Source organism: Lytechinus variegatus, chromosome 7 (genome assembly GCF_018143015.1).
Source record: "Lytechinus variegatus isolate NC3 chromosome 7, Lvar_3.0, whole genome shotgun sequence".
In the NCBI taxonomy this organism is placed as follows: domain Eukaryota; kingdom Metazoa; phylum Echinodermata; class Echinoidea; order Temnopleuroida; family Toxopneustidae; genus Lytechinus; species Lytechinus variegatus.
In genome coordinates this window covers 4214682-4488977 of record NC_054746.1, presented here as the reverse complement: position 1 = coordinate 4488977, position 274296 = coordinate 4214682, and the positions used below count along the sequence as shown (strand labels likewise).

General features: G+C 36.0%; 8 protein-coding genes and 3 long non-coding RNA genes across 13 annotated transcripts; 4 read left to right on the top strand and 7 right to left on the bottom strand.

Moving 5' to 3' along the window:
• Nucleotides 1-8804: 8804 nt before the first annotated feature.
• LOC121418256 lies at nt 8805-14524 on the top strand. Its single transcript, XR_005970437.1, has 2 exons — nt 8805-9040; nt 13871-14524. It is a non-coding gene; the product is annotated as an uncharacterized LOC121418256 (long non-coding RNA).
• Nucleotides 14525-22323: 7799 nt separating this feature from the next.
• On the top strand, nt 22324-27513 carry LOC121418255. The gene is made up of 2 exons (XR_005970436.1): nt 22324-22605; nt 25270-27513. It is a non-coding gene; the product is annotated as an uncharacterized LOC121418255 (long non-coding RNA).
• A 7988-nt stretch (nt 27514-35501) lies between these two features.
• On the bottom strand, nt 35502-58054 carry LOC121418254 (nucleolar and spindle-associated protein 1-like). Its single transcript, XM_041612010.1, is given in 11 exon segments — nt 35502-36534; nt 37738-37851; nt 38606-39047; nt 39804-39842; nt 39844-39974; nt 40871-41247; nt 41788-41912; nt 44161-44295; nt 45556-45726; nt 46337-46456; nt 57850-58054. Coding segments are annotated over 11 exon segments (1950 nt in total). The 5' UTR covers nt 57946-58054; the 3' UTR covers nt 35502-36334.
• Nucleotides 58055-64098: 6044 nt separating this feature from the next.
• Nucleotides 64099-72801, bottom strand: LOC121418253 (COMM domain-containing protein 1-like). Its single transcript, XM_041612009.1, has 4 exons — nt 72582-72801; nt 70288-70446; nt 65500-65634; nt 64099-64404 (listed from the first exon to the last, which is right to left on the bottom strand). Exons 1-4 carry the CDS (start codon nt 72756-72758, stop codon nt 64303-64305), a joined length of 573 nt encoding a protein of 190 aa, XP_041467943.1. The 5' UTR covers nt 72759-72801; the 3' UTR covers nt 64099-64302.
• Nucleotides 72802-72874: 73 nt separating this feature from the next.
• LOC121418252 (ubiquinone biosynthesis monooxygenase COQ6, mitochondrial-like) lies at nt 72875-84588 on the top strand. Its single transcript, XM_041612008.1, has 9 exons — nt 72875-73548; nt 74250-74387; nt 75682-75898; nt 76962-77169; nt 77945-78007; nt 78411-78518; nt 79453-79655; nt 80259-80374; nt 83069-84588. The coding sequence occupies exons 1-9, from the start codon at nt 73134-73136 to the stop codon at nt 83263-83265; spliced, it is 1665 nt and encodes a 554-aa protein (XP_041467942.1). The 5' UTR covers nt 72875-73133; the 3' UTR covers nt 83266-84588.
• Nucleotides 84589-86200: 1612 nt separating this feature from the next.
• Nucleotides 86201-150959, bottom strand: LOC121418251 (probable methyltransferase TARBP1). The gene is made up of 27 exons (XM_041612006.1): nt 150883-150959; nt 149026-149501; nt 147471-148233; nt 146723-146798; nt 146277-146425; nt 145562-145715; nt 130939-131071; nt 130224-130410; nt 128974-129185; nt 126669-126823; nt 126122-126216; nt 122465-122647; nt 119319-119505; nt 118382-118614; nt 116216-116398; nt 114096-114301; nt 109206-109283; nt 108695-108809; nt 106018-106128; nt 102228-102377; nt 101030-101113; nt 99834-100021; nt 91713-91981; nt 91066-91254; nt 88160-88284; nt 87512-87648; nt 86201-86527 (listed from the first exon to the last, which is right to left on the bottom strand). The coding sequence occupies exons 2-27, from the start codon at nt 149388-149390 to the stop codon at nt 86374-86376; spliced, it is 4881 nt and encodes a 1626-aa protein (XP_041467940.1). The 5' UTR covers nt 149391-149501; nt 150883-150959; the 3' UTR covers nt 86201-86373.
• A 9780-nt stretch (nt 150960-160739) lies between these two features.
• LOC121418249 (papilin-like) lies at nt 160740-174968 on the bottom strand. Of its 2 annotated transcripts, XM_041612004.1 has the most exons (5): nt 174325-174968; nt 168313-168678; nt 166915-167046; nt 164243-164298; nt 160740-163951 (listed from the first exon to the last, which is right to left on the bottom strand). In XM_041612004.1, the coding sequence occupies exons 2-5, from the start codon at nt 168659-168661 to the stop codon at nt 162845-162847; spliced, it is 1644 nt and encodes a 547-aa protein (XP_041467938.1). In that variant the 5' UTR covers nt 168662-168678; nt 174325-174968; the 3' UTR covers nt 160740-162844. The 2 variants fall into 2 exon arrangements, with proteins under 2 accessions (XP_041467938.1, XP_041467939.1); XM_041612005.1 differs by lacking the exon at nt 166915-167046 and having other exon boundaries at nt 174325-174965.
• LOC121418250 lies at nt 164244-166111 on the top strand. The gene is made up of 2 exons (XR_005970435.1): nt 164244-164849; nt 164922-166111. It is a non-coding gene; the product is annotated as an uncharacterized LOC121418250 (long non-coding RNA).
• A 16473-nt stretch (nt 174969-191441) lies between the features above and the next one.
• On the bottom strand, nt 191442-212166 carry LOC121418248 (serine palmitoyltransferase 2-like). The gene is made up of 12 exons (XM_041612002.1): nt 211937-212166; nt 208832-208999; nt 207400-207554; nt 205011-205156; nt 203866-203990; nt 203396-203489; nt 202696-202801; nt 202299-202518; nt 201597-201723; nt 199659-199794; nt 194190-194319; nt 191442-191868 (listed from the first exon to the last, which is right to left on the bottom strand). Exons 1-12 carry the CDS (start codon nt 212075-212077, stop codon nt 191770-191772), a joined length of 1647 nt encoding a protein of 548 aa, XP_041467936.1. The 5' UTR covers nt 212078-212166; the 3' UTR covers nt 191442-191769.
• Nucleotides 212167-221865: 9699 nt separating this feature from the next.
• LOC121418247 (syntaxin-5-like) lies at nt 221866-235806 on the bottom strand. 2 transcript variants are annotated; one of them, XM_041612001.1, is made up of 9 exons: nt 235667-235806; nt 228216-228462; nt 227072-227142; nt 226075-226130; nt 225309-225421; nt 224616-224744; nt 224162-224231; nt 223439-223673; nt 221866-222438 (listed from the first exon to the last, which is right to left on the bottom strand). In XM_041612001.1, exons 2-9 carry the CDS (start codon nt 228435-228437, stop codon nt 222279-222281), a joined length of 1056 nt encoding a protein of 351 aa, XP_041467935.1. In that variant the 5' UTR covers nt 228438-228462; nt 235667-235806; the 3' UTR covers nt 221866-222278. The 2 variants fall into 2 exon arrangements, with proteins under 2 accessions (XP_041467935.1, XP_041467934.1); XM_041612000.1 differs by lacking the exon at nt 235667-235806 and adding an exon at nt 229559-230085.
• Nucleotides 235807-244596: 8790 nt separating this feature from the next.
• LOC121418245 (seipin-like) lies at nt 244597-268197 on the bottom strand. The gene is made up of 8 exons (XM_041611999.1): nt 267842-268197; nt 265602-265686; nt 263635-263710; nt 253461-253528; nt 252797-252931; nt 250282-250379; nt 248644-248861; nt 244597-245877 (listed from the first exon to the last, which is right to left on the bottom strand). The coding sequence occupies exons 1-8, from the start codon at nt 268048-268050 to the stop codon at nt 245372-245374; spliced, it is 1395 nt and encodes a 464-aa protein (XP_041467933.1). The 5' UTR covers nt 268051-268197; the 3' UTR covers nt 244597-245371.
• Between the last annotated feature and the right edge of the window lie 6099 nt (nt 268198-274296).

Below are 274296 nucleotides of genomic sequence, written 5' to 3'. Positions count from 1 at the left end.
TCATCAAATTGTATTAGATCCAAACATCGTGATGTGTTACAATCTTTTTTAAAGTCGGAAGGAAAACAATGGATTTTAGACTCATCCTCTTCTCACAGTTTTGATAGAAACTGTTTTTATTGATGAATAATGCTCCCTGAAGGATGAGAGGAAATCATTATAGTCAATCCTCGAACACTTTCTCAGTGCATCTATCTGCCTCTCTGAACTGAGGAAGAATGGGGTCTGCGTATACTGTCCGCCTACAAGTAGAAGAGAGGGAGAGACGATGACACATTGTCCTTTTCAAAATGATAGAAAATGCTTCATTTTTTCAATAATGTTTAACCCGGCTTAAAGTTTCTGAAAAAGTATTGGCTACACAAGAAAATGAGGAAGGACTTTCGCCATCGTTCCCTAATTCTACTGTTGCAAGGTTTTTACGATATTGAGCACTAATTAAAATTGCTATTAAATTTGCTATAACTTTCTTATTCTGTGAAGAAATTTCCTTTGTCATGCACGCGTGTTTCATTTTCTCTATTTATTTCTTCTTAATTTCATTTTGTGTACATCATATTGCAAGGTCCTGTAAGAGCCCGGCTGTTCATCAAGAGAAGATAGTTAATCTGTGTTCAATGAAGCCAAGATGATGACAAGCTAGACATAGCTTATTGGACCGCTCTGATTACCTTTCCAGATGGTATCTTGACTCATCTCCCGAGACATCACACGTCTCAGCACCATCAGACTTCTTGATATGGCCACTGGAGTATCTAGATTGCATGGTGAGGGGGGATCTGGGCATCCTAAAAATCATTTTATTCATTATGAAAACTAATAATAATTCGAGCGCGAAGCGCGAGCTGAAAAAAATGACATTACGATCTGGAAAAAAAGTCAATTTAAGCACTATTTCAAGCAGTGTGTAGAAAAATTGTGAAGTGTATAAAGATCGCACATGATGAACGCGTGAAGTTATTATTTTGACATATGACCGATACATTGTAAGGACAATTTGTCATCATATGAAAATAATGACAAGGCCAAAATCTTCCCATTTCTCTTTCTAAGCGCGAGATGAAACTTGTCAATGTTCCATTCTAAATAAAGGGACAATTCATATAATCATTAGCAATTCATGAATATTATATCATCTTATTTATAAATCTATCAAATAAGCACAATGAGAGCTTGTCAAATTTACATCAGCACTCCCAGTAAAAAAAATCGTTCCAAGGGCCTTGAATCTGAACTTGTAAAACTCACGTTTTGGTCAATATCATGGTGCTAATTAGCCTACTGTTAAAAGGCACCCTTGAGAGAAATTTCGTGTAATAAGACATGAAAATTAAATATACCGAGCAGTTTGTGTAATCATGAAAAAAGATGTGTATCTAATTAACGAATTAACGCATGCGCGAAGCGCAAGTTGAAACTTTTGATATATACTGACCAGAAAAGGCCTGCACTAAGTGACTTATGAATATCTCATCAATCGAACCGGCAATCGAATGATGCGAGCGCGAAGAGCGAGCTGAAGATTTGTGACGTTTCAATCTGAAAACTGGACATTCTAAGCAATTTTTCCAACCAGGAACAGAATGAGTACCTTACTAAACAATAAATCTATTCAATCCAATTCATTTATTTTCTTTTCCAATCTTTTTACATTGACAATGATAGTTTGATATACATATTTACAAAATATAACATTTAAATCATTTTTATAATGCAATAATACAATGAAATCGAATGATGCGAACTCGAAGCGCAAGCCAAAGTTTTTGTGATTTTGTAACTTAAAATGTACTGTCTACTTTAAAAAGGGTATTTCCATTGAGAAAAAAGGGCAATTTTCCTACAGGGATTTTTTGGGGCAGAGGGCAAGTGCCCCCCCCCCCCCCCGGTCCCGCCGCCTCTGTCCTGCAATATGTCCTACTTGGGGAGGGATACACTGCATGACAAAAATAAGGTTATCAGATGTTCTTTGATGTATAACGGTCGGGGAAAAGAGGAGAGAAGGGGCGTCGATCAATCAACGCTCATCCAGGTATGCTCAATGGACAGAAATTTAGAATAGAAATTTTGTATGCAAGCTCTGGGCTAACTAAATACAATCATTAATCAGCAGAAATGAGCTAAAATATTCTAGGTGCTATATGGCGTATGGGGCAAAACTTCTAAGAGAGCTAGCAAAATTTTCGACCTTGGCGAAAGTTTTTTTTTGTGGTATACACTTTACGTAATATTCAGAAGATGATCTAATATCTGACCCCTTTCCTTTCATTTCCTTTTCTCGCCCTTTTTTTCTTGGTCTGTGATTTATTTTAGTTTTTTCATTTTTATTTATTTTTTTTTTTTTTGGGGGGGGGTGCACGGCTCCTCAACCATCCTACCTGTATCATGTGTATAGTGCCTGCAATCCAGTGCCTTCAATCATGCTTCAACTAAAGGCAAAATGACCTGGTAGTGATTTGACAACGAATTTCTATCATTGCATTTCTCGCATAGGTGACTTCTGTGTTAAAGTCAAGGTTGTAGCAGGTGTGAAATTTGACAAAAAAAGGCAAATGCCAGAAGTGTGTGATTCTTTCTGAAATACATAATGCCACCTTCAATGTAAACACAAATCTTTACAAGAGTGTACACAACACCTCCATTGTGGGTGGAAAATTGTATTCACATGGTCTGAAAAACCGTGAAAGGAAATTCATTGTTGTGAATATTTATATCATATTGAATGGCTCAAAATGGGATACCAGATATATTCCAAGAGAAAAGGATATATGAGCAAGGATTTTGGTATGTGCTTCGTACTTGTATGAAATATTTCGGCTGCCTGTCTATAGTACGTTGATCAAAAAGAAATGACATAGAAGGAACCATATTTTTTAAGATTGGTATCCACATGAGTGTGAAATATGGTATCTGAATGTTGTAATAAAATCTTTATGAGGTTAGCTTACACAACCTCCTAGAAACGTTTATTATGATGAAATTTGGACCCTGATGAGCTAAATGATATATATACTGGATATACCACTGCCTCCTATTAGCATTGAGAATGTACACCTTTTGGTAATGTAACAGCATGTTTATAATACACTCTTCAGTTCATCATTAGAGGTGTTGTGGCTCAGTGGATAAGACTCCGAACTTGAACCAAGAGGTCCGAAGCTCATTTCCCACCTCAGCACTCGGATACTATACGGCTGCATGCGTTTATCTCCAATTGCTTCTCTTCACCCAGGTGATACGCGGTAGAAAGGAATTACTCGATGCTGGATCATCATGTGCTCTTGATCAGGGTAACCTCTCATTGCCGTAAGCAGCGGCGGGGGCAGCCCCCCCCCCCCCCCCCGAAATTTTGAAAATTCACCTTTTTTTTAATGAAAGTTTTCACAAAATTCACCAAACATATTTAATATGCACAAAATCTTTCAATTTCACTTGACAAAATGCAAAAACGCCCCAATGACAAGTTCGGTTGCTTTGCTCCCTCGCTTTCATTTTTTTTCTCGAAAAAGTAGCTTGCTGCCCCCCCCCCCGCAAAAAAAAATTGTGTACGGCCATGTATGATGTAGCCTCTTGTTGAGGCCCTAACTCGCTTCAGTTGTAATGGCATCAGCAAGAGGCTAGAGGCTGAAGCCGGGATAATAATACAGCTCATTAATTGGTTATTATAATAAGGATAATAATAATAATGATGATGATGATTATTATTATCATCATCATCATTATTATTGATTGATTTATTTATTGCCTCTGCTAGATTGGAAATAACTCTCTTTGGGCGCATTCTCATGTTGGCCATATTCTTCACAGTTACGTAATGATTTTAGATAAATTTTAAGTAAATTTGCATTCTGCTGTATTTCTTTGCACCCTATTTCCCCTCTAGTGTAAAAGTACCCCAAAGTCTAACCAGCTATCGAAATATCGATTGACCTTTTGATGTGCGAGTGTGAATGACCCTCTGACCCTGCATACCATTGCTATTGCAATTAGCATACCAGGCGAATCCTTAATGAGATGATGGGGGTGTTTCGACCAGACAAAGACAAATAAATCATTGTATATTAGATACGAAATCTGCACATTACAATTCAGTATTCAAATTGATGGTTATCATCATGATTATAGTCAGATTTGGATTGGTGTGGGTATTGTTTGAAATATATTAAAGATTAAAGCATGCTTGTCAAGATAAGTGATGCAGAAATGTAATTTTTGTTGTATTAACATTATTTGATAGTCTAAATTCAAGTCTCCTGAGCATGACATGAGCGTAAACTGACTCGAGCAATGATAAATCAAGTTGCCACCTCCGGTTGCATTTAGGTACTGATAATCATGAAGGCGCATACATTTTGTATTGTTTATGTTGTATCAGGTAAAATTCGAAGTTATTATTTTGTGACATCTTTGCATGCCACACCTATTCATCAAAGTCATTTTGGGAGGGCTTTTGCAAAGGACTTATATTACCTCATAGTCTGGTTGTGCATTCAAACTGACAAGACTATATCAAAATCAAAAAATATTTTTTGCTATACTTTTGGGGTGTTAATCAATTGCAAGTCTATTTTGTCCCTAAATCGATCATAAGTCTTGAAATTGATTGAAAATTTGTGATTGATTGCTAATATGCTATTTGAAACAAGGAGTGTAATCGGATTTGCTACAGATAAAATTGATCTATCAATTGTATAATTGCAACAAAATATTTAGAACGATGATTGCAAACATTTTCTTGCAACACCCCCTTTGTAGTTTTATTTTCATCCCCAAGTTCTAGTGTAAAGACCATATGATCCGAAGGATAAATGTATACAAACCACTCACTGACAGACACGGGCTTGCCTCCTGGGTACTCCAGATTAAAGGTACATGCTTAGAAAAATAAAAGTTCGAGACTATTACAGAGTCCCCTCCGTGGTTCCAGTTTTTACCCTAATTACTTCACCTGGAACACTTTTCGGCTGCAATTTCGCACCCAAAGAGAAGAAAATGTATTTTAAATACACCTTTTTTGAGAAGTGCAAAAAACTTTGCAGCTTTTTAGGGGGCAGAAATTTTAGTGTTCAAATTGTGCAAGTTTACACCGTACATTATACAAAACCACATACTTTTCAGAATGGTGACTCAAAAAAGAAGAAGAAAAAATGATAATAACTCTTATCAGTTTGCCCATGGATAGCAAAGTTTGCTGTAAGCTGTCCTTCAAGCGGACCCTCCTATCATTAACCTGTTATTATCTTACTGATGTTATGAATTCTTATCTATATCATTGTCTTAACTTTTTTGCTATTTATTCATTTCCTGACACTAATTTAGCATAATGTGGATTGTAGGGTGATTTCAGATGAGAATACAGAAATATGTAGATCCACCTGCGCTGGGGCCGCTGAACTGGGAAGGGGAGGGTCTGGGGGACCTTCACCACACACACCTTTCAGTACACGAGTACATAATCGTGATTCTAATTATGCATGGTCAGTCGACCCCCCCCCCCCCCGCCCCACTCTTTCAAAAACGTTCTGCTGTCCCTGATGCAGATCACCGCTGAACATAGGCGTTACCATGGTTACCAAATTAAGATGCGTTGCTCTTCCCATCAAAATTGCGTTCATTGATTTTCATGCAAATATGTATTCAGAATCGACCACGCAGAACAGATTTTCACACACGGAAAAAAATTAATGATTTTTATGGATGATGAATTGAATTACAAACGCATATGCTATTGATTGTATTCCAATAATTGCTAAATTAAAAAAAATCAGTTTCAGTTTTATTTTTTTTATTTCCAACAAAACAGAAGACAAAATCCATTAGAAAATACAGTTCTAACAATTGAAACATGACATAGAACAACTGAAGCATGTGCATATCAACATGAATATAGGGATACAATATTGATGATATAAATGTTTATATTAAATGTGTATATTTATTATAAAAGTATCGGATGGAGTTCTAGATGTTATAACCTTGTAAAATCATAATCAGTAAATATCAGTGGCCTCATGAGCCAAAGAATGGTGTCAAATTTTTAAAATGTTGCTAGCGATCAAACAAAAATCTGTTTTAATATGAAAAGCTACTTGTGTGATAGATTTTGACATTGCATCTTGAAAATAAAATCATATATCATTATTTGCCCTTCTCATTTCTGTCATTTTCTCCTTGTTTACTTGGTCTCGAAACTTTGGGAGGGGGCATGACCCTAAGCCCCCACCTTCATCTACACACCAGTCGCTCCCCAAAGGATGTGCAAATCCCTGCGTACTTTGTACATCCGATTTCTTTATATTACATATATTGATCCCAAACTCAATCATAAAAACTTTCATCAGCATTTTCTTAAAAATATATATTTCCCTCCAGAAATATTTCACAAAATATTTCGGAAAATCGCAAATTGGTGAATCTACAAACATTCAAACAGGTAGTATATAATCTATTTATGCTTGCATTCAAGCTGATAGGCCTATGCAGCATCCTAACTCACTGGTGGAGCTGAATGATGTCGATGAGCAAATGGCTCTACAAACAAATCAAGAATGAAATATTGATTCAATGGAGCAACGCTTCGCCTTCAAGTGCACATGTAGTCTATTTCCAAGACAAAAGTCTTTTTTAAAACCATGATTATACAAATCACAGCCTATCATTAAAAATGAAAATCCTTTACGATATCGTTTTTTTGTAAAAAAAATGTTGCATTAGAACATCCAAATTACACCAAGACCACATAGGGTGGAGGAGTGGGGCATAATTATTTTGTACTGCATGGAGTCAAAGCAAAATATATGCCGCGAATCATATGCATGCTGACATATTTCATTCACAGACCGCCTTAAAATCCATAATCAGAAATCAATCAGGTATGTTTAAGAAATTATATATCATGCCTCCGTTTTAGTTCGCTATTTCCTGTCCATATGTTTTAATTGTATAGTCGAGTAATTAGTATACATCTCTATGAGTAAAATAGAATGTTTGTGCTATAGCTTTTCAGGGGGGAGGGGTGGGTTCACAAAAAGGGGTTATACTTTACTCGAATTGTTTATTATAAGCATGGGCAGAGCGTATAGCCCCTTAAAAAGGTGATTCGCAGCATTTGTTGATCGAGAATGATATTCAATATAAAAGAAAATAAAGAACTCGTGTTTCAATAGTGTTTTCAGCGAAACGCGCATGCAACTTTGATATTCATTTGGCCACTATTTATAAATTATGGAACGTTTAGCCTGGGGTATATTCAGGTTTATCTTTTTATTATCATATACTTTGCAACTCTTATTGAAAATCAAACCTCCCTGTTAAACATTGACTATCGTCATGATCTGGAGCTGGAGTCTAGGGGGCAAATCACCTGCCCTTGTTTTATCTATTTATCATGGGGGCATTTCATGCTCGTTTGCCACCGGGGCAGAATCGGGGTAATTTTCATTCCTTGGTACCCCAGTAATCCATAATATAATACAAATTTTAAGCAATTTGTCAACACCATAAAATACTAGAGTATGATCTGTAATAGACACACCTGTAATATCCTCGATTTTGCTGGTAATGTTTGATCAGATCCTCCGCGGGATGTGAGTAAACTGTTACATAATCCCTTATATAGTGTTATCTATTGACAAGATCGTGTTACCTTTTATATTATCTTTTCATTCAGACGCCAGTTCAACGGATTATCTCTTGAAACGTTCATTATCTCTGAATAGTGAACATTTGATATGTAATTCAAAATGCAAAGGCCCGGTGTTTACATTTCTACGCTCATATAGTAAAGAAATCATTATTCCGGCGCCGCGGAAACGGGTCGGAAGGGTGGTGGTGGTGTTGTGGGGGGGGGGGTTCAGGCTTTCAGCCCTTGTACTGTTTTCAGTATCCATGTACAAAAAAAATGATTATCAAATTATGCGCAGTATGTTCAGCCTCCCCCCCCCCCCCCTCCCATCACATTCAACTCTCCCATTCAAAACCGTTAAAATAAAACTTTTCAAAATCCCTATTTGGATCAGCTGTAGAACCTTACTAATTCTGTCAAGTTGGAAACCCCCTAAGATTTTATTCGAGCATTCCAATAACCATTAAATAAAATAAATTATCAATTGATATCGTCCGTTGCTATATTGTATTTGTCTAAAATTTCCATCCTGTTTGCTGAAATTAAAGGAGAATGTTTCATTACTATTTAATGAAACATCTAATGTGTATAAAAACTAAGGAGTGTCTGCGTCCCGGGGGGGGGGGGGCCACTTCCATTCACGAGTGGATACCATGCGCGACCATGGGGTCTCGAAAAGCACCCTAAACACGTAATTTCCATATTCTGAAAATGCACCCCTTAACAAGTATTGGCGTGTGAAACCCTACCCTTAACAAGTATTGGAAACAAAACGATACTCTTGGCAAATATTCCCTGAAATGAACCCCTAAACAAGTACAGAAATGTTTTATTGTTATGGGTAATTCGGTCGTCGGCTTTACCTTATTTGGTGTAGTAAGAACCCAGCTTCAACACCTCGTACAAATCGGACTCTAAACACGAAGTGTTGGGGCAAAAAGGACATCCTTTATAAAACATTTTAATTTTGTTTTATCATCCCCGCAAATTCGACCCTAAACACGTAATTTTCCTAGCGAAATAGATACCCTTTTTTCATTATTTTTGTGTTTTTGACACCCTTATCACGTTACGTACGTAACGTGCCCTATCGTGAAAAAGACATCCTTTTTACGTGTTTTTTTGGTCGCGCATGGTATCCACTCGTCAATGTTAGTGGCCCCCCCCCCCCGGGGTCTGCGTAGGATGAAAGGAAAGGCTGTTTTCCAAGTCTAACTCTAACTCATGTAAATAAAGTTGAGCCCATGTTTGAATAGTTGTATACTACTAGCCCAACCCATAAATACCTAGCAACTTTGTATAGATACGGAACTCACTCTAGGACTTTGGGACTCGCTTTATAACATCCATTTCATCGAGTCTCACAGTGGATTGGATTTAAGAGATTCATAAATAATATTCATCAAAATACCTCAGGTAAGGGAGTGTATTCATGCGACATTCTATCACGTTCTCCTTTTTTTTTTTGCTGTCTATAATTCATTTTTCGTTGCAGCTCCCAGTTATATACGCAGCAACTTCCAGTTATAACACTGGTTTGGGTAAGTTTATCTAGATGGTATTCTTCACCAAATAGAAATAGCCCGGGGAAAATTTAGTTACAGCATGGTTACGATTAACCACAATGCGTAAGTTTATATGTTTGGCTGATTGTTCGTTTACCATAGAAACAATAGAAATAGTACCGTCATTGTTATATATTCCTGTAAGTCTAATTATTTTGAGAGATAGCTTCAACTTTTATTGGTATGATAGAATGCCTGTTAGGGTATTATGTGTAACACAACTGTGTTTGAAGATGCACGGTAGGTACTATGAAATATTTCTATGTAAGTATATTATTTTGTTGCACTCTCGTACACTTGGGGAGATGGACAATAGAGTTTATAAAATATCTGATCTCACTTAACTTACGTCTGTTTGATTACCTAATATTCCGCTTTTGAATGGAGAAACTGTCAAAGATTGAGCCCAAATCGATTATCAATCCTTTCAAGATTTTCGGCATATTTTCTTAATACTATACTTGACCAATGATAATAAAGGCATCTCACGAGTACAATATTGCAATACTGATAATTATAATCATTAGTTAAAAAAGGGAAAAAATGAGTACCAAAATGAAATGATAGAAAAACAATTAGAGGTGTATAATTTTTTTTCTTCTGGTAATGAAGTTGATAATCTATCTATTCAGTGCTAAGTCATGGATGGGTAATGTCTATAGCAGCATTATTCTCTTGAATCAGAATGCACTTTAAAGTAAAGGGCACATTGAAAGGTCTCGCTTCTGAATATAACCTAATCACTTCCTTCCCTTTCTGATAGCGTCATTCGCATGTCTGCATTTACTCAATAGATCATCTGATCTTAGCTTAGATCCAGTGAGCGGGGCAGCAATCATTAATTTTTTTACAAGTTTGTCTTGGCCTAATTAATTGATTGATTATCATGATTATGGAAGGGTATATATATTCAACAATTTCCTATATTGCAGGTGAAGACATGTAATGTTGTCTCCCTTTACCAATTCACAAGAGTCTCTGATTCGGGCGTTTTCATTTTGTGTAGAGAGTAATATCAAGATTTGTTACACCTTCTAGTGCTCACTCAACTTGAAAATAAAAGAATAAGAAAAGGTTTTATATATTATTTCCTTTACATTATTGTCACCTGATGATCAGATATCTTTTTTATTTTATCGCTGCTATCCTGTCACATGACATATTAATGATTTTTTTATTAGGTAACATTATATCTCGAGGTTTATATGGCTCATACTTGCAGGCATGGGGATAGGGGCTTGGTTGCCCCCCCCCCAAAAAAAAAAAAATCGACCGAGGGGTAACGAATTGAAAGAAAAAAGGATTAAATATGAAATTATTATTTTTTGTTTAAATTATGTAAAAATCTATCATTAAAATCTTAATTCAAAGAAGTCAATGTTTTCGCTCGCTTGTGCCTATTTTGAAACATCCCCTTGCCTTGATGTGCCCCTTTCATTGTTTTCAACTCTTTATGTACGTCAGGGCTCTATTATAATATAGAAATGAACTGTAGCTTCGTTCCTGTCACAAGACTCATGTGATAATGATTATTGCGGTGCTATGATCAAAGAGGAAAACATCCATGAACTTTGAAACCTGGTTGTAGTTTGGAAAATATAAAACTGTTAAACCTGTTTTCGGGAGCCTGTTGTGAGAATAAATTAATAGCTCGCTTATAACCTTTTTTCTTTAAACCAGATAATTTAGTGGTAATGCGAATAGCAAAATAGTTTAGATTTTCAGTTAAAATGACAGGCTCGGTCACTTGTGTTGGGGGTGTGGTGCACAGGAAAAACATAGAGGACCACACCAGTTATTTTACACCGGTGTTTAATTGGTGGTGTTAGTTTTACACCTATAGGTGTTACTACAACACCTTTGGTTGTTACATTTACACTCTTTGGTGTTATGTTCAATCTCTAGGGTGTAATTTAGGGTGTTGTCCTCTATTAACACCAACTGGTGTAAGTTTTAACACCACAGTTTTTACAGTGTGGGGTCCCGGGGTGGGGTGCAAAGTAGCTTGATTGTTGGCAAACACCTGTACTTCAGATATCCAAAGGTGAAGATTGTATACTTTGGTCTTGGGTCAATTTTTTTTTTTTTTTTTGGGGGGGGGGTTGTAGGATTAGTCACGAGGAGCTATGGAGCTCGGGTTAATAATATGATCTGACGGAATAGATCATGTTGATGTTTAATGATGTGTTAAATTATCAGAGTTTCATTTCATTTTTTTTTCATTTCGTTTATTGTTTCTGCAAACTTTTCATATACAAAATAACAAAGAAAATACATAGTACATATCAAAATATTTAACAATAATGATACAAAAATATGAAAAAGGTCGTATAACCCAACAATTTAAGAAGGTTGCAGGGGTTGCCACTATAATCTTAGCTTGACTTTGTGGCAACCCCGGAAATCATCAAATTTATAAAGCAAAACATTCCAGCATTTGTCATATACCTGCTTTCGCATGAACTATATTTGCCCGTTGAATCTTTTGAGTTCTCTCTTTTCCCTTTCTCCCTTTTCGTCTCCTTCTTCTCTATCTCTCTATAGCCATTCCTACAAAAGTAAACGCTACCTCTTGCCCCCCCCCCCTCTAGTCACTACCATCCTCTCTCTTAACTTTCTACCATCACACTCTGTGATTTTTTTATATATATATATATTAACATTGCGTGTGGTTACCATCTCCCCTCCCCCCCCCCTCTCTCTACTAAATTGACACACACCAGAAATGATGTAAACAAAAAATAGTTTCAGTCAGAAATTTCACACTTCATGATCATATTGCATGTAGGCTTGAATAATGAGGGAATTAACCTATATACAGCCACAAAAATATATGACGGAAGTATAAATAAAATTCATAATGTTGGAAAGGATGGTAAAATGAGAAATGCAATATCGGCATGATCGTCTGCTTGGTGTGATAACAGTTATTCATAAAAAATATTGATGAATTTCACCATTTGATGATAAGATCAGGTATAGAGAAACTAGATTAGGTATTAAGGCTCTTATTATACTTTTCCAGAACTTTGTAGAAATACAATATTAATGTTCTTCACTTATACTATCCAGTTTATATTGTGGGGGTTTTACCCCCGGCTACAACCGCTAAAGTGATTTCATATATATTGAATTCATTGTCAGTAGGCATATACCCTCGATGGCCGCCATGGGGATAACCTTGATCGAGTCTTTGTTGATACGTAACCACGTTGTTACTATGTATTGATGAGGTCAGGCCATATACGGTAGCCATTGCCTATTCAAACATACTTTATTGCCAGCTTGAACGTTGTCAGTGATTACATGTGGATATTTTTTATCAATGGATTATATTATTGCATATAGCGTTGGATTAATTGGATATGAATTCGGCATGAGTTGCCTTTCGTGAAGGCGTACGTGCTTTTGTTGTGGAATTAATTCAGAGATAACCGTAACGGTAAGCTAAATGCATCGCCGTTGAAGATATCAGTGTTTTCATATTCATATTTCTCTGAAACGATCAAAAAACGGGTGTGCAGATTCTGTTATGATCATGAATGATTTGATTTTGATATTGATTTTTTGATCAAAAGAGACATTAATAGAAATGGGTGGGTTCTACATGCATCAGTATCGGTTAGCGCAGGTATATATGTATTCAGTCATGGGGCTTTTATCATCCTTTTCAGCTATTACATACTTAAGTTTTGTCGTTTATTATTGCTTGTTCGGGATCTGTTCCTGTATACCATCATACCATGTACGGCAAAAAAGAAGACAGTCTACATTACAACCAAATTAGGCCCATCAAGACGTCTCCGTCAGTCAAGTGCATTGGATCATTATCCAGTGCACAAACTTGATTTTTATGGTTTCTAATGATTAATAATTATTTTATACCATTTTTTGGTATATAGGACAAGTAGGCCTATCCTGCAACTCAAATTGTATGCCCTTATATTGACGCTATCAAAGTAGAATAATAAATATATATATCTCGTTGACTAGCCGAATAGGGTTATTGACATAAATAATTAGGTTAACGGTGAGTAGATCACGACCCTTTGGTGAGATAATCGTGGGTAATAATGATGCACAGGGTACATCCTAGCTGAGGTCGAGTGTAATTAACCGGGGTAATTGATGAGGTGTAATCGAATTAAATTGAATTTATGAAAATTAGAAGAGAAACGGAGGTATTTATTATTGAAATAATGACATGCAGTTAAACAGATGCGGGGACATAATGGACCAGTACATTGGAGGAAAACGAGCGCGCCCCTACCCAAAAAAAAATCAGCAACAGAAACCCAGTCACCCCCCCCCCTCTGACGCTTTATGCACGTTTTATACGGATTCTCATTCAGCACAATTCTATGATGTGCTTGGGGGCTGCTGTTTGCAAAAAGTTCCAAGATCGACCTCCCCCCCCCAAAAAAAAAATAGAACAAGAAATAAAATAGAAATGAAACTAAAGTAAAATGTGAAATGACTTGTACTTTCTGAATAATTATTGTTTAAGTCTGTCGCAGAGTTACAGGCCTCATGTTCATTCTCTAAAGGTCTTCTTTTCTTCTCTCTCTCTTGCTTTTATGACCCCTTGTCAAGTCATGCCCCTCATTTTATGATTTCATTGCTCGGATGTAATTATGTTAACTCAGTATCCATTTTCTTTATTTTTCCGTTGTCTATATAGGCCTTCAGATAATCCGGGCTGTTAATTCTTGACCGTCCTAATCACAATCGTCTCGTGGCCAAATCTCTAGAGGGTATAGCTTATAACCATGGCTGGAGGAGGAGCAGGTCTTCTTTGGGCAATCGTCTGGTTCATCATTCTCATCTTCTTCGGTTGGCCCATCGGTTTCTTCGTAGCCTGGTTGTGGGTGTGCATCATGCCGTTTGCAGTGTGTATAAGCTTCTGCAAAGACATCATGGAACTCTTGCAAAAACTGGTAATGCTTCCGCAAACCTGCGCGGAGGGGATGGTCGGCCAGAAACCTGTATGCGGTTGAAACTATATCATCATCCGAGATGCGCTCAAGAAAGTCATATAATATGCAGAGACTTATGGGAATTCAACATCGTCCAGGCTTTCATCCTAGTTGCTGCCTTTTATTTTGCCTTCGAGATTCCTTCGGCAAATTACTCCAATGATATGTTTGTTTTGATTTTGATTTTTTTACAATTGTAGTCATTTTGATTATATTGATTGATTGTAATGAATGATAATTCATGAAAATGCCGATTTAATTGGAGTATACTTAGTCTATAGTGAGTAGTTTAAAGTCCCTATTTTCCTCACACATTCCCTATTGAAGAAATGGCGCTGGCTATATCATAGGTATAGTGTTGGCACAAAAAATACCATATTAAGAGCCTTAAAATGACTTAATGCTCCGAAGAGGGCCTTTAAAATCATTGATACACCAATGAAACTTTTTATTGGATTCTTGAATAGGAAGAATCCTTTGCAGAATTTGTTTAAGAAGGTTGTATCTGTTGTATGCAAATATATCTGCTGGTATATTGTGTTCATTCCCGTCACATGATACTTCTCAATTCTATTTGTATCTTTTAAAAGCCAGAGCCGATCCATTGCTTATCATATTTCCTGTCTGAATATGTTTTCCCGTTTTCAATCATATATTCATAAAGACCCTATATAGTATATCAGTGCGTGAATCATGTAATTCATTGATTTTCTAGAGCATTGTTATTAACTTTAAGATGTCATAAAATGAATTTATTCTCATTGATATTCGTAATGAAAATGTGAGGAAAATCAGACAGTGCACATGTTTATGTACATGTGCATTTTTATTATGTGGTAGTAAAAGATCATTATTGACATTAAGATCGTCTGCCTTCTAGTCTTATACCTCATTTTGTAAAGTTTTGATAATTACGTTTGTTTCCATCTCATATAGTTCTCCTAAGTTGTAGTATACATAATAAGTTTTTATTCGTGCTGTCATGTAGAGATATCATTGTAGGTATACAGTACACATGGTTCACATCAAATATTTTGTGTTGGGGGTCTATGTCAAAGTCAATAATATGACAAGAAAAAGAGAATAACAAAAAACAAAAAAAGATGAATGCTTATATATATGCCTACAGATACATTTCACTACTTCTATATATAGGCCCTATATTTTAGTTCAGGTATATTTTTCTACCATTTTCTGTAATTTCTTTCACATCAAACGAGTGAATTCCATGATCTCACATTGGTATCAGGTACTATTATGTTTTAGTCTGTAATAGACCAGTTTGTCGATAACATGCCTTTTGTATCAGTGGAATCGCATCGCCATTGTAGGTTCTGCTGGTATATGGGGGTGGGGGGAGGGTTCAGTTGGCATGGTTGGAACAATATTATGTCCTGAATTATATACACAGTTCAAAATATGTACTGTATCTATACACATATAATTATGTTCATATAAACTGATATGTGACCATTCCTCTTCACGTGTTTCAGACGTTTTATCGACAATGCCAATGGAACGTTTTATCAATCGCCAGTGGTGATAGATCGCATGCTAGTGTAGTCTGCTAGCACAGACTAGAATTTGACACTTTGACAATGTCTAGGGTGGTGGAGACTAGACCCCAAACGCTCTGTCTGTATAGAAGCAAACACTTTCCATGAGTGAATATGTAGTCTCCTACTTCACACCCTGCGTTGTCATGAATGGTCGCTGATCACCAGTGGCAACCGTGAGTGGCCAGGAGCGGAAATTTCTTCCAAAAGGTAGGGGGACAAGGGGCTGGAAAATTTGACAAGCAAAAAAAAAAGGTTATCACCCAAAATTTCAGGTCATTTTGACAAAAAAAAGGTTATCATCCCAAAAGTAAGGTCATCTAAAATACATGTTTTTATACATGTTTTATTTCGATTTTGAATGATGAATTTCTTACCATCATAAAAGACCAGAAATAGTAGGGGGACATTTGACATTGTGTCCCCCACTATTTTGAGTAGGGGGGGGGGGCACGTCCCCCTGTCCCCCTGGGATTTCAGCCCATGTGAGTGGTTATACTGTATATAATAAAAAAAAAATTCTGCCCTCTATTGCATGAAATATATAATGGTGAACGATATGTTTCAATTTGTTAATATGATTTTGAATAAAGTGATTATTGATTTGAAAGTTATATGAGAATTCATCATTGTTCTTATCTGACTAAAAGGGGTCCTTCGGGATGTAAAAAAACATGATTTAAATAGACAAAACAAAACACCAAAATTTCATCAAAATCAGACAAGAAATAACAAAGTGATGACATTTAAAAAATAAGCATTATTTTGATGAAACAGTTCTATGCATGTCGTTATGACATGAGCAAGCTAATGATAGCATATTCCCATTTATATTCTTGTAATAAATTATGATTAGGCCTATTCAAATTTTGTCCACCAATAATGAAAAAAAAATGAATTGCCAACCGATTTCCTTTTTTGAGATAATCATTGCTGCAACTTCGTCTGTTACAATATCAGGAGACTTGTTTTGTTATACACAGAATGTAAGAAAATATGATTTCACGATCATAATAACGTAAGAAAATGGAATGTGGGAACATGATTATTAGTCCAGTATTGCATTACGTCATGCATGTAACCATGATTTTTTTCCTAAATATTGCTAAAATTGAATAACTTTCAATACCTCCGCTATTTGTCACCCGATTTTGAAGAAATTTTCGCGATTCACTTCGTGAAATTTATTCAATTTACATCATTATTGTCAGCCTGGGTTACATTAAGATTTTAATAGCACTGGGGCCTAACGATGTTTTTTGCACGATTTACCATTCTTGAAAATAAAGGGGAAATATAACGATAGCAATATCCAGCGATGGCATTAATAGATAATCCTTACATTTCGCTCGCTCGTTTTGTTTACTCGTCAAAATTCAATTGACGTTGCCCAATAAATCAATCTGTGCCTTATAGGAGGAGTGGGTTCATTTCGAAAAACTTATAAAATGAAATGTTTTGAAGGGCCACCCCGTCCACTATTCAATCAGCAAGGATCTTACGCTGTTTGGCTCGGCTGGGAATTTGCCCCCCCCCCCCCTCGTCCAACATTGCGAAATGGAATGTTATTGTAGGATACATGTACATCGTCGAGTCAAAAGGTCATGGGAAAAAAGGTCAGAATCCGTTTATACAAATTTCTTTGGAATTTGATATAACTGTCATCAATATTGTCTTTTTGTTTTTCCCTGTGCTCGCTTGAAAACCGAAATTAGAGCTTAAAATTTCAACTGGGAAATAAAAGCCGAAAAATGGCATCGAGGAGAAAACTAAGGGAACGACGCTATCGAGATGGGAATGGGATGTTCAAGAGGTGTTGATATAGTGAAGAGAGAGAGGGGGAAAAAATGATGAGAGACGGAGAGAAAGACCTGGGAAAGGGGGAGGGGGAGATATGGACCCCCCTTACAAATGCCTCAATGTGATACGTTAGATCAATAACATTCGAATCCAAACAAAATGATGTTTTTGAAAAGAAGATGACTATCATAGTATTGCTTATCTATAAATTAAAGTCGCAATCCATCCCTGGATGCTTCTTCACAGATTGTTATGAGACCTCAAAATCATGAAACTGTTTCATCGTTTGTGTCAAGCTATATATGCTATTTTTAAATTCCTCATTTTACACCATTACATTGAATTAAAGGACAAGTCCACCCCAACAAATAGTTGATTTTAATAAAAAGAGAAAAATACAACGAGCACAACACTGAAAATTTCATCAAAATCGGATGTAAAATAAGAAAGTTATGATATTTTAATGTTTCACAAAACTTAACTTCACAAAACAGTTATATGCACATCCTAGTCGGTATGCAAATGAGGAGACGGATGACATCATCCACTCACTATTTATTTATTTATTTTTATCATATGATATACGAAATATTCTGATTTTCTCCTCAATGTCAAGTGAACAATAATTAATTCCTCTATGAACATGTGGAATTAGCATTGTTAGATACTATATGGTTCAGTCAAGTTGGTCCTTATTGTCAAATCTGTAAAATATGAAATATTGTATAATTCAAACAATAGAAAATAAAACAAATAGTGAGTGAGGGTCATCATCGAAAGTCTCATTTGCATGGCACTGGGTTGTGCATATCACTTTTTGTGAATGTCATGACTTTCTTATTTTGCATTCAATTTTGATGAAATTTTCAGCGTTATGTTATGCTAGTTTGATTTTTCTCTATTTGTTCAAATCAACATTTTTCTAGGGTGGAATTGACTTTTAATTTTATGTTATGATGTATTATTAGATATGACCGCACAGTGTCACGTCATCATTTATTAATAAATTTATGTCTCACAATCACACAAGAAATCCATGATATTGAGGTTATGAAACTCTTTATGATTCAATAATAAATTTCCTCTGTCCTTTCATCATAATTAAATTTCCAGATTGTAAGAAATATTGTTCCCATGACAACTTAATGGTCTACCACAATATCCTGGACAAAGTATAAAGAAAATATACATTGATTTATCGAGGAAGTTGACAAGACTCATATGATCTTACAGGAACGATGTTAATTACATTTGGGGATCTGAATGGACAATATTATTGAACTGGAGATTTGGGGTTCTTGGAAAAGAGTTATTTTAGAAGAGAATTTTATTTATCATTATTCAATTCATGTTTTCCTCCCCCTCTTTCTTTCTTTTATTTGTGGGGGGGGGGGCTAGACCTTCAACAGGAGGAAATATAATATTTTGGGTGTTTGAAAGAGATATCTTTTTATAAAATTATTTTGAAAAACAAATGAATACCCCATAACTATAAGATGTTTGCATTAGTTTTATTGTGTTTTGACAGAATCAGCTGTCGGCCTGACTTTATTTTCAGTGAATACATTTGCAGCACAAGGAGTTTTAATGTTTTTTGCATGAAAGTGGGGGGGGGGGGGTGGAGAGAAAAGGGGTGGACATGAACAAAGTTTCCTGCATGTGGACAGCAAAGGAAACATCGTAGTGCTGCAATCTGCATGGAGCTGGAAAGGAAAGTGAGGAGGGGGTGGGATGTTTGTTTGCCCCAGTATGCCCCCCCCTCTCTGCATGTGCCACCATGAAGGAAGAGGGGGGGGGGGGTGGAGAGAAAATGGGTGGACATATCTTTCCATCATTTCAACTTTCGTGATGAAAATGGGGATAAAAAGTTTGCAGACAAATGTCGTATCCACTATACTGATCATGAAGTGTTTGAGTATCAGCCTACATTCACTTTCCAAGGACCTACACAATATACCCGCGAATGAACAGCGTGTATATAATCATAGTGCAAACATCATGACAATGACAATGAAAGCAATATAGTAAACCCACGCTATTCACTATCGTAGAATGTTGTGTTTCGGTGTGTTTCTAAAACATGACACCTTGCTTTCCAACCCTTGACCTAGAATAGTGATCCCAAGGTGGCAAGATATGTTATTTCAGATATCAATGCCAGAAAACATGCAGTTGAATCTTACTGAAAGAAGCGTTCGCACTTTTTTCTTCTTTCAAACAGGGGCAGATCGAGACAAGGGCCCCAATATAGGCCTATATATAGGCCCATTTTCTGATAATTAACCTCCAAAAGCACAGGCCCGGATGAAAAAAAAAAAACAGAAAAGGGAAATGTTCAGGCCTGTAACTTAAAAGGGGAGGCATACTTAGGCAGAGGCTCTACTTAAATTTCAGGACCCCAAAATAAATAAATAAAAAACAAATTAGAAAAATAAAGAGGCACTCCCTCCTTTGTCCACTATGCTTCCAAGGGCGCCGGAAGCGGGGGGGCAGGGGGGGCACTTGCCCCCCAACGAAAATTTGGGGGGGCAAAACGAGATTTTGCCCCCCCAATGTGCCCCCCTAAAAGTAAAAAAATCATATTATTTAAGGACAAAAGTAAACGATGAAGGCACTTTCCTGCCTAAGAATTGTCATTTCCATTGTCAAAAATGAAAAAATTTCGCCCCTGACGGGGCAATTACACATCATAGTAAGCCTTATGTCTTTTGACGAATATGTCCCTCTGTGAAACATACCTTTGATAAGCGCCTTTTCCATCTTATTACAGTGTGATAACGTGTAACCTTTTAATGAATACATTTCAGACTAAAACCGAATGGCAAATTGAAAGTGGTTCACCAATGCTGTGTCGGCTAACAAACGCGCGGTCGCCCAGAAACGCTCAGACCGGGGTGGTGTTTCATCAATATTTTCGTCTGACAAATTGTCAGATCTGACAACTTTCGTCTCCTATATTCTGATTGGTTGAGAAGCATTGTTACCATAGCAACTGTCGGATAAAACAGGACTTGGCGGATAAAACGTCCGACAAGTCCTTTCATGAAATGCTCCCCGGACCCCATATCACTAACGCGCGTGAACGCTATAGTTACTCGAGCAACATATATATGAAATCGGATAATAGCTGTAAAACCGAAAAGTTTAAAGAGTTATATGGGCTTGAGTAGTTGCTTATTGGATAAATGAGAAGATGCTAGCTTGAGTCGGCGAATGGAGTACTCATCTATCAACTAATCAAGCCTCTTCAAGTCTTCGACCTTTTCTGGTTTACTGTCTTTATCAGGACTACGCTCATTTGAACAAAAAATTACTCGACTATCAACTGTCCACTTCCTCCTATCAATTTCACTTCTTCCTCTATCCACTTTAATTTTCGAAAACTCCACTTGGTGTTCCGACAACCATATTCGTTATTGGAATGTAATTGTTTTCTTCTAAATAATGTACATTATTAACTGCCGTAGTTTGTTAATTCATGATTATTTACTAATGAATATTTCCTGGAATTTGATATTCATCATTTCCTAGTTATGGTCACATTTTCCCCAGAAAATATGTAAAGAAAAAAGAAGATTTTGAAGGGGTCATCCAAAAGTGCTTCCCAGCCATACAAAACATGCCAAAGGAAACACATAAATCGAGTAATGTTATAAATTTTCAGAAAGTTTAAAATTGTTAGACAATAATTAAGCAGGTCATATTTATTTTTTCCTCCAGTTACAGAATATGAAACGTTTTGCCTATGCATGGATAATCAGGGACTGACTATCTCCAATGCTGAGTTCAGAAATGATTTGCATAAAGTGGGGATATAAGTGCTTATCGACGTCTGCCACGTCAGAACAGTATGACATTTTGAATTTGAAAAGACATTCATTAGAATGTATGTTGTTTCTGTTGTTACGCTTCTTCTGCTTAATACACTCCTTGAAACTTATGATAATTGTGCTCTCTCGCGTCGTCCGTGTATGTAAATGTACATAAATAATATTTCTGAAAGGATAATGCTGAAAAATTTCTGGTATTTTGAGTCAATATTAGCGTATTACGTAATTTAATTGATCAGACACAAAAACCACATTTTGCGCGTAGATTTTATAGGTTCTCATAAACTCTGAGTATAGTCTTTCGTAGTGAATTCTATGTTTAATTCTCAAGAAATTTATTTTTGAATTCTCTTAGAAACGCAACTTTTATACTCTATTTTTACACAAAGTCCTTACAACCCCCTCTCCCGCACGATCGCTTCGGTATCTCACGCTGTCAAATATATTGTGCCCTTCGGGATTTTGCCCCCCCCAAAACTGAAAGTGTTCCGGCGCGCCTGTATGCTTCTGTTTGTGAAATATGTAATTCACGGTAGTTCAAACAGACCAAAGTTCACTTTGTGATGTTGTAAATAAGTTTAAACTTATACTATCCTAGTGTTACTTTATTTTATTGATTTTGAGTATCGTTTCATTACTCCGAAAAGCAAGCAAATCAAATCAAATAAGTTCAGTGATAATAATATTCGGGTTACCAAACACATGAAATTGTTAATGTACATCTAAGTGATCGATAATTCTGTTCAATCATGGAAAATATTGCCCTGATCATTTTATTAAGAACTATCATATTGGTTCAGAACTTTTTTAAATCAGAGAATCATCTAGTTTGGGGAAAAATACTAGGCCTAGAGAGAGTGAATGATGAACGTTTGCAAATAATTATGAGAGTGCTGCCAGTAATCATGAGTATTTTACTAAGTCCTTGCAGCTCTTCCCGGTGTATAAAGTCAATTGTAGGAAGTAATTTCTACTTCCCTTTAATCTCTCAACCGATCTAACAGATGAAGAGAGTACCCTCGGATGATCATCATACGAGCTGAGCAGTCCGCATCTGGTTCAGCAAGTACGTCTAGGGTTAATTGGTTTATTGTCATCACCAGTCAAACGCATTCATTCAGGAGTTGTTATAGGTGTACTCCATTGATCCTCGTTTCACCTCTCTGATTTTATTCAATCAATTCGGTTGTTGCCGAGAGTTTTGGAAAGCTAGAAAGGTTTTATTTGGATTATTTCATTCAAAGGCCGTGTATGGTAAGTGAAGTTTCACCATGGTTTCGTGTGTGTTTCTCTCCCGGGGTTTCGCTTCGGTCGTATGTATTTTTTTGCTTCCCGCGCCAGTACTGCGCGCTTTCTCCCTCCCTGGGATACTCTACCCGGGAAAATCGCATGAATGTCGCTATTCCATGTGGTGGAGAGTTTAGACTGTACCACACCCTTTTCTCCACTCAGACCAGTTGCTGCAGTAGGGAATACGTTATGTCTTGTGTGACTGCTTGTAGGAATATATCACAGTAATTTTTTTTTTTTCGATGGAAGGATATTCCTGACACAGAATCAATTACCATATTATGTTCCAGTGTTATTTTTTAGAGGCAGATATATATTATAACTTCTTATATATCTGCTATTTAATACCTTCATTCACTTGTTTTCAAATTGATATTCTATTGAAGCATTGAGATTATAGATCAATGCCTATGTATTCAATGAGTATCCCTGTGCAGATTAAAAAAAAGTTCTAGTTTAATGAATGATTATACTTGTAATCTACTAAGGGTGACCAGACGTCCCGTATTTCCCGGGATTGTCCCGTATTTTGCTCCTGTGTCCCGGCGTCCCGACAAACCCTTCCCGGGACGCCTATTTGTCCCGTATTTCAGAATATTGAACAAAATGTAGTTATAAAAGTGACGAATTTTCATTAAATAACCAACAGCTGACGAAGCAGGGACAACAATTAAATCGATAACAGTAAACTTTTACAAGTTCTGTGGTGATTTCTTGCTAACCCAATACATTGCAAATGAACTGGCGTCCTGCCTGTGTGTGGCAGGCTACAAGCTAGGCATGTAGGATCGAAGCAAATTCTCAATGGTGCAAACAATCTCACATGATAAACAGTTTCCACCACTAATCACAAAATCGGCGGGAAATACTTATAACTATAAAATGGATTCTCAGATTAATGATTTGGAGATGTAATCGGAGGAACAAGTTATTGACTTTTCATAGATCTAGTTGTTTCAGCTTTCGTTTTTGGGTCTTGGTTTATACTCTCTTTCTTTCCTAGACATTTTCTTTTCTCTCTCTCTGTTCATTTTTCTTTCTTTCCTTCTTTTTCTTCCCTTCTTCATCAAATATCCTTTTTTATTCTTCCCTTATAATTACCTTGGCTTCCTTCTCTCTTCGTCTCCTGTTTCTTTTCGTTCTTTCTCTCCTCCCATTATTTTCTCTTTTTTACGTTCTCTCCTCCCTTCATTCTTCCCTTCCGCTCTTTGTTCCTTTTTTCCCTTCTTATTTTTCCCTTATTCTTTCTTTCTTTTGTTTCTTTCTTCCTTTCCCTTCCTTTCTTCCTTCCTCCCAGTTTTCTTCTTTCTTTCTTTCTTTTTTTCAAAGAATGAAGGAAACATGTTTATTTCCTTCATTATTACTTTCCTCTTTTTTCTTACCTTGTCCCCTTTAATTCTCTCCTTTATTTTGTCTTTCAGACATTTTTTCATCTTCCCTTCCTTTCTTTCTTTTTCTTTCTTTCTTTCTTTTTTTTCTTTCTTTTTTTTTCTTTCTTTCTATATTAATTTCAAAGAATGACGGAAACCTTATATTTTATCTCTTTTATTATTTCTTTCATTCTTCTTTTATTCTAACTATTTGTTATTTTTTCTGTTTTTCCTTTATTTTCTTTCCTTCTCAATCATCTCTTTTCTTTCTCCTTTATTCTTTCGTTCACCTTCTCTTCCAATTCTTTACATTTTTCACAAGTCTAATACTTTGTGTGTGGGCTTCTTTGTTGATCTTCGTTGGTCAAATGTCCCGTATTTCATTTTGTGTAATCTGGTCACCCTGCTTGTAATATACAAACACAACATTAATTTTATACAATAATCAGGTAAATGGTAATAATTTGCTAAATAATGATATAATATCTTATGTTTTAACTAAGATATTTTGACAAGGATAGCTAGAGCAAGCAAATCTACCATCATTTCAATCAAGTTCATTCTTGTGTATATTTTAGGCCTAAAATAAAAAAGAAACATATCAGAATTTGCATTTGATGATAAAGGCCTATGTGTTAATATATATTCCTACAAAGGGTGTGACACACTCTTCCTCTGCTTGGCTGCATACATCGCTAGATGATGATACTTGAGATAGTGAGTCATAACTTGACCTTAACATGAGAGACTGTAATAATGACAGGATCTAGTGAGGAGAGAGTGGGAGCAATTTACTTGAGTAGTTTTGGTTTCAGGCATGTGTGTATATATGGCTATATAAAATTTATTTATGCATGAAGGTGTTTGATTTTTTTTCCCTGGGGGCGGGGGGGGGGGGATAGAGAGAAAAGGGGAAGAAAACATGCAACTATATATAAATTTATACAGCAAATTAGTGCTGAAAGTTCTTTTTTCCAAAATAAAGAATTAAAAAGTATTTATTGTATTTGTTGTTTATTGGCACCCCCCACTAATTTTAGCTCTATTTTGATGTCATTGAAGCCAATATGTGAAACTATAAACACACACACAAACACATATTGAGGTTGAGCTTGGAAAGAGTGGAGTGCATCGGTGAGCTTCTCTTTAAATTTTTCTTCATGCATTCGTACATTTCAAGAGTGCATTAAAGTAATATTAATTGTTTTAAAACAATTTGAAACCATTTTTTCTATTTTTTTTCTTCCATGCACACCAGACAACATCCATAGCAACAGGCTGATTCCCATTTGCATCATCCAATAATCGTTGTGACATCATTCTCATTTGGTTACCATGGCAAACTGCGGCTGGTTATGGAGCATTGTTTGGATCATCCTCCTCCTCGTGATTGGCTGGCCGATCGGTCTCCTATGCGGCATCCTCTACGCCATCTTCTGTGCGTTCCCACCCTGTTGCCCCGGTTGTAACGATCTAGTGAACTTTATACACCGAGGGTTGGACCTTCCCCGTACCTGTGCTACCAACATGGTTGCCCAGCGCTCTGGCTGTTGAATAGGGGTGTAGGATAGGGGCGTGGTGGGGGCGCATGATGTACTTGTAGCGTGTTAGAACAATGGAGAGTGATTGGATGAACGGAATGCTGAGCTGGTATCTCTACAGTCTTCTAATTCTGGCTGGCGATCAAGGAGGTTCTACCATGTAGAAACCGAATTACCGTCTAAACGTTTGTGATTTAGACTTTTTGATTGAGGGTATTCAAAGGACTGCTATCTTCCAATGTAAGCTAATAATTTGCCAAAATTTTCAGATTTCGTATGAGCCATAAATAAGTTGTGTGTCCCAGTGACGGACCGTGACCTGGAGGAGAAAATTGATTGGAGGGGCACTGAATCGTTTGTGAACAATGCTGTGCCCCCCATGCTTTGTCTCCTCCGGGTCATGGTCCACCACTGGTGTATCCTATACACATCTTCACCATTGAAATCAGAATGCCCGTTAATTACATGTTCTTAAAAGATATAAATTGTTGTTTTTATTGCTATTCTATTTGCCTGTTCAAATGATGATCCACATTAAAACACGTTTTTGTTAAAATGAAAGCAAATGCAAGGAAACAAATGATTATCAGTGTTATATTCAGCTGAGGACTGGGATGTACATATGGTCTGTGTTTGATTAGAAAACAGTAGATAGTTCATTAAGCTGCCTATGTAATATATGTATCCTAAGTGTATAATACAGGTATATTAATGATATGTTTTCAAAGAGGCTCATAAATGTACCACTTTCAAAGAGTCTGCAGTCAAGAGATGTCAACTTTTTTGTCTGCCTTTTTATATATTCACATACCTATAAAACATTATAGCCACAGCTTAATGTAGATATGATTTCCCTTAACTTGATACTGTTTAATTCAATATAGTATATTTATTTGTTTTCTATTCTTCCATCTCAACATTAACTCTTTTTATATCATAGATGTTCATTGTTATAAATATATTTATGCATCTTGTAACAATTATTATCTTTTATATGAATAATTTTTCACAAGGTTCACAGAAATATTTCTTTCAAGTGTTATATTCGATTAGGATCTTAATGGGCTAAGAGAACCTTGAAATTATATTCTTCCAATTTTATGTGCCATCAAATTGAAATGGAAGTAGTTAGCGTCATCTAAAAGAAAAGTATTACATGACACTATGGAAAGAGGTAAATTATTAGGAGGAAATCCATGATACAAATTCTGACTCTAAAAGTTAACAATGATTCATTGAAGAAATAAATAGCCTTCAAGCTTCTTTCTCATCGTGCATTTTCACAAGATCAAAGAATGATCGACTTTCATGATATGGTGCTCTCTACTATTTTGAAGAATATCTGTGGCTTCCTAAATGTAATAGAATTACAACTAAGTATTCAACGAATATAGTATTTTAACATCATCTTTTTTTGGGGGGGGGGAAGGGGGCATAGACACATTAACATACAATTTTTTTTTAAGAAACTCAAAAACGAGGAAGCAAAGCAACCAAGCTTGTCAAGGGGACACTTTGCATACATTTTCTTAAGTGAACTTGAAGGATTGTATGGAGTCACACTTGGTGAATTTTGTGAAAAAAAAAGCCAGTATCAAAAAAGAAAATGTAACTTTTCAAAATGTCTACATAATGCCATGAACCAGTGAAACAGGCTGTCTGGATTAGCAGCTATTGCTATTGTGTGTTCCCCTTTTATCACAGTTATCATTTTCTTGTTACACATGATATTGTCTTTGTATGTGTATATTTTTTGGGGTAAATAGGTTTCAACTACGCTTTCAACTTTAACCTGATGTACTTCTACTATTACAGTGGCTAGGATTGAGCTATCGTCTTACGAGACGTGATACTCAGATAGAGTAGGAGTTAATACATCCTGACAGACAGCCAGGCAAGCCATTCCAATAATTGCTTCTTCCTCCCTCCTATCCTCTGGGATACTACAGGTCATTTACACACTCGCAGAAGTTGGTGGATCCAGTGGCGGAAGGGGGGGGGGAGAAGGGAGCACGCACCCCCTCTATATTCAAATATTCATCGATTTAACACACATTTTGATAAGCTATCTCTATAAAGAAAAAAGAAGGTATAAGCATAAAGAAAAGATCTATAAAGAAAAAAAAGTCATTTGTCACGAACTGCACCCTGTATATTTTCATTTTTGCTCTTCAAACCCCCTCTATTTCAAAATCCTTGATCTGCCACTGTAGACAGATTCTGCATGTAAGATCCATAGGGGTGAAATGATGAAGGAAAATGTGTATTATTCAACACTATTTAGGGAACTATAATTCATTCTCATATATTGCTTTCATTCAAGTGAAACCAGGGGCTCTTTTAGTTTCAACTGCAAATATATTTGTTTATAATAATAGTGAGAGGGCATTTCCATTACTCCAAACAATGAGCTACATATATGCCTTGTCACATTAAATTTGAAATGGAAGCAATCCAACCAAACTTCCCATCAATGTACCTCTGATGTTTCCTTTATATAAAAAACAATCAGCTTCAAGCATGCTTTACTAATAAAAACAGCCTGTTTCACCAAATCAGACAGATGTTCTGAAATCAATTCCTCCATCTCTTTCCGCCGTTTCTCAAAGCAAACTTCCTGTCTGAGTGACCTCCACAGGGATGTACTCATGTCTTTGAAATCCTATTGACATTGCATACATTTATTTCCTTCACTTAATAACAAGGCTGAACATAGGAAAGCTGTCTGGGAGTGGTTGCTTTCCGCTACTTCACATCCACTTCATTCATTGAGTCATTCAATTTTGTTTTAGGATCACATTATGCTCTTGAAATAAGCATATGATAAAATATTAAAATTCTTCCAGCAGAAAATCAATTACTAAACACTAAGAAATTTGTGAACCCCAAAATGAAACAACTTTACCAACATTTAGGGGTGTAATCTTGCACCCCAAGTGGCATAAGGTGCAAAATGACATTTTTATCATTATTTTAACCAAGAAATGCTTGTTTGCAGCCTATTGAGTGCAAATTTGAAGATTTTGAACCTTTTAAGGTGCATACTACTTGACATTAAAAAAGGTTCAGATTTGAACTTTTATCACATGGTTCATTTCTGCACCATATAGGGTGCTTAATTATAGCTAATTGCACCCTTAAAAGTGCAAAAATGAGCACAACTGCACTCATTAGCACCCCTTGGTGTGTTGCTATTACCAACCCTAGGGTTCAAATTTGATCCCCCCCATTTCCTAGTGTGTATGCATTATAGTTCATTTCATTGAGTAATTCATTTGTTTTAGGAAGATATTGTGCTCTCAAAATTAGCATCAGATTTCATGATTCCTCCTAAAGTAAATCAACTATCCATTTCCTTGTATATTTTTCATGTGCTTATCATGTGCATCACTTTCATTCGATAGTACCTTCAGGCGTTTTCAAAGAAACATTTTACATTCGAGAAAAAACTGTGTCATGTCAGTTTCGCTCGAATGAAAGGAAAATAATAATTTTTTACATTCATTTTATAGGTTATTCTTTATTGTCATTTGTAGTTCATTCAGACTATGACCATCAGATAATTTGTATACTTAAAAAAAGATAATAGTAATAAGCAAACTAAAAACTCAGCTACTTGTTTACAATGAAAGGCCAGTGTTTTATGCAATCAGTACTGCGTTAAGTTTTTAGACAACTCTCAAGACTTCTAATATTTGAATTGAAATGAGAAATTGTATAATAAAATCACATTACACATGAAATTGAAAATAATGCATACTCAAATCACAGTTCTTGTTGCATTTTTTTTACGTCTAGCTGCACCCAGAAATTTTGCTGTCAATCAAAATACCAGTGGCGATAGAAGTTTCATGATTGCAAAATCCATTTGCATGTTCACAATAATTTTGTATCTGATCATTTCATCTTAGTGCCTAACAATCTTCTTTCTCTACCTGATCTTTCAATTGAAACAAACCATTTTGGGGAATAGAATATTGAAATATATTACATTGAAACTGCGCTCAGAACAGAGACTTTCAGTCAGGAGGTATATAGCAGTGAGATCATAATAACAAAGGAAAAATTTTCTAGAATTAAATTTATCAGAGTTGAAATTTTATGATTGAACATTGGAATTCTTAGGGAAAAGGCAGTTTAGAGAAGAAAAAAAAAAAGAAAATGGCAAATTTACATAATGATTGAGTGGATTACTAATAGTAGCTTCATTCTAAGAATTCACCATATCTAGGTCAGGTGTAATATCTACATATATATGAGTTCCTAGATATGATTTACTGGTACTATTATGATTTGTTCAAAGTCCACAAAGGGATTTTGATTGTGCATTTATCAACAAAATGGGGTCAGTTTCACAAGGGAGTGTGGAGTGTTTGAGATAAGACTAACTTGATTTACCACTTGGCATCTCTCATTTTAGATTCAAATGGAATCTAGTCAATGGCCCGTATTCTGAAGTCAGGTTTAATTAAAACTCAGGTTGAAAGTTGTGGTTTAAGTATGGATAGCCAATTGTTACATAAATAACTAATGGTAGAGATATCATATTTCAGCTCATTGGCTGTCAAATCATTCATAATTGTCTAGGAAGTATAAATAGATGATTGTCTTCACCTTCGAGCACAGTAAACATAAGAGCACAGTAAACATAAGAAACATACAACCTAATAAATATTTTGACACTTTTGGCTTCTCATAGCCAATTGTTACATAAATAACTAATGGTAGAGATATCATATTTCAGCTCATTGGCTGTCAAATCATTCATAATTGGCTAGGAAGTATAAATAGATGATTGTCTTCACCTTCGAGCACAGTAAACATAAGAGCACAGTAAACATAAGAAACATACAACCTAATAAATATTTTGACACTTTTGGCTTCTCATAATTTCAGCAAGTTAGACCATGGTCTAAGTTAAACCTGACCTCAAAATATTTGCCAATGTGTTTTCCAGAGTACAGACTTAAACCAGCAAAAGAGTGATAACTCACTGTTTAAATGAATCAAGTAAACTTGAATAAGCTTTGTTTCCTAAGGTGGGAGAGAAATATTTTCTTCATAAATCAGACACAAAAAATGAGATTCAATTTCAATTTATTTTGTTTGCTGAGATTTGTGACAAAAATATCAAAATTGGTTGATTATTGTTCAAAGAAACACAAGAAGGCTGTTCGACTAAGGAGTCACTAAGTTAAGCTCAAAGAAAAGTATTTTGCATGATATCGACATTTAAAGTATTGTCTATTTGTATAATTTCAAATATTTACATTTCATCATTTACAAATATATTCTGTTACTTTAATAATTCAGTCATATACCATAATGTAAAGTTTTTGTCATTTATATTGTCCAAAAATAAATGATTTGTTGTAATCAATGTCATTTAAGTAGTCAATAATGAGTCAATTGAATTGTCAATGATTTAAAATAAATACAAAAGATAATTGTGTTTAATAATGTAATACCATGCATTTATGCACGTTTCATTTAGATGTGCATGCAGTATGTGTAGTGTATCATATTCCTATTATATTTCTTGAATAATTCAGTTAAAGGTAAATTTGCGGGTTAACTTGAAAAGATAAGAGGCGAAAAATTATCAGTAACAATATTAATCATCTTCAAAAGGTGTTAGAAATGTCATTGGAGATAAAAACAAGACAAGATATACTGTACCGTGATATGTACGCCCATATATGGTATTCCCATCCCCTCATCTTTCCTGTTTGCTTGTTAGTGTTGTGTAGTCTTGTAGCCACAGACCCTTTTGTTGTCTTGTTACATCGACCCTTTTGTTTTCTTACAACCAGGAATGCAGCCTGGTTGTATTTTGAGTGTTGCATGAAAGTTAATAGTTTAGCTAGAGTGAGGCTGTAAACTGACACCTTTTTGTACTTTTTTTGCACATTTTTTTTGTACACTTTTTTTTGTACATTTGGGGGATAGAATCTTGATATACATGTGTATATATATAACACATTGAAACTGTTATTCAGTCCGTTGTAAATTGACACCTTTTTGTTTTATGCGAAGCATGTCGCAAAGCCTGAGAGTAAAAGAACACAATATGTGTTGTATTGAAAACTTTTATATTTTTATCACAATATTAGAAAAATCAAATAAACAGAAGCGTTGTCATTTGTAACATAATGTTCCAGCATGTATGAAAATTAAATATATATCATGCTTTTTGCAGCTGTTTGAAATGATAGTCAGTATGCATGATGTGAATTTTTATTTGAAGTTTATGTTGCATGTTAATGTGATCAGCAAAGCATTCCATAGGCATGATTTATCATCTATGAACATTCTTTACATGGGTGTGTGATTTAATGAATTAAGTGTGTGGATATGATTTAGACACTGAAGGGAAAGAGAGAGATGGAAAAACATTAGAGTAAAGGAGGTGGAAATTAATGGACACGTCCACCCCAACAAAAAGTCGATTTGAATAAAAAGAGAAAAATCCAACAAGCATAACACTGAAAATTTCATCAAAATCGGATGTAAAATGAGAAATTAAGACATTTTCAAGTTATGCTAAATTTCACAAAACAGTTATATGCACATCCTGGTCGGTATGCAAATGAGAGTACTGATGACATCACCCACTCACTACTGTATTTATTTTGTATTTCATTATATGAAATATTTTTATTTTCTCCTCGTCATGTGAAACAAAATTTCATTCTTTCCTGAACATGTTGAATTCCCACTGTTTTAACATTTTGTGGTTCAGTCGAGATGGCCATTATTGTCATATCTGTAAAATTTGAAATATTGTAAAATTCAAACATTGAAAAACTAAAGAAATTGTAAGGAACATTATAGATTTTCTCATTTGCATATCACTGAGTTATGCATTTATTCGTTCTGTGAAAAATAGGGGAAACCTAATTGTCATAACTTTCTTATTTTACATCCGATTTTGATGAAATTTCATCATTATGCTTGCTTTCTTTCTCTCTTTTAAAGTCAACATTTTTGTGATTTTGTGGGGATGGACTTGACCTTTAAGTAATTGTAAAGGAAATGGGAGCAATGGAACCAGACCTGCCATCCTCTCGGAATGAAAAGCTGTATTCTGTGATTAAAAAAAAATGTATTTTTCCCCCTAAAAGTGTACTTTATTATAAAATGCTTGGCGCACTCGTTCATCGCGGTGCTCAAGCTGCATGCAAGCTAAAATGCGCACTGCTCATGCAGATGCAAAAAAGGCATTGAAACGTGTGTATTTCTCACCCTGGTATTAACAAAATGATTGAAAAAGTTACTTGAAATAACATTGATCTAATAACCATATTTGTGTATGTTTTATGAAATAGAGACGATTTTTCTCAAATCACGATTTTGTAAAAAAAAAAATTTATAAGAAAAAACGTACTGCCGTATTTTGGTTGCAAAAACGTACTTAATACGCCTAAAACGTAGTCTTGTCTTGTCTTTCCGTTAATGCCCACAATCATTATATTGATTATTATGGCATATGAACGTCAAGATTGACTTGACTTACCGGGATCGGCAGGTGCAATTACACCGGGTGAACACCCTACTCTTTGACGAATAGTGTATTGGTTTTAACGTGCATAGGTTATGACTCTCCTATACACGGGACCAACATTTACGTCCTTTCCGATGGACGGAGTGTTTTCCAACTGCATTCACACCTGCACTGAGTACAGTGGTGAGGCACGATAACACACAACGCTATAGCATCAGATTTTTTGTTAGACGCGTTTCGGCATGAGCGGGACTCGAACCCCTCACGTTGAGATCTACGATCTTATCCGAAACATGCGCTCTAACCGACTGAGCTACGCTGCCTCTGTGGCAGGTCTGTGGAAGGGGAGATTGTGAGGGGAAAAGGGCAGAGTAAGAGAGAGGTAGTCTGTGCTTACATATACCGTGTCTAGGATGAAGACTAGATGCCAAAATCTGTCACAGTGCATAGTAAATCTAGTCTCACTACTTCTGGCTTCAGGGGGGGGGGAGGGGGGACAGTCAAATATATTGCTGTAAACATGCGTGACCCCCCAAAATGCATATAAAGGGGGTGTTTTTTCAGTTTAGGACGCGAGCTGCATGTGTACTTGTTAAGGGTATAAAAAAACAGATTTTCAAGAAAAAAAGGGTGGTTTTGAAAGACTGGTCAATTGCGGTGTCAATCGTATTTTAGTATTTAGGGTACCCGGTATGTTTTTTCCCAAAGCTTTTTCCCCCCGAGGTGACATTCTGGCAAAAACATGTTTAGGGGCTAAATTGTGTAAATAAACCTCCAAAAAACTTGTTTAGGGGATTATTTTGATTTTGCACACAGAGAAAAACTTGTTTAAGGGGTTTTGAAATAATTTGGTCGTGCATGTGCACAGCCATACATTTGACTGGCCACCCCCCCCCTAATCACATCCCAAAACATGATCTCAAATAAGAGCAATACAAATATCCCTCATACACGTATATACCTTCACATAATGCTTGGATCAGAGAATTAAACAAAAAAAATGTATCATTTGCCGAATTCTCATCTTCAATATACATACAGATAAGACATAGGCAAATTTAATATTTTTCAAGGAGCATGTACAAAAAAGGCCTTTATTTTATTATTTACAAGCAAAAATGCTATTTTGCATTTATCTTGTTCTATGTGCATTTTTACATATGTACAATCATTTTCACAATATACTGGAAATTGGAAAACAAGAATGTAGTGTAGAGTCATATGAACATCAATACTACGAATATAGGCATGTATATGTTATAATGTAGACTTGAATATATGGGACATGATTTTAATTGTTTTGGAGGATTTTGGTGAGAAAGAAACTACTGTATTACTACAAGAACAAGATAGAAAACATTTTCCTATGCATCGTATTAAAATGTACAAAAGAGCAATCACTATCACCTTATCAACAATACGAATGGAGTAAAATACATTATAATAACTGTTAATAATAGGTGTAAATGAACATACTGCATGTACCATGACTGACAACATTAAAAAAAAAAACATTCCTACAATAAAATCCCCTAAATGTTATCATCATACATTCAGATTAAAAAAAGAGTTAAATATCACCTCTATTTTCTAATTACAGGTTACAAAACAAACTTAAGTATAGCGCTCTAAATAAAATGAAAATTTACAACATTCTACCATCATAAGTGAGCACATCGCACATCCAAATTTGAAAGTACATTGTATATATAAACTATGAATGTACATATGATACATTTACATGAAGAGGAATATCCAAATTAATAGACAAGAGAGATGGAAATACTTCTGATTATAAGTGCATATCCTAAAAAGTGTAGGCCATTCCCCCGGCCTTTTAATCATTAACAAATGCAAGGGAGTTGACAATATATATTTTTTTCTCATAGAGCAATAAAAAAAGGGAAGGATATTTCATAGAATATACTGTTAATATTCCTAAATGGACAGTGTCAGTGTGTGACATTTTCAAGTTCAAGCTAATCTATACAAATTAAAAAAGGTATGTGAATCAATTATCTTGGATCGAAGAATTACTTATAGGTTAAAGGTTTGAAAATCTGCAAACTGCAAATCTGGTAAAATCTTCAAAATAACAATAATAATAGTAATGTTCGTGAAATAAAAGAATGTAAATATCCTCCATTCTTAAGATTTAAAGACAATAGATCTAATGATAAAAAGCAAGTCTTTGGCACATGAAATATTAATCAATTTTCCACTGTATCTTATCCGACAATTTGTTTAGTCATTTATAATTGTGTTGGCATAAGAGTGTGAGGTGGAAACTCGGGGGGGGGGGGGGGGGGGGGGGGTGTTACTTACATTTCAGAAACTGCAATTAATGGTCACTAATACAATAAAAAACAGGTTATATTTTAAATAAAGATGAAAATTGCTTTTGTGAGAGAGTGCAGTGACCGGACCTCCTTTTTTGTTTTTAAATTCATGTTTTAATGAACTTTAGAACAACATTTTGAGGATGAAATATAGTTACCTCCTCTGCCTCATTTACAAAATATTTTATTATTAAAAAAAAATTAATTTTTGAGGACGTGAAAATCAATTAAATATCAAGAGAAAAATTCTGCCTACAGTGATCATTGTGCATACAATGGAAAAGTTATCTCAAAACTATTAAAGGGATATCCAGCCTTGGTCATAAAATGTTGTGTTGGAAAGAAGAAAAAAAAAACAGAATGGTGAAAGTTTGAAAGAAATCGGACAAGCAATAAGTTATGGCTGTTCTAAAATTGATATCCCTAAGACTATGTCGACTTCAAATTGGCAACTGGGTAAGTAAATTATGACAAGAGGCAGGGACATCTTTCCCATTGGCCATATACCTAATTATCAGGGTTTGTTGGTTTCTCCTTTCCCCTGGGGCAGTAATCTAAATATGACCCAGGTAGTATATTGTTTAATGTCCTCATGAATATTGCCATTCACAATATATGAAGTGAGGCTTTCCTCCATCTATGTGTTCAAGGCCAAAGATTGATAAAAAAAAAAACAAAAATTCCAGGGCTACTTTTTGATATCACCAGTCAAAGTTTATTCCATTACATTACAGTTTACATCGGTCTTGTGGGAATTTTGGGGCTCTTTTTTAGTTTTACCGGGCTCTTAAAAAAATCTAGGTGAGAATGGGTATTAAAATAGCCCAGAACCCCCAGTTGTTGGCTTTTTTTGTAATAAGATTTGAGAAACCGTTGGTGAATTTCAGTTCAATATTTACAATCATCATTATAACATCTAAAAATCAGTGGAGGGTAATCCTAGCATCCGGTGATACCCCTGTTAGCCATGAAGCTATCGTTTCTCTTCTGAGTACGATGTTTGATGTTACCCGCCCTCCTCGCATCGCGCCCCTTCAACGGGGGTTTCTTCATCATCGTCTTCGCTGTCGCTACATTGGAGGGAGGAGCCCTGACGTTGGCGCTGTTGATTTTGCTCTCGGCAAACGGTTTCAGCTTTCCTGTATGGCCAAAGGAAGAAAAATAACACATTACTCACCATAATCATAGACATAATGTTATAAGCATTTGGGAATTATACGAAATATGTACATCTGACGCCTATATATGTGGCATCTTCTTAAAGGACAAGTCTACCCCCACAAAAAGTTTATTTGAATAAAATGAGAAAAATCCATCAAGCACACCACTGAAAATTTCATCAAAATCAGATGTAAAATGAGAAAGTTATGACATTTTAAAGTTTTGATTATTTTTCACAAAACAGTGATATGCACAACTGAGTGACAAGCAAATGAAATAGTTGATGATGTCCCTCACTATTTCTTTTGTTTTTTATTGTTTGAATTATACAATACTTCATTTTTTATTGATTTTTACAATCAGGCCAAAAAATTGTAAAATATTTCATGCTGAGATTCCATTAAAAGATACCTGGACTTCCAAGAATATTAGTTCAATTGTGGCAAAAAATACTAATCGGCCTAAAATTCTGTGTTAATAGTGCTAAGGTTAATCAATATCTGCATATTTCAACTTCAAGATATCTTAAATGAAAAATGGTTTGGAGGTATTCATTTTGCTTGTCATATCACTTCTCCATACAATCATACCAAACTTTACAAATAAATATATGACACATCCCTATAATGTACAGCTGTAGTCTTATCAAATGTTCAAGTAAATACATGAACGAATCCTTTCTGCACAAATACATGAAGCTCTCTACAAAATTGGACCACTTCATATAAATTTTTAAAAAAGTGTATTTTACCCCCTAAAAAGTATTTCATAATAAAATGCGTGGCGCACTTGCTCATCACAGCGCTCAAGCTGCATGCAAGCTAAAATGCACACTGCTCTTGCAGATGAATAAAAAAAATATTAAACATGCGTATATCTCACCCTGGTTTTGACAAAATGATTGAAAAAAAACAAGTTATCAGAAATATCATTGATCTAATAATTATATTTGTATAAGTTTTATGAAATAGAGACATATAGAGATGATTTTTCTCAATAAATTACGATTTTGTAAAAAAAAAAGAAAAAAATATTTTTTTTAAACAAAAACATATTTTTTAAAGAAAAACCTACTGCCGTATTTGGGTTGCAAAAACGCACTAAATACGTCAAAAACGTACTGGTTGGCAGGTCTGTTATGACCATTACTATCATTACTATTGATCTGTAAAATATCTTACCTGTGTGGGGTTTGTATGAAAGAGGCTTGGACAGAGATGCTTTGAGGTCAAACATGTTCTTGGGTTTGGTTGCTGATGTGGCCATCGCTGTCTTGCCAAACGGAGTCAAAGCACCTGCAAAAAAGATTATATTACATAATTATATCATTTGTGACAGATTTATATCAGGGATACAAGTGACCACTCATGGAACTAGCTGAAATTCTCCTTAATATTTGTTCAGAAAACGTACACACAACAATGAAATCAGCTAATAAGAAAAAAAGAAACAGCTAAAAAGCTTAACTGTCACACCAATGTAACAATGGGGAGTGTCAAGAAACTTTTTCCTATTCCAAATAAGTGAAAAATCCCAAAGTCAAGTGTAAGTCCTCTGACTAAATTATGCAAATGTGTAGTTGATATTTTGCATTCAATTACTCTAAATTTCATTAAATGCCATGCCCAATGAAAGGGAATCATACTTCCTGAATTCCTTAAAACATTAAACTAAACGAAATCTAAATGGAAAGCAAATGCAAGAAAAAAAAACAGCTCAGATTACTAGTACATGTATCTCTCAAATCATTCAAGTACAATAAACAGGAAATATAATTACGACACTGTGAATACATTTAGTTCATACTTGTAAGATTTATTTTAAATATGCTCCTTGCTGGTAAACTAATTCTATTGTAAGATATCAGACTTCATGAAGTACTCGTGCGATCAATGGCAATCCACTACACGTTATCTTTTCATTTTAGGAGATCATTGTCTATTACTAATCAATTTTAGTTATTGATCAAGTCAGTGGGTGACAGACTACTCTCTCAGAAACCAGCAGCAAATTCAACATTTGAAAAATAATTGAGCATTTGTCCCTTACCACCAACTGATTTCCTGGACGGGGTCTTTGTAGCCCCCAGTGATTTCCTGCTATCTCCTGCATTCAATCCTCCTACTGATTTCCTTGAGGGTGTCTTGGTACCTCCAAAAGACTTCCTCTCATTACCCGGAGTCATCCCTCCAACTGATCTCCTTGACACTGATCCAGGAGTCAGTGCGGATATTGACTTGCGGACACCAGGAGTAGCCTTGCGCTTCTCGACGGCGGGAGCAGCCACGGAACTGGGCAGGGTAACCTTCTTTGGGGTTTTAAGCTTGGAAACCTTGAAGGAGACTGTCTTAGCCGACTTGGGATTGGTGGGCATGCTTGTCTTTGTGGGCTTGGGAGATGCAAAGCTGAAGTTCTTGGGCTTGTTACCTGGCTTAGGGGAGGCAAAGTCAAAGCCTTTTGGTTTCAGGACAGGCTTAGCAACAGCTGGGATCTGTAGCAGGATTAAAATGACAGAAGCAAGATAACTGAAACAACGTAATTGATAAGGAAAAAATCTGGATTTATCTGGAGGCAGAGAACAAGGCAAAGCTATAAATTTGATACAGAACATGTGATATTCAGTCTGTATCCTGTCGCAAGGTACACACATCATTCATCATGTTGCAGTTTATAAATAACAATTGTATATCTTTAAGTTACTTGGACAGAAGAAGGGCAGTGACCAGTCATAATGCACCTCACTTCTTGTCCATTTCCACTCTTCTACATGTTAAAGGAGACAAGATGATGATAACTCATATAATAATAAGAAACTAACCCAAGCCAGTTTCAAGTAAAAAAAAAACAATAAAAGATAAATTGCAAAGTTACACTTGATTGCCGGTCTGCTTCTCACAACAAACAGTAAAGAAATCAATATGTTCCAATTATAATTAATAATATATCCATTGTAAATCTCAAATATCTCTGCAAATCAATTTGCAAATATTTCTTTGTAACACACCCTCAGGGGGTGTTGCAAGAAAACATTTGCGATCAATTGCAAATATTCTGTTGCAATTTTACAACTGACAGATCAATGTTAGCTGTAGCAAATCAGATTAAACTTCTTGTTTCATGGAGCAGATTAGTAATCAATCACTACTTTGCAATTCACTGCAAGATATATGATTGATTTAGGGACCAAAAATTGACTTGCAATTGATCGCAAGTTTCTTGCGACACCAAATTAGTGTGTTTTTCATACCCTGTGCTTCTTGGTGGCAGATAAAGCTTCTGCTCTCTTTTTGTTTCCTCTCTAGGTAGGCATCAATGGATTCCATCTTGTCCAGAGCTCCATGATGAGTCTTGGACCAGTTTTTCTTGCCCGGCGTCTTCTTCGTTGCTTGCACTCTGGTCGGGATACTACTCTTAGATTCTGCGGATGAGATTGATGCATTCAATATAGCTTGGAAGGATTTCTAAAGTTTTCAGAAGTATCACTTTTTCATATTCACAAGCTGGATACAAATAAATATGCATCAAAAATGTAAAAATGTAAAAGCCAAATTGAGGAAGCTATGATATTCATTCACCTTTGCTCTCTAAGTTTTAGCAGTATCAACTCTCAATTAAAGATTATACACTATCAGTCACAATTTAAAGGACTATTACACAATATAAACAGAGAACAACAGCTTCAGGAAACCAAATCTATTGTTCAGTGCTTTTTAGTGTAATAGTGAGAATTGTGACTGGACGTGTACACTGAATGAAATCATGAGTTTGACAATTAAACTATACCAAAATATGAGAGGTTATTCTCCCAAAATAAAATCTCTAGGGACATTAAAAATCTATTTGACTTAGTTGAAATATAAATGAAGAGAAGTAAATAATTCATCTTGTATAATCTGATTATAATAAACTTATTAATATACTCTTTAAAAAATCCGTCTATTTTTGGGAGCGGAGGATCTAGGCAGTTATTACAATACCATGACTCCTTTCAATTCAATATGAACTAATATGCAACATTTATATAGTGTTTAATACCAATATTTCCAAGCGCTGCAAAGTATTACCCCTACTTTAGCACGGCTACCCTGATCGGGTGCACGAGTATTCAAAGAATTTACTACACCTTGGTGGAGAGTGGCAAATATAGATAAATGCCTTGCCAAAGGACACAACTGCTGCAGTGGGATTTGAACTCTGGACCTTGTGGTTCAAAGTCCAGAGACTTATCCACTGAGCCACGACACCTCTACCTTGAATTAACAGAAAACGATTCTTCCAGCAAAATGAAATTCTGATGAATTAATGCACACTTACTGGCAACGTGCATCTGGACCTTCCTATCGATCTCAGCCATGATTTCATCCTTCAGCGAACTGTTGCTCTTGGGTGCTTCGACGGCAACCTTAGCCGGTGACTTATCAAATGTTCCTCTTCGTACCTTCTTAGCTTTGCTCCCTGCTGACCCACTGGCTGATCTCTTCCCCGTTGACCCTCTGGTCTTGGCTTCAGCAGGGGTCTTGATGGTTGCTGGTGTGGTCTTGGGAGTGGCGGTGAGCGGGGTTGTTCTTGATGACCTTTTGTTGGAAGACGGTGCAGGCTTAGGGGTACATGAAGATGGAGTTGTTTGAGCAGGGATGACTGCTGGTTGAGGAGTGTGCGTGGTGCGTCTGATTGCTCTCTTGACTTTCCTGCTATAATTGAAACAAGAATATGAGCGTTCAGACACATGCAAATAATAAATACACTATCAAACAGAAAACACAGGAACATATATGTACCTTTAGTCTGGTACATGTCAAAACAAATATAACAAAATTATATCATCTTATTTGATCTTGAGATTCTTTTTCAGTATTCAAAGTCCATTTTCTCTTTCTCACTGATACAAGTTTCCAAATCAAGTGCACATGGAAATAATTTTCCTGAACAGGCTGAATCTATCCATTCAATCCCAATCAATTCAATTTTATTGTTCACAATGAGAGAATTTGTTTCACTCACATTTCAAAATAACATTTGTTTTACACTGACTTTAGGGAAATTACATAGATATTTCCTCTTTTTTATATTGATTGATTTTCTTTCTCATGATGAAAAACAAAACAGATCAGATACAGGCAAATATTCAATTCTTTAATTATCCGAATATTCCACTGTAAATGGGTTATTTTATACTGATATTCTTTGATAAAGAGAAAGAAAAAAAATAAGACTGAAATCCGTTCCTTTACCTGGAGCCAGAGTTTGGTGGTGTTGGTAATGTTGGTTCACTGACGAGAGGTGTTCTTTGTAGGCTTCTAGATCGTCTCCCTGAGACTGCTGGAGAGGATGTCACTGCTGCTGCTGATGGAGCAACCTTGAAAAGAAAATCATTGCAATGCAACCACAGGTAACTATGACAACAGAAATGTTTGCATTATACATGTTTTGCATTATTTGGTAAAAAAAAACACTTCTTTTGGGATGAATATTTATTCAAATTACGAGTGGCTGACATATTCAAGTTTACCTGTGATTAAGTAAACTTTTAATACTAAACCAAACTTTCTTTTCTATTATACAGAAAGAACAAACTGCTGACTAGATCAAAGTTCAATTTAGCTGGATGATTTTGTTAATAACAAAGTGAAAAAAAACTATATTCTTGTGATATCACACATCTAAATTGTATGCATCATCAGGCCTCTACAAAATTTTTTTCGTCACTTGCCCTGTTGGGCAAGTGATGAAAAAATTTGCTTGCCCGATAGAAAAAACTGCTTGCCCAATTTTTTAAATAATACCTGTTCACTTATTAATGAATTATTAGTAACATTGTTTAATATTGTATGATTTTTAAGTATTTTTTTTCACTATGCTTAGAATCTTGGGTGTGTGTGTGTGTGTGCGCGTGTGTTTGTGTGGGTGTGACTGTGAGTTGAACTTTGATATAAATGAATTCAATATCTAATTTCTACTTCGCCTATTCCAGTACAATAACCTGTACTCGGCCGTGTAATAAAGGCCCACATACCCTAACTTTTCCTGAAGTTCTTTGAAAACGCAGACTTCTACGAAAATTGCATTTCTCTATGGGGGAGTCTAAATTTGGTGAGAATGTATTCATTAATAACTTAAATATACATGACAATGAAGAAATCATCAAACTTTATTGGAAGTTTTGAATAATATACCCGAAATGTAAACTCTGTCTGAAACAGAAAATCACCATCATTGTGGCCTTTACTGAGCGAATTGTCCCCCAGAGCTCTGGCAGAGAGACAGAGCTCAGACTGGCTAGCTAGTATGCGCACGTGTGTGAGCCTCCCGCCGGCCTTGTAAAATAGATGGAGCTTTGTTTGATGATTTATTGTCTGATATTTACCTCATCCCCTCAAAAAGGGAAACAAATGAATTTTAAGTTATAATTAACAAATACGGCAAGTTATTTTGGATGTTAATAAGCCGTTTTGAAAAGCAAAGCCGAATGACATGACAACTCACCAATGCGAAGTTACTAGACTCTGTGATTTATTTCCTGTGTAGTTCTAATTATTTTATCACAGAATTGTGATATCGGAAGGTGGAAAATGTGCATTAGAAATTGCACATGGTGGTAGTCATAATGGACCCCTATACTACATTTAACTGTTTCCCGGCCATTGCGTTGATTTTTTTCATACCTGGTACCACACCGTACCATGTATGGAAATACGTGGTACAGAAAAAATAACGCAATTTCGGAATTTGAAACGGCGCTACTCCTATTTTTTAAGGCTTATTCATGATTTTGAGTGTGGATTTTGGATGATTTGTGGAAAAACGAGGTACGGTACAGAAAAAAAAGACGCAACAACCACTTGCCCGATCGGGCAATTGACTTTGAGAGGTGCTTGCCCGCACGTCATTTTCACTTGCCCCGGGCAATCGGGCAAGCGGGTTTGTCGCGCCCTGCATCATAATATACTTATGTACCAAATGATTGTGATTATGTAATTTTGTCATGCTGCATTAACTCACCAAAACATATCCACTGGTTGAAATATTTCACTTTTAAAGGACAAGTCCACCCCAACAAAAACTTGATTTGAATAAAAAGAGAAAAATTCAACAAGAATAACACTGAAAATTTCATCAAAATCGGATGTAAAATAAGAAAGTTATGACATTTCGAAATTTCGCTTCATTTCACAAAAACAGTTATATGAACGAGCCAGCTACATCCAAATGAGAGAGTCGATGATGTCATTCACTCACTTTTTCTTTTGTTTTTTGTTGTTTGAAATATGAAATATTTTGATTTTCTCGTCATTGTCATGTGAAATGAAGTTTCATTCCTCCCTGAACACGTGGAATTCCATAATTTTAACATTTTGTGCTTCAGGCAAGGAGGTCCCAATCATCAAATTCGTAAAAATTGAAATATTGTATAATTCAAACAATAAAAAACAAAATAGTGAGTGACTGTCTGATTTTTCTCTATTGATTCAAATCAACATTTTTCTGAGGTGGACTTGACCTCTAAAGAAATTACAACAAAAAATAGCAAGCAATAGAACCTCTCTATAGATAACCCCCCCCCAATCTAGACCAGAGCTGCTAGAGTGAATTCAAAGTAACCATACCACTAGGTCCATTTTCTGTTCTAAAACTTCCTCCTTGGTCTGCTTCCCTCGTCTGCCTCTTCCTCTCCCTTTCGACTTTGCTTTCGACTTCTTGGCAACTGGGGATGCCTTCTCATCCTCTGTAACACTCGATGCCTGTGAATTATTTTTAAAAAATATTTGATAAAATATGCTTATTTCAAGACACAAAGCCATATTCAGGGCTCGAATTAATCCAAGGCCATCCAAGGCCATGGCCTTAGATGCCCTCAGAAATGGCCTTGATGCCCTTTCAAATATTTGTAGACTTAAGGCCAAAATAACTGCCCCTTTTTGCTGTGGCCTTGGTGCCCTGCGGTAATCCAGTGCATGTGCCCCATTGAAAAGTGCATTTATTATTGATGCCCTTTTTTTGGTGGCCTTGGATGTCCCATTAAGTGAAAACTGCCTGCCCTTTCCCTTAAGTGCCCTTTTAAAAAATGGCCTTGCCCCTTTAAATTCTTAATTCGAGCCCTGCATATTCATTACCCAAACTATAAGGACAAGTCCACTTCAACATAAAATTGATTTTAATAAAAAGAGAAAAATCCAACAAGACATTTTCGACCGACTAATTGTACATATCATTGTTTTGTGAAAAATAGAAGCCAAATTTTAGAGTGCCATAACTTTCTTATTTCACATCCAATTTTGATGAAATTTTCAGCATTATGCTTGTTTGATTTTTCTCTATTTATTCCAATCAACAATTTTCTGGGGTGGACTTGACCTCTAAGATTGAGCTTCTGTTTATGGCGATCAACTTTTCAAGGAGAAAGTGCATGTAAATAACCTAATTCATCGCTAGATTATATGATGTGGAAGAGGTTCTACCACCCCCCCTCTGTAGTGTAACATACAGTACATTATAAACTGTAAACTGGTTTGGACAAACATTCTGGTACTGTCATTCTTCAAACTGTTTTGACTGTTGATGGGTAACTAGGACAGGTTTATCATTCTTGAATTAATGAGGTATAGCCAAACCAATGGCTAAGATATTCAAAATATTTGGTCAGGAGGGCAAAAATTTGGAGCCCTGCAGGTGGCTTCAAACAGGTTTCAAAATTATAAATCAACATTATAAATCCCTTCTACTTTTCTTAAGACTAGAAATAAATATCAAAACGATTGCTTTCTATTTGAAAAAAAAATCAAGATGTGAATTAGAATGTCTTTAATAGTACAAAAATTTTTTTTTTCTTCTTGCTTCTACACATTCCAAATGATCCTTTTTAACCAAGAGTAGGTCAATTTGGACAAACTTGCACCCTATCAGTCATTAGTCCGTTTATTTCTCCTCTTATGTTCGGATACATTACACAAAAAACACATGGGAGGGGTTTAAAAACTATTCTGTGATTTCATAGTAATTACCTGATTATCTGATTCTGTAGCAGATGATAGTGTATCATTGTCACCACCGGCAATCACATCTTTCTTAAGATCTTTCTCTGGTGATTCCTTGATAGCCTTTCGTCCTCTCCTCTGCTTCCTTCCCCTTCCCCGGCCGCTTTTTGGTTTCTCCTCAGAAGCTTCAACTTCAGACTAAGATATTAAAAAGACATGACAAATTATATCAAGATAAAATAACAGACATTATAACTGGCAAAGTCAGTTTTTATTCAATAATACACAGAGGGAATTTTTGTATTCTTTGGGGAACTTTCATCCCTATTTTTTTTTAGGGGGGGTGGGGGGAATAACCCACTTCTTAATCATGGAATGGCAAAAAAATAAAATAAAAAAAAGGATATAACCATCAATATAGTTTCCAGAAAAAATGTTTTCTAAAGATTCACAAGATACACTGAGAGATCAACTCTACTCATAAAGAATCGATCAATGGAAAATGACTTCTACACATGGTAGGATTTAACCATTTTATTAGAATTTTTTTCAATAATCAATATGGGTAATTTAATAAAATAATTATCGGTAACCTTTTTGTACATCCCACCTCAATTTTTCTCAAGTTTTACTTCACTTCATAAACTGATCAAGTCATGGTTATTTGACGACATTACAGACTGTCATGAGGACCAGAAAATTTCATGTAGGTCCGTCCCACATATGTGGTTGGACGTACATATTTCATGGAATTATCCATATGATTTACAATCTTCAATGTTTTTTTTATATAATATAACACAGTTACCTGGTCTTCAGTGGATGAGGCTGAGGATTTACATGTAGTGTCTTCTTCAGATGACACTTTATTGCTTGCTTCTAAGTTTGAGTCTACCACTGCTGCCAGGGCCTTGATCAAGCCATCAGTCTGGATATCAACAAAATGAGGAAAGCTTCAATGCTGACAATCAGCGATAACAACACTTCAAAGTTCAAGAGACAAAATTTATCAATCCAAAGAGTTCTGGTAAGAAATCCATATGCACGGCCCCCTACTAAAATTGAAAATAAAAACATGGAGAAGGTTCAGAATAATATATCTAGCACTAATATGGAACATATATGATGGGAGATTGGAAATACATACAAAATTGGAAATACATTGTCATATTTTGAGCAGGATCTAGCGCGTTTAATTGTCCATAGACATCGGTTTATCTAGTCAGTAAAGGGTCTGACTAGTCAAACTTTCAGTTGATAAGATTTCGTTAAAATACCCCTTCCGCTTCCGGTATCAGCGCTTCTTGCTAGCATAGCGGGAAAGGTCTTGACTGTAGATAAAACAAGGCGAGTTGACTCTTGAGTCCCAACTAAGGTAAGCAACATAAAAAAATGATAGAAAAATATGAAATGAAGAACCAGAAGTCTCAACAATCTTTTGTTATTTTTGGTTGGGGTGCATATGGAACTCTTTCCAGAGTTCTGATTTGATCTTTATTTTTCACAAAGTTGTTGTAGGTTGCAGTGTTATTTTTCAATCTAACAAGTAACATTGGTTTTAAGTTTCAACAATTTGAGTTCAGTTCTAACATGAATTTCTTAATTTACAAACTCTTTCAGTTGATAATGTTCCTTATAGTTATATTATGAGTAGATGTACCAAATATCTCATAAAATTTGAAATATAGAATTTCCTTGGTAAAAACCTCGGGCAGTCATTTTCAGATGGAAAAAAAATGCCCACCATGTCTGCGCACCCATTCACTTTCCACATGATTTGGGGATTTTGATGAGAAAGGTTGCATTTTGAGACCGTCACATGAAATGACAAAAATTATTTTTTGGAGCGTTGTGGCCCAGTGGGCAGTGGATAAGTCTTCCGACTTTGAAACAGAGGGTCGTGGGTTCGAATCCCAGCCATGGCGTAATTTCGTTCAGCAAGAAATTTATCCACATTGTGCTGCACTCGACCCAGGTGAGGTGAATGGGTACCTGGCAGGATTAATTCCTTGAATGCATGAGCGCTGAGAGGCAGCTCGAGCTAAAGCCGGGGTAATAATAATAACAACGCGCCTCGGAATAGAATATTTCTAGATAGATGGCGCTATATAAATGCCTATTATTATTATTATTTTCCACCATTTTCAAAAATGATTTTGAGTCGGATTTACAATGAATATCTGTCTATGTGTTGCATGTGTAAAGTTTGTGTTTGTTGCGCATTTTTACTATAATCGTGCAGATACACGTATGCACAGACAAGGGGGACTGCGCAGACTTGGGGGAACTTACCATACAATTACAAAATTAAAAGTAACATTGTACAAGTTTGTTGTAACATAAAGTAACAAGCTATTAAGTTAAGTAGGTGTTGTTCAATAATATCAACTGAAATTAAAAAGAAATCATGTCTCTACACTACAGTCAAATCCGGCTACGTACTTTTGTTAAATTGTAATGTTAGGCAGTAGAGGTGCACGGCCAATATTGGAGACCCGGGGGGGCCACTTACATTGACGAGTGGATACCATGCGCGACCAAAAAAACACGTAAAAAGGATGTCCTTTTCACGATAGGGCACGTTACGTACGTAACGTGAAAAGGGTGTCAAAAACACAAAAATAATGAAAAAAGGGTATCTATTTCGCTAGGAAAATTACGTGTTTAGGGTCGAATTTGCGGGGATGATAAAACAAAATTAAAATGTTTTATAAAGGATGTCCTTTTTGCCCCAACACTACGTGTTAAGAGTCCTATTTGCGCGAGGTGTAGAAGGTGGGGTCGTACTAAACCAAATAAGGTAAAGCCGACAACCAAAGGACCCGTAACAATAAAACATTCCTGTACTTGTTTAGGGGTTCATTTCAGGGAATATTTTCCAAGAGTATCGATTTGTTTCCAATACTTGTTAAGGGTAGGGTTTCACACGCCAATACTTGTTAAGGGGTGCATTTTCAGAATATGGAAATTACGTGTTTAGGGTGCTTTTCGATACCCCATGGTCGCGCATGGTATCCACTCGTGAATGGAAGTGGCCCCCCCGGGATTGGAGACTGTCTCCCATGAGAGAGATTATCTCCAATATCGGAGACTTTTATACAGAATTTTGGGTATCCAATTTCAGAGGAATCAGGGACAACTCGGACCACGGGACATCTCGGACCGCGGGCTGAGTTGTCCCACCCAAAACGAGATTTTTTTCTCACAAATTTGCGTCTATTTTTCCGTCATTTCGAAATTTCTTGTAAAGATTTTCTAGAGATATGGTCTGATGGTAATGTTCTTCACTTTCTATTACTTTTTTTCGCTGAAATAAAAAAAAGTGTAATTTTAGGCGTTTTTCGACAGCTCGCGATTCCCATAGGCGAGCGTGTATTAACTGTGTCGGTGCTCGGCTCGGCCCCGCTCAATAACTGACTTGATTTTGTGATCATTTCTCCTCAAAGTACCACTTTTATCGCAGAAGATGGACTTTGTTGTATTCCATTACCTCCATTTTCTCATCACAAGGATAAAATTTGGTGTATCTGCACGATTTTGATCAAGTTTTTCACCTTTTTCTCTCTGGTCGCAAGAAGCGAACAACCGATGAACGGTCCGCTGCTCTTCATAGTAATTCTCCGTAGCTCGGCCGCCTAAACTGGGGGGGGGGGGTGGGATTCAGACCGAATCCACAATGGAAGTGGGCGTGCACAGCAAAGAGCTGAGCTTGACTGAGTGAGAGTGAACTCGAGTTTGAAGCTTGGCAGTGTCGTATAGGCTCTGCCTTTTTTTGTAAATATATATTTTTTCAATTTTTTCTATATTGATTTTCCCTGGTTTCGAGCTCTAAGATTGTAATGATATAATTATGCTTCAATTTCTTTGACTGAGTGTGACTATGGTGTGGATGTTTGAGTTGCTCAAAAATATTTTTACGTGGGTGGGGGCTCGGGGCGATTTCACTCTTGCCCCCGAAATGCGAAAAAAATATATTCGGGGTGTAGCTGTGTGGGCATGCCGGGCTGAGGCTAGCCATCAATAATTTTTTTTTTGTGAGAGAGAGAGGGGGGGGCTTAATTTTTCACTTTAAATTGATCATTTTTAGGCCTTTTTTTCCATTTTATTTTTAATATTGAATTTCCGTGGTGTAGAGTTGAGTTTTAAGTTGCAATAATCAATATGCTTTAATTTCTTTGACTTTGAATGTGACTGTGGTGTGGATGTTTGAGTCGAACAAAAATACTTTTACGTGGGTGGGGGCTCGGGGCGATTTCACTCTTGCCCCCGAAATGCGAAAAAAATATATTCGGGGTGTAGCTGTGTGGGCATGCCGGGCTGAGGCTAGCCATCAATAATTTTTTTTTTTTTTTGAGGGGGGGGCTTAATTTTTCACTTTAAATTGATCATTTTTAGGCCTTTTTTTTTCCATTTTATTTTTAATATTGAATTTCCGTGGTGTAGAGTTGAGTTTTAAGTTGCAATAATCAATATGCTTTAATTTCTTTGACTTTGAATGTGACTGTGGTGTGGATGTTTGAGTCGAACAAAAAATACTTTTACGTGGGTGGGGGCTCGGGGCGATTTCACTCCTGCCCCCTAAATGCGAAAAATATTCGGGATGTAGCTGTGTGGGCATGCCGGGCTGAGGGTAGCCCTCAATAAAAAATTGTTGTTTTTTTTGGGGGGGGCTTAATTTTTCACTTTAAATTTATTATTTTTAGGCCTATTTTTTGTACATTCTATTTTTCATATTGAGTTTCCCTGGTGTAGAGAGTTGAGTTTTAAGATTTGACAAAAATTTGACAAACATTTAAAAAAAAGTTTTCGCCCAAATGTAGGGTAATTTTTAACCCCAAAACAATTGACAAGAAAAAAAAGGGGGTTTTCAATAATAAAAGGTCATTTAGTCCTAAACACATGTATCATTTCAATTGTGAATGATTCATTATTTTGTTCTCCATGAAGAAAAATAGTAGGGTGGACATTTGGTATTGTGTCCCCCTATTTTTGGTAGGGGGACACGTCCCCCCCCGATTTCCTCCCATAATCATCCATCACATCCTCGTCCTTCTCACCATCTCATGCACCCCTCTTATCAAGAGTCATCATCATCATCTCTCTTATCATCACCATCTCTCACCTCCTCGTCCCTCTCATCAAGGCCCACCCCTCGTTATCGCCGGTATGCTATCATCGCCATCCCTTTTACCCTATATCCAAAACTCTGCTCTCTACACAAAGGAAACTCAATATAAAAATTAAAAATGAAATTGGCATGCCCACACAGATACACCTAGAACATTTTCACATTTCGGGGGCAGGAGTGAAAATGCTCGGAGCCCCATCCACGTATTTTTTGTTCGGCTCAAACATCCACACCACAGTCACACTCAAAATCAAAGAAACTGAAGCATATTAATTATTGCAACTTAAAACTCAACTCTCTACACCAGGGAAACTCAATATGAAAAATAAAATGTACAAAAAATAGGCCTAAAAATAATAAATTTAAAGTGAAAAATTAAGCCCCCCCCCAAAAAAAAAACAAAAACATTTTTTTATTGAGGGCTACCCTCAGCCCGGCATGCCCACACAGCTACATCCCGAATATTTTTCGCATTTAGGGGGCAGGAGTGATATCGCCCCGAGCCCCCACTATTTTTCGCATTTAGGGGGCAGGAGTGAAATCGCCCCGAGCCCCCACCTACGTAAAAGTATTTTTTGTTCGACTCAAACATCCACACCACAGTCACATTCAAAGTCAAAGAAATTAAAGCATATTGATTATTGCAACTTAAAACTCAACTCTACACCACGGAAATTCAATATTAAAAATAAAATGGAAAAAAAGGCCTAAAAATGATCAATTTAAAGTGAAAAATTAAGCCCCCCCCCCTCTCTCTCTCAGAAAAAAAAAATTATTGATGGCTAGCCTCAGCCCGGCATGCCCACACAGCTACACCCCGAATATATTTTTTTCGCATTTCGGGGGCAAGAGTGAAATCGCCCCGAGCCCCCACCCACGTAAAAATATTTTTGAGCAACTCAAACATCCACACCATAGTCACACTCAGTCAAAGAAATTGAAGCATAATTATATCATTACAATCTTAGAGCTCGAAACCAGGGAAAATCAATAGAGAAAAAATTGAAAAAATATATATTTACAAAAAAAGGCAGAGCCTATACGACACTGCCAAGCTTCAAACTCGAGTTCACTCTCACTCAGTCAAGCTCAGCTCTTTGCATGCTGTGCACGCCCACTTCCATTGTGGATTCGGTCTGAATCCCACCCCCCCCCCCCCCCCGTTTAGGCGGCCGAGCTACGGAGAATTACGATGAAGAGCAGCGGACCGTTCATCGGTTGTTCGCTTCTTGCGACCAGAGAGAAAAAGGTGAAAAACTTGATCAAAATCGTGCAGATACACCAAATTTTATCCTTGTGATGAGAAAATGGAGGTAATGGAATACAACAAAGTCCATCTTCTGCGATAAAAGTGGTACTTTGAGGAGAAATGATCACAAAATCAAGTCAGTTATTGAGCGGGGCCGAGCCGAGCACCGACACAGTTAATACACGCTCGCCTATGGGAATCGCGAGCTGTCGAAAAACGCCTAAAATTACACTTTTTTTTTATTTCAGCGAAAAAAAAGTAATAGAAAGTGAAGAACATTACCATCAGACCATATCTCTAGAAAATCTTTACAAGAAATTTCGAAATGACGGAAAAATAGACGCAAACTTGTGGAAAAAAAATCTCGTACTGGGTGGGACAACTCGGCCCGCGGTCCGAGATGTCCCGTGGTCCGAGTTGTCCCGTCCCCTTTCAGAGACAGCCTCCAGTTTGGGAGACCAATTTCTTTGTTTACATTTGCTTAAAAAGGATTACCAGCAGCGTTCTCGCTAGGATTTTTCTTACCCGTGTCGCAAACCCGCCGATTCGGTGGTGGCCGATTTTACACGTGATGTTTTGATAATCACATGTGCTTTGATGATTTGATCCCAGTAAAGTCAAGTTTCATTGCCAATCCGCGAAGTTCACTGTAATATTGTTCTAATCAATACCTAAGTTGATATCGGCAAAATGTTGAAATGTTAAGTTGCTGTTTATCTAAAAATGTATGGGTCTTTTTGTCTGGAAATGTTTTAAAGTGTTTTGAGCTGTATTGACTTAAAATATATTTGAAATACCTGTCGTTATGGACTCCCGTTCTCCGAGAAGAAATATAAATCACGCATCTATCAGGACATGTTTTAACATTGTTTTGAGGTGCTTGAGTTGAAATATATTTGATATGCCTTTCGTTACGGACTCCCGTTCTCCAAGAGTAAATATAAATCACGCATTTTTCTGACAACCGCGGGAAAGAAAAATAAAAGAAAATAGAAGTCACAAATATCTCAGATTAATGAACGATCTATCAGGACATGTTTTAACATTGTTTTGAGGTGTTTGAGTTGAAATATATTTGATATGCCTTTCGTTACGGACTCCCGTTCTCCAAGAGTAAATATAAATCACGCATTTTTCTGACAACCGCGGGAAAGAAAAATAAAAGAAAATAGAAGTCACAAATATCTCAGATTAATGAACGATCTATTAGGAATTTTTAAAAATTGTTTTGAGGTCCTAACGAGTTAAAATATATTTTATATACCATTCGCTATGAACGCTCTAAGAATAAAAATCACACATTTATTCTGACAACAGCGGAATTGAAAATAAAAGAACAGAATTAAGTCACAAACATCTAAGTTTAATGAACGATCTATCGGGACATGTTTGAACATTTTTTTGAGGTGCTAATGAATTAAAATATATTTGATATATCTTTCAGTACGGACTCCCGTTCTCCGAGAGGAAAAATAAATCACGCATCTATCAGAACATTTTTTAACATTGTTTTGAGGTGTTTGAGATGCCTTTCGTTATATATGGACTCCCGTTCTCCCAAAATAAATATAAATCACGCATTTTTCTGACAACCGCGGGGAAAAAAATAAGACAAATTAGAAGTCACAAACATCTCAGATTAATGAACGATCGATTAGGTATGTTGTAAAATTGTTTTGAGGTCCTAACGAGTTAAAATATATTTCATATACCTTTCGTTTTGAACTCTCAGAAATAAAATTCACACATTTATTCTGACAACAGCGGAAATGAAAATGAAAGAATAGAAGTCACAAACATCTAAGATTAATGAACGATCTATCTCAGGACATGTTTTAACATTGTTTTAAGGTGTTGGTGAATCAAAATGTATTTGATATATCTTTCAGTACGGACTCCCGTTCCCCGAAAGGAAATATAAATCACGCATCTATCAGGACATGTTTTAACATTGTTTTGAGGTGTTTGAGTTAAAATATATTTCATATGCCTTTTGTTATGTACTCCCGTTTTCCAAAAATAAATATAAATCACGCATTTTTCTGACAACCGCGGGAAAGAAAATAAAACAAAATAGAAGTCACAAAAATCTCAGATTAATGAACGATCGATTAGGTATGTTTTAAAATTGTTTTGATGTCCTTACGAGTTACATGTAAGATATACATGTATGTTATATACCTTTCGTTTTGAACTCTCTAAGAAATAAAAATCACACATGTATATGACAACAGCGGAATTAAAATAAAAGAACAGAAGTCACAAACATCTAAGATTAATGTACGATCTATCAGGACATGTTTTAAGGTGTTGATGAATTAAAATATATCTGATATACCTTTCGGTATGGACTCCCGTTCTCCGAGAAGAAATATAAAACACGCAATTTTCTGACAACAGCGGGAAAGAAAATAAGACAAGATAGAAGTCACAAACATCTCAACGATCGATTAGGTATGTTTTAAAATTGTTTTGAGGTCCTAACGAGTTTAAATATATTTTATATACCTTTCGCTTTGAACTCTCTCAGAAAAAAAATTCACACATTTATTCTGACAACAGCGGAAATGAAAATAAAAGAACAGAAGTCACAAACATCTAAGATTAATGAACGATCTATCTCAGGACATGTTTTAACATTGTTTTAAGGTGTTAATGATTTAAAATATATTTGATATACATTTCGTTACAGACTCCCGTTCTCCGAGAAGAAATATAAAGCACGCAATTTTCTGACAACAGCGGAAATGAAAATAAAAGAACAAAAGTCACAAACATTTTAGATTAATGAACGATCTATCAGGACATGTTTTAAAATTGTTTTGATGTGTTGATGAATTAAAATATATTTAATATACCTTTCGGTACGGACTCCCGTTCTCCAAAAATAAATATAAATCACGCATTTTTCTGACAACCGCGGGAAAGAAAATAAAACGAAATAGAAGGCACAAAAATCTCAGATTCATGAACGATCCATTAGGAATGTTTTAAAAATTTTTGAGGTCCTAACGAGTTAAAATATATTTTATATACCTTTAGGCTTTTGCTATGAACTCTTTAAGAAATAAAAAAAAAATGAAGCTACAGCCAAAGCAAGTGATACCTCCTTCGTCATATAAGGTACATTGCGTAATACCTTGGGTGAAGCAGCTGGGCTACATGTAGATCTGTCATCAGGACACTCGACAACAAGATAATCTGCCAAGATTTGCTGAACCATTAAATCAGGTAAACATGAGATGAAAATCGTTTCTCTTGGGTATCATTTGGGCAGCCACTGAGGTCATTTTAAAACATGAGCCATGAGAGCGATTGCTTTGGGTGGTGACGGACATTTCATTGATTTTTTTTCAATCAGCGACTATACAAATAAAAAAAATTATACAAATTCTAATAACTTTTAAAGTCTTTGATGGATTTTCGTAAAACTTTCATCAATGCTTATCCTTCTGTTTAAGTTCTGCTATGTTTACAATAAACTTTTTGTCAGGGTGAACTCCCGCTTTAATGTTTGGTCACTTGAAAATGACACCTACGTATCACGAACGTGTGTTTTCAGTAAGTTAATTTTCAGTTGGGAAATATTGGAAATATACAAAATCACTTATTCATTTTTACCATGCTTTATTTTTTTTCAGGTTGAGACTTCGAAAATGAGTTGACCATTTTCATCATTTTGCAATTCCAATTCCCTTTAGAGAGATGTTGCAAAGTCTTAGGCATATTTCTGATCTGTACGATGCAGGATCTAGGGGCGGAGTTGGCATGACATATCGATTAAAAATACCTAAACATCGATCTCACGCCACCCCCCCCCCCCCTAGAACATCAATCAATAGAACTGTACACACATGTGAAAAACAATACAAGAAATTATAGTCTGTTTTAGATGAAAGAATGAAAAATAAATGGTGAATCCAGCAATTAGCTGTCATACAAATAACATTAACATCTCGCTCCCGGGATCTCGCTTTTTTCCTTTCACAAAATCCACATGTATATCGCAAACCGTTTTAATATTCATTCACATTTTCTAATATCAAGAATTAATTTCTTGATGTCAAGTATTAATTTCTTGATATTAAGGATTCATTTCTGATTTCGAGGGTCAATGTATTGCAAGAAATCATTCTGATTTTCAATCAGAAATTCTTGATATCAAGAAATTAATTCTTGATATCAAGATCTTCATTTTCATTTCTGATTTTGTGCATGCATCAATATATTGCAAGAAATCATTCTGATTTTCATTCACATAAATTAATTATTGATATCAAGAAATTAATTCTTGATATCAAGGTCTTCATTTTCAATTTCATTTCTGATTTCGTGCATCAATATATTGCAAGAAATAATTCTGATTTTTATTCAGAAATGAATTCTTGATATCAAGAAATGAATTCTTGATATCAAGAAATGAATTCTTGATATCAAGAAAATCATTCTGATATTTATTCAGGAATCAATTCTTGATATCAAGAATTCATTTTCATTTCTGATTTCGAGCGTCAATGTATTGCAAAAAATCAATCTGATTTTTTTAAAGAAATGAATTCTTGATATCCAGAAATTATTTTTTTATATCAAGAAATGAATTCTTGATATCACAAGAAATGAATCTTTGATATCAAGAATTCATTTCTGAATTCGATCGTCAATTTATTGCAAAAATATCATTCTGATTATTAATCAGTAATGAATTCTTGATATCAAGTTAGAAATTAATTCTTGATATAAAAATAAATGTTTTTTGGTATCAAGAATTAATTTCTTGATATCAAGAAATCGTTTTATGATATCAAGAAATGAGTTCTTGATATCAAGAAATGAATTCAAGAAATTAATTCTTGATATCAATAAATCTAATTATTTTTTATATCAGAAAATGTTAAAATAGCTTGCCATACGCACGTCGCTGATTACAGTTCATACATCCAAGAATTTCAACAATTATTTCGTTGTTACATGACAGCAGAAATTGAGAATGAACGTTAAGAATATATTTTAAAATCAAAATTTCTTGAAAGTTATCAGAATACGGTATCATGTAAAAATGAAAAGTTACGTCGCATCGCGGACAATTCAGTTCCAAACATTGCGTGCAGGTCCGGCTCTGGCTCAGCTAGCTACCCGCGCCAGCGGGCTGGCAAAGCTAGCGTGGCTGGGTGGCTGGCTAGCCGGCTGGAAGTGGAAATGCGCCAGTGTCTATGCATGGATATTATCCGATCAAGTGATAAGATCGTAGTTTGTCTGTTGCCGAAATGATTCTGAAACATTCTATATTTTTGAGGATTGATGATGAATGATGCAACAATTATTTTCGATGATTTTCCCTCACTTTTTATAATTTTTTTTTTGCCCGTGTCGCTCACTTTTTGCGCGTGACGCACCAGGAGCTTGTGGAATTTGCGTGTGTCGCATGCGACGCGTGTGTTCTACACTGGCGAGAACGTTGATTACTCCGCAGTACCTTGGCCTGGCAGCAGAAAAAAAATGTGATAAGCAGATTCCTCATGAAATATTACCCCTTTTCACCATCTACTTTTGTTTTTAGAAGGTCAGGAATTTTTGTTGTCATCCACACACAAAACAAATTGGCTTCTGACCTCAGTGGGACAAAAGTTTGGGTGGAAAAATCATGCTTTTGTTTCTTTTTTGTTCTTTTGAATTGTAAAGCAAGTCTCCAATATAATATGGGAGCTGGGAGATTGTCTCCCTTATTATTGGAGTCTCCCATATTGGCCGTGCGCCTCTACCGTTAGGTGCGCAGACATGGGACGATGGGGCCCCCTTCATACTTCGCGCTCGCGTCACGAAAACGCACGGGCCGCGGCCTCGCCTCTCAACCCCTCATTCTCAATCTCATCCATCGACCCTCTGACGTGAATAGAAGTAGATGGGACTAGGCAATTATTTAAACGTGTAATTGCGTTTAACATACCTTCATATTAGCTTTGATGCCATGCTGTTTTGCCAATTTTTGTAACTCCGACCGCTTCATCCCTGCTAACACTTCTAATTCATATAAGTTCGACATTTTCAAAACAAAATTTCGCGCTAATATCCACTCGTTCTTGCAAAATCATGCGGCCACATTAGCGTGTGAACGTAATTCGTAAACACAGCTCAGCTTGGTGTTCAAAAGTGAACGCTCGAAATGAAGGAAGCCGGTGATTGGTCAAAAAAATAGAAGGGCCTTTATTGTGATTGGTCAATGGGCCGATGTCTCAGCTCAACCAACACGTCGTCCCTGGTTTGTTCAATGCTCAGCATCGTAAATACCGTTTGCCACACCTTTAGTTTAGAGCCCCCGAGAGACATAACATAATGTAGGCCTACATATATAGTGTGCCCCCCTTTGTAAAAATCTTTTTGCTTGTCTAATTTTTCGTGGACGAAATGACCTATTTTCGGTAAATTTTTTAATTCATTTTTTTTTTGGGGGGGGGGGGCAATTGTACCCCTGGATCCGTCCCTAATTGTAGGGACTATTAAAAAGCAAAATAATATAAATCATACAAAGTATTTTTCCTCATTCAGCAGGACCTGTTTCATAATTAAATGTATTTAATTAGGGCCTATATATATATATAAATTGCTGTATTTTGTAAGAAATATAAAATTAAAAAAATTCTGAGAAAATGGAGGGATCCACTAAAAAGCAGAGCTGTATTAGTCTGCAGGCACTGACCCTGATTGGAACTTTGATCAACAAGTGTGCCTCCACGCAAAGACTAGCACATACAAAACTTGCTGTTCCAATACGGAGAGCCTTCAGTACACAAGGCAAGAGTAGGCTGCACATTCAGACCCTGATTTCGAGTGAAGGGTTTGCCCAGCAGACTAGAGCTGTATTGTGTGGACCCCTCTAAATACATGAAATATGAATATATCATGCAGCATTTGAAAACTTCAAAATAAAAGTAAATTATCAATCCGGGTATAGGCCTTCATGAAATCAAATACGAGGCTTTTCACAATCACTTTTTCCCTTTTCTTTTACCGGTATCCTTCACAAACAGCAGCCATATCAACTTTCTCCTTCCCTGTCTGATCTCTTTAAAACTTCATCGTTCTGTTTTTCTTCTTTTTTTATTCACTCGGATGTTGGCCAAATTTCCCTCAATTCATTCTGATTTTCATATATATTGCAAAGGAACTTTAGTTTGTTAACTATTTGTTTCGAAGTCCACCCATTAAGGAGTTCAGCAGTGCTTAATTTCTTGGAACTAAAATTTTCATTTGACCTATTCAGAAAAAATATCACAGTTCACCTTTATATTACTTGGTCATGACTTTTTGTGGGGGGCAAGCGCCCCCACAAGGGCCCCCGGCCCATCTATACACCACTTGTTAAAATGACTGAATGTATATCTTTTTTCATAGAAGTATTTAAAAAATGTGTGATGATATATTCAAATAATGTTAAAGCAAAATAATTTGCAACTTTCTAAGAAAAAAGCAGTATTATATATAAAGGCTATATAGTTACATGGTCATTCCAAATTCATCATCATCCGCGATAGTACAGTCCGCCAGGTTGTGTATCAGTGTTTAATAATTTTTAATGTTAGAATAATGATAAACCTAAAAAAAATTGCAAAATGTTTATTCTTAATGAATCTGTCCGTTCCCATAATACTCACATGCCATTACCAAAAGGATTCATCTCAGTCATTACTCAACTCTTTTAGGCACAACAGTCCCCGTATTTGGAACATTTTCCCGAGCCGTGACAATTTCATATCATGCACTACTCATCATCTTTTAAGATTTTATTGAAGAGACAGCTAGTCTCTTACTATTCCACTTAACTCTTACTTATTTTAATATATATGTATGTTTTTCGGGGAGTATGTGTTTGTGTGTGTGTGTATCTGTCTTGTAATGTAACATGTACAACCACGTGTGTTTTTTTTTCTATTTTGGGGGACTATGTCCAACATTTACTTCATTTTAGTCTCCAATTTCATCATCAGATTACATCTTGATTGATACATGTTACTTGTATATGTAATTCATGACTTTATGAATGAAATATAAAATTGAATTGAAGTTGAACAACACAATGTACAAACTTTCAATTCATTATTTTGGGAGACTATGTCCAACAATTTTTTTAAATTCATTTCAGTCTCCAATTTCATCATCAGATTACATCTGATGATGAACCAAATAAAAAAAAATCAAAGGAGGGAGAAAAACATAAATGAAGGTTGGTGAAAACTCACCAAAGATGGGAATGGCAAACTCTTTGGTGAGTTTTCACCAACCTTCATTTATGTTTTTCTCCCTCCTTTGTTTTGGCTTCTTTAAAGGTCAAGTCCATCCCAGAAAAATGCTGATTTGACAGAAAATCAAACTAGCATAACACTGAAAATTTCATCAAAATCGGATGTAAAATAAGTTATGACAGTTTAAAGTTTTATTTTTCACAAAACATCTTGGTGACATCACTGACATGCAAATGAGACAATCGATGATGTCCCTTACTCACTATTTATGTTATTTGTTTAAATAATATAATATTACAATTTTACAGATTTGACAATAAGGACCGACTTGAATGAACCATATTGTATTTAACAATGCTTACTCCACATGTTCAGGGGGAATAAATCATTGTTTCACTTGAAAACTAGAATATGTAATGTTTCATACAATAAAATACAAAAGAAATAGTGAGTGGATGACGTCATCAGTCTCCTAATTTGCATGCCAATCAGGATGTGCATATAACTGTTTTATGAAATTAAGCAAAACATTAAAAGGTCATAACTTTCTTATTTTACATCCGATTTTGATGAAATTTTCAGTGTTGTTTGTTGGATTTTTCTCTTTTTATTCAAATCAATTTTCTGTTGGGGTGGACTTGTCCTTTACACCAACTTCATATGGGGATATCTGCATTAATATTATTGTTTTCCTTTCAATGTTACCATTCATATTACTAAAATTTGATCATATTGCATCAGGGGAAGATCCAGGATTTTCTAAAGGGGTGGGGGGCAATTTTTCGGATGAAAATTTTGACAAGCAAAAAAAAGTTTTCAACCACAAATTAAGGATATTTTGTACCCCCCCAAATTTGACAACCTTCCAAAAAATTTTTTTTTAAATAAAAAGTAAAAAAAAAGGTCTTCAATTTCAAAAGAGGGGGCACACCTCTGTTTTAATGGCATTTTTACATTTTTTCATTAAACTTGCTTCTCAAAGGGGGGGGGGGCGCGTTCTGGCTGTGCCCCCCCCCTGGATCCGCCAGTGTACTGCATGTATGTTTAATTGCTGATATTTAAATTTTGGAAAAGTGCCTTAAAACATTTTTAAGAATAGATCTATACATATCCATCAAACTGATTGACTATGATTACACAGTATACTATAAATTTCTGATTTAGAAACCATTTATTTTAATAGCCATGATACTTTAGGTATGAAATGTATTTACAAACACAAAACAATATATTTCCTGCAATATCACATTATTTTTTCATATCATACATGACTACATGTAATTGAAAAACACACAAAAAAATATTGTATCACTGTTTCATAAATAAAACTAGTATAAAGTATTATCAGTTAAAAACAAATGGTAATATTGTGGCCATAAAGCAATTCTAAGTCAAGACAACTGATATGTATTGGATGATAGTTTCAAACAAAATGGCTCAGATTTGCTCTCTTAAAACAATTCTTATAGATTATTTTTCAAACTGTAATTCTCACCATCTTAACAATTCAAAAAGTATTTGCAAGAAATATAATGAAAAATTGCAAAACAGCCCCCCCCCCCCAAAAAGCCCCACCCCTTAAGAAAGAATGATACAATTTTCAAATATAGTCTCATTTGTGAATTTTAGATTGGTATTGTAAACCAATAACTCACATTACATAAGCTCTTCAAATGCCTTTTAAATCTTAAAGTGATAAAAAAATAATACCTTAAACTTATGCAATTCTATAATAATATATGAATTTATAGAGCGCAGAATCTATTTACTGAAGTATATCTTCTATGACATTGATTTCTTGGTTTTCCCTATTACAAAATGTTTGCACAATATATCTTACACAATATATAGACCTTTGTTCTTTACAGATGAAAATAATTGAGACACAAAAAAGTGATCTCGAAATTTGTACACCTTTTTTGGAATGGATACAGTGTGAAAAACCTACAAAACTTGCTCTTTATTTCTAAAGATCAAATTGATACTAACAATTATGATTTGAATAACTCAAGAAAAAATTAATTTCATTAAAAATCTAATGTAAAAAAGAACAAATAGATTTTCGCAAACAGTTATCTGCACAACATGGATAATTTGCAAATAATGGAACATCAATCACTATTCATTTTTAAAGGGGAATCCAACCCAAATAAAAACTTGTTCTTAGGGGAATAAGAAAAATCAGACAAGTTGATAGGTGAAAGTTTGAATACTATCTGACAAATAATAAGAAAGTTATGATTTTTTTTAAGTTGTGAATATTGGTAATCCCTAGATCCATGGAGACTGCAAATTGGCCACATATGTGATGTCACAGTGATGTAAGGCAAGGACTACTCTTCCATGTACTCCAATACATAAAATGGCTAATATGTCATTTTTTCAAATGTTTTACTTCAAATTTTATTTTTCTTTCATGAGGACATAAAACAATATACTACCAGGGTTATATTTAGATTACTGCCCCAGGGGAATGGGCATTTAGGAGAAAACCACAAATCCCTGATAATTAAGTACATGGCCTATGGGAAAGTTGTCCTTGCCTCTTGTCATAATTTACTTACCCAGTTGCCAATTTGAAATCTACACAATCATAGGGATTTCAATTTTAAAGCAGCCATAACTTTCTTATTGCTGGTCCGATTTCTTTCAAACTTTCACCATTCTGTTTTATCTATTTTTCTCCTTTCCAAAACTACATTTTATGACCAAGGCTGGATTCCCCTTTAAAGCTTGTGTATAGTTTTGGTAAATCCACCAAAATGCACCTATCACTATTCCAATTCATTGCTAGCTAATATGAATGGATATGCCCTATAACAGTTATGATGTGGAGGATATGAAATGAAAATGGAAATTTAACTTGATCGGGTCACCCGATCAAATTAAAATATGTGTGTTTTTTTCTTTCAATTAAATCCTATTCCAAATCATGGAATGGGCTGAAACTTTCAAGATATGTTCTTTGTCTGTAACTTTTGGATATCTAATCACTAAATTTATAAGATAAGTGCTTGAATGCCCATTTTTTAAATTTAAAACAAGCATCGCCGAGAGAGGGCGCTATATATCCAAGATTTGAATATTTGAAATTTTCTCAGAGAAGTGCAGTTGGAAAAATATCTAACGGTCTCTACGCTTCAGTAAGACTGTCATATTAGATGATATTTGATTATCAATCACATTATTGACCCTTTACCAAAGCTATACACAGGCTTTAATATCATGTTATTCCATCCTACAACAGACTTCACATTAGCTTGAACATGCGGAATCACCATTATTGTAAATTATCAGATAATTCATTCACAAGCTTCCCGACATCTTCAATAATTTCATAAAAAACAAAAGAAAGTTTGAGTGTAAGCAAGGAGTGTAAGTGTGTGACATTATCAACTCTCCCATTTACATAAAACCCATCATCAGATCATTATTTATATATCAAGGACTGATGCATTAAAAATAAATAACATTAAAGGGGATGAAACCTTTGGAACAAATAGGCTTGTGTAGAAACAGAAAAATCAAAGAATAAAGAAAGTTTGAGAAAAATCGGACAAATAATGAGAAAGTTATGAGCATTTGAATATTGCAATCACTAATGCTATGGAGATCCTCCTATTGGCAATGCGACAAGGATGTGTGATGTCACTGATGAACAACTTTCCCTTTGGTGGACTATAAAATACCCTCAAAATGTCTCTTTTTGCTTTTTCTTATGATGATACAAACTCTTTATCCATGATGTATTCTTAAAAAATATGTATTACATGCCCTCATGTAGAAAGAACACATGATCTATGGATAGATGTGATAAAAGAGGCAATTTAAGTGCAATATATACTAAAGTAATGGGGAGAGTTGTTCACAAGTGACATCACACATCTTTTTTGCATTGCCAATTTGCTATCTCCATAGCATTAGTGATTGCAATATTCAAATTGGGAGAGTGTGACTCTCAGCTTCGATTCTACGGTAGGTTGTCAAATTATCTGCGTAAGGCATTATCTTAATGTATGTTCCACAAAAAGTATACATGATGCCGTTTTGTGTTATCATTACTTAAAGGAATAAAATAACTTTTGATATGAAATTACTTTAAAATACATGTAACATTTTCTTTCTCCTTCATAATGAATGAGTTTCGGCAAGACTGTAATCTATTGGCAGTGAGCAATGATCTGTTTCTCTATCTCCTCCAGATTTCCAATAACTTGGTTGAGTTGATTCTCGTCCATCTCAAACCGAAGATGATCGGGATCCTATGGATCAGGGAACAAAATAGAAGGAAATGTTATCTAGCATTGCCAGCATAGTGTAAATATATTTTTTTTAATTCATTATCATTTTCATTGAAAGGAAAGGCCTAGTTAAGAATATTTATGAATGTCATTTCTTGAATAGTATTTGTTCCTGGGCACCTACACAAACTATAACAAGTTTTCCTAGTAGGTTCTGTTTTTATGATTTAATTTGATTGTACTTTTTAATTCACTTTGTACTGATGTTATTTGAATATAATAAATGAGGATCTCTTTGTAAAATATTTTTTTTGTAATTATAATTCAGGCGATTTAGGTAATAAAAAGATTGTTGTAAAAATACCAGAAAATAATGAAAATATTGGTAACTAAAGATTTTAGGAAAATCAATCAAAGATTAAGAAAATTATTAGTATTTCAAGTTAATGAATTGTGATGTCATATTCCAGCAGCTGCCCATACGTTATGTTATATTAAATACATGAATTTACATTTTTGTTAGTGGTCCAAGATGACAAAATTTCATTTGCCCATGGTGAGTGTGAAATGATTTGTCTGTTGATACACTTAAGGTTCATTAAAAGCCATTTTCAATTTAATGAGAAAATGACATTTAATTGTTTTTTTTCAATCACAATACATGGAAAACTGCTCACATATGTCACAAATCAAAAAATTAAACTTCTTATAACTTTTCTAATCTTTGACAGATTTTCCTCAAACATTCACCAATGTTTTGTTATCTTTTTTACTACTATATTCACAATAAGTCTTTTTCTTTATTTTTTATTTGTGTGAACGTCCCCATAAATTACTCTTTTTTATTCAGAACAAATTAACCTTTAAAGATTGGGAAGAAGATACAGGAATAAAATACAGCAAACCTTGAAGAACAAGAAAATTATCAATTATCGAAAAGAGTCTACAAGGAGTTTAATCTGAAAAAAAAAAATCAAATGCAATCAAAAATGAAAATACAAAACATCTATCAAGTCATGACAAATGAATAAAGTGTGAAACGAAAGTTAAATTTTGCCTATAAATTTACTTGACATACCATGATAGAAGTAGAAATATATTCTCAATATACTTTACCTTATCTATATGACTATTATCTGCCAGTTTGAGTTCTACAATTGCAGTTGGCATATTGATTTGGTCTATATGTTTGGCTTGGCTCTTTATATCGATTCTCCAACTGACATCTTTTAGCGTGTTTCCAAATATTGACTGCATTAATGAAATGATGAATTGATGAATTACTGAGTGATTTCAACAAAATAAAACAACTCAATAAACATGAAAATTTATACCTTGTTTACATGCGCTTGTGACAACCCATTCTCTTTTTTTTTATTGAAACATGCTTGCAATAAAAATGTTCTGTAGAATTTAGCTACCCCCCTCAAAAAAAATACTTTGCAGTAATTAAGAAAAAAATGGCAAAAAGAAGCTGCTGAAAACTGCTCATCTAAAAAAAAGAGAGCCAATGGAGTAAATTAGAGAGTCAAAAAGGGCCTAAGCTTTCAATCCTAGCAGAATCTTTGTCAGAGGCAAAATGACAAACACATAAAGTGGAACAACCATAATATAGATCACAGACATGAAACAATAGAAACAAGGAGACAAAAAGGGTATTAGTGAGTAGAGATGACCAATCAAGTTTATAGTGAAGGGGATGAAAGAAAAGGAGTAGGCAGACACAAAGGGCTGGTATAGGTAAGGCCAATGAAAGACCTCAAGCTAAGAGGGATTAAGATAATGAGGCAGGTAACATCAAACAGGATCTGGACCAAAACAGTGATAGAGGCTATGAGGAAAAGATGAATAGCAAGAGAATTAGTGAGAGGTGGGTCAAACAGAAAGGGGAACAACTGATAATGTGCAAAAGACATATAAGCATGTATGATAAAGCATAACAAACTAAGAGAAAAATGTAAGCATAAATATATATCTTTAAGTATTTGTATATAAATGTATCCAAAAGGAATGTATATGAAAAAATATATGGTGTAACTGATATTGTATATCCGCTAGGTGTGAGGGGGAAAAACAAGAGTACATAGTAGAAAAAAAAACAAACATTTTATATGAAAAAAGGAGAAGCATATTGCCTAAAAAGGTAAAGCAAATATAAAAGCTGAGGTTGTATGAGAGAGGGGGTGTAGTGTATTATAAAGAAATTATAGTATACATGTAAATAAGCAAAATAAATATGAGGTAAATCTAAAAGAGGTGAGTGGAGAAAAATATATATAATTATTATATCGCCTGAATAAGGAATAATTGAAGCTGAGCTTGTATGAGATATGGGAGGAAAGTAGAGGAAGAAAATAAAACTTATCTATAAGAGCTGCGGGGAAAAATTATATGTAGGCCTATATATAAATTGAAAGTGAATAGGAAAGATTAATCAGTCGTTCCCCTCTTGGATGTTCAGGCCATGAGGTTGGGTGGTGCTAAGTCGTTTCATCCAGAACTTCTCTCTGCTAGTACGGACTGAGCAAGGACGGGTACCTAAAGATTTGATGCCCTGTAGCATCATGTCAGTGATGGAGTGGTTGGGAAAGTTGAAATGGCGGCCAACTGGAGTGTCCAGCTTTGCTGTGTTGACGGTGGATCTGTGCCCGTAGAATCGTTTCTTTGGTGTGGTCTCTGTTTCCCCTATGTATTGTACCCCACAAACTCTGCAAGTGATGAGATATACAACATTAGTGGTAGTGCATGTGATGTTGCCCTTGGTTTGGTGAGAAAGGCTGCTAGAGTTGCTGGTGAAAGTGTCGCCCTTGTGATTGTTGCTGGTGCATTTGAAGGTGCCATGCTGTATGGGAGTAGAATGGCTAGTGAGGGAGGGCACTTCAGCACGTACAATGAGGTTCCTGAGATTCGGTGGGTGACGGTATGCTAGGAGGGGAGTATCAGGAACGGCCTGTTGGAGACGATCAGAAGTATGTAAAATGTGGTGGTTATCGCACCAGGATTTTGCAGAGAGGGGGTAGATTTGGATGGAAGGTGGTCACAAGCGGTATTCTGTCAGTAGTCTCCTTGTCACTTTTTGGTATGAGAACTTCAGATCTGAGGAGAGAACGAACTTTGTTAATTGCCAGTTGGACTGCCCTGGCACAGAGATGTCTCTGCAAATTCCTGGCATGGAGGGAAAAATCAGGGTCCTCGGAGCAGATAGGCGAAGTCTAAGGGCTGGATGAGTGGAGGTTTCTGTGGGTTTAGTGTACAGGGTAGTGGTGATACCGTTAGACCTTATCTGGACTGTGACATCAAGGAAGTGGGTTTCCTCTTGGGAGAAATCAGAAGTGAATTTGATGGTCCTGTGGAAGGAATTGATGTGGTCAATGAATGTATGGAGGCTATCTTCCTCCCTGGTCCAGATGAAGAAAATGTCATCCATGTAACGCCACCAAATCCATGGGCGACAGGGGGCTGAATCTAACATCTGCTGTTCCAGCTTGGTCATGAAGAGACAGGCGAATGAAGGAGCCATCCGGGTGTCCATTGCTGTACGGAATATCTGTAGGTAGTGCTTGCCCATGAATGTGAAGTTGTTTTTCGTTAGTACATGAGATATCAGAGATTTGATATCGGATATGGGGGGACTGGAATGGCCACTGGCGGCCAAGGCTTCACATGATGCTTGGATACCTTCATCATGGGGAATGCTGGTGAACAGTGAAGAAACATCGAAAAAGCCAATGATTGCAGTCTCGGGTATCTGGTCCTTGATGTCATTTAGTTTCCTGAGAAAGTCTGGAGTGTCGTGAATGTAAGAGGGTACACGTGAGACAAGGGGTTTAATGTGGTAATCAACAAAAAGGGAGATGTTCTCTGCTGGGGAACCATTTCCTGAGAGGATGGGTCGACCAGGGTTGCCAAGTTTGTGGATCTTGGGGAGGAGATACAAGCTGGCAGGTTTAGCATTAGTAGGGGAGAGAAATTTGTGGGCCTTCTCGGAGAGATGCTTGTGTTCTCTCATGTCAATCAGTGTCAATTGGATTTGTAGGGAGAAATTACAAGTAGGGTCAGAATCGAGAAGTGCATAGTGAGATGGATTATTGAGATGTTTCATGACTTCATAGATGTACTGCTGGCGGTCCATTACAACGACGGCTGATCCTTTGTCTGCAGGCTTGACGATGATTTCGGACCTGCTTTTGAGTGATGAGAGAGCCTGGCATTCTTCTCGAGGAAGGTTGTCATGTGCTCTGGTGTCGAGGGTATCTGTGGAGCAAACTTGGGATGAGACAGCTTGAATGTAAGTTTCAAGGGAAGGAACTCTATTCTTGGGTGGAATCCATGTGCTTTTCCGGTAGAAGGGCTCGGGATCACAAGGGGGTTCATCTAAAAAGAACTCTTTGAGACGTATCCTACGATAGAATGTACAGAGGTCTTGGCTGAGAGCTATCTGCTCAACTTCTGGTGGCATTGGGCAAAACTTGAGCCCTTTAGAGAGAAGAGAGGTTTCTGGGGGGATGCATCATTGTTGTTGGTATGTCGCCTAAATCTGTTTGACCGTTGTCGCTCCTTTGTGAGGTTGCCTATTTTCTTGTTCCTGCGTTCAGTGAGGAGAGACCTGTGTTTAGAGAGATCAGATTCAATTTCATCATAATGAAGCCACTGGGTGTGGGTTCAACGAGAACGTAGTTAGTCTTCCAAGCTACTGATGTCAGCTGAAAAAGAATCAAGAGAAGCAATACACTGTTCAGAGAGGATGTTAATTAGTCGAACTGAAGCTCCATGTAAGGTCTGGTTCCAGCGTTTGCGAAGTTCAGGTGTGAGAGTACCGAGACCGGGAGTGAAATGAAGTTGGAGGCCTAGGTGGATAAAATGCGATTGAGGGAACAAAATCTGTAATTGTCCTGGTGAAAAGAGGTCTTGAGGGCCTTCAGCTTGATCTTCCTGAGCTGGTAAAATAAAGATAGATGGTTAGTCATGGTAGAAAAGAGACCTAGAATATAAAAAATGTGTAAAACAAAGAAAATGGATATTCATAACAAATCAAAATATAAAGAAAGAGAAAAAATCGAGTAGATTTGAACTGGACCTAAAACAGAATGATAAAAAGAATACACAAAGTTAATTAAATCAAGCTGAAAAGTAAAATCGACACAGAACAGATCAGAAAAGACCCTGGGATGGAAAGGAAGTATAACAAAATGGGAGAGAAGGTACAATTAGAACAGACAAAGATACCAGAAAAAAAAACAAAGTTATACAAGTTTAACTGTGGAAGGAAAGTAAATAAGAAAACACAAATACACAAAAATCAAACATATGTGGATAAAACTAGACAAATTAGATAAGGAGGATCACATGGGAGTGATACAACAGCAGAAAAGGAGATCAATGGCAAAAAGAAGCTGCTGAAAACTGCTTATCTAAAAAAAGAGAGAGCCAATGGAGTAATTAGAGAGTCAAAAGTGGCCCAAGCTTTTGATCCTAGCAGAATCTGTCGGAGGCAAAATGACAACATATAAAGTGGAACAACCATAATATAGACCACAGACATGCAACAGCAACACTAGAAACAAGGAGACAAAAAGGGCACTAGTGAGTAGAGATGACCAATCAGGTTTTATAGTGAAGGGGTGAAAGAAAAGGAGAAGGCAGACACAAAGGGAAGTTGGTGTAAGGCCAATGAAAGACCTCCAGCTAAGAGGGGTTACGATAATGAGGCAGACAACATCAAACAGAACATGGAACAAAACAGTGATATAGGGTATGAGGAAGAGATGAGAAAAAAAATCGCAGAAAAGAGAAATTGATATTCATATTTTAAAACGGTTTTTTCAATAAATATCACTGAACAATATCAATTGATTAACCAGTTTACATTTTGAAAAAAATGTAGACATAAATATACATCATTACCTGTGAAACCACTTTTTCATGTATTTTCGATCTGTTGTTTCTCCAAAACTTTGTAAAAGCTGTTGCTTGTGCTTGAGATATCCCACCTTCTTTCTTTTTCATTTGCGATGTTAAGAAGGCCTCAAGCTGGTTGAAATCCATGTCAATCGAGACAACATTCTGTTCAGAATAACAAAGATGAATATAAATTTAATGTCCTGATCAGGAATTTCATTTTGATAATGAACTAACACTTTTCTCTTACGAATAGTAGAGTAAAGATGATGATCATAATAATAATACATGTACTCATTACAAAAAATTATAATAAAAATAATACTATGATGATAATAAAATAGTGATGACATTTGATAGCAACGATCTATTAACGATACGCTCAAATTTTTTAATGAGAAATTTTAAAATAAATAAAATAATCCTGATAACGTCATGTAAAGAATAGTAGTAAGTAGGCGCTAATGCATACAGATTTGTCACGGCCAACTTCGAGCAATTTCCCCACTAGATCTAGAAATCGTTCACAAATGTCATAGCAAGTCCCTCGATCACATTTCAAGGTCGGTATACCCACCACTTTTATGAATATCACCATCAGGAATGGCTGTATTTTGGCTTCGATCATGAGGACATCGCTTGAATCAACCTCAGTCGGACATTGCGCGCTTCGCTTGGCTTCATTTTAATGTTGATATGGGCTGAAGTTAGCGACCAAAAGATTCGCCTGCAGCAGTTTGTTCACATGATCTGGTTGCTAACATCAATCCATATCAAATTCAAAATAACGGTGCAGTGAAGCGAAGCAATGCGATGTCTGACTGAGGATTCAAACAATGACTTCGACATTGAAGCTGAATTATACAGCCGACTTTCTGATCGTGATATTTTTGGAAAAGCAGTGAGCATTACCATTTGTTTATTTACCTCGAAATGTGATTTGTCATTATGTTTGTGTATATTTTCTGATGGAAAAAAATGCTCTAACCGTCTCACGTCTGGTCGCATGTCATAAGGTGGTCCAATTTCACGAACAGGGTAAAAATGGTCAAAAATTTTATTTTTTGATATGTTATAGCTATTACCATTCTCTAAATGATGAAAAAGTTTTAAGTCTCGATTACCTTTATTTTTCCTTAAAATAACTAATTAACAGCTAATTATTACATAGACTCAATGTAAATGTGAATTTTGAAATGTGTTTTCCTCAAATTGGACCTGCTGCACATAAAATGGTGTCAAAAGTTTATGCAACATTGGATCACCCGAGTATTTTGCAGTTATAATCTTGAAACATCAATAATTAAATCTGTACCAAAGATCGAATAATTATCTATTATTGTATGCGTATTAATTATACTAATTAATTAACAGTATTTAATTTCACATTTTTGCCCCCAAAATACCTGTTACTGTATTTATATACTTGGCAAAATGACAACATCATGGGTAGAAATGTTTGTTGCAATGATACACAACATTTGTACTAAAAATTAAGATTACAAATTAGATAATTAACCAAATCTCTCCGGTTTACTAATTGATTAGGATGCAGATCAGAGCTGACATACACATGTATTCCATTGCTGCATATTTTCAAAATTGTCAAATTTTTACGACATTTAGTTGTTCCCTGCTTTAAAACACCCAGAAATACTAGAATAACAGTCATATTACATATTATAGTAAGTTGTTAATTAGGTTTAATTAATATTTTATCATTTACCGCATCCACCGGCTCCGCCACCCCTGTTACTTCAAACTTAATGTGCTATAGTTTTTGTTCCTGATATTGTATTGATCTAATTCATAGTATATTTAGCCTATAGTTCTAGCTTCAAAATGAGATATTACTCAATAAATTTGGTCAAGATGCTGTGATGTAGCAACAATTTATCCATGGCACTGTGTGTAAAATTGTTCATACGCCACCCTTTTTGCATACCCAACTTTAACCCTACAGGGCTCCGCCGCAAGCGGCGGAGCCCTGTAGGGTTAACCCAACTTCGCATATGCGACCGTCTATAATTAAAGTCAGGGACTGAGAAAGTGCATTTATATAAGTAATACAAAATGAATAGATAGAGAATAGAGATTGGGGAGAAGGGAGAGGAGGGGCAAAGAAAACCTGGTCCGAGGCGAAGGATCAGGAACTGAGTGGAGAGATCAGTGTGACAGTGCCAGTGGGCGAGGCCGAGGGCCGAGGCAGTGCACTTCGAAATAGGTACACAATGCATACATCTATTGTAATGCGTAGGACTGAATTGGAGAAAAAAAGTGAGGGACTGAGGGTTACTAACCTTGATCAAGCTTTTGCATTTGGTGACCAAAGTCGTGAATTCTTCGTTAGAAATATCTGCAAAGAGTTCTTCTTTCATATATTCATCAGTGATCTCTCCTATCCCAAGATAATCTCGCTTAGCAATGCCATTCAGGAGTCCAAAAAGTTTTGTTGCGGTGGCTTCGTCATCTGCCATCTTGACCAAGTCACATGATGTTGCGGGATCATCTCAAAATATGGAATATAATCAAGTAATTGCTTTCATACAATAAGGATTTAATATTCATCTTAAAAATATGCATCTCAGTTCAATGAATTTTTCACATAAGATATTTCTCAATTATTAAAATGGAATATAGACAGAACAAACATATCTCGATATTTATATATTTTTACACAAGCGAAATATTGGATCAGGAGATGATCCCTAGCTAGACAGACACACGAGCTCGGATCAGGGAGAATGTTTTCAGTTTCAAAGCCTCCAAGAAACTCTTAGTTCAACAGCTGATTGGAAGTAAAATATTGAACAATTATTTTATCTGATACTTTCAAAAGTGCATGAGACAAAATGAACAGGATGCGCAGGCCTCTTCTTCATATTCTTGCTCAAATATCCAGGGCCAGGGGGAGTGCTTATCAACAACAGATAAAGAACAGTTTTTCTCTGCCAGCAACTTGTTCAAGCAGTTTAACATTTTCATCCCAAAAGCTGATCTTTTGTTCCAGATGCTATGGATGCATATCGGGTTCTAATTCCTGGAACCATCATGGAAAAGGATTGTCCAGCGTCAACGAGATAAGGCCTGGAGTTCATAACCCTAGACAAACAGGTGCAACGATGGTGACAATGAATAAAGTTGATTCTGTACCAAAGAAAAAGAGACCCGTTGTTGGAAGTTGGCAGACAACATCCGAAGATGAGCTGTATGATGTTGTAATTGTTGGAGGTGGCATGGCAGGGCAGGCCATGGCTTGTGCTTTGGGTAATGAAAAGTTATTTCAAACATGTGTGTGGAGACTGGGAGGGATAAGTGTGAGCATCAATTTTGTAATCTGTATCTAGTCTTGAGGACTCCATGATGATGTTTTTAAAATATTTTGACATATACTTCTTCATCATTGAGTCTTGACACTCTTCTCATATATGCATAAGAGACTGACCAAAAACAAAGATGGATTTCCCTTGGAAATCCATCTTTTAAGATAAAAATCACGTAATTGGTGGTGATTTTATTTATTTTGTACACCTTGCGTATTCAAAAATTGGTTAATGAAGATATGTTAAAAATTGAAGGTTTCTTAACAGACTGATCTCGTGTAAATCCCTTGATCCGTTTGCAACAAAGCAAATGAAATATGTCTGACCCTTCAACTGCTTCGTTATGATGTAGCTATGATTAGTGATGTTACAAAATGCCATTTTGAAGAACAATTTTAGATAAAAATTATTGTTTAAAAAATACTAAAATTTAATATGTGATTATGAATAATAATTATTATTATTTATTGATTTGATAGTTTCATATAAAATATCTCTACTGATATCTAGCAAAAAAATAAACATAATATTTGCTGACTGGAGTATCAAATATTTGGAAAATGTTTACCCAGAATGAAGCATATTTTTGTTTTGTTTCCTGGTAATATTTGATTATTTATTTACATGTTTTTATTATTTTTATAGGGTTTGAATCATCTCTTGGTGACCACAGGATCCTATTATTAGAGCAGGGAAAGAAACCTACCCAGTTGAATGAGCTACCATCTAAGTATAGCAACAGAGTTTGTGCTCTTAATCATAACTCAGTGAAACTTCTTTCAGGTGAGGTATAAATAAGCTCTGATATCAGCAGTCTAATATTTTCTGAAAATTATCTTTACTTTTCTATTAGTTTGGGTCTTACCTCACCTGTAGCTTGTTAGATTTCCTTCTGCTTAGTTTTGTCATTGCAGTAGAAGTAGAATGTTACTTTTAAATTTTAGCATGTAGAATAGGCCTATTTTCTTACCTTAGTGCAGACTATTATTATATGGAAAACACATTTTTCACCTCATACTTATAGTGAGTGATTGTATTACCGAACGTGTGCATCGTACGCATATATGCGCATCAGAAAATAACTTCATACGCTCAAAACTTTGCAACGTCCTTCCAAAGGGAACATGAATAAGAAAGACGATAAAAAGTGCTGAAAAACACATTTTCAAAGTCTTAATATTCTAAAAATAATAAAAATATGGTCAAAACAGCTCATTAGTGATTTTGTTGTTTACTCAACTTTTCCCATATAAATAAATGTTCGGTAATACGATACCTTTTTCAAGTGACCAAAAAATCTCACATGCGAACAGGGAAGCCGATATAAAAAAGAAGAACAATTTCGGCAAAATTGTTACATGTAGGTAATTGAGTATTTATGGTGACAGTTTGATGAACCATTGTGCTTGCCTGATTTTTCTCTTTTGATTCAAATCAACATTTTTCTGAGGTGGACTTGACCTTTAAGGCCTGTTTTGTGACCTTTTTTTTCTAACAAAATTTAATTGAAAAATGCTCACTGTCTGATGATAGCCTTCCCATTTTAAGTTTTTTTTAATGTGCCTCTCATCTCTGGTAATTCCTAGATACTCCCAGGTCTCACGCATGATGTGTGAGACTCCCGTAAAAGGGTCTCTTGCTAATCCCTCAAATCTCTTTCTCACGTATACATCACAGCATAGCCTTATATACACAATTCCTGTGATCTCAAGTCCCAGAAAGTCTCACACGTAGCTGGGCCCCATTATACAAACTGTTACGATTGTTGCAATCAGTCGTAATTCTATGGAAATCCGTCCATATCATAATTTTTCTTCAGGAAATTGGCACAATGTTTTTTGTAAACAAAGAGAAGCACAGCAAATTTTCAAGAAAACAATGAATGCACGAAAACACATCATAATTAGAAAGTATTTTGAACAAACATGCTTAATAGATGTTGATGTTGCTGGCTTACCATAGTTGCAACTGATCGGATCTATCACAACTTTTTGTAAGACGGGGCCCAGGTCCGTGAACTTGGCATCTCTGGTTATAATGTTATGTTTATAATTATATTCAATTGACATGTATGCAGATGTAGGAGCATGGCATCACATGACCGAGATGAGAGTCAAACCATTTCGAAGGATGCAGGTTTGGGATGCTTGTTCGGATGCCCTCATTACATTCAACCAATCAGTCGACCTATCGGAAGACCTAGCTTACATCGTGGAGAATGATATCACGAATGCTGCCCTCTCTAGACAGCTTGGAGAGGTGAAATCCAACGTTGAAGTGCAGTATGAGAAAAGGTATGCGACTATGTTTACTGTGATGTTCTATTCTGATTTAAAGGGAAAGTTCACCCTGACAAAAAGTTTATTGCAAAAATATTTTTTAAAATATTTTTTTCTGCTTTTTTTACAACAAACTTCTTCCGGGTAAACTTCCCCTTTAATAGCAGGTGAGAGGGTCGTTTCACTCAGGGGTGTTGCAAGAAAATATCAATTTATAAATTTCTGATGCAAATTTACAATTGATATATCAATTTGAATTAGAGCAAAAAAATTTGAACTCTTTGAAAACAATGCTCCCAGGGCTTACAGCACCTTAAATTAAACCTACTTGAGATTCTGACCCCTGTATGATAGGAAGGGCAGGTTCCTCGCAGGCATCAATTGTTTTGAAAGTAACAGCAGTGGGTGGTATTAGATGGCTCCAAATATTGTAAGTAGTTTGGCTGTACAGTAGTTAAAGGACAAATCCATCCCAACAAAAAGTTGATTTGAATAAAAAGAGAAAAATCCAACAAGCGGGACACTGAAAATTTCATCAAAATCGAATGTAAAATAAGAAAGTTAGACATTTTGAAGTTTCGCTTAATTTCACAAAATAGTTATATGCACATCCTGGCTGGTATGCGAACGAGGAGACTATGACATCATCCACTCACTATTTCTTTTGTGTTTTATGATATGAAATATTCTATTTTTCTTCTCATTGTTAAGTGATACAACGATTAATTCCTCCCTGATTGAACATGAACTAGCATTAATTAATACTATATGGTTCTGTCAAGTTAGTCCATATTGTCGAAATTTGTAACAAATGAAATTTTGTATAATTCAAACAACAAAAACAAAAGAAATAGTGAGTGAGGGACATCATCGACTGTCTCATTTGTATGTCACTGAGTTGTACATATCAATGTTTTTCGAAAAATTAGCGAAATTTTAAAATGTCATAACTTTCTTATTTTACATCCGATTTTGATGAAATTTTCAGCATTAAGCGTTTTCTCTATTTTATTCAAATCAACATTCTCCTGTGGTTGACTTGACCTTTAAATATTTGATGCTCTTTTTGTCTTCCTAGACTGAACTCCATCCAGATCCCACCCCAAGGATTGTTTGAAGAGGAGAGTTGGGCCCAGCTTCACCTCGATGATGATAGCATCATCAAGACCAGGCTGGTTATAGGAGCTGATGGAGCAAGGTCTGGTGTCAGGAGACTAGCTGGACTCAAAGAGATAGGATGGGACTATGATCAGTGGGGTGTGGTAGCTACTCTTCAACTTGCAGAGGTAAACAGATTGCTGTGTTCAGAGAGGATTATTATTTTTCTTCTTATTATTTTTTTTCTTTTCTTTTACTATTTATGTTGCAATAAATCGATTGAAATGATGATTGATCCACATTCGTTTCCCTCAAATTAATTGTTGCCAGTTTCAGTTGTAAAATTTCAATTCATGTTTCTTTTCATATTCTTATAGTGACCTGGATGGAGGGAAAGGGGTGTGGGAAGGAAGACCTGTGGGTCATGGTAATTTAGTTAAAGAAATGAAATGGAATGGGCGGGAGGATGGGACTATGACCAGTGGCGTAGTTACACTTCAACTTCACTTGGTAACTGATCGCAATGTTCAGAGGCGATTGTAACAATTATCTGAAACAAGAAATGAAATGAGATGGGACTATGACCAATAGGGTATGGTAGCTACTCTTCAACTTGCAGAGGTAACTAACAGATTGCAATGTTCTGAGGCGATTATAACAATTATCTGAACACAAGAAATGAAATGGGATGGGACTATGACCAGTGGTGTAGTTACATGTAGCTAATCTTCAGCTTGCGAAGGTAAAACATACATTCTTGAAAATTTGATTTGGAAAAGAGTACTTAGGCATATGAATTGCCTACATACTTTTAGTTATACAAGACATAAGTATGCAGATGTAGGATATCACATGAATTCTCTCTTTTTTGGGGGGGGGTGGGGTTGAAAATCCTTTTACATTCATGAATTATTATTTATGATTCAGTAAAATCAATGCATGTCGATTATATTTTTATCACAGCCTACTGAGAATGTTGTAGCTTGGCAGAGATTTCTCCCGTCTGGCCCAATCGCATTGCTACCAGTAAGTGATGAATGTAACTTTATATCTATCTGGAAATTCTGTTAATTCATGCCTGATTCTGTGTTGTTTGTGTTTTATGAGAGAACTGTTTAAAAAGTTCTCCCCGTTAACGCGTAAACATCTCCATTGCGTGTACTCAATACTTGCACTTTGGTTTGATGTACGTGGAATACGGATATCCTGGACCGATAATTTATTATGTAGGCACAATAGGAAAATGACAAATTCGCAGAGGAGGGGTGTATGAATGTTATTGTCCCTAGTCATTCAGCTGAACACTGGCTGTGCTTTTGTGACATATTTTCCGTTGAGTTTATCAGTCAGACAGACAAAATATGTGTTAATGTCTTTTCTCCAAAGTGCCTCATTCAGGCAATAATTTGTTTGTTTGTTTATTCTTTAGTTAACTGATGATCAGAGTTCTTTAGTATGGTCAACCAGTAAAGAACATTCCAAGGAACTAGTCAACATGGATGAACATGACTTCACAGAGGCTGTCAATAATGCGTTTGTAAGACGACTTAATTATTTGACTTATTTCTCTAGTGTTTTGTGTTTCAGTTGTAAACTCAGCAATGAATGATTCAGAAGCCTGTATTTTGAACTCGGGTTTGAATTAAACTGGTTTAAAGTTGATTAATTATGGAAAGCCAATTGTGATATGATTCTCTAATAGTTGGGGTCCAGTGTATCTGCTCATTTGACTCTCAAATCATACTTAATTGCGTGGGAAGGATAATTATATAGTTGTTTTCACCATAAACGAGCACAGTAAACAGAAGCATACAATGTAAACAAAATTTAGACATATTTGGCTTCCCATAAGTTTAGCACAGAGTAAGACCCTGGTCTAAATTAAATCCAACTTCAGAATATGAACCGGAGTGGCTGAACAGGTCACTCTCATTTTGCTGTGTAAGCATGTAAGCAATAGTTCTTATTTTCTACCTTATTTCAGGGGCAGTGCCAGATTATTTTGGTATCTTGATGGGGGGGGGGGGGCGATGATCTGTAGTTGATATCTTTTTCTAATTTGCTTGAATAAAAGGGGTAATAGAGTTACCCAACTCTGACCTTGCTCTTCAATATTGTATCCTCTCTATTCATTTTCAGTTTTCACAAAATATTGTAGGAGGTGGTCACCCCCCCCTGCATTAATAATAATAATTGCAATTTATTAGGTGCCATGTCCATCTCGTTAGAGATGCTTAAGGTTCACAAGTTAAGGGGGAGCAAAAAACAACTAAAAATTATTGATAACATGAGCTATAGAGGTAAGTTTTTAGCTTAATCTTTGATGCTCAACACACTTGCTATCCCAGATCTCTCTTATGTGGATAGGTAAGGATTATCTCAATATATTTCTTGAAGTCCTTACACTAATTACCTAATACCAACAGCACTTATTCATCCAAAACCTTATTTCTCTGTTATTGATGTTTAAGTGGGACGATAGTCATCACAACCAGTCTGTCGATGCTGCTACTCAGTTGTTTGAAGGTTTACTATCGGCTGTTAAACCCGATGGGTCGTCTATCCGTCAGCTACCACCCAGTATCTCTGGGGTAGATGCGAGCAGTAGAGCATCGTTTCCTCTAGGACTATGCCATGCTCCAAGGTATATCACAGACAGGGTGGCTCTTATTGGGTAAGTGTCTAGGGATAAAATTGCTTGAGACTTGGGGCTAATCTGCCCCTTAAATTCTTGGAGCCCTGGGAAAAAAGAGCTCTCTCTTCATTCCTTGAAATGTTAAAGTGTATCCTATGTTTCAGATATTGGCCATCAGAAATGAAGTCACTCCGAAACTAAGAAATCATTTTTTTACTATATGTATCTGAGATTTAAACACACTGTCTACTAGAAGATGGTCTAATTCACAGATTATCTAACACCATCATGGCTCACCCACTTGGAAATCAGTTCCAGTGTTGTATCTAGGATTTTCTTCAGGGGGGATGCAAATTCTTCCACCAAAAATTTTGACAACAAAGGTCTTCAAGCTCATGGGGGGGGGCAGGGATATGTCCCTTGCATAGATTGTAACTAGTCAGGGGGGCAGACTGTCCCCCCCCCCTGTAGGTACACTAGTGGTTCCAAAGCAAGACATACAAGACATAAAAGAAGCAAAACTTACTATGTTGGATTCTTACTTCAATAGCCCTTGTGAAGCACATATATAGATAAAGAAATTGACCAGATATGTTTCAACCATCTTTCAGTGAATTATTTGATCAAAATTTGTCCTTACAGAGACGCAGCTCACAGAGTACACCCACTGGCCGGTCAAGGTATCAACCTTGGTTTTGGCGATGTAGCATCCCTCACAAAGACACTATCAGAGGCAGCCTCAATGGGAAAAGATCTTGGTAAGATGTTTCACATGTCTAGTGTGTATACCACCTTGATCAAATCCATTGTTTAGGTAACTCTGCCAGGGTGCTACAGAAGCACTTGCCCGATTACCTGGGGCAAGTAAAAGTTAAGAGTCCGGCAAGTATTTTGTAGTAAAGACTGAAATTACTTCCCCGAATTGGGCAAGTGAAATTCACACAGAAAGCAAAATTCTCACAGTAGAATGACCAAAATTAGGGTCAATATCATATCATATTGACCCTAATTTTGGTCATGGCAGGCAAGATAAAATCACTTTGGAAAAAGAAATGCAATAACATGGTAGATCAGTTCATGTCAAAAGAGAGAAAAAGGTCAATTGTTTATAAAACCGCAAAACTTTCTTTCGAAGAGGTAAAACTTTTTTTTTCAAGGATTTTTTCGGGCTAGTGAAATAGATTTTTTGGGCACGTATATTCCTACTATTTAAAGATTTACTTGCCCGATCACCCGACCAAGCAAGCGCTTCAAAAAAGTTATGTAGCACCCTGCTCTGCCAAAGTCAAATCTTTTGGGAAAACACAAATCTCTTCTAAGGAGAAATCTGACTTCAAAGAGGTCCATAATAATTTCACTTTTGGAAGATTGACTTCCGCGGAGTTACTTTTTATGGATTTCTCTTGGTGTGGATGTGAAATATAGGGGAAGGCGGGGTAAGTTGAGCATAGGGGCAAGTTGAGCCACCACCCCCAGGCCAATAATGAATGAGTCAGACATTGTGGTGGTGTCATGTATTGATGACCCATAGCATAACCCCTAACCCCACCATATTGTTTTCAACTTTGAAACAAAAAGTAGTTTTTTAGAGGGAAAAATATGAATTTCAGCCAAAAAAGTAAAAAAGAGTGTGAAATAGATAAGTGCTTTATAAACACACACGTCTTTAAATATAATAAAGACACGATAACAACATTATTAGTCCAGGTATGGATCTTCATTCTTGTCATAGTCTTTTATATGATGGATGCATAATAAATGTGTGGATACAAAATTATCGCACTAAGTTCGGACTGGGGTAAGTTGAGCCAAACAGCATGGGGCAAGTTGAGCCATGGTAATTCCTATGGTAATGTATCTTAAAAAACAAACCATAAAAAATGATTGAAATGCTGGCTGAAAGGAGCAAATTTACATGACTGCTCTTTTCCTTTTAAAAGATTTTAGTATTTATAGAGAATTAGCAAGTGAAAAGACTTTAAACAAAAAATTGACATGCTGGTTCTCCCCTCATACATTTTGTACATAGTTTCTGTGGCTCAACTTACCCCAGAAGGTGGCTCAAACTTACCCCATATATGGGGCAAGTTGAGCCATTTGACATCTTTTTTTTCAAAGGTCACGATGACTTTCAGTGTGGGGATAGAAAGTTATATATAGGTGGATTATATTCCAGAAGAATTAGATTTCAAGGCAAGGAACTAATTTCGACAAGATTATTAATCATATCAATTCTAACATGCAAAAAGCAAAAACTGTCACAACTTACCCCGCCTTCCCCTACATATTTTGTCTTTAAATGCAGAAAGACTTTGTCACTTTTTAATTTTATAGTTCTAGTATTCAGGTAATTCCCTTATCATGTTTGGTATTTATGGGAGAATAGTGATTCAGGATAAGTTTGTCAACAAGAAGAAAGAAATGTTTAGCTGATTGAGGTACATCCAATTTTTTTTTTTTTGGGGGGGGGTTGGTGGTAATGTACAATTTGCGATTTTCAACAATAATGTTTACATTTTGTGTATGCTTTAAATGCTTCAAGTTATATACATGTGAGAAATTGGTAAAGTTATTGCTTAGAAAGGTATTGTGCTGAAGCTGGGATAGTAGCATGCAGAGCTTACGCAAAGAGAAACAATTGTGTTAAGCACTACCGTATATAAATGTAGTCTGCGGACACAGACCCTGATAGAAACTTTGATCAACACGTGGGTCTTCTTACAAGACTAGAACATCCAAAGCTCGCTGTTTCAATTTTCTGGCCTTCAGTACACAGACCATTGTAGGATGTGAATTCAGCCCACTTAAAGTGATCATTTCACTCTGTTCAGATTAAACAAATCTCGTGTTGGTTCCTAAAAATGGGCTGAACATGGTTTAACAAATACAATCCGACAAGTTTCAAAGTATCGTATCTGCAGGAACTTTGGAGATGTAAACCCAAGTTTGAAAAATAATTGGGGGTTGGTTTCAATGAATATGTGTATACAGCGAATCTGTATATTATTACAATACCGAAACTCTGGATGAACTCAACATGATCTTCAATAGCCCGAGTGAATCAGTATCTACAAGGTACACTGAATGTACAGTGTAGCTAATAATAGTGTGTGCATAGGAGAAACACAGCAGAAGGCAGTCAAACACAGCCAAAAGTCTGTTTGAATTTGAGAAAACTGGGCATGAGATGAATGCGTCTTACGGATGGTTATCAACATAAGGTTACAAATTGCGACTTGTGTCTATATCAGAGTTTTTCATCCTGTATTGTGGTCTGTTTCAGGGTTCTTGAGGACAAATACAAGCACTCAAACTCTTGTTTTCATCTTTGTTTGAGAGCTTTTGAAATCAGCTGCTTACAAAGTGAAACGATCCCTTTAACTTGTAGTGAAGGGTTTGCAGGGCAGTTTGATATAGGCTGCTGGGCAGTTACATTATTTCTCATTTCATAGGTTCTGTGTCCCATCTTGAGGAATACGAGACAGAGCGTCAGCGTCATGTTCTACCTGTCATGGGTACTATAGACATCCTCAAGAGACTCTACTCTACCAGTAATCCTGCAGCAGTGCTTATCAGGAGTCTAGGACTGCAGGTCACCAATGCTCTAGGACCGGTCAAAGACCGCATCATTGCTTCAGCTGCAACTTGACATTTTGAGTCTATTGAATGAACAGTAGCACTGTGCTGAAACACTCTAAGCCCAAGATACACATACGTCAAAAAGTGGACTGAGGCTGGCCCGAAGGTGGCTCGACGCATCTGTATATGCTCACTATTTTTACTGCCGAACAGGACTGAGAACACCTAAAAGGCCTAAACTGAATTAGAAATAGGTACAATAGCGAACAATAATTATTGCTAATGAACAATACAAAATGTCATCGTGAAAAGACAGGCACTTGAATAGTCGTCATGGAAAAAGAATCTCAAAGTGGTTTGTCTACTTCTGGTGTATGTGCAACACTACCCTAATTTTAGGCTTTAGGCCGGTGTCGGAGGCTGCTTCAAACTGGACGCATGTGTATCTTGGGCCTTCCATGGGCCAGTTATGTAACTTGCTGCGTTGGAAAATGACTAAATGATAGCATATCAAGGGATCGGAAGATAGTTTTGAAGCAGATTCCAAAATTATTCAAGGATTGGATTTTTTTCTTTGGAGGAAAAGATTTAGTTTGTTAAATCCTAAATGATGCTCATCAGGTTATGACAGAAAATACTGTCTTCATCACCAATTGATTTCTATAGTATGTACCGGGTATTCCAAAATGAGATGCAACATGGCAAAATCTTCCTCCCTCGTCACTAAAATCCTTTCCACAAAAAACATTTTCACTAAAACCCTTTTCATGACTTATTGCTGGGGGCACTGCATATCTAAAAAACGTTTCTATTCATGGAAAGCCTATTACTAAGGATCATTTTGGAAAAAAATGTGTGTGAAATTGATTTTTTTAAGACGTGTATGAATCAAATAGTATGATTTACATCTAGGGCCAATGTTTAACGTTTCGTCCAAAAGAAGTTACATAGCTTTAATAATCCTCGAATCTGTCTATTTGTAACTTCACCATGTAGCTTTGGATTACAGATGCACACCACAACCCACAAGGTTCAATTTTGTTTTATACACTTTTTTTTAGTATTGCCCACTTAATGTTATATCATTATGAGGATCTATTGTTTGAATTTGACATTGTTTTAAAAAAAAGGATGTCAACTCTCGGTCTGCCAATATAGTACGGTAACTGGAAATTTCTTTTTTTTTAGAATGGCTATAAATTTGGGCAGCTGGAGGGTTGATAAAGAAATCAATCCATTCTCTTGATTGCCAAGTGATTTGTGTTTATGGATAACCTTTTTTTTTAATTAAAGAACAAAAATTTGATTCTATGCCTTCCACTGGTGTGAATATTTTTTCCTTTTTTGGAACTTATACTCTTCTTCTTCTTCATCATTACCATCATCATAATTACCGCCACCATCATCAACATCATTATCATCATCTTCTTCTTGATTATGGTCATGGTGGTCGTGGTCGTCACCACCACTACCACCATGATCATCACCATCATCCTTTTTTGGGGGAGGGGGGTGGGAGGCAGCTGTAGACTGTTCTCACAGATTATTGCAAGTATGACATTGCAGTGAAATCAAATACAACAGCACATGATGATTCATTCTATACATGATTCAAAACCGATTTTGATATTCAAGTCATACAAAAAGCCACTTTTGACCATGAAATCTTAAGAGAAATAAGGTTACAATTTATTTTCTTACTATCACATTTATAATACATAGGATAAAAAGTACACAACATATGTCATTCAAGATAAGATGAATTTCTTAATAATTCTTACAATACATTACAATAAAAATACGAGGAAAAGAAAAGTTGATTGCAGGCATCTATCCACTAACATTACCAAGGAAGACAAGTTTGTTTTGTTATGTGGCATATAACAAAACATTTTACACAAAGAATTGAAATTCCTGGCCTTGATCTTACATCAGATCAAGAATTTTCCTTCGATTCAACTCATGATAATGGTGTCATGAACTTGGAAAGTAGTGACCCAACCAAAGCACTGCTAAAGACTTTGTTTAACATAACTTCTTGGATATGTGATTTTTCCAGATGTTTTTTATTCATGATTCCACTCTTCAAACAGAGGACTCGTGAATAAAATAGCGTATCTAACCATGGTAACAGACGTCAATTTGGCGCACAGTGACAAAAGCGCGTCAAAATTGGACATTTTTATACATGCGCCAGATACGCGCTAAATTAAGCGTAATTTATACAGGAAATCTGCATAAACCATGGACTCAACCATGGGTTTTCAAAATCGCCTTTCTGAATTTGGGCCAATGAGGTGGAGGGGGTTACCTACAAGTTCCTTTTTTTTATACATGTAAAAAAATACATAATGTGAATGGAAATTCAAATACATGTATCAAATAAACCTACATGACTTCAAAGGTCAGTTCCAACATTTCATGGCCTAACATATGCCATGTCCCTGATCACCCCCCCCCCCTCCTTACAAGGAAATAACACACAAAATGTTTATTCCTTGTTTCTTTCATTAGCAAGATAGCTTGAGTGATAAAGCTTGTTGAAATGATCCTGATGACAATTAGGTCAAGGACAAGGCAAAAGCGATTTTGTGTCTCGCCAACTTATGAAAATAAAAAAAAATATCGTGATTTGTGAGGGCACGTAACAGAATTCTATTGAAACTTCATTGTGAAATAACTGGGATGGAATAACACTTGTCATAAGAGCCTTGCATGTAAACTGTAATGTTGACCTGAAAATGACCTTTGACCTTATCATGTGACCTCCGACTGCAGCATATCATGCAGGTCCCCTAAGTCCATCCACCATCCAAGTTTGGTTGAAAATCGACTTGCGGTTGCAGTTAGGTGTCAAAAGAGTCTTGCATGTAAACTTTAACGTTGACCTGAAAATGACCTTTGACCTTATCATGTGACCTATGACTGCAGAATAACATGCAGGTCTCCCAAGTCCATCTACCATCCAAGTTTGGTTGAAAAGCGACTTACGGTTGTGGAGTTACGTGTCATTAGGTTTGTGACGGACGGACGACATTGGATCAATAAGTCTCGCCTTCACCTCTGGTGGGCGAGACAAAAAGGTTTGAAGCTCGGGTTGTTAAGTGTAGTTTCAGCAAGAGCAATTGTCGCAGGAGGAGCCTATAATGGCATTCATCGACTTCTGATCTCTAGGGCTCTACTGTTCAAGTAGTCTCTGTCTGGTATATTCCCATATCATCAATGCTCCGCTCACGTGTACATTGAGTGATCTGATGAAACCCAGTTGCGGAATCTCTACGCATACATCAAGAAGCTGGATCAACTCGACGGGGATGCCTTCCCTCTCCTTCCTGTTCATATCAAACATTCCATACACAATCATGAAGAATTAAAAGCAAAGTAAGACAAGGGGAAAGGGAATTATTTGAGATGACAATTTTCAATGCAAAGGCATTGGTTACAATCGAATCTATGAAAATATGTTAAAAAAAGCTCTGTTAATCATTCTACGTACACACAGTATCTTTTGTGGGTCCTGAAAGGGACAAACTGAACTTATCAAAATGATTTTTGATGATCCACAAATAATTTACAAAATATTCATGTAGTCATTTAGAGGTATTATTCCTGACCTCCATTTCCCGGGGGGGGGGGGGGGGGCACTTACATTGACGAGTGGATACCATGTCCGACCAAAAAAAACACGTAAAAAGGATGTCTTTTTCAAGATAAGGGTGACAAAAACACGAAAATAATAAAAAAAGGGTATCTATTTCGCTAGGAAAGCTACGTGTTTAGGGTCAAATTTGCAGGGGTGATAAAACAAAATTAAAATGTTTTATAAAGGATGTCCTTTTTGCCCCAACACTACCTGTTTAGAGTCCGATTTGCGTGAGGTGTGGAAGGTGGTGCTGTACTAAACCAAACGATGTGTAAAAGTAAAACCGACAACCGACGCACCCGTGACATTACAATAAAATATTGCTGTACTTGTTGAGGGGTTCATTTCGAGGAATACTTGCCAAGAGTATCGTTTTGTTTCCAATACTTGTTAAGGGTAGCGTTTCACACGCCAATACATGTACTTGTTTAAGGGGTGCATTTTCAGAATATGGAAAATACATGTTTAGGGTGCTTTTCGAGACCCTATGGCCACGCATGGTATCCACTCGTGAATGGAAGTGGCCCCCCGGACCATTTCCGAAAGTTTACTATTATGGCAACTCCATCATATGGTAACCCTATGGTAACCACTGTGGTAACAGGGCTCAACAGACAATCAGAATGAAAGATTTCAGGATGGCAAAGTTACTTGATGGATACCCGATACTTACCCTAAAAGAAGCATGGTCCTTTGTGGGAACTTGAAGTCGGTTAGAGATTGGCTGTTAGCGGTCTGTTCTACGCCTACCAGGGTATATCCATGTTCCCTCAGCTCAATCATGTAATCTTTTAAATCTCCTGGCTTCACCTGTAATAAAATATGACATAGTATTAAAATAATTTTAATTCCACATGTTCTGGGAGGAATTAATCTTTGCTTCACTTGACAATGAGGTGAAAATTAGAATATTCAGTATTTAATGTAATAAAATACAAAAGAAATAGTGAGTGGATGATGTCATCAGTCTCCTCATTTGCATACCGACAAGGATGTGATATATATCTGTTTTGTGAAATTAAGCAAAACTTTAAAAAGTCATATCTTTCTTATTTTACATCCGATTTTGATGAAATTTTCATTGTTTTTCTTGTTGGATTTTTCCCTTTTTATTCATAGTAATTTTTGGTTGGGGTGGACTTGTTCTTTAACAAATTTTCCGCTGAGACCGCTAAATCTTCAATTTGAACTAAAATTGAGAAAAACAGACATTTTAAAACCATAGAAATCATCTGTGCACTTTCTCGGGGCATGTTTTCGAAATGGAAAGCAAGGTTATCCTTGGCCTGGTGGGGAGACCTTGAAGTGAGATTAGTCTTACCTCTCGGATCGGCAGCCATCTTTCTGCAGATACACTGAGACTCAGGAAATCTTGATGATCTTTCAAAGCTAGGTTACCAAGCACAAGACAGGATGCTCCAAATATTTCACAGGTACGACACAGACCTGAAGATGAGTTGAGGGCAAAATGGAAAGGAAACAACTTTTGTCGGTAGCATACCGAGGGGGCCAAAAATCTGACCAACAAGTATAAACAAAAGTCTTCTCACAAAAATCTATAGAGCAAAGTGATGCTCGTTATCATTGATTTGATTGATTCGTTCAGTCATTTCATCCTTAAGTCACAAATATAGTGACAAATTATTCAGAAACCAATCTCACGGACACAAGCACTTGAATTAAATAAAGATGGATTAATAGCAAAACTAATTAATAATAATAATAATAGGCATTTATATAGCGCCATCTATCTGAAATAATCTATTCCGAGGCGCGTTGTTATCATTATTATTACCCCGGCTTTAGCTCGAGCTGCCTCTCAGCGCTCATGCATTCAAGGAATTAATCCTACCGGGTACCCATTCACCTCACCTGGGTCGAGTGCAGCACAATGTGGATAAATTCTTGCTGAAGGAAATTACGCCATGGCTGGGATTCGAACCCACGACCCTCTGTTTCAAAGTCAGAAGACTTATCCACTGGGCCACAACGCTCCACGTTCCCTTTGAATTCCCTTTGAACAAAGTTGGAAACTGCCAGCAAAAACAAAGTAAGGCATAAACTTTTTAACTTTTCTGAGCAAATGTGTAGACAAAAGATTCCTGCCAGACTCCATATGGGCAATTCCACAGGTTGGTCCAAATCATGTAACGTGAGTAACCGACACATTCCAAAGATTTGCCAGGAGCATAATAGAATTTCCCAAGTTTTGTTTTTATACAAAGGATAGTCAGACTGTGTACTTTGTTGTGATAAGGAGATGTTTAGTTCCTATCAATAATAATGGAGTTACAGCTGCAAATGTAACGTAACCGTGGAATAGCCCATACGACCATATACATGTAGGTTATATATATGTATATATAGGGAATTATGCCTTTGTGATGATTACTTTCAGCGGCCTCTCAGTCTGGTAATATGTGGAGTACCGTAAGTAACGGTGTATTAACCGCACCTTTTTCTCGGCGGGATAGAAGCAAAAGTCGGGGGTGCGGTTTATACACGGTGACAGTCAGACCCAGCCCGCCGTAACCCCTCCCGTACATGTACTATGTCTGCCAGTTCACAACACATCGAGTGGCCGGGCGTAGCTGCCCAGGCAATGTCGTTTAGAGGGGTATGAGCCGCAGGTAATGGGAAGCGATTATTGCAATATTAATTAAATGTTGTCCATAACAAACGCACCCACCTTCATGACACTAATTTTGACTTTATTCTCGATTCAAAGTAGTGAAGTTCCCTGGCTAATTTAAAAGAGACGCCAAGCATACTCGGTAATATTTTGTCACCGCTGAGCGAGAGTTGAGTGAGCTTAGAGATCGCGTTGTAATGTGGTTATAGTACGACTTAAGCTGGCGCTATTCAAAATCCCGTTTCGCGCCAGCTTGTTTTTTTTCCTTCCTGTTTGCTTTTCATAAGATACCATGTAAACCACGCACGAGAGAGACGGCACGAAGCCGTAAAAAACAACTGGAAGAAATGTCAATTTCTTTGTTTCTTGAACCTTCCTATAATCCCGTATCCAAAATTCATGCTAAGACATCAAATTTCTGAAAGTGATTGTGAGATTGTGATGCAAGAAATGTGAATGTTTCTTCCTCCTACGCTGGGAAAGACACAGATCATAATTTGATGAGATGTACTGGCATGACTTGTACTGTATCGTAGTTTGCAATGTAATGGCAGTGCTGTGTGTGTACACTGTGCCTGTGAGGTGAGCGAGTGTGTAATTTGCCAATATTGTTGGGACCGTTCTTAATTTCTTTCTAACATTTGTAGATGAATCGATCAAGAACAGCATATTTCTGCATACCGGTAATCTCTTTGGATACTTTGAAATCTTAAAAACTTAGATTTTGTTTCTTCATACCTCAAATATGCATGTAAATGTGAGATTTTTTTTTTTTTTTTTAGTCCAAAGTTGGGGGTGCGGTTAATACACCGTTACTTACGGTACATAATTCTTACTTTTTCAGAGGCACGCAAAAAGAAAGGATGTAACAATAGCTAATATCTTCAGTATGACTCAAATTTACTTGACTGGGTATGTACGGGCAATAATCTGACCGATAAAATTATGAACAATAATATTGTAACAACCACATTTCAATTTTGTATTTGTAAGAAGCAATCAGGTGTCAAAATCAGGTTTTTATAAAGCTCAAATTCTTACTTTCTTCACTAAGTAGAGATTACTTGATAAAATCTAGTCAAATTTCTTACAGCAATATGGCTTAGGAATTGATGTATTGTCACATGCCCAAATTCCAGTTTGTTTATGGATATGAAAGGTGAAAAAATAATTTAAATTAAAAACAAGTTCAACGCCTGTGGCAGTCTCGCCTGCATTTCAAGATTTGATATAGCAGATTTTGACGCCGCCGCAGTCAGAAAAGCGGTGCCTTTAGTCTCGCTCTATGCAGGCAAGACAAAAATCATTCTTCAGTTTTCCCCATGAAACTGGCAGCTGCGAATGGCAGTTAACAAAGGCAACAATACTGCTGGAGTTTAATTTGGGGCTTCTTTGGAAACGAAGAGCTGCTTGAAAAATTTATTGCCCATTGGAAGTTAAGTTACAAGACTTCTTGGTTTAATCTGATAACTCTTCCACCATTGAACAAAGCAACCCTTTTAAAAGTGTTTGTAAATGAGCATGGAGTCCACCTTTAAGTGGCAGTGCCCACCCACCCTCCCTCCCCCTGGAAACCATGGTAAAAGTAAACAAACCTCCAAGATTTGGTATCCTGTCGACGAGTGAAGCAACAACTACGAGATGACCCCTAGGTGACCTTTGACCTTGACCTTGAGAGGATTCCAAGCCGGGTATATGTGAGTCTTTCCAGGGTGTAATCTTCTTCTGAATGTCTCCCGATGCGTCCTCTGTCCAATGTCCCTCACAGATCTCCGCATCTTTCACTGTTCATCAAGTATACCCAAACATTTCATGTTTCGTGTTTTTATAGAGAAAACATGGTTTACAGCAAAAAAAATCAATACAATTTCTTTCATCAAGTAAAAAGGTAAATACAATTACATTTGGAAGGAATAAAATATTCAATGAATTTAGTTTTAAAAAAGTCAACTGCTTTTGTAAATCCAAACTCATTTTCCTTGATTCTTTATACATAACATCATAAACCACTCAGTAGACTCTGCATATTAGTCTACCTTCTATTTATAGCCAAATAATCACACAACTAAAAGCATTATTTCAGACCAGAATATGCAGAACATGTGTTAATAAAAAGGTTTAAGTTGCCCTCTTGCTCAGGTATCAGAATCATTACCCAAATTCGTTGGCTTTAAAAAAAGCTAGACCATAAGTAAAAAACACACTTTGGTGTCAGCTACCCCATGGGAGTCTTCAAACAAACCTGATCTACTTTTCAGCTTTTCTTTGAGATTACACGTCCTGAGTGTATCAGTCCTGCTGTACAGGGGTACGACGAGGTCATCGTTATCCCGTTTCCATGGTGACGTATCTGACATGAGGAAGAGTTCTGGATGAATGAGTTCATCATCGGTGACCAGGGTCAACCGAGGCATGGTATACACCATGGTCTCAACACTAAAATGATCGATAGGATGGAAGTAACTGATGAAGAAGTTCCCTTTCATTCTCTCTCTCAATGACTGAAGAGCACTGTATGGATGTAAGATAAGGAGGGATGATGACACTTTAAAACTTATTGTCATTCCTTCTTTCCTAAAAAGTTACTCTCTTGCATTTACTCTCTTTCATTCTTTCACTCTAAGGTAGCTTTAAAGGTATTGTTTAACTTTGTGAGCAGCCGATTTACAAATTCTCAAACCAAGATGAAACATGTGTACAAGTGCATGTATTAGAACTAATAAATCCTCAAAACGACCATTATTGAGAATGAAAAGCTAAAACTACAAGGGAAACCCGATTTTGTAAAAAGGCATCTTATAGACGCCTAAATAGTACACATAAGTGTATTGGATGAAATTAAGCTGGTGTTTCCGGTCACTTTTGTGGTGTTTGTCCCCACATCATTCCCAAGGCACACGACAAGTTAACAACGGAGACTGATCAACGAAGTACCATTTTAACTTCAACATTTATTAGCACACTTCACAAGGTGGCGCTATACCACATCTCCTCTCCTTCCTCTTGAAAAAAAAAATACATATCCATGCATTCTGCATATAAGTGCATGTTTGTTTGTTTTTTTTTTTTTTGTACAAACAGTTTCAATCCTGACAAGTCCAGAACTTATGGACATCGCAAGGTTATTTACATACAACAATATCTTATAATGAAAAAAAAAATGACATTCCAGACAAATACATCCTGGCATTAGAGCAAATAAACTGCAACTGAACTACATGTAAAGTCTGTTGGTTTAAATTTGAAAAGATGGATATTGTACGGAAACATTCTGTCTATTTGACTTCAGTATTAAGTTTCAGAATTGTTGACAGCTTATATCTTTGATAATTGCAAACATTTTAAATACAAACTATTAATAGTCACTAGTGAGTTTAGATATAAAAATCTTGATTTGAGATATTATTTTTTTTTTGTTTTATACAGAGTTTGAGAATAGCAGTCATCTGTTACTCAAAGAAAAACAACAATTGTAGAAAACTTATTCTTATCATTCATTAGTGTACAAGTACTTTTCATCCACTATTAATCAATAAGCTAGAATGTGCCATCAAAGCTTCATATTTACTGTACTTCCAATATAACATGAAACATATCAAAGGTTAACTAAACAAATTAAAATGTCACAGATTTTGCCTGACACAAATGTATATATATATACACTTAAAGTTACAAATTTAACCGATCTGGTTTTGTGATTTGACGTTTTGAACGACGCAAGATTTGTTCTTTGTTTGGCTGGTGCTCTGTCTGACTGTTCTGTTGAGTTGGAGTGATTTTCTGAGGTGATTGAGATGTATGTTTCTGTGATGTACTTGGTGTGTTTGGCAAGTCTTTGTCTGTTGAGGTGTCTGTGATTGTGATATGATCTCTGTGCATATCTGTGTTTGGTACCGTTGGTTTGAATGGCTCCAACCTCAACCTGGAATCTACATGCTGTACCATCTTTCTGATCTGATCAACATGCCTTTTCCACAGAAAACTATCAACCGCAACCTGATAAGTCACTGGACCAAGGACTTTGGTCACCACACCTTCAGACCACCTATCAGCATTGATCCGAAAATCAAGAACCCTTACTTGTTCTCCAACCTCAAACATCCTCACTCTATCTTTCTTGGGAGCTCTCTTCTGTTGTACCTCAAGCCTAAATCTGGTCTCACTTGACTCAGGCGTGTCCTCAACTCTCTCCCCATAAGCATCTTGGCTGGTGTTTCTTGAGTAACCACATGAGGAGTGGTTCTGTATGACAACAAAAACCTATCCAACTTCAGACGCACATCACCTTCATCTGATCTTGCTTTCTTCATGGCCTTCTTGAAGGTTTGAACAAAACGTTCCACTTCCCCATTAGAAGCTGGGTGCTTCACGGCAGACTTGATGTGCTGGATTCCATTCTTCTTCAAGAAGATAGAAAACTCCTCTGCAACGAACTGGGGTCCGTTATCCGATACCACTTCCATAGGAAGACCATGTCGTGAAAATAGACTCCTCAGAACTCTAATGGTATTTGAAGCTGTTGTAGATTTCATGGGAATGACCTCTGGCCATTTACTGTGAGCATCGACAGCTAACAAGAACATCTGATCCAAAAATGGTCCAGCAAAGTCAACATGTACTCTGTGCCATGGCTGTGAGGGCCATGCCCAAGGATTCACCGGAGCTGCAGATGGTAAAGTCTGCATGGCTTGGCATGGTGCACAAGATTGTACCAATCGTTCAATATCCTGATCAAGACCTGGCCAATACACATGCATCCGAGCAAGACTCTTCATCTTCACCATTCCTTGATGACCTCGGTGGAGTTCTTCTAAGATGTATTGCTGCAGACATTCTGGGATAATAACCCTTGTTCCCCACAACAAACAACCTGATTCCACCGTCATCTCATCTTTCTTCCTTAGCCACGCATCGAAATCTGGTGATAGCTCGTCTCGACGTGGCCATCCATTCAGGACAAATATCCGAACTCTTGACAAGGTCTTATCCTTCTCCGAGGCCTGTCGTATCTTCTCGGCTGTAATCGGCAAGGACTTCAACTTTGCCTCATTCGTCTTAGTAGCCTCTTCAGTCCACTTGACGACAAACTCATCCTGCTGGCTCTCAATCTTTCCAGAACTGGGAAGACGTGACAGAAAATCAGCATTGGCATTCTGCTTAGAAGTACGATATTTAATTTCGTACACGTATCCTGAGAGCAAAATAGCCCAACGTTGCAACCGTGATGCTGCAAGCACAGGAATCCCTTTCTTTGGTCCCAAGAGAAAGGTCAATGGTTTGTGGTCGGTCAGAAGTGTAAACTTCCTACCACAAAGATACTGATGGAAAAATCTCACACCGTAGACAATGGCAAGTGCTTCCTTTTCTAGTTGAGAATAATTTGTCTCGGCCTTAGTCAACTTTCTGGATGCATAGGCAATGGGTGCCTCAGCTCCTTCCGTCACATGGGAGATAACAGCTCCTATCCCGTAGGGTGACGCATCCACTGCGAGAGTTACCTCTTTGCTTGGATCGAAGTAACACAATACTTGATTAGAGCTTAGGATCTTCTTAACCAAGTCAAAGGCTTCTTGGCATTTGTCTGTCCAGACAAACATCTGCTTACTCTTCTTCAGCTCATCTATAGGTTCCAAAATAGATGCCAAATTTGGAATGAACTTTCGATAATAATTGACAATCCCTATGAAGGACTGTACTTCAGAGACATCTCTAGGCGGGCATGCTGATGCAATGGCTTCAACACGGGACGGGGACGGGTGTAACCCCTCTGCATCTACAACGTGCCCTAGGTACTCCACCGACTTCTGAAGTAATACACACTTGGACTGCTTCAGCCTTAGTCCAAACTGGCTAAGCCTCTTTAAAACCCTTTCCAGGTTGGAGGCATGTTCCTGGTCATTCGACCCTGTGACTATGATATCATCCAGGTAGCAACCAACTCCTTGCAGACCATGTAGTATCTTATCCATGCATTCCTGGAATATGGCCGGGGCCGAACTCACTCCAAACGGTAACCTTGTATACCTAAATAATCCTAGATGTGTGTTAATTGTAACATATTGTCTTGATTTTTCCTCTAAGTCAACTTGTTGATAAGCGTTCTTCAAATCAAGCTTTGTAAACTTCTTCCCACCTTGAAGGCTAGCAAAAAGCTCTTCGGGTCTAGGCATAGGGTATTCTTTCACTTCTAACTGTGGATTAATGGTAACTTTGTAATCACCACAAAGCCTAATTCTACCATCCGGCTTTTGGACCGGTACAACAGGAGCAGCCCAATCTGAAAACTCCACTGGTTCTAGTATCCCTTCTTTCACTAACCTATCAATTTCCTCAGCTACTTTGTCTTTGAGTGCAAAAGGAATAGGCCTGGGTTTAAAGAACTTTGGCTCTACATCATTTCTCACTTTCAATTTGGCTTGAACCCTTTAACTCTCCCAACATTATTGTCAAAGACATCACTGTTAGCTACTATCTTCTCTATTCTGTCTTGTGGTGAACTACACTGTGATGCATGGTGGACAGAAAATATTTCTTTCCACTGCAGACGAATTGTCCACAACCAATCTCTACCCAGTAAAGTTGGACCATTATTCTTCACAACAATTAATGGTAATCTCTTTCTTTGACCATGATAGTTGACATCTACCACACATTTACCCAATACAGGTATTTTCTCTTCTGTAAATGTCTTGAGTTTTACTCCACACTTCTGTACCTGTACTTTCTGCTTGAAATGCTTTTCAAACACAGCTTGACTTATGATAGAAACACCACAGCCTGTATCAACTTCCATCGGTATTTTTGTACCTTCTATTTCAACATTGACCATGATAGGTTGAACACTTCTATTTACCTTATGGACTCTAATGTGATATACATCTTCATCATCACTTGTGTTTGACTCTGAACTTCCAACACTACTTGTTTCTACCTGATCACCCTCTACATGGCTTACCCCTACTCTTGACTTTCTTCTACTCTTATACTTTGGTTTGTGAGACTTTTCTTTCTTTTGCTCTTTCTCTCTACCTGACTTTGACTTAAGACTACTACTCTTATCCTTACAGACTTGTTTCAAGTGTCCTTTACGATGACAAATTTCACAAGTGTAGTCTTTGTACCTGCACTGTTTCTTTACATGTCCTTTTCTTCCACAACAGTAGCAATCATTGGTAGACTTCCCATAGTTCACGTAGCTGGATCTACTTTTCGAATCACCTGGCTGTAGCACTTCAGCGTTCTTACTAGCTGCCTCTATACTAAGAGCCAATTTGACAGCCTTGTCGATGGTCAAGTTATCTTCCGACAGTAGACGCTTCTGAATGTTCCGGTCTGCTAAACCACAAACGAATCTGTCTCTCAACGCCTCACTGCGAAACACTCTGAAATCACACGTCTCAGCCATCTTTTTCAGCTCAGCCAGATACACTGCAATCGTCTCATCATGTCCCTGGTTTCTTTTGTAGAATCTGTATCTCTCAAGCATAACAGGGGGTGTGGGGTTGTAGTGCTCTTTCAATACTGCATCAATCTCATCAAGTGAAAGTTCTGGAACTCTCCTTGGCGCTACAAGACTTTTGAGTAACCCATATTCCTTGGCACCCATGACCGATAGCAAGACAGCAACCTTCTTCCTTTCATTGTTAATGTCATTTGCTATGAAATATTGATCAATACGCTCCCTATAAACCTCATAAGGTTCCACATCTGGGTTAAAACTCTCTGCTTTACCCGCTGGAGCCGACGCCATTTTCACAGTCAATGTACGCTTCTTCTCACGAGCAGTAACACCGATAACTGTGCATGGGACTAACTAAGTTCCACGCCACACGAGCAGTTTTACAGCAAGACGACACCCACATTCACAGTCATATTTCTCCGATTTACCTGCCTGGGAGCTTCTCACACTTTGGATCCTGATAGGGTACGAAAATCCCGATCCTCGTTCGCCATTTGTGGTGTTTGTCCCCACATCATTCCCAAGGCACACGACAAGTTAACAACGGAGACTGATCAACGAAGTACCATTTTAACTTCAACATTTATTAGCACACTTCACAAGGTGGCGCTATACCACAACTTTATATTTCCATTTTTGAAGCACTAAATAATTATTTTCGAACGCAATTTTTTCTGGGCTTCATTTTTGTAACATATCACAGACACCGGTGACAAGTGTGACCTTCTAGCTCAGGTTTTTTAAAAGTCAAACCAATGTTAACCAATCACTTTAAGATAATATTGGTTGTGGTTAATACCAATCTCATCATGAGTCCAAACAGAATCCAATAGTTCAAGTTTATTTAAACCAATCAAAACAAGAGACATATTACACAGTTTACATGTAACTAAAAATGAGAATACATGATAGGTTTGGGACCCCATAGAAGCAGAGCTTGTGAGAGGGGCCCCTTATATAGAACATTACAACAAGAATGAGATGAAAAATATATACAATGATAATCTAGAGAGTAAATATGAAAAATACATGCAAACACACACACCCACAGACACACCCACATACACACACACACACACATACAGTTTATCAAGATTCAGTTTAAGATATTTTGTAATCTTTCAAATAATTGCCAAGAAAAAGACAAAAATATGCATGACATTCCAGCCATGTACCAGGAATTTTTTGAAGTAATGGAAATACACTACCCCACATGCTTTTATCTGTGTTGGTTATCTTCAATGTGATCATTTGCATTTACTAGATTTCATGACTTCACTGAGATAGGTTTATGCAGCGCACGGCCCCCAGATCTTAATATACAATGATATGATGATAATTTATTGATTAAAACGACTCCTCATGAAATTATTGTTTGCTACAACTTTACGTGCTTAGCTTTGATATTTGAATACATGTTCATTACAAACTCATGAATTAACAAAGAATCTGAGGTTCAGTTTCTTGGCAATTACATCAGGTTGGTTCCCAAAATCAAAAGATGCCCATGTAATAGTTATGAACTATTATATTTCACACTGAAGTTCAATTCATTTGTGGCTGAGTTAGTAGTGTGAGGAGGGTCTCCTACCATTCATGTTTGATCTTTAAAGGACAAGTCCACCCCCAAAAAAATTGTTGATTTGAATCGATATAGAAATATCAAACAAACATAACGCTGCAAAATTCATTGAAATTGGATGTAAAATAAGAAAGTAATGACATAATAAAGTTTCACTTACTTTTCACAAAACAGTTATACAGTTTGATATTGTTTTGTAAATCTTAAATATGTTTGAAGTGCCAAATAAATAATAAATAAATAAATATGCACAATTCAGTGATATGCAAATGAGAGTTGATGATGTTACTCACTCACCATTTCTTCTGTTTTTATTGTTTGAATTATACAATATTTGAATTTTTGCAAATTTGAAATAGGACCCTCTTGTTTGAACCACAAAATGTTAAAACAATGGAATCCTACATGTTCAGGGGAAATTATTTTTTTTTTTCATATCGCAATGAGGAGAAAATTAAAATATTTCATATTTCACACAATAAATACAAAAGATATAGTGATTGAGTGTGCACATAACTGTTTTGTGTAATTAAGCAAAACTTAAGTGCCATTACTTTCTTATCTTAGATCAGATTTTGTTGAAATTTTCAGCGTGATGCTTGTCTGTTTTTTCTCTTTCTATTCAAAGCAGCTTTTTGTTGGGGTGGACTTGTCCTTTAAATCTTCTGTGGATGAGTTGTAGTTCAATTTTTACCAACGTTACATGGACATCACATTCATGTATTATTGGCAATAGACTGTCAGGGCTATAATAAGCCAGTTCGTAGTTCCTTTCTGCGCATGATCAAAAGATTCTACGTATGATCAGAAGAAGGTCATTTGTACTGAAGTGACATGGTGCTTTAAAATCTAATGAGATAAGCACCAACCTTGATTTCTTTTGAATTGTCGTTTTCATTTACATCCACAAAAAACAACAATGCTTCCACGAACGACTGGTATTTCACAGTTTGTCAAGTACATGTGCAACATGCTAAGATATGCATTCAAAGTAGGAATGCAACAAATACCTTCATTAAGTGTTCATTGGTGTGCTATTCTAGTCACCTGGTCTATTCAATTTCTTCATCCTGCTATGTAAGGCAAGTTTACGTAATATCTTGCTTTGAAATCTGCCTATCATGATGAAAGAAATGAAAGGTCATTTGACCAAAATTGCCCATGAAATAACTACGAAATGGTCTATTGCAACACATCATGAAGTATGATCAGTAAGCCTTAGTGAGACACCACTGTTTTGCTCAAGTCATCATTGGAAAATATTTGCCTCGTTGAAATAAGACACAGTTTTTTAGTTGCGTCACCCTACTTTCTCAGCTCACCTATTGTTCTGAGTGAAGTCCATACAAACGGCTACTCCTGGAAACCTGTCCAGTACAGCCGTAAGCCCTGCCTCTTGACAATTCTTCCACATCTTGAAGAGCGCCACCTGTGCGTGGATCCGCAGTGCCATCGAAGACACAAATGTCCATGGAAGTACCGTTGGGATTGCATACAAGTAAAAGGACTCCTAAAATGAAAGAGAAGAAAACATGATGATGGTGAACATTTCTAATTATATATAGTGCATAATCTTATTTTACTAATATTTTTCAAAAGAATGCATTTGACACAATTTTTCAAAAATTCCAGAAGTCAAATTCAGTAATAATATCAAATCAAGATTTTTCGTTTACAAATACAGGGGAAATACTGGCTCATCAGTGCCACTCTTTTGGGAGTATTCTCATGCACTCTGCCTTGAGATACAAAAATGGAATCTCCCTTGGCAATGACAGACATCTCTCTTTTGGTTATAATAATCATCCCACTATATACAGCTGAGGCCAGAAGTTTACATACACCTAGGAAATTCAAAGACAAACTGACACTTGCCAAACATCGTAAAATTTACTGTATCTCAACATATTTGTGCTATCATGACAAATTTGTTATCAAACAAATGAGTATGTCATGCCCCATCATCACATTGCTTTGTCACCAGGAGCGCTGAAAAATATTTAGGTGTAATTTTCCCCCAAAATTGTCATATTTTAGACAAATTAAAAGAAAAACCAAAAATAATTTCATATTTGTGCTAGTTACTTCTCAACACAAGCGTTTCAGATTACACTTTTTTGTTCAGTGGTGACATGCATGTATCATGATAGAAAATGTAATATAAATCTTAGATTTGACAGTTCTATATTTCTATGAAATGATGTTTGAAAATATAACAACTGATTACATTTGAAACGAATTTTACTTTCTTTTCTTAAAAGAAAATTCCATCTAAAATATACTTTAATCCCAACGGCATCCCAATCATGTGAAAGGTGGTATTTACATAGTAAATTTTACAATGTTTGGTAAAGTGAACAAATTTTGGTGAATTCCATGCGTGTATGTAAACTTTTGGCTTCAACTGTATGCATATTCTTTTTTCAGCAAAACCTTTGCAGTCATCACCATGTACACACAAAAGAATTGACTTCAAAAAAAGAAAAAAAAAAGTGTGATTTTTATAATAAAAACAAACCTGTTGGTTCTTTGGCTGTACAATCCCAAGATGTGCAATGATCATCAGTAAAGGGGAGAAACTGATATCTTTACTGTTTGCTGCCTGTAAATAAAATGTCAAAAATACATAAATCATTATTCCTTATCGACTGTGCGCGATCCAATATTGGAACAAATCACATTTTGCCTTTTCTAAAAATGTGAATGGAACATATAATTTTATTTGAGGCTAAAATTAATTGGAAGAATACTAATATAACCATTTGGAAAAATTGCAAGCCTTTGTTTTGGAGTAAAGGCCAAATAATTTTCAAATCGTAGCCAATCGTACGACTGCTATGACGTCATTATGACTATATATTACATTCGCTTTTATTTTAAGAAGGATGATAGCATAGTCACAGATTTGAACATAGGTATTCGTACGATGATTTCGAACATTACACAGTAAGATATTCCAAGTCTCAAATCAAATTCTACTACATTTTATTCTGAAATCGGGTCGTAGACCAGTCGTAAGGTGTGTGGTCGCCTTTAGATAATGAGACAAGGCAGAAATCAAGATATACAATAATTGGCAACCACACTAAAAAGCAGGGTAGAAATGAGGAGTGCTAGGAGTGGATAAACTTGCACCCCCCCCCAGAATTACCCAAAAACCCCAACTAAATACATACAAACAAAATTAATGTTACAAGTATATTGATTCATCTGCCAATCTGTAAGCTTGTGTTTAAATTTTTTTAAGGGACTACACATTTACTGTGTATACATTAATATATAAATGAACAAAATAATTAAAGAAAAAAAAACACACACAAATATCTGAAGAACATGCACAATACAACACCTGTGGCTCGGTGAATAAATCTCCAGACTTCTTCCTCTCCTACTCCTTCTTCTTTGTCCTCTTCTTATTATCGTCATCATCACCAGCACCATCACCATCATCATCATCATCACCATCCTCATGATCATCATGATCATCATCATCGTCATCATCATCACCACCACCACCACCACCACCATCATTATCACCATCATCATCATCATCATCACCATCATCATCATCATCATCATCATCACCATCATCATCATCATATATTAACTGGGTTTCAAAAGCACTACACAAATTCCACTCGGTCAAAATGAACAAAATTTTGGAACCCCATTTAGTTATATTATCATTAATCAATACTATTATTATGATTACTGACCTGTGAAGTATACTCCCAGAACTGTTGCAATAGATGAGGATTAAGATGAACCATTCTGACAATGAAGACCTCTATCACATGACGTACTGATGTCTGATTCTCAGCCTTCACACATTGCAATACCTTGGTTAGTACACGAGGCATGGAATCCTATACAATCCAAAATATTCAATAAATCATACAGCAAATTAATATCCCTGAATATAGCAATAATAGTAATAACAAGAGCTTTTGCTTCAGGTCAGATTTTTCAAAATTTTTCAAAGGCAGTGATCAAGGAAAAGTGTTGCTGCTGGGCCATATTCTGTACGGAACGCCCTGATGGCCCCAAATAGGGCCCCCCCAAATTGATTTATTCAGCTGAAAAGGTACATGGCTAATTCTTTTTGCACTGGACCAAGTATACATTGAGATTTTCAAAAATACCCATGCCAGCAACTTTATCCTGTACGGGGGCCCCAGACAGTTGGCCCAAAGCCCCCCCTCCCTAAAAATGGGTTTATTCACCTGAAAAGGTATATGGCTAATTCTTTTTGCAATGGACCAAGTATACATTGGGATTTCCCAAAATACATGTACCCATTCCAGCAGTAGCCCCAAAGTGCCCATATATGTCCCACAACTAATTTATTCAGCTGAAAATGTACATGGATAATTCCTTGTGCAATGGAGGCAGTATACAATGTGATTTAAAAAAAAAAACTCGGAAAGGCATATTCTAGAGCACCGATTGACCTCACTTTGAACAAACCGTAAACAGAGACGCAGCGTCATCGACAACCAGAATCACCAACTTTGCAAGTTGAGAAGGTGCATTTCGTAGGTGGTGTGTCACTCTTTCTCAACGGAGCATGGCTGTATCCGAGATGAAGGAAATGAGTGGCATTCGGCCAGGAGAAACTCCCGCGAATCAGTTGCGTACATGGAGGATTGAGAGAGACAATACTGATACAGGGAAACTCATCAAGATGCTTGACGACACTTGCAACCCATTTGCAGTGGAAGCATCAACATCCCTAGTCAATATCGCGACAGGAAAAGCTGCCAGTTCTACAACAAGTCAATACCTACTGGGTATCCTTGAGCATAGAGCATCACTGAGGCAAGAATTTCATGCAGAGAGTGTGTCCCGGATGATAGCTAATTGCTGAAGACAGTTAAGCGGGTTAAGGTTCAGAACTTTGCAGCTGCTGACGGGAAGAAAAGGCCATCAAAAGAAAAGAAAGCTCTTGGTGCAGCTGAAGGTGTAAGCGATGCATTCGGTTATCTTTTATCCAAGACTGGAATCGACTTACATGAGGTACTCTGCTTTCCCATCACTGAGATTCCACTGTCTCTCGTGCATACTGATGGTACACCAACCAAGACAGATAAATCAAATCTCACCAAGCTCTTAGAGAAAAAAAACAACTGCCACCTCAAGATGAAACATCATCTCCCACAACCATGACAACAAATACCACTCTCTTCGATGGCGGACTTATTCTGCATGAAGTTTTACCTTCCCACAACACTTCCACCTACGGCAAAATCGTATCAGACATGATGATCAAGGTGTGCTCTGCTAGTGGAAAATCTGTTCATCTGCTTGTAGACAAGTATGTCGAGCCTTCCATCAAGGATATCGAGAGGATGAATAGAGGATATGCACGGAGTGAGGCTCACGTTATTACAGGGTCGGAATAGCATCAGAAAAAGAAGGGTGTTGAATTGATCAAAGATGCACAATTCCTTTTACAGGAAATATAGAAAGTGTACTATGCTCCAATTATAGGAAAAAAAACAGTCTACATTTCACACTGAGGAACTTGTCTGAAATTAAGAGTGAACTCTATGGGAGTATTAGAAGTTGACGCTCCTGATGAATTCCAGGGACACCATGAGGAGGCCGACACGTTGATAGCATTCTACGCTCATAGAGTTGATTGCAGAATGATGGTTAGATCTTCTGGAACAGATGTACTCGTCATACTAGTCGGGCTCTGAAATTTCAAGACAACTTTAGAAGAAAACAGACTGAACTAAGTGAGGCCCTGATTGGGTTTCATGCTTTAAGTGGATGTGACTGTAACTCTGCATTCTATGGAAAGGGCAAAGCAACACCTTTCATTCACCTGGAGAAATACGCCAACTACGTTAAATTGAGATCTCTGTGTAGGGATTTGGTTGACAGGACAAAGTCACCGCGTTTGTATGCCGTATGTATGGTTTCAAGGGACTCACTGACGCCAATGAGGCTCGATATCAGTCCTTCGTCAAAATGACAGGCGGAAAAGGGAATGACGTACAGGCCAAGAAAATCAATTGTGCATCCTTGCCTCCAGGTGAGAAAAGTCTAACCCAGCATATAAAACGAGCAGACTACATAGCCATAATTTGGAGGTGTTCACATGTTCCAGAACCAATGAAGGGCATTCATCTCGAGACTTTGGTTGGATGGATAGGGGAGGACATTATGTGCCAAAGTGGTTTGAAGGAGAGCCTTTGCCTGAGAAACTGGTTGAGGATGCAGGAGGGGAATCATACCTAGACTTAAATGATGTAAATCAGTCTGATGCAGTAGACGTTGAACAGAGTAATGATCTTACAGGAAATCTTTCCGATGATGCGCCATGGAGTGTAGCGAGCGCAGTGAGAGTGAATGTGATGCCGATATGTAATAATAGTGTTCAGAACACGCTGGTCGAAACGTCGATAACAGTTCTTTTCAGAGCTAACATATATTCAAGAAAGAATAACAAACAGTCCTTTTCAGGACTACATACATGGTGTTTACCGTAAAACCTTTCAATTTCATGAACTAGATCCATAAAATTTCAGTTATGAAAATTCTTCAAATACCCCCAATATGACCAAAGTTCATTGATCCTACGTGACCTTTGACTTGACATGTGACCTGAAACTTGTGCATGATATTCAGGAATACATGGTTGCTCTTATGTCCAAGTTTCATGAACTAGATCAATAAACTTACAAAGTTATGATGACAATTCCTCAAATAACCCCAGCATGGCCAAAGTTTGTTGACCCTAAGTGACCTTTGACCTTAATCATGTGACATGAAACTCAGGCAAGATATCCAGTGATACACTATTACCCTTATGTCTAAGTTCTATGAACTAGGTCTATATACTTACAAAGTTATGACATTTCAAAAACTTAACCTTGGTTAAGATTTTGATATTGATTCCTCCAACATGGTCTAAGTTCATCGACCCTAAATGACCTTTGAACTTGGTCATGTGACCTGAAACTCAGGCAGGATGTTTAGTAATACTTCATTACCCTTATGTCCAAGTGTCATGAACTCGGTCCACATACTAAGTTATGATGACATTTCAAAAACTTTACCAAGGTTAAGATTTCAAAGTTGACGACGCCGCCTGCTATGCAGGCGAGACGAAAAACAACAAAACAATAGATCAATTTGAATACAAAATCAAATTGACAGGCTTGATAAATCTGAGCTGTGGGGCCCTATATACTGTCAGTACAAGCACAAATGTTTTCAGAGGAAACCCTGAAAATTTCATTTGATAAGAATCATTAGATGCTTCGCAATAAGTAAATGAAAAATAATCATTTCCCCTACATAGCCTACAGATACTAACTCAAGTGTCCATATGGATGCCTATGGCTACAGTAATAATTTTATCAGCAATTAAGCAACAGTTTGGCTTATAAACTTGAGGATTGTATTGTTGTATGACCTAAATGTTTGTAATTATGATTACATCATTAATATCTGCAAGAGAAAAGAAATATTTTCCCATCCTTTTAAGCATCTTACCTGAGAGAGAAAATTGAGGATGATGATAGCTGCTTGCCATATACGTAGCTTTAGACGATGGACGAATGAATTGATGACATAGCTACGTTTCTTTGGAGTGATCGCTTGATCCTGAGGGTAGAAGATATTCATGTCGTTATTTGATATTCATGTTGTTGTTATCAATTTTAATTAAACAAGCTATAACTCTCATCATTCATTCATTCATTCATTCTTTCATTCATTCATTCATTCACTCACTCACTCACACTCACTCACTCACTCACACACTCACTCACACACTCACAGGGAGTGATCGCTTGATCCTGAGGGTAGAAGATATTCATGTTATTATTTCATCATTTTTAATTAAACAAGCTATAACTCTCATCATTCATTCATTCATTCATTCTTTCATTCATTCATTCACTCACTCACTCACTCACACTCACTCACTCACTCACTCACACACTCACTCAATCACAGGGAGTGATCGCTTGATCCTGAGGGTAGAAGATATTCATGTTATTTGATATTCATGTTGTTGTTATCAATTTAAATTAAACAAGCTATAACTCTCATCATTCATTCTTTCATTCATTCACTCACTCACTCACTCACACACTCACAGGGAGTGATCACTTGATCCTGAGGGTAGAAGATATTCATGTTGTTATTTCATAAATTTTAATTAAACAGGCTATAACTCTCATGATTTAATCATTCACTCACAGGGAGTGATTGCTTGATCTTGAGGGTAGAAGATATTCATGTTATTTGATATTCATGTTGTTGTTATCAATTTAAATTAAACAAGCTATAACTCTCATCATTCATTCATTCATTCATTCTTTCATTCATTCATTCATTCACTCACTCACTCACACTCACTCACTCACTCACACACTCACTCACACACTCACAGGGAGTGATCGCTTGATCCTGAGGGTAGAAGATATTCATGTTATTATTTCATCACTTTTAATTAAACAAGCTATAACTCTCATCATTCATTCATTCATTCATTCTTTCATTCATTCATTCATTCACTCACTCACTCACTCACACTCACTCACTCACTCACTCACACACTCACTCAATCACAGGGAGTGATCGCTTGATCCTGAGGGTAGAAGATATTCATGTTATTTGATATTCATGTTGTTGTTATCAATTTAAATTAAACAAGCTATAACTCTCATCATTCATTCTTTCATTCATTCACTCACTCACTCACACTCACTCACTCACACACTCACTCACTCACAGGGAGTGATCACTTGATCCTGAGGGTAGAAGATATTCATGTTGTTATTTCATAAATTTTAATTAAACAGGCTATAACTCTCATGATTTAATCATTCACTCACAGGGAGTGATTGCTTGATCTTGAGGGTAGAAGATATTCATGTTATTTGATATTCATGTTGTTGTTATCAATTTAAATTAAACAAGCTATAACTCTCATCATTCATTCATTCATTCATTCTTTCATTCATTCATTCATTCACTCACTCACTCACTCACACTCACTCACTCACACACTCACTCACTCACAGGGAGTGATCACTTGATCCTGAGGGTAGAAAATATTCATGTTGTTATTTCATAAATTTTAATTAAACAGGCTATAACTCTCATGATTTAATCATTCACTCACAGGGAGTGATTGCTTGATCTTGAGGGAAGAAGATATTCATGGTTCTATTTCATCAATTTTAATTAAACAAGATGTAACTCTCATTATTCTTTCATTCACTCACAGGTTTTTTGTTCATTCAGTCGTTGGTTCGTTCATTCATTCAACCATCAATGGGATAAACAAAACAAGATAAAATATTCACAAAGTAACAAAAACGAAAAAATAAGTAGATGGCTTGGAGGCCCCAAAGAAGCAATACTTATGAAAAGGAGTTTACTTCAATACATGAATACATTACAATTAGCAACTTCAAAGAAAATAGATAACATATAAATATACACATTAAAAAATATATAAATCTCATTAATCAAACAATGTTAATGAGACATCAAGAATAAATCGACCATCTCAAAATTTAGAAGAATGAAGAAAGAACATGTCCTTTTGAAATGATTCATTTATGATGAATGTGTGTTCACATTCAGTGGACAGTCATTTATCTAAAAATGAAATTAATATCTGGAAATTCCATTATAAACTTTGAATTACCATGTGATGTAACTATCACCAGGATAAGGTCAGCATTTGTGAAAATATTGACAAATTGTGTCACCTTTTGTGTCAGTGCTGAAAATGTGTCCAAAAAAATAATCTATACAAATAAAAGGAAATTATCAACATTTTTACATGCATATTTTTTTTTTCAAAATAGCAAATAAAATGTGATACTTACCAATACTATGGTATTTCAAAGTTTGTTTGCTCGGCTTTAGTTTTAGTCTCATTTGTAAAATAAAGGCAGATTTTAATGACCCTTTTCAGCACAGTGCTGATCTAAGATTAAGAGCCTAGAATACCGTTTGGTAGTAATGATTTCAACTGTTATTTTGTAACGTATGAGGAATTGTGATGGAATATCAAATGAAGCTATTTTTGAAATGTGCATAAAATATGGACACCCCATCACAAAAACATACTTCACTTCACGCTTTGATATGAACAGTTTTAAAAGAAAAATGAAATCATAACATTGGAAAAACAATCAGACTATTTTACCTTGTCTAGTAGTAAGTTGATAAAATCTTCAAAGAAATCTTCTCTCCCTTGAAAGTTGCTGGTTCCTATTTTCATCAAGATACTTATCACAATGACCCGGGCAGACGGATGTTGACTGCATTGCTATAAATAAATACAGAGAATGCTTTATATCATATTAATTTGAGCGCTTTTCAAAAGATAAGACCCAACACCAAAGTAAATATAAGCTACACAAGGTTTTGTTTTAAATGATGATTTGGTGTTAGATTTTCTATTACATTAAACTAAAAACAAATGAATAAATAAACCACAATCATTTCATTACAATTCATATCTTTCATGAATTTAAACCCAAAATAAAATATTTGTAGATCTTGCTGATAAAAGAAAAAAAAGGTCACTGTCCCATTTCATAAATTCTATCATTAAATAACACATTATTAACAAATTTCACTTTGGCCAATCAAACTACATAAATGCAAAAGCTAGTATCATCAATTTGGAAAAATTGAAATTGAGAAAAATATACCTGTTGCTTTGAAGTATAGGTCTTAATGCTTCAAGTTCCTCATGTCTGATGAAGTAAGCTGTTACATCTTCTAAAAGCCTGTAAACAGGAAGAGAAAGAATAAACATATTGGCCCGTATTTTGAAGCCGGGTTTAACTTAGACCATGGTCTAACTCTATACTAAAAATTATAGAGCCCAAAATTAAAAAAAAATTGTTTTTATAATGAAGAGAAATTCTCAGTTCTCATTCCCAGACAATAATAAATAAGTTAAGGGCCACATGAGTTTGTAAATATTGAATCCGTACTGTAGGGATTTGTGCTCCAATTGGTCTCCATAGTTAAACCATAACCAGGGTTTAAGTTAATCCTGACTTAAGAATAAGGGCCATTGGTAATAAGCGTAAATCGACCCTCTATAGATAAACATTCACCCAAATCAAACATATCGAGTGTGGTCTTGAAAGATTTTACTGACAAATGTAAGTCTAGTTGAAAATGTTGTCCTATGTTTTAATGACTGGTGTTGAGCATTGGTGACGGACGATATTGGTCTTACATCATGCCTCGGTCACTTGAAAGAGTGATAATTGATATGAGCCAACACTGAAAAAAAAGCAATCTGAAAAGAACAGCTCTTGCCCATAGATCTATTTGACATACTGGCCCTGACATTTGGAATTCTCTTTCTATTTATGTTCGTTCGTGCCAAACGAAAAATTCCTTGAAGAGGCAAGTTAAAAATTTCCTTCTTTCAAAATATGAAACACGAGGCTGATAATAATGGCATGTATTTATGTTGTATTACCATTGCATGGTTACATAACATACCACCACACATACGTAATTCTTTTTTTTTTCTATTGTTTGTGATTATTATACAAACAAAATACCTCACCAACTAGTCTTTGTTATCAAAACATGTCTTGTATTTTATATATTGTTAGTACTCTCTTCATGATTCTCTCTTTCTATTCACTTCTCTCTTTCAAACTTTGTTTTTCACCCCTCACTCTATCTCTCTTGCTCTTCTTCCTCCTCTTATTTCATGTTCGCATCAATGACTGTATTCTTTTAGCCAATGTATAATCATGTATCTATGTATTTTTCTTGGAACATCGTTCTCAAGCTCAAAGAGCTTATGATGCTCTACTTATGTATATATATATAATATGAATATTATGTAATGTTGAAAATGATGTATACATACATGAAGAAAATCAAATCCAATCAAATAAAAAAAGTTTTGCATGTTGCAATTAGAGGAGTGGAAAACAGGGGAAAATGTGTAACTGAATGAGAAGCTTCGACATCAAACTGATCAAAGACTCCAGGATAAGCGGATGGATGATCGTTCTGCGCCAATCAATGTTGTTTGTGTTATAGCGCCACCTTGTGGTGGGTTAGTTTTAGTGTTAATGCAAGGACAGTAATTCGCCCCTTGTCGGCGCCACATTTGAAGTCATGAGCTGCCTGATAAATCAAGGTACAATTATACAACTATTGTGAGTGAAGCGTCATTTCTTTATTGTCGCTGGTACATCCTACGCATCGAGGAAATTTACACGAGGATTCCAGAGTGCCGTGTGGCTTTAATTTGGAGGAAAAAAAATCAAGGGTACCATGGAGGGTGTTCACAAAGTTTCATGACGAACCAAGAATGTTTCAACTCTCCCGTACGAGGTGGATTGTCAAAGGTTCACTTTGACTATATCATCATCCTCTAAAGACTTTCTCTTGTTAATAAAATGTTAATACAATGAATAACTGATAAGAATTTACCAATCTGGCATGCTTGAAGAATTCAATAGACAAATAAATGAATACTTGGTTGATGTATAGTCCATGTCTGTTAGCTTCTCTCTTGCTGCACACAAGGATGTGGGGAGACGATAAAGTAGGTTTTGTTCTGATAAATTGTATTATGGATGGGGGATGTTAATTGATGCATTCAGTTATGCATATGTAATATTTTTTCCCCTTTTCTTTTTTTCAATATCAAATTTTCCTTGTATTGCAATGTACACTATTTTAATATTTTTTATGGACCCTATGGAAGAACAGATTAATCTATGTCAATGACTCTGAAATGGGCAAGCCTTTCGATTATTTTATTTCATAATTGCAATTCATTTTATTTCAATTGATACCATTTATGTTATGTATTTATGTCATATATATTCATTTACTATCAATAACTGGGATATACCCATTTGATTTGCTAGTTCATTACGATTAACTTGCGTGCCGAACAAAGAGTACACAATTTTCCTGCGCGCGCGCTGCATCTCCCTATTAACGCACTATCCCAAGATCATCGCGCACTTTGGCGTCAATTTCCTCTTTTACTTTCGCCTGCTGTCGAGTATAGTCGCAAGCTAAGTACACTCCCCAATTCCCAATCTTGTTTCTCATTTTGGATTCAATTATTGTGCATTTATTCTCTTATTTCAATCTTAGTTTTTGATTTAAGATTGTTTTAAGCATATCCCGTCGCGCGGAGCTTCCGTGATATTTATTGTGTTTTTTAATAATCAGAAATAAATAAACAATCAAACTTTCAATTAAAAGTTGTGGACTATTGACAGGTACCTACATAGGTACAGAATACCCTGTCAGGAAAAGAGGATATGGAACCTGTGCCACTAGAACTAAAAGAGAAAACCTCATCTGGTCCCAAGACTATCATCTATTGCAGGTATATAAAATTGGAATTTTTATGGCAATGTGGATGAAAAGATTCAAGAGAGACAAAGATGTGTATTGCATTTGCTGTCTTTTGTGATTCCCATGGTGCATGCTATGAAAAAATTTATGGCAGACGAATAAGTCTCGCACGTTGGCAACAGGAGATGAGAGCGTATATTGGAAGTTTCAAGGTAAGGATTTGTTCGCTAAAGACGCTCATTTCCACAAGTCCCGCCATCACACAGTCAAAGTAGACTACCGGAAGCATAAACACAGAGAAGCCAAGAGCCATGAAAGCATTTAATGTCTTTTATCTAAGATCAGGTAAACAGCAAAAACCATGCCTTTATGAGTCCTAATATGTATGATTTATATGTTTTTACCTTGTTTTACCTTGCATGTTTTATCACTTGTATATACATGTTTTATTTTTATGCTTTTAGGGCCCCCTTTGATACCAGCTTTTGCTGAAAGGGCACCCTATTAAAATATTGTTTAATCAATAAATAAATCAAAACAGGGTGGTAAACCGAGCACTACTCTTATGTGATAGAACTCAATGTAAATCTGTGTTTGATCATTTGTAAAAATTTTCAATTTTCTTTGACTGTAATCCTCTATGTTTGGATAGACAATCAATAAAATAAGCCTGAAATTTAAAAATGAATTGAGATCATTTCCATATTCCCCACCAAGTACTCATGAGGCACCCACCTCCAGAACTAAGTGGGATGTCATACATACAGTTTCCATGTATCACTTTCCTCCAGACTGCATCTTTGGTTACAGCATTGAGAAAAAGACATGAGAGGTGCATTGTGTTTGCCCCCATCGATGATAATTGTGATTTTGACCTCTAAGAAGTCATTTATTCTTTTTTTGTAAATTCTTTTCAAAGTCAGCCTGGTATTTTTGTTCTAGTTTTGTGGTGTAAAGGGATGTCATGTGTACTATATGCTCCATAGATCTGAAATAGATCTATTCATGTTTAATTCTCCTTTTTTTGTTCTCTCTCTCCTCTTTTCTCTTTCTTGAGGGGGTTCACATTATACAAGCTATGCTTTTTAGAGAATCTCCATTTCCACAGATACCTTTCTTCTATCTAAACTATATATTATAATTTGTCTACAAAATGTTTTGTATTATCTTTGTATATTAATTATCATTAATGTTTTGTATCGTAAATATATGTTATTACATATGAAAAATGATTTGTATGAATATTTATGTCATTTCTGTTGGAAATAAACCTGAATCTGAATCTGAATAGGCCAGCTCGGCTGTGGTGGGAGTCCGGCTGGATGTTGAATTCAGAATTAGACCTTGTGGATTTAAATCTGGAGCTTTTGGGCCTGAATTTGTATCCTATGGCCTTTGGGATCTAACAAGTGCTCCTAAGGTTTCAAAAATGAATACATTTGGCTGACCACTATTTGCTGTCTATCCCAGTTTATTTGGTGAAATGTGGAGTGTACTTGGGGCATGTGTCTCATTGTATTTGCTTATACCATTAATGTTTAATTTGAAATATATATATAATTTAATAGTCTTATACTTCCTTTTTATGTTGTTTTTATTGCATGTTGTATTGTTTTTTATCGCTTTGAACAATCATACACTCTGTGACTGCCACTGTTGAAAGGACTATGCTAAAATAAAATAATAATACAATTCTAATCTGGATTGGTAATGGATTATATATAATTATCACACCTTTAGATTACCTTCCCCCTTACAACCTTTCTTTTATTTTTGACTGTGCGCAACAAAAATCTAGATTTTCAAAGTAAATATCATCAAAAAATCATTTCCCTGCAAATACTATTTGTATTAACTTTTGAATTTACTTCTAACTCGAATTATTTTCGATTATATTATTCAGATAACCTGTCAAGAATTTTGTTTTTCTTTAAGATATGTAAAATTTTATATGTTCACCAAGAACTAGCATTCTACTAGCTACATAAACTTATAAAGTGAGCTTGAAACATACAAAAAAAAAATTATGGGCAAATTTCATATCCTTAACTGCATATTTAACAAAAAATGTAAGCAATTAATTTTTTGAAAATGTTACTATACAGTCTTGTAGTTTACCTCCCGCTCTACACGAGTGCAAATTTTCGCGGAGGTCGCGCAATAAACAGCTAAGATCTGAGGAGGGTGGGGGTCTCCCTCACAATAATCCATTAATTTTTTTCCCAAAAATATTTTTATTTTACCTGTCTGATCTGGTAAGACTTGGACCATAGAGGGCAGCCTCTCGTAGAATCCCTGTTAGATTTTTGATGACCGTCATAGCATCACAGCGATGCTTTTCTTTGTGTTTGAGAAAGAAGTGATGAGATAAGACATTGTCTAGATGAGACATCAAGCTATTCATCATTCCATATCGACTCTCTCCCTGAGATACGATCTCTTCTGTGTACTGGAAAGAAAAGATAGAAACCAATATTATCAATTAAGGCTTGATTCCAAATCAAATCAAATCATTTATTTCCACAATAGTGTATATAAAAAAAAAACTTACAAATATGTATAAAATAGGAAACACTCACAATTGAAAATGAAAAAGAACCAAGTAAAGGAAATCTAATATAAATAAACATACATTATTGTGGGGGGTCAAAAGAAGACAAAATTAGTTTTAAAATCAGGCACCCAACATAAAATGAACAGCTGATAGAAATAAAAATAGACATTTCCTAACAATATAAAGTATATCAATGTGGCTCTCTTTCAGAACTTTCAAAATGACAGTTAGGAATATCAACAAGATCATAAAGATATCATACAATGCAATATATTAAAAAAAACATACAAAATAATACCATAAATAAAACATAAATTCAAAAAAATCCAAGAAAAGATAAGTTTGATTTGAAGCTCTACTATCATTTGTTAAATTAGTATCTATCACAGGTACTTTTTGAAACTACGTTTGAAGGAATGGAGTGATACAAAGTTTCTAATTTCTTCCCATCGATCTTCAAACAAATGGTCAAATTCTGAGATCATCTAACAACATAATGACTAAATCCACTTAGATGATTAACTTGTTCTCTTCACTGTGTGGTCCAATCGTTACTTGGTCTAACTCTAATTAGTCTAATGCTCAGAAGGTCCAAGGTCCTCTTTGTCTACTAAATATTTTGCATTTTGTTTATAATGGTTAATCTTTTTATACACTATGTGGTATTAGACCAAGGGCATACTTCATCAAATGGTTACAGCCTCACTACAAATTAGATTAAATGGTAAATTTATTAGAAATTATCACTAAGTAAAATTAAACCAAATGATTGGTAGATAAACTGTTTGTAGATGAAACAGAAATGTACCTCAAGTACAGATCAACATGAATTGTAGAATGCTGAAATTGAAAAAAAATCCTTTAATATACATTTGTCAATGCTATCATCAAAATAAAACTTCCCAACTCTCGATATCAGACGGTTCATTTCTGATAACCAGATATATTTCAACTAAACTGGGGTAAAAACACTATATGTATAAGGAGGATTTTTGAAAGAATTTTATCTGTATATATCCACTTGGATTTTGCCTAACATGCTCATACTAATTCTATTACAGAGATGCCAAGTTCAAAAAAATGTTATGCGTGAGATTTTCATGACTCGACGTCTCTGTGCGCACGCGGCCAGTACTTACACTCGTACGTTGCGAAAAGGCGCGCGCAATGCGCACGCGCATGAGAAATGGGCTTCAAAAGTTCAAAACCATGCGATTCATCGTATCACGTACTAGCTGTGCGCTGACTGCACTCTCGATTCGTCTCGCATGCCGGGCTAGACGCGAAGGCGGTCAGCCAGTCGTATAATCTGGCGAATAATGCTACTTTTTTCTGTCGGGTCCCGATGCGTGAGAAAAATGGGTGCTATGCGTGAGATCGTGAGACGGACCCTGAATGCGTGAGTCTCACGCACAATGCGTGAGACTTGGTAGCTCTGCTATTATTCATTTGCTATGCCAAAATAAAAAACACAAACAGGAATATTCATGATGCCGATAGGAATTAAATCAGAGTTGATAAAGATGCAAGGGCTTTGGAAAAACAAAGGTAAACTGAATGATAACGACCCACATGTCATCCTCTGCACCCTGTAACATAAAGTGTAGTGATTGATTGCCAGGCTTTGATTGCTTGCATTGACAGTTTACAACCAATCATAAAAATCAACCTCATAATTAATTGCAAAGCTTTATGAAACCGGGCTCTTCACTTTATAAAAAAAAACCCAGCATGATTGACGTTCTGAACAATAAATTAATTCATCGCAATGGTATCATTCAACATTTTAAAAAAGGGAAGAGATATTACTTTTCTAATAACTTCATAGACCTCAGTACCTTCTCCATGTTGTAATAACACAGGCTGGTACACCACAGCAATAAAGGCTTCAAAAAGACCCCAGAAGTTTAGATTAGATCTCCATCCATCTTTCAAAGCACACCACGATGCTGACATACCCTCCAAACACAATGGAATGTTCTCGTCACCTAGCTTTACACACACAAAAAAAAAACAGACGAAAATTTACTCAACTCAATTTCATTCATATTCTTATTTCAATCCAGTTTATTGCATCAAATTGTACTCTACTTTCAATGTTTTTTATGTTTGATTCAAATGAATTGTGGAAATTTTTCAATTTTAGACCTTCGCTAATAATAACTTAATAGTGGATATTTAAAAAAATAGTGAAGTTGTTAAACTTCGAATTAGAGCAATATTCTTTTAAAACAATTATATGCACATCCATATGCATATTCATTAACTGGGCTGATGAAATCATAATTATTGCATATTTTCATGCATGTATGTATATGTCCCTTGTTTAATATAAAATAAGTTGCAGCAATGTATATCTTATACGTTTAATCAGTTTTCAATCCAATTTCTTATATACAGTTTTTGGAGGGCAAAATTTGAATAAACATGATTTCATGTTATAAAATACAAACAAGTGGAATGCCTCTGGCCGTCTCACCTGCATCACGCGGTTCAATATAGCAGCAGTGCTGACTTTGAATACTACTCTAACTCGCACAAGATGTTCAGTGATACATGGTTACTCTTATGTCCACTTTTTATGAACTAGACTAATAAACTTACAGAGATATGATGGTTATTCAACAAAAAACCCAACATGGCCAAAGTTCATTGACCTTACATGACCTTTGACCTTGATCATGTGACCTGAAACTCGCAAAGGATGTTCAGTGATACTTGATTACTCTAATGTACAAGTTTCATGAATCAGATCCATAAACTTTCAAAGTTATGATGGTAATTCAACAAATACACCCAATTCGGCCAAAGTTCATTGACCTTTGACCTTGGTCATGTGACCTGAAATGCGCACAGGATGTTCAGTGATACTTGATTACTCTAATGTCCAAGTTTAATGAACTAGACCAATAAACTTTCAAAGTTATGATGGTAATTCAACAGATACCCCTATTCGGCCAAAGTTCATTGACCCTAAATGACCTTTGACCTTAATCATGAGACCTGAAACTTGCACAAAATTTTCAGTGATGCTTGATTACTATTATGTCCAAGTTTCATGAATCAGATCCATAAACTTTCAAAGTTATGATGGGAATTCAACAGATATCCCCAATTCGGCCAAAGTTCATTGACCCTAAATGACCTTTGACCTTGGTCATGTGACGTGAAACTCATGCAGGATGTTCAGTGATACTTGATTAACCTTATGTCCAAGTTTCATGAACTAGGTCCATATGATGACATTTCAAAAACTTAACCTCAGGTTAAGATTTCGATGATGATTCCTCCAACATGGTCTAAGTTCATTGACCCTAAATGACCTTTGACCTTGGTCATGTGACATGAAACTCTAATAGGATGTTCAGTAATACTTGATTAACCTTATGGCCAAGTTTTATTAACTAGGTCCATATACTTTCTAAGTTATGATGTCATTTCAAAAACTTAACCTCAGGTTAAGATTTGATGTTGACGCCGCCGCCGTCGGAAAAGCGGCGCCTATAGTCTTACTTTGCTTCGCAGGTGAGACAAAAAACAACAAGTAGGGATATGACATCAGTTTGTCCTTGAATTCATGCAGACATGCATAGACCTGTACCACCAAAATAATGTAAGTCTATCATGTTTTCATCATTGTTATTCCTTGTCTCATTTTGATCAAATATTCAGTGTTGTGTTCATCTGATTTTTCTTTATCTGTTCAAAACATATTCAGAGCTGCCAATCTGAGCAAGAATATTTCAGTATTTTTAAAGCTAAATATCAGTATTTCTGGTGAGGAAATAAGCATTTTCAAAGAAATACCATAGGACAACACATAAATAACAGAAACTTTAGAAATCAGTATTTAGCATGAAACCATCCGTATTCCTCTCATTTTTCAGTACTAAATACGGAAAATACGTACTTATGGGCAGCTCTGCATATACTGGAGTAACGCTTTAATAAAACAAATAATGTAACATGAAGTACCTTATCAATGAGCAAGGCAGCACATCCTAACAATGGCAAGCTGTGCAGTGTAACAACCAGACTCATATCAGATAGACAAGCTGATAACACAGTATCCCAACAAACAGTGTCATCTTCTTGGTTTAATCTGTTGTCCCTATGTCTGTCTTGCTGCTGGATGATAGCCAAGATGGCCTCCCATTTACTCCTGATAACATCTGACTGCAAGCGACCTCTGTTGGCGCCATCAAACCCTGCGAGAAAGACACAAGAAATTTCTTTCTGGACAATTCCTCGAAATGTCTAGAGTCTAACCCATTTGAATAGCAATACCTCGGGGGATTTTTAATTAGACAGTCATTGAAAACTTATTCATACATTACTTATGCAAACACAATACAAATGAATTACTTTCCTTTCAATTTGATTTGAACATTCTATCTTCATCATTTTGCTGCTTTCAAGAAGCATCTAAAGTGAAAAGTGGTAATTCAGCTTGATAATTCAGGCCTGTTAAAAGCCCAAATATTCATTGGTCTCATTTGAATTTCTACAAAGCAAGATAATCAGCTGGCAAGCAGTGAAAATTGTGGTGTATAAGCTTTTAATTTATTAATCAAAGCGTCGTGGCCTAGTGGATAAGTCTTCTGACTTTGAAACAGAGGGTCGTGGTTCAGCTTCAGCAAGAAATTTATCCACATTGTGCTGCACTCGACCCAGGTGAGGTGAATGGGTACCCAGTAGGATTAATTCCTTGATTGCATGAGCGCTGAAAGGCAGCTCGAGCTAAAGCCGGGGTAATAATAATAATAACAATGCGCCTCGGAATAGAATATTTCTAGATAGATGGCACTGTATAAATGCCTATTATTATTTTTATTATTAGCATTATTATTATTATTATTGATGTCAATTTCTTTTTTGGTCTTTAATAAAAAGAATCCCACCGATCATTCACCTCTCTTATCATCCAAACTGGCAACTTCTTTTAATCTGGCCGAGGTTGATGCTTCTATACTTAGAAGTGATGTCACCATACTGGCTGTAGAGGGCAGCATTGCAACAGGAATCAAAACATCTGATGATAAGATCCACGTCAAGATTGATGTCATTGTGTAACTCCGATGCATTTCTTTTACTAAGTGCTAAATGGGAGAGAATAACGGGTAACAGGAAGTGGTGAGAGAGGGGAAAAGAGAAGAGAAAGAGAGGGGGTGAAAGAGGGAGAAGAAGAGAGGGGATGAGAGAGGGAGAGAGTCAGAATCGAGGGGTAGACAAGAAGAAATAAAAAGAATGAGAGAGAGAGAGAGAGAAAACAAAACTACCTCCATGATTACAATTGAAGTTCAACTCTGAATTAATGTCACAACAGGGCAGCAGTATGCATGTGCATGATTCTGATTCTGAGTGACAGATGGATTATGGGAAATCGATGAGAAAGGGAAATCTTGTGGATAAGGTATAAAATCTCAATTTAAGTGATTCCCCTATGAAAAAAAAAGACAGATTTAATTGCATGATGTATAATGCATGAAATAGCGATCATAGTCAAAAAGCAATATCGTCTGGTATGTTCACTGAAATCCTCCCTTTCCTATCATATAATAGAATCATGGATTATCATAAGAACCTGCAGGAACTGCTGAATTCTATCCCAAGTGCAACACAGGATAATCAAAACTACAATAATTGAAGTCACAAATGTAGTTACAAGCCACTTTACCGTAAGTAACGGTGTATTAACCGCACCTTTTTCTCGGCGGGATAGAAGCAAAAGTCGGGGGTGCGGTTTATACACGGTGACGGGTTTGAGCCGGCCCGCCGTAACCCCTCCCGTACATGTACGATGTCTGCCAGTTCACAACACATCGAGTGGCCGGGCGTAGCCGCCCAGGCAATGTCGTTTACAGGGGTATGAGCCGCGGGTAATGGGAAGCAATTATTACGATCTTAATTAGATATTGTCAAAAACAAACGCACCCACCTTCATGACACTAATTTTGACTTTATTCTCAATTCAAAGTAGTGAAGTTCCCTGGCTAAGTTAAAAGGGACGCCAAGCATACTCGGTAAAATTTTGTCACCGCTGAGCGGGAGTTGAGTGAGCTTAGAGATTGCGTTGTAATATGGTTAGTGCGACTTAAGCTGGCGCTATTAAAAGTTCTGTTTCGCGCCAGCTCGTTTTTTTCCTTCCTGTTTGCTCTTCATAAGATACCATGTAAACCACGCACGAGAGAGACGGCACGAAGCCGTAAAAAACAACTGGAAAAAAATGTCAATTTCTTTGTTTCTTGAACTTTCCTGTAATCCCGTATCCAAAATTCGTGCTAAAACATCAAATTTCTGAAAGTGATTGTGAGGTTGTGATGCAAGAAATGTGAATGTTTCTTCCTCCTACGCTGGGAAAGACACAGATCATAATTTGATAAGATGTATTGGCATGACTGCTACTGTATGTAGTTTGCAATGAAATGGCAGTTCTGTGTGTGTGTACACTGTGACTGTGAGTGAGTGTGTAAGTGGCCAATATTGGCGGGACCGTTCTTTCTTTCTAACATTTGTAGATGAATTGATCAAGAACAGCAGATTTCCGCTTACCGGTAATCTCTTTGGATACTTAACTTTGAAATCTTAAACTTAGTTTTTGTTTCTTCGTACCTCAAATATGCATGTAAATGTGAGAAGTATTTTTTTTTTTTTTTGTCCAAAGTTGGGGGTGTGGTTAATACACGGGTGCGGTTAATACACCGTTACTTACGGTAATCTTCTCAAAAAGCAATGTTCTATATGGGATATGTGATACGATAAAACAAAATCTTTCTTTTGTTCTTTAAAACTCATATTTAACCAAACTCAATTTCATTAAAGGGGTACTCCGCGCTGAAAATATTTATTTGTAAATAAATAGAGTGTAAAAATTTCATAAAAATGTTATAATAAATAGCAGTTATTGAACTTTTAAGTTTAGCAATATATTGTGAAAACAGTTATGTGCATGATGTCATAAATATACATTAGGTGGGCTAATGATGTCACATCCCCACTTTCCTTTTTCTTATGTCATTACATGAAATCATAATTGTTTCATTTTTTATACAAGTGTGAATGATATGTCTTCCTTGTAATGAAATAAGTTTCAACAATGAATATCTAATGCACTAAATCAGTTGTCATTCAAATTTGTTGGTTCTTGAAGGAAAAAAATCTGAATAAACTTAATTTCATATAATAAAATACCTTAGAACAAGTGGGGACATATCACCATCAATTTGCTCATTAAATATTCATGAAGATATACCTTGAACTGTGTCACCGGAATAATGAAAAGTTTTAAAATGCAGTAACTTTGTTATTCCTTGTCCGATTGTGATCAAATCTTCAGTGATTTGTTTGTCTGATTTTTCTTTATCTGTTCAAATCATATTATTTTCAGCCTGGAGGACCCCTTTAAGCCTTTCTACATTTTTTTTTAAAACAAAGTTTCATTACACAATCACAATTATGGAGGGAGAAAAATCTTATCCCTAAGACACATAACAATGAAAGAGTTCATAACTTCCTTCTACTTACCTAAACTCCTTCATCCCTAAAGCTGACAGCAGACTAAACAATCCAATTTTTGTACAACATATTTGATATTGAAAATTCAAACAAGATCATCCTATTAAAAAGTATTATCAGGACTAATGACATTAAACATGTCAGAACAGACACACATGCAAACTCATTTTTTTCCGAGGACTGTCAAAGACTGGAACCATCTCCCCTCCTCAGTTATAGATCCCTACCATCCTTAGGAACCTTTAAGCCAGCACTCCAAAAAACACTAAAACCGGAACCTTAAGTTGGTGACCGTACACGACACACCTCCAGTTTAAACACCTTTAAGGCGTCTTTTGGAGGATTCCTACCAAGTACCAAGTACTAAAATCAAAATTCTGCTCTGCTACAAGCCTTCAGTGAAATTTCAAATCATAGCTGATGACAAGACTGGGTTGACTTCGATTTAGAACTGAATTCGCTTTTATTCCCGAGTTGGAATGGTGACATTTTGAGAGATTTAACTATACTGAAGATAAGCTTTATGGCACAAATGCTACATACCTCGTCCTTGAGCTGTGAGTTCATGAGGGCTTGACAACCTTTCAAAAGCTGTTTCCTGCCTTCTATGATCTTGATGGTCAAGATTTGGGAATTCTTCACCTGACCATTGTTTTCTCTCACTGCGTGGTCCAGTAGAGCATCAAGAAATGAGCGATACAGGCTGATGCTATTAACATCATGCACCTGGTAAGAGAGCAAAACAAATCCGAATTAATCTTCTAAATCACAACATTTGATGAGTTTATGATCAATACAATTGGAACATTCTAAGCAGACAAGGGATCGGAATAGTATGCAGACCAAGATTGCAGGTTTTATCACTTGCATATGACTAAATCGTGCATACAACTTTTTTGTGAAAAATAAGGGAAACTTTGAAATGTCACAACTTTCTTATTTCACATCCAATTTTGATGAAATTTTCAGCATTATGCTTGTCTTATTTTTTATATTGATTCAAATCCACATTTTTCTGGGGTGAACTTGACCTTTCAGAACAAGGAAAATGTGTCTGTTTTATCACCTGAACTCTTAATTTCAATAATTTTCTCCTCATTATTTTGTGACAGATAGTAACAGAATTAAAGAAAATTAAGCCACTACCTAGGACACCAATAAAATTGTCCCATAATGCCAAACACAAGTTACATCAATAGTGGCTTGACTATCATGACGTGATTCCTGTTTGTATAAGTGTCACTTGATCAATAGGATTTGGGTTTTCCGGATTCTCAGGACTATCAATTTAATTGCTTCTATAAATATAAAGCATAGTGATCATGTGGAATCCACCACCACAATGATTTTTTTAAAACACTCATTTGTTTATATCTCTCATTTTGATTGAGGGATATTAAAGATTGATTGATACTGCACATCACAATTGGTGTTTGAATTGGATATTAGGCTTGAATGTTATATTAAGTTCCGGGGAGGATTTTCACCGAGACTTTCACAGGCTAACTCACTCTCAGCCAATCAGATGCAAGGATTTGAAAGGCTCACATCTGTCAATCAAACTCACAAATACAATGTCATGAAATTCTCCTCTGGTTACTGTATAATCTGTTATTTTTGCGGATTTTGCAAAGTGCCGATCGGTCACAAATTCAACAACGGGCAAAAATTTTGACACATTTAGTAATCAGTGCCGATGTCCCCAAAAGCAAAGCATTGCTATTGCAAACATCCTGTGTGGTGCAAAAATTGAGATATATGTACAAACAAGTGGAATGCCTCTGGCCGTCTCACCTGCATCACGCAGTTCAATATAGCAGCAGTGCTGACTTTGAAAACTACTCTAACTCGCACAAGATGTTTAGTGATACATGGTTACTCTTATGTCCACTTTTTATGAACTAGACCAATAAACTTACAGAGATATGATGGTTATTCAACAAAAAAACCCAACATGGCCAAAGTTCATTGACCTTACATGACCTTTGACCTTGATCATGTGACCTGAAACTCGCACAGGATGTTCAGTGATACTTGATTACTCTTATGTACAAGTTTCATGAATCAGATCCATAAACTTTCAAAGTTATGATGGTAATTCAACAGATAACCCAATTCGGTCAAAGTTCATTGACCTTTGACCTTGGTCATGTGACCTGAAACGCGCACAGGATGTTCAGTGATACTTGATTACTTTAATGTCCAAGTTTAATGAACTAGATCAATAAACTTTCAAAGTTATGATGGTAATTCAACAATTCGGCCAAAGTTCATTGACCCTAAATGACCTTTGACCTTAATCATGAGACCTGAAACCTGCACAAAATGTTCAGTGATGCTTGGTTACTATTATGTCCAAGTTTCATGAATCAGATCCATAAACTTTCAAAGTTATGATGGGAATTCAACAGATATCCCCAATTCGGCCAAAGTTCATTGACCCTAAATGACCTTTGACCTTGGTCATGTGACGTGAAACTCATGCAGGATGTTCAGTGATACTTGATTAACCTTATGTCCAAGTTTCATGAACTAGGTCCATATATTTTCTAAGTTATGATGACATTTCAAAAACTTAACCTCAGGTTAAGATTTCGATGTTGATTCCTCCAACATGGTCTAAGTTCATTGACCCTAAATGACCTTTGACCTTGGTCATGTGACATGAAACTCTAATAGGATGTTCAGTAATACTTGATTAACCTTATGGCCAAGTTTCATGAACTAGGTCCATATACTTTCTACGTTATGATGTCATTTCAAAAACTTAACCTCAGGTTAAGATTTGATGTTGACGCCGCCGCCGCCGCCGTCGGAAAAGCGGCGCCTATAGTCTCACTCTGCTATGCAGGTGATACAAAAATAAGGTTGAAAACTTTGTTAGCTAGAATTTCACTTTTTTATTTCTCAAACAAAACAAAAGCTTAAATTATTTCCTAACATATTTTCATAAATATTTATTCACTCACTAATATTATGATGTATTTTCCATGAAATAATTTGGTTTTATTATCTTCTGATTGACTCTTTACACAGATACGGTTATTTGCATGCTCATTAATATTATAGGTCACATGACCAGAGTTTTTTAGAAGTATAAGATTCTGTTCACAAAATTCAACAATTTTGCACTTAACCCAACTTTTTAAAATCGAATCTAATAAAACACAACTTCAAAAGATTGCTTTTACAGATCAAACTGTGACATGATGAATTTCAGAGATAAATGTACAAAATATACTAAGTGAAATTTCAGCCATTTTTTCACACTATCAAATTGTTCTTACAGGGACATATTAATGAACAAAAGACATGTCAGCATGAAGGCTTTGAGCAGCTTATTTTTGCACATGTTTTGCACTACTTATGCTTCTCTGAAATGCTATGGTACGTTTGGTTCATCTTCCAAACACAATTAGCTCTTCTCACAAATGGCTCTTCTCCCCAGTACCTCATTTCACTGATCAAGTTATACCCCTTTAAGATCATCACGTTCCTCCTCAATTTTCAAAAACCTGGGGGGAAAGATCATTCATTCACTCATCCTCCAAGTTATGGAATAGCCTCCCTGAAAACATTAAACAGTGCTTGACCTCTGAAACTTTCAAACAATACCTTAAAACATTTCTCTTCAATTCTTCTTAATTTTCTTTATAATTTCCTAAAAAGTGCCTTGAGCACTCTACAAAGTTGATTTGGAGTGATGAAAGTCTAATTATTATCAATAAATACTACAACCCACAAAAATGTCAGGATCCCGCAATTCGCGAAAATAACAGCTTATACAGTATTTTAGTGTTTTATTCAGAGAAAAAGTTAATTTAATGAGGGGATATGACAATCTTTGTTATATAATAAAAAGTGAATATGAAAAAAAATTACACAATAATCATACTTGCTTATATGGCGCTTAATACTTACTTTGTCAGAAGTCTCTAAGCGCTCTACAGTATATGCAGCATAATTACCCTGGCTTTAGCAGTGCAGCTGTTACGCGCGCTGCGTTGCAAGGAATAAATTCCTGCCAGGTACCCATTTACCTCACCTGGGTCGAGTGCAGCACATTGTGGATCAATTTCTTGCTGAAGGAAATTATGCCGCGGTTGGGATTCGAACCCACGACCCTCTGTTTCAAAGTCCGGAGACTAATCCACTGGGCCACAACGCTCCACAATGACAATGAAAGAGTCCTGTACTCACCTGAACATGGTTGTTTGCCAGTAATTGACGGATGAGATACTGAAAGATTTCATCAAGGGTCTCACACAAGAGGATCGTCAATGAGGAGAAAAATCCTGATTTAAATAGAATAAGACAGTGTTGTTCACACCTTCATATATGTCAATGTCCAATCGTTAGTTCCAATTTGATGTTATAACTAAGAGACATCAAAAAATCAAAACTGTAAAAACAATAACCCTCTCAATCTTTGATAGAGTTGTACCAAATCTTCACCAACAAGTTCCTTCTATTTTAATCTGCTTTTACTGCTTATAATCCAAACTTTCCATGAGGTTCCCCTTTAAAACTAGCTAAATTCGATTTCCACCCTCAAAACTTCACTAAGGGGCACCTAGAGAGAGGGGACCTTTTTTTCTTGTTGGGTAAAAAAAATCAACAGAAAAAAATGCTCTTGAGTTGGGATAGCATTCTTTCTTTTTTATTTTTGCTGGTCATCTTTGTTTAAAAAAAGGCCACTAATAAATCCTGGACACCCCCCCCCCCCCCACTTACTGTCAAGACTTACCCGAGTAGCACTGTTTTTGAGATAATGTTTTTGATTCTTGGAGAAGAACATGTAGAATCTGTAATGCTTTATCGGTCCTTTGGATAGGTTGATAAACATGGCTCCCTGATCTACCTAGTACATCATGCAAGGGTTGGAGTAGGTCGGACATACTGCTGATAGAATAGCAAGAGCAGAGAAAAGTTTACGAATAATGATATAGTACTTAATACATCTGGGCCCAGTCTTACGAATAGTTACAATTGACCCGATCAATTGCAACTAAGGAAAGCCAGCAAGGTCAACATCTAAAACTACATGTTTGTTCAAAATATTTTCTCGAAATGTTGTATATTCATACATTCACTGTTTTCTTGACAATTCAGTACGTTTCTCTTTGTTTTCAAGGGACATTGAGCAAATTTCCTGAAAGAAAAATTATGACATTGATGGATTTCCATTGTACTTGAGATTGATCAGATCAATTGTAACTCTTTGTAAGATGGGGGCCCAGAAGCACTTATTTAGGCAAGGTAGCACCGGTCTTGCAAGGAGACTACAAATCATACAGATAATTTCAGTTTATTTTTCAAACTTTAGCAAAACATACAATGTACAAAGTAAAATCTTGAGATACTAATATTGAGAATTGTTTTACATAAGGTATAATGTAAACAACAATGTACACACAGGAGCATGTGTACAGATTACAATTCACACCTAGCAAAAGGTATAATTTATGGTTGGTGGACATATAACAATAAAGCTGGGCTTGTAAACAAATAGGCCCTGTTTGTACAGTGAAATAATACATTTGAATACTGAAGAGAAAGGAAACGAGTAGACAAGACATGTAGGAGAGTGAGAGAGAAAGAGATAGTCAAAGAGGCCCGTATTCTGAACTCGGGTTTAACTTAAACTCAGGTTTAAAGTTGTAGTTTAAGTATGGAAAGCCAAAAGTATCAAAATTTTCTTTAAGTTGTAGGCTATGTTTCTTATGATTACTGTGCTCTTTCCTGATTCATCAATGGTGAAGACAATCATCTATTTATACTTCCTAGACAATTATAAATGATTTGAGAGCAAATGAGCTGAAGCATGATATCTGTACTGCCAGTGATTTTTGTACTAATTGGCTATCCATACTTCAACCACAACTCTAAACCCGAGTTTAAGTTAAACCCGACTTCAGAATACGAGCCAGAGAGTTGGACAGGAAAAGGCAGACAGGAGACAGAATGATAGAGAAAGAGAGGGAGAGTGAAAGCAAATAAATGAGAGGAAGAAATACGGATACAAGACAAGACACATAAACTGGTACATATATGTAATTCAAATTTTGATATTTCAATCTTCTTACAAAAATTATTGTACATTTATATTCTATAAGAGAATAACAATATAAGTACCAAGTGGAATGAACAATGTACCATAGAAAGGTTCAACTTTCATCAGTCTACGAAAAAGGGACCCTCCGTCTGTGCATCTAAAATTCGTCCCAAGATAAAACATGAATATAATTTGAAATTCCACCAGAGTTTCAACTGGAATTGTTCCTTATAATTCTCAAGAGTAAGTGTAGAAAACAAAATCACATCAAAATTAGAGCAATTATATGAATTTCTTACAAACTTTTGTAAAAAAACCCAGGGTGATCCCATATCTGCGCATCAGTTCACTATATTCAAGATTCAGGGATTTCAAAGAGGGACACTGCATATTGATTCATTTTTTAATGAACACCTTTTTTCAAAGCAATCGTTGCATGTCTCCTTTGATCAGAATTGCAGACACAGGTCACTGTAGGTTTCACAGGCCTAATTTATTTCCCATAGACTCGTGTGTTAAAGTAGCACTTTAAAAAGTTCATAAAAAATAAAGACGAAATTTGAGAGTTGAATGTTTACTACCAGTGGACAGGATATACTGTATGTCTGACATTCCATATCTGACCAGAAAAAGGGTATATCGACTGGCTCATTTTAAATATTAATCAGCATCAGCATTTATGAAGACTACACCTGACAGGATCAAATTAATCACTTGAGAGAGTAAAATGGCCCTAATTCTTCCGCCAGTATAAAAAAAGTTCCAAAGTAGTGATATATCTTTCCAGTTTGGAAAAAGGAAGTTCAGTAGGTACCCTCCCTAGAATCAGTGTTAGATTGTCAATCATATTCATTTTTGTCAATCAGCAATATCAAATTTTGAAATTGAGAATGGGTTGGCTAGAATGAATATCTTTGGCCGGCAAGTTGTAATTAGGCCCGTGTGACCTGTACATACTTAGGCCACCATGTCATACTTGCAAACAATCATCTATTACCTATCTTGAGTCTGATACAAGGCAGCAGAGTCCGCTACAACCAGCATCGCCATGGCAACTCGTAATGCCTCCTCTCTATTGGGCAAATCATCCCTCTCTAGTGCCTCTTTGGTTGGCTCAACGTGCAGATAACCTTTGACCTCTTGAATGCATGGTTGCCATGGTGACTGGGTGTCATTATTAAGCATGTTTTCATGAAGAGTGAGACATACCTGAGGAATGAATGAATCAAGAAATCAAGAATGAAAGGGTAATGCTGCAGTCAAATTTCCCCTACGGCGGTCGTATGGTGAGTCAAAAACAGCTGTTTCATTCATTTTTATTCAAACCACCTATATAGCTGGAACAAAAAATGTTAAAGATGGTGACGATTTCAAAATGAGTTCGTACAGAATCCACTGAAATGACCACCAAAGTGTCTGTTTGTATAAATAAAAAACATGTGCCTGAGGATTCTGGAAAAAAATTGTGTAATTGCTGAGAAATTAGCAAATAAGCACGGGATTCGGGTCAAGCATCGGGCCGACATTCAAAGCATTAATAATACACTGTCCCACGTGCGCTTATCTGTGTTGGTGATTTTCAGTGTGAACATTTTTCAGCGTAGATTTCAAGATTTCACAAAGTTTAGTTAATGTAGCTGTACCAGATCTAGATTCTCAATGATATAGTGAAAATTAAGCCTGGTTTTACTGACTTTCTCGTGAAATCAGTGCTTACTGAACTACTTTCATTTATCTTTAAAACGACTGTTTTTGAATCGCTGTACTGCCGCTGTAAGGGAAAAGTGACTGCGCTGTAAGATTGAAGGTGAAATATCCTCAGATATTGGCTTTCATAGAATAGAATTTCAAATCACAGTCATACAGGAATATCTTTTTTCCTAATATGATATTGCACAACATTTATGTCTTTCTTTAAAAAGAGGGATGTTTCTTTATAACAATCCTAATGATGCTGGATCAATCGATTAGAACAGTCATAACAAGTGTGGGGAAAAAATATATCACAGCAACAAAATGTGAAAGTGCATATACATGTATTTTGTAACAGGAATTAACCATTCATTAAAATTTCATAATCCTTTACTAATTCCACCTAACAAGTCTGACATGATACATATGAGAATGCATTTTAATCTAGTTTATACAAATCAAACAGGGGTGTGTTCATGATATGGTTCCCCGGAAACCCATCAGGAAAAGAAAAAATCTATAGAACTATACCATACAAAATATCTAATTAATCACCTCCTCCCAGAGTGGTGAACCCCTCTTCAGAACATGACCAGTATTGCATATACTAAGTAGATTAGAGAACTGATGCAGTGAGATAGTAGTCCAGTCTAGGAGATGTAGACAAGCTCTAAGGAAGAAGCACTGGATGATGGCTCGGTAACCAGTGGAACTATACAGGATACCAGATGACAGCTTATCCCTGAAGATGTCAATTAATATACCAACATAAATTTTATAATGGGTAAACATGAACAATGAAAGAAAAAAAGGAAGGAAGGAAGGAAGGAAGGAAGAAAGGAAGAAAGGAAGAAAGAAAGAAAGAAAGAAAGAAAGAAAGAAAGAAAGAAAGAAAGAAAGAAAGAAGAAAGGAAAGAAAAGAAAGGAAAGAAAAGAAAAGAAAGGAAAGGAAGGGAAGAAAGAAAGATGGGTGGACAGATGGATGGATGAATGAATAAATAAATGAATGAAAAATATTTCATATATAAATCAATCAATAGAAAAATAAATAACCCAAAAAAATTAATGAATTAAAAAACATCTCAAAACTAGTGATTTTTTCATTCTGAAAATAAAATCCATCAAAAAATTCAAAATACAATATCAGAAGACAAATAAAAAAATCAAGAGTGAAAGATGAGACATAACTATGGTAATCTTTTTGATACTTTCCATCATTTACAAATAATATGTTAATAAGGTCCATAGAATAGAAAATGGAACCTCTTACCTTATCATTTGGAGGGATGAATGTTGCCATGCAGGGAATGCTGGGATACTTGCTAAAGCCTCCGATACAAACGCGATATTGATGGAACCCCAAGCTTGCTCACATATCAGCTTTAGTATATCACATAAGAAAGCTAGTCACAAAAAAAAGTGAGGAACAAAAATCACATTAGTGTTGGGGAATGAAAATTCATTTCATAAAGAAAGATTTTATCTTCATTTTTTTCCACAACAATGGAAAATGAATGTGTAAAATTTGTGACCTTTGGCTTCCTTTTTTGGGTTTTCTTATTTAAAATAATATGTTGGAATGCATAATTTTCCTTTTATCATTCTTTTATGCAATATTCTGCAATTTTTCCCTTATTTTCTTTTACCATAAATTCTATTCATTTTACATGTATTGTCATGTCTTTCCTTCACTCAAGTTTCTTTTCTCTGCAAGGGTTAAACAGAGAGGCCGTTCTCATTATGCTTTCTAAAACTAGTTTACTGGAAGTCGATTCAGGAAACCACTTTGGAAGATCGCTTTGCTTGCGTTCCCAATTGATCACACGAAAGTGGTTTTCACGTAAAGTGCTCTTGTTGCTATGGAAACGCTCTCAGTGGGGTGACACGTTTCGCGCAAAATTCGAAACCGCAGCATAGGCATTCTACACCTGTCGTGTGGAGTAGCGCACTCAAAATGTGTGAAGATCGCTTCCCAAAGAACAGTTGTGTCCTCACTTACGCTAAAACCAGTTTAACGAGGCAAAGCGATCTTGAAAACTACATCGCGAGGTGGTTTTCCAAACTGGTTTGAAAGATCGCTTCCAAGACCGCTTTGACCGTTCTCACTAAAGTAGTTTCCAGTAAACTAGTTTAAGGAATGTAGTGAGAACAGCCTCAGAGTGAACTCAGGAGTATACTGAGCCATTGATTGTAAATGGCTATGAAAGTAACAGGTCAAGCTTTTTTGGTAAAACCTCAGAGAACGTTTCATTGAAATATCATCCATTTGACTCCAGAAAAGTTCATCAAAGAATTTAGAAACTTAATGTTCTCATTTGCACATGTCTTGAGACAGAATGTAAATCTTTAAAATGTCAAAACTATACATACAACTTCATTTTTGGCTGAAAATAAATCTATTTCTAAATTCTTGAGTAAGTGATTATCAACATTTTATAGTTCATTATTATTATCAAAGTATTTTGTGAAAGGCAGGTGGTGGGGGAATTCTCATTATAAAGGCATGTAACACATCATATCTGAACTACTTCATTCAGTCCCAAGTTGTCAGATTTACCCTTCTCTTCTAATAAAATAGATACATGGATAAAATCATAAAACTGTGAGATAAATGTCTTACTTCTTGTCAGAACATACTGACAAAGGAATAAACTGAACTATATCCACATGAATAACATATATGCTCAAAACATAGTATATGAAAAACAGCAAAATAACAAACCTATGATAAATAAGAATTATGTAAAGGTCTCACATGTCTCACCATAGACATGTTTACCAATCTCAAATTCAATTAATAAAAAATGAAGCTATAATTGGAATGCTTTCCTCGTGTACACTTATGGATCAATCTGATGCGTTTTTGGTCACACTGTTTAACAGGCATATCTATTCGATCTCACCCGCCCACACCCAAGTGACGTACTCTAGAAAACAAAAGTCTGATAAATACACACGCACAGATCACCATCTAGCTCTATAGTTTGACCAATGCTTGTGGTATAAATTGACAAAAGATTTGCTTGAATTCTTATTTAGTGTGCTTCATCAAAACTGATAGAATTTTCCTCATAATTTTCATTTTAGTTCAGAAAAATATGTCAAAAGATGGATAAATTATTCATTCTGGGTTCATGCACTCCATTCATGCTAACAATTCCTTCATGTCAAGTTTAAAAATCTCCACAAAAAAGTAACAAAGAATGTTGCACTCTATTCATAATGCTCCCCAGGGAGTGGGTAATATATCTATCAAGCGCTCAAAGACATTGTTCCAATGTATTAAGCGCTACATAAATCCATGTCATTCTCATCAGAACATGCAAACTTATAGAGGAATGGGGTGTCCTGGCCTAGCGGTTACAACTCCCATCTTTCAATCAGTGGAACATAGGTTCGAATCCCACCCGGGGGGGCCACTTCCATTCACGAGTGGATACCATGCGCGACCATGGGGTCTCGAAAAGCACCCTAAACACGTAATTTCCATATTCTGAAAATGCAACCCTTAACAAGTATTGGCGTGTGAAACCCTACCCTTAACAAGTACTGGAAACAAAACGATACTCTTGGCAAATATTCCCTGAAATGAACCCCTAAACAAGTACAGGAATGTTTCATTGTTACGGGTCCTTTGGTTGTCGGCTTTACCTTATTTAATTTAGTACGACCCCACCTTCTACACCTCGCGCAAATAGGACTCTAAACACGTAGTGTTGGGGCAAAAAGGACATCCTTTATAAAACATTTTAATTTTGTTTTATCATCCCCGCAAATTCGACCCTAAACACGTAATTTTACTAGCGAAATAGATACCCTTTTTCCATTATTTTTGTGTTTTTGACACCCTTTTCACGTTACGTACGTAACGTGCCCTATCGTGAAAAGGACATCCTTTTTACGTGTTTTTTTGGTCGCGCATGGTATCCACTCGTCAATGTAAGTGGCCCCCCCGGGGAATCCCAGCCATGGTGTTTTCCTTCAGCATGAAATTTACCCACATTGTGCCGCACTCAACCCAGGTGAGGTGAATGGGTATCCTTGGGAACACTTCATGAGAAAAAAAATCAATTCTCATCGGAGCCAATCACATTTAAGAATGTCCGTAGCTTATAACAAATAATTGGTGAAAAACACAATTTGTGTCATTTACATGCATTACATTTCAAAAGCTTATTCGTTGTTCTGCTATGAAGCTCCTTGAGCATCTAATCAAGATAGAAAGTGCACAATACAAATCTCATGTATAATCATTAATATAAAATGGTACCCCTTGCATGATGATAAGCAGTCTATCTGTACATACCAGAGCCCCATCTTACAAAGAGTTGCGATTGATTCAATCATTTATAACTATTTACGGCCGGCAAAATCAACATCTATTATTATTCATGTTTGTTCAAAATATTTTCTAGATATGATGCATTTTCAAGCATTCATTGTTTTCTTGAAAATTCACTGTGCTTCTCTTGTTTACAAATGACATTGTGCATATATCCTGGAGAAAAAATTATGACACTGATGGATTTCCATAGTTACGATTGATTGGATCAATCATAACTCTGTTAGACAGGGCCTAGGTACACAAATCAAGGAGTCAATTTAGGGAACGATTTTTTCAGTGGGGGTGCAGAAAGCTCTCCTCAACAGGGGGGGGGGACACAATTGAGTTTTCCATAATTACACACACCCCTCTAAGGGCACCTCACACAAACACACCCTCACGCACATATATGTAGATTGAATAGGTTGAATACTATATATACATATATTTTTATATATATATATATATATATATGTATGTATGCATGTATATGGCAGTCACTTCCTAGCTTTCTTATTATAAAAGAACATTGATATATAATTAGATAACTCGAGCGCGGAGCACAAACTATTTTTTTTGGGGGGATTTATGTATTTTTTCCTGAAAATTGAACATTTTGACCAATGTTTGTGGTCCTGAACAAGATGCGTATGTAACAAAGAACTGCGAACGTGATCAGCGCGAGCAGATATTTTTCAAATACGCTCTGGCCTGATCGAAAGGGACGTGTTATAAGGACTGTTTGCAGTTACCCATCAAGACGATACACATATCAACAATCAAATAATGCGAGCGCGAAGCGCGAGCTGAAAAATTTTGACATTCCGACCTAAATACTGGACATGGCACTTTTTGTAATCATGATTAGGATAGGTATATAACTATACATTTAATGTGAGCGCGAAGCGCAAGCAAAAATAAAAATGAGATTTCAGACCTATTAACCGGACATCTTAAGCACTTTTCTAATCATGAACACAATAGGTATACAACTGTACAATTGATGCAAGCGCGAAGCGCGAGCGGAAACAAAATTGAGAATTCAGACCAAAAACAAGAAATTCTAAAGACTTTTCTAATCATGAAGAGGATAGGTATATAACTACATGTATACAATTAATGCGAGCGCGAGCGGAAATAAAATGAGATTTTAAACCTAAAAACAGGACATCTTCAGCACATTTCTAATCATGAACAGAATAAGTATATAACTATACAATTAATGCGAGCGCGAAGCGCGAGCGGAAATAAAATGAGATTTCAATCCTAAAAACAGGACATCTTATAAGCACTTTTCTAATCATGAACAGGATAGGTGCACGCGCAAAGCGTGAGCAGAAACAAAATTGAGATTTTTAGACCTATAATCGGACATTCTGACTCTATTCATGTTTTCTAAATCAAGAAAGGGATGGATAAGTTTATATATTATTATATTAACAATGTGAGCGCAATGCGCGAGCAGAAAATTTTTGATATTCTGATCTGAAACTCCGCACTGAATGTAATATGGTTTGAACAGATAAAGAAAAATCAGACGAACATAAGAATAAAGATTTGATCAAAATCCGACAAGGAAATCAATAAGAATCTGTTGATTCTTCTATACCAAAGAAGCACAAACAGTTGCGGCGACTGTACTGCTCTTGCCTGTTGGTTTCATGTTGTAGTTTCCGTAATTGGTCGCTTTGTTGATCAAGTTTTGACTTTAATTGACCAAGTTCATGTGATTTCTTTTCATTTTGCACCTCCAACTCCAATATCTTTGCCTCTTGTTCTTCAAGCACTGATTGAAATTTGCTGAGTTGAGTATCAACATGGTTTGGCAAAGTTATTGCATTTTAAAGATTAGCATTATTCCGGTGAAACAGTTTTAAGCATGTCAATGAGCAAACTGATGGTCTCGTATCCCCACTTGTTCTTCTGTATTTCATTATATAGAATTAGGTTTATCCAATATTTTCCCTTCAAGAACCAAAAACAGTTGAATTGACAACTGATTTAGTCAATTAGATATTCTTTGCTGCTACTTATTTCATTATAAGGGAGACATATCATTCACACAGGTTTGAAAAAATGAAACAATTTTGATTCCATGTAATAACACAAGAAACAGGATAGTGGGAATGCAACATCTTGAACCTACATGGGCGGAAATCCCAGAGGGGGCAGGGGGCACAATACCAAATGTCCCCCTCCTATTTTTGGTCTTTCATTATGGAAAAAATACATCACTTCACAATCTAAATAATACATGTATTTTTTACTAAATGACCTTACATTTTGGGTGAAAACCTTTTTTTTTTTGGGGGGGGGGGCTTGTCAAATTTTGTTAGGGTTAAAATGACCTAACATTATTTTAGGGTGAAAACCTTTTGTGTTTTTTTTTTGCTTGTCAAATTTTCCGGGCCCTGGTCTCCCCTACCTTTGGGGGCAGATTTCCGCCCATGTCAACTCACCTATTAAATATTTGTGACGACATGCATATCACCATTTACATAATATATCGCTGAAATTTAGAATTAAATAACTGGACTATTTTTTTATCAGATTTTCATTTATTTATTTAGAAAAATGTATTTGATATAAATATTTTCAGCCCGGAGTAACCCAAAGCAAGCTGCGTATCTGAATAAACATGCGTGCGCGTGTTTAGAGATATAGACCTAGCATCTGGGCATTCTAAATACATTTTTTATTATAAAGTGCGAGCAGAAAATATTTGATAATCCGATCTGAAAAGGGGTGAATTTAAACACTATTTTAAGTACTGTGTCAGAAAATTCTGAAGGGGGGGTCTACAAACCTTTGCTCATTTTCATTACATTTCTGTCATTTATCATACCTACCACTAGCTTTCCAGGAGGTGCTGCCTATGGAAGATGACACATGCAGCACCCCCAAATTTGGGGGTGCTTCATCCCAGCACCCCCGCTTCCCAGGGCCATGGGGCAGGGCGAAAAAGACTGAAACTTGATTTGTATTGTCTGACTCGTAATTGTTTATACAAAACACGGTCGGTCGGGCGTGCGCACACTTGATTCGACACAAAACCTGAAAGTTTCATGTCCAGCCACACCTATGTTCCTCCCAACTATCGAGTAGTGTGTACATGTAAACTATATACGTATCGCGCGCGACCACGTCTGTATCAGAACACGGGAGCTTGATTGAGTTGTGTTACAGGAGGGATGTTATTGGAATATGTGAAAGACTATGTAAATGATTTGCAATTTGTGTATGTGATAATTATGTACATTATAACATATTAAAAAAATACAGGGGGAATCTGATTTCGTGGGGGTGCTGCCTATGGAAAATAATACACGCAGCACCCCCAAGGAAATTTTTGGGGGTGCTTCAGCACCCCCAGCACCCCCGCTTCCCAGGTCCCTGAGTCAATTTTGAAGACTATTTTTTCAATTTTAGATTTATTGATCTATTTTGGGGGATATTTTTTAGTGTACATCACACAATTGGGTCATGACAAAGTTAATATTATCAAAAGTTCCATGTATTTAGCTGCACAGATCGATACATGCATGTTTTATAGTGGACTTTCTCATTACAGTTGCAGATTTGGGACAATTTTGAAGAAAATGGTTGCCGCCAAAACAAGTATGGAAAATATGAGGCTGATTTGGGCTTAGTTAAGGGCAAAATCAGCCTTGATTATTTCCCTAACTAAATCTGTATAATTAATATACAGATATACCTAACCAATCAATAAAAAACTCACTCCCACAACAAGAATGAGATTAGTTTTATACTTTTTGTTTTAAGAATGTAAAATGCATCATTTTCCTTTTTTTTATATAAGAAAAAAATAATCTTTGGAATTTCTTATTTGCTGCATCACTTAGATCTGGGCCAGTATTCTGAAAATTACTTGATCTTTAATCTTCTCATAATTATCATAGTGATGAGAAAAAAGGGGTGGCACTGGTTGAGCATCGCATACATATGATGAGCCATGGGCGCCATTTTGTGCACTTCAACCCCTTCAAAATCTGTTAACAGACATTTAATGGTAAAAAAATACAAAAAAATATTCATCAGATTACCAACCCAGATGAGATCTATAAATCTTTGTATAGATTGATCAAGTTCTTTCAAAATCTTAAATTTATAAAACAAATATTAAGAAAATTGTTCACTTAAGTTTGGCAAAAATACATCTCTACTGAAGAAGCCAGGGAGAAGGGTTACAATTCAACACAATATTTGAAGAAAAAAATAATATTAAACACAATGAGTGAATAATTGTGTAGACATGTTAAAGTACTCATTTATTAAAGATAAGGCACAAATCCACATAAAACTTGTTTTTGTGAATATCCATATCAAAATCGACTCCCTTCCAGATGCGATCAGCACGTTTGATCGCTTCACGTCATCAGCGGAGAGAATCTCCCGTCGTCATCCTGTCTTTGCAACTGCAATGAATCCTTGGCTGTGTGTGCCAGCATGATAAGCCACGTGAAAGGTAAATGGCACATGGGAATACATGTGATAGCTTGCCTTCGATCACCGGGATTCCCTTAGAGCTATTTCAAGAGGATTTGAAGGCTTCTCCTTCTCACATTTCCTTTCCTTCTCAATGGAAAGCGATAGTCTATTGTCATTTGACTGGATGAGCGGAGACAGAACCAATTAGAAATTGACTGCCTTGTTTGTCACCTGGCTGAACTATTGATAGGAATTTTGTGAATGCTCTTTAATTGTTGTTCACTTTCCTCACTTTCAGGACTCTAAGAGCATTGAACACCTCATATAAAGATGTGACATATTTGAAAGGCTAATTAATGATAACAGATACATGGATAATAAGGTAGTTAGTTGCATCATTTTTTAAAACAAGTGCAATGCCTCTGGCAGTCTTGCCAACATTACGTGACTCAACATAGCAGCAGTGCTGACTTTGAAAACAATGTTTGAAAAACTATTGAAAAATTATTTTAAAAAGAAAACACCATTTATGCAGCATGTCCCACAAAAGATATTAATGGCACTTTAGATGAGCATAACGTAAAAATTACAAAATCTTATTATCAATAATTTTACAATCATAAATTTGCATTTGTTATATACAGCTGGCTTAAATTTTATGAGATATGGTCCATCAAACACAGAGATATGAGCCTTCTTTTAGTACTCATCAGAAAAGCTCTCAACCCAAGTTTTGTTATTAAAGGTCAAGTCCACTCCAGGAAAATATTGATTTGAATAAATAGAGAAAAATCAAACTAACATAGTGCTGAAAATTTCATTAAAATCGGATGTAAAATAAGAAAGTTATGTCATTTTAAACTTTTGCTTATTTTTCCACAAAACAGTGATATGCACAACTCAGTGACATGCAAATGAGTCAGTCGATGAAGTCCATCACTCACTATTTCTTTTGTTTTTTATTGTTTGAATTATACAATATTTCATTTTTATAGATTTGACAATAAGGACCAACTTGACTGAACCATATTGTATTAAACAATGCTAATTCTACATGTTCAGGGAGAAATTAATTATATCACTTGACAATGAGGAGAAAATTAGAATATTTCATATTTCATATAATAAAATACTAAAGAAATAGTGAGTGGATGACATCACAGCCTCCTCATTTGCATACCAGCCAGGATGTGCTACAACTGTTTTGTGAAATTTAGCAAAACTTTAAAATGTCATAACTTTCTTATTTTACATCCGATTTTGATGAAATTTTCAGTGTTATGCTTGTTGGAATTTTCTCTGACTTGTCATTTAAAGGTGAGGAATGAATCTTGAACGAAAGTCTTGAATAAAAGAAAATCCTGGCAGATTTACTTCCACGCGATGGCTGAACGTGAATAGATTGCACCACTTGAATATATAACAAATCCTGTTAGATGAACATGACTACACATATCATTTTATACACAACCTGTATGGAGAAGTTTCCTGATGTGTAATCAACAAATGCTCATATCTTTGTGATAAATGGAACTGGGGGGCCACTTCCATTGACGAGTGGATACCATGCACAACCATGGGGTCTCGAAAAGCATCCTAAACACATATTTTCCATAGTCTGAAAATGCACCCCTTGACAAGTATTGGTGTGTGAAACCCTATTGGAAACAAAATGATACTATTGGCAAGTATTCCCTGAATTGAACCCCTAAACAAGTACAGAGATATTTGTCACGGACGTCGGTTTTACTTTTACTTTACACCAATGGGTTAAGTACAGCCCCACCTTCCACACCTCGCGCAAATCGTACTCTGAACACGTAGTGTTGACTCTTGGGGCAAAAAGTACTTCCTTCATAAAACATTTTAGTCTTAATTTTGTATACCCTGGCAAATTTGACCCTAAACAGTACACGTATCTCTCCTTGCGAAAATAGATATCCTTTTTTCATTATTTTAGCGTTCTTGACACCCTTATTACGTTACCTACATAACGTGCCCTTTCTTGAAAAAGACATCCTTTTTACGTGTTTTTGGGGGTCCCGCAGGGTATCCACTCGACAATGTAAGTGTCCCCCCCCCCCCCCCCGTTAATGGACCATATCACATAAGATTTCATCCACTATTAAAGAGAAGATAAGTTGTAGTTTATGAGTGTAAAATATAAAAATATTGAATATTGTAATTGATATTATACCAAACTTGAGTTCTATTAACATTTTTCGTGGGACGTGCTGTATAATAATAAAATACAATGTTCTTTGACTGTAAATGACCTTTGACCTTACTCATGTGACCTGAAAATTGTGCAGAATTATCACTGTCTGTCAGCGATATTTATGTCTGTCAGACGAAGGCACTGGTGCAAATGTTCACTTGATATTAGTGTGCCGGTTTGAGTTCTTTATGATGTTCATTGAGGAAAATGCACTTTCACATCTGTAATATGTAGATCCAAACTGTGGGTTGCTGTCAATGCATTATTGCTATGTTTGGTTTCATTGAATAACAGACTCAAAAAGCCAGAACGGCTCAAAACTCACTGAACTTTGATTATAACCTTCATCACGGTTCCATGGGCTGGGGGCTCACAATGTAGGGACATTGATGCATATTTCAAATTATGACATAAAAGTGATTAAAAAGAGAGAAAGAAACAGCAGAGTCTAGCAGGATGCACTAAGAAGCTCCGCGGGCAGGATGCAGCCTGTGGGTAATACTTTTAAGACCCTTGAACTAGACCTTTGTTAAGATTTGAAGTTGACAGCATCGCCGCTGTCATCACAAAAGTGGCCGGAGCCTATCCACCCTTTCACATCATAAAACAATCATGATCTGAATGATGATTCCAGTGAAAAAGAAGGCTAATGACAAATTTTTAGCATGTGTGAAACCAAACTAGAATAAGATTAGAATCACAAACACTAATCACAATCACGAATTTGAATTCTACTCCGGAGGTGAATTCCAGTTAAGTTTCACTCAAATTACGGTATGACTTTTGCTTGTGAAAGGCTTGACCTCCAAAACATCTTTTGGGGGAAGAGCTTACATGACCTTTCAAGCACTTCCGTAGATACAATTATCATGCACTCACCGTAGTTTGTAACTGCGATGCAGTGCTTTGATTGACGAGTCACCAAGGACACATACTGCTTTCACTTGGGGATTCGAATTCAAGTTTTTGAGTGAGCGTGTGAAAGATCTGATAATTCTAAATATGAATTGCAATCATCATTACGATGATGATTCAAGATACATGTGTGAAAAGGCCCTATGTCTTACTCCTGCTATTCATGCAAGACAAAAATGGTGTATGGAAATTCATATGACATAAACACTGAACTTTTTTTTATTTAATGCGAACCAGGTTGCTAAAAAACAGGAAAAATTATGTTTAGTGATGCACGGTCAATTAAAAACATAATCAATGTATCTATGGAATAAGTTAATACTTCTGATATTGATAGATTGCACTTCAAAAGATGTCCTTAATAAGATATTTTTCATCAATGTATCTATGGAATAAGTTAATACTTCTGTTATTGATAGATTGCACTTCAAAAGATGTCCTTAATAAGATATTTTTCATCAATATATCTATGGAATAAGTTAATACTTCTGATATTGATAGATTGCACTTTAAAAGATGTCCTTAATAAGATATTTTTCATCATGATGATTCAACACTGTCTTACATATTCCTTGAAATATTGTTTTCAAAATAATCCATATAAATATATACATATTTTTTTTGGCTCATAGTGAAGAGTACTTCCAGAATATGATGTTCTGGAGCGTGCCATCAACACTATCTTTTCAGAGGCAGACCATAATTACCCCAGTTTAAGTTTAAGCTGCCTACATGAATCTCTATGCCTCTTACTCTGGAAACTAAATACCTATAAATAGCAGTAATTATCTTGGAAACAAAATTGAATCAAACCTCAGAAAACACATAAAAGGAAACAAAACAAGATGAGAAAAGGGAGCTTAACAAAGACTAATTTGTTTACTGAAATGAATTAAATGCTAATCGTTTCTGCAATTAGACGTCATTTTCGTATTCGTACCGATTAAGAGCATTCTCCAAGTCGCGTGTATTTTAGTCACAGTGCATAACACGTGGTACAACATATTGAGTTTTTATTATCCATCTCCAAAAGTCACATGTCATACCATGTGGTCAATCTCTCTACTTCTTCCTATCTCTATTTCTCCTTCTATCTCTCTCTCTCTCTGTTCATTCAAGTATGAAGTGATGTGATAACCATCTAATATGCTTTTTACACTAGCAAAATTTTACTTTACTCCATACCATATAGGTGGGGCTAAATTGCAATTTAGCCCCACCTATAGAACATGGTTAAGCAGCGTTTTTGCATAATGAGCTAACCACACCTACAGTACAGGATTACTTAGCCCTGCAAAAGAGCAGGGTGAGCCAAGAAATTGCGGCGCTAAGGGGGATAGTCCGGGGTTAAGATCGCTAGAGTAAAAAGAAACATGGCTATAAAGCCAAGGAGAGTGCTCGATTTATGCCTCAGGGGCAAAGGAGCCAGCACTGTTGTCTAATTAGAGCTAAGCACTCATGAATGGCTACTGTTATGTTTCAGATAAGCAATAATTTCCTTTGCACGGGCTAGGCAGAAAACTTGGCGTGTGTGAAAAAAGGAGAACTAGCACATCGATGATGTTGAGCTCATTCGGCATCTCGCAACAAAATTTAACAAAACCTTTCATTTTAGCCCAGTTGTAACTGTATTGACTCTTTTGAGGAAACAGAATTGACATTGGTGAACCTCATGAGGCTCTCAGATTGTGACCCAAAAAAAATAAAAATAAAAATAAATAAGCACTTTTTGTGAGATTTGAAAAATATGCATAAATTAGCATAGTTAATAAGTTTCAAAATTCCGTGTAGAAAATTTGCTTATAACTACATTTCTCATTGAAATGAGTTTCCACATGAATTGCAATTATTTGTTAATTGAGTTTTGTGTTTAAAAGGGTGGCATGATTTCAATATTATCACAAGGAATAACGTCTCTCTGGACTGCTCCAACCTTATAAGATATACAGTAGAAAGATCACCGAGCAAATTACAGCACTTTCCAAGTTCCACATGATTTTCACCACATTCTCTAGACAGTGATGGAAGACATGAGAACACTTGAGGTTTTGAAGTGACAAATCTTTTGCAATTTAAATGCCCATACAATGACAAATGACTATGTGGTTTTCTTTCATACAGTTAGACTTCCCTCTCACTTTAGTGCTATCGAATATAAAGAAATAGATTACATCAATGCTTTGTTTTCAGATTAAAACAAATGGCAGTGCAACTTTCTCTTACAAAAGGCTCCACAATTAACACCAGAAAGCGATGAATATGCCTTATACAATGTCCTGTTTTCAGAGAAGAGAGGTTGGATTAGCAGACTTGGGAAGCCGCCTCCATAATTTGCTATTAGGCTGCTGATGCCAAAATGACATAACAATAAGAAGCACTGCTAGACTTTAGCCTAGAATGAATCCACCAAGGAAAAATGGGAATCCACCCTTGGGCATAAAATGGTGTGTGAGAGGATAAAAAAAAGAAGAGGATGGTGACAGCTTGAATAAAATCAGACAAGGAATTGGTAGGCTATGACTTTTTTTAAATTACATCATCACTATTGACAAAATAAATTTTATATTGGCGATTCAGTAAATGAATTATTACCAGTGGTAGAAACAACTTTCCCATATAAGGGATTTGTGGTTTTCTCAAGAACCTTTTCCCCTGGGGCATTACGGTGCCAGGTGCCCTATTACCGTACAGACATGACTACCGTGTATAATGAAGCACAGGATTCTTACTTAGTACGTGTACTCCAACAAACTACATATTTTTGGAAAGCTTGTGAGCTGATCTACACAAATATTTGATTTGTAGCATATTTGCTTGCTTATCAAAATAAAGTCATTCAAAGTCATGGCTTTGGAAATCATGAGTTTTTAATTTTTGCACTTAAACCAACTTTTAAAAAAATCTAATCTAACAAAACAAAACTTCCAAAGATCATGTGAACTTAGACATGTGCAAAACAATCGTTCACACTTGATTACTCTTATGTCTGTTTTATGAACGACATGAGTAGATCCATAAACTTTTAAGTTGTCATGCCAATTCAACAAATACCCCCAACACGGCCAAAATTCATTGACCCTAAATGACCTTTGAGTTTGGTCATGTGACCAGAAACAAGCACAAGATTTTCAGGGATACATGGCTACTTACAGTATGTCCCAAGTTTCATGAACTAGATCTATTAACTTTAGGTTATGAAAATTCCACAAAAACCTACAACAATATCAAAGTTTGTTGTCCCTAAATGACCTCGATCTGACCTTGGTCATGTAACCTGAAACTCACACAGGATGTCTAGGGAAACTTAATTGCTTTTATGTCCAAGTTTCATGAACTAGGTAGGTCCATATACTGTCTAAATTATGATGTCATTTCAAAAACTTTACCTTAGGATAAGATTTGAATTTGACGCCGCAGCCGTCGGAAAAGCAGCAACTACAGTCTCGTTCTGCTATGCAGGTGAGACAAAAATCATTTATAAAAATATTTAGGACACCTGGCACCTTAATCAAAATATAACCAAGGTTGCATATAGCTTTCTGTGTTTATAAAAGAAACATATTATTTGCGGTAAAACTTTTGTAAAAAAAGACATGAATAGCCATTTTATGCATTGGAGCAAATGAAGGGAGTAGTTCTTACCTTACAACGATGTCACCAACACAGCTACTTTGAAGTATCTGTCTGTGGTGTTCTGATTGACATGGTTTAGTGAAACCTGGGTTACTGTAGCTTTGGACAAACTTTATGGTGTGCAAGTTGTCAACTAACTCACCAATTGAAAATTATTTCTATCCCGCTGCAATCTACTTTGCATACATTCGCTGCATACTAATTTGATATTATTACTGAGCTGTTTAGAGAAAAGATGAGACAATTTTCAGAAATACCACCCAAGGCCTGTTGATACTAGCACTTATCACCACCGTCATAATCATCATCAAATTTTTATCAAAACAATCAAAATTTTCATTTTTGTCGACTTACATCTCTTGATATCATCAGAGAGCTGAGAGGTACAGTTCGCCATGAATTTGTTCAAAGCTAGACCAATGGGTGGGTGTGTTCCAGATGGGTCCTCTTGGGGCTTGCTATAAAGATATTCCTCATGGAGGGAAGTCAATAACGGGCCAAGGACGAACTACAAATAAACATAAAACATCAATAGCTTAATGATCATTGTGTGCTCAATTTAATGATTAAAAACCATAACAAAACTACTGTCATTGAAATAAGAGAAATATCTTAGAGAAATGTCATGAAGTCAATGGTGAATTTAAACCAAATAAGAAAGAACAGTATTAGCCATCTGGCAACCAAGGCAAAAACAATTCCATTTATACCTCCAAAGAGACAAGCATTCGTTCTTAAATAGCCAAATAAATTCTAAATGGATGCTAGCCTTTCTCTCTCGAATGATCTTCTCTTTGGTTATAGCAGACTGCATTTTTCCATTTAAATGTCACCTGTAGAAGTTCAATGCCTTCTTTTTTATCTTCAAGTCTTGTCTTTTATTTTCTTAACTCTATCTTTTATTTCCTTCTAGAGCACCCTGGAAAGTTCATTTGGTGTATACAATTGTTATTATTATAATTATTATCATTATTACTATTATTTTTATCATTATTAATATTATTATTATTATTATCATTATTATTATTATATATATGTCATTATTCTACCAAAAATGTACACCACTCACCTTAAGCCCATTCTGGTGAAGAAATGAACTTTTGTTTAGGTCAAGATTTAGAAACTGAGTTACTCCAAGTCTAGTCACAGTCTTACTCTCATGGACAAAACACCGTTGATATAGTATACACAGCCAACTGGAATGTAGTACAGGCATACCTAATACAAAAAAAATTAAAACATACACCCATTTCAAACTACTGAACATCCAGACATATCATAAAATAAGCTTTTAGAATGATTTTTTTAATAACATACCAATATTTTTAATCAATTCAGTTTATTCATTGATCCAAGGCCATACACCACATCTTTGAATGGCCTGTTGACTCCCCTAAATGACCCACTTACTGGCCTTTTGGAGATTTTAGTAATAAACATAGCTTTACATAAAAGTGGCCTTGTTTTAAAATGTTGAAATTTAAGGCTTGACTTATGCTGAAATAAAATACAAACCTAAGTTCTCATCCGATAGATATGTGGATTTTGTCAGCTGAGCAAGACGAGGCATTGCTGGGGTTACTACATGGATCTAATGACAAATAAAAAAAAAATCATTGAAAAAATGACTCTTTATAATGAGGCAAAATAAAGAATACTACACATTTAAGATAAAAAGGAAAAGCAAAATAAACAGACTAAACAAATCAAGAAAGTAATTGATGAATAAGAAAAAAAAAGAAAAATTACAATATCACATGTGAGAGACAGACAAAGATAATAATAGCAGGGCCGGCTGGGAGAACAGTTTTTGGAATTGAAGTGGCTACTATGGGTAAATATACCGTCATCATCATCATCATCCACATCATCATTATCATCCACATCATCATCATCATTATCATCAACATCATCATTATCATCATCATCATCATCATCATCATCAACATCATCATCATCCACATCATCATCACCATCACCATCAATATCATCATCATCATCACCATCACCATCATCATTGTGCAAAGTTCCTGTAGAAGAAATTATGACATTGATGGATTTCCATATACATGTAGTTAGTGTTGATCGGATCAATCGTAACTCTTTGTAAGACTGGGTCCTGAGTTTGCAATATAGAATACCTAGATCCCTTCAAGATCAACTTGGCATGGTAATGTAAGTTTTGAAACGAGCTTGAATGCAGCGATGAAACCAATCCATTGCCAATTTCTTCAACTATAATTAGAATAGAGGAACAACTCACCTGTACTTGGTCAAGAGTCTCATAGATGAGAAAGAATTCAAACCAGAGACGTAGCAGTGTCTCTTTCTGGGCTGGATCCCATGAGAATAACGGTTGCTTGGTTACCTCATGTGACCCTTGACCTAGACATTGACGTGAAGTTGCAGCCACATCTACTGCCCTCTTCATCAGATAACTACAACGTTTCCGTGTCAGGGGATTGGCGTGGATAAGCCCCTGTTGAATGAGTTGCCAAAACAACTCCAATTGTAAGAGATCCACGCCTTGGGAAGCATCATCAAGTCCTGTATCATTCGCTTTGTCAGTTGAACTCCTCGCTTCCTCCTCGGAAGAAGGATTTGGGAAGAATGCATCTGACAGAGCACAGAGGATGAGGTAAATGTTCTCATTCACTGCTTCTGAATACTTGACACTCTTTTCATGCATTGCAACAAGTCGGTCCCAAATCACTTGAAGTACCTCGTTCCTAGTTCTTCCACCCAGGGGTAATTCCTTCTCACTAGGGACCAGGATTTGCGCGAGCTGCACACAGACGAGGGCTTCACCTGCTTCCAGAATGTCCCACACTGTCTCCATGAGTTCACCCCACCATGGGTCTTCGGTATCAGTTCTCTGCTCATGCTTTTCAGGAGATTGGACAAGTGCCTTGGTGTAGATGCTTAGAATAGCAATGGAAGATGATATACCAAGCTCACATTTCTTTTCTTCTTCTTCTCCATCATCAAACTCATTACATGCATGGTCCTTGTTGTTTACTTCATCTCTGCCAAAGATAGTTACAATGTAATTACACTCCTTTCTGTATAGTTAGGGTAAAGGCCCTGACCATCCCCAAATATATACTGTTTTCCATGGGTGACATACTGAAGATCACCAATTTAATTCTATTTCTTTCCTATTGAAAATCATTCACCATTTGAAGCAAAAGCATAAGATATATCTCTTAATTTCATTCTCAGTAAAAAATATTTCAGATGTAATTTCATTTATAGATATCATCTAACATTATTTCTCTCTTAAATATTCATCCTTTTTCTTGATTTACTTATTCCACTAGTTAATTTCATTGACACGATTTCTACGAATAGGGACCACTCTACTAATCAAGAGAAAGTAGGCGGATCTCATTTCATCCACTGAACAAAATATTAGTTTTGTATTTATCTTTTTACTGATGAAATGTAATACAAATTTCCTTGCGAAGAAACAAATATATACATGGAAAAAACAAAAACTTGGGTTCGAATACATACAAATTTGGACACTATCAATGCATGTTACATAACCATTGACCAACAGCCTATGAAACTTAAGCAAACTTTAATAAGGTTTCTGGAATTTCAATTAGTGGCAAGTCATCATCATTCTAATCAAATTCAATATTGTTCCACCTATCTAAACTTCTAAAGATCCATGTGATATATATATGCTGTAGATATAACATTCCCCTCCTCTTTTTGGTATGCCTCCGTGCCACATTACACGTGTAGTTCAGGAATCCGATGTATCCATAACACAGCAGTAAATATTGTAAATCCGAATAAATAACACATACCTATATGTGAGGAGGCTCTGTTTACATGCTTTCATCACGATCTCACAAGGTTTAGGGTGAGGTTTCCTGAACGATGACGACAGAGTGAAGGCAAGAAATTCATAAACTTTCTGGAGGGCTTCCCTTCCTTCCTTTGCTATGACCGGAAAGCAAAGATTGGTTACAATGTCTTCCACTTCCTCCGTGTGCAGGAGCAGGGGATTGTTCTTTAGATTCTCCGAGCAAAAAGCAATGAATTCTGCTGCCTCTGCAGTGTCTTCGGAAGCCAAAGCTGCATGGGCTTGAGCAACCGCTTTCCTCAGGATCACACCCACTTGGGCATCACCCCCACAGCTCTCTAAAAGATGAAGTATTTTGGATGACATCCTGATAACATGCACTTATTCCCATAGGGTGTACATCAAAGATGAAAATCTGTTAATATCAAACTTCACGAGATTCAAGGTCCATGTTCTCGTCCCATCAATTATCAAGTTCTGTAAAAAAAAAACATATACAGTATATATATTTAGGAAACTTTGTACATGTAAATACAATCAACAAGTTTTCAAACAGAATTTCCAGTGTATTTTACCGCCTCTTAAGCTGGGAATAAACAAAATGCATATCACTAACATTACAATCAAGATGGAATCACTATATGAGGCAAGTCAATGAAATATTGCTTTTTATCAATTATGCATGCATTACAAATCCATGTTGAATAAGATAGGCCTACAATTTTTTATTAATAAAAAAAAGGCTCCAAAGGCCTAAATAAAGATTGATATCAATGATTCATTTACTTTTTCTTGAAATATCCATTGGCACAAAACTAAGTCTACTTTGGAACAACAATAATTTATTTCGCTAGAATTTTTCATGCTGTGGTCACAAATGTCCGATTGATTTAATTGATTGGCCCTAGGGGTCGGTTGCACAAAGAGTTGCAATCAATCGCAACTCTAAAATCAAACGCAAATTGATTTTCCACCAATCAACAGCATGTCCGTTTGATTTAATTGATTGGCCCTAGGGGCCGGTTGCAGAAAGAGTTGCAATCAATCGCAACTCTAAAATCAAACGCAAATTGATTTTCCACCAATCAACAGCATGTATTTTTGACTTGCGATTGATTTTTGCTTTGCTTTTAAACGTAACTCTTTCTGCAACGGAACCCTTGTGTGACATCTGAAAATGATGTTTCAGGGTCAAAAAAGAAGGGGATATTTTTCTTTTTTTATAATTTCCAACTAAATAATACTCAAAATTGATGGCCATTTTACGGATTTAAACTAAAGATAAATTCCAGTTCTGGTAACGATCTCAAAATTACTTTTACAGAATCTAATATAATGACCACCCAAGTGTCTGTTTGTATGAATAAAAAATATTTGCCAAAGGATTCTGGAAGAAATTGTGTCATTGCTGAGAAATAAGCAAAATAAGCGCGGATTCAGTCACTTCTGTTAAGTCTTTATAATTAATAAAGATAAAGTTTATTCCAGCAATAATAATACACTGTCCAACGTGTGCCTATCTGTGTAGCCAGGGGCGTTGTAGGGAGTGAAAGTTATATACTGTACGTATACTCCCTACAACGCCCCTGGCTATATCTGTGTTGGTGATCTTCAGTGTGAACATTTTTCAGCATAGATTTCAAGACTTCACAAAGTTCAGTTTATGTAACTGTACCACATGAAATCGGTGTTTTAAGGGTAAAGTTTTTTTTTATAGTCCGTTCAAATTATTGTCAAAATTGAAAACATTTTTTATTCTTTTAATGGTCATTTGAAAATTGAATGGAACATGTGTAGGACAAGGAGTACGTAGGCCCAGCGCCCACCGATAATTCTGCACCCAAGCTCCCGTACGTACCGGCCTCGTAGTCGTACAGCCTTCTCGTACAGCAGTGCTCGCGGAGTGCTCGGCAGCCGAATTGATCGGATTGAATGCCTGGCTGAATGGAAGGCTCTGGTTCTGCAGGATCTGGAATTAGATATCAATTAAAATAACTCTGCACCTTTTATATACTGAATTACAAATCAACGGCAAATATATATATCCATATTCCGATAATCCCGTATCTAGGGCGATGTTTCTGTTAATACGGTCCTCGTAGAACGTTTCACGTGTAAGTCGACCTTGCTAGTCCTGCCTCAAGCCGCGCCGGTGTCAAGCAGATATTTTTTGATAAAGAATGTATTTCTGACTCTAACTATCCGATAATCCATCTCATTAATTAATATTTCAATTGATATATGGTTGTTATACGGTATGTAAGGAATTCTCATATTGCAATTTTCCTATAATTTTTTTCATATGAGCATCCTGTTTATCAAATTAATATTTGTATTTCAACTGGAACTAGACTAAATAGTATTCCCACGCCTGCATGGGGCCACACCCAACTCTATGGCCACACCATCGCATCGGGTTGGATAATTTAATCATAGAGCTAATAATAGCTCTATGGATAAATCATGGAGGTACATGTAGAACCTCCGTAGATAAATCCACCTCTATGGAACACACCCTCTTTATAGTATACCCATCACAAAAAAGGCCGAAAGTGCACGGTCAGCCGCTAATCTTACTTTTGTATGGCATTTTTATTCGTTTTCTTTAGTGAAATCAAGTTTGTCAAACATGGCAACATTATTATAAGCAGCATATAATATAAAGAACATGTCGGGGAGCGCGCTGCCGGAATGCTAGGCGAAGCGTCCCCCCCCCCCATTGGAAAAAAGGTGAATAAGGGGGGGGGGGGGGCAATGAGAGGAAGGAGACCACTAAATAGAAAAGTGAGGGGAAGACAACAAAAAATATTTCATGTCATCATATATGTACAATTTTCGCCGCGTGCTTTGCGCTCGCATCCTGCATGCACGATGAGAGGCTATAGCTACCGTATCAAGCGTTCATTATTTTGTGTGATTTACAAATTGATTTGAAAGAAATATGAAACCATCAACATTTCTTTTGATTTTGATTTATGTATTTTGTTCTATTTATTTTTGTTCTATTATGATAATCATCTTCATCATCTTCACCCTTTATTGGTTTTTAAAAATAAAGCTTCCCAGTGTGGTTCTTTAAGGGGCAGGGGCGATCGACCCATCCCCATTTCTTTTAATATTGAAAAAAAGAGGAAAAGGGAAGAAAAGGAGAGGAGGAAAGTGAAACAAATGAGAAAGAACTACTGAAGGGTAGGTAATGTAACTCCTATGCCCCAGCTATACAATTATACAATTACGAAAATTAATGTTAGTTCGATTGCATAGAAAAACATGACACCGCCCCCTTAAAAAAACATGTTGTCTAAAACTTACTTTACTCTACAATAAAATTGTCAAATAGCCTATTTACTTTTTATAAAAATTTAAATCAGTTAATTCAGTCTTGCCCTGACCTTTAAAAGAAATAGTAGCGACAAGTGGGTGGGTGGGGATGGGGGGTCGCGTTAGGGTATAGATGTATTCTCTTGTATTCTTTTTGTTGTTTTTCATTATTGTTTAGCCCAATTATTTCTTATGTTTAACTCTATTTCATGTCATGTACAGTAACCGTTGTTATGTCATATTTTATGTACAGTAACTGTTGTTACATATTTTCTGGACCCCAGGGAAGAACAGTTTTGTTACATTAACAAAGCTGAGTGGGTATATCCAGCCATCTCACTTTTGATTTTTATTATGTACATACATTTACATTGTATTGTTTTTTTAACATTGTGATTTGGAAAATAAATACCAATACCAATACCAATGAACTCGGGTGTAAACGTGTATGGAACGCAATCCAATATCGCATCCCTATCCTTAACAGGCCATGTCATGGATAATGGCTATTTGTCTTCTATTTGAATGGAATTAGATCATAAGATGGATAAAAACCTCATGAGTAGGCGCAGCGTGTAAAAGGATTTCATTACATCAATACCATCCTCACACCTGCGGTTTTAGCAGGTGTGATCATGATGGATATGTTAACAATTTCAACACGAGGAATGTTACATATATTTGCACCTACTAATTTTTAATCTCCCACTGCTGATGCATTATCAATAAAGAAAACAAAGATACATTGATGGATAACGTGTTGGTGAGAAATACAGCCCCCCCCCCCTCTGATTGCTCTCTGTCTTTCCCTCCCGCCCACTGGATTATCTTGATATATCGCAGAAGCAAGGGCCGCATAGGAAATTGTGTTTTTTGTTTGACTTTTTTAAGGATCTCGATTGAAAAAAGGAGCAACTTCCACCCCCAATCCTCCCAGGGGGGGGAGATGGGAATCACTAACTTACCACAGTGTTCTATTTTGAAACAATAAACAATATTTGACCAAAAGGGAATCACAATATGCCAGGGGCGGCGATCCTGGGGCGGGGGGGGCACAGTGAATTGGTGAGATATGCTCTCCGTGAATTCCTAAAATCAGTCCTTAAAATGTCCTTTTTCTGATCTGAATATCAAAAATTTTCAGCTCGCGCTTCGTGCTCGCATCATTTTGTTAGTGAAATACGTATGGTCTTAGTGAATTCCTACAAGCAAGTCTTAGAATGCCCCGCTTCAGGTCTGAATTATATAACTTTTTGAAGTACTGAAAAGGTGCTCTTTTTTACGCAAGAAAAATGAAAAAATGCTCCCTCACGAACGTGTACTGTGTCCCTTTCACCTGAGTCGGACCCGTTTTAGGTGTTTGCAAGTGCCTTTTCTCGCGTATAAGTGCCATTTTTATCCGAAAATCACCCTCTCGAACATGTTCTGTACCCCTTTCACCCATAGTAAGAAGGACCTATTGTACACGTGTGAGCAAGTGCCACTTGCTTTCTTGTAAGTGCCCTTTTTAGAATCAGTGCTCCCGTTTACCAAAGAAAAGTGCCCTTCACAAACTTGTTCTGTATCCCTTTCACCTGAGATGGACCCATTTTATGTGAGCGAGTGCCCCTTGCCTTTTTAAGTGCCCTTGCTCCAATCAGTACCCCTTAACTAACAAAAGTGCCTCCAAGAACGTTGTTCTGTGTCCCTTTCACCTGAGAAGAATCTGTTATATATATATTGCGAGCGAGTTCGCGTCCCATTGCCTTCTTTTTAGTGCCATTTCTCGAATCAGTGTCCACTTTTACCCAAGAAATGTGCCCCTCACGACGGTGCCCCTTTCACCTAAGAAGCACTCGTTTTATGTGAGCGATTGCCCCTTGTCGTCTTGCAAGTGCCCTTTTTAGAATCAGTGCTCCCGTTTACCAAAAAAAGTGCCCTTCACAAACTTGTTCTGTATCCCTTTCACCTGAGAAGGACCCATTTTATGTGAGCGAGTGCCCCTTGCCTTTTAAGTGCCCTTTCTCCAATCAGTACCCCTTAACTAACAAAAGTGCCCCCAAGAACGTGTTTTGTGTCCCTTTCACCTGAGAAGAATCTGTTATATATATATTGCGAGCGAGTTCGCGTCCCATTGCCTTCTTTTTAGTGCCATTTCTCGAATCAGTGTCCACTTTTACCCAAGAAATGTGCCCCTCACGACGGTGCCCCTTTCACCTAAGAAGCACTCGTTTTATGTGAGCGATTGCCCCCTTGTCGTCTTGCAAGTGCCCTTTCTCGAATCAGTGCCTGTCCCTTTCACCTGAGAAGGATTCTTTTTTAATGTGTGCTAACGAGTACCTTTGAAACAAGAAAACAACGGTTTTATTTTTATTTCATAATGATGTTGAAAGAAAAACAATGAAGAATAATCCTACGTGTCATGAGTCATGTGAGTGGGGGTAGCTAAGCAGTGGCGTACCGATGGAGGAGCTTGGGGGCTCCTCCATATTTTTCACCAATTAAAAAATAGAGGGCGAGAAAAGGAAAGAGAGAAGGGTGAAGCCTGAAGATTGTAGTATTTTCTGAGAATTACATCAAAAGCTATCACAAAATTAGATTTTCGTTATTAACCTTTCTAATTTTTTGCCTGATCGCTTCTCATAAATTCTATGTGATACGTCATTTTTATCCCCCTCAAATTTTTTGGCTCATAAAGCCATTGTAGATTTTTTGTATATTTAAGATAGTGCCCTTTTCGAAAGAAAAGCAGCCCTAGCTGTTTTCCATGCCCATAGGCGGCGGAAGCGGGGGGGACGTGTCCCCCCCTAAATTTGAGGAGGGGGGGACGGTCCCCCCCCTAAATTTGTTGTTGATGACCTTTTTTTTTTTTTTTTTTTTTTTTTTTTTGCTTGTCAATTTATTTTCCTACGTCCCCCTAAAATTTTTTTGGTTGAGAACCTTTTTTTTTTTTGCTTGTCAAAAATTTTTTGGTTGTCCCCTCCTAAAATTTTTGGCTTCCGCCGCCAATGTCCATGCCCCCCCCCCACTTTCAACTTTGCTTCGCGGCGTCAGATATTCTGATAGGGGACCTATTTTCCCCAACTTATACTGGCCTCTCGTTGGATCGCTTGACAAGCTTTCCTTTGCCACCACCCTTCCCTTTTCTTCCTCTTTTCCATCCCTTTTTTCACTACATTAGAAATCAAAGAGGATCTGTCGCCCCTGCCGCACCCCCCCCCCCCTGTGGGACCTGTCCTGCTCCATTTTCCGTATAATAGTTTAAGTCGTCGTAAAGTTCCGGGATGTGAGACGGGGGGGGGGGGCGTCTACACTCAATTCAAATTGAAGGATATCTTCTTTGAAGGAGGATACATTCAAGATGCTTTCTGGGTTGAATAATATAATTTTGTACAATGAATGGTGCAAAATTTATTCAGACTCTGATGACATAAAACGGATATTATTTAAATTTCATATTGAGCTATATATTTTGTGAAAAGCGCATGACGTCATGCGGAATATGCATTTGCGGGCTCATTATTATGCCGTATTTACACCTCCCTTCCATGTGAACGCAAAACGCGAGCTTTTCGGTATACTGACGTGAAAAGGGGACAAAGGACTGTTTTTTTTTTCCGAAATTCATGAAGAGAATAAATCTCTTTCTAATCTAAATGCGAGGGCGCCGCGCGAGCTGAAAATTGTTGGTATTCTTACCTTACAACTTGAAACTCTTAAGCATTTTTTTAAACCATGAACGGAATTGTATAACTGATTCTGTAGTCGTGATAATGCGAAACTTGAGCTGTGAGCTGATTATTTTGCATTAAGACCTGAAAACTTTATTAAATAAATCATTAAAAAGATGGGCATTTCCTAAATATAAGATGAGAGCACGAAGCGCGATCTGAAAGTTTGCAATATTTCGATCCGAAAAATTTGACATTTTGGTAAATACGTTTCGAATAAAAAAAAAATGTGCATCTCAATGAACAATTAATGTGGGCGCTAAGCGCGAGCTGAATACTGATCCGAATGGGGACCTGTTAAAAACTGTTTAACACTTTTATTAACATTAAAAATTTGCCAATTCTCCGCTTATTTTCGTCATTTTTCTACCTGCTTTTCTTTTCCCCTTCCTCTCTTTTTTTCTTTCTTTCTTTCATTCTTTCTTTCTTTCTGTCTGTCTGTCTGTCTTTCTTTCTTTCTTTCTTTCTTTATCTATTTATTTATTTCTATTTTTCTTTCTTTCTGTCTGTCTGTCTGTCTTTCTTTCTTTCTTTCTATCCCCGGCCCGTCAAATTATTGGCTCATTTAGCCACTGCAGACAAATCATTTTTTGGTATATTTAAGATACTGCCCCTTCCGAAAGAAAAGCTGCCCTTTTTCCATGTGCCCCCACTTTCAACTTCGCTGAAATATCTTTTGCATATTGACTTCAAAACTTGATACTTTGAGCTCTTTATCAGCCTATTGAGGAAGAATCTTATGGAGGCCTATCTCATCAAACATGCAATGCGAACGCGAAGCTCGAGCGAAAAATGTATAAAGTGACATGAAAGTTTTTTTATTTTAATTTCCAAGTCGTCCCCTCACCATATTTTATTCACTGTTCTTTATCTTCTTATTTTCTCCTCTATTTTTCCCTTATTTTTCTTTATTAAATATTCCATCCCCTTTTTTGCTCCGCCAATAGGGAGTCCCGGGCTCCTATAGGCCCCCTGGATCCGCCTATGTAAATTTGACAAGCAAAAAAAAAAAAAGGGTTTCATGAAAAAAAAATGAAGGTCGTTTTGGTGCCAAGAAATTCGATAAGCCACAAAAGGGGTTTTGACACAAGATGTTGGTCATTTTCCATACATTTTTCCTTTGTGACATACTAACCAGTGCAGTGCTGCCTATGGAAAATAATACACGCAGCACCCCTGGGAAAATCTTGGGGGTACTCCACCGCTTCCCAGGTCCATGGTACGGTACAGCCCCAACCTCCCACAACCCGCGCAAATCATACTCTATAAACACGTTGTGTTGAAAAGTATACATCCTTTATAAAAAAAAATAGTCTTAATTTTTTACACCCTTGCAAATTTGACCCTAAACATGTAGCTTTCCTAGCGAAAATAGATACCCTTTCTTCATTATTTTAGTGTTTTTTTAATACCCTTATCACGTTACGTACGTAACGTACCCTATCTTGAAAAAGACATCATTTTTACTTTTTTTGGTCGCGCATGGTATCCACTCGTCAATGTTAGTGCCCCCCCCCCGCACTCTGGATTGTGTGTGTATTTGAGTTTTGTCAGACGTGTATCAATCAGATATGATTATTTACGTCTGGGACCGACCTTTAACGTCACCATCCGAAAGACGTGACCAGGGGCCCGTTGCAGAAAGAGTTGCAATCAATCGCAACTCTAAAAATCATGCGCAACTTGATTTTCAACCAATCAACAGCGCGCATTTGGGACTTGCGATTGATTTTTTTACTTGCGTTTAAACGCAACTCTTTCTGCAACGGGCCCCAGGGCTCGAACTTCGAACCTCTGCATCAATTTGTAACTTCCCCACAGCTTGGATTACAGGCGCACGCCACAACGCCCAGTTGTATATTAGATTGAAACTATATCAACAATTTATATGTACATTCGCAGTTACTATAGTTCCTCTTCTGTCATCTGGGGGGTGTTTCACAAAGATTTAAGTATGACTTAGAGTCGCACTTAAATGTCTGGTTGCGCACAGTATAAAAGGCATGACAGCATTGGTCAAATCATGCCAAGAGGACGCGCACTACTGCGTATTGATCAATAAGATTGCGCGTTGCATATCATGTACGCGTCGACATTTAAGTGCGACCTAAGTCATACTTAAATCTTTGTGAAACACCCCCCTGGTGTTATTCATCAGTCACTGTAATTTAGCGTGTTACTTCCAAGTAAAATACTACCCGAATACTACTAACATAGTTAACATCTGAGGAATACACACAATGGAGTTGTATATATTTGGGGCCCGGGATTCGGGGACATCCCGATAGTCCGCAGGTCCGATAGTCCGCGGGTCCGCATTGTGTGTAAAATTAAGATCAGGGTATATAGTGAGATCAAATGTCATCGAGAGGTCAAATGATACGAGACCATGGGGTTCAATATACTGCCCCCCCCCCAAAAAAAAAAAAAGGGAGGAAGAGGGGGAAAGAAAGAGAAGAAAACAGAGAGGAAAATGGGAAAGAAGATTAGAGAAGAAAAAAAAGAGAGAAAGAGGGTGTAAGAAAGCGAGAAGGGGAATGAGGAAAAGAGAAAGAAAAAGAAAGAAAGAAAAGGAGATGGGGAAAAGGAAGAGAGAAATATTGACCAGGACGTCGATTTGATGACCCCCTAAACAAGATTTTATGGGCTTTATTACACATTTTGGCACCTAAATAAGTTGTCGCCAGAATATGATCCCGGGGAAAAAGCATGGGGAAAAACATGTTTGGCTAGTCTTAATAACATAAAAAAAAAAATTTTGGAAAAAAATAAGACCCAAAATACGTTTGACCCCGCGATTAACCAATCTTTTAAAACCACCGTTTTTTGGGGGAAAATTTGTGTTCTTGATACCTATAACGAGTGCACGCGCAGCCCACGCCCAAAACTGAAAAAACACCCCTTTAAACACGTTTTTTTTTTTTTTTTTTTTTTTGGGGGGGGTCACGCATTATCTTGTACAGCAATATATTTGTCAGCCCACCCCGGGGAAGTACTTTTCAGGAGGGTATAAGCCCATGGTCTCGTATCGTTTGACCTCTCGATGGCATTTCATCTCACTATATTCTGATCATAATTTTACACACACCGCGGACTATCGGGCTGCAACCATATATTCCATGGCAGTAAAAATAACTTATCCCTTCCGATATTATGAATTTTGTTCCTGTAAAGCTCATGATGGAAATGCCCTTACTGAAAGAGGCTAAGGGGTCGAAGAACCATGCACCAGACCCCCCCCCCCGGGGGGGGGGCACTTCCATTCACGAGTGGATACCATGCGCGACCATGGGGTCTCGAAAAGCAACATTAACACGTATTTTCCATATTCTGAAAATGCACCTCTTAAGAAGTATTGGCGTGTGAAACCCTACCATTAACAAGTATTGGAAACAAAACGATACTTGGCCAGTATTCCCTGAATTGAACCCCTAAACAAGTACAGCGATGTATGTCACGGACGTCGGTTTTACCTTTAATTTACACCAATGGGTTAAGTACAGTCCCACCTTCCACACCTCGAGCAAATCGTACTCTGAACACCGGTAGTGTTAACTCTTGGGGCAAAAAGTACTTTATTTATTAAACATTTTAGTCTTATTCTTTATACCCTCGCAAATTTGACCCTAAACACGTAGCTTTACGAGTGAAAATAGATACCCTTTTTAAATGATTTTAGCGTTGTTTACATCCTTATTACGTTACGTGCCCTATCTTGAAAAAGACATCCTTTTTACGCGTTTTTTGGTCGCGCATGGTATCCACTCGTCAATGTAAGTGCCCCCCCCGGGGGGGCACCAGATTGACAGAGTCAATTTCTAAACGATATGTAGTGCGTATCAAAAGTTTACGCTTAAATAATCTTGTAAAATTATATATTTGCAATATCCTGAAGCCTTTTCCACATTTAAACATTGATACAGATCTCTTTAAAACTGACGATATAACTTTAAAAAAAAATCTTCCCGCTTGAATGAGCATCACTTACTTTGAAAAGTTCGTGAAAAATGATTTGCGCAGAACAAATAGTTATATGAATAAAATTAGACGTTAATCAAGAACTAATGGAATTTAGCAAGGAAGATTGATTTGAAGATATATTAAACCTTATTACTTGTTCCCTTGCCCTGAACACTTTATAGAGTGCCATTGTGCCCCCTCCTTTCCACGCACTATAGCCACTGTGATGTCTGCTTTACATAGAGCTGTGCTTCACATGAAATGGTTAAGGCTTGATTTTTCTTTTGCTAATCATCGTCAAGCTTGGGAAAACTGTGAAGAAACATGTATTAAATGAAATATGAATTTCAAAACCCACATGGTCGCACTTGAAATGAGAAAAACTTAGTGAAAGAACGCTGGAGGTGTCCCGGATAATTTTTTGATTAAATTCAGTGATGTCCTCAGATCCAGCTGGCACAGAAAGATGAAGGTTGTGCTTACTTTGGGTTAAAATTTAATTTGGGTGGCAGGGTCATTAAAAAATGAGTATATGTGTTTATTTCGATTTGATAAAAATGCAAAAGAAATGTACCGCACAGTTAGATTGTTTTCGCCTTTCTCCCTTGACACAGGGTGAAAATGAGCATTTCTGCACAAACAGATTTCTGCCATATTACAAAAAACGTACGTATAATAAATCTACAAATTAGCAATACACAAAGCACGAAATGACAAGAATAAGTTATTGAAAGTTAGAGTTTTTAATTTAATCTATGTACAACATTGTATGCTTGCAGTTAAGAAAATACATGGATGCAAAGACAATCAAAAACAGATTATCTGGAACCACTAAAATGCTTCAGACTTTCTACCTATTTGGCAAGGTTGTAATCATCTTAGTCTTACAGATTAAGGATCTTGGTACAAAAAAATATTTAATTGGTAGTGAAAGCTATAAATATAAATAATTGAGTGTCCAGCCATCATTAAATATCAGCAATGAGCGGCCATAATAAAATCGGAATCGCAAAAACAGCTAGGTTGACAAATCTCTTCCAACCTTTAAATTGACTTCAAAGGAATAATTTAGCAATCTAGCTGGATAAGAAAGGAATCAGCTTGCTTGTATTCCTATTACCTTATCATGATAAAATTCAAAACTTTTCACCCAATATCAACTTATGAATACCACTACTTACGCTTGGGGTTTTTATTTTAGAAAATGCAAAATGTAACAAAAGAATGACCTTTCTAACCAACCTTCAAGAAAGTGAATATATACATTGCAGCGACATAAAAGAAACATTCAGTATTCACTATAGGCCTACCCTTTAAATGTCGGATATATGCTCGTTACTTTGTGTGAAGATTCATTATTCTGAAATCTAAAGATTCGTTATTCCAAAACATTAGGTAGTTTTCGCCATTTTCTACGGGAAACGCTCTACAACGCATCGATTCTTTTGAAGATGCAGTAAAAATCACAATGGAGAGCCGAGAGGCTTTTGTCGAAAGTTGGTGGACTGGGACAGCGGATCGTCCGAAGATTTGCACCGGACTAACAATCGCCAATATCTCGTTGTCCAGAGTCAAAAGGTCCCGATGCTGTCCCGTCTACCAACTTTCGAAAAAAAAGCCTCTCAGCTCTCAATTGTGATTTGACTTGCATTTTCAAAGAAATTGGTGGGTGGAGAAAGTTTCCCCGTACTCCGGGATATTCTGAAGCATTGAAACATGAATTAACTTGCATTATCCACTATCGTAGTACTTAATACTTGGGGAGTTGAGAAAGAATTGGGTCTTGACATACTGTCATGGATTCTCCTACGATACACTTCGAAAGAAACTCAAACTCTGGTACACGAGCATGTACGGATTAAATACGGTAAACAGCAAGATAAGTAGATACGAATGAATGCTCCACAATATCTCACATGCACTCAAATATTACATGACTAACTGGGCTTACTGCCGACTTAAACTGGAATTCGCTTTTAACATTTCTTTAAATTTATTAATATCATTGGACATTGCAAAGAGTCAACAATTACTTAGAGCATTGTTTAGGCCTGCTACACACGTGTACAAACATGGCTTCGTTGTATCGTTCTATACTTATCTTGAAAAAAAAAAACGGATGTCCTTGTTTAGATATAAACGTCACACAGATATGTGCCATTAAATCCATTTCAATTTTTTTTTAGTCTGGCAGAACTCATTATTAATCATATATATTTCAAAAGAGTAACGGAAGTACCTATAACAAAAATTATTGTAAAAGACAAACACTACAACTTCGGTTTTTTTCAGTTATGTTTAAAATTAATTGTCTTTTATACTTAAAAGTAACAAGAGGAAAATACCTCTAAATCCAGCCTCAAGACCATTACTTTTTTTTTTTAATGGAAACGAATACAGACTTTGCATGGTAACTGTACAAACATTTATTCTTTCCATATTCTGAGAGACTTCTATGGAAATGTACACATTTTTATTTCAGTTACTTTAGCCAATGAGCTTATGAAACAAGAGGTTAGATTTTAAGTAAGACATCCTGCAGCGTGTATGGAGAACGTTTTCAATGGGATCAAACCACCCATTTCTGTAGTTTGCCTTTGGATACCAAGTTTTTTTTTGTTAATATAAAAGAAATGTAATATTGCATACATCAAGAAGATAGTTTAGGGTGTGACCTTTCAACAAATCTTCTTTAATGAGGGGATAATCCTTAGAAAGTGTAGGAAGCAGAAAACTTTCAAATCACCTCACAGGATGAAAATATCTACTAACAGCTAATACAACAACACAATGAGTTCACAGAAACAGTTACCATTACACAATAATCTACTACTGTCCCGATTTTTCACTTGGTGAGGATGTTGATGTGTTGATTGATGATTGAATGGCACTGTCAGAACTGTTTCTTGGGCCTTGATGATCAGGAATCCTCAATGCACCGGATCTCTCTGAGGATTCCACAGAGACGGATGGAATCTGATTACTCATCGTATATGTCCCACTCTCCACTGCAGGAGAGTCTCTTGAACCCGACAAGGATTCAAACATAGACATATCAATGTCCTCCACTGGATTTCTGTCCATCATTGCCTTTAGTCCGTCCATGACTTTCTGTGCTTCAGGACTACCAAACACATTTGGTTGAATTTTAGAAAAATGACTCACAGTATGATACATGAGGTGGGCCTGACGGTGCAGCTCACCAAGCTGCTTCTGGAGCTTTGAGTTTTGCTCCATCAAAGAAGCAGTTTGCATTGTGAGATCTAAAAGGCCACATTGTCTTAGTGCTGTGAAAGTCCTATGAAACCGCTTCCGCTTCCTCTCAGGTTGTCCAATACGCCTGCTTGGTAAATTATTCATTTCTATGTTACCTTCATCACCATCAACTGACACATCTTGGGAAAGTGGAGGTCGTTTCGTTTGATAATAATAGCGTGCTATTGACCATGGGACATGTCTCTTACGCGCTCCACTGCTGCCACTGGACATACTTTCTTGTTTGCTCTCGTCAGAGACTTTATTTCCTTGGCTATTGTACATGGTTGACACACCAGTGCTACTGTTAGTGACACCACCAGCCATGATTGTAGATCTGGGTAACTGGAAATCACACTGAGCTGACGACATGTAGTTGGCTCCAATGCCTGAGGATTCAGAGGTTGTACTGTCTAACTTTTGTGAAGTACCAACTACATCAGTCATGTGACTTGTCATCGTCATGTCCAAGCACATGTTCCCAGAGCTCGAGTCTGAACCAGAGTCTGTGCCTGTGTTCCGGGCCTTATTTCGGATGTGCCTCCGCTGGTTAGCATCAATCAGGACTTTGTCAAAGGTGGCCTGGGATATCTTTTCCTGCTTTTCCTGGTCACTGTTCATCCCGCTGGAACTATGACCGTTCAGCCCACTTCCATTTGAGTCATCCTTCAGTGAGGTTTGCTGTAAAAATCAAAGCCAATCAATATAATTGCCTAGAATAGTATTCCTTGGCAGGTATATAAAGAAATAGGACCCTAAACTGTCTATAAAAATGTTCCTGGCAAATTGTAGCTTGCATTACAATATATGGTCATGAGTAGAATATGCTGAGGAAGTACGATGCTGAAATGAGACACTTAAATGTGGTCATGTTAGTAAAACAAAACACCCCCATAAACAAACCCAACCCATTGAATTACTTCATTTTCATTTGGTGTACCATAGTGCAGCTGATTAAGAATCATTACTTACTGTAGAGCAATTGGCTGAATCCGGGGAGAATTCGGACATGTCAGAGACGCAGCTATCTGCATGGAAGAGGGTAAAGATATGTAGAAGAAAAAAAAGAGGCACACAAGATCATTGATATCAAGAGACTGTATCCTACAGGGGTCAGGACGGGAATTCAAAGACTGTATCCCACATGGGTCAGGATGGGAATTGAAAGAGTGTATCCTACAGGGGTAAGGGTGGGACTACAAAGAGCGTATCCTACAGGGATCAGGGTAGGACTAAAAAGAGTGCATCCTACAGGGGTCAGGATGGGAATTCACAGAGTGTATCCTAAAGGGGTAAGGGTGGGAATTCAAAGACTGTAACCTTAAGGGGTCAGGGTGGGAATTCAAAGAGTGTATCCTACAGAGGTCAGGATGGGAATTCAAAGACTGTATCCTAAGGGGTCAGGGTGGGAATTCAAAGAGTGTATCCTACAGGGGTAAGGGTGGGACTACAAAGAGTGAATCCTACTGGGGTCAGGATGGGAATATAAAGACTGTATCCTAAAGGGGTCAGGGTGGGAATTCAAAGAGTGTATCCTACAGAGGTCAGGGTGTGAATTCAAAGAGTGTATCCTACAGGGGTCAGGATAGGACTAAAAAGAGTGCATCCTACAGGGGTCAGGATGGGAATTCAAAGAGTGTATCCTACAGAGGTCAGGGTGGGAATTCAAAGAGTGTATCCTACAGAGATCAGGGTGGGATTCAAAAGAGTGTATCCTACAGGGGTCAAGGTGGGAATTCAAAGAGTGTATCCTAAAGGGGTCAGGGTGGGAATTCAAAGAGTGTATCCTACAGGGGTCAGGATGGGACTACAAAGAGTGTATCCTAAAGGGGTCAGGGTGGGAATTCAAAGAGTGTATCCTACGGGGGTCAGGGTGGGAATTCAGAGAGTGTATCCTAGAGGGGTCAGGATGGGACTACAAAGAGTGTATCCTACAGGGGTCAGGATGGGACTACAAAGAGTGTATCCTACATGGGTCAGGGTGGGCATTCAAAGAGTATATCTTACATGGGATGATTTCATCATTGGTCAATAATTATTTCATTTGTGGGCATGGACAAATGAGTTTTGAAAGTACTATGCAGAAATTAGAATGGGAATATTTCACTGTCAAATCGTGTTTTCAAGTATTTCTTTTATCAATAAGTTTCCTGACACAAGCAAAGTCCATTGCTCATTACTTGACTTTCGGGGCATGGCTATCTTATTTACAGGTTGATTTCATATGTTTTTTTTTTAATTACATGTAAATGACTTAATAACTTCTTATAGTGAAACTGATTTCTTTACATACTTGCTTTCCTTTATCTCACTTTTTAGTAAAAAGTGAGAAACTGAGAAAAAAATTACTAAGACCGTCTGTATGACTGTCATCATTCAAACTATATTAATTGAAATCGTGAACACTGAAGAGAGATGATACCTACGATAAACGTTAAGGCATATCAAAGAAAATATCAACGATACATTCGTTTAGAGTAATTAAGGATTCATTTTTTTCCGAGAGATGTAAAGTTTTTAGAGTAAATGAAATGTGGCGAAAGGAGACATCCTTGTTTAAATTGAAGATGATACACACGCACACTCACCCAATAATTGTTAGGAAAAACAATCGAATAGATTCATGCACGTGCAATTGGTATAATCTTACATGTATATACATGTACACATACAAATGGTGCTATACAAATGTGTGCAATTTTTTCAATGAAATGTAATGGATGATATATGTATATCCGGTATCTGGGGCAATTAGGACTTACCGTACGTATGACTTGCTATAGCACAATTAAGTTTTATTAAGAGACATATATTAACAATACGATCATACATATTACAGGTATGAAAGTAATATTCAACCATTGCCCGAGCATAAATGTATGTTTGCGCTTTTTTCATCTATGAACGATTATGTCCAATGAGTTAATAACTATAATTTTCAAAAAGTAAAAATCCTTAAAGTTCAAGTTCCAAATGAACATAAGAACATATTTTGATTATATCCATTGGTATATATTGAATAATTGCTCATGCAAGCTTAGCAGTTTAAGATTTTCATCATCATTTCAGTGATACAACAGCATCTTGAAACACATAACTCCATGATACATGTATAGAAAATGACCTTCGAACGGAACATTTGAACATCATAACGGAGATAATGCAATAGCCAGGGCCCCTCCCCTGACATGTAATGCAATTTAATGCAAAATACATGAAGGATATGGGGTACATATTAGCCAGAGACAAAAATCACACATTAATGAATGAAGTGAGTTTCTATGTGCGTTGACTTGGGTTACATCACTTTCAAACACACCAAAAGTGAACACGATAGGCCCTACAAAAGTAGCCTGAGAAACTCCACATTCATTGGTAGAATGCGTGAAATAATATAGCTTGCTTTATCAGCTTGAGAATAATATGGCAAGAGTGATTTTGGAAAACATGAAAAAGTGTTGATATTATTTCATATTTATTATCAGTACTGCAATCACAAAAGAAATTGAAAACTTGTTAATCATCATCTCCCTCAGGCAGGTGATATCGGGTCCAAAAATATCATGCTGGGTTTTTTTTTAGCCATCTTGGATTTTTTCTTCATTCGATAAAATAGCGATACATCCATTCTTTTTTTTCTTTACCATATTTGTGCATCAACTTTGCATGTTTACTATAGTGAAAGTCATCTGAACAAGCTCTCTTTCTCTGACGAGATGTGTTGGAGAACATCCTGGTGGGAATGTTACCTCCACATGCTCTTTCAGGCGAGTCATCTTTAAAGAATACATAAATAATTTACAAGTTAAAGATGGGGGAACAGATGATGATGGTGGTGATAACGGGGGATAATAGCAAACCTTGGCCATGCCCTTAGCTCAAGCGCTGTGCAGTGAGAACTTTCAACATGGCGACATATATAAGTGATACGAGCACCACAGAGTAAGAATATACATATATAAAAATGAGAAACTTATGTCCTCTAATCCGTAAAGAGATTTCATCTTTTTGGTAAAACTCAAATCAACAAATTTTCATCATTCCATCATCAATTTTGATTGTGGAAAGATGAAATTTGTTCTACCTATGTCCCCAAATATTTATAAAAGAAAAGAAATATATCAGACCATGAATCAAATCGAGATGGATTGTTGAAATCTGGGTGCCTAAATCAGCTACCTTAAATTCACCACCAGGGGGCCCGTTGCATAAAACTTTTTACCTGAGAAAACTCAGGTTGTTTTTACCGGAGTTTTTGCCCTGTGTTAAAGTCAATGGCAGAAATCAGATTAACCTTAGTTTTCAGTTTTTACCAGAGTTTTCTCAGGTAAAAAGTTTTATGCAACAGATCCCTGGAAGTATAAGTGCCTAATCCCGGTTCAAATTAAAGGCTGGAATTCCACATGTCATTTTTACAAGATGACTTAGGTGAAAAAGGGTAATGATTTGTTTTAACGTCTTCAAATATCGTGCTCATCAATCCTGACAATAACAAGGCACACATAAAACAAAGAAAATAGAAATAGAAAATACCAATTGAGAATTCCTGTGAAAGAAGAGGGGTAGTTAACGGGGGTCACCCCCAGGAAATTTCGAATTTTGTAAGGTTAGCAAAGCATGAGCATGATGGGGGAGGCCCATCCCCATCTCATCGCCGCGACACCGCACCTGATAAGAAGGATAACAGAATCGCTTTTATTCTATAAGTGTGACTTTCAGTATTTCCAATTTCATTATATTAATTCTTACACCATTTTAAGTCTACCAGTTTGAGTTTACCTCCATAAATGATGGAAATATTATCTTATCGCGTGCAAAACTGAACTGGCTAAACGTAATTTTGTTGCACTGATGGGAAATAAAGACAAATTTCAAGAGAGCTTGTAAATCTATTTAAAGACAAAATCTAGTACGTTCCAGATTGATCCTATATGAATGGAACATTAAGAACGGATTTTGTTTTTGTTAATAAGACACAAGCAGTAACTTTTGTGGAATTAATTTGTTGTTTTCCCCCATCGATATTGTAAACATACATGTACCTCGCCAAATGACGTCAGGAGATCTTGACTCTCCTAAGGATGATTCTGACGAGGGACTTGAGGTATTGGTTCGGTCTATCTCAGAAGCTACCATTGCGGTGCGGTTTGTTCTTGACCTGAAAGGCAACTCTGATTGGGGGGACCAACTAGAACAGGATGGACGAGCGACACTAGAAGGTCCAGGTTTACTCGGCTCTGGTTCGAGGTTCCTAGGGATCTGGTTCTTGTTGGGACTGCTGTATGGGGCGATGTGGTAAGTTGATAGGTTTGTGTCAAGATTGTGGTCATTTCTGTCACTGACTAGCTCATTGGTGTCATCACTGGAAGGACTCAAATCTGTCGATGCCATCTTGTACGATGATCAATCTATTCAAAGAGAAATAGAAGTAGTTGAATTAATGACAGATTTCATGCGAAAGTTTGTAAAGCCAAGGTTAATTGTGACTACATGATCATAGGTCCAGATCTGGTACAGTAACATTAACTGAACTTGTTAAAATCACGATATCTACGCTGAACACCCCTGGCAATCTCGCTTACATTACCCAATTCAATATAACAGACTAGTTATATTATTCACAAAAGAGTGAAAAGACACCAGTAATATGATAATAAATTTCTAAGTTTATTGACCCTACTGCCCTTGCCCATAATGATAATCAACCTGAAACTCATGAAAATGATAGCTAGGCCATGTGTTTTGATTTTGCCAGTTTTGTGTGACATGTGTATGCGACATGAACAATTTCATCCTTTAAATCTCTGTAAATTTGACATACATATTCTTCACCCATTGTACATAAACGTATATATTTTTGGATAGGAAATTAACTGAGAATGAAAAAAGATGCACTTAAAAAGGGCAGAGGGTGTATCCATTAGAAGTTATAGTTCTACCAAATATACCAAAAAAATATCTTGGCCAAAATACCATAGTTTGAGCAAAAAGAAATAATATCAACCCAGCAACTGTAGAACTGTGTATGTTTAAAGGACAAGTCCACCCCCCCAAAAAAAAAAAAAGTTGATTTGGGTAAAGAGATAAAAATCCAACAAGCATAACACTGAAAATTTCATCAAATTCGGATGTAAAATAAGAAAGTTATGACATTGAAAATTTTAGTTTAATTGCGATGAAAAATTACAGCGTTTTTTTCTCTATCTATTTAAAGCATGCAACATTTTTCTGGGGTGGACTTGACCTTTAAATTCCTCTCATCCAGTGCTTTTCATTACACTGCAAAAACGCTGTACAAGGTATATGATTACACTTATGTCCAATTCCATGAACAAGGTCCACATACTTTCTTTGTTACAGTGTATGACATTTCAAGAACTTAACATTGGTTGAGATTTCAATGTTGACGACGCGGCCGTCACCGCCGCCGTCTGAAAAAGCGGCGCCCTATACAATCTTGCTCTGCAGCTCAAGCGAATCAACAATAACAAATGAGATAAATATTTTTTTTAAATGAACGATTAAACCCATAAAATGGTAAAGTGAACTCAGCCAAAACATTATATAAAACATTATTATGTGTAATGTAAATGTAAATCGCATTTTCTGAGTATTTAAAAAAAAAGGGGGGGGGGGTGTACGTCGAAAAAATAATCTTTTAAAAGGGATGGCTTCTAGAATGGTGAAACTGGGCATTTATTTGTTCTCTTTTACATAAATATATATCTGTAAATACCTTCAGCCAAAAATAGACCTTATAAACATGCATCTACCAATTTTAGTCATTTAAAAAAAAAGGAACCAATACAACATTTTGAAAAAAAAGACGTGTTACAAAAGATTAATAATAATACTTCACTCTTTTCACGGGAAAGGATCAGTGTTCAGTCACCGCCCCCCCCCCCCCAAAAAAAAAAAAACACACACACACGCCACAACTTTATGGGTATTTGAGGTTCCTGAGGGTGATGTTTCAAAAAATAATGGATGGACGTGCATGCGCGCATGTGGTATTTAGGTTAAGACGATTTGTGTGGGTGTGTAGAGTGGTATGCTGGTAGCGGACCACCCCACCCCCCCCTTCCCGAAATCATCACTTGCATAATTCACCACACACAACGAAAATAAAGCTGGTTATCATTATCGTCACAGAAGAATGACTTTAGACGCCACTGCATGCGAGATTACACGTGCAATACCGCGCTGCACGTAGACGGGGAAAACAATGTGTGCAGAAGTTGCAGCTCGATGGTTCCAGTCACAACCAATCATAGTCCATCTTGATAAAAGAGAGGGTGCGTAAAATACAGCTATCCACGATCTATCCAAAAACATGTTAACGAACGTGACTCTAATTGTGAATGACCCAACTGGAATATATTGTTCTCACCATTCAACGGGATACTATACGGATGTGATAAAATTTTATTTTATTCATTTCATTGTTACTCTACATGGATCTTAATTTTGATTACCTTTTATTATTTTTGAGAGGGAGGGGGGTATAAAAAATCACATGAAGGATTCCTGAACGAAATTCTGTTAAAAGCTATCAATTTACAAGTAATTTTTGAGAATATGTTTTAAACATGCCGCGTTTACTTCAATGACCGAAATACATTTTCCTGTATTTCCCCTGAAATTGTTACCATTATGCATTATGTTTTACTCCTAGCACAGAGCAATGATTATACAAAATTAAAAAATGTATGAACATCAACACTCATTTCGACAACTGGATGATAGAGAAGCGCAACATTCAAATATCTTAACATATTTATAGGATATTATAAAGTTGATTCACAACTTGAATCAAGACGACCCATTTCTATTGAGAGGTATATATGAACTGAATAAACTGAGCAATTCCAAACTAGTGCATGGTATATAGGCCTACAATGTCATGTATTGATGAAAAAAAAATGCCCTGCCTAAATTGTCCATTATCGAAATGTTCATCACCACCAACCTAAACTATTACATCACCTGATATCATGTTTTTAAAAAAATATCGAAATCACTACAGATTACAGTTCTGGTGACTGTTTCATAAAGCTGTTCGTAAGTTAAGAACGAACGATAGGTGATCATTTCTTACGCGCTTAACCATCGCCAATGAATAAACCATTTACCACAAAAAAAAGATCACCAGTCGATCTTAAAGTCGCTCTTAACTTACTAACAGCTTTATGAAACATCCACCAGGAATGTACGCTAAGTGTGTGTTTTTTATAATTAAAAGAAGTGTATTTCATCAGTAATAACATTCATGGACGATCTAGATAACGAATTTAGGCCCGTTGTAAAACATAAGAACATCACACACAAAAAGGTTCTTTTTCACAATCAAGAATTTTGACTTGTTTTATTAACGTTTCGCTTGTTCCATTAGACCTTGGATAAAACATGGAGTTGGAAGTTTTCTTTCTACCTCCAAACTCCCTAGAAAAACCATTACTAGAATAGAGTTATTTTTTATTTATTTATTTTCCCTCTTGGCTGTCATGGCTGTCAACATTATGATTATGATTCACATAAATTTCTAATTAATGTCTGCAGCTATAACAGAAGCCGAACGCAAAAGAAAAAGAATATTCAAAATATATAAGCATTGCCTAAACGTCAATTAGTTTAACAGGGGGCCGCGAAAAGGTTTTAAAAGTGGGGGGGGGGGTGCTGACCATGCAAAAAATCACAATAAGATGGTAATTTTTACGTTTTAGTGTACCACGGTTTTGGAAAAAAAAGTCGGGGACTGAAGTTCACCCCCCCCCCCTCCCCCCGTTTCCGCGGCATGATAAGCAATGTAATATTCTTCAACTACACTGTCGTCACACTAATCAACCTCTTCTGTGAATGTACAAGGTAAGATACAAGACAAAGCAAGACGAAATATTTACTAAGGAAAATGAAACTCCGTTCGGAGATCTTTGTGATCGAAATACTCCAGAACAAAATGAAGCTGGCTCGACCAATAGGGTTGGAGAAAAGAAGGACATACCAAAATCGTGTCGCTACTTAATCATCATTTGATGTTTTTCATTCATATTTTGTCACCATCAACTCATTCCCTTCTCTTATTCCCCTATTGTATATACTGTGCCAATCCTACATCGTCAACAATCCCGCATTTTACATCGGGGGGAAGAGGGAATGCTGCTGCTGATGCGTATGATATACAGTACACCAGAGGAACCATCCTTTCGAGATTAACAAAAATCACCTTTATTTTGGAATTTTTTTTATTTGGAGTGAAAACCATTTGTTCCAAACAAACATCCCCTGCGAAATCGTTCCCAGGGCCCTGAGGGAGAAGGGTGTGCGCACTTGCTATACGGGAGAGTCCGCCCACCACGTGATTTCCCCCTTAGCTTTGATTGGATAGAAGTGTAGTCGATGATGTAACTATAAGCCACCCGGAGGAATACTTTGGCGACTTATCCCTTTCGAGGCAGTACGAGGCAATGGTGTGAAATCATAATTATATAACTTATCATTGATTCTCAGAAAAAGAAGTAGTTTGATGTTTGTTGCCCTTAATTTGAACCCATCATTCGTTTTCTATATCATTGTTTTCCCTCAAAAAAGGTCTTGGGGCTTACTCGCCCCGCCTAACGGCTAGAATTTTCTTTAGGGCCTGTTTATTGAAAAACGTGCATGTGCATGTCCTCGAGCGGTGAAAATAAGATATTATGAATAGATATTAATATCAATACCTAGGCCCCGGCCTAGACCTTTATTTATGATAAAACACGCTTCCTGCCAAAGAAAATGACGGCTCTATATATATATATAAGAGCGGGGGGGGGGGGGGATGGAGCGAACTCGCCCTGCTCTCCCCTAATTTCTCACATAATATACATACTGTATAGGGCCCAAATACATAAACAACACCGTATTGTACTGTGCATTCAAAGTGTAGTTTTCTTACTCTAATTAATTCTCTAAATTAAATAATTTTGGTATCATTACTTTTGCTTTAAGAAACACAACTGATACAAATATTACATTGTTCCGCCTTTTCTTTTAGACACCAAGGTAAAAAATTAGACTGGGATATTATATACATGTAGCATATTCTAAATAAAATGCCTTGTTAATAGACATTAGCAAAATGATTAAAATCAAGAATCATACTAAATTAAGTTTAGCTATTTCGAAAGCCCACTTTTTTTTCTAATACTGCGAAAAATATACAAGTCTTCGGGCTCTTTTGTACCGTCCTTTTATTTTCAACCAATTCCAAGCCAAATTTTATCAAAAAAAGGCACATGACACACATAGCATTTTGATAAGTTCTGGGTCCCCCCCCCCCTCATCCTGTTTAAATTACAACTCATCAAATTTCATGATCATGACTATTACTTGTCATGCTTACTTTAAATGTTTACAAGCGTACAGGTGTGTGCCAAGGAGTCATGGACCCCCAAAAAATTCACTACAAAAAAAATAGGAAGAAAAAGAAAGAAAAAGAGAAAGATAAGGAAACAGAAATGGATGAAATATGATACATTTTCTGAATATCTTGTCCAATTCTACCATAATATTAGACTTTTGTAATAAATATTTTGATATTTTTGCTTGATTGTAGGTTTTTAGAAAAAAAACAGCAGCCAAGATCCCCCAAAGGAACAGTATTTACATCCAAAGCAAAAAAAAATGGATTTTTGAACGCTACAAACTTCTAAAGTGAAGAACATAATTGAGCTTTTAAACAACACTTGGATTTGAAATACTTATAGATGTTTAAACTCATGTTGGTGGCAAACATGCAGAGTTGTAGTATATGGGAGAGATATTCATATAAAAAAATAGCTATATAGTATATACATGACAGATAGGCTATATACCATGCATACGGGGCTATACCCGCATGATCAAAGTATTGGGGTAATTTCTATTACTATATATTTCAAGATAATCTTACCTCCAATATCGTAAAACATTGTTGGGGTAATTTTATTACTATATATTTCATGATAATCTTACCTCCAATATCGTAAAACATTGTTGGGGTAATTTCAATGCTATATATTTCATGATAATAATCTTACCTCCAATATCGTCAGTTTTTGAACGAATTTAGGCCAGGACCTTGTTTCGTCTCGGCTAGAAGTTGAGTTTTGAAGAAACTGCAATTTAGACAATAAATCACACAGGTTTCCTACATTTCCCTGCTGTCCAGAATAGCAACTTAACTTGGAACAACCGTCCATATAGTACATAATCCTGCGAACAGATGGTTATCCCGATGTTCTAGTACGACAAAACTAGTTCCGAGATATAAATTCCAGATAGAACTGAGAAGGTCTATAATTTCACTCATCCAAGATTTAATTCCGATGTTGGTAGACCTGCAGTGGCATTGAAAATGCAGTGTGGCGAGTAAACACCCGGCTCAATTGGTAGCCTTACTACACTGAAGTACAACACAGCTAAACCGGGCACGGGCCGGGTGCATGGATGCTTGTACCTCTCCAAAAATGACTCGAAAATCGTAGGGATGTAAGGAGCATAATGTTCAACCTCCTCCGTATCCAGGACCTAAGTCTAGTAACCACTTTGTGGAGGTTTTTGGTGTCCAACCGGGGAAACAGATCGGTGTGCTTGAGCATGAATATACACCATCGTCGCTTTGTTGTACGGTGATGAACGTGCGTGAACATGTGTTTTGGGCAAAGAACTGGACGTGCACAGATGAAAATAGGCATCAGGCTGACTCACGTGTAACTCGTTTGTTTACACGTGAATTTAGTCTTTCTCTTCAAGACTGTATTTAGCGCACCGGTGAATGTATTGTTCTATGGATGCTATTTTTGGGAAGTCTAATCGCCATAAGAATGTACAATTGAAATATTTGGGATATCATTTATCAACAAGAATACCAACATTATGGTGATTATAGACCGAAAGTCTAAATTCGTTGTTTCTAATTTGAAGTTTTAATTGGGAGTACTTAAGATGTGTCTGACAGTCTAGACTATCAAAACAACAGCGCTCGACGACAACATGATATTCCACGTGAGGTGAAGGCATACTCATCGGATTGTCTTGATACTGGCTTACTTGTAATTACCAGGGAATGTGGAGAGGTGTAGGAGAAATTAGACCATTCAACTCTGGCAGAAATAAAGCTGTTTCCTTTCATCTAAGCAATTATTACCATTCTCTTTTCTGTATGCGTACCTTGTAATTTATTAAATTTTTGCTTGTGTTTTGCCGTGCAACCCTAGTATCAGCCATAGTAGCATGTGCCAGGCACGACAGAAGCTATGTGGAGGTGGTGGGGGGGGGGAACAAAATTGTGGCACCATAAGCCCTATGCCAATCCAAGGGGTCCAACGAAATCCGAAGTGAAAAGTACACCACTAAAATCGACCTTGATTAAAAAAAGCGAGATAAAGCAATTTCAGGTAAACATGCAGAATCGTGAAATTAAAAGGTCAAGTCCACCACAGGAAAAAATAAAGAGAATCAAAAATATAACACTGAAAATGAATAGGATGTAAAATAAGAAATTTAAGGTATTTCTAAAGTTTCGCTTATTTGTCACAGAACAGTCATGCACATGCAACTCAGTGAAATGAAAATGAAACAGTCGATAATGTCCCTCACTAATATTTTTTTTTCATTGTTTGAATAATACAATATATTTTTTTACATATTTGACAAGAATGACTAACTTGACAACGAAGAGAAAATTAGGATCATATAATCAAATACAGAATAAATAAAAAGTAGATGACGTCATCAGCCTCTTCATTATTTTGTATACCGACCAGGATGTGCATTATAACTGTTTTGTGGAATTAAAGGCATGGATGGTGACACCGCCCGAGCGTTGTTGGAGAGGTCGTGTAGCGGAGAGAAAAAAATCATCACCGCTCGCTACCGTTCACCATTTTTGATTTCGATTGGTTCTTTTTGTTGATTTCGATTTTTTCCCCCAATTTTATGAGGGAAATTCGACCCTCTTTCCCTTCCGCTCCACGACCTCTCCAACAACGCTCGGGCGGTGTGACGGCCAGGCCTTTAATGGAAGCTTTAAGATGTCATAACTTTCTTATTTTACATCCGATTTTGATGATTTTCAGTGTAATGTTTGTTTGATTTTTTTCTTTTTTTCAAATAAACTTTTTGTTGGTGAATGCATGCTTTGATTTTTGAATTATTTTGTTCTCTTTTTCTTTCCGGTATGCAGTGGCGTAGCTACGGGGGGCCTGGGGGGCACGTGCCCCCCCCCTGAGATTTGGTGTGCCCCCAGGTGCCCCCCAGCAAAAACAAAAGAAAAGAAAAGAGGGAGAAAGGAGAAAGAAAAAAGGAAAAGAAGAAAAAAGACAGAAGAAAAAAGAAGAGGAAAATAAGAGGAGGAAGACGAGTGAATGAAATAATGTGAGGGGAAGACTTGCAATTAAAAAAAAAAAAAAAAATCTTTTCATGTTTTACTACATAAAATTGTTGCTGGCGCTTCGCGCCATAATTGCCAGTTCGATAGGATTCATATCTTGCTCAATAGGCAGATGTGGAGCAAGTTTTGAAGTCAATATGCAAAACATATTTTAGCTCGGACATCGAGCTTTCATTATTATTTTTTTCATTTACAAATTTAAGTGCTCTGTAAAATGTCCGTTTTATGGTCTACATATCAGCATTTTAAGCTCACGCTGCGCGGTCACATTGTTTGATTTGCCAAGTTCATATTGTCTACGTGTATTCCATTATGTTCCATTAAACAAAACGTATTTAGAATGCCCAGATTTTAGGTCTAGATATAAAACATGCGCGATAGCCTGCATGTTCTTTATTTAAAATGTACTTAAATCATTCAGTTTCACATCAGAATATCAATAATTGTCTGCTCGAGCTTCATGATCGCATTATTAATGATACCCAATTGACTATCCTATTTTTGACTTACAAAATATGAATAGAGTGTCCCGCTTTTAGGTCTAAAATCTCAATTTTCTTCCTTTCGCGCTTCGCGCTCGCATCAATATTGTTTAGTTACATACCTATCCCATAAATTAATCAAAAAGTGCTTAGAATTACCATTTTTTAAAGGTCGGAATGTCAAAAACTTTGCTCGCGCTTCGCGCTCGCATCATTGAAATATGTATACCGTCTTCGTGGGTAACTGTAAGCAGTCCTTAACAGGTCCGTTTTCGATAATGCTAGGACAGTTGATAAAAAATTCTGTTCGCGCTTGGGGGTACATACGAATCTTGTTCAGGATCACACATAACATTGCCCAGAAAATTAAATTTTCAAAAAAAAAAAAATTAAAGTAAAAAAAAAAATCGCTCGCGCTTCGCACTCGCACTTTTTATAAGGCTTATGAGATTATTTTATGTTTATGTTGTTTTATAAGAATAAAACTAAGAAGTGATTGATATAGGTGAAGATAATTTCGGGCCCCGTCCCCTATTGGCGAAAGTCAGATCCGCCCTTGTGGACACATACACACACACACACCGGAAAAATGGCCGGTGCCCCCCCTGAAAAAGCAAGGACCCCCAGTGCCCCCCCCCCCCCACGGGAAAAAATCCTAGCTACGCCACTGAATGCATGTACGCATATAAGAATAAATCAACTATAATTTCTTCATTTCCAATGGGGATCCACACTTTACAAGCTTTGCTTTTTAGTGGATCCACCTCATTTCCATTTATGCTCTATATTATACTGTTTTTATACTGTTTTTCAAATCAACTTTTTGTTGGTGAATGCATGCATTGATTTTTTATTTCTTTTGTTCTCTTTTTCTTTCCTGTAATACATGCATGTACGCATATAAGAATAAGTCAACTATGAAATATTTTTAAAAATTATTTTCCTCTGACCTTATTTTATTCACTCGTCTTCCTCCTTTTAATGTTCCTCTGCTTTTTTGCTCCTTTCTTTTCCCTTCTTTTTCTTTTCTGTCTTTCCCTTTTTATTCATTTTTTTTTCGCTCCGCCAATAGGGGGGGGGGAGACGGGTCCCTCAGCCCCCTCCCCTGAATCTACCTATGTTTTGCTTGTCCGATTTCTTTATCATCATTCTGTTTTACTGATATTTTTCTCCTGGCACGCAACATTTTATGACCAAGATTGAATTCCCATAGATTTTTTTTATTGAGATTCACATGTTCTTGAATTAAAAGCATCCATAAAATGTTCAGTTTTTAGATCGGAAAATCATATTTTGAGCATGCGCTTAGCGTTCGCATTTCTCTTAACATTTTTCCAACATATTATTATTAAATATGTTAAATGGTGCTTAAAAATGTCAATTTCTGCATAGTATATTAAAAGAAATAAACGCGCTTCATTCGCATTGTATTGATTGTTTATTGCATTTCCTTTATTTGCATTCTTGTTTGTCCAGTTTTCAAATTTAGGATGATACCCGTCCTTTTCATACCAATTGCATAGATAGAAAGGTTTAGATTTTTTCTAGTCTCCCCCTCCCCCCCCCCCCTCTCTCTCTCTCACACACACACATAGTGTGCACTCTGCCTGACCCCACAATATATTCTACAATAACAGACATAGAATTTATTTTGTTGAAAATGTATGTATTAATGATTAATAAAAGCAATACAAAAACTGACAAAACACACGTGTGGATAGCAATACAAATATTTCTATCGCTTAGTTATTAAAAGCATAGATGATTTAAAAGCATGAGATATTGACATGCAGTACTCGACCTTTGGTTGATGCATGAAAACAGCCTTATAAAACAGTCGAAGTTCGGGTGATGAATGAAAAAAAAATAACCCATATAACCTCCTGTCCTTATTTTGTTTGAAGAGGGTAAAACAAAAATCCCATGTATCTCAACCCGACTGTGTCTGGGTTTATTTGCCTACCCGGATTTTACCATCGAGTGTTTATCACTCTCGAGTCTCTCCACACATTTTTTTTGATACCTTCCGATTCACCATTTTCAATAACAGAATACTCGATATTAAAGGGGCAAAGTAGAGTACCTACATCTAGGGCAGAGTAGTAGGGCAAAGCCAACATGCCCGCCCTCTCCTATTTACGGCGAAGAGAGAGAAAATGAGAAAAGAGAGAATAAGAGGAAAAGGATTCGGAAGGAGAGGAGACAGAAGAACAAAGGAAAAGTATGAGGGAAACACGAAACCGAAGCAGGTGAATCTTATTGGCAAGCTTACGGGGGCGGCCCGTATTTTGAAGTCAGGTTTAACCAAGAAGCGCATTGGTTTATAGACCACGGTCTAACTCTGTGCTAAAATTATGGGGGGCCAAAAACTTTAAAAAAATGTATTTACTTTGTATATTTCATATGTTACTGTTTCGTTTCCATTTGCTTTCATAATGAAGGAAAATACCTCAGTTAACATTCCCAGCAGTAATTAAGTATTAAGAGTGCCATATGAATCAATACATTGAACATTTGTGCCCCGATCGGCTATCCATAGTTAAACCACAACTAAAATTGAAACCAGAGTTCAGAATACGGGCCTATATCTAAATATAAATTCAGTCGGGGGAAATATGAATTTAGTCCGCCCTCCCCATATTGGAGAATGATAGATCCGCCTTGATACTCTTTACGCAGGACTTTGATGACCGGGGGAAAAAATCACAAGAAAATAAAATAAATGGATAACAGGATACTGGTGAGCTGAAGATCAGATATTGAGATGGGACTGAAGGAAAACACTTGTTTGAAGTGATTTAATGGAGAGGGGCCGCAAACCCCTTTTTATGGGGCTGGAGTAGGACCATTATCAACGAAAGGAAACGGACCAAGCTCACTGATCTGTAGGGCCTGTTTATTTTTCCACGATTTGATTATCTGCAAATAAATTGTGAGAATTACCAATATATTTAAAAGTGAGTGAGAAAAAAGAAGATGTCAATGAAAAAGATAACAAATACGACCTGGGGGGCGTTTCATGAAAGGACTTGTCGGACGTTTTATCCGACAAGTCCCATTTTATCCGACAGTTACCATAGTAACAGTGCCTCTCAGCCAATCAAAATCATGGAAAGATGTCAGATCTGACAACTTGTCGGATGAAAATATTGATGAAACGCTCCCCAGGGAGCAGGCGTGCATCCGGGATATCGTAGGGGAGGTGGGCATTGGCGGAACCAGGCCCCCCCCCCTCCCCCCATTGGCGGAGCAAAAAAAGGGGAAAAATAAAGGAAAAAAAAAAAAAAAAAAAAGGAAGTGGGCCTAAATAGAAAAGAAAAGGAAAGGGCGGTAAGAGGAGGAAGACGAGTGAATAAAATAATCGGAAGATTTTGAAAATAAAAAAAAAAACTTTCATGTCACTATTCAAAATTCGCTCTCGCTCGACATATCTTGCTCGATAGGCTTAGAACTTAAAATATCAAGTTTGAAGTCAAATACAAAACACCTTTCATCTCGGATATCGAGCTTATTTTGTTTAATTTTCAAACTAATTTGAAAAAAGTGCTTTGTAAAAATGTCCGTTTTATGGTCTGAATATTAACATTTTCAGCCCGCGCTCGCATTATTTGATCTGTGAAGTATCTCTCCTCTTCGTGTATTCCATAAATTTCTCAGAATATCCCTTTTCAGGAAAACGTACCAGCATTTTGATTGAGTTATGTTATACCAGTAATTCTAAAACAAACTTCTTAATATCCTCGTATCCCGCCACAATCCTTTTCTTTTAGGGTATGCGCCTTTTTCTTAATACCTACAATGTACATATTCTTGAAAACAAACTGATTTTGTATGAATTTATGTTGACGAAAATGAATAAATTTGTGAAATGGAAGAAAATAAAAGAGTGCTTATGAGATTCTTATGTATTTATGTTTTGTTAAAGTATAACTGTTAGGACTCCCCTTCAAACAAACAAACAAAAATCAATTTTGAGCGGCTGATCGGGGAAATTATGAGTGAAAAAATAATTTTGTTTGTATCCCTTCCTTTTTTAAGGGAATTAGGTGTATTCCTAATAACGGAAGTACATCCCAACCACTAGCGTACCTACGGGGGGGGGGGGGCGACGAGTCTCAATTCATGCAAGGGACGCATCCCTTTTTTGCTTGTCAATTTTGTTTTTCTGTTACGAAATCCTATAGGTACGCCACTGATCTCAACTTTATTTTTACAAGAAAGGTATGGTACGAATTAAGAATGCCCTATAAAATTGTACTTTTGTTGCTTTATATGACTTTGTATTATGTTTTGAATGGAAATGAAATAAAAGAATTGAATTGAATTGAAAATGGTATCCCATTAGGCCTAATGTGAACGCAAAGCGCGAGCTTTTCATGCATTAACACATGAAAAATGGATCACTCTAAGCACTGCTAGAAATCAGGAACAACATCATATACCTGCAAACTGGACTATCAAACAAGCTTTATAATAAAGCAAAAGCTGCATATCTCAGTAAACAAATCGAGTGCGAGTGCGAAGCGCGGGATATTTTTTGTACATGGACCCGAAAGGGGGATGTTTTAATAACTGTTTGGGATGACAATAACAATAAAAATATCAATGTGATTTTCATTTCCTTATGTCACCTGAAATGGGTATTGGAGAAATCCATAAGTGTACATTTACAATCAGAACAATAATTTGAATGTTCAGAGTCTCATATACAGATTTTACACTAATTTAGTAACAATTGTTAAATTGATTATGAAGAAAAATGATAATAAATAAAAGGAAATAATAATAAAAAAAAATTTACAACACCCCCCAAAAATTAATATTCTCGCAAATTCCAGAAATTTTAGTGTCAGTATAGGCCTACCTCTTGCACAAACTAACTTACGTACATCGAATAAAAAGCAACTTAAAAAAAGACAAAAATAAAAGTCAGTAAACAAATTATTTAGAGTGGAAGTAAACAGTAGGCATCGAATGCTAGGAAATCCTGCTATCATTATTCTGATTGTTACATTTGCTATGAAAGTAAGTTATGGGGATCCGTATCATTTTTATAAAAAACCGCTTAATGCAAAAACGAATCGCGAGCTGAAATTTTGTTACAGTTTAAACCTTAAACCGGGACATTTAATGAACTTTCCTAATAATGAAAAATTAATACTTTCCTAATATAAATATAATCGAGAGTGGAAACTTTTAATATTTCAATTAAAAAAATTGACATTTTGAGCACGTTTTTGAATTAAGATCAAGCTAGTACAGTGTATCTCAATGAACAATGCGAACATGAAGCGCAAGCTGAAATTTTAAAAAACATGTTTGTTTCTAAGCAAATTTGCCAATTCTCTCATTTTCATCTTTTTTCTCGCTTCTTGTTTTTTTTCTTCTTAAAAAAAACGTATTTCCTTTTCTTTTTATTTTCATCTTACACTTGTCATCTTCTCCCACTTTTTTTTAATTTACTAACAGAAGCCGAGATCGCTTCAGCCCCGTATCCGCCTGCAATCTTTCGAGTAAGTTTTCCTTTTTAATGAAATTTTGTTTGTTACAAGAGGAGGCAAACGTTTATAGGCTCCGAGATTCACAATTTTGTTGAAAAAATTAACAACTGATATTTTCCCCTCTTCATTGTTTCCTTTCTCCATTTCCCTTAATTTTCACTTCTATATCTTGCTCTCTATCCTCTCCCATTTTCCCTTCACTCTCTTCTATTATTCCTTATCTTTTTTTCTGTTCTTGCATCTCTCTTTCCTTTACAGTTTTTCTTCTCTCATTTTTATTTTTTTCCCTCCCCCTCTCTCCGATCATTTTAGTCTTTCCCCACTTCTCGTTTTTCTTCACCTTATCCCTCTCTTTCGTAATTAACATCATTATATTGCTTTCTCTCGCTCTTTCACAACCTTATCTTCTTCTTTTCTCCCTGTCACACTCACTCTCTCTCTCTCCCTTTCCTTTTTTTGTTTTCTCTCCTTCCCCCTTTTTTTCTTCCTCCCCTTTCTTTTCTCTCGCCTCTTCCTTTCCCTTTTCCCCTCATCCCTTCTTTCCCTGAGGACCCGTCGGTAGACCAGCAGCACCATGATTGATGCTGCTGAGTAGGGCCATCCTCCCGTTTTCATATATGAATTCACATGTTTCATTTTATATATATTGTTGTTTTTTTAACGGAAATAAATTCAATTCAATTCAATTCCTCTTCTTCTTCTTTCAATTCATCACCTTTCCCTTCTTTTCTCCCCTTCTCTCTCTTTTTTTTTGGGGGGGGGTGGCAAGGCCCCTTCGACCCCATTGATCCTACTATAGCCTGGCAGGGTGAGTAGTGTATTCAAACGTGCATGGGAAGACATCTAAATACGTCCTGCTGGTGTAAACATTTGTAGTAGGTCCATGGTGTAAAAGGCTTGTTCGTGAGTAGACATCGCACCAAGACACGTGCATGAGAATATTTCCGTGCCATCTTATCAAATATGTTTTTAATATTCAAAGAAAGGAAGTCTTTCAAAGTGGGATAGGGAGTCGTCGGACACGAATTCACATGTCTCTATGATTATGCATTCACCTAAACATGTGTCGAATGCCCAGTTGAATGAAGAACCCGCCCGACCACCCTTCCTTTTTCCAAGATCCCGTGATGATCAACGCAACCCGCCCTCTTTTTTTTATTCGATATCCCACTCTTTCTTCTCTCTGTTTCTTAATTATTATATTCACTATTTATTACATCTCAGAATAAAACAATATAAGTGTTCAGATGATCATCTATGCGTGAATAATATCGAAACAAAGAAGAAAAGCTTATTTTTTTTTTATTTTGAATGAAAGACCCAAGTCGTTTGGCTATTTAAATATAATATATAACTGGGAATCCCGGTTTTCTGATACAGGCCTACATGTATAGTGGCATAAACCGGATGGTGTAGAGCACGGAATTATTTTGGAAACAAGGAAATTAGCAGATTAGTATGTTCAAATATGCATAATTAACATCTTGTTATATGATAATGCATATATAGCATACTTTTAGTATAAGTGGTGCTTATTCGTCAATGCTATCTCCGCTCGCCGTATTTTAGACAGTATAAACTAGTTAAATGTAGGTAATAAATTGTTATGGTAGATGCAAAATAATTTTGGTAAGCAATAGGATTCAGCGATGAGATGATCAAGTAAATCATCTACTTTGATGAAATAATTAGAACACATACGATAGAGAATTGCTTATCCCCCCCCCCGTTTGCTTCGCACGCTCGTATGATGGCATTGACACGATTTTGTATACAAGATGAACTAAAATTGATACGGTCGAGGGTTCTGCCCCTAAAATGGTCAATAAGTAAGGTCAGAAAACCACAGAAATTTAACGTTCTGAGGGACCCCATCCCCTGGATACTGATGGGGCAGTGTAGTGCTTCAATGATATTCTACTGACGTGTCCCCCAGGCCCCACACCAAATGAAAATAAATAGATAGATAAATAAACAAATGAATAAATGAATAAATACATAAATAAATGAATAAAGACAGGAAAGGGGAAACTAGGAAAGGAAAAAAAAACATCCTGGGATCCTCGTTAGGGGCCAGTGACTGTGCATTCGAGTCTCCTCCATTTTGCATTCATATCAAACTTATTACATGAAATTGTGTTCTTGAAAAAAAAAAACAGGGCAAGTCTGCCCCAACAAACATTTGATTTCATTGAAAGGAGCAAAATGAAACAAACATATATACACTAAATATTTCATCATAACTGGCTGGTAAACAAACAGAAAGTTTGGTCATTTAGCCAGTGTGCGTCTTTCACAGAGCAGCGATTAACATGCATTGTGATGGCCAGGATGAAAATGGGGTAATCAATGACATCACACACTCATTCACATTTCTTTTTTCTCATGCAGTTACAATATAATATATTTCATTTTTTTTTATTTAATCGCTCATTGGATATGTAAGCTCATGAGCATACCATTCACATCATTTTGCTCAGCTTTACAAAAATTACACACACTTGTTGACAAGTTGTTGTTACCTTTGAAAGAGTGTTTGGAACTGTTCCAAAGTCCCTTGTGCATGTATTTCTTACCAATACCCTCAACAACGTGTATTATTTGATTAGTGATCAATATCTACATTAATCATATGACACCAGGTTGATGGCAAATAAACAGTCACTTGACACAGTATCAATAGAACTCTTGCATCAATACCTTTATTGATAAATATACAACAGACAGAAATATCTTCCATCAATATATGAGTGAAATGTACAGAAAAGTAATGAAGAAAGCACCCATTATAATATGGACGATCAAATTGGACTTGTGTGTGTACAAGACTGTCTTACATAAAATAGGATAAATGTTTTTAAAAAATATGGATGAATAATAAAAAATCAGTACTTGAATGGTTGTTAGGATTAAATATGTAAAAATGTGATAATCTCACTGTTCAATTTCACTTACAAAAAAAAATCAAGTTTAAGTCTGCAAGCTAAGGCTTTCATTGTATGCAACACATGTGAAACACTATTCCACTTAAGAATTATATTACATCAGAGCTAGTGATATAAATCTATCTCAAATGTTATGAATTTACTATATTATATTTACACCATTAAACAATGTTTTATGAGCATTGTTAATTCTAAGATTCTTTCTAAAAACAATATAAAATATTGTAGTAAACTATTGTTTCCCTATATTAATTATTATCACATTTCCTCTATCAATTTTTTTTGTTGCCACATATCACACCATAAAACCTTTACTAATATCTAAAAACAAATAATATTGCTTCTATTATGAGATGATTAAAACAAAATATTAACTAAACAATGCATTATTCTTTTAAAACTAACAATAATGGAAACAATGATTTATGAAGCATGAATGAATGGATATATCATCTGCAAAATAAGGAACTTCCACAAAAGAAAACAAAGGATGAATTTAAGTATACACATCAAGCAAACATAATTTAATTTGGTAGAGTTTGGTTGATTTGGATGGAAATAATTTGCAAGATAATATACAGAAATCATAGACTGATTATAAAGGTAAAAATATACACACTCCATACATGAATCATTATATACTATTGTGGATAACTAGTTTCATCATACAGCCAGTGGATTAAGAAACATCATCACAAAAAACTTGATCAATATTTAAAAATCAAAATAATTTTTCAGATCCTTGCACCACTTGGAATCCGAAACCAGTAAAAACTAGAATATCAGGGTACCATCTTACCAAGAGTTACGATTGATCCAATCAATCACAACTATGGAAAGCCAGCAACATCCACATCTAATATACATGTTTGTTCAAATTATTTTCTAATTATGATGTATATTCATACATTCATATTTTTCTTGGAAATGAAGTATGCTTCTCTTTGTTTACAAAGGACATTGTACAAATTTCCTGAAGAAAAAAATTATGACATTGATGGATTTCCATATACTCAAGCAGTCGAGCTTGATCGGATCAATCGTAACTCTTTGTAAGACAGGGCCCAGAATGACATAATCCTCAATATTAATATTGTGCATTTGTGTAGAAATCATATAAAATCACACAACAAAAGGCCAAAATGCAATTTTAATACATCAAATTTCACAAAAATGAACTGAAAAAAATAAACCTCTCTATAGCATGCTATGGTAAACTCACCCAAGGATGTTGATGTTTCCATGTACTAAATTCATAAAGTTTGCAGTTGGGGATTCAAATCTATCTAGCAGGAATTAATATGAAATATATTACTTTTGAGAAGTACCTTACACAGAGACCTTAATTACAAAAGAGGCATTGACTCCATGGTCTAAAACCACAGTTAATGCACATTCCATGCAATGCATTGACTATGGTTAATTTAAGGTGTATATTGAAAAAAAAAATGATAATGAATACATGTATGCACTTCAGCCACAGAGTACCATTATCAGAATACATGTAAATCATACTTTCAGACCAGGGAATCAAAACCAACTTCAACTTTGTGAATTTGGGCCAATGTTTTCCTTCACGGGCAAGAGGAGTATGATCATGTGACCTTAATAAAATTTGATTTAATAATTAAAACATGCTTCTGAAATTGCCATTTGAAAAGAGTAGAGGCATTTAAACTTTTTTTTCTTTTTTTAAAGGATAAGTCCACCCCAACAAAAACTTGATTTGAATAAAAAGAGAAAAATTCAACAAGCTTAACACTGAAAATTTCATCAAAATCGGATGTAAAATAAGAAAGTTATGGCATTTTAAAGTTTCGCTTATTTTCAATAAAATACTTATATGAACGAGCCAGTTACATCCAAATGAGAGAGTTGATTATATGAAATATTTTTATTTTCTCATCATTGTCATCATTCCTCCCTGAATACGTGGAATTCCATTATTTTAACAATTGTGCCTCAGGCAAGGAGGTCCTAATCGTCAAATTTGTAAAAATTGAAATATTGTATAATTCAAACAATAAAAACAAAAGAAATAGTGAGTGACATCATCGACTATCTCATTTGGATGTAACTGGCTCGTTCATATAACTATTATGTTGAAAATAAGCGAAACTTTGAAATGTCATAACTTTCTTATTTTACATCCGATTTTGATGAAATTTTCAGCATTGTGCTTGTCTGATTTGTCTCTATTGATTCAAATCAACATTTTTCTGAGGTGGACTTGACCTTTAAGCAAATGGCCTAAACCACACATTAGTGGGTGTAGAATGGCTTCATATTATATATGAATATGAAAATATGAAATCATATTTTTTATATGAATTTAGATTATTAGATTGCTATCAAAAATAGAAGAAAATGGCCCCTCTTTGAGTGATGGGATGTCGTGATACAGAGACCAAATAGCAAAAAAGTACAATGACAAAACAGTATATGCAGACTGACAATGAAAGCACTATGTATATACTCCAATCAATAAATCAAATTTCACCAGAGCTAATACAGTAAATCTACCTGAATACAAAATAAATACATATAAACACCAAATGTTGCTTATAAAAAAAAAAACAAGTACTGCTCTTTTGACATGGGATCAGAGTACACAAACTGTAATTTCAATCTCTTACATTTTTCATCAGTAAATACATGCTCTTCTGTTTAAGGTAAACAAGGTTAACATAAACACTCAGTCTCTCGTTTACGAACAAAAATATCCATGAACATGAAAGCTCTAAAATGTCTATATTTTGTAATAAAAAAAAGTATCTCATAAACAAACATCTGTGGAAGCTCCCACAGTCGATGAGTTCTCATACAAAGTGAATTTCAGGCATGACGACACACAATCATGCCATCATTATCACAAATAAATCATCTAACATAAAGGTCCAAGTTTTTTTATGGACCAGAGACACTCCTGGCAAACCTCACTAAAAATTGTTTCACATAAAACTAGGACTATGCCATAGAGCAATGAGAAGTACATTTCACATGAGGAGAGCAAATAAGGGTGAATACACAAACACCATATTAAAAAAAGAAGGATAAATAATTTAAAAGTGTGGTTTTACTGCAGGAAGAGTAAGAGAGTGAAAACCAGTCAGGTTAGGTGTTTTTTTTTTCAGATACAATCTTGGCTCAGTGGTAGAGCGCCCGCCTCATGAACGGGAGGTCGTGGGTTCGATCCCCGGCCGAGTCATACCAAAGACTTATAAAAATGGGACCTTTTGCCTCCTTGCTTGGCGCCCAGCATTTAGACTGGAGAAGGGAAATAATAACATATTGTTATGCAGGGCCCGCTGGAAGAGCAGTCTTACGACGGAAGTGGCTACCATGGGTAAATAAAACATTATTATGTCAAAATCTAGGGTTCAGTAGGGTGCTTCGTACAGCCGGTTGTAAGCTACAAACGACTTCATTGTTTCTTTTTTTTTGGGGGGGGGGGCTGTGGACAATAACCGCACCCTCTCCCCCGTTTGAAAGTGATACCTCGTCTATCCAAGACAGTAACTTTTCTGACTTCCTCACTTTAGGTGGTTTCAAACCGCCTTGATCACAAGAATCCCTGTTAAATTACGAGAACTTTTTTAGGCTGAAAAATACCCATTAATTATTCCTGCATTCACACCGCCCTGAAACATATCCCCGTCGGGATAAGTTCCTGAAGTTACGAGCATGCGCAGTATGGTCTGATAAGCAGGCAAGGCGCGAGATTCAAAATCACTAGCCCAGCAGCCACCCACGGCACCGCACCCAACAACACGCTGGGCTAAAAGTTCCCGTAATTTGCTTTCACATCGCCAAAATACCTGCGACCTTGGAAAAATCCCCGCGAAAGTTCTCGTAATTTCGCCAAATACCTACTATTTAGCGGGTATTTTCTTTCGGGGAAATTACGCGTAGTTTGCTTTCACATTACCAAAATACCTGGTATTTTCTGATCGGGGTAAATTTCCCGATCAGAAAATACCTGGAACTAACGAACTTCGAGGCGGTCTGAAACCACCTTTTGTACCTGATTGAGTTCCTTTCATATTTTCCCCGAGTGGCATCCAACTAGAAGTGTTGACGGCAGAGGGTGGACTTAAGAGTGGATGAACTGAATTTAGCAGGACCTCGCTGTTCAATGAAATTTTGTACGGTTTGATGGATAAGTCTCTTAACCTATCTTGGTATTGTTTAAAAGTGCCAGATTCATCAAGACATGAGAAGTTATCATATGAAAGCAAGGAATCCCCTCCTTCAAAGCCAGATAAAAACATTGTACAAGGAGGATCACATGCAAGGCAATAACATAAAAAATGGTCCCATCATCTCTCTTAGCACACAATGAAATGTTTCACGTGATAAAACAAATCTTAGTACTACTAGTCCTCATTCTAAAGAAAAAGGTAACACAGCTCACTATGTACATTTTCACTCATACTGGTAGAACCTATATTGGAGTTGGACACATATAAAATGATATCTAGAAATATGTTTATTACAATATATACATACAATGCTAAATAAATTGCTACATAGAACAAATAAATACAGAAAGGCTTCTTCCTAGGCTACCATTCTTCATATGGTACTTGACTAAACTAAAAAGATTGGAAAAGAAATTTAAAAGATTTTAATATTTTTAACCATTTTAACACCATAAGTAATGAAACTGACCGCGAAATTGATAAAGCTCTACTACTACAGGATTAAATGCTTCTTCAAATAACAAGAATAGTAATGTTATAACAGGCACATTGACATTGAAGTTTGATAATAAAAAAAGTGTATAAAACACAATTACTTAATGTACTGAAAACATTTTAATGCAAGCTTTTTTCTTTATCATTCCATAGTTTTTCTCCAAGACCAAGGTGATGTATAAAAAAATACAGTGATTATCAGAGTGGATGGTAATATACTAGAGGGAACCTTAGGATGTCGAGATGAAAAATATGTGCAACAAACAAGTGCCTAGCCACACAGAAGCTAGCCCAGCCATGCTCAGGGGAGCCAGCACTAGCAAGATCACTACGGGGCCGGGAGTTCCGTGTTGAGAAATTGCTCACAATACATCCACACGCATAGCCATGTGGTGCAATACATATGGTAGCGCTGAAGATACAAATTCAGTCAAAAATCAAAGAAATATTCAGAAATGACTATAAAATGGAAATCCACACAAACACAGACAATTTTCATGCCTGCATAGGAAATGTCCGACATTCCCTGACTCATGTAATATATAGCATATAGATGTTAAAACCTCTTCGACCTTTAAATTACAAAGCTAGAAGAAACTGAATAAAAAGGAGAATTTTTTTGGACACAATAATAAATCATCCCAATTAAGTATTAATTGCCTTATTAAATGCTTTGATTGTAATGCATGCCATGCTTATGACCAATCAGCAACACACATTTCACAAGATTATAGTAATTATTACATATTACGCTTCTTGCAGTACAATGTACCTACATGAAGTTACCAGAAATAATAAATCTGATAAAGACATGATTCATGAGAAAGATGTTACAACCATAAATAGACTTCAAAACTTTTTGTTTTTGTGACCTGTTCTTGGGATCTGTTGGAAAAAATGACCTTTACATAGAATTGTATTGACTTTTCAAACATAATGATCCAATGTTTTTTCTAATTTTCTAAACAAAATTATGGACCTAGAAATATAGTATTCAGTAGGCTATAATCCTGAGCTGCATGTTGATGTTATGATAATTATCATTATAGTTGCTCTTTATATTGTTATTGTTATTACTTTATAACAATTATGCTAGTTATCATTAATAATATCATCACAATTCTTCGAATTATTTATCATTACTATAGTCATTGTTGTCATAATCATCATTATTAATGTTATTATCATTAAGATAATTATTAAAATTATTAGGTTAAAACCAAATTCAAAGACTCAATGTCAAATGGCAAACAGCTCAAATATAAAATTTATTGTTGACAAATGATTTTAAACTTCAACAATACCAGCATTTAAAAAAAAAAAAATTTTTATATTCCAAAATTGCTCAAATATAAATCGGTGAATTCTCAAGTAGGACCAGTGCGGTTACACACATATAATCATATCTGGTGGGTGAAATAATGCATCATGGGTAAACAGAATTAAAAAGAAAAATGATAATAGTTTTACTCCATCTTTGACTTGTCTGTCGGCGGTGGTGGTAAGGGACGTCTGGAATACTTCACACCAAGTTGATCACCAACTTCATCTATAATCTTCAATGCCTAGAAAGATACAGAGAGAGAACAAACAAAATTAGATACTGGATGTCATAATTTCTGAAGGTTTTCATGGCGAAGAAAAATAGTGTAGTAGGTTTCACGGTACACCTGAGGACGACAAGAACACACTTGTCGAAACGTCGAGATCGGGTGGTCCTTTTCAGGACCAACATTTGCCAAAGAAAGATACATGGTGTACCGTGAAACCTACTACACTATACTGGATGTCCTTTATACAAATGATTCTTAAAATATGCCTGATCATGAAAAAACTGATCACTATAAAGCTAGATTTTAATTTAATGTCATTGATGTAACAAAACTAAATGAACAAAAGGTACACATATTGTACAACTTAGCAAATTACAGAAAACCAGATCAAATTATCACGATGAAGATCACCACACAGATAAGAACAGGTGGGACATTGTTTCTCGGAAAAAAGAAAGATCCAACACATGGCTAGAATGCTGGACTAATTGTGTCAATTTATCATTAGCAATTACATACCTTATACCATAACAAATCGGCACAAATTCTACATAAAAAAAAACACATGGGTGATCATTTTATCCATTCTAACTTAGGTTTAGATTCTTATCATAAATGGTAATTACAGTTGTCCTCAAAATTATTCATACCCTTGTGGAAAAACATTCTTTGGTAGATTCTTTACTTGTAAAAGCTATTATGATGTAACTTTCTTTGTATCTTTTGTCTGCTTGTTGCTATGCATGATTTGACATATGAGCTGGCAAGTCTTCATTAGCATAATAATAGATAGGGTCGAAAGTTATTTTTTGCACTTGTTCAGAATTATTCATACCCTTGCCAATACCTAAACAAAAATGTCCTTTTATGACAATGCGCATTATGTTAACTGTCTGGGAATGTGCTATTCTTTGTTCTATAGTTATTTCAAGATGTTCCAATGAATTAAATACCCTCTTTGTTAAACAAGCCATTGAACAATGATGGAAAATAGCATCTTTCTTAAAGGGTATAAATAGAGGAAAGCATTCTGGATATTCTCAGTCTCTGATAATCATGGCCAAGAAGGAGCTCAGTGAGGACCTACGGCAACGTCTTGTGAATGCCCACATTGAGGGAAAAGGTTACAAGGCCATTTCAAAGCAGTATGATGTCCCTGTGGCAACAGTCCAGAGCGGAATCAAGAAGCACAAGAGGTACAACACTGTGAAGAACCTTAGTGGGCGTGGCAGGAAGTGCAAGGTGTCCCCTAAACTTGCCAGGAAAATCTGCAGAGAGGTCAACAACAACCCCCGGACCACAACCAAGGCCCTACTTGAAACGCTTGACCGGGCAGGGACGAAGGTGTCCCGGTCCACCATCGAGCGAGTCTTGCACAAAGGAGGTCTCCATGGACGCAGGCCTCGGAAGACACCGTTGCTCAGGAAGAAACACCGGAAGGCTCGACTGGCCTTTGCTAGAGGTCATCTGAAGCAAAATCCAAGCTTTTGGTCAACCATCCTGTGGTCTGATGAGACGAAGTTGGAGTTATTTGGCCATATGGATGTTGAATACGTCTGGAGGAAGAAAGGGGAAGCATACAATCCAAAGAACACTGTGCCAACTGTCAAGCATGGTGGTGGGCACATAATGCTATGGGGATGTTTCTCTTCCAGTGGCACAGGGAACCTCGCTAGAGTCAAAGGAATCATGAAAAAGGAGGATTACATCCAGATCCTTGATGATAACTTGAAGGAATCTGCCGAAAAACTCCAGCTTGGCCCCAACTGGAAGTTCCAACAAGACAATGACCCAAAGCATACCGCCAAGCTGGTGAGGAAATGGTTCAAGGACCATGATGTCGACGTCCTAGAATGGCCAAGTCAGAGTCCTGACCTGAATCCGATCGAGAACTTGTGGCGAGACCTGAAAGTCAGTGATGGCTAGGAACCCGACCAACCTGACCCAGCTTGAGGCCTACGCCAAGGAAGAATGGGCCAACATCCCGCAGGAGACGTGCAGGAAGCTTGTGGACACTTACAGGAATCGTCTAGAAGCAGTCGTAAAGAACAAAGGCTATGCTATTGACTATTAATAAAAGACATTGGACTCAGAAAACCTAGGGTATGAATAATTTTGAACATGACATTGTTTGAATATCTATGAATAAAATACCCCTGAAAAGAGAAATTTCTTGAATTGTGCATTGTTGTTATTCTTTCACTAGTAGGTCACACATAAATCTTAGAGAAACTTGATAAAATGCATTCATTTATCACAAACATGAAAAATCACAAATATCAACAAGGGTATGAATAATTTTGAGGACGACTGTATGTTTGAATTCAACTTACCGCATCCAGCATCTCTCTGGTATGTGCGGCTGAAAGGCAGATTCTTGCTCGACCTTCGATGATGGGCGTGGCCGGGAAACCAACCACAACCACTGCAAGGCCTCGTTTACGACACTCCCTGGCAAAACACCTGGAAGTCAGTTCAAGGAATAAGAGGTCTTTACTTACACAATTTGATTAAAAATCAATTCAAATCTAAATTTACACTGTAAATTCAAATTCAATCAAATCCAATTCAATTCAATTCAAAATTCAACTCAATTACAATAAAATTCAAATTATTTCAAAACAAGCATTTGTAACTAAAGCAGCTGTAAAGAAGATGATACTACTACTTGGACATTACAGAACTGCAAACCTGAAAAGAACATTTCAGTATTATAAAAGCTGGAAAACAGTATTTTGGCGAGGAAATCAGTGTTTTCAAAGATACCATAGGACAACATTCTAAACTAAAACTTGAACAAGTGCAATGCCTCTGGCCGTCTCACCTGCATCACGCAGTTCAATATAGCAGCAGTGCTCACTTTGAATACTACTCTAACTCGCACAAGATGTTCAGTGATACATGGTTACTCTTATGTCCTCTTTTTATGAACTAGACCAATAAACTTACAGAGATATGATGGTTATTCAACAAAAAACCCCAACATGGCCAAAGTTCATTGACCTTACATGACCTTTGACCTTGATCATGTGACCTGAAACTGGAACAGGATGTTCAGTGATACTTGATTACTCTTATGTACAAGTTTCATGAATCAGATCCATAAACTTTCAAAGTTATGATGGTAATTCAACAGATACACCCAATTCGGCTAAAGTTCATTGACCTTTGACCTTGGACATGTGACCTGAAACACGCACAGGATGTTCAGTGATACTTGATTACTCTAATGTCCAAGTTTAATGAACTAGACCAATAAACTTTCAAAGTTATGATGGTAATTCAACAGATACCCCCGATTCGGCCAAAGTTCATTGACCCTAAATGACCTTTGACCTTAATCATGAGACCTGAAACTTGCACAAATGTTCAGTGATGCTTGATTACTATTATGTCCAAGTTTCATGAATCAGATCCATAAACTTTCAAAGTTATGATGGGAATTCAACAGATATCCCCATTCGGCCAAAGTTCATTGACCCTAAATGACCTTTGTCATGTGACGTGAAACTCATGCAGGATGTTCAGTGATACTTGATTAACCTTATGTCCAAGTTTCATGAACTAGGTCCATATATTTTCTAAGTTATGATGACATTTCAAAAACTTAACCTCAGGTTAAGATTTCGATGTTGATTCCTCCAACATGGTCTAAGTTCATTGACCCTAAATGACCTTTGACCTTGGTCATGTGACATGAAACTCTAATAGGATGTTCAGTAATACTTGATTAAACTTATGGCCAAGTTTTATTAACTAGGTCAATATACTTTCTAAGTTATGATGTCATTTCAAAAACTTAACCTCAGGTTAAGATTTGATGTTGCCGCCGCTGTCGGAAAAGCGGCGCCTATAGTCTCACTTTGCTTCGCAGGTGAGACAAAAATCAGTATTTTGCATGAAACCATCAGGTTTCTTCCCATTTTCAGTACTTACTACGGAAACTCTGTACTACTTGGCAGGAGTGTACATATGCTTCTCCTTAAACTACTATTCCTACTGCTGCTACTACTACTACTACCACTACTACTACTACTACTACTACTACTACTACTACTACTACTACTACTACTACCACTACTACTACCACTACCACTACCACTACTACCACTACTACCACTACTACCACTACTACTACTACTACCACTACTACCACTACTACCACTACTACCACCACCACCACCACCACCACCACCACCACTACTACTACTACTACTACTACTACTACCACTACCACTACTACCACTACTACCACTACTACTACTACTACCACTACTACCACTACTACCACTACTACCACCACCACCACCACCACCACCACCACCACTACTACTACTACTACTACTACTACTACCACTACTACTACTACTACTACTACTACTACCACTACTACCACCACTACCACCACCACCACCACTACTACCACTACCACTACTACTACTACTACTACTACTACTACTACTACCACTACTACTACCACTACCACTACCACTACTACTACTACTACTACTACCACTACTACTACCACTATTACTACTACCACTACCACTACCACTACTACTACTACTACCACCACTACTACTACTACTACTACTACTACTACTACTACTACTACCACTACTACTACTACTACCACCACTACCACTACTACTACTACTACTACTACTACTACTACTACCACTACCACTACTACTACTACCACCACTACCACCACCACTACCACCACCACCACTACTACCACTACCACTACCACCACCACCACCACTACCACTACTACTACTACTACTACTACTACTACTACCACTACTACTACTACTACTACTACTACTACTACTACTACTACTACTACTACTACCACTACTACTACTACAACTACTACTACTACCACCACCACTACTACTACTACTACTTCTACTACTATAACTACTATTATAAAACGGGTTCAAGAATGTAGCCAATGGTGAGTGCGTATTCAAGTCACGTGTTCATGCTTTAATTATGCGCAACCTTCCAGTCGTGCATTTTTCGTGCAGCACTGTGCATTTTTTGTGCAGCACTGTGCATATTTTGTGCAGCATTAGTTCCAATAGCACTAAAAAAAATAAAAACTGATACGCGTTCAGTAAGGCCGGCTGGCTAGGATTTTGATGCGCTCACTTAGGCGCGCATAGTAGATACGCCTGTGATGTCATAATTGACAGTCTTGTGATCTCTTTGTCTGTGCGATCGTACACAAGTTGGAGGGATTTGAACAAGATTTCCATGAAAAATTCATTTTGCCGACCCGTTTTATAAAACAATTAATGCACATTTTAAGATTCGTGATGTTAGTGACGATGCGAGCAACTCTCGGGCATTCACAATATTATGCAAAAGCACTCGGCGCAAGCGCCTCTTGCTTTCGCATAATTGTAAATACCCTCGAGTGTGCTGCATCGTCATAACACACTCATAAATGTGCATTAATTGTATACTACTACTTTTTCTTCTTCTTTCCCTACTACTACCACTACTACTACTACTACTACTACTACTACTACTACTACTACTACTACTACTACTGCTAATACTGTACTATTGCTGCTATCACACCTGCAACTCTCAATACTATGCAATCAAATAGGGTCATATTAGTATAGAACTTGAGGGTGCAGAATAGGCAAGGGAACAAGATGCAACAAAATATACTTGTTATTAGATGAACATAATCACAATGCTCAAGATCAACTAATGGGGTGTTGCAACAACTTAAGCTTAGGTGTAAAACAAGCCCCAAAGTCTCAAAATCAATCATAATCAGGCATTGCAAAAAAAAAGTTAAGTTGCTATTGGGCACAAATCAGCTACAAATCTTTGTTCAGATTCACACTGATTTGAGACTTATGCTTGTACTAAGGATTTTTCAGACCTCAGAACGAACATCTGCTACAAAGAGATAACTCGAGTGTACTAAAGTCGTGCAGACATTGTTTGTTCTCTTGCAGAAGTGCCTTCGATTTTCACTATGGTGGCTTCACGATATCACATGACCAATTGTGGCTTTAAAGTAAAAATATCTGCATTTATCTATATCAAGATCTATGTCATTTCAGCTGGCACCTTACGCCTAATAATTTTTTTAGACATGCCCATAAAAACAAATAATTGAACCAGAGATCATAAAGAAGTTTTGCAACTTATGTTGGCTAATACCAGCGCTTACACCGATAGCTAAAACCACACTGACTACAGGCTACTCGCCCGACAAGTCACCAGCCAGCCTTGGTGAATTTCCGCTGGGAAACAAGACTTAGGCTTGAATGGAGATTCAGATCTGTCATTCAAATTTTCATAATCTAAGAAATCATTTCATAAAAATGATCGCGTGATTGATTTATATATGTTATGTTTTCAGCCCTTTAAGAAACTATTCTATGATGCAAAAGTAGAACAAGTGGAATGCCTCTGGCCGTCTCACCTGCATCACGCAGTTCAATATAGCAGCAGTGCTGACTTTGAATACTACTCTAACTCGCACAAGATGTTCAGTGATACATGGTTACTCTTATGTCCACTTTTTATGAACTAGACCAATAAACTTACAGAGATATGATGGTTATTCACCAAAAAACCCCAACATGGCCAAAGTTCATTGACCTTACATGACCTTTGACCATGATCATGTGATGTGAAACTCAAACAGGATATTCAGTGATACTTGATTACTCTTATGTACAAGTTTCATGAATCAGATCCATAAACTTTCAAAGTTATGATGGTAAATCAACAGATACACCCAATTCGGCCAAAGTTCATTGACCTTTGACCTTGGTCATGTGACCTGAAATGTGCACAGGATGTTCAGTGATACTTGATTACTCTAATGTCCAAGTTTAATGAACTAGCCCAATAAACTTCCAAAGTTATGATGGTAATTCAACAGATACCCCCGATTCGGCCAAAGTTCATTGACCCTAATGACCTTTGACCTTAATCATGAGACCTGAAACTTGCACAAAATTTTCAGTGATGCTTGATTACTATTATGTCCAAGTTTCATGAATCAGATCCATAAATTTTCAAAGTTATGATGGGAATTCAACAGATATCTCCAATTCGGCCAAAGTTCATTGACCCTAAATGACCTTTGACCTTGGTCATGTGACGTGAAACTCATGCAGGATGTTCAGTGATACTTGATTAACCTTATGTCCAAGTTTCATGAACTAGGTCCATATATTTTCTAAGTTATGATGACATTTCAAAAACTTAACCACAGGTTAAGATTTCGATGTTGATTCCTCCAACATGGTCTAAGTTCATTGACCCTAAATGACCTTTGACCTTGGTCATGTGACATGAAACTCTAATAGGATGTTCAGTAATACTTGATTAACCTTATGGCCAAGTTTCATGAACTAGGTCCATATACTTTCTAAGTTATGATGTCATTTCAAAAACTTAACCTCAGGTTAAGATTTGATGTTGACGCCGCCGCCGCCGTCGCCGTCGGAAAAGCGGCGCCTATAGTCTCACTTTGCTTCGCAGGTGAGACAAAAATGAAATAGTCCTTCCTATACTGATTGTTTTGAAAGAAGAACTACACTTACACTGCCATTTTCACCACAACACGGAATCAGAGAAATTTCCCCACCTCCCGTCACCAGATTTGGAAGGCGACCAAAGTGTAAGCCTTTGGGCATGCACAGTGGCAAAAGATTATGTCACTCATAGAAGCTTGACATTCGGTCTGGCGATACAAAGCTGCCTATTATATTATCACAAATGCCAAAGATCAACTAAGAGAAGAAAAAAAATCTTACGTAATTTTTGCTGGTAGATAAAGAAGAACCGGTACGACAGGGGAGTCGTCATTGCCATAAACAATGAACCCCAGCTCCCTACAACGCCTCCGGAAGTATCGGGTATTACTTTTCAACGTCTCAATTCTGTCTCGTCCTGGAGCAAGAAGAAAATATATACAGAATGTTCAAAACTTGTACCATTTTAGAGATGTCGTGGTCTAGAGGTTTTGTCTTTTGACTTTCAATAAGAGGGGGTTCGAATCCCAGACATGGAGTTAATTATCTTTAGCAAGAAAGTCAACAACAGTGTGCTGCACTTGACACATTTGAAGTAACTGGTGGGCGTTTCATAAAGCTGTTTGTGAGTTAAGAGCTACTTTAAAGGAAAATCAAACCTTAAGAACAAGATAGCTTGTGTGAAAACAGACAAATCAAAGAAGCAGATCAACGAAAGTTTGAGAAAAATTGAATGAACAATATAACAGTTATGAGCATTTGAAGTTTAGATTATTATAATGTAGATCCTCCCATTGTCAATGCGACAAAGATGTGAGATATCACATGTGAACAACTTTTCCCTTGCTTTTGTATATATTTCACTTTAAATGCCTCTTATATTAAATGTATCAGTAGATCATTAATTCATTCTATAGGAGGGCTTGTAATACAGATTTTCAAAGAATATATTGTGGATAAAGAGTTTGTATCACCATAAGAAAGAGCAAAAAGTTCACATGTGACATCACACATATCTGTCGCATTGCCAATGGGAAGATCTCCACAGCATTAGTGATCGCAATATTCAAATGCTCATATCTTTCTCATTAACTTTCTAAATTTTTCTCAAACTTTCTTTGATCTTATTCTTTGATTTTTGTCTTTCCACAAAAGCCCAACTGTTCCAAGGGTGTCATTCCCCTTTAAGAACGACAGGTGATCCTTTCAGTTTATTTCCAATTCATTTGTCCAATTGCCAACTTGTCTACTGTCATTTGATCTACCATCAGTTCGTCCACTCACCACAAGGTCTACTTTCATTTAGTCTAATGCCATTCCATCTCATAACCATTTTATAGCCATTTAGTCCATATACAATTTGGTCTACTTAAACTAAAGTGTTAATTGTGTAAAATGAAAGAAGAGAAAATGGGTATTAGACCAACTGGTTATTAGACAAAATGGTAACTGACGAATTGGTAATTGGACGAAGTGATGACCAAATGGATGTCAGACGAAATGTTGATGGATGGATGGAATGGCATTAGACTTAATGAAGGCAGACCATGTGGTGAGTGGACGAGTTGGCATTGAACGATTTGGCAATTTACCATCCTTTCTTTTGGTAAATGCTATACACCAAAATGTTAATTGGCGATGGTTAAGCACAAAAAAAGGTTCACCAGTTGTTCTTAATGTCGCTCTTGACTTATGAACAGCTTTATGAAACAATCCCCTGGCAGGATGATTTATTATTTGGCATGCTTGTTTGACATGGGATTGACAGTTGGCCTAAAGCCAAAACCCTTCACCCCTTGGTGACATTCTTTTGCCTTTAAAGATAAATACCAGTTGTGGTAATGATCTTAAAATGAGTTTGAACAGAATCCATGGAAATCATCACCAAAGTGTTTGTATGTATAGATAAACATGTGAAAAATAGCTCTGGAGGAAAATGCATAATTGCTGAGAAATGAGCAAAATCAGCAAAATCAGCACAGAATTCAATTAATGTTGGGTATTTTCCAAGCAATGTTAATACACTGTCCCACATATGCTTTTCTGTGTTATTGATCATTAGAATTATCGATTTCAAGCTAAGATTTCATGATTCTACAAAGATAAGTTGTCATGAATGTACTAGATCTCGATGTATGATAACATTTTGATGATAAAACTGGATTTAAAAGACTTTCTCATGAAATGATTGTTTCCTGCAACTTCTGTCTTTTGCCTTACCTACAGTTGTCCCATCCATACCCATGATGGTCTTGAGTGTACTCAGGGTCTGTTCTACTACCGGTGCACTAGTAGAGCTGGCATAGGTAGCAGCATGTGAATGAACCCTGATGTAATCAACCAACTCCTACAAGAAAAAAAGAAAAAGAAATGATAACAACGATAATCGCTTACATACAAATCTTCACTTGAGGGATATGGGTGTTTCCCAATGATATAAAGTGTAACTAAAAGTCACACTTAAGTTCATAGTGGCATACTGTATAAGACACATCAAGTGAACCCATCAAATTATGCCAAGAGGACACGCACAACTGCATATTAATCAAATAAGTATTGAAGATCAGACAATGCTTTCAAACACCAATGGAGAGAACCTATTATAAAGTTAAAGATTATTTCTCCTTCTCTAAAAAATAAAAATCAATATATATAAATTTGATGTAAGGTTTGATTCATCCAGGAAAAATCAAATTAAGATGGAAAAAATTAATCTTTTCATCTGGACTAACTTTGATTGAAACAGAGAACAGTTTCACGTCCGATCTGGGATGCTTCTTCAGCTCTTACGAATTGGCGGGAAATTGTCAGTGCCGATTGGCGCCAAAGCACCGTCGTCGATGTTATTTATATTAATTTATTCTAGCGCTGCTAAATTACACTCAACATCACAAATCATATCAATGCAATCATTCAACTGACCTTTGACCCCGAGATATAGCCTCCCGATGCACCAAAGCTCTTGGTGAATGTACCCATCATGATATCGATATCTCTGGGGTTCAAGCCAAAGTACTCCACCACACCCCGACCTGTAGGGCCGAGGGCTCCGATACTGTGGGCCTCATCAAGGTATAGGTAGCACTTGTATTTCTTCTTCAGGGCGATCATCTCAGGTAGCTTTACAATAGAACCTTCCATACTATAGAAGAGAAGAATGACAATAACATGATGGTGAAAATGATCCTACTGATACTAGCAATACCACAGCAACTACTACCAACATTTTGTATAATGACACAAATTAAGCATGTACAGTATTTTATGGACATTTATATAATGCATGTATTCTAACGAAGCTCAGCAAAAGAATACGGACCTGTAAATTCCTTCAACGATGATAAGGATCTTCTTCCATGGCCTATGCGTCCTTGGTTGACCCTCAACAATAGCCTTCTTCAGTAACTTCTCCAAGCTCTCTATATCTATCAGTTGATAAAGTGAATCATTCCATCAACAAGTAATGGCAAAAAACAATCATTTTGAAATAAATGGTATCCATTAAAATTAATATACTACACACAAATCTTCTCAACACAAAACGGATTATTTAAATACCTAGAATTTAACAAGCATTTACAAAAATATGAAAGTGATACGTTGATTCAATATTATTATCCTGCGAAAAAAAAGTGTTTCAGTTTGAAATACAAATAGGCAAATAATTAATCACATAAGAATAAAATATTTACAGATTATTTTTCCAAAAGTAAAAACACATGCCTAAATTTTGAAATTCAATTCTGTGAAAGTTTGTTACAATTGCTATTACAAGAGCAAATAAGCCAATATAAAATAATCTGTATAAGTATGGCTCAGTTTAAAATCCATGATAATGGTAATTGCAGGAATAATGCTTAGATATTTTGAAAGAGGAAAACAAAAAAAATATCACACCAGCTAGCAAATGTTCACCTCAAATATAATAATTACATTAACTTGGACATTCATAACTGTTCCTTGATGTGAAAGATAATCATCAATTATTCAGAAGATGAAGAGAGTTTTGATTTACTCACTATTATGTTCAAAGACTTTGACGGTAGCACCTGATAATCTCACTCCTAGTACAAGGGAAGCGTGATTTAATCTATCACTGACAATAAGGCACCCCTAAGAAAACAAACAAACATACACATTATTTGGATTAATTTGTCAAGATTTCAGTAAAAAAATGTACATGGGTTTTTAGAATGGCCAGTCCAATGCTCCAGTTTCCAAACACAGCAATTTCAATGTTTTCTTCTGCAAGAATGAGGACTGAAAGTATTATCTTAATACAATCATTTAAAAGGACCAGTAGTATTGCATATTAGCTGCTTTTATTAATTATCACAATAATTAAACATATTAGAACATCAAGTACCATTTCAGTTCCATGAAAATCATTGATGATCTACTAGATAATGTTCTTGTTTGAAGAGAAATTCTTTCGCAAAGTGAAAGGCAAAAATCAAATGAATACTGTAGAAGTCCATGATTGCGTTACCTTGCCCATGATACTTGGAATGTTGAGTGTGTTGGTGGCAAAACCCATACCAAATGTAAGAGCATCCTCCTGACCTAAGAACTCTGCCATTAGCTTCTCTAGTTCTTCCTGAACAGCAAGGGTTCCTGTAGTTCAACAAGATAACTTATCTTAGGATACTATACGACAGGGAAAGAGGAAGCCGGATGAGAATCCATCTTTCTGTTATGCATCAAGAACAAACTATACAATTGGTTTGTTGCTTTATGCAATAATAATAATAGCCAATTTTTTATAAGGCGCTTTTCCCAGAATAGCTCAAAGCGCGTTACAGCATATCATTATGCCAGTCACTGGATTCATTTCAATCCCGCACGAAAAGTGCACAATTTCCACTCCCTGGGGAGCATTCTTTGCATTCATCGCAGCCTCATTATGGTGCTGGCAAAATCAAACATACAATATCTTTCGCATCCTACCGGGTACCCATTTAGCACCTGGGTCGAGAGTGGCAAAGTGTGGATTAACACCTTGCCAAAGGACACTAGACTGTAGTGGGATTCGAACACACAACCCTCTGTTTACAAGGTGAGAGTCAGAACCACTACACCACGGATCTTTCAATAAGGGGTAGCCCATTAAATCATGCTTTATCTTGGGACCCAAGCAATGTGGTACATTAGCTTTTAATGAGGTTTATGAATCTACATCAATACTACAAGAACGACCAATTGGATGGACAAGCCAAAAATATAGTGCTTCCAGCAACCACGTGTGGTGGGTGGAAACATAAAAACATCCCTCTCAGGAGAACCTTGGTCAAGAAGCGAAAGGCATATCACGATGAAGTGTCATACCACCCTTGCATGACAACCAACATCTGATCTTCGAAAAGCAGTGAAGGAGAAAAAAAAATCATCCAAGTTTATTTGTTGAACAACCAATTATGCTGAGTACCGAGTACAGTTAAGAGTGATGCAGAATCCAGCTGTATATAACTTCATAGAGGGATGCAAGTTAGTTTTACTACTGGGCTTCAAAAAGAAGCCACACATTTTTAAGTCATAATATCGAGGCTGAAGAAGTCTGAAATAGAAAGATGTCAGGGTCTGCATCTCAGCTGGGTAGTGCAGGTGCAGTTAGAATGAATGAAAGAATTTATTTACCCAATTCTTGCCTAGAGCTACAAACTCCATTGCCATAGTACTGTGTGGTAGCTTCAACTGCATCTGATCTTGGACCATGGCTTTCGGCAAAACCTAGATAGTTGTATGAACCAATGTTGATTACTTTCCTTGTAGTACCAGTTAGCCTGTATTAAAGAAACAAAGTCACAGAAACAGGGTAGGATATCATTTTTTAAATATTTATTATGGGTTATTTTTTCTTCATTGGTCTTGGGACCTTCTTGGGGGCTTCTTTTTTTTGTGCAGCAGGCAATTATAAGGTACATGTAAATGAACATGTACATATCCCTACCTACAGTATGTAGGAATTCTCCTGAGATATTGATTTACTGATAAGATAATCTTAAATATGGTTTGTGGCAGATCTTGAGGCAATGGTATGAAAGACGGCCACCTCCCCAAAAAATTGCATTTGGGCCACTTTAGGGCTGATTTTGGCTGTATAAGAGGGTGAAATCACCCATCATTTCCTACACTGAACAGAAAACAAATGGAGGTCAAGAATAGAGTGCAAGATATATACAGTATAACCATGAATGATAAAATACAAGTCCAAGTTTTCAAGAAATTATTTACTGATTTGTTAGCAAATCGCATAATGTTTTCATATTATTATTAATACCTTTCATAGGTTGACTATATTAGCAAAATAGCTTGAAATACCTTCCTCTCTAGTAGTTATTTGTCTGAAAGAAAACACAATTTGCTCCGCTCCCTTGCTCATGGATTCTGTGAAAATTTGAATGTTCCCTCTGGCATGAGCTTATAAATCTTAAATCAAGGAGTGGCTGGCTAAAAACAATTTAGGGTTTCACAAGGTCTAGTATGATTTCTCTGAATTTCAGTCTTTACATTTAATAATAAGACCATGTAGGTCTTGTGAAACATGCAACATTTTGAAGGGGTTTGTTATCGATGGTTCATATATTCTGTGTACAATCATCAGTTATTACCTGAACTTCAATATGACAACCTTAAATGCCATTTGGCAACCTAAAAATTGGTATAGGTTGCCCAGCTGGCAACCAAAGAAAAAAAGTTAAGTGAGAGCCCTGCTAAGCAATGAAATTTGCTTCCTCATTAGTATCATACTATAAAAATATGAGTCTATATTACTTGGTTCCCACCAAATCTCCCCCCCCCCCCATCACATCACCACTTAATTATCATTTGTTAGCTGGAAACATGTGATGAAGTGTAAATAGAATGACTTATATTGGAGATGTAATTAAAATCATGATGTAATCAAAGATGTTGCCAGTGAACACATTATTTTCTAGTAACTAACTGGATGATATTCATTTTTTAATCATGTCTCTGGAAGTTCAGTTTTAACAAAACCATTTCATTTTTGTCTCGCCTGCATAGCAGAGCGAGAAAATACATGTAGGTGCCGCTTTTTTTGACGGCAGTGTCATCGTCAACATTGAAATTTTAAACAAGGTTAAGTTTTTGGAATGTCATCATAACTTAGAAAGTATGGACCTAGTTCATGAAACTTGGACATAAGGGTAATCAAGAATTACTGAATATCCTGCCTGAGTTTCAGGTCACATGACCAAGGCAAAGGTCATTTAGGGTCAAGGAACTTAGACCATGTTGGGGGATCAATATTGAAATCTTAACCAAGGTTAAGTTTTTGAAATGTCATCATAAATAATAGAAAGCATATGGATCTAGTTCATGAAACTTACACATAAAAGCAATTAAGTATCCTTGAATGTCCTATGTGATTTTCCGGTCACATGACCAACGTCAAAGATCACTTGGGGTCAACAAACTTTGATAATGTTGGGGGTATTTGTGGAGTCATAACGTTAATAGTTTATGGATCTTGTTCATGAAACTTGGACATAAAAGTAACTATGTATCCCTGAATATCCTGTGTGCACTTCAGGTCACATGACCAAAATCAAAGGTCATTGAAGGTCAATGAACTTTGGCTGTGTTGGGAGTATTGTTGAATTGGCATAACTTTCCGGATCTACACATGTAGTTCATGAAACATACACATAAGGGTTATCAAGTATGTTTTGCACACATCTCAGGTCACATGATTATGGTCAAAGTTCATGTTGGGTCAATGTACAAAGTATTTTATTATCATATTAGTGTTTTCTTTTGTGAATACCGCAATTATTCAATAGCAGTTTTCAAAGTCTGCACTGCTGCTTATATACTGAATAGCGTAATGCAGGCAAGACTGCCAGAGGTGTTCCACTTGTTCATTTGGAATGACTGCCAAAATAACTTGTCACTGTCTCAAATGCATATAAAAAATTCTCATGATATCTTCAATTAATTTTTGAAGTACATAAATGAGAAATATATAGAAATCTCACAACACAAAGAAGTTACATATACATACTTGAATGACCAATTATTATCATCGCTGTATCTTTCAAGGAGGTGTGATTCTGCACCGGGTAGACTGGCAATTGGGACATTCCAGTTGTCTCGCACCTTTCGGTACATGTGACGAGTGAAGAAACTGTCAAAGTCTTGGTACAGTGGGGTGAAAGCCTGGATCAGTAAAAGTGACATCAAAGTTTTAAATTAAACAGTTACTGAATGATCTAAAGTCTTACTAAGTAACAACTCAATTATATAATTTTAATGTACATTTCTAACCCATTCCCAGTTTCTCACATTCTAAAATTTCCTCTAAGAAGCTGCTGATATGGACCCTTTATCTGATACACATACACACAAGAATCTGACATATCTGGTGTGAATAACTATGAAATATCGTCACAACATACACCCTACTTCATATTACAATAAATTAGATCTTCATTGTTTGTACTTTTCTGATAGTTTCATTCACACTTTTGAGTACCTTAAACATTTTATGGAATGCTATGAAAATCCTTTAATTATTATTAGTACAATTTATACATTTTATACCTTTATCTCAGTGTATGCAGAATTTGGTTAACAAGACGTCATTATAACAAATTTATTGCTAATATATCACACACTAGTAAGAAAGGTAGGAGGAAATTCCTCGAATGCCCGAGTAAGGGAGCCGTGTTAAAGCCGGGGTAACAATAATATCAGGGCCTGCTAAGAGAACAATTTTCGGAACTGACGTGGCTACCCTAGGTCACTCATTCAATAAACAAGGTTAAGATATAACCTTGTTCTCAGTTAAATCTCTATGTGTGGCAAAATATGGGTGGCAATGTTTGGATTATTTTCTCTTTTTCTATGGGGCAAATGCCTGATTTTTCTTACACTGTTAGTTTCCAATACATCTATCCATCATGTAACTTGGCTCTTATGTAAATTTGATTCTTTAAATTATTTTTTCTCAATTAAAAATAGAGATTGATAAATGAAAATTTTCTTGCCATATTACTTTCCACCGATAGAGGGCGTACACAAAATATGCCCAAAATTCAATTTTTTGAGCTCTCTGGTGAATATAAAAATTATTCCCAAGTTACTAATGAAAAATAAATTGCAACTGTATGGAAATTACTAGTTTTTGGTCAAAAAAGTGATATTTTAATGATTTTTTAAAGTGTGTGCTATGTACAGCATTGGCTTACCATAGTCCTACCTGTAGATTCCCCACAGGCAGGATGGTTGCAGTGAACAAGTGCCCTGGGTAGACAGGCTGTTATTATTACACTGAGAAATGTTTCTATGAACATTTTTCAATGAATCATTATACAGATGACGTATAAACTTCCCTCTGTACTCTGTTTGATCCCTATTTCTATTGATATTTGTTTCGCCTTATTTGTTATTTTCTTTGAATGTCTAGATTATTCATTTTTTCACAATCTTCTTACCTTCAGCTTTGGAGACTCTTGGGCGGCTCTATCTTTGTCTATTCCCAATTTCATCATGGCATCCCGGACATAACCAACTAAAGCTAAGATGATATAACTCATGTACGTTACGAAGGCTGTCAACAGTGCAACTTCCTCAAAAGACTCAGAGAAATCCTCCATTCCAGCCTGGAGAAGAGAAAGAAAAGAAAGTTTAATAACAACAATAATGCGAAGTAAAAAAAGATAGTAGTTGATCGTCCGGGTTTTTTGAGAGCGGTGATGAGGGAGGTCCTTGCTATTTGCTATCTTACTATTTTTTTTAAGAACACGGAGACATTTTCTCGGTCCGATTTTTGATATCAGTGATGAGGGAGGTCCTTACTATTTACTATTTTTTTTGCTATTTTTTATTCAAATGATTGTCAGGCCATGTCAAGCTCGAATTATGTGATTGATGTATGCTCAATAGTAATAATGAATGATTAGAAATATATATTATTATATATGTATAAATATCTACGATTGATTGGAAATCTATGGAAAATGTATTGTGCAATAAAAATCTATTGATGTATTATTACTGATGTATACTGGTACTGTATTGTTGTCAAACAGAATGTTCATGTCAAGTGAATAATTTAAACATTTTAATTTATTTAAGGGTAAAAAAATGCATGGTGGGGTCTTTTTTATTGTCATGGAGTCTTGTTCAATTTTCCAGAGCCAATCTCATTTTTAGCTCTGGGCATGGTTTCGCATCGCAGTTTTCGGGTGCTTGTTCGTTTACATAATGTTTAATACTACTGCTCAATTTTTATTCATTTTTAAAATTGATATTGAATATTAAATCCCTCATTGAATATTCGATGCATTGCCTCCTGACATTAGAAAACTTGCCAGAAAATTCAATGCATTTCACAAATTCACATGTCACGCCAGCACAGTCAATCACATCATCCTAGCACACATGCAGTTCTCCCAACTGAGTCACAAGCACACAATCACCGTAACACACATCTAAGTACAGGTGCTATCACTCACCAAAAAACCCCGCTGAAATACAAATTACGTCATTAGAATTGATATATCTGCGCCATATTTCCAGAGCATGCGACGGATTAGTTCAGATTCAGTAAGCGGGGTCCCCGAAAATGCACTAAAAATGAAGAAATCCGCGATCTTTTCCGAGTTTGCAAACTTTATTTCCTTGCTAATTTATGATGGTATCTTCAAAATTCCAATACAAAAACAAATCAGAATTTTTTTCTTTCTTGCAATTACGGCGATATCGACTTTGCAATTGTTTTTGAAGTTGCGAGAGAGATCCCAGAGTAATCTTGTGATTTTTTTCGTTATTCAGCAGCCATAAAAATAGTTAATAACAAGAAAATTGATGCTGCAATTAAAAAGGGAAGATGGCGAGGACGAGAAACAACACAATTTTTTTTTTTTTTTTTTTTAGAAAATAGTAAATAGCAAAAATTTTCATGCGGCGGCCAAAAGTGATGCGCGCGAGGACGATCAACTACTTTCTTATTTTACTTGGCCTAATGATAAGTTCTTGAATAGCTTAGCTTATATCTCTAAGTGCTTCCAAAGTACTTGGATATTATAACTTTGGCTTTATTGGCAGCCATAATTACTTGTCCCGGGGGGGGGGGGGGGGGGGGGCACTTACATTGACGAGTGGATACCATGCGCGACCAAAAAAAGACGTAAAAAAGGATGTCTTTTTCACGATAGGGCATGTTACGTACGTAACGTGATAAGGGTGTCAAAAACACAAAAGTAATGAAAAAAGGGTATCTATTTCGCTAGGAAAATTACGTGTTTAGGGTCGAATTTGCGGGGATGATAAAACAAAATTAAAATGTTTTATAAAGGATGTCCTTTTTACGCCAACACTTCGTGTTTAGAGTCCGATTTGCGCGAGGTTTAGAAGGTGGGGTCGTACTAAACCAAATAAGGTAAAACCGACGACCGAAGGACCCGTAACAATAAGACATTCCTGTACTTGTTTAGGGGTTCATTGCAGGGAATATTTGCCAAGAGTATCGTTTTGTTTCCAATACCTGTTAAGGGTAGGGTTTCACAAGCCAATACTTGTTAAGGGGTGAATTTTCAGAATATTGAAATTACGTGTTTAGGGTGCTTTTCGAGACCCCGTGGTCGCGCATGGTATCCACTCGTGAATGGAAGTGCCCCCCCCCCCCGGGTTACTTGTACTAATACTATAGTACAGTAGAGGCGCACGGCCAATATTGGAGACTGTCTCCAATGTGGGAGATTATCTCCAATATCAGAGACTTTTGTATAGAATTTGGGTATCCAATTTCAGAGACAGTCTCCAGTTTTGGAGACCAATTTCCTTTGTTTACATTTGCGGCAAAAGGATTACCTTGGCGGCAAATAAAAATGTGATAAGCAGATTCCTCATGAAAAATTACCCCTTTTCACCGTCTACTTTAAAAATTCACCGTCTACTTTTGTTTTGATAAGGATTTTTGTTGTCAATCACACACAAAACAAATGGGCTTCTGACCTCAGTGAGACAAATATTTGGGTGGAAAAAATCATGCTTTTGTTGGTGTTGTTTCTTTTGTCCTTTTGCAAAGCAAATCTCCAATATGGGAGACAATCTCCCATATTGGAGAGTCTCCCATATTGGCCGTGCGCCTCTACTGATAATAGCACAGACTCAGTTTTCGAACTTATCCAAGCTAGCGCTAGGAAGACAACAAGATAGACCTGGGAACAGGTCTGCAGGAACAACTGTTATTTTTCCAGTAGATAATTATAAAGAAATCGCAAGCTCGCTCCGGATTTTGTCAACGAGAAGAAAATTCAACGTTAAATATGATGATTATGCATGTTATGACGCTAATTTGACTTTTCATCATTTCAAATTATGGGGAATTGACTTCACATCGTTCCGTAAGTTTGAAAGTACTTGGTTTTTACAAAAATTCTTGTGAATTTCGCGGGAGTTTGTTGCAATTTTGCATGCGCCGTGCCTTCAATTTTCCTGTAGGCTGTACACGGCGGCAGTGATGCAGGGCGTGCCCCCGCCCATCGATAGCCGCCGGCGGCAGCAGCAGGCAATAGCTAGCTGTCGATACAAACCTTGCTGGAGCTCGAGTTGGGGTGTCCTGTTTCATCTGTCAAATGACTTCCATTCGATTTATGATGTCCATTGGTATACGCCACGGTTCCATTATGACTTCCTTTTACAAACGATGTTCCGTTCCTTCTATGAAGAGCCATTTTTTAAGGATCGTCACCTCCGATTAGTTTATCGTGAGATCCTCATATTCATAATAACATCGTACGGTACGTGCGCGCGCGCACACACGAGATCATGAGATAATCAGATATAAAAGCATATCACGCGTTAATGCAAAACGGAGTTTCAAGAAAACAAATTGCTCTTCCGCATTTTGGGATAAATATGCGCTATTAAATCTACGCGCTAGTGTTATGTAAAGTAGTTGGCATAGCATCATCTCAGTTGAGAAAGAAAAAGATCGAGCAATAAAACAAAAAGTAGGCGTAAGAAGGCCTAAGCAAGGCACATATGCCTATATGATATATATGAAGGGCTCACTTGCAAAAGGGGTTGGGTCCATTTTTCATCAAATTTGATTTTTATGTCTCTATAACATGAAACCAAAGAAAAGTTGAAATTCCTATTAAGTAAACTAATTTGGCAAAGAAAAATCTTTTTTTTTCAAAAGGGGTTACGTCCATTTCAGTTTAGTTGCAAAAGGTGTTAGGTCCACAATGTTAATTTTCTAAAAATATATATATATAAAATTAAGACAGGTAGATTTATTTTATACCCAATTGTATGTTAACATGATAAGGCAGTACGTCTTGACAATTTAGTTTCTCATAAGAATATTGCAATAAAAACATGTTTTTCTAGGAATGGTCCAAAGTGGACCTAACCCCTTTTGCAACTAAACTCTTCATATAATATTATTATATATATATATATATGATGAAGGCCCTACTGGCCAAAAGCTAGCCCAATAAAAGAGATACCGGTACTTGGAAGCTACCTCTTGTATCAATGCTTGAATTATTTACGCCTATCTATATATATATATATATATATATATATATATATATATATATATACAAGCATCTTGGTTTTCCACGTATTGGCAATAAAAAGACATCAGGAATGCGAAACAAATTCACGAGTAATGCAGTTTTTGTAATGCCAACAATTAAGTTCTTTTATTCACTCTCCAAATTTTCGGTAGACCTCTACCTTCTTCAGGGAAGATTCGTGAATTGTGACAAGTTTGAATGACAGTTGTTTTTATTAGAGCGTGCGCGATCTCAGCGGGACTAGGGTAACTGCTGCTAGGTGCGCAAAATGCTGTTATTAATGTATATTGCGCGCTTTTTGGTAAAATATCATTAATGACGTAAGTTACGTAATATACGTAACAATAAAAGAATAAAACTCAAATCATATTCTTTTATTGTTACGTATATTACGTAACTTACGTCTATATCATTAATGACGTAAGTTACGTAATATACGTAACAATAAAAGAATAAAACTCAAATCATATTCTTTCATTGTTACGTATATTACGTAACTTACGTCATTAATGATATTTTACCAAAAAGCGCGCAATATACATTAATAACAGCATTTTGCGCACCTAGCAGCAGTTACCCTAGTCCCGCTGAGATCGCGCACGCTCTAATAAAAACAACTGTCATTCAAACTTGTCACAATTCACGAATCTTCCCTGAAGAAGGTAGAGGTCTACCGAAAATTTGGAGAGTGAATAAAAGAACTTAATTGTTGGCATTACAAAAACTGCATTACTCGTGAATTTGTTTCGCATTCCTGATATATATATATATATATGACTGCACCAATACAATTTTTGTATTCTGACATTTACAGACTTCCATTATTTTACATTTTACAGGTCAATAATGTCATTTTTCTCTGTACTTATGCCTGCAATTTCTAAATAATATGTAAATACATCTAAATGTAAATAAGGAGTAATATATTGCTATTATAATGTCATGAGGTATCAAAACGAGTCCCCATGCTGTGATGGCAACATCATTTCTTGTTAAGTTGATTTGATAAAGAGAATTTATTTTGCAATATCAACTTAAAAATGAAAAAAAAACTTGGCAAGTTACCGAATACAACAGGGGATCATACCGAGACCATGTTAAAAGTGATGAAGTCAATATGATGCAGCAATTTAGGCCCCCATTCTACAGAACGGAGACCATTGAAAGACCTTCGAAAGACTTAAAATTGGCAAAGTCTTACAGTGGTCTTCAAGATCACTGAAATTTGTCATCTCTGTGGAATGGCTCAGAAAGACCCCTCAGAGAACTCTGAAAAACTGATGGATATTTGTCGCTTACTGGTCTGAGAGTAGTAATATGGAGGTCTTTCAATGGTCTTTCGGATATCTTTTATGCAACAAGTGATCTTTCAAAATTCTTTCCATTGACTTTGCCTGGTCTTTCAATGATCTTTCAATGACCTTTCAATGATCTCTCATAAGTCATACAGTGATCTCTGCAAAAATCTTGAGAGACTGCCAAAAGATCATTGAAAGACTATTAAGACTTTTGAAAGTTGATTGGAAGACCACTGAAAGACCATTTTCCTGTAAGACCATATTATTGTTTCGAACCGTTTAAAACCGTTTTGGAGCTCATGAAGACCACAAAGACCATTGAAAGATTGAAAGACCATTGTAGATTCATTGAGAGATCTCTGAAAGATAAACCAGAATTCATGGTCTTTCAAAGGTCTTTCAGTGGTCTTGTTCTCTGTGGAATGGGGGTTTTAGTCAACTTGGAAGGTAAAATATTTTATCACCACATCAAGTAGACTTGATAGCTTCCATAGGATGGACATTTGTAACTTGTATTAATATGCCATAATTCCAAAGAATAACATTCCAACTACATTCAGCATTGCAAATGAAATAAGGCATTCAAAACGTTTTTTATGATAGTGGTCAAGATATTTTATAATTTGAGTTTCACATATATTACACTAAAATATTAACATAAGGTGTAAATACATCATAGAAGTCATCCATTTACAATTTATCATTATTTTTTTTACATAAGTAATACATCTCACAAAGAGTATAACGTGCAAGATGCATTTCAGGAAATGTAGCGGAGAACGCATCCATTATCGAAATACATGTATATCACAATCGGACAACTGGTCAGTATTAATGAAAAAATATTTGGAGGTGAATTATATTTATGTCATCATTATACTGGTAAAGAATATAAAATAATATCAAAAATAAGTCAATAATTAACAAATGAGGAAAATGAAAGAACATAATATGCTGGGGAAGGGTTTTAACATCGATCCTAATACAGATTCCCTTTTAAGGCATGTATTTCATATATTCAATCACCTACTTCTTGTCATTATGTAGATTCAAAAACGACTAACAAAGCATTAGAAATAGTTCCCATTCAGGCTTAACCCCCATAGCTCTTCTTTTTTCAATACATGTAACATCTCTAAGGAGGAGCCTTTTAAATATTTGAATACATGTAACTATGATTCTATACTACATGGTAGTATTTAAAATTGTTAGCATGGTATCCAAGACAACAGAAAATATTCATTACAAAATATTTGATCCACTTTATAATTTTGTGTGTAGCTCAAAATATCAACCATTACAACTTCTCCAACAAAGTGAAATCTTCTATGAATTGATAAACTTTTGCAAAGAAAAAGCTAGCAAATCAAGCAAACAACCACAGTCTGATAATGTGTTGGGTTCAAGGAGATTTAGCTGAACAACAAAACTTAAAAAAAATAATAATTAATACATCCCAAGGAACCAAGAAAACATGACTTAAATATTATAAGATTACAGATTAAGATTTTCAGTTATCCCTTGTTATGGAGAACATGAATAACATTAAACCCTAAATTTTCTGCTTATGTGAAATACTACTTTTTATATAGATTTGAAGGTTTAATTTATACAAGTGCAAAAGGCAAACAATTATAAACTACCTATTAAAAATGCCTAATGGTTAACACAAAAAATGAAGATATTATTATGAGTATTAAGAATTGCCATGCAGCTATCTTATGGGACATGTAATGATTCAGGCGATCCGGTTTCCCAAGTTACAGAATTTCTTTATTTCTAACCCATTTCAATCATGCCCCATGTTCATTTCGCATGTGCATTTTATACCGGATGAAAAACAAAATATAACATTCATGATCAAATTTAAACAAAGCACGAGAAGAAATGTTGATTAGTACACATAAACAAAGGATGAGCTTACAGAAATACCACTGATGCAGATATACTGTCAACATACATATAAATCATGTACATTGTAATGAAATATAATTTACACAGGCAAGAATGCAAACAATGTCAATATAATCAAAGCAAGATAAAATTATTGGAGTTAAACAGCTCTTTCAAAAATATACCATATTAGGTATTTCTATTTGTTTTTTGCTACATGTACATTACAATAACTTTAAGAATGATTTTTTGAATTAGTATCATTATAATAAAGGATAATGGTTATCATGAGCTTTCAAAGAATGACAGCAAAAGTTGAAGATGATGCACATCTTAGATTATGCTGCAAAAATGACCTTTCAAGCCCTTGAACTGAAGAATGTGCACACAAACATATAGGTGTACAGTGTCCCTTATTTATTGGGGACTTCTCTTCTCATGAAAAATGTAAGCATAGAGAGAGAAAGATCTGAATATGCAATATGAGAGAATAAAGACAAACTGCATGGCACTTAATTGAAGCAAAGGGTTCTCCAGTGTTGGTGTTGGTGATGGGGGGGGGGTGTTGCTTCCAGACTTTGAGGCTTCCCGAATTAACCTGGATTTTCAATGGAATGTTAATGCTATGCTTATGTCAAAGCACATCATCAATGATTATAAAATACAAACAATCCTTTAAATACAAATTGACTACAATTTAATAATGAATGCTTTGAAATAATTAATTCATAAACTAATATTAAGATATTTGAAAAATAATGATGAAACTCTTATTTACAACAGAATAAATTTACTAATGAAAACAAACATAATATTCTTTATTTCATGATTCCATATTTCCTTGAAGTAAGATGTTCACACAAATTAGAAGCGAAGAGAACAAATTATATGAAGATACACTACATGCACATTTAAATAGATACTGCAATGTGGAAACTGAATAAATAGATGCATGACCGCTGAAATTTCAAATAAAACATGCAATATAATGAGCAGCATTCAACATGCAAAATTACATCAAAATTTTGTTGGGGGATCTGATGCATATTCTGGTTTGATAGACGGCCATTTAAGTGCTGAAACAATAAATTTGCTTGCTTGAATCCCGAATGAAGGCAGTTTTCTCCTACAGAAAGCCTTCATTAACACCCTTAGGTATTTGTGCAGATAGTTCACCCTATTATCATGGGAACACATAAATAGACTGAAAGGTCAAGTCCACCCCAGAAAATTGTTGATTTGATTCGATAGAGAAAAACCAAACAAACATAACGCTGCAAATTAAAATGTAAAATAAGAAAGTTATGACATTTTTAAGTTTCGCTTATTTTTCACAAAACAGTGATATGCACAACTCAGCGATATGCAAATGAGAGAGTTGATAATGTCCATCACTATTTCTTTTGTTTTTTATTGTTTGAATAATACAATATTTCAATTTTTACAAATTTGACAATAAGGACCACTGTTAAAATAATGGTAATTCCACATGTTCCGGGAGGAATAAAACTTTGTTTTACTTGACAAGGAAGAGAAAATTAGATTATTTGATTTTTCATATAATAAAATACAAAAGAAATAGTGAGTGGGTGACGTCATCAGTCTGCCAATTTGAATACCGACCAGGATGTGCTTTGTGAAATTAAACGAAACTTTAAAATGTCACAACTTTCTTATTTTACATCCGATTTTGACGAAATTTTTAGTGTTTTGCTTGTTTGCGTCTTTTTTGTGTGTAAATAGTGAATAATAAAGGCATAAAAAGATGATCAAACTTGAGCTTTGATAGAAAAAAACAACAACCCATGCAGCATATACAGTTGAAATGAGCCGGCCAAGGTTTAAAACCCAATTCTAAGATGAAGGTTGCATTTACCACTTTCCACTCAGTTTTTTAAATTGATCAGCATTAGCAAGCAATTTATTTTTGAATAAAGTAAGCATTTGGTAGGAAGTAATAAGAGAGAATATCTTAACTCTTAAAACCCTAAACTATTTGGGGCGGCCAAAACCCATACCCTGAATTATTGGCAGATTTTGACATTAAAAATCTCCCATGATTCGTGCCCCAACGGCATCCTCCCCCACCCCCGCTGTACCGACACCGGACCGGCCCGGCTGAAAGTTGTTGGGATTCATTAATTAATTAACCATTATGGTAACTTTGTCATCCAATGGTAACTTGCATAGAATCCTTGATTCTGATTGGTCGTTTTTCATTGTTACTATGGTCGTTAACATAATGGTAACTTTCATGCAACTGGCCTACCAACAGAACTTTGGCATCCGTCTTAGGCTCAAAATCGCTGCTTTTGACTAAAGTCGGATCTATCAATAGCTTACTCAGAGTCACTATTTCCCCTATACCTACTAGAAAGATGACATCATTTTTAAAAGATCACCTGACATTCAGAACCCATGTTTTTAAAGTCACATGGCTTCAGGCCAGTATTCCATCCTACCTGGAACTTGCAAATTCACTTTAGGCTGGTATTCGGGCCTATCGGGTTCAAAGGGTTAAGCATTGGCACAAGTGTGAGGTGAATCTAGATGCCCTCATTCCAAGGGGAAAAAAAATGGATTTAAACTATAAACACAATAATGTTCTTATCATTTGTTTGCACTTTCCTATGTACATGATGTAAGTGATTTTACCTATTATTTGAATTAGTTGAAAATATCAATAATTTCACACACAACTACACAAACATGGAAGCTTTCAGAACTATGACCTCCTCCCTTATCTTGACAATATTCATCTATACATTATAGACACAAGTAACTACTTGTATTGCAAGTAATTCAGTTCTTGAACTTAAGGCAATTACACAATCAATAATGCACACTTCTAAGCACTAGTTTATACATTTCAAACCATAAACTACAATATAAATCAACCGTCTCTTTGATTATAACAGCGGCAGATTTATGCATGGGCTAAGAATACATCCATTCTCTCTATTTTCTGTACATCATAAATCAACTGAAAATATTATATTAACACATAAGAAAGCAAATTGGCCATGGACCTGGTAGGTCCATGATTTGACATGTACGGTATTTGCCACTCCCCCTTTTTGTCCTTTTGTAAACTAATGTGCGGCCCTCATTTTCAAACTCATGGATCTGCCTCTGTTGATGTTATAACATATCAATCTATGCAAAACTTTAAATGACAGAATAATTTTGAAAATGTACGTTTCCAAGAAATACCTTTCTAGTAACTGTTCTATGCAGTGACATTCAATACTTTTCCATACATTAATGTATGCGTATCATGTGGAGCGGGGTAGTCTACCTGCACAGACGCCGAGTGAAACAATTCTATCAAACAAAAATACAACTTGTTTGAGAAAAGGCTCTTTAATCACATCACTAAATTTCCAAGTCTGGGTCTTAACCATATCTACATGTTTGCCAGGGGGCCCTTGGAGGCCCCCCCCCTCAACGATTCGCACAATATTTTTGCTGCACAAATTTTTTTTACTGTGCTGCTTGCTGACTTTTTTTGCATCTTTTGAGACCAAATTTGCGACACCCAGGTACGCGGTTCCGAAATTCACAACAATTGTACATGCATGTAAGACCAAAAATTGCTCCAAAATGTGATTTTGTTCACAGTCAATGCATATTGTTTTCAACCAAAAATAACAAATGTATGATTGTTTTTTGCTTTGCTGGTCTAAATGGATTAATTTTATGCTGTTTATAATCTCAAGAGTTCACGACGAAGTTCATCAAAAAACAATGAAAAACAAGACGTACTTAAGAAATTGCAAAACAATACAATACATAAGAAATTAATCTGATATCACATTTTTTCATGTTCATTTGCTAAGAACACCACAAAAAGTTTCTACACCAAAAATTAGAACATTTGGAGCTTTATTTAGGGAATAAGTATGATTTTGCAAACTAATTACGCATAAATAAGCATAATCAATTAATAGCAATTTGCATGAAATAAATTAATATTAATGTATTAATATTATAATATTAATAAAGTGCGATCGTTGGCCGAGATCTCAAGGGGGCCTGGGAGCCCCCCCCCGCCATATGATCTCCCAAAATACCCTGGCCTAGGTAGGGTTAAGGCCGCAACTTAAGACCACTCTCCTCAAGGAAATGGGATGGGGGAGAGGTAATGAGATGAAACAATTTCAAAATATCAATTTCACATACAAGTGACAATGGTGTATTCTACTTTCAAAGAAGTATCATAATATTAAGATCACCATCACCTTGTATCATTACTTAGAAAGTCTTAAAACAGCAAGGAAATATGATGAATTATTCATTTATCACCAAAGTTTTGTAGTTAAATGACAAGTCCACCCCTACCAAAAGTGGATTCGAATAAAAAGAGGAAAAATCCAACAAGCACAACACTGAAAATTGTCATCAAAATCGGATGGAAAATAAGAAAGTTATGACATTTTTAAGTTTCGCATAATTTCACAAAATAGTTATATTCACACCCTGGTTAGTATGAAAATGAGGGAACTGATGACATGATACACTCACTACTTCTTTTGTATTTTATTATATGAAATATTCTAATTTTCTCCATATTGTCCCGTGAAACATAGTTTTATTACGCCCTGAACATGTGGAATTATCATTGTTTAACATTTTATGTTTCAGTCAAGTTGGTCATTATGGTCAAATCTGTAAAAATTGAAATATAGTATGATTCAAAAAAAAAAAAAGAAATAGTGAGGGACATCATTGATTCTCTCATTTGCATGTGACTAAATTGTGCATATAACTATTTTGTGAAAAATAAGCGAAACTTTTAAATGTCATAACTTTCTTATTTTACATGCTGAAACTTTCAGCATTATGCTTGAGTGATTTTTCTCAATAGATTCAAAACAACATTTTTCTGAGATGGACTTGACCTTTAATTCAGAACATAAAACAAATAATGTTATTTATTGCAAAACATGAGAACATTTTGTCCTATTGACCTCTTTCAGCATATGGTAAAAACATTTCTAACAAAACCTGGGAACTTATGCTACGAATGTTTCTTATTACAGTATTGAATAAGTTTTCAAGGGAAAACTATTTTACCATTTAAACAATATTATTTTATATTAAAAGTTTTACTGGACCTCAATGAGACTTAAATAGCACAGTATGACGCTAAAATAATTTAGAACAGGTGAAAACTCATGCTATCCTAGTATAACAGTTTCTAATTACAGCATTAATAGTAAGCAAGGAAAAATATATCATACTGGACCCCAATGAGACTTGAAATTATCATATCAGTGAATAATTTCACCATGTACACCCATGCTCTGACAGTTTCTTAAATTATAGAACTTATGCGATGATGTCATCACTCCGCCATCTTAGAGGCTGAAGCCATTGTCTTGCATGCATTGGTGATCTGCAGCTGGCACATCTCTTGACAATGCATCTCTGTTTATGCATATACCTATATCCTCTGAGGGAGGGCGCTATGAGATTATGATGTCATACACGCGTACGGACTACAGTATCAAATATCAACGATTATCATGGACAAAATATACTTCAATGCCCTCACTGTGTATGATGGTAAAAGTAATACTGCCCATTTACATCTCCTACGCTAGAGATATATCAGGCTTAGAATAATAGCCAGCATTGATTTGTGGCTGGAAATTAGTTTCACGTCATAATATACTTAAACAATCTAAAGTTCATGCAAATTTAAGTGCATGGAATGACAAGGTTTGTTTTTAGCTAATATACATGCAGACTACGTCTCTAAGGAACTTGCTTGATGTAATGAATGTCTGTGTACTTGACTATTTATAGGATTAGTAATCGGTCGCTCCCATATTTCATCCTCCAACGCTGTATGGCTTTCAGTCCAATTGAATCCCTTTCTAGGGCTCTCATGCAGCAACCAACCAGTTCTGAGAGGCAACGAGTTAAACAAGTGAATCTCATCCTGATATCCCTTCAATATCACATTCTCCTCTTCACATTCCTCCGCACTGTTACACATGAACAATGTGTTTACGAGAGAAATATCCAGTGTCTCATATCAAAGGTTGTTTTTTTTTAAATCAAAATTAAATTGCTTCAATAGAAATCCAAGGCACTGGCTGAGTAAGAACAGCGACGTAAAGCAATCCCGGAAGAGGACGAGCTGTCAAACATCAAGCCACAAACACCACGAAGACTATGAAGAAAACGATGAGAACGAGAAATACCTTGATCATCAACCACCTGTTAGACGTGACGGACTGGAAATACTTCAAGAGTTCACTGTGGGCCGCCTCCACGTTCGCTACTGTGTCATCAACATTGCCGTCAATCCTACAAATGAATGAAAAAGTAGAAATAACGGGTCTAAATATGGGTCAATCGTGATCAAACCCTGTAGTTATGTTAAGTGAATGTTAAGTTAAGTTTATGTTAAATTTAAACGTACCATACAATTTCATGGCCTGCTGCACAACAAGTATAACCAAAGAATATTTCATTCAATATCAGTTTACATGTACTTAACGCATTGCACTCACATATGCACAGTTCTAAACATTGATAGTATATCCATAGAAACACAATCTTGTATAACAAATACTCTATATTTCAGACCAGGATATACCAGGATCTCAGCCGCTGATTGCGCAATAGCCGGCATTGAGACAAACTTAAACTACAAGACTATATAGTAAAATTTTCTCTTTTTTTAATTTATTCTGAAGTATTTATGCAAATAAGCATATGAAATTTGCCCCCATTTTGGGGGGAATAATTTGCCTTTAACTCACTTTATATAGCTAGTCGAATGCTTAATTTTGGTGAAAGTATCAATTTCTAAGATATATCTACAAACAAAAAAGCTGGATTATAATGAATTTCCTATGAATTTTATTGTTTTTTAAATTCTTATGTATTTCTTTTATGTTCAAACCTTTGTTTTTTTTCTGATGAACTGTCGGGGACCCCTTTTGTGATCATAAATAGAATGAAATAAATCAATTCAAACCAACAAAAGTAAAAATAATCATACATTTATGATATTTGGTTGAAAAACACACTTTGCAAAGTAATTTCAGATCTGCATACCCAGGTGTCGCAAAGGGCACCGGATCACGGGCGTCAGCACAGAGGATTATTTTTCGCGGGGGGATGCGTCAATAGATGCCCCCCCCTGAACAAAGGATAATCCTCTGTGCTGATGCCCGTGCACAAGACTATCAAGCCGTAGCAACATTTATATTATGTATCCTTTCTCTTACATTGTACGTAAACAAACATGGATGTAGAGAGGTCAACAGTCAAGAAATGTGCTCGATGGGAACTGACTGACCTTTGAACTTGCTCTTCTTGTTCTTTGACCATATGGGCAAGCTGCTGGAAGATACCACTCAGTTCTACAATGGTACTCTCAATATTGTGCATCGTCTCCTCTCGGTTCTTGATGTAGTTATCTTGCTGTTCCACCATCTGCATGGACTGCTGCTGCCCTCTATGTCTTGGTCCGTCCAGTCCACCCATGTCGATGGTCATGTGACCGTTTGACTGCTGCTCATCCAGTACTGAACCTAAATAACAATTGTTATATTTCTAAAACATTTCAGTTCTTAGTATTAAACAAGATCAAGTGTTATGTTACCTTGGCACGATAGCATTAAGAAGATCTTATTATAGTCACTTTGCAATCCAATGATAACTTGAAACAGTTGAGCATTGTTAACATTGGATGACAAAGTTACGTTAAAAGTAACTGTGATGGTGTCCTACATACAATATGGATTCAGAGTAATGAATAATAACTAATGCATGGATTAGCAGGAAAACATTTCACTAATACTTGTAGAGTACAAAATTAAGATAAAATTCACAACTAGTTAGGAAGAGGATTAATTCAAACAGGTTTTAGCATAACACTATAAAAGTCATCAATCTGAAAAAAACAAAACAAAACAAATGCAAACTTATTGCTGTACTTTTGAAAAACCAGTGTATCAATAGTTTTTTTGAAGAGACAGTTCAAGATTTCACGTCTTGTATTATAAGTCTTCAAGCTTACTTGATCGAGCTGATGATGGCGTATTACTAGATGAAAATTGCTCTCTTCTTGATTTTTGCTCCTTCAAATTCTGCAAAAAAAAGGGATTATAAAAAAGATAAATACAAGCACTTCAAAGCCATATCAGAAATAAGGGAAACATTGTCTCAGCATTATTTTGTCTCATCAATATGAATATACAGCTCTTTATTACATAAAGTGAACAATCATTGAAAAAAAAACTAGTCTATAGTATATGAAAGCAATGAAAAGAAGGGTGATACAAGCATAGAATAATGTATTTTTTTTATTGTCTCAAAACAATATCATTTTTAATAGCACATTTCAAATAATGAAAATAATCAAAGAAAGACTTAGAAATAAGCCTTAAACCTAACATAGACAAGTAATAAAATAATAAATATGTGCAATCTTGGCATAACGCAATACCAAGATAATAGTTCAGTTTATTTACCTGAGTTCGAACTTCTAGAACATTTTTGAATGAATTGGACATGTTGGCTAATCTAGACTGAAGCGAGAGAACCACAGTATTTGAATGTGATTGCATGTGACGGCCATTTTGTGAACTTCCTTTGACATGCTGAAAGAAAATGATAAAACATACAATATGGGTAAACAACGAAAGAACATACAATCTAGATCATTAGCTTTCACTTTTGATATCATCTTAATTACTGGAGTAAGGAAGTAACAAAAATAAAAAAAAGTTTTTGGGTCATTCATATTGCACACAGCTGAAGTTTGTGACAATCTAATGACTGGTTCTTGAGATATATGTGGTATTTACAAGCTAATTTCACTGATTCAAGCACCTTATGACTCCTATCTTGAGTGTCACTAATATTGGACCTAATTATGTTTCACAAATGTTCACAAACAAATTCTTGAGATATGTTCACAATCGCAAACTTTAGAACAAATTTAAAATATATATATATGTGTTAAGGTGCTTGCAAATCTTATGAACAATTATGAATTCTTGTAAAGTCTGAATTTATTTTCTAGGCTAGACCTATTGCAAGTAACTTTATGAGTTTGGGATGGAGGATTAAAATACTTCTGATTCTAATGTCATCTTTTTTAAATTGAAAATCAGGCTCTGCTAAAGTGACTTACTTGAAATTGAATGATTTAGTTTTCTTACCTGCTGTAATTTGCTAATTTGTTTGTTTAGACTATTGATATCCTGTTTGATGATGTATGTGAGTTCTTGAATCTCTACAGATTTATCATCAAATAACGATTTCCTCTTGGCCACTGATTGAAAGAAGAAAAGAAAAGTGAAAAAGAGGGTTAATCAAATTCAATTATGGCTGGTATTGTAACATATATTAGTTTTTGTTCTAACTAGTAACCATGGATGCATAGGAGATATGAGCATTGAAATCATACAATTACATTGCATGAGGTAGTCCATAGAATCCATTTCAAGATGTATGATTTGATGTAGGTTGTGCCTTTCAGCAAAGATGACAGATATATATATATATAAACCAACATACCGGGGATCCGTTTCATAAAGCTGTTTGCAAGTTCAGAGCGACTTGAAGAATGACTGGTGATCCTTTTTACCCTCTAAAACCGTCGCCAGTAAATCTACCATTCACCACAAGGATCACCAGTCATTAACTTACGAACAGCTTTATGACATAGCCACCTGGTGGCAAGACAAACTGGTCAAACTTTAATTCGGTAATGCCCTACATGTAAGTGATGTGACTTTGGGCTAAAACCCTCAGGGACAAAACTTACATTCAAGAGTACCAGTTTCAAGCAGCACTCTGTCAGACCTTTTTGAAATCGAGATGATTTTATGCAAAATTAGATTGATTAAATAGGGAAATTGTAATTATCGTAATATACAAGCAAGAATAATGCCAACATTTAATACAATGAAAGAATCTACTTACATAGTGTTAATTTTTCAAGTTTTGAGAATGTATTGCTCAGATCCTTGCCAATTTTTCTAAAATGGAAGTAAAAAAAGAAAGAATATCAATTAAGGTTTAATGTTAAAAAATTTTACACTTGATGATTAGATTAAAAACATGCAAAATAGAACAAATTACAAATCAATATGAACATTACAAGACAATATAAAATATGAAAGAAAGAGTGGGTGAAATTAAGCAAATTAGCAATCCCTCATGTTCTTTGCAAGCAGGGGCAGATGCGTTTCCGTGTACAAATGGTAGAGCCTTGGTTCTATTAATCTGGCGATAATTTATTTAATTTATTTAAAGCTGTTTATATATTCTGGTTTAAAAAGTCACTTTATAAACTACCAAACCGTATATTTGTTCTCCATTCTGGTTGTATGTTCTGACAATAAGACTCACAATGATATATTCTAGATTTCACTATTTCGTCAAATCTGCACATGAAAATTATCATGGGGAAGCTAGCCTTGGACATAATATGTTGTGTGAGAGAGAGAAAAAAAAAACATAATTAAATAGAATAGGTGAAAGCTTGAAGAAAGCAGACAAGCAATAATCTGAAAGTTCTGACTTTTAAAATATTATCAGGGATTTGTGGTTTTATCTATTGCCCTAGGGCAGTAATCAGAATACAACCAAGGTAAAAATTTGTTTTGATGACCTCATGAAAAAAAATATAATTTAGAGTAAAACCTTCGAAAAAAAATAAAGCCATTTCGTTTATTGGAGTAAATGGAAAAGTACTCCTTGCCTTACACCACTATGACATCACCATACGACCAATTTGAATTCTCCAAGGGTATAAGTAATTACCAATTTTTACAACTTTTAAAAATTCATAGCTTTCTTACTGTTTGTCCAAAATTGTTTAAACTTTTGCCTATCTACTTGTCTGATGTTCCTTTTCCTTCTAAAAAAAATTCATTTTTTTTGGAGGGGGGTGGGGTGGGATTTCCTAGAAACTTACTTGGCAATTCTCATGAAATCTGTGTATTGTTGTGGCTTTCCATTCAGTTTGTTAGCTGTCACTCCATTTCCCTGCAAAATAAACATGTCTTATCATTGTTTCTTCTCTTTTATCATTTCTACTTCAAGACTTGGGTACACTTTCAAAAGAAAAGTTTAACATACATGTGGAAAAAGATTAAACCTTAAATAAAACTTGTTTTATAAGATAAGCAGGACAAGCACTACAAATAATTTTTACATAATATCTAAGAAGAATTTAATGAGGGTTATACACTGCATAACAGTAAATAGAAAAGCTGTATTTGATTTCAGTATTCAAGTTATCAGTTACATGCATTTAGTTAATGTATAACGAAAGATTTCTGATACATACAAGTTTTTAAATTATATGTTCACAATTTCTTTAAGAACTGATCCTAACATATCCTTTACATAATTCAAACAATTATGAAATATGATTAAGGTGTAATGTCATCAAGTACAGATGTACTGTACAGGATCGTCAATGGTCTAATCACCATTCCAGCTGTACCACCTTTCCTGTATGCCTCGTCTGAACCAACCAGCTGCCTGTAGGGCCTCTAACACAAGGGTTAGCAATTGAACATACACTTGATTTTCACAATTGATTGTGCATAGTAGTCAATGCAATCAATAGTAGAAAATTGTTCTACGATCATTGCTAAGCTTCGTGTTACAGGCCCTAGAGGACTATGCCTGCAAATCAAACAACAGCATTGTATTAAAGATCCTCTCCTACCAACACAGCTTTTTCCCAAGTACCACCTCCTTCTGGAATGTCCTTCCTGCAATAGCAGTTTTGGCTCCTTCAACAAAGTCTTTCAGGAGCCACCTGGAACCACTCACCCTCTGTTAGCTTTGCAGTTGAGATGCATCTTTTTACTTGCACTATAGTTTAGCTTTGTTCAACTGCACCAAGTGCCATGTGTTTTTGTGATTGCAGCCTCAGTCAAGTACATGTACGACTATACTCTATAAAGAGAACTGTACTCAACGGAAGAAGTAGTAAAATGGAATTTTACACATTGTCTAATTTGTAGATTTCTGAACGTGAAAGGTGGCACTTCATGTATGAATAAAGCAAAGTTTACCCCCCCCCCCCCCCTCCTCCAGGTACTTACTTGTCTTGACTGCATGGACTTGATGGTGGAGAGGAACTCCTGGGTGCGATCTCGGCAAGTCATATCGCCAGTATCTACTCCTCCTGCCGTGGAAAGAGTCTCTGGTGGAATGTGAGTAGTGACCGTCCAACCGCTGCGCTGGTGGTACCCACTGCTACCGGAAAACCTGCTGCTCTCACCGATGTTTTCTTCAGTTGAAGGGTGTCGACGTCTATTGTACATTGGTGGTGTATGGCATTGCCAAGATCTGGAATAAAGACAATGCAACTGGTGAAATCACAACTCACCAACTCTAATTGATTACCCTTGAAAGATTGAATTCTGAATAAAAAATATTTGTATCAAGATAACCAGAGGGGGGGGGGTTGTCAAAATGTAAATCAGGGGAAAATTATACTGGGGCTCAGGAGATTTTGCCCCAAAATGGTAGAGCTCAGGAAATTGAAAAAAAAAAAAAACCTCAGAAAAACCCCATTCACTATGTTAAAGCTGATCTAATGCAGCAGATTTGGGCAGGATGTAAAAAGCCCCCCAAAACAAAAATATTTTGACTGGTACGGTAATCATTCTTGAAAAGAGCACAAATGTGGACCCCCTCCCCCCCAAAAAAAACAAAAATTAAATGTCTAAATTTTACACATCTGAAAACTACCTAGAGCTTACAAATGAAGCCCACTTATCTAATTATCAAATATGCAAGTGTGGATGTGTAGGCAACGTGTGATGAAAAAGGGCCAATTTTCAAAGCCTTTATTTTCTCAAAACAACAAAATAGATGATCAGTGCATGATTTCATACCTTTTGCAACTTTTCCCAGAGAAAAATGTTAGGTAATAGGATACCACTTTCAAGAAACCAAAATATTTTAAGTTTGTGAAGAACAGGGCCATCAGAAAGGACCAAACTGGGAAAGAGTTCCTCTTGCAACAGCCAACCAAAATAACAAGATTGTCAAGACTTCCAGTTCATTCATTTCCTGTTCCTCTCTCGTTTTTTTTTTAGTGTTTCTTAAAAAAAAAAAAACATGATAGAGGCCAGAGGAACAGGAAGTGAATGGAACTGAAGTCACGACAATCTTTTGACATGTTTGACTTTTGTTATTTTGGGTGGCTGTCGCCAGTCGGAGTGTCGCAAGACTGAGCTGAGGAACTCGATCCCTGTCTGATACATGTAGCTGGCACCATAACAGTTGGTGCTTACTCGACAGGAATAAATTACTGTTGTTCTGGGGAATCCTTAACAATTTCTGACATTTTACTATCATAATATCATCCCCATATAAGCCAAAGTGGAGCCTTTGGTCTGATCCTGACTACATGTAGCTAACCGTAACTTTAACTTACACGTTACATTACACAATTTCTCCAAAGTTTCTTTCAGCTCAATTACGAAACAGATGTCTGCTGCTTAACAATCAATGAAGTTCTTCAGAAACTCAAGTCAGACCGCCGACTGCCTTTACTCAATCTCAATGTTGTTAAATGAACGTCTCTTGACTCGATTCTTGCTCTGTTCAATGACGATGTAAATATTTTTCACACATTTCATTCATGACGAAATGTCATTCACCGTGTTCACGAAACGAAAGACTGTCTTAAGTTAAGTTCAGGCTTCAGCTCTGAATTTTTGATGATTATTCATTGATTAAGCTTCCTCTTGCATGACCAATTATGTGACAGACGAAATCTGAAGAACAATAACTTCGTCAATAAATGCAGATGCGACTCTCGTGCCACAATCTATCAACTATAATAAACGTTAGAAGCGTAGATCTACAAACATCTTGCTTTGTTGAATCATCACAACTTGCCACCGGTAATTAAGCACAGTCAGTACCGTATACCGTATACGTATACGCAGTGGTCGCGCCGCGCCGGCTGGCTGAGTGCAGTGCAGTGCTGCTCGCTCTGCTCTAGCTCTCTGCAGTTTATGTGCAGTGTTGAGTTAGTTGACGTAGCAAGCTGCTAGTGTACCATGGGATAGTACGGAGACTCCCTAAAAACTCGTCCTAATAAAACTCTCTTTACTCAGTATAGTCAGGGGCCTTAGCAAAATTTTGGGGACAGGATTTACAAAAGCGCCATTTTTTGCATGTGGGTCCCTGGTATCAAAAGCATTAATTGTAGATAGGGTGCCCTGAAATCGGCCATATCGGTGAAGGGCACCCTATTTAAAATGCTAATTTATGCAAATTTTATGCAAAAGACTCATATTTCACCATATCTCACTAAAAATAATTTTCAAATGCCCAGTTTTTGTGTATTTGGGTCTTCTTTTGCTAAACATTCAACTGCAGGTCGATTTTTATAAAATTGGTGTGTATGAATCAATTTTTAAGGTTAATTTATGCAAATTATATGCAAATCACATGTAAAAACACATGTATTATCATACATCGACATATAGAATTGTCAAAATCACATTTTTTCCACATACATGTGTCACTGGTACCCGTAGGCGGCGGAAGCGGGGGGGGACGTGTCCCCCCTAAATTTTAGGTGGGGGGACGGTCCCCCCCTAAATTTTTGTTTGATGACCTTTTTTTTTTTTTTTTGCTTGTCAAATTTTTTCCTGCGTCCTCCCCCTAAATTCACGTGGACCCCCCTGAAACGTGTGTTGTCCCCCCCTAAAATTTTGGTTGATGACCTTTTTTTTGTCAAAATTTTTTTACATGTATCCATCCCAAAATTTCAGGTGGACACCCCCTAAATTTTTTGGCTTCCGCCGCCAATGCTGGTACCAAAAGCATTAATTCTTGATAGGATGCCTCGATATCAATGACCGAATCCTTTTTCATTGGGCTAATTCATGCAAAATTATATATGCAACATCACACTATTCACCGTGAATTACTGTATATGTATAGTACAGAACTAAACTTTTCTATAGAAGCCTATTTCTTTTCTTTTTTTGGGGGGGGGTGGGGTATTTGGGATTTATTTTGACTGGGCATCAAATCTAGATTGGTTTCTGTACATCTCCTGAATAAGAATCAGTTTTCAATGTTAATGCATTATTTATGCAAAATTTATGCAAATATGTGTAAAACTCACCAAGTATCCTATTTTGAGGTTTTAAACCGAGGGACAAGCACAACACTATGCATATAAGACACTGTTACACATATGGTGAATTTCCATGCGACCAGAGGAGAGCATCATGTTTAAAATGCAAATTTATGCAAATTATAAATCCTGTGCATACCCCTTTCACAATTAAAAAAAAACGAAATCATATGGAAAAGATAAACAGTATTTCATCTTTCTTTTCAAAGCAATTCAAGAGATCAGATTTCTTTCCCAAGTAGAGTTTTCCCCTGTCAGAAAGAGGAGGGTATATGGATGGTTCTCGTGGCAGAAAAAGCTGTCCATGTCTGCCCCTCTGACAACTATGTATATTTTTTTTAGAACAGGGACACAAAAGATTTATGCAAAGAGACCTGGGGAGCGTTTCATGAAAGGACTTGTCAGACGTTTTATCCGACAAGTGCTGTTTTATCCGACGGTTACTATGGTAACAGTGCCTCTCAGCCAATCATAATCAAGGAAAGTTGTCAGACCTGACAACTTGTCGGACGAAATTGTTGATGAAACGCTCCCCTGGGGAGCGTTTCTTGAAAGGACTTGTCGGACGTTTCATCCGCAAGTCCCATTTTATCCGACAGTTACTATAGTAACAGTGCCTCTTAGCCAATTAGAATCAAGGAAAGATGTCAGATCTGACAACTTGTCAGACGAAACGTTGATGAAACGCTCCCCTGATCCTTCTTCTTTTTCTGTCGTCCCTTGATTGAAGGTGACTTGAATAATTTCAGTGATTTTTCTTTATTGGCTTATGAATTGATCTCTATCTCTAAAACTAAGGTAACACCAAGACCAAATTCTCCCAATCAATTTTAGGCCGAATCAGAGTCGAATCTGTCTGGAATAGGTCCCGAATCAGAGCTATCGACTTCCCAAAATAATTGTCCAAATGCCTCCCCAAAATTAATTCAACCGAATTACATCCAAATACATCCCAAATGTGTCTTGGCCACATTCTGGAGTATTTTGGAGGATATTCGGCTGGTTTTAAAATTTTTCAGGAATATTCTGCTTTGCCTTCGTAAATGCAAGAAAATTCGGGAACATTCGCTGAAAAATTCAGCTCATTTTGAAATGTTCAAAACCAGCCGAATACCCTCCAGACTATTCCCGAATGTGACCACAACAAATTCCATTCGGGCCATATTCGGGATGTATTCCGATGGAATTCGGTTGGACTTTTGGAGGCATTTTGGGTACTTTGGGAAGATTAAGACCTATTCGTATCAGTCGTAGAGTAATTAAAGGTCCGACTCTTGCCCCCCCCCCCCCTTATCGTACGAATCATTACTCGAATACAAAGAAGAATATAGACGAGTGAGATGAATTGGCCAGAAATTAGAAAAATGACATCCAAAAAGCTGCCGAATCGGTAAATAATAGCCCATTTCGAAAGAATCTGGCACATTTTCAAGAAATTATGTGGCGTACTCTGCAAATTCGGGCATAATCGTTCGATTCGGGTCGTCATTTGGCGATAATCGGAGGATTCGGGCTGAATTCGGCTCGATTCTGGCCGCTCTGCATGGCTCGATTTTTGCCACTGTTCTGGTTGGCATACAGCTTAATGCTTTATGTAATATATTAGTCAATGGAATACTCAGAGTGACCAGATGTCCCGTATTTCCCGGATCGTCCCGTATTTTGCCCCTTTGTCCCGGCGTCCCGACACACCTTCCCGGGACGCCGATTTGTCCCGTATTTCAGCCTTTTATTGAACAAAATATATTCAATACATTTAAAAGTGACAAAGTTTTATCAAGTAACCAAAATAATTATGACGAAGCAGAGACTACAATAAAATCGAGAACTGTAAACTTTTTGGAAGTTGTGCGGTAATTTTCTTAATTTAATGCATTGCAAACAAACTGGCCTTCTGCCTGTGTGTGACAGGCTACTAGCTAGGCATGTAGGACCGAGCAGATTCTCAATTGCGCAAACAATTTCTCATGATAAACAGTTTTTCCATCAAAATAATCACAAAATCGGCGGAAAATAGTCATAATCATAATATGGATTATCAGATTACTGATGTGGAGATGTAATCAGAGGAACCAGTTTATTGAGTTTTCATAACTATAGATCTAGTTGTTTCAACTTTCGTTTTGAGTCTTGTGATCTGTGCGAATTTATTAATGGGATGGGAGAGATGCCTGTGTATGATGCCGCGATGTTTCCTCTAATTATTAAGTTTGACAATGTTTCACTTTGAAATTTTATTCATTTTCAAAACAGATCAGTTTTAAAGAAACATTAAAACCCAGCAAATACCATTATGATTTTTCTTTGATAAGATTTTTTTTGGGTTTGCTTGAAAGTTGAACTTTTGTCCTCTTTCTTTCTTTTCTTTTCTATCCTTCTTTCTTCATCCTTCTATCCTTCCTGATTGCCCTTTTTTGATCTTCATTTCCTATCTTTCTTTCCTGATCCTTTATCTCTCTCTATTCATTTTTCTTTCTTTTCTTCTTTCTCTTACTTTCCTTCTTTTTTAACTTTCTTTTTTTATTTCCTTTATTCTTTCTATCCTTAAACTTTTCTTTGCTTTCTTCTCCCTTCCTCTCATTTTCTTCTTTTTCTCCTTTATTTTCTTTTTTTTCATTCTCTCCTCCATTCGCCCTCCCTCTCTTTCATCTTTTCATTCTTTTATCTTTTCTTCTAATTACTTCCCTTATTATTTCTTTCCCTTCCTTCCCCCTTTCGTGTTTTTCTTCGTTCTTTCTTTGTCCTATCTTTCAAAGAATGAAGGAAACATTTTTCTTTCCTTCATTCTTTTTTCCTCCTTTTATCTTACTTTTTCCTTTCTCCCCTTTATTTTTTTTCTTTCACACATTTATTAATTTTCCCTTCCTCTCTTTTTTTCTTTCTATATTGAATTTCAAAGAATGACGGAAACCTTTTTTCTATCTTTTTTAAATATTTTTTTCATCCTTCTCTTATTCTAACTTTTTTTCTCCTTTATTTTTTTCTTCTTTTTTCTTTCGTTTATTCTTTCTTTCCTTCATTCTTTTATCTCTTACTATTCTTTATTTTTTCATCTTCCCCTTTATTTTTTTTCTTCTGAATTCATCTTTTTTCTGTCGCCTATTCTTTCTCTCTTTCATTCTTTCGTTCACACTCCCAAATCTTTATATTTTTCGCAAGTCTAACATTTAGCCTTCTTTGTTGGTCTACTTTTGTTAAGACCATCCGCTCATGTAGCGTGCTTTGTCGATTGTCCCGTATTTCATTTTGTGAAATCTGGTCACCCTGGGAATACTTCATACATAAATTATTGTTAATTTACATAATATAACACACTTTTGCATGGAAACGGGATTTTCAGTAGCATACAATTGAAGATTTGAACTGAGTGATATAGAGGTACTTCAACAGTTTGGCCTCTTTTCCACTGTTAAACCCACTGGAATGGGACTAATTTATACATATAAAAATTTGCTAATTTACATAAATTAGCATATTTTGCATGAAGACAGGATTTTCAATAGCACGTTTGATATAGGGAAAATTAAATCTATGGATCTGATATAGAGGTTTTCTTTAAGTTTGGTTTCTTTTTTATTCCTTTTTACTAATTTTTACTATTCATGCATAAATCAACTTCTAATTTACATAAATTAACATATTTTTGCATAAAAAACATGATTTCAAAATCATGTTTGGTAAGGAAATTTAAAGCTATTGAACTAAAAGAGACTTTCTTTGGTTTGGTATCTCTTTATTTACTTTTATTAATCAATTCCTTTTGGCATTTGGCTTCATGCATAAATTACTGCTAATTTACATGAATTAGCATATTTTTGCATAAAGTTGCAATTTTTAGCACCATGTTCTGTGGGAAAATTAAAGCTATTGACGTGATAGAGACTTTCCTAAAGTTTGGTATCTTTTTTATTAACTTTTATTAATTCCCATTGGCATATGGCTTCATACATGAATTACTGCTAATTTACATGAATTAGCATATTTTTGCATGAAGATGCAATTTTCAACACCATGTCCTGTGGGAAAATTAAAGCTATTGACCTGATAGAGAATTTCCTAAAGTTTGGTATCTTAAAAAAAAAAATTATTAATTAATTCCTAATGGCATATGGCTTCATGCATAAAATACTGCTAATTTGCATAAATTAGCATATTTTTGCATGAAGATGCAATTTTCAACACCATGTTCTGTGGGAAAAAATGAAGCTATTGACCTTATAGTGACATACGGAAAGTTTGGTGCTTTTGTAAACTCTGTCCCCAAAACTTAAAATTTAAGGCCTAAAGCCCCTGACTAGTATATATCGTTCGATCTAAACGAAAATTAGGCCTATGGCTATGGCCTCTATACCTCTATTTTTTTAAAATCCATATAGGCCTACCTACCAAAATTTTCTCCAATCATTGAAACTACTACTTCCAAAGAGACAATATAACCGGTGTGTTGGCTCAGACCTCAGTTGGTAGAGAGTCCGTCTCACAATCGGGAGGTCAGGGGTTCAAACCCCGACCGCGAAGACGTTAAAAGATGGGAGTTGGTGCTATACGTGGAGCGTTGTGGCCAGTGGATTAGTCTTCGGACTTTGAAACAGAGGGTCGTGGGTTCGAATCCCAGCCCTGGCGTAATTTCCTTCAGCAAGAAATTTATCCACACTGTGCTACACTCAACCCAGGTGAGATGAATGGGTACCCGGTAGGAAGAAATTCCTTGAATGCTTTGAGCGCCTAGGCAGCCCAGCTAAAGCCGGGGTAATAATAATAGCAGGGCCCGCTGGGAGAACAGTTTTCGGAACTGAAACGGCTTCCCTGGTAAATATACCTATATTATTATTATTATACCCTGATTGGCGGTCAACAGTTAAAAGGATGGAACCTCGTCGATCTGGCGCTGCACAGCGGATGCCGGGCCCTAAATCGATTGGGCAAAGCCGGGGGCAAAACAAATTTTCGGAGTATACTATTTCGAACAATAAATTACTTAGATTTTTTTTTAATCAATAGGCCTAATTCGATAGCAGTGGCGTATATAGCTATATGATATTTTTTCCTGGGGCCGGGGGCACTGGGGGTCCCTGCTTTTTAATGGGGGTGGGGCAACAATTTTTTTTGTGTCCGTGTGTATTTATAGGGACGGATCCATGCAGCTTTCGCCAATAGGGGTGGGGCCCAAAATTCATAATGGTTATAGTCGCGTGCATTTGAGTGTCCGCCGAAAGTTCACACACACAGCTAGCTTCAAAATAGGGAAAAGGTTCTGCTTATTTTCCATAAAACAGTTATATATGCACAACTCAGTGACAGTCAGTGAGACAGTCCCTCCCTCATTATTTCTTTTGTTTTTGTTTGAACTATACAATACTTCAATCTTTACAAAATTGACAATAAGGGCCAACTTGAATGCACCATTTAGTATTAAAACCACTAGCGTACTACGAGGGGGCAGTCTGCCCCACTGACGAGTTACAATCCATGCAAAGGACGTATCCCTGCCCCCCCCCCCCCCCTGACGAGCTTGAAGACCTTTTTTGCTCACTTTTTTTTCTGGTACAATATCCTTTATTTGTGATTGAAGACCTTTTTTCTTTCTTTCTTTTTTTTTTTTTTGCTTGTCACTTTTTTTTTCTGGTACAATATCCTTTATTTGTGATTGAAGACTTTTTTTCCTTTCTTTTTTTGGGCTTGTCAATTTTTTTGGCGGACGGTTTTACCCCCCCCCCCTGTGGAAAATCCTAGGTACGCCACTGATTAAAATGATGCTAATTCCACATATTCAGGGAGGATTTAATCCTTGTTTCACATGACAATAGGGATAAAATTAGAATATTTCACATTTCATATGATAAAATACAAAAGAAATACTGAGTGGATGACATAATCAGTCTCCTCATTTGCACACCAACCAGAATATGCATATTATTACTGTTTCGTGAAAATAAGCAAAACTTTAAAGTGTCATAACTTTCTTAATGCGATTATGATGAAATTTTCAGTGTTTTGCTCATGGGATTTTTCTCGTATTATTCAAATCAACTTCTCGTTAGGGTGGACTTGTCCTTTAAAGTGAAAGGTTCCTAAACATGTATATATTCTAGGAAGCATTTCATAAAGTACTTGTCGGACAGAACATCAGACAAGTCTAGTTTTATCCAACAGTTACAACAGAAATGGTGGTTCATAACCAATCACACTAAGGAAAGTTGTCAGATCTGACAATTTGCTGGACAAAAATGTTGATGAAATGCTCCCCAGGGAAGCTCTTTTGAATTCTATTGAGGGCCATAGTTTTTATTACCCTGCCAAGCAAAATTTGAAGGGGGCATACACATGTAGGAATCAGTATTACCGTGATGTAGGTCGGGCGGCCGGTCCGTTGCAAATCTTGCGCTTCGAACTACTTCCTCAATTTCTAACCAATTCTCATGTAATTTGGACCACACATTGGTCGTGGGTTAAAGATGGGCAAGACTCATTTTTCACATGTTTTGGAAATTGTGTTGCCATGGTAACAGTTTATTATGGTAAAAAAATTAGGTAAAAATCTTGAGTTTTGAAAAACTTCCTCTGTTTTTTACCAGTTCTCATGATAATGTGGCACACACATTGTACTTGAGGTAAAGATGTGGGAGACATATTTTTTGTATATGTGTAAGAAATAGTGTTGCCATGGTAACAACATATTATGTGGCAAATATTAGCTAGAAACCTTGTGGTTTGAGTAACTTCATCTGTTCTACCCAATTCTCATGAAATTTTGCACACACATAGTTCTTGGGTTAAGGAGTGCAAGAATAAAAAATAAAGTAATTGCAAGCACAAGTTAAGGTTTAAAAGAGATTGACTTGGTGCACATTGGCTGTACATGCGTCTTTGCAATGAAAAAGTAGAATTTCAACTATTGAGCACGCTATGGCTACCGATCCTCCTGGTAAAGGACTTACAACTGTTGGAACTTTGCCACCATGGTAACAGGGCCCATCAACCAATCAGAATCAAAGTTACCATGCCGGTAGTTGCAATAATGGCAAAGTTACAACAGTTGCAAGTCCTTTATGAAACGGGCCCCAGATGTCAGTTACCCAATAATAAAACTACTATCACGCGAATTTTTGTTGATTTGAAATTAATGCACTATTAATCAATAAAATACATTTAAGTATTTGCATTATACCTATAGCTATAGGCCTCTTTTAATATAACCCCCCCAAAAATATGAATAATTAGTTCAATGAATAAAAATCCCATGGCGACATTGAGATGGGTACCCCGGGGAATCAAATTTTAATAGTTTATGAAAGTAAACAATGTTTTTTTTTTTTGTAAAATGATAATTATACATTTTTTTATGATTCCAAACAAAATATAGTGTAACATAAATTGTTAAGATCTTTAGACACCAAAACATACGATTTTATCAAATTCTATGCATAAATTAGAAAAGGAATTTATCACAATGTTGATAAAGACTTTAAAACTACAAATACGACTCCAGTTATGGCTGGCCTGACGTGGTAGTCTTTATCGATTCAATTCTTTTATTTTTTTTCAAAATGAATGGTCTTGTGGTGTTTTACCAACAGTTTTTTTTTGCATTACAATTATCATTGAATGATCTATCTCACTTGTTTTGCAATGTAATTTCAACTTCTATGATTGATTAAATAAGATTATAATTTTTAAATTTCGAGGTACTTTCCCTGTCATAGTCTTCCCACGTGATGCCACTACGTAATTAAGAAAGAAGTTCCGACAGGTTCGGAGGTGTCGTACATATTTAGTGAGGTTGTTGTACCCGATCTTGGTAAAGAGGGCTTCGTGAAACGGCCAAGCGGACAAGTAGCTCACTATCTCAGATTAAGTCAAGAAGTTAGACTTATGACAGTGTTGAGAAACAGCCCTTTGGTTGTTGTTTTAGCTTATAAGGCGCGTATCATGCTGTAGTGAATATATGCGTGGGTATATAAGTGGTCTCATATCCCACTTAGTCTAATTATCATTCACTTACTTTTATGCCCAGTTAGTCTGATTTAGGCTTTAAAGGCCAAGCCCACCCCAGAAAAACATTGATTTGAATAAGTAGAGAAAAATCAAACGAGCACAATGCTGAAAATTTTGTCAAAATCGGGTTTAAAATAAGAAATTTTTGACATCTTTAAAGTTAAGTTTCCCTTATTTTTCACAAAACAGTGATATGCACAACTCAGTGACATGAAAATGAGACAATTGATGATGTCCCTCACTCACTAATTCTTTTTTTTATTGTTTGAATTATACAATATTTTGTTTCCTATAGGTTTGACAATAAGGACCAACTTGACTGCACCATATAGTATTAAACAATGCCAATTCCACATGCTCAGGGAGGAATTAATCATTTTTTCACTAGCAAAAAAAATCCTTTCATATAATAAAATACAAAAGAAATAGTGAGTGAATGACATCATCAGTTTCCTCAATTGCATACTGACCAGGATGTGCATGTAACTGTTTGTGAAATTAAGGGAAACTTTAAAATGTCATAACTTTCTTATTTACATCCGATTTTGATGAAATTTTCACTTTCAGTATTATGCTTGTTGGAGATTTCTTTTTTTATTCAAATCAACTTTTTGTTGGGTTGGAATTGACCTTTCAATAAAGTTTTACATCATTCAAGCTAAGGAAATTCTCAGAAAAAAGAAGAAAAAAAGTTTGATATGATTCAATTTATTCAGGACAGGTTTATTCCATGTAATAATAAGTATACATGTAGTTCATTCACCAAACAGGGCACCGTTTCCTATTGAAATTGAATGTCTTGTTTAGTAGCTAACCTTGTAATTTTTAATCTCTGTTCACTTCATAAAAACATCAATGATATCAAGAAATTATGGTAAAAATTGAGATTTCATTCGTTTTGGTTAGGCTACAAAATGCATACAATTTAAAAGATAAAAATGTAATCAATGTGTTTACTAAACTCATATGAACCCTGATTATGAATAGGAAATACATTTTTTATTTAATAATAGTCAATTCTTGTATAGCACACAACATATTATGAATAATATCTCTATGCGCTTCCAAAGGACTTGGATATTATAACCCCTGTTGTAGCTCAAGCAGCTTTCACGCGCTCGGCATTTCAAGGAATATATTCCTGTCAGGTACCCATTCACCTCACCCGGGTTGAGTGCAGCACAATATGGATTAACTTCTTGCTGAAGGAAACTACGACATGGCTGGGATTTGAACCCTAGGCCCTCTGTTTAAAGTCAGAAGACTAATCCACTGGGCCACAACGCTCCATATATAATTTATGATATCAAATTACCCTCTCACACAAGTTTTGTTACATCTGAATAAGTTAAGTTTAAATCAACCCTCCGACTTCAAAATGATCATTTAACTTGGCTTAGTGACCTAAAATCACATTCAACCATTTGCCGATACTTGATAACCATTACTTGAAAGTTAACTACACTTTCATAATCCGTCTTTAAAAGTCAAAATCTTAACCTTGGTTAATTTTTTCTTAATGATGAGACCACAAGAAGTTCAATGACCCTGTTGACCTCTGACCTTGAATATGTGATCTGAAACTCTTGCAAAACAATCAACGAAACTTGATTACTATGTCTTATTTTTCATAAAAACAGGTCCCTATACTTCTCATAAAACTGAACTTTCACTGAGATTATAATGTTGATCCTCTAACATGGGAAAAGTTCAATGACCTTTGAACTTGGTAATGTGATACGAAACTCACAATAAATGATCAGCAATACTTGATTACCTTTATGTTCAAGCTTCATCAAACAGGTCTTCATACTTTTAAAGTAATGATATTTAAGAAAAAAATTAACTTTGGTTAAGATTTGTTTTATACCACAATGCAATGCAAACAAGACTCTTATTGGTGAAGAGTACCATTAAAAGGGAATGAAACCTTGGGAATAAGTAGGCTTGCGTCGAAACAGAAAAATCAAAGAATAAGAACAAAGAAAGTTTGAGAAAAATCAGACAAATAATGAGAAAGTTATGATCATTTGAATATTGCAATCACTAATGCCATGGAGATCCTCTCATTGGCAAAGCGACAAGGATGTGTGATGTAACATGAGAACAACTTTCCCTTTGATGGACTATAAAATACCCCCAAATGTCTCTTTTTGCTCTTTCTTATGGTGATACAAACTCTTTATCCATGATGTATTTTTTAAAAATCTGTATTACATGCCCTCCTATAGAAAGAACACATGATCTACTGATAGATGTGATAAAAGAGGCAGTTTAAGTGAAATGTATACTAAAGTAATGGTGAGAGTTGTTCACAAGTGACATCACACATCTTTGTCACGTTGCCAATGAGAGGATATCCATAGCATTAGTTATCGCAACATTCAAATGCTCATAACTTTCTCATTATTTGCCCAATTTTTCTCAAACTTTCTTTGTTCAGTTTCTTTGATTTTTCTGTTTTCACACAAGCTATCTTGTTCCAATGGTTTTATTCTCCTTTAAAATACAATACTTTTAATATGAGAAAAAAAAACGAAAAACAGAAACATGCTTCTTTCAATTTCATAAATTAAAAGAATAATACATGTAGGCTGAACGATAACACTGCGTTTGGCAAGAATCTCAATACAAACATGTGTATTCCAAAAGATTAAAAGTAAAAAGCTAGATTTATACATGTAGATATCTAATCCCTAGTCTCCTTTATATCTACGAATAGAAAGTGGATCTTTCTGATGACAGCTCCCTCTCTTATATTAGAAACATAATTTTTTTATAATTTCAAATTCATTGTCAATAATGCCAAACTTTCTTTGAAAGCCCAAATATCTCTCCCTTTCATAGAACTTCCAATGGTGTATTTATTCAAAATACAAGTTTGTGGAGTAATAGCTTAACCTGCATTAAAATAATTGACCTAATAATCACTCCAATAAAAATTAAAGGCTGAATATATTACCCACCATTAATTTGTTTTAAAATCCAGAAGCACTTCATTCCAATACCCTCATTCAAAACAAAATAATAATTAGAATATTTACTATCAATTTCTCAACTTCTTGAGTATCACATCATAAAATTCATCAAAATTTTGCACAATCCTTGCATTATCAACTATTACTTAGAGGCAATACCCAGGCAGTAGGCTGAAATATCAAGCCACAGAATCAGTTATACATTCATTTTCTTCTCATCACACACTGCTTCTTACTAAAATTATTTCAACATTTTCAGTATATATACATGTACCCACCAAAGCAAACTTTACCTTTAAAAAAAATCACAAAGCAAACTTTACCTTAAAAAAACCCACAAAAGTTTCAAGGCAATGGATTAATGTACACCAAGAATGTATAAAATCAACCTCTAAAAACTCTGGGAAATGCTTTAAAATATGAAAAATAAAAGATACAAGATGAACAGAAAGGGAGGGGCATGAAAGAAAGAGTGGCAAAACATGTTCCTCATCAATATCTTCATATGAAGATCTCAGTAGGATGACAATCATACTACATAATGCCTAAAACAGAACTATACATATATCCAAGTGATATACCTTGATAAAACAAACTCAACTCTCTACATAAAATTGATATTAAAATCATTTGCACAATAGCCTATGAGCAAAAAAAAAAAATTGTAGGCACTTGCTTATTAGAACTCTCTCACTATATAACCTATTATTATACAACATATTATTACACTATTTATTTGAAGGTACCTGCATGTTGATTACTTGCTGTACTGTTGTTGTAAAATGAAAAGAACAAGATGTATTACAGGGGAAGTACACCTCAATGATATCGTTGATTTTAATAAAAGTAGTAAAATTACAGAAAAGTGAAGGTTGGATGAAAACCTATAAAAGAATAATGATGGTTTTTCATCAAACCTTCTCTAATATTTTCTCAAATCTGTCTGCTTTTATTAAAACCAACTTGATGAACTCACCCCTTTAAGTACTACATACCACAAGTAGTGTACATCACATTGAAAAAGAAAAAAACTTGGAACAATGTCTTTTTTATCATATCTTTGGTGACGAATATGAACAATATGAACATATAATGCTCTGCTATCATCATGCTAACATCTGTGCACTGCGGGGTGTTGCAAGGAAATATATGTAATTAATTGCATATTTCTGTTGTTATTTTGCAATTAAATATAAAACTTCTTGTAGGAAGAAGCAGACCAGCAATGAAATTAATCTTGTGATCCATTTTGAAGCCCCAAATTTGACTTGAAAAATGATTGAGTTTCCTGCAACGCCCCCATAAAGTATCCCCAGTTTACTGTTTTCTAAATTGCAAATCTGAAGTTCTGTGTTTTTTATGACATGTATAAGATGTTTAATGGGTGCATGGCACACTGGCGGATCCAGGAGGGGGGGCGGGGTGGGGCAAACTGGCCTGTGCCCCCACCCTTTTGAGAAGCACAATTATAATTTGTAATGTAAAAATGCTGTTAAAGAGAAGTGTGCCCCCTCCCCCACTTGAAAAGTGAAGACCTTTGCTTATCAAATTTTTTCGTGGATGAAATACCCTGAAGTTTTGGTTAAAAACACTTATTTTTTGCTTGTCAAATTTTTTCCTTGGGAAAATGTGCCCCCCCCCTTTGGCAAACCCTGGATCCGCTCCTGGTATGGCACAACAATAAACAGATATTATAAACACTCTTAACATGATTGAGCCAAAGATTTTACACTAGGATTTTTTTTGTGTGCATGTGTGTTTGGTAATCAAATTGTGTTGGCATGTTGTCAATATTGCAGAGAAACCTTGGGACTTTGATTATAAATGCTAGTTACACCATGAAGTTCATTTTTATCAAACAATGATAATAATGTCATACTTTATCCAATGTAGCCTCTCCAGTTCTGAAAATGAACGAGCCCTGCTTAACATGTTATTATTACCCAGGCTTTAGCATGGCTACCCTTATCGGGTGCTCGAGCATACAAGAAATTTCTTCCCACTGGGTAACCATTCACCTCACCTGGGTTGAGTGCAGCACAATCTGGGTAAATTTCTTGCTAAAGGAAAACACGACAGGACTTGGAATCGAACCCATGTCCCTCAGACTGAAATGAGTCACATCCACAAGATCACGATGCCCCCATACCTAATTTAGAAACAAAATGACGACTCAATTATATTAAGGATTCAACTTACATTTGTGTATAATTGCAGGATTTCACCGTGTCTTCATTAGGCCTAAAGGTGGTCAACATACCATCATTCATTCATTCATTCTTAGAGCTCATTACAAAGCTGGTTTGACATATTACTGGTTGTATGACTGCATTTTTCTACTTCTCTGCTTCCTGTTATTGGTGCCATCTCCCAAAGAGATGTGATTGATTTGATCAACCACAACTATGGAAAGCCAGCAATCCCAACATCTAACATGCATATATATTCGTTCAAAGTGTTTTTTTTTTTTATTTTTAATTAGTGTACATGTATGCATCATTGTATTGACAATTCAGTGTGTTCCTCTGTGTTTGTAAGGAGACAATATGCAAATTTTCTTATGAAAAATTATGACATATATGAATTTCCATAGTTGTGGTTACAACTATTTGTAAGAAAGTGCCCAGGATGAACAGATTATTACCCAGTGATCCAATGCAATCCTGCAATTCTATAGGTATAAGCAATATACTGTTCACAATAAAAGACGACTTAACCAAGTCTTCAATCAAATAAAGCATTACAGAGTACTTGAAGGATTGTTTGGAATGAAACCAAAACCTGATAACTGTGTATAGCACAACTGACTTACATGTAGGATGAATCTAAAATACTGTTTTTTTTTTCCACAGGCCAAACCAAATATATGTACTTTAGAAAAAGCACCATAAGATCCCCAAACACTCAAAGCACATCAACTCAATTCATCACTCATTACATTTCTTTTAAGTTAAATGACAGCCATGTTATTTCTTCATTAGCAAACAAAGTATTGTAATCAATTTAAAGCTGAAACACCGATTTCAAACAGCTGTGATGGCACAGGCCAGTTCTTGAAGTGCCCCCCCCGACTCATATCAGTAAAAAAATTGTTCTGCATACATAAATAATGAAACTGTTAAGATGACTTGTAAACACGTTTCCTGAGGATACCAGAGGTTGGTTGTGGACTGCCAACATTCTCGTTAACATCAGCGACTTTATCTTTATCCTCCTGCTCCTCCTCATACCCTTCCTTTGAACAGTACACCTCCTCCTTATCCTCATCCTTATCATCGTCCAATCCGGGGGGAGGATCCTCACTGGTGCTACTTGTCGTTGCATCTGAATACCCTGATAAACTATCATCACCTTTGAGCGTTTCAACATTCTGCTCCCCTCCCTTCTGATTGGACTCGTCGCTGCTGATCCCTGAGCTGGGTGCCTCTGGTTGAGCAGTGCCTTCGGTCAGGTCTCCGGGTGTTCTTGATGATCGCTTCCGGATGTTCCTCTGGGGGCTCTTTCCAGGGGACGATGGACGGGCAGAGGTTCCTGGTTGGCTGCTAGATGGTGATGGACTGATCTGTGCCTGAGGATCTAATGGGTCTACGATGGTCACATGGGCTGGACGATTTCTGAACAATGCTGATAAAAAATAAAAAATAAATAAATAAAAATGTACTACCCATTCACTTTAATAAACATTCAATGAGCTGTTCTGTATAGTATCCTAATTTACAGGGATAAAGATATGCATAAAATAACAAGTGGAATGCCTCTGGCGGTCTCACCTGCATCACGAGATTCGATATAAAGCAGTGCTGACTTTAAAAACTACTATAAAATAATTACGGTATTCACAAAAAACACCATTCATATAATGATACAATACTACGTTCATTGACATTTGACCTTGATCATATGACCTAAAACTTGTCAGTGATACTTGATTACCCATACATGTATATCTATAAACGTTGAAAGTTATGACAGCAATCTAATAATCATCTCTAGGTCATGTGACCTGAAACTTGCATGAGATGTTCAGTGATACTTGACGGCTCTTATGTCCAAGTTTTATGAACTAGACCAATACACTTACAGAGATATGATGGTAATTCAACAAATACCCCCAACATGGCCAATGTCCATTGACCTTTGACCTTGATCATGTGACTGAAACTCGCACAGGATGTTCAGTGATACTTGATTACTCTTATGTCCAAATTTAATGAGTCAGATCCATAAAACGTTCAAAGTTATGATGGTAATTCAACATGTACCCCAATTATGGCCAAAGTTCATTGACCTTTGACCTTGGTCATGTGACCTGAAATGTGCACAGGATGTTCAGTGATACTTGATTACTCTTATGTCCAAGTTTTATGAACTAGACCAATATATTTTCAAAGTTATGATGGTAATTCAACAAATACCCCCCCCCAATTTGGCCAAAGTTCATTGACCCTAAATGACCTTTTACCTTAATCATGCATTCTTAAACTTGCACTGGATGTTCAGTGATACTTGATTACTATTTTGTCTAAGTTTCATGAATCAGATCCATAAACTTTCAAAGTTATGATGGTAATTCAACAGATACCCCCAATTTGGCCAAAGTTCATTGACCCTAAATGACATTTGACATTGGCATGTGGTGTGAAACTCATGCAGGATGTTCAGTAATACTTGATTGACCTTATGTTCAAGTTTCATGAACTAGGTCCATATATTCTCAAAGTTATGACATTTTCGTCGGAAAAGCGGCACCTATAGTCTCACTCTGCTATGCAGGTGAGACAAAAATGGGGTATTATTGGCAACAATGACAATATAACTACTGAAATAGAGCCAATAGAGCCAATAGATCTACAAGCTATTACTACCGCATAAAACAGATATAATAACAATATTTAGTTCTTATATGTAGGTGACCTGCTACTCCAAAACACACAATGATTTTCCCAAAATGATTTGTAATGTATTATGTATTAAACTTGAAAAAGCACACTTTAACATTTTACAATAAAGAATTTTTCCAAATTAACCAATAATAACCCTCTCTACTATTTCACAGAATGTATATGAAATTCAGTGGGAGATTCAGCAAAAATAAAATTCAAGTTTGGGGTTCACTCAAGCATAAGTTGTGCACAATTTGCAATCTCAGTGAAACTACCAAGCAATCCAGAAAAAATGGTTTCACAGAAACTATTGATAAACTACCATTTTTACTTAGCAAATTCAGATTTCGGTGAAATGAGGATATTGAATAACTCTTTCAGATAATCTTATTTTCTCATTTCACTTTTTGAAAGCAAGTTTCTGTTTCGGATATCATCCCTGGCGACTTTGTTTTGGGGATGACAGGTCACATATTGCATACAACGTTGTCATTTAATGTCTCTATGTACTTCCTAAAGGCCTGGTCACACCGCCCGAGTGTTGTTTGAGCGGTCATGGAACGGTAGGGAGGGAGGATCGAATTTCGCTCACAAAATTGGGGGAAAAAACCCCAAAACAATCGAAATCGAAAATGGTGAACGGTAGCGAGTGGTGATGACTTTTTTTCTCTCCGCTCCACGACCGCTCCAACAACGCTTGGGCAGTGTGACCAAGCCTTAATGAATTCTCTGATAATACAAGCTAACAATTGATGAGATTTGAAATTCAAACTTGTTACTGTTTATTTTAGATCTTCAGCAGAGCTGCCAACTTGAACAAGAGCATTTCAGTATTTTAAAAGTAGAAAATCAGTATTTTGGTGAGGGAATCAGTATTTCCGAAGAAATACCATAGAACACATAAAACTGAAACTTAGAGTATTCAGTATTTCACTTAAAACCATCAGTATTCTTCTCATTTTTCAGTACTAAATACTGAAAACCAGTACTGGTTGGCACCTCTGCTTCAGGAACTGATTTTTGGATGGATAGTTTTTTAAAAAGTTAATGAAGATTTTACCAGCTATTCTCCACTATCTTTTGTTCTTCAAACAACACTTGAATAGCAGCAAATACATGCTAATTTGGCAAATTCACAATTTTGTCAGGGTTCAAAATAAGTTGTAAAAGGTTTGTAAAACGATTGCAAGGAATTTCACATTAGTTTTCATGGCAAGGAAATTTCAATGCAAGCTTTTGCGAAACAGTCATATGCATTTGCAGTTGGTTATAAAACTGTTGCTGAAGTTCTCTTTCATTTATAAATAATAGCGCCAAAAATGATCATATCGCTCCTGTATAAAATCATCCTACATTTGCATACATATTTTTTTGTCAATTTTAAAGCAGTTTACAATAAAATTTGTTATCATTTGTAAGAGTTTGCGAGAAAAGTTGGCAAATCCATATTTGGCTACATTCATTAGTATTCATAAGCCTTCCACCTCCTCTAGACGCAATGACCAACCTGATCTTTCCTCTCCCATATTCTGTCTGGCCATCCTCCTTCTTTCTTCATAAGTAAGCACAGACGTGTTAGGTACTTCTCTCTCCTCTAGACTAGGTTCATCTATCAAGAACCCAACGCACTGCTGCCACATCATCATTGACAACACAGTCAGGAAACAGAAATTGGCGATGACACTGACCAAGGCTGAACTTACTGGCCAATAGAACATCAGGTACCTGGTAAACCACACAAACAAAAGTCATAAAAGAGGGTCGTGTGGTCCAGTGGTTAGAGCATTGGACTCATAATCGCAAGGTTGTGAGTTCGAATCCCTACTCTGCCATTGTCTCTACTTTGATAAAAAGGCCAGAGAGTCATATCTGTCGTCTGTAAGGTCAGCCACTATGACTGATTAACCTAGAGGTAAAATGTTTCCTAAGTAATTGGTTATATACCAGCTTGGCGTTTACCAGCAAAAATGCTGTCCTGCCTAACACCCTACGGGTGTTACCACGGGGTGTTACCACAAGATTTGAGATTATTTTTAGTCATCTGACAGTTGATTCTTTCCAAAGGAACACCAAGGCTTGTTTATGCTAAAGTAAAAAATGTTACACCTGATTACGACCTATGCATATAATTGTGAATTATAAAATAAATGACCTGAATTTAATGTCATATAATAATAGTAGATGAAAAAGGAGAGAGGAAAACATGGCAATGGGCAGTATTGTGTGTAATATCCAGAGATGTAAACAAATAAATGAAGAAATTCCGAAATTTTGAGGACGCACTGGAAAACTATGTCTACATGTAAGTGTCTAGCAACCTAAATCAAATATGGTTGTTTTATTATTAAAAGATCAGTTCTCAATGTTAAAAAACGTGGACGGATAAAAAAAAGGTATATTTAAAGGTCCTGTCCACCCAAAAATATTGTTGAATTAAATCAATAGCAAAAAAATCAAACAAGCATAATGCTGAAAATTCTAGCAAAATCGGATGTGAAGTAAAAATGTTACAGCATTTTAAAGTTTTGTTTCTTTTTCACGAAAGTTATATGCACAACTTGGTGATATTCAAATTAGAGTTGGAGATGTCCCTCACTCACTATCCTTTTGTTTTTACTGTTTGAATGCTATAACATTTCATTTTTTACATATTTAAAATTACCAACAATTTGACCAAACCACAAAATGTTAAAACAATGATACTGTAATCTCACATGTTCAGGGAGGAATAAATCTTTGTTTCACATGACAATATGGACAAAATTAAAATATTACATATTTCTTATAATAAAATACAAAAGAAATAGTGAGTGGGCGATGTCATCATTCCCCTCATTTACATACTGACCAGGATGTGAATATAACTGCTTTTTTTTCAATTCAAGTTTAAAATGTCATAACTTCCTTGTAATCAATAAAGTCATGAACGACAATATTTTGTTCATATTGTGTTACCATAATATATTAAAAAACAATTATCGAATATTAAATATTTTTAATATCACATTATTTTGTAAATATAAAAATATCGCCCATCACTACTGAACTGCCTTAATAACAAGGGGATGAGCAAAAGGCAATATGTTATAATCATAAAATTCTTCAGGAAATAAAACAAACAATTAAATTAAAAGTAAAATCTTACCGTAATCCTGTGAACTGAGCATGTACTTTGAGAACGGCCGCATACAGTTCGATCTTTTTAGCTCTCACCTCAAGTCCAATTTTTATAGTTGGTTTGTACTGAATATCAATAGAAACAATATTACTGTATCATAAAGAAAATATCAATCATCAAGGGATCAAGTCTTAGTTTGATTGTCGGTTTGTACTGAATATCAATATAGACAATTGTTGAGAACATACAAATTATCAAGAGATCTAATACTAAATTTTTTTAAATTGCTGTTTATACAATAACAATATAGATTTAATAATAATAAACATGAACTTCATAGTGCATATAACATTGATATCCTGAAATCTTTCATACATCTCTGTAACATCTTACAACTCACAGATTACTTGAGTACACTAACTATTCACCAAAGGCCCATATTCTGAAGTCGGGTTTAATTCAAACTCAGGTTTAAAGTTGTGGTTTGAGTATGGATAGCCAATTGTTTCATAAATCACTAACAGTAGAGATATTATATTTCAGCTCACTTGGCTCTCAAATCATTCATAATTGTCTAGGTAGTATAAATAGATGATTGTCTTCACCATCGATGAATCAGGAAAGAGCACAGTAAACACAAGAAACATACAACTTAATAAAAATTTTGACACTTTTGGCCTCCCATAATTTTAGCACAGAGTTAGACCATGGTCTAAGTTAGTCCTGACTTCAGAATACGGGCCAAAGTATATATTCTACTGCATTATTTAACTTCAAGATTTCTAAAAATTCTAGTTATTCAATATGTGTTTTTAGTTTTGATTTGAAGCTGTTTACTGAAGGTGTTTTCCTGATTTCCATGGGTGATTCCTGACATTCGGAGCTTCACAAGAAAATGTTCAATCACCTAGTGCATTTCTTGTTTGGAAAGAGAGCATCTGTAAATGTATGGAATCCGTTGAGCAGATCAAGTTGCAATTTTGTTGACTGGTTGTATAACTTACGTGTAACAACTCTGCGATGTAGCCAAAAGCTTGACCAATAAGTATTTTGTATACAATTTGTACGATTTTTGAGGGTTATACCCTGGGCTCCGTAACACAAAGGTTTATGATTGATCGCTAAATTAAATGGCCTATCAAGATTATCGTTGCATGCGCATTTTGCTCAGTAGACTGACAAGGGACCAATCAGAATTGCTCTTTCAAAGGAGCCATTAATCGCTAACCTTTGTGTGACAAGGCCTAGGTGTATTGGCAAGTATTGTTAACCAATTAAAGCTCCTCAATATTGACATTATCCATATAATAAAGAACATACAAAATCTAACCAAGATACATGCATGTGATGTCACGCATGAACAACTCTCCCCTATGGATACACTGAAAATATACCCCCAAACATCTCTTTTCAAAAATCATTCTTGTGATACAGGGGTGTGAGTGGTCACAAATAAAAAGATCTGAAAAAAGCTGAAGAGTATTGAAAAAAGTTTGAAATAGAAAGAGCTCCCATACTTTTTGTACAGAGGAAAGCCAAATATAAGCTGAAATTCAGCTGAAAATCAAAACAAAAAAATCTGAAATCAGATAAAAATCTGAACTCTCACACCCCTGGTGATAATACAAACTCTCTGTCCATATATATTATACTGTGCTGCTACACTGTATAAACAGAACACAACAGAAATATACACTATAACCGTGATGATTTTAGTGAAATGTATAATTTGTCCACATGGCAGTTGGTCACATTGCCAAATGGAGGATGTCCATTAGTCATCTCAATGTTCAAATGATCATAAAATTTTTAATCATTCAATATTTATTCAATTATTCTCAAACTTGCATTGACCTGCTGATTTGATTTTAATGTTTCAAAAAAGTTGGAGTGCTCACAAAAATTGTTCTCACATGAAGAAATTAACTAATAAAACAATAGTTTTTACACAGTGAACAACATCTCTGATCACTTTTTTCTCTCCAGATATGTCTTTCTTAAGGCTTCTTTGTGATATAAATCAACATTGATTTGATAAAATGCTCCTTTATTTAAAAAGCAAGAGTGTCCCTAGGGCGAGCACATAATACACCCGCCTTTAACACGGAAAACAGAGTTATTGGTCAAGCAAGAAAAGCGAAAGTGGCAAAAGTGGCAACTTGACCTTTGACCTTGCGACCTAAAATTCGATAGGCTTCCTGGGATTTATGCTAGTATCATACAAACCAAATTACATGAGGCAAGATTAAGTTAACCTAAAATTATCGCATTTACAAGGACTTCAGAAGGGTAAGATAAAAACATGTCACTGTGACCTTGACATTAGACCTGAAAATCAAGAGGATTCCTGGGATATGAGCCTAGGTTAAGTCAAACTGAAGTTATCACCATTACAAGGAAAAGTTAACGGACGGACAGATGGCGTGAGACCATAATACGTCCCGTTTGGACGGGCGTATTAAAGATAATGTGATACCACTTGCTTATTGTTCACTACTGAGCCATTTACATACACTGAAAATATATATATTTCTGTACTTACAGCATTGTCAATAAAATCATCCATAAGGCTGACTTGTAGATTCTGTTTTTCTTCTGCATATCCCGTAACATAGAATGGTGCAAGACACACAACGTTGATCATTTTCAGGAAAGGGGAACGGTACCTTATCATGGCCTGTAAAACAATGAAAAGTCTGGATTATAAACTTGAAGGATTGGTTCAATGAAGCTTCCTAAAAACCATAGTACCAATCTAATGCAACAAGTATCATGCAAACCTCTGCAAATTGTAACTGTAGGAAATTGACCAGCAATCATTGCTCATAATTGGATAAATTTGTGGACAGGGATATTTGCACTACGACATGAAACAGAATGAAAATTTAAGAGATTAAATCAATTTTAATTGTACATAAATATGACCAGAACATTACAGGAAGAGACATGTATGTATGATTATGTACCGGTATGTATCTATCAGGCAATCACTAAATTTACACTTCAATTTTAGTTCTTACGTCATGAAAATGTAGAATTGTTACAACAGTCAATATGCTTACATTTAACTGAAGTTTTGAACCATCAATAAAAAAGATGAACATTCTCTTCAGAATTCTAGTTAAAAATATAAATTAATATTCTTGGACAGTTCATTACATGAACCTCCAATACACCACATTTCATCTGAGCACTCCAACACTTACTGGTCTCGATGACTTTGACGTAATTTCATCGGATTTTGAAAAAGTTTCAATCTTGACCATGAAGACTCCTGTAAATATGTGTAAAAGGAAAAAAAATGTACTCTTTAAGACAAAATCAAATGTGAAAACAAGGAATTATTAAAATGTGAATAAAATTAAAATAAAGATATTTGCTAGAGGCCTACATGTACACCAGGGTGCTACATAACGTTTTAGAAGCGCTTGCCCAGTCGGGCAAGTAAATTTTTAAAAAGTTGGAATATACTTGCCCAAAAATTTATTTCACTTGCCTGAAAAAATCCTTGAAAAAAAAGTTTTACCTCTTCAAAAGAAAGTTTTGCAGTTTTATAAACCATTGACCTTTTTCTCTTTTGGCATGAACTGATCAACCTTGTTATTTCATGTCTTTTTCCAAAGTGATTTAATCTTGCCTGCCATGACCAAAATCAGGGTCAATATCACATCATATTGACCCTAATTTTGGTCATTCTACTGTGAGAATTTTGCTTCTGTGTGAATTTTGCTTGCCGAATTCGGGCAAGAATTTTTGGTCTTTACTTCAAAACACTTGCCCAAATTTAACATTTAATAGCCACAGGCAAGTGCTTATGTAGCACCCTGCCTACACTCTTGCATCTGATTTATTTGTAGCCTTTACATTAATTTAATATTCATAGTATATGGGACATGTAGGTCTAGATGTAATAATAGTTTCATCATTCAGTGCTGCCAAACTCTGCCAAAAATCATATCACCTGTTTTTTACTTTTGAAATAATTTTTCTATGGCTGTGATATGGCTGCTGGAAGCTTGGAAAACCATGGACCTACATGCACATGTACATGTAGGGCTCTTCCACTCTGCATACTTTGCACTTCATGTGTTGTGATTTATTTTCTTTATAGATGCTATTAAAAAACTTCAAATATTAAGAACATCAATAAATATCACCATATATTTTTGAAATTAGGATGAAATTAAGTTTTCATAAGTTGTTGACCTGAAATGGCCTTTTCTCTTGTTAATGACTTTACCCAAAGAAAATATCTGATCCTTTTATTATTATTTTATTTTTTTATATTATATTATATTATATTATTTATTATTATTATTATTATTATTATTATTATTATTATTATTATTATTATTATTATTATTATTATTATTATTATTATTATTATAAAGTCTTATTTATCCAGGGTAGCCTCATCAGTGACGTACACTGTTCTCCCAGAGGGCTCTGCTAATACAAACAAGCATGTAATATGACAACAATATATTGCTTTTCAAAAATAGAGGAAAAAAAAGCTATTAGCTAAACCTGAAAATTCATAACCTCAAATTACACTGTACCTTCAATGTATAAAAAAGTTTAAAATTGACTTGGTAATATTTAATGAATTTCATCATTTTCATGTCATTTGTCATATTCAATGTATTTTAAATTTTCATCTGAGGTAATTAATCTTGAGTATTTTATTGACAAATATTGTAGTGTTCAACTGTTGTCAATCAGCACCAAAAATACAAACTACAGCAAAATCATACTGTTTGGCAGTTCTCCTTTCATCTGTTATTTTTGGTTGCGATCACAATGCAATCATGGGCTAAACATATACATGTATATATATTTTTACATTAAAACATGTCATGTTTTGTTTGTTTGTTTTATCTAGATGTATATTAGTGATAAAATTACTAAATGATGCGATATGTCTTCTGCTTTTTTTATTCCAAAATTGAATTTATTAGTAAGTAGGGGAAGGCGGGGTAAGTTGTGACAGTTTTTGCTTTTTGCATGTTAGAATTGATATGATTAATAATCTTGTCGAAATAAGTACCTTGCCTTGAAATTTAATTCTTCTGAAATATTTTCCACCTATATATAACTTTCTATCCCCACACTGAAAGTCATTGTGACCTTTGAAAAAAACGATGTCAAATGGCTCAACTTGCCCCATATATGGGGTAAGTTTGAGCCACCTTCTGGGGTAAGTTGAGCCACAAAAACTATGTACAAAATGTATGAGGGGAGAACCAGCATGTCAATTTTTTGTTTAAAGTCTTCACTTGCTAATTCTCTATAAATACTAACATCCTTTAAAAGGAAAAAAGCAGTCATGTAAATTTGCTCCTTTCAGCCAGCATTTCAATCGATTTTTATGGTTTGTTTGTTTTTTAAGATACATTACCATAGGAATTACCATGGCTCAACTTGCCCCATGCTGTTTGGCTCAACTTACCCCAGTCTGAACTTAGTGCGATAATTTTGTATCCACACATTTATTATGCATCCATCATATAAAAGACTATGACAAGAATGAAGATCCGTACCTGGACTAATAATGTTGTTATCATGTCTTTATTATATTTAAAGACGTGTGTGTTTATAAAGCACTTATCTATTTCACACTCTTTTTTACTTTTTTGGCTGAAATTCATATTTTTCCCTCTAAAAAACTACTTTTTGTTTCAAAGTTGAAAACAATATGGTGGGGTTAGAGGTTATGCTATGGGTCATCAATACATGACACCACCACAATGTCTGACTCATTCATTATTGGCCTGGAGCTGGTGGCTCAACTTGCCCCTATGCTCAACTTACCCCGCCTTCCCCTACTGTGGAATACGTTGCCTTTTCATCATTCATCATTCATCTTTTTTTAATGTTTATTTTTAAATATAATCACATAGGCCTGAGGAAGACCAGCTTTTAATGCTAGTATTTTGCATATTTATTTGATCATGTATCTTGCCATCTGTATCTCGTAACATATTCCCGTATACTTTTGCTTTGTCCCTTTTTTCTGTATCTCATAATGTCCTGTTAGTACTATGTTTTTCGTATATTGTATGCTTTTTTATGCTGAACAGGTTACCCTGTTTAAATATTCAAAAATAAACAAAAAATAAACAGGCTTGAAAGGTCTTAATCAAATGGTTCCTAACAACATCTTAAAATAACAAGTGGAATGCCTCTGGCCGTCTCACCTGCATCACGCGGTTCAATATAGCAGCAGTGCTCACTTTGAATACTACTCTAACTCGCACAAGATGTTCAGTGATACATGGTTACTCTTATTTCCCTGTTTTATGAACTAGACCAATAAACTTACAGAGATATGATGGTTATTCAACAAAAAACCCCAACATGGCCAAAGTTCATTAACCTTACATGACCTTTGACCTTGATCATGTGACCTGAAACTCGAACAGGATGTTCAGTGATACTTGATTACTCTAATGTCCAAGTTTAATGAACTAGACCAACAAACTTTCAAAGTTATGATGGTAATTCAACAGATACCCCCGATTCGGCCAAAGTTCATTGACCTTTGACCTTAATCATGAGACCTGAAACACGCACAGGATGTTCTGTGATACTTGATTACTATTATGTCCAAGTTTCATGAATCAGATCCATAAACTTTCAAAGTTATGATGGGAATTCAACAGATATCCCCAATTCGGCCAAAGTTCATTGACCCTAAATGACCTTTGACCTTGGTCATGTGACGTGAAACTCATGCAGGATGTTCAGTGATACTTGATTAACCTTATGTCCAAGTTTCATGAACTAGGTCCATATATTTTCAAAGTTATGATGGGAATTCAACAGATATCCCCAATTCGGCCAAAGTTCATTGACCCTAAATGACCTTTGACCTTGGTCATGTGACGTGAAACTCATGCAGGATGTTCAGTGATACTTGATTAACCTTATGTCCAAGTTTCATGAACTAGGTCCATATATTTTCTAAGTTATGATGACATTTCAAAAACTTAACCTCAGGTTAAGATTTCGATGTTGATTCCTCCAACATGGTCTAAGTTCATTGACCCTAAATGACCTTTGACCTTGGTCATGTGACATGAAACTCTGATAGGATGTTCAGTAATACTTGATTAACCTTATGGCCAAGTTTTATTAACTAGGTCCATATACTTTCTAAGTTATGACATCATTTCAAAAACTTAACCTCAGGTTAAGATTTGATGTTGACGCCGCCGCCGCCGCCGTCGGAAAAGCGGCGCCTATAGTCTCACTTTGCTTCGCAGGTGAGACAAAAATCACCCTTTGGAGTATAGTTATTGAATTACAGAGAAATCTTCTGAATTTGAGAGAAATTTAGACCCACCTACATGTACAATGAAATCAATGAAAAATATCAAAAAAATGAATCTTTGTTCATTATCTTCATTCTGGCTTACATGTAAGTTCAAATTTGAAATAGGCTACATGTAGAACATGAAACAAGTCTCAGTTTTTGCAAGTTTGCATAATACATGTACAAGGATAATTATTTGCACTTTGAATAGTAGAATACACTATAACCTTGACGGGAGATTATTCAATCTAATCAATTGTCTTGAATTAGGCAATCATTAATGTACCTGTAAGAGGAAACCTACATGTACATGTAGATACTGGCTTTCAAAGTGCCTTTCAGAACCATGAAACATGTACATGTAAAATCATCTGTAATACATGTTCATATCAGTTTGTACTGCGAGACATTTTTTTTTTTTTTAATAAAATCAATTTATAAATCTAAAAATTGCCTTGTTTCAATACATTTAGAGTATTTTTTAAGATACCAATGGATTTATCAGGCTAGTAAACATATAATATAAATAGGCACCATAATCAGCTCAATAAGGCCTTCAATATTTAAAAAAAGAATAGGATTTTTTTTCAATTCTCGACGGACGATAACTCAGCATTTTTAGGCCACACCCCCAAACATAGTTTTTGTGGTCACACTGACCCATTTTTCACCCGATTTTCTTTAAAATGTAGTCATCGAACAGGACAACAAGCACATTCAAATGAGATATAGAAACTTGATTCTGATACATACAGTACATGTATAAACTAATGTATAAGCTCCAACCTCTACTTTTAGTTTTAGAGTTAGCATTTTATGGCTTTACTTTAATGCAGGCAACACATTTTTTCTGAGTCTCCTTTTCATAACCTACATGTACTGCCTTTATCTGCAGCATTCAACAAGCTTTAAAGGGGTGGTCCGGGCTGAAAATATTCATCTAAATAAATAGAGTAAAATTCACAAAGTAAAATGCTGAAATTTCATCAGAATCGGATAACAAATAACAAAGTTATTGAATTTTACAGTTTATCAATATTTTGTGAAAACAGTTACATGCACATTATCATGAATATTCATTAGGTGGGCTTATGATGTCACATGCCCACTTTCCTTTTTGTATGTTATTACATGAAACCATAAATGTTTCATTTTTTCATACATGTGTAAATCATGTGTCTCCATTATGATGAAATAAGATGCGGCAATAAATAACTAAATGCACTGAATCACTGTTCAATCCAATTGTTTTAGTTCTTGGTAGATTTTGGAATAAACCTAATTTCATATAATACAAAATACAAAAGAACAAGTGGGGTATGAAATCATCAGCCCATCTAATGAATATTCACAATGACATGCCTAGGACTGTTTCACTGGAATAATGCAAATCTTTAAAATTACATAACTTTGTTATTTCTTATCTGATTTTGATGCTCAGCTTTTTGCTTTGTGAATGTTACTCTATATAAATATTTCCAGACTGGACAATCCCTTAAAAGGGGAATCCAACCCAAGTAAAAACTTGTTTTTACAAGAAAAGGACAAATCAGACAAGCTAATAGGTGAAAGTTTGAACAATATTGGAAAAAAACAAGAAAGTTATAAATTTTAAAAAGTTGTAAATATTGGTCATCACTTTTGCCCATGGAGAATTCAAATTGGCCTCATACTTAGTGTCATAGTGATGTAAGGCAAGGACTACTCTTCTGTTAACCCAGGGAACTCCCACCCGCGTAGTGGGCGGGAGCCCAGGATCTTACATGTAAAGGCATACACACCTGACAAGCATGAAGTATGGTCAAAATAATTCTCTGGATAAATAGTTAAAACAGAAATCAAGCACTTACCACGATTATATGGATGATGGTTTAACGAGTGGCAGTTTTTCTGACATCTGGGCACAGACTGGAACCTCAAAAAACGAAAAGTTCTCTCCTTCTACCCCCGTCTCGATCGGCCATTTTGTTACAATTCATAACAAAAATGGCCGATCGAGACGGGGTAGAAGGAGAGAACTTTTCGTTTTTTGAGGTTCCAGTCTGTGCCCAGATGTCAGAAAACTGCCACTCGTTAGACCATCATCCATATAATCGTGGTAAGTGCTTGATTTCTGTTTTAACTATTTATTCGGAGAATTATTTTGACCATACTTCACGCTTGTCAGGTGAGTATGCCAAATTGCAAGTAAGATCCTGGGCTCCGTAGCGGGCGGGAGTTCCCTGGGTTACTCTTCTGTGTATTCCAATACATATTATGGCTAAAGTGTCATTTTCCCAAAAAAAGTTTTGTTTCAAATTATATTTTTATTTAATGAGGACATACACAATATACTACCTTTGTTTTATTAAGATTACTGCCCCAGGGGAATGGGTACTTAAGGAGAAAACCATAAATCCCTGATAATTAAGTACATGGCCTACATGTATGAGAATGTTGTCCTTGCCCCTTGTCATAATTTACTTACCCAGTTGCCAATTTGAAATCTGCATGATATTAGTGATCTCAATTTTAAGGCAGCTACAACTTTCTTATTGCTTGTCCGAATTCTTTCAAACTTTCACCACTCTGTTTAAATTACTTTTCTCCTTCCCAACACAACATGTTATGGCCAAGGCTGGACTATCCCTTTAAGATTGCAGTGAATTGGGATTTTCTAAGGCTCCCTGAACTGATGGATTTAACATGACAATACTGCGAGCACTGTGTATGAGTTGGATTGGACGAATGAAAAATATGTTCATGTTGATCTGGATTAAAATCATTGCCATCTTTATGATGCCATGATCTGTAAAATCATTTTGCACTGTCTATATTTAAATTTCCTCCCCATTTGCCAGGAAACTGTGTATAATAGACCATCTGTTTGTGGTGATTGCTGGTAAAATATAAAATAGTCTTACTACCCCGGGGGGGGGGGGGGGGGGGGGGGCCACTTACATTGACGAGTGGATATCATGCGTGACCAAAAAAACATGTAAAAAGGATGTCTTTTTCACGATAGGGCACGTTACGTACGTAACGTGATAAGGGTGTAAAAAACACAAAAATAATGAAAAAAGGGTATCTATTTCGCTAGGAAAATTACGTGTTTAGGGTCGAATTTGCGGGGATGATAAAACAAAATTAAATGTTTTATCAAGGATGTCCTTTTTTGGCCCCAACACTACCTGTTTAGAGTCCGATTTGCGCGAGGTGTAGGTGGGGTCGTACTAAACCAAATAAGGTAAAGCCGACAACCAAAGGACCCGTAACAATAAAACATTCCTTTACTTGTTTAGGGGTTCATTTCAGGAAATATTTGCCAAGAGTATCGTTTTGTTTCCAATACTTGTTAAGGGTAGGGTTTCACACGTCAATACTTGTTAAGGGGTGCATTTTCAGAATATGGAAATTACTTTTTTAGGGTGCTTTTTGAGACCCCATGGTCGCGCATGGTATCCACTCGTGAATGGAAGCGGCCCCCCCCCCCCCCCCCCCCCCGGTGACTACCGTGCTTTCGACTTTTGGGTCGATCAAAATTCCCTGATTTTTTCCTCATTTCAGGCATTTTCCCCTGATTTGATGTATTTAAAAAAATCAAATTCCCTGATTTTTCCCTGACTGGAAATAACGTAAAATAATTTTCCCTGTTTCTGTGATGGACTGGGAACCCTGCAATGTTGTCCCAAATTACATGGAGTTAATTATTTTTTTTTATCATATATACATTTATTTTCAGATTTCGGTTTTATAGCAATTTGTAGTCAGATTATTGTGCAGGTATAAATACATGTACCCTCAAACTTATTTCATTATAATCATAATTATTTGATGTTATCATGAAAATATAGGGCCCCTCCCCAAAAAAATAATAGTATTAATAAATAAAAAAATAATAATAATAAAATCAAGCTATTGTACAGTAGTAACTCAAAGTCACCTTCACACAGTCTCAATTGTTCAAGTTTATCAATACTCAAATAAACACTATGAGAGATTATATTGTATGCAAATACATGTATGTTAATAACAGCTAGAATGCACTGTAAAAATGTCATGGAATAGGGACTCAGAAATACTTTTAAACTCATCTTGAAAATATCTTTATCTTGGTTTGGATGTTTTATGTTGATATTATGATAAAGCTCATTGACCATTAATGACCTTTCTTTGACCTTGGTCATGTGACTTGGTCATGTGACCTCGGTCATGTGACTTGGTCATGTGACCTCGGTCATGTGACTGAAATGACCAGTGACAGTTGATCGCCCTTACGTCCAAGTTTTATAAAACAGGTTGTTACATACATGTATGCCTTCATCATTATGAAATTTTTTAAATGTTGTTGATACCATTGGAACCATGAAACACCAAAGGAAAAAGGGTGCCTTTGTCTCACTTCTGCCATGCAGGTGATACAAAACTATTGGCATACATGTAGCTGTTCGGAAACTATATGGATAAATTCACTTTTTCATTTAAGTACAATGCATGTACCGGTACATGTACAGTATGCGACATTGTTAATTTGGTTAATCATTGTTATCATTTTTCTTCTTTCCAGAATATAATGCTGGTAGAGATAAAACATACAAAAAAAAGCCTACTGAAAATAGGAGTACAAATTGTATAATAATAATAATAGCCAATTTTTATAGAGCGCTTTTCCCAGAATGGCTCAAAGCGTGTTACAGCATATTATTACCACGGTCATTGGATTCATTTCAATCGCACACGAAAAGTGCACAATTTCCACTCCCTGGGGAGCATTCCTATACAATTTAAGATTTTTTTGTACCAAAGAATTCCAGAATTACTTCTGGAGAATGAGGCACTCAAATTTATGTACAGTGGGCCGTAATGTAACACAAAGCTTTAAAAGGATCATAAAACATTTTTCTACGATTGATTCCATTGACTACAATGTACAATCAACCGTGAAAATCAAGCGTATGATTATTTGCTAACCTTTGCGTTATGGGCCCCTAGAATTGTACATATCATCGGCCTTATGCCAAAAGGGCCTTAACTGCTTTTGGCCATTCCGAGATAATGGCGTTTATAAAGGTTTTGGCCTCTCTAATAATCAAAAGTTTGTGGTCGTTTTTTTGCTTTTGAAGCCAATTTCGATAAACGTGTTAAGTTATTAAGTTTTACATGAAATGTGTTAAATTTATTATAAAATATTCAGAACCCCTAAAATCGGGTTAAGGCCCTTTTGGCATAAGGCCGACGATATACACATGAGTGGCAAAAAACATGTAAAATGGTTAAGACATGATAGGCATAGTATACATTAAAAAAAATGGCAAAAACAAGAAATACGGCGTGGAATTTATTCATCCATGTCTAGGTCATTTCCCTATTTTATTGGTCTTGACTTGCGTTTTATCAAGTTTGCACATGCATGTTTGGTGGACTTGTTTGGTGGATAAAATGGAAAAATATACATTATTAATACAAAAAAATAAAATTATGAGATTACGGACGTTTTTAAAAATATGTGATCGCTCATGTGTACAACAAGTCAGTGCATATGTACATGTAGAGTGCCCCCTTCCCCCAATTAAAGGGGAAGTTCACCCTGAAGAAAAATTTGTGGTAAAAATAGCAGAAAAAATAATAAAAAATAGTGCTGAAGGTTTGAGGAGAATCCGTTAAAGATTAAGAAAGTTATTAGAATTCAAAGTTTTGGATTTGTGACTTCATAAACAAGCAGATGCCAAATACGTTATGTAATATAAAATGCATGAATTTAATTTTTTAAGGTTCCTGACGACTTAATTTTGTTTCTATTTGTGATCGGATGTGAAAAGATTTGTAATTGATATACAACAGGTACAGTAAAAACCATTTTCAATTTTCTAAGAAAATGATATTTTAATTGTTTACCACTCGCTATGTAGGAATGCTGCTCGCATATGACGTCACAAATCAAATAATTGAAATTCTAATAACTGTTTAATTCTTTGATGAATTTTTCTTGAACCTTCTGCAATATTTTTTATTTTTTTATAAGAAACTATTTGTCAGGGTGAACTTCCCCTTTAATCACCTCTTATCATCAATCTTTGTCAACTCACCTAGGTCTTCATTGACTGGAGATTGAGGCATATCCATATCCAATAACATATGATACCTCTGTCCTGGCATGAATAACTGTAATAGATATGAAAATATGATGTCATCACTTTAAAATTTTAAACTTCAGGAGGGGTGTCTGAGAATTTTTTTCCACAGGGGTGGCACCAAGGTTTTCCAATATGGGAACCGACATGTTAAAGTGAGGCCATTTCTCATTAATTTAGGGCATTAATTGGGTATTATATGGCTATCCAATTTTGATTGCTGACTTCTGCAAATAAAATAAATGTAAAGATTCATTTAGTCAAGAAGCAGAATAAAACTGTTTATTTACCTAATACGGGTACCTAGAAGTAGATCTATAATGTGTGACCTGTCTATTAATACCCTTCTTTCTTTTGTTCTCTTTCTCCCTTATTTTCCACCCATTTTTATCAATTATTGTTCCACTTATTTAAAATTGATTTTGATGGCTACTCATCAAGTAATATATTTTCAAATCATTGTCATCATGCAATTATCAGTTTATAGAATTATAAATTACTTTATATATATCTTCAAGTAATGAAATACTTACATTAACATTGCACAATTTCATGTATGATATTATTTGGATGGGAAGCTGAACATGATTGTTCAAACCAAAAATGTGAGACAAAACTTATAAATTTTGTTTAAAATGTAATTAAACCTACAAAAAAATAGAAGTCAAATTCAACTTAATACGCTGCAAGGATATTCGTATACACACTGATTTTATCATGGCAATAGTAATGTCCAGGAAGAATATATATTATCAGCAATATTTTTGACACAATTTGCTCAAACTCAAACATTCACTTCCTATAATTCTTGTAATATACAGTATAAAGCCTTCATTGTCAAAACAAATACTTCAAGAAACAGTAATGAGCTCACATTAATGACTAACCGTTTGCTTGAAGTGTATGTGCTACACATGGATATGATTTGCCCAGTATTTAGCAAAATAACATCTTTGATGAAATTTCCCAAACCTTCACCAATCTTTCAATCAATTTTCTGCTATTTTTACAATAAACTTTTGGTCAGGGTGAAATTCCCCTTCAATAATAAATATTTAAGGGGTTTAAAAATTCTTGGTAGAAGTTTTGTATCCCCTACTTAGTGCCACCATATAGAGCACAAAGAATTGGTCAAAAAATAAGGAAGCATTTTTTTTCTTCATTTGTGCATGAATTTCACATCAATTAGTAATTGTATGTAGATAATTTTTCTAGCCAACATTTCTGAATTCTGAGTACATGTACATTGGTAAACACCATGTAGATGTAGCACAACCCCCCCAAAAAAAATAATTTGACAATTAAAGAAGCATTTTTTGGGGAGGGGGGAAGGACTTTAAAAACTGTACTTTAACTAGCATCAATGAGTTTGAAAATTCTGTGAGACATAGGTTTGAATCCCGAACAGTGCTTTCATAATGAAATTGGACATTAAGCGGCAGAAAGGCATTTTCAAATTGTGGACAGATGACAGACAACATGTAACTTTAAATCTCATCTGGGCCCACCAGGCCAATGAACTTTAAAGGATTTACATGTATTGTTATGTTTCCAGAGTGATGTTTTTCTATTATGGGGACAAAAAATCAATATGCTTTTTCTTACTACCACTCAGTAACAACCACGGACAAAGATGCTAAATACATGTGGGAGGATAATAAAAGGAATCACAGAGTTGTCCTTATCACATGTTATAATCTACTTAAAAAATTACCATTTTTTAGATTGACAAGATGAAATCATATTAACAGCGAGATTTATTATTCCTGGTCCAATTTCTTTCAAACTTTCAAACAAGCTCATGTTTCTCTTATTTTCCTGCTTTCACACAAATCCATTTCTTAATACCATGCTTGGATTATTTTTTCTTTAGTTGTAATTCTAAGCATTAGATTACATTCTCAGACGATGCAAGTACTCACCCTCTCTTGGACAGGATGATTTACAAGACTGATGTTTGTTTGAGGGAAAGGGCATGCCACACTTCCATCAAAACGATCACATAAACTGTTTAAAAAAAAATCAGAAGGCAATATGACATTTGAGGAAAGATGGAGTAATGCCTCTGGCAGCCAGTGCTTACGCTGAATTGCTGACTATGAAAACAACTACACAAAAATAATAATTTGGTAAAAGAGAGAAAAAGTATTAAAAAAAGAAAAATATTTATATAAGGATAAGTCCACCCCCCTAAAAAAAGGGTGATTTGAATTAAAATGAAAAATCCAACAAGCACAACAATGAAAATTTCATCAAAATCAGATGTAAAGTTGAAAAGTTAAACATTTTTAAGTAATATAGTTTCGCTTAATTTCACAAAATGGTTGACATCCCGGTCGGTATGCGAATGAGGGAAATGATGATATCACTCACTATTTCTTTTGTATTTTAGTGTATGAAAAATGAAATATTATAATTTCCTCCTCATTGTCGAGTGAAAGAATGATTAATTCCTCCAAGAACATGTGGAATTAGCCTTGTTTAATATATGGTCAAGTTGGTCCTCATTGTCAAATTTGTAAGAAATGAAAATTCAAACAACAAAAAATAAAAGAAATAGTGAGTTATTATCATCGACTGACTTATTTGCATGTCACTGAGTTGAGAATATCACTGTTTTGTGAAAAATAAGCAAAACTTTAAAATGCCATCACTTACTTATTTTACATCAGATTTTGATAAAATTTTCAGAAATAATATGCTCTTTTGATTTTTCTCTATTTATTCAATCAAAAATTTCCCTCGGGTGGACTTGACCTTTTATCTTAAGTTAAATCTTAGACTCTCCCTAAGTTTGCTGACCTCAAGTGGCCTTTAAACTTGACTTAAAAATTTATCATTATTTCATGTCACGTGTGACAACCAATCACTAATTTTAATTAGTCGTAATGACAAATTGTGATTGAATACTTCCAAAATAACATTCAAACAAAATATCAATTTTAATCCAAATTAATTGATCTGAATCTGAAATGACCTTTGGCTTGACCAAGTACCGGGTAAAGAATTACTCAAATTGCCAAATATAATGTTGAAAATAAAAATCTTAAATTTCAAAATTTTGGTTATTATTTTTCAAAGTTGGGACCAATTTATTGGACCCAAAAAGGCAAAATTACCATTGACCTTACAAGTCACAGGCTTTATAAACCTGAAATTTGGGGCACCAAGCGGGTAGACATATAGTGAGTGATTGTAATATCAACCGGCCTTGCATTACCGAACGTACGCATCATATGCGTCAGAAAATAATGTCATACGCTCAAAACTTTGCAACGTCCTTCCAGAGGGAACATGAATAAGATGAAAAATGCTGAAAAACACATTTTCAAATTTTTTATATTCTAAAAAAAATCATAAAATATGGTCAAAATAGCGATTAGTGATTTTGTTTTCTCAACTTTTCCCATATAAAACACACGTTCAGTAAAATACGATACCTTTTTCAAGTGACCAAAATTTTTCACAGGCAAAGAGGGGTGCGATCGATTGGAAGCTGATATCGTAAAAAGATAACGATTTCGGCAAAATTGTTACATATTTATATTCTGTAGGTAATTGTGTATTTATGGTGAAAGTTAGATGAATTTTTTGAGAACAATGTGATTAATAATGAATTTGTGACAAGTGTTTGATAATACGACCCACTTCCATACCGTATAGCACCCCCCCCCGACAGCTGGCAGCCATCTGTTTCGAGGAGTTTTTAAACTTTTTTTTTTTTTAATTTCTCCTCGTACACAGACGGCTTGTTATCGTGCAGACACCATTAGGGGACTTGCAATGCAAAATCCCCCCGTTGGGGCTCTTTAATTTTTGTCTTTAATGAATTTTTTTTTTTTAAATTAACGTGACCAAATGCAAATTAATATTCCATCTTGCCATTAATTGCCAAAAAACAGAGAAAAATCAAGTTAAAAGGAACAAAAACAGTGACTTGCCTCGGCTGTCGCGCAAATTCACTTCCCCGTTTTATCTGATTTTAAGTACATAAACATATGGCGGCCGTTGAGTCCCCTGTACAGATCGCGCTAGAACTTCGGTCTCTGTATTTGGTGAGTGAAGCCAACGAGTTCAGCTAAACATAACAGAGACCGAAGCTTTTGGTCTACCCCCCCCCCCCGCAACCAACCCCCTTCAGACATTAGTAAGCCATACTTACCCAAAATCAAAGTAAACTGGTTTCGTGTGCAATTCCGTCGGCATATAAGCATAATAAAATGTCCCATACATGAAGAATGCAAGCCATAGCTGAAAAGTTGTTAGAACGGTGAGCAGCACGACCTTCACCGCGGTGTTCCGGGCCCAAATCACCCAGTGAGACGATAAACTCTTTGCCCGTCTCAAAGCTCGTCGAACGGAAGCGACCATTTTTTTTTTACCACAATCCAGCTACGAATGGGCAGTCAGCTTTGTTGCAATAATAATCGACAGTACCTTAGTCTGTACCTTTGTCAAAAAATTGTTACATGTAGCTAGTAATTAACGGCCAACAACAGCCACAACTGACCAAAGTCGGTTCGTCGCATCAGCAAATACCACCAGCAGCCGAAAAGTGTTTGTTCATGAAACAAAAGATGGCGCTGTAACATTTCATTCAGAGTTATCAATTATTTAAAACAAAAAATCCAATAGACATTGATAACTCTTGATTTCATTTGCCTTGAGCCGGCGTGGCCACAAGAAAAAAAATCATAATTGGCCCATTGCATTTTACAATTATGATCTAGAGATCTGACAGATTTAACAAAAGCATATATAAACAACTGTGGATATTTCATACATCAATACAGTACATTAAATCTATAAATTTTGTTCCTTTTAGAATAGATCTTGCAAGAGAAAGGATGAGATTATTTCAGCAATTGGCCAAATTTTTTTTGCCAACGGGCAATTCCATAAAATTATCAAGTTTTTTGTATGTCTGACCCCCATTTTGTTTCAAGTCTTACTTCTCTACATGAACCGACCAAGTCAGGGTCATTTGAAAACTTTACAAACTGTCAAAAGAACAAGAAATCAGAGACAGAAAATGTCATAAAGGTCCCACATAAGGCATTGCCCCCAATGTGTTGGTACATTTATTGTATGCATCTGTTGTTTTGTAGAAATTTTGAATTAAGATTTACCTTACATTTCTTTAAAACCTCTCAGCCAGCCTCTCAACTGAGTTTTTCTTGATGAGTTAGCTCTTTTCTGAGTGCAGTCTCCCTCTTCTTGTGCTCTGCTCCAAGTTCTTCTTCAATTTTGGCCAATATTCTGTTTGTGATAGTAGCAGCAATGCATGGACAGCAGATTTAGAAAGTCTTTATTCTGAATGCCATTTGCATTCAGTTTCTTTTATTTATATCATTTGAATTTTATACTTTAAGCATGGCCCGATTGTACAAAAGGGTCTTTCCAAGGACCGTCTTTTGTTTCGCCGATCTTTTATGATGCACGTACTGTATGCATATTTCTGAAATGTATTATAAACAAAATAAAATTTATTAACTAGAATTTAAATCAATTTGTATACAATTTCATGATATATCACATCATTTTATAAACAAAGATTTTGTTTACTTTAACGGATGAATAAATGTTTGCAAGATATTTATTTAAAATGCGTTTTACATGGCGCATCATAACAAATTAGCCACACAAAAAGCCTGAGTTCTTGCAAAGACCCTTTCGTGCAATCAGCCCCTGATGACCAATCTTGGATATCTACTAGAAATTAAGGGTGTTATCAAGAATTTGTGAAAAATTTAGGACTTATTGTCTAAACCCCTCAAAACTATCTGTCGTGGTTCTCTCGGACTGATAGTTGGAATTTTTTTTTCACTCAACTGCTTTTTGTCAAATGTGGGGAAACCTGAGTAAAATAGTGATTTTCCAGATTTGTCTGAAAAAATACCCCCAAAACACATACCTTTTGGTTATCAAGGGTTTTCTAGCATCAAATTGAATTGATTTACAAAAGATCACAGAGGTCAAGATTTTTGTGGGTTATTTTTTTGCTTCATGTAAAATTTAGGGAATAATTGAGCAAATAGTAATTTTCAAAATTTGTCAGAAAAATGGTCTTAAACCCCCCTCTAAACCAACCGTCGTGGATCTCCGCAGATATCTAGAAAAGGGGATAGGACAAGAAGCACTCAATGATTTCATGCCGCCTGAATTTACTAAACCAAGTTTTGATTTACTATCACGCTGCCTGAACCATCTTTAATTTCAATTTGAAAGAAAGGATTCAGGAATTTTTATTACAAATATACTACTATGGTTTTATGAATATCGCGCAGATTTGTGAATATCAATTTTCAAGTTTCCAATAAAGTAATGAAAAGAAATTACAAATCAGGTAATAAAATCAATTCTGAATTTCTGATGACTAAACTGAGTATTAATATCAAATATCAAATTTTGAGATAAAAGACATATACTTCTGAGTACCATCAATATAAAAGTTTATTAATACAACTGAAAAAACACCAAAATCAACCAGATATATGTTGTTATACATCAGTGTTTATTTGAACCATATTCATATTTCAGAAGGTTAGGTCAGAAAAGACATTTAACATACACATAGAAAAATAATACCCTGTGTTCATGTGTACAGTATATGAATTACATGGGATAAGCCTGGCATTTATGAATAAAATGATTTTTTTTCTGTATTTTGTGATGAAAAATATCAACTGTAGTAATTCAAAACTCAATTCCTTGTCAGAATCATTATACTGATCTAAATTCCTATTGCTTATTTCTTAAAGGGGTACTCTGATCTGAAAATAATTAAATTTCAATAAATAGAGTAAAATTCCCGAGCTAAATACAGAAGATTTCATTAAAAAATCTGATTAAAAAATAAAGAATTTATTGAAACTAAAAAAGAAATTAAAAAACTATACAAAAATTATTGAAATTGAAAGTTTAGCAATATTTTGTGAAAAGTTATATGCATATTGTCATAAATATCCATTAGGTGGACTGATGTCATATTCCACTTTCCTTTTTCTTATGTTATTACATGATATCATTAATTTTTCATATTTTCATACATGTGTGTATGATATATCTCCCTTATCATAAACTAAGTTGCAGCAATGAATATCAAATGCATTTAATCAGTTGTCAATCTAATTTGTTTCATTATCTTGGGGAACAAAAATTGAATGAACATTTCATACAATACAACACAAAAGAACAAGTAGAAATGGGACGTCATCAGTATACTCATTGAATATTCATGATGGCATGCATAGAAATGATGCAAATCTTTAAGATGTCATAACTTTGTTATTCCTTGTCCGATTTTGATCAAAATTTCATTGTTTTGTTTGTCTGATTTATCTTTATCTGTTCAAATCATGTTACTTTCAGCCTGGAGTATCCCTGGAACAACATAATTTAAGATCAATCAAGAATCAAACCGAGATTGATCTATTATAAGTCAAGGTATAATAAAAGGAAAAGTCCACCACAACAAAAATTTGATTGGAATAAAAAGACAAAAATTCAACAAGCAAAACACTGAAAATTTCTTCAAAATCGGATGTAAAATAAGAAAGTTATGACATTTTAAAGTTTTGCTTAATTTTACATAACAGTTATATGCACATCCTGACTGGTATGCAAATGAGGAGACTATGATGTCGTCCAATCACTATTTCTTTTGTATTTTATTATATGAATTATTCTAATTTTCTCCTCATTGTCACGTGATACAATGATTAATTCCTCCCTGAACATGTGGAATTAGCATTGTTTGATATTATATGGTTCAGTAAAGTTGGTCCTTATTGTCATATAGATAAAAAATGAAATATTGCATAATTCAAACAATAAAAAAAAAGAAATAGTGATGGACATCAACGACTGACTCACCTAGTTGTGCATATCACTGTTTTGTCAAAACTAAGCGAAACTTTAAAATGTCATAACTTTCTTATTTTACATCTGATTTTGATGAAATTTTCAGCTGTATGCTAGTTTGATTTTTCTCTATTTATTCAAGTCAGCATTTTCCTGGGGTGGACTTGACCTTAAAATTCTATTATAACACTTTGAGAGACAAGGCCAAAGGAATTGTTTCAAAGCTTTAAATACACTGCAATGGTCAGGTCAGTCATTTGCCAGGGACGTGCAACCAAATATCAGATTACGCGTTACATGTGCGCATTGGTATTTAAGAATGAATCACAGTCAATATAAATTTTTTCGTGAAAACACCCCCAGGAAATACATTAAAGATTTGAGATGATTATAAATTACCGATGACTTTAAACTCAATGCACCAAGCAGCCACTTCTAGACTGACAAGTTTTAAATAACTATCGTTGCTTTCTTTACCCATAAACGTAATTGATGAACTTTTTTTCATAGGATACATCATACCCAGTAGTCCATGAATAACAAGCAGCCAGCTACTCAATCATACATACAATATTGATGTCTATCTGTCACTAGCGTACCTATGAGGGGCGGGGGGGGGGGGGGTACTGGCAGACTGCCCCCCTGACGAGTCACAGCCCATGCAAGGGATGTATCCCAGCCCCCCCCCCTCCCTGACGAGTCAAAACTGATCCCTGGCCCTCTCCTTTGAACTTGAAGACTTTTTTTTTTCTTTTTTGCTTGTCAAATTCTTTTCTTGGCGGACAAATTTGCCCCCCTGTGGAAAATCCTAGGTATGCCACTGCTATCTGTATGTGATCCACTCAATACATTCATATTTAATAATGTAAAACGAACATCACTGTACTATGACTGATGTAGGGAAATGCAAAATACCAACATTTTTCTTTCTTTAGGCATAGTTGATGTGTTACATTCCAACACCGGCTAAATAAGAAAAGAAATTACAGATAAATTCAAAATTGAATTTTTTTTAGAGTTTTTGTAGCAACAAAACAAATGCACTGAGGAGAAAATGTTTTCCTTGCATTAGATACTGGTATCTTGTACTCATACAAGAAAATATAATTCAATCTAAGACTCTGGATAATACAAAGTACCACAATCATTTGAAAAGGACAAGTCACTTGTACTGAATTCTTTTTTTTCTGGGGGGGGGGTGGATGGGGGGATGTGGCTCCCAAATAGTTTGGCATCGGTTTTGAAAACAATGATAAAAATGAAGAATATGAAGATAATTAACAAATCCTAAAATGACCATTTAATGTACCATAATCAACTGTAGTAGGCCTGTATACTGAAATATATTATTAAAAAAAAATGAAATGAAATTTGAATTCAAATGAAGGCCAATTACATGTACATGCCAGAACTGTTTCAGTTAAAAAAAAAAACTTAACAACATAAGAACACAAAACAGCATTTTTAAAATGCAAAGATAAGAAAGACAAACACCAAGAAGCCTTTTCACATATCTTATACATGTAAACCAATATCTGTATACAATACATGTATTTGCAATAACCTTATCACACACCGAAATGCCTAAGGAATACATCTAGCTACTATTATGAAAATTGGCAATTTCTGATATAAAAATTCACTTGGAATTTGATTACGATATTAAAACACAAACATTAATCACAAAATTTGTTTTATAGGAAAGTTAAAACTCTTGTTAAAGACATGATTTTTATTCTTATCTATGGGTTTAACATGAGAATAATTCCTCACATATCTTGCCTATGTGGAATCAAACGTTTATGATTTTTCTACTGAAAAATTGTGCTTGATAACTTTTATAAATAGCTTCCTATTTGGGCTTCATTTGTTTACATATTATACAAGGGATCTATTCCATAAATAGTATTTACTAATGTTATTTGCCTTAAAGTAACTACCATGGAAACCACGATTGCGATTGATTAATGAGCTATGTCGCCATGGTAGTTATCATGTGGAGCTCTGTCAAAGTACTTTTCTAAGTATTGGAGCAAGTCCCTTTTCAATTTAAGTGGTGTAATGCATTGGATCTAAGGGAAATTGCATCAGTGAAATTGATTTCTTCAAGGAAATACACAGTTAACGATTTCATTTTAGTATCCTACATAATTTCCTCAAACCCCATAAACCAAGTTATCTTGGGTATAAAATCCTTTAGAATAATTACCCCTGAGAGGAAATGCTACTAATGCAAACTATGCACGAGGACGAGCAACAGTGAGCAGCTTGTGCAGGTATTATCTCACTTTAGCTAGCATCACTTTGTTTTTACCACTTCAACTTTGTACCAGCTCCAAATTGTGATTACAACCAAATATTTTGCTACATGGTACAATTATACTTGCTCATATAGCGCTTCATGCCTTACTTTGTCAGAAGTCTCTAAGCGCTCTACAGTATATGCAGCATAATTACCCTGGCTTTAGCAGTGCCGCTGTTACGCACGCTGCGTTTCAAGGAATAAATTCCTGCCAGGTACCCATTTACCTCGCCTGGTTGAGTGCAGCACATTGTGGATCAATTTCTTGCTGAAGGAAATTACGCCATGGTTGGGATTCGAACCCATGACCCTCTGTTTCAGAGTCCAGAGACTAATCCACTGGGCCACAACGCTCAATTGGTATGCTGTATTAGGCTGCGTATTGCTGTTTTGGCTACCACAGAAATGTGCAGCTTAAAACGCAAAGGCGTGAGCCAGGGTTTAGAGATGGA

What these genes read in the sequence shown, in the direction of transcription:
- LOC121418247 (XM_041612001.1), bottom strand. Translation starts at nt 228,437, where the DNA reads ATGTACAATAGACGTCGACACCCTTCAACTGAAGAAAACATCGGTGAG. An exon ending in ACTTGAAAAATTAACACTAT is followed by an intron (nt 225,422 to 226,074) that starts GTAAGTAGATTC and finishes TCTTTCAATCAG; the next exon opens with TGGCCAAGAGGAAATCGTTA. An exon ending in GCCATCATCAGCTCGATCAA is followed by an intron (nt 223,674 to 224,161) that starts GTAAGCTTGAAG and finishes ATTGTTATTTAG; the next exon opens with GTTCAGTACTGGATGAGCAG.
- LOC121418249 (XM_041612004.1), bottom strand. Translation starts at nt 168,661, where the DNA reads ATGGCATCGACAGATTTGAGTCCTTCCAGTGATGACACCAATGAGCTA. An exon ending in TCCTGACGTCATTTGGCGAG is followed by an intron (nt 167,047 to 168,312) that starts GTACATGTATGT and finishes TATTCTTTAAAG; the next exon opens with ATGACTCGCCTGAAAGAGCA. An exon ending in AAAGTTGATGCACAAATATG is followed by an intron (nt 164,299 to 166,914) that starts GTAAAGAAAAAA and finishes TCTTCCATGCAG; the next exon opens with ATAGCTGCGTCTCTGACATG.
- LOC121418248 (XM_041612002.1), bottom strand. Translation starts at nt 212,077, where the DNA reads ATGGCTCTTCATAGAAGGAACGGAACATCGTTTGTAAAAGGAAGTCAT. An exon ending in GATAATAATTGGTCATTCAA is followed by an intron (nt 205,157 to 207,399) that starts GTATGTATATGT and finishes TCTTTAATACAG; the next exon opens with GCTAACTGGTACTACAAGGA. An exon ending in TTCCAAGTATCATGGGCAAG is followed by an intron (nt 203,490 to 203,865) that starts GTAACGCAATCA and finishes TTGTTTTCTTAG; the next exon opens with GGGTGCCTTATTGTCAGTGA.
- LOC121418245 (XM_041611999.1), bottom strand. Translation starts at nt 268,050, where the DNA reads ATGGTCGCTTCCGTTCGACGAGCTTTGAGACGGGCAAAGAGTTTATCG. An exon ending in GCTCAGTTCACAGGATTACG is followed by an intron (nt 248,862 to 250,281) that starts GTAAGATTTTAC and finishes GTGGTTTACCAG; the next exon opens with GTACCTGATGTTCTATTGGC. An exon ending in TATGGGAGAGGAAAGATCAG is followed by an intron (nt 245,878 to 248,643) that starts GTTGGTCATTGC and finishes ATTTTTTATCAG; the next exon opens with CATTGTTCAGAAATCGTCCA.
- LOC121418252 (XM_041612008.1), top strand. Translation starts at nt 73,134, where the DNA reads ATGAACAGGATGCGCAGGCCTCTTCTTCATATTCTTGCTCAAATATCC. An exon ending in CTCAGTGAAACTTCTTTCAG is followed by an intron (nt 74,388 to 75,681) that starts GTGAGGTATAAA and finishes ACATGTATGCAG; the next exon opens with ATGTAGGAGCATGGCATCAC. An exon ending in GCCCAATCGCATTGCTACCA is followed by an intron (nt 78,008 to 78,410) that starts GTAAGTGATGAA and finishes TTTATTCTTTAG; the next exon opens with TTAACTGATGATCAGAGTTC.
- LOC121418251 (XM_041612006.1), bottom strand. Translation starts at nt 149,390, where the DNA reads ATGTCATCCAAAATACTTCATCTTTTAGAGAGCTGTGGGGGTGATGCC. An exon ending in TCAAAAACAGTGCTACTCGG is followed by an intron (nt 126,217 to 126,668) that starts GTAAGTCTTGAC and finishes TATTTAAATCAG; the next exon opens with GATTTTTCTCCTCATTGACG. An exon ending in TCTGGGAGTATACTTCACAG is followed by an intron (nt 101,114 to 102,227) that starts GTCAGTAATCAT and finishes TTTTATTTACAG; the next exon opens with GCAGCAAACAGTAAAGATAT.
- LOC121418253 (XM_041612009.1), bottom strand. Translation starts at nt 72,758, where the DNA reads ATGGCAGATGACGAAGCCACCGCAACAAAACTTTTTGGACTCCTGAAT. An exon ending in AATGCAAAAGCTTGATCAAG is followed by an intron (nt 70,447 to 72,581) that starts GTTAGTAACCCT and finishes TATTCTGAACAG; the next exon opens with AATGTTGTCTCGATTGACAT. An exon ending in ATGAAAAAGTGGTTTCACAG is followed by an intron (nt 65,635 to 70,287) that starts GTAATGATGTAT and finishes TCATTAATGCAG; the next exon opens with TCAATATTTGGAAACACGCT.